At 41.4% G+C, this 268641-nt stretch overlaps 5 protein-coding genes, 1 long non-coding RNA gene and 4 pseudogenes across 15 annotated transcripts in view; 5 read left to right on the forward strand and 5 right to left on the reverse strand.

Moving 5' to 3' along the window:
* CAP2 (cyclase associated actin cytoskeleton regulatory protein 2) overlaps positions 1-65558 on the forward strand; it is a 171074-nt gene extending 105516 nt beyond the window's left edge. For 2 of the 4 annotated variants that reach the window (XM_025383112.1, XM_025383111.1), the window contains 9 exons: positions 14808-14951; positions 15281-15366; positions 21723-21828; positions 47663-47852; positions 49696-49871; positions 51589-51712; positions 51815-51897; positions 59214-59354; positions 64131-65553. In XM_025383112.1, coding sequence (XP_025238897.1) covers positions 14808-14951; positions 15281-15366; positions 21723-21828; positions 47663-47852; positions 49696-49871; positions 51589-51712; positions 51815-51897; positions 59214-59354; positions 64131-64214 — 1134 coding nt within the window. In that variant the 3' untranslated portion in view covers positions 64215-65553. Of the gene's footprint in view, positions 1-14807; positions 14952-15280; positions 15367-21722; positions 21829-47662; positions 47853-49695; positions 49872-51588; positions 51713-51814; positions 51898-59213; positions 59355-64130 lie in introns of all 4 variants that reach the window. The other 2 variants (XM_025383110.1, XM_025383113.1) reach the window with 2 other exon arrangements.
* A 12726-nt stretch (positions 65559-78284) lies between these two features.
* On the forward strand, positions 78285-88281 carry LOC112622524 (annotated as a pseudogene).
* Positions 88282-106632: 18351 nt separating this feature from the next.
* Positions 106633-117647, forward strand: FAM8A1 (family with sequence similarity 8 member A1). Its single transcript, XM_025381649.1, has 5 exons — positions 106633-107466; positions 108910-109030; positions 111273-111396; positions 112246-112385; positions 114165-117647. The coding sequence occupies exons 1-5, from the start codon at positions 106755-106757 to the stop codon at positions 114307-114309; spliced, it is 1242 nt and encodes a 413-aa protein (XP_025237434.1). The 5' UTR covers positions 106633-106754; the 3' UTR covers positions 114310-117647.
* A 3307-nt stretch (positions 117648-120954) lies between these two features.
* NUP153 (nucleoporin 153) lies at positions 120955-214967 on the reverse strand. Of its 3 annotated transcripts, XM_025381645.1 has the most exons (22): positions 213917-214967; positions 195870-196092; positions 179389-179637; positions 179097-179236; positions 178759-178887; positions 172884-173000; positions 172747-172791; positions 172432-172485; positions 168670-168816; positions 165209-165261; positions 164838-164964; positions 152803-152940; positions 151449-151547; positions 149667-149754; positions 143554-143679; positions 140800-141417; positions 136349-136543; positions 134897-135781; positions 131781-132137; positions 130536-130808; positions 122429-122597; positions 120955-122092 (listed from the first exon to the last, which is right to left on the reverse strand). In XM_025381645.1, the coding sequence occupies exons 1-22, from the start codon at positions 214025-214027 to the stop codon at positions 122011-122013; spliced, it is 4425 nt and encodes a 1474-aa protein (XP_025237430.1). In that variant the 5' UTR covers positions 214028-214967; the 3' UTR covers positions 120955-122010. The 3 variants fall into 3 exon arrangements, with proteins under 3 accessions (XP_025237430.1, XP_025237433.1, XP_025237432.1); XM_025381648.1 differs by lacking the exon at positions 143554-143679; XM_025381647.1 differs by lacking the exon at positions 172432-172485 and having other exon boundaries at positions 213917-214224.
* Positions 125092-125190, forward strand: LOC112623915 (annotated as a pseudogene).
* Positions 214086-214967, reverse strand: LOC112622283. The gene is made up of 2 exons (XM_025381650.1): positions 214478-214967; positions 214086-214377 (listed from the first exon to the last, which is right to left on the reverse strand). Exons 1-2 carry the CDS (start codon positions 214950-214952, stop codon positions 214094-214096), a joined length of 759 nt encoding a protein of 252 aa, XP_025237435.1. The 5' UTR covers positions 214953-214967; the 3' UTR covers positions 214086-214093.
* Positions 214677-218965, forward strand: LOC112622284. Its single transcript, XR_003118969.1, has 3 exons — positions 214677-214762; positions 215024-215244; positions 218727-218965. It is a non-coding gene; the product is annotated as an uncharacterized LOC112622284 (long non-coding RNA).
* A 15464-nt stretch (positions 218966-234429) lies between these two features.
* Positions 234430-234533, reverse strand: LOC112624040 (annotated as a pseudogene).
* Positions 234534-250192: 15659 nt separating this feature from the next.
* The window catches only part of KIF13A (kinesin family member 13A), a 233685-nt gene continuing 215236 nt past the window's right edge, over positions 250193-268641 (reverse strand). For 2 of the 5 annotated variants that reach the window (XM_025383019.1, XM_025383018.1), the window contains 4 exons: positions 266296-266343; positions 264755-264860; positions 263193-263344; positions 255188-256454 (listed from right to left, as the gene is read on the reverse strand). In XM_025383019.1, coding sequence (XP_025238804.1) covers positions 255606-256454; positions 263193-263344; positions 264755-264860; positions 266296-266343 — 1155 coding nt within the window. In that variant the 3' untranslated portion in view covers positions 255188-255605. Of the gene's footprint in view, positions 251890-255187; positions 256455-262398; positions 262504-263192; positions 263345-264754; positions 264861-266295; positions 266344-268641 lie in introns of those variants that run through there. The other 3 variants (XM_025383017.1, XM_025383020.1, XM_025383016.1) reach the window with 3 other exon arrangements.
* LOC112622946 lies at positions 266623-267038 on the reverse strand (annotated as a pseudogene).

A 268641-nucleotide genomic window follows, 5' to 3' on the forward strand; every position in this document is an offset into this window, starting at 1 on the left:
CCCAGGCTGGAGTGCAGTGGCCGGATCTCAGCTCACTGCAAGCTCCGCCTCCCGGGTTCACGCCATTCTCCGGCCTCAGCCTCCCGAGTAGCTGGGACTACAGGCGCTGCCACCTCGCCCGGCTATTTTTTGTATTTCTTAGTAGAGACGGGGTTTCACCGTGTTAGCCAGGATGGTCTCGATCTCCTGACCTCGTGATCTGCCCATCTCGGCCTCCCAAAGTGCTGGGATTACAGGCTTGAGCCACCGCGCCCGGCCGGCCTGAGCTACCTTAATCTCTTGTCGGAATTATTGCGGTAGTCTCGGGTAGGATGTCCCTAGTTCTGTGTTTACCCTCCAATAATCTATTCTCAGTACAGCAGCCAGAGCGATCCTTAGAAAAGAAAACCACATCACGTTATTCCTCTGCTCAAAACTCCATGATTATCTCCGCTTCATTCAGGATAAAAGCCAAAATCCTTTCAGCAGCTCCCATGATTGGTGCCCCAACACCCTGTCATTTTCTCTCTGACTTCAAACCCTGGCCTTTTCTCCCTCAGTCACTCCATTCCAGCTACGTGGGTTCTGCTTGCTCCTTAAACACTGGAGGCACATTCCTACCTTGTGATCTTTGTGGTGGCTGTTTCCTCTCTCTGGGGAGCCCTTCCTGCAGATGTCTACATGGCTAATGCCACTTCCAGATATTTATTCAAATATCACCTTCTCAATGAGACCTACGCTGGCCATCCTATTTTAAATAGGTACCCACCCCCCCATATGTATTTCTGATCCTCCTCACTAGGTTCTACCTTTTTCCCTCCATGGTTTTTAACAGTTGACATGCTATATAATTTAATTATTTATTATAATTATTTCTCTGGGTCTCTCTTCCCCTGTGATGGTTAATTTTATGTGTCAACTTGACTGGGCCCTGGGATGTCCAGATATTTGGATGAGTATTATTCTGGGTGTTTTTGGATGAGATTAACATTTAAATAAGTAGACTGAGTAAAGTAGATTGTGCTTCCTAATCAGTTGGAGTGCCTCATCCAAACAGTTGGAGGTCTGAATAGAACAAAAGTCTGACCCTCTCTTAAGTAAGAGAGAATTTTTACTGACAGCCTTCGAGCTGGGACATTGGGTGTTTTTTTGTTTGTTTGTTTGTTTTGTTTTTCCCCTGCCTTTGGACTCGAATTGAAAGATCATTGGCTCTTCCTGGATCTCCAGCCTGCCAGCCTTCAGACTTAGACTGAAACTTACACCATTGGCTCTCCTGGGTCTCCAGCCAACTGACTGCAGATCTTGAGACTTGCCAGTCTCCATAATCACAGCAAATTCCTTGCCATAAATAAATAAATAAATAAACAAATCCTATTTGTTGTGTTTCCCTGGAGAACCCTGACTAATACATGCCCGTCGCCACTTAAACAAAAGAGGGCAGGGACATCAGAGTACTGTCTGTGTTGTTTACTGCTGTACCCCAGAACCTGGACCAGCTCTGGCACATAAAAGTCACAAGTATATATTTGTTGAATAAATGAAGAAACAAATGAACCAGCAGGTAACAAAATAACTCTCTTTACACATAATAGTGAGCAAAATTCCTCTCATTTTATTACACAGTCATGATTTATAAGCTTTACATCTAAGAACTGAGTCAAAAATCAAAGAATGGTCCTTCCAGCACATGCCTTATAGAAAGAAGTTCTGGTTGTACATCACATTTTATGCTGGATTTACACACACCATTAGCCACACTTTTCCTTTGGGGTCAATGTCAAAATCCAGGCTTAGCAGTCTACAAGCAATGATAAGACTTGGAGTCCATGAGATTTATGGCATATGGAGCTATGGGACTCCTCTGGACTTGGCAGTGGCCAAAAATCTTGGACAACAAAGAAGCATCTCAGCTCAAGCCTTGAAGATGAAAGGTCATTGGCCATGAGTGTGCACTGCAAAAGAAAAAGCCTGCAATTTAGTGGCTTTTTTCCTTAAAAAGCCTGCTTTTTCACACAAGTGTAGGTGCATGAAAGAGGAAGCAAGAAAATACAGAGAAAGGACAGGAAAGAGACTGTAACTGTCAATGGTGGGAGTTGTTAGAAGTGGGGACAGGGCTGGCCAAAAAATGACCTGCAGAAAAGACAGCAACAGAGGACAGAATCCCAGTGCAGCGGGGGATGGCTATGCCAGCAGCCCACCCAGAGATGATTATAGCTTCCGAAAGCAACTGCTGTGCGTGTGTGTGTGTGTGTGTGTGTGTGTGGTAAGTGAAGGAAAACAGGCTGCTTTACTTCTGATAAATGCCCTTGAAAGCATCTCTATGGTTATAAGTCAGACAACCAGAGAGGAAGGGGCAAATGAATACACAGTGGACAGCCCAGCAGGCCTCCATGAAACCCTGAAGCTACCCCGCAGGCCTCTTACAGCAGCATTTCTCTGGGTCTGTTCACAGAATACCAGTTCCTTAGAAAACTGTGGGTGAAATTAAAAGCTCCATGGATCAAAAAGCTTGAAAAGTATCAGGTTAAGCAAAGTTAAGTAAGTTTCTTTAGTACCTTGTTCAGTATTCTGAAGTGAATCTATACTTAGAGGTACTAAGTTTCTTTAGTACCTTCTTCAGTATTCTGAAGTGAATTGTGGGCCTCCAAAAGTGGGTGCGCCATATGCAGAATCCTCCCAACCCTGTTGACTAGGAAGCACAGCTCATGTTGAGCTACTCACCAAATGGGCTAGTGCTCTATGGGATGCATTGCTCTGTTTTCTCTTTTTTTTGTTGTGTGTGTGTGTGTGTCTGTGTGTGTGTGTGTGTGTGTAGAGATGCGGTTTCACTCTATTGCCGAGGCGGGTCTCAAACTCCTGGGTTGAAGCTATCTGCCCACTTCAGCCTCCCAAAGTGCTGAGATTATAGGCGTGAGCCACCACGCCCCGCTGTTTGCTCCTAAGAATAACAAACAATGGAATCTTAGGAAGATGATGTTACCCTTAAAGGACAAAGCACATTTCAGATTAAGGATCATTGGAGCTAAGTATCCCTGGCTTGGTACAATAATGGCTCATCTACCCTGTGGGATATATTAACACTCAGGGGAGTTAGTGAAATTCTTTGCATCTGCTGAGTTTGAGGTGGAAACTGTAGGTTTACATCCTTTCAGCCACATTCTACATAAATTAATCTCAGATGAAAAGATCTGGCCCTCTCTCTATCATGGACCACTTACAAAGGGAGAGACAATGACCCAGCAAATTCAATTGACTGGGCTGGGAACTTTCAATTGGTGGATTGGATAGTTTGAGATTTATCATTAGAAAGTAGAAAGAACAGATGAAAACCAATCAGCATGGTACTTGGCATATAGTCAATGTCTGTCTGAAATTGGTGGGTTCTTGCTGACTTCAAGAATGAAGCTGCGGACCCTCGTGGTGAGTGTTACAGCTCTTATAGGTAACTTGTCTGGAGTTGTTCATTCCTTCCGGTGGATTCATGCTCTCTCTGGCCTCAGGAGTGAAACTGTAGACCTTCGCAGTGAGTGTTACAGTTCATAAAGGCAGCATGGACCCAAAGAGTAAGCAGCAGCAAGATTTATTGTAAAAGTGAAAGACCAAAGCTTCCACACCGTGTAAAAGTACTCCAAGTGCGTTACTGCTATTGGTTCAGGCAGCCTGCTTTTATTCCCTTATCTGACCCCACCCACATCCTGCTGATTGGTTCATTTTACAGAGAGCTGATTGGTCCGTTTTGACAGGATGCCGATTGGTGCATTTACAAACCTTGAGCTAGACACAGAGTGCTGATTGATGCATTTACAACCCTTTAGCCAGACACAAAAGTTCTCCAAGTCCCCACTAGATTAGCTAGACACAGAGCACTGAGTGGTGCTTTTACAAACCTTGAGCTAGACACAGGGTACTGATTGGTGCGTTTACAATCCTTTAGCTAGACACAGAGTGTTAGAAAAGTTCTCCAAGTGCCCACTAGATTAGCTAGACACAGAGCACTGATGGGTGCAGTTACAAACCTTGAGCTAGACACAGGGTGCTGATTGGTGCATTTACAAACCTTAAGCTAGACATAAAACTTCTCCAAGTCCCCACCCGACTCGGAAGCCCAGCTGGCTTCCCCTAATGGACCCCTGGCAGCCAGTCCTGCTCCACGCACCCGCACTCCTCCGCCCTTGGGTGGTCTATGGGACCCAGTGCCGAGGAGGAGGGGGCCGTGCCCTGGGAGGCTCAGGCCACGCGGGAGCCCACCAGGGGAGCAGGGGAGGTCTTGGGCATGGCGGGCTGCAGGTCCAGAGCACTGCCCCATGGGGAGGTGGCTGAGGCCTGGTGAGAATTTGAGTGTGGCGCGGGCGGGCTGGCAGTGCTGGGGGACCAGGCCCGGGTGTTAAGCCCCTCACTGCCCGGGGCGCTGGCGCCAGCTGGCCGCTCCAAGTGTGGGACCCCGGAGCCCGTGCCCACCCAGAACTCACGCTAGCCCGCCAGCGCCACACGCAGCCCTGGTTCCTGCCTGCACCTCTCCCTCCACACCTCCCCCCAAACAGGGAGACAGCTCCGGCCTTGGCCAGCCCAGAGAGGGGCTCCCACAGTGCAGCAACAGGCTGAAGGCCTCCTCAAGTGCAGCCAGAGTGGACACCGAGGCCAAGGAGGCACCGAGAGTGACCAAGGGCTGCTAGCACATTGTCACCTCTCAAATGCACATCAAATGTTGACAGAATGAAAAATGAATTGCCGTTGAGAAAAATTTTTTCTTACTATATCAGAGAACTAATTTCTGATCACTGTACATTGTCATAGATTTATAAAGCTGGTGAATTCAAATGGTTTCAGCAGTTTTCTCCAATTTTTGTCCCTAGGGATTACTAGTGAATTCCCTCTGGGTTTAAGTAAAGCACAAGTGAGACCTTCTGCTCCTTGGCTTTTATGTGCAGAATCTCACAAAGTGAAATTATAGGTGATTATAAAATTCATCACTGTCAGAAGCCAGATGATACCTCCCAGATAGGGTAAGAGTTGGTATCTTCTCAGCTGAACCAGTAAGCTGTAATAAGAACAAAATACAAAATGAGATTCTTCTTAGCCACCTGATCTGTTCTCTTATACTTATTGTAGACAACTAGGTTAAGCTTTGGTTTTCAACTTAATTTTCTCTCCAAAACATCTGGTTTCTCTCTGCAGCAATTTTGTATGTCGCTATTTGTCATTGCCTGGTATTGATCCACTGTTTCCTTCCTGGATCTCAGTTCAGCTAATCCCATGCCCCTGCCATGAATCCAGCATTTTCTGGAACTCATGTTGTCAAGTCCCTTTATACAAGGGAAATACACTAGAGCCTCCTCTGTCTCCCATATTCGTTAGTTAGCTGCACACTGATGCATGAATGGAAAAGATATGTTTTCTCTGACTGGACCGTTAGCTTTTTGCACTACCAGTCAAGTATCTTATCAAAACAACTATAATGAAAACTATAAATCTCAACCTGAGGGAACAGTTAATGTGAACAGTTTTCTTGTTTGTTTATTTTGTTCTGTTTTTATGGTCTCCCAAGCCCTGGTGTTGCATTAAGATTCAGGATATGAGCTATTGTGAGGCTAGTGTAACATCGCGGGTCCTTGTGTTAAACGTTTACATTTCCATTCAACTTGACTTTTCCTCTCACATAACCTATCCTTCGGAAAAGTGTCAAACATTGACAGCATAGAGAAAATTGTGGCCCACACGTCATGTCAACAGAACTGTGTTCTTGTTCTGATGTGTAACTTGTAGGTTTTAAAGTGAGCACACCCTCAAATTCTGCAGCACAAAATCTAGAAATGATGAGAGATGGGAATCACATCTGTGAACAGTGGCAAAGACAAAGAATAGTAAGTGGGAAGTGACCAAAAAAAAAAGTCTACTGTTCATTGTGTCAGTGGCCCCAAAATCCTAGAGAAAGCTTTGAATGATTCTGACAAGTTAAAATATATTGATAATGACAGTGTAGATTATTATCTATCTGAAGGGTACAAAAATGGCTTCAGAGAAGGCTTTTTAGCCTATGATTTGCCGAACACTTTTGCAGAAAAGACATCGTATTAAAAATGCCCAATTTGCAACTGCAAGTGTATTGTTCTACCTTTATAGAGCAGTAGAACAATCTCATGTCAAACTTCAGTGCTGCCCCGGAGGTCTTATCTAAGTAGTTCTATGTCCCAGGCTCCAGATCTCTTCCTTTCTAGTTCTTCTGAAGATGTCAGTAAAGGGGCATCATAATGATGATCCTGGGCCCCCATGAAAAATTAAATTAAATTATAGATGGGAGCCTGTCATTATTATTATCTGTTTTCCTGTGTGACTAAAATAGCTTGGTTTTGTTTGTTTGTTTGTTTGTTTTTTTGAGATGAAGTCTTGCTCTGTTGCCCAGGCTGGAGTGCAGTGGCACGATCTCAGCTCACTGCAAGCCCCGCCTCCTGGGTTCACACCTGCGTCAGCCTCACGAGTAGCTGGGACTACAAGTGCCCGCCACCACGCCTGGCTAATTTTTCTGTATTTTTAGTAGAGGTGGGGTTTCACTGTGTTAGCCAGGATGGTCTCTATCTCCTAACCTTGTGATCCACCCGCCTTGGCCTCCCAACATGCTGTGTTTACAGGTGTGAGCCACCACACCCGGCCAGCTTGCTTTAAAAACAAAAACTATTACTGAAAAAAAAAATGTGCCAATGAGGTTGTTGAAAGATTAGCATTAAAAATTAAAGTAGGGGCTGGGCACAGTGGCTCACACCTGTAATCCCAGCACTTTGAGAGGCCGAAGCAGGTGGATCATTTGAGGTCAGGAGTTTGAAACCAGCCTGGTCAACATGGTGAAACCCCGTCTCTACTAAAAATACAAAAATTAGCTGGTCATGGTGGCACACGCCTGTAATCCCAGCAAGAATTGCTTGAACCTGGTGGGTGGAGGTTGCAGTGAGCCGAGATCACACCATTGCACTCCAGCCTGGGTGACAGAGTGAGACTCCATCTCAAAAAAAAAAAAAAAAAAAAAAATTAAAGTAGAAGTTTATGCATGTTAAAAAGCTTGTCTCTGAGATACCAAGACAATGTAACTATCCAAAGCAATGCATCCTCTGGAAGACCAAGTCACCAGGTTTCATATTCTTGAAGAATGATCTTTAAAGAATATAAGCAAATATAGCTTGGGCACGGTGGCTCATGCCTGTAATCCCAGCACTTTGAGAGACTGGGGTGGGAGGATTGCTTGAGCCCAGGAGTTCAAGACCAGCCTGGGCACAACATAGGGAGACCTGGACTCCTCAAAAAAATCAAAAACTTAGCCAGGGCTGGTGGCACATACCTGTGGTTCCAGCTACCTGGGAGGGTGAAGCTGGAGGATCTCTTGAACCCGGGAGGTTGAGGCTGCAGTGAGCCAAGATTGCACCACTGCACTCCAACCTAGGTGACAGAGTGAGACCCTGTCACAAATAAATAAATAAAAACATAAGCAAATATAGTATATAAGGAACATAAAGTTTAGCAATCCTAAAATAAGGAACATATATGAACTATCAAGTCTTATAAAGATGTAAAAATATTTCCCAAGGAATCTATTATTATTCAATATAATGGCAACTGTTGTAAAATCATGTACACGATGAGTGGTGCTCACTAGGTTTTGCAAACATTTTAGATTGTTTAAATTGTACAAGTGTTTTTGAAAGTGTCTCCATGGACGTATTCTGAAATCTCCAAAATGTTCCTGGACAGTAAAAAATTTTTATTTAATGAGACTCAACAAGAAGGGAACTAGCCTAAGGAAACACCTACAATTGCAGCGAAGCAAAAGTTAACTCAATTGAACATTTCTGATTTGTAAACAATTGCTTCTGACTTTAAATGGTGAAAATAATTGCTTCAATTATTAGAATGTGTCCAAATATATATATGTGTGTGTCCAATATATATATACATATATATATATTTTATTATTTTTTTATTTTTTTTTGGAGACAGAGTCTCACTCTGTCACCCAGGCTGGAGTGCAGTGGCACGATCTCGTCTCACTGCAACCCCCACCTCCCGGGTTCAAGCGATTCTCCTGCCTCAGCCTCCCGAAATACTGTTCCTGAGTTGGATAACCTTTGCTTGAGAAAACTTTATTCTTCTTCACCTGGGTAATTTATTCTGGCAACTTCTGAATGTGTTTTCCTAAAGCTTCTTCCCTAATTGGAAGGAGGTTTAATATTTTTTGACACATGCAAACTTAACAGCCCCTATGTGAAATATTTTCTACTTTTGAAGGTGTGAAACTGGTTAAAATGTTTTAAAACTTTTCCCTTAATTGCAAAGGAAATATATGTACATGTTAGAAGACTTAGAATATATAGATAAGCCAATAAAATTAAAGTTCTATGTTGACACTTTTTGATGTATATCTTTCCATATATTTTCTGTGCCATGCACTCACACACATACACACATGCATCCAAATGAAATAAACTGGTGAAACTTTGCACAAAAATACGTAAGCGAAAGTAATAATGATTGGTATTTGGTAGTGTGGTTTACTAATGCATACTGCTTGATATGAGCTTTCTTGGAATTTTAAATGTAGGTGGAACCCAAACCTTTTTTAAATTTTACTTTAATGCTATTAAGTTTGTTTGAGTTGTAGTGGTAATGCAGATGTCAGTACCTTGAAATCATTCCTTCTCAAATGAGAGAGTTCTCACAGTACATGCCAGGAATGTATTGATGGGATTTTATTTGTATGCTTGTTTGTTTTCATGGAACTGTTTGAATTAAACTCTTAGAATCATTCTTGATAGTTTGAATCGCCATTACTTAAAAAGTAATTATTATTATTTCTGAAAATATTTCCAATAATTACATCTACACTTGATCTTAACCAAAAGGCCGAGAAGCAATGAATAATTACATCTACAGGAAAAAAAAAACGAACACCAACTTTTAGCACTGCTTTTTTTCCATGTGGTGGAATGCAGAATGTTTATTGTTTACTTATATTTTATATCTATTTTTTTGGTGTTTCACAAAGAGCATATATTGGTTTTTATAATCAGAAAAAGAATTTCATTACAAAGAAGTAACATGACTGAACCATTTTCTACCTGATACAGAACTACATGAGAACCATGGGTTCCAGAAATAACAGGCCTATTTTGTTTTACTCAATGATACATCTTTGAGGTCAAACTCCCAGAGTTTGTGCCGTCTCTTACAAAACAGCATGAGTGGGAATTTGGTTTTCCTTTTTGGGTAAAGTTTCTACAAAGCTTGCTGATAAAACTCATTTTACTTTTGCAAAACAATTCCCTTACTTTGGGAGCTAAACGGAGATGAAGCTGATAACGGGACTCAGTGCTTCAACTTTAAAGCAGAAGCTAGGGTCATAAAGACATGGAGTCCTAAAATACTCTTCCAAAGTACAGTCGCATCCAGCTAAGATAACCCTTGGAAACGTTTGCGGAAAACATGCAGTTTGTTCATGCATCTCTTCCATGTTGGCCATTTCCACCTTCTTCTGTCAAAGCCACAGAAACTAGGGGAAGGCCAGGGAGCATGTTCAGCTCATCTTCACATGAATTCTGAGAAATTGTTGAGAATCAAAGAAACCTTAGTGAGACATTAACAAAAAGTAATCTGAGTGACATCTATGTAAAAGTCATTGCAAAGCACACTAGCTGCTAGACATATCCGGGGAGCTACCACCAATGCACTCCCTTGACAGAAAACCAGGACACCTCTTAGATGAGCTCCTTCTTTAGTGGAAAACCCTTATGTAATTTTAATTGACATCAATGCAAATCAGCCTGTACTGAATGAGTGTGCCTAATATATGCTTAATACTGAAACAGGTTGAAGTACCTCTCAGAGACCCCCCATTGACTTTTTGTCTGACATCCCACACAACCAGCTTTGATGGAAGTCACACCATCACTCTGATGTTCTCTTCTATTTTTTATTCCAGCCTTGAAAGTCAGGATGAACTGGTGAAGATAAGACTTCTTTAAAGTACAGGAGAAGTCTATTGGCACAGAATAAAAGCAGTAATGTTTATTAGAGTTGTGCAAATAGCTGTTGTACTTAGTTCTCTCAACATTGCTTTTTTTTTAATGATGACAATTCTTCACATAATTGCCAAACTAAAGCAAAAGAAAACTTTCTCAATCTTTATGATGCTTTCATCAGATAATCAATATAAAGTATCTTCCAGAAGACTCTGTCTCCTCAGACTTTAGTTTGTTCTCGGGAAGTTAGAGATAAACAAAAATGGCCTTAATAAATCTCTCTAATGTTATAAATATACAGTTTCTGGTTTTTTTTCCCCTTGGGGCAGTGGGCCAGGTATCATCAACAATTCAGATATTCTGGCCTTTCTCAAAAATGTCATTACATTAAGAACATTGTGACTTAGCCAATTGTTGGAGAAAATTAGGATGCTTTTTAGTAGTTCTGCCATCATTAAAAATCAGCTGCCTTCTGGGGAAACTGATGCCACACCCTTGATCAGGTGTTGAATTTGAACTGAAAAGAATCCCCCAGAGAAGGAGATGTTTGCCTTCTAAGAATGAAGCTCCAGGGAGGGTATTTAAAACTGATGTTTGGCAACCATTAACGAACAAGTATGGCATAATTGTGTTTGGGGCCAGGAGTGTTTAGAGGGGTTTTTGTTTGTTCTATTGTTGAGGGTTTGGAGGGAAGGAGTTGAAGGTGTTTGCTTTCCCTGAACTGCCATTACCCCTGCATTGGTTTGATAGGGCTGCCCTAACAAAGTACCACAGACATGTAGATTAGAAACAACAGAAATTCCTCACAGTTCTGGAGGCTGGAAGTCCAGGATCAAGGTGACGGCAGGGTTGGTGTCTCCCCACGCTTCTCTTCTTGGCTTGTAGATGCTACCTTCTCCCTGTGTCTTCATGTGGTCTTCCCTCTGTGTGTGTCTGTGTCCTCATCTCCTTTTCTTATAAAGATACCAGTCAGGCCAGATGCCATAGCTCACGCCTGTAATCCCAGTACTTTGGGAGGCCGAGGCAGGCAGATCACAGTTTGAGACCAGCCTGGCCAACATGGCGAAACCCCATCTCTTCTAACAATACAAAAATTAGCTGGGTGTGGTGGTGTGTGCCTGTAATCCCAGCTACTTGGGAGGATAAGGCAGGAGAATTGCTGGAACCCGGAAGGGGGAGGTTGCAGTGAGCCGAAATCGTGCCACTGCACTCCAGCCTAGGTGACAAGAGCAAAACTCTAGCTCAAAAAAAAAAAAGAAAAAAAAAAAAGACACCAGTTGTATTGGATTGAAGCCCACCCTAATGACCTCATTTTAATGTAATCATTTATTTAAAGACCCTATCTCCAAATATGGTTGCATTCCAACCATATTTAAGATCCTTTCTCCAAATATGGTACTGAGGGTTAAGGCTTCAGCATATGAATTTGGTTGGGGGGCGGGTGGACAGAGTGCAGCCCCTAACAACTCTGATTCAAGGTCTTTTCACCAAATCCATAAGCCCTTTGCTTTGTAGTGGTCAGAAGGGAAAAAGAGGAGACAGGAAGATATTCGTGGCTTTTCCACAAAAACTGACTAGCTTCTGCAGCAAATGTTTTTGTTTTTCCCCTCCTTCAGTACGGGATAGCTAAAAAGTCCACTGGGAACCTTGAGAGCACTTTGCTTTCTCTCCCTGTATTTCTTTGTTTCCCCCAAACAGAAGGGTGCCTCCGTCTCTCAGCATATGTTAGTTAGGAAACCGCTCTCCTTGTGTTTGCATTTAAGAGATGGGAAAGAGCTAGTCAGTGAACTTGGCCAATGAGAGGCTCTGTAACTGGCAGATACCTTGGAGATCACCAGCCACCTGTTGTGCACCCACAGTATACCTGACCCTTTACCAAGCACAACACGTTCTCTCATTTACTCCTCCTAATATCCCTGTGAAGCAGGTGCTGTTGTCAACCCTAGCTTGCAGATGGGACAAGGGAATCTTGGACAAGTTTGGTAACTGATATAAAGTCCCAGAGCTGAGCATACTGTGGAGCAAGGATTTGAACCCAAGAAGTCTCCTGCTAGAACCTGTGCTCTTAATCTCTTCTTAACACCTTTCCCTAGTCGTATTGGCAGAGAAGAAACCTGTATGTAGAGAACTAACCATATTTTCCTCAGCACCCAGTATCAAGAATTGTCTCAGGGCCTCCCCAGAGACCTAGGTTCTAGCTCCAGCTCCACTAATCATTGCTAGCTGGTCTTGACATAGTAAATTAACCTCTCTGAGCTTGTATTCCATATGTAAAATAGGAGAATTGGATTATGGCCATGTTTCTCAAACTTTTAGGCTAGATCTATAAAAAGAAATACATTTTATTTGGCAACCCAGTACACACACACATGCACACACACACACACACACTTCATAGCCAAAACAAGAGTTTGATACCAAAATACCAAAATATCCATCCTTATTATATGTGAATGTCCTCTGATCTTTTCTATTCTAATCTATTTTCATGATTTTTAAATGCTAATTGTGACCTATTCTACTGGATTTGTCAAAAAGCTGTACTAGGTGACCCAGTTTAGACTCCTGGAATCCTAAAATCCTGTTAACCTATGTAGATGCCTGTTTGGAGCTTCTCATATCTTAAATGCATATTTATTTTAAACAAATGAATATCACATATTACAGGGGACAACATCCTTTTTACCTCTGGTATGAGTTAACTGCATCATGGAAATAATAATAATTACTTCTATTTATTGGGTACCTCCCATGTGCCAGGGCTTTAAAATGCAGTATCTCCTGTAGCCTGTAGGTGGTAGGTATTGTCTCTGATTTATAGATGAGGAAAGTAAGGATCTGATTAAGTAATTTGCTCAAGGCCCCGTAGGCACCAAAGTTTTTTGAACCAAGGCCATTCTAATTCCAAAGCCCTTACATTCAACCTTCTTTTCAGAGGAGGGGATATAAAGGGGTTTAGAAGGAGAGGTAAAGTCTAAAAGCTACCGCAGCTGCTCATAATTTATTTCCTAATAGTTTGCTGTCCCTGGCAGAAATGACTGTCCTCTGGGATGTGAAGTCACTGCTGCAGCAATGATTGAAATCACCTGAGAAGCTTAAACAATTCCCCCTGCCCTCACCCAGGCCACCCAAGGACCAGTTAAGTCAGAATTGCTAGGGGTTGAACCCAGGCCTCAGTGGTTTTTAAAGCCCCCAAGGTGGTTCTAATGTGTAGCCAAGGCTGGGAACCATTGCTCTGAAATCTCAGAAGTTAAAGCGTTATAAGGAGCTTTTCTATTTTACCTCCTGCAAACAAGATTTTCTAAAATACTGCTTAAAACTCTTTAACTGCTCCCACAGAGCTGAAGCATAGGGTCTTTGCTGTTTCTTTGGAGCACGCACAAAAATCTGATAAACAACCTTGTATCTGCTTTTCAACACCTGGAGAAATTAGAGAATGCTAAGGATGTAGATAAGGAGATGTTTAAAGCAACTGTGGTATTCTGGAGAATCTAGCTCCGAGATACTTCATAACTCAGCTCACGTCATTTTGTTTTTTATTTTTAATTTTTATTTATTTACATATTTTTTTCAGACAGAGTCTCACTCTGGTGCCAGGCTGGAGTACAGTGGTGAGTCACAGCTCACTGCAGTCTCAGATTCCTGGGTAATTCTAATTCTCCCAGGATTGGAGCCTCCTTAATAACTGGAACTACAGGTGCACACCACCACAGCCACCTCATTTTTAAAATTTTTTTGTAGAAGTGGGGTCTTGCTGTGTTGTCTGGGCTGGTCTTGAACTCGTGGCCCCAAGCAATGCTCCCGCCTCAGCCTCACAAAATGGTGGAATTACAGGTATGAGCCACCACACCCAGCCAGCTCATGCAATTCTGAAAGTCATTTTTGTATGGAGAAGTCAATTGTTGAATTCGCAGAATTGAGTGTGACCTGTGGCCATAGGCCAAGTGGACTGGGGACAATGTAGAATGCTAACAAAGACTAAAGTCACTATAAATATGATAAGCCTTCACATTTTCTTAAAAAGGGCCGGGCGCGGTGGCTCACGGCTGTAATCCCAGTACTTTGGGAGGCCGAGGTGGGTGGATCATTTGAGGTCAGGAGTTCAAGACCAGCCTGGCCAACCCCGCCTCTGCTAAAAATAAAATTAACTGGGCCTAGTGGCAGGCACCTGTAGTCCCAGCTACTTGGGAGGTTGAGGCAGGAGAGTCACCTGCCTTGGGAGGCGGAGGTCGCAGTGAGCCAGTATCATGCCACCGCACTCCAGCCTGGGACAGAGTGAGACTCCGTCAAAAAAAAAAAAAAAAAAAAAAAGGGCAAGGGGGCCTCGGTGAAAGATTTCCACTTTTTCACATGGATTATGGTAACTATGGTGAAACCAGGAAGCCTCTCCCAAAGCATTTTCCCACCGGAACAGGATGATGTCATTTTACTAACCTTCCAGTCTTACCCAACTTTATACCGGGGTTATTGCAGTGTGTAATCTATTTGCCATTTGAAATATAAATGATCAACACTCAATTTCACTGTCTTCCGTGAAGGAGTCTTCAAAATGGGGACTGTGCTATACTGCTGGGTTTTTTCCACATCTCAAGCCGCAGCATTAATAATGTTAAAAATATCTGCAATTTTCATACTTCAGACAGTAAAAGCACAGCATTACCATAACCAAGAACAAATGCGTGCTATTCTCAAAGATGATTATATGTTTCTTTTAGACCCCTTGACAGATGGCAAGTCCTGAATTCTCCTGCTTAGGCCAACATGGATAGAGGTGCTATGCGTCTGCTCTGCCTGTAGTAACAGCCCCCGATGTTTGATTGCTTCCAGAATGATGTGGCCACACTTCTGAAACCCATATCGGAAAAGATTCAGGAAATCCAAACATTCAGAGAGAGAAACCGGGGGAGTAACATGTTTAATCATCTTTCGGCCGTCAGCGAAAGCATCCCTGCCCTTGGATGGATAGCTGTGGTGAGTCTAGATGGAATGTTGCCTCTTCACCTCATCACACTTTTGGAGTATTTAGGAGAACTCGTAGCTTAGTTACCTTCACGCTCCTTGCACTGAAGGAAGCTTCTTCCTAGGCCGAATGCATCTGCTTTCTCCTACCCTGTTTAAAGTTCAGTGCTTTCTGTTCTGAGATACCGTAGAAAGTGTTTTTATCAACCTTTACAGAGCAACATTTGTCTCCCACTTTCAAGTCCACACGTCTCCATTGCTTATCTTCTTCTTTAAGGCATTTTCTTTCTTATCCTATTTTTTTTTCCTTCTATGCTTGGGTGACGGTCCTGTTTTCTCAGTCCCCCAAACCCGGTCCTTATGTCAAGGAGATGAATGACGCTGCCACCTTTTACACTAACAGGGTCTTAAAGGACTACAAACACAGGTACGTACCTTACTTTACTCACCAAATTTTCAGTTGATTACTTGTTAGACATTTGTCCCTAAAACTCAGTGCAGTTAACTACTGATTCCTTTTCAAGGCTCTACACTAATGTACTATAAACTTGGAAGGAAAATCTAATCTTTGCAGATAAAGTCAAGTGGAAAGTGTAATCAATTATCCAGATAATATATGTGTTTTAGAAAGTCTGCCTCAGTTCGCTTATAATGAATAAGCTCTCCCCACTTGAATGCATGTCACTATCTTATGTATTCCCACAATAATCAGAGAGCTTGGTGATGGAGCAACCCTGTATGGTGCAGAACCTTTACATGGATCAAAGTAGAGTTGGAGGGTGAGCTATAGACGAGAGGAGGAATCAGGAAATGACGTGTGAATCAAGAACAGAATGAAATGAAACAACAAACCAGAGCAGTGAGAAGGAAATCGGAGACTCAGTTAATATGAAATACAACTGGGGTGGATACAGAGACACCTGTAAGACCAGCAGCCATTCACAGCGCTGCTGAAAGTATAGATGAGTCTAAACCAAGGGGCTTTGCCTGGTGAACCAGCGTGAAAGGACCTTGCATTTGACAGCACAAGTAGTAGATCCCAGAGTAACTTAAACTGGAGTCAGAATAGAAAATAGGCCCAAACTGAAAGCTCTGACATGGCAGAGCTGAAGAAATATCCAGGAAAATGTGTCCTAAACCATTTAAGGGATATCATGAGATTCCTCCCCCTCTGATAAGGTCATGCCTTGTACTCTAAACAGTTGGCTAAATGTGATGTGGCTGGTGCCTAGGAACTAAGGGAAGGGATGAGGCAAATATAAGAGCAGCAAGGTTCTACCTGCTTCTGGCCCTGGACTCCAGCGTGGATCTCCCTCTGAGCTCTTACATGGCAGCAACAGAAGTGACCATTGGTCAGCAAATGCAGAGGCACCTGGAGACGTCTCATGTGTTGACCCAGACTGTTCAGGTGGAAGGAAATTAAAGAACCTGTATTATTGGATTATTGCTTCAATTCACGTTTTTTTTGGTTTTTTGGTTTTTTGAGGTGGAGTCTCGCCCTATTGCCAGGCTGGAGTACAGTGGCATGATCTTGGCTCACTGCAATCTCCACCTCCCAGGTTCAAGCAATTCTCCTGCCTCAACCTCCCAAGTAGCTGGGACTACAGGCATGCACCACCACGCCCAGCTAATTTTTGTATATTTAGTAGAGACAGGGTTTCACCATGTTAGCCAGGATAGTCTCAATCTCTTGACCTCGTGATCCACCCGCCTCAGCCTCCCAAAGTGTTGGGATTACAGGCATGAACCACTGTGCCTGGCCTCAATTCACCCCTTTGTTTTACTAATGCAGATGTGAAAATTAGAACCAGAGGAAAAGGGTCTACAACAATGTAAGACAAATTTTATAGGGAATATAGAAAAATTGCATAAAATATATAAATAAATACCTAGTATACTCCAGGCCATTAATTAATATTACATATTCAAAATTTTCATCAGTCTTTCTTTTGTAGATTTTTTGAATTTTAAAAACATTGAGTAGATACAAAAGAATATTTATAAAATATACATAAGGTGTAAAGGATTACAATACAAAAAAATATATATACATCCATCCCTCAGGTTAAGAAATATGTAACAATATTTTTTACTATAAAAAGCAGGTCAGGAATAGTGGCTCACACCTATAATCCCAGCACTGTGGAAGGCTGAGACAGGTGGATCACTTGAGGTCAGGAGTTCATGACCATCCTGGCCAACATGGTGAAACCCTGTCTCTACTAAAAATACAAAAATTAGCCAAGTATGGTGGCATGCACCTGTCGTCCCAGCTACTCAGGAGGCTGAGGCAGGAGAATTGCTTGAACCCGGGAGGCAGAGGTTGCAGTGAGCTGAGATTGTGCCACTGCACTCCAGCCTGGGTGACAAAGTGAGACTCCATCTCAAAAAAAAAAAAAAAAAAGCAGCTATACCCAACAATTCCATTCCTAGGTATGTTTCCAAAAGAAATGAAAACGTATGTTCACCCAAAATCTTGTACACAATATTCATTGCAGCATTATTCATAATAGCCAATAGGTGGGAACAATCCAAATGTTCATCAGCTGATGAATGAATAAATAAAATATGGTATATCTACACAATGGAATATTATTTGGCCATGAAAAAAAAAATGGAGTATTGATACTTCATTCTTTTATTCAGGCAGCAGCATGGATGAACCCTGAAAATATTGTGCTAAGTGAAAGTAGGACTGGGGAAATTTAGGGAAAACTTAAACTTTTAAAAGTTTAAGTTTTTTTTTTAAGTTTCAAGTAATTACTCCCTTTTGGGGAATAATTGCTAATGGCTATAGGGTTTCTTTTGGGGGCGACAAATATGTTCTAAAATTGATTGTGGTGGTGATGGCTCAACTCTGCTGAGCTAAACTATGGAATTGCACACTGGAAATGGCTAAAGTATATGGGATGTGAATTATATTTCAATAAAGCTATTATATTTTAAAAAACAAAAAGAAAAAACAACCATCACATTCCCCTCACATAATTTAATTGTTCCATGTTGCTTTTAGGAAGAGGAGCTTTAGCAGACAGAACTCCTAATTCCAGGGTCTTCAGTGCACCTCTTTTCCTCTTAGGGGCTCTGCCCACCCCGAGAAAACTTTGGTTAGAACAATTGTGCTCAGTGACAGACTTTTTGCATCAAGGCAATTGTGCCCAATGATACGCCTCCAAATGTTGCCGTGTTGTATTAGAGACTTTAGGAGTGCGCAGCACGCATGAGAAAGGCATCAGAAATGCAAGATGGCCTGTTCTTCTGACATAAAAATAACATTTCAGAAAAGAGCAAGTTTCAGTTGCCAAACCTGGATATCATATGACAGCATGAACATACACCCATAGTGACTTCTTTTGTTCCAGATATACAGGCACACACCTACACATGCCAGTTCAGGACAGCTCAAGCACTACCTAAGTTTCTGCCTTTTTACATTCCACCCTTGGAGACTATTTTAATTGGTATCTCAGTTCATCAGCTCCTGTCCTTCTCCCAGTCCCTCCCTGAGTATATGTTGGGGCTGTGGGTGTGAGGGGTTCTCCCCAGGTAGCAGCATAGTCAAATGGGTTGGGCTTTTCTATATACTTTTGTTCACAAAGAGGGTTCAGTATTTGCCCCTCAGTGTTAACTCTAGCAATTAAGTAGAAAATGTACTTCCAGTAGTACCAAAGACGACTCAGTTCAGCTCAGTGGACCACCTCAAGACTGTACAAGAAGCCGAAGAAACGCAGCTGGAGGTGCAAATGCATTCGTTTTACTGCTAGGAGTAGTCAAAGCACTCCCAGGTCACCCTTGAGCTTCTGAAAGCGGACTAAGCAGCATACTCCACACCACACAACACCCATTTACTGGTGGACTCAAGCCCGCCGTGCCATCTCTGTGTCGTAGTTATTTGTGAGCCACTGCTGCCCACTGGGCAGATAGGACCGAAGGTAGAGGAATAAAAAGGCAGACTTCCTTGAGGTTTAAACAGGACTGTGAGCCGTGGAGTCTGTATCTGTGCAACACTTACCACCAGCTTGACTGCTCATTGGCTGTTTTTCTCTTTTTTTGGTTTTTTTTTTTTTTTTTGAGATGGAGTCTCACTCTGTCACCTAGGCTGGAGTGCAGTGGCGTGATCTCGGCCCACTGCAATCTCCGCCTCCCGGGTTCAAGCAGTTCTCCTGCCTCAGCCTCCCGAGTAGCTGGGACTACAGGCAAGCACCACCATGCCCAGCTAATTTTTTTTGCATTTTCAGTGGAGACGGAGTTTCGCCATGTTGGTCAGGCTGGTCTCAAACTCCTAACCGCAAATGATCTACTCGCTTCAGCCTCCCAAAGTACTGGGATTATAGGCGTGAGCCACCCCGCCCGGCCTGGCTCTTTCAGTATATGAATAGAGCGAGTCACTTATTTTAGCTTTATAGAGGTGTGGCCTCTCTGAGTCATAATCGTTAAAATTCACATTCCCCTACCATAGATTCTTCCAGAGTATATGAAAACTGAAGATAGTTTTGCAGCTCCCAATGTGTATTTGGGTCCTGCTCAATTTGTTACCTCTTAAAGACTGACTTCAGGTAAAAGAGCACCATACTCTTAGTCCTTATCACAAGTTTTGCTAGAACGTTGTTCAAGTCAAAATAATACTGCATTGGTTAAAAAAAAAAAAAAAAAAAAGAACTTGCCCATATAGACTTGGACTTCATCCATTGTTAAATTCTTTAATAGAAAATAACTGAATCAGACATGGTGGCTCATGCCTGTGATCCCAGCTCTTTGGGAGGCTGAGGAGGGAGGATAGCTTGAGTCCAGGAGTTCAAGACCAGCCTGGGCAACATAGTGAGACCCCCCCCATCTCTACCAAAAAATTTTAAAAATTAGCTGGGCATGGTGGTGCACACCTGTAGTCCCAGCTACTTGGGAGGCTGAGGTGGGAGGATCACTTGAGCCCAGGAGGTTGAGGCTATAGCAAGCTATGATCTCACCTTTGCACTCCAGCCTGGGCAACAGAGCAAGACCCTGTCTCTAAAAAAAAAAAGAAAAGAAAGTATACTGAATGTCAACATGCTATTTCTATAATGTCTACAAACATACGTGTGTGTTATATGTACATACACATATAAACATAGACATATGTGTGTACATTTATATTGAAGTAATGTTCAAGCTCTAATAATAGCTATGTGTATACTGCTTCCTATGCACAAGGCACTGTACTAAGACCCTTACAAGACCCTACAGACTTAGGAAACTAACGAGAGAGACCGTTGGAGCTACACTTAGTTTTTGAGTTTTGACTGTGAAGGTGAGATAAAGCGACAATGAGATTTTTCATACATTTGATGAATATAATCAGTATATCTAAAAATGTAGAACAAAACCACACTCACATTTTTTCTATTTGTGGAGTGAATAATTATGACTTCGGTTCCCAATTTCACTCTTTCTAAATGGCATGCCTTAATACAATAGGATTCTAAACATGCTGGTGGTACTTTAGGGCTTTTCAAGGAAAACAAAATATGTCTAGAGACAAGTCATTATTACAAGAGCTTTAATAATAGAGATTTCCATTCGTGATTATCTTCAGATTAATGGCCCAGGAACATAATTAAATTTTTCTTAACTCAAATGTCACCATTTTTGTTTTACCTTGACTTCTATAAGTGAGAAAATATTATGGGTAAAAATTCCCAAAAGGAAACGCAACTATTTTTACCTATCTATAAGTTTAATATTTCTAACAATTCTTTCAATCTTTTATGTTAATCCCGTTATAAAAGGTAAGCATTTTACTAGCCCTTGGTTCAGTAAAATAGAGATAAAAATACTGGTGATGCCCTGCCTGGTTTGTATTGTCATTCAAAATATTAAATTAAGGGAATTTCAATAAATGTCCCTTTAAAAGTAAGGGGTGTTACCTGTTTGTAAGAGATCAATTTTCTTCCTATACCAAAGTCTTTGTCAGTCATAATGACTAAAATTCTCCAATTTGATTACAGTTTTTGTTTTGTATTTTTTTTTTTTTTTTTTTGAGACTGAGTCTAGCTCTTGTCCTCCAGGCTGGAGTTCAATGGCGCGATATCCTCTCACGGCAACCTCCATCTGCCGGGTTCAAGCGATTCTCCTGCCTCAGCATCCCAAGTAGCTGGGGGATTACAGGCACGTGCCACCAGGCCCGGCTAATTTTTGTATTTGTAGTAGAGACGGGGTTTCACCATGTTGGCCACGCTGGTCTTGAACTCCTGACCTCGTGATCCAGCTGCCTCAGCCTCCCAAACTGCTGGGATTACAGGCGTGAGCCACTGCGCCTGGCCTGATTACACTTTTAACCAAATAATTCAACAGAATTATGAGAAAATGAACCCAATGCTGTTTTTCTTTTTTTTTCTTTTTAATACCATTCTCATTCCTGGGAGCGTATTGTCTCTCATTTTGCATCAGAAGCAGCGCAGAAAGAAACAGCCTCCGCGCTACGCCCCCTTCACATGAGTGCTGACAGGGACAGTGCGAGGACACCCTACTCAAGTCAGCTTAGCTCTGTCGGGTCCCCTCTCTGTGGTCCCTCTGCTCCATACCCGGAGCTCAGGGCATCCGGCCACCTGCCGCCTCCCCTCAGGAGAGTGCTGGGCCAGCTTCCTCCCAGGGTTCCCTTCTGAAGCGCTTCATGGTGACCGGGCTGCAAGGACAATTGCTTCAGGCTCCAGGGGCCCTAGTCACTAGATAACCATGTGCCCTGCAATCTTTTTAAAATTTTCTTTTAGATCCTAACTCTGCTTTCTTCCACTCTCTTTCACAACAAAGTGATTTGCGTCATGTGGATTGGGTGAAGTCATATTTGAACATTTGGAGTGAGCTTCAAGCATACATCAAGGAACACCACACCACAGGCCTCACATGGAGCAAAACAGTGAGTACCTGGCCCTCCTCCACCTGTGTAAAAAAAGTCCATAACTATATATACACCCTGTGGCCCAGTAATCTCACACCTTAAAACTTACCTCAAGGAAAACATAAGATTAAATGTCCATGCAGAGGGCCAGGCGCGGTGGCTCAAGCCTGTAATCCCAGCACTTTGGGAGGCTGAGCTGGGCAGATCATTGAGGTCAGGAGTTCAAGACCAACCTGGCAAACATAGCAAAACGCTGTCTCTACTAAAAATGTAAAAATTAGCCAGGCATGGTAATGCAAGTCTGTAATTCCAGCTACTCAGGAGGCTGAGACATGAGAATTGCTTGAACCCAGGAGGCAGAGGCTGCAGTAAGCCGAGATTGCACACTGCACTCCAGCCTAGGCGACAGAGCAAAACTCTGTCAAAAAAAAATGCCCATGTAGAAACTGTTTATGGAAATGTCATTTGTTGTAGGAGAAATTTCGGAACTGCCTACATAACATAGAAAAGAAAATGGCTAGCCGGGCGCGGTGGCTCACGCCTGTAATTCCAGCACTTTGGGAGGCCGAGGTGGGTGGATCACCAGAGGTCAGGAGTTAAAGACCAGCCTGGTCAACATGGTGAAACCCCATCTCTACTAAAAATACAAAAATCAGTTGAGTGTGATGGCGCATGCCTATAATCCCAGCTACTTGGGAGGCTGAGGCAGGAGAATCGCTTGAACCCGGGAGGCGGAGGTTGCAGTGCACCAAGATCGTGCCACTGCACTCCAGCCTGGGCAACAGAGCAAGACTCTATCTCAAAAAAAAAATAATAATAATAATAATAATAATGTGTGATAGAAGTTGAAGGGAACAAGAAGGTTTGGAGACAGGTGTACATGGAAAGCTATGCAGCCATAAAACAGAACAAAAATCATGTCCTTTGCAGCAACGTGGAAGCCTCTAGAGACCATTCTCCTTTCCATTAGAAATTAATGTTACAGTGGACTTAGGGGACTTGAGGGAAAGGGTGGAAGGGGGCTGAGGGATAAAAGACTACAAATTGGGTACAGTGTACACTGCTCGATTGATGGGTGTGCCAAAGTCTCACAAATTACCACTAAAGAACTTACTCATGTAACCAGGAATTAACGTGGGAACAGAAAGCCAAATACCACGTGTTACTACTTACAAGTGGAAGCTAATTAATGGGTACACATGGACATAAAGATGGGAACAAGAGACACTGGGGACTACTAGAGATAGGATGGAGGGAGGAGTCCAAGGACTGAAAACTTACTTACTGGGTACCGTACTCACTACCTGGGTGACGGGATCATTCACACCCTCAAACCTCAGCATCACACAACATACCCACGTAACAAACCTGCACATATATCCCCTGAACCTAAAGTAAAGGTTGAAATTACTCAAAAAAAAAAAAAAAAGGAAGACAGATGTAATTTTAATGAGGAGGAATTATGATTAAAATGTCCTTTAAATGTTCTTAACTTCTGTTTTAGTGTTCTAAAGTGAATTGAATAGTATTTTTGAATACCTAGGTGATCCTAGGACTTTGGTATCTTAGTAGCAGCATAAGATCCCGGCCTGTGTCTGTTCCCACTTTAATTCCTATGTGAGATGTTGCACTGACCTTTGCCCTTTTCGGCTTTATCTCTTACATCCTCTCCCATGTTTCACCGTGTGTTCCACCAACCCCTCACTCCTTGTGGTATCCTGAACAAAGTCAGTGCTTGGATTGCACCAAATGAAACGGATGTTGTTTCAAAATTTACCAGACTCATATTGTGTAACCTTTATTGCAATGTCCTGAGCCTATATCCTGCTGTATAACCTAACTTCCCCCGGGGAAGTGCCCCTACCTCTTCTGCAAGGCTCACCTCACACATCACCTCTTTAAGAAACTTCCATTGATCTCCATCAGCTCCCCATCTGGGTTGGGTGGCTCTGCTCTCTGTCTGCCTCCTTTGTATCTTGAGTATACCTGAGTCATATCCTTGGTATATGGAATGGTGCTTTACTGTGTGCTTTGGGGACTCTCCCACTAGACTGGAAACTCATCTCTGTCTCCAGCCCCAGTGTAGTGCCTGGCACAGAGTAAGTTTACAGTAAATGGTTTGAACTAAACGATCAGTGAGGGGACTCTTAAGAGTGTTTCTTGCCCTTTTGAGTCTCTGCACTTGCTTCTCATGGAAACTCCTTTCCGTTAGAACTTAATGTTACGGTGGACTTAGGGGACTTGAGGGAAAGGGTGGGAGGGGGCTGAGGGATGAAAGACTACAAATTGGGTACAGTGTACACTGCTCGGGTGATGGGTGCCCCAAAGTCTCACAAATTACCACTAAAGAACTTACTCATGTAACCAGACACCATCTCTTCCCCAAAAACTTATGGAAATCAGAATAAAATAAAGAAATTAATGTTAACTTGAATGAAACAGCTTCTTTGTGAATTCCATTCAGAGGTAAAACTCTCACTGTCCTGAAAGCAGTACCCCAGCACCTAACCCCAGCACCTAACCCTCAGTGCTGGATATCCCCGTCAGTATAGTAAGAAGGCTTCATGCTAAAGCAGAGTTTGTGGTTTTTCAAAAGAGTGTGGGGGCTTCTACATTTGTTTTCCAACACTTACACAAATGTTAACATTGATCCTTCAAGATCGATGTTTCTTTTTATATTCTACTTTGCCTATTTTCTCCATAGCACTGAAATGCACAGTGCAAGATACAACTAAGTGGGTTAATTTTTTTTCTGCCCACAACATTGTGACTTTTGAGAAGAGAGTTCAAAAACATGTGAAGGGTTTTAATAAGTAAGGGTATGTGTGGATATGGATGGGTGTTTATGTAGACTCATTGGAATTATTTTTTATCGATTTCCAATGAGATCGTGTTTTGTTGTAGAGCCATGCATCATAAGGAGAAAGTGTCACATCTTTGCCATGGAGATAGATCATTATTAGAGAATAGTAAAATGAAAATCAGGAGCCCTTGACTCTGTTATTATTTCATGGTAGATAAATGCCAGAGGAATGAGAATCCGTTTATGGAAAATACTGTCAACAAATGCTAGCCTGTTAATTCTCTAATGATGCCCATGGAAAATGAATAGAAAATTACTTTTAAATGGTTTGAATACCTTTAATGCAATGTACTAAGCTGAGTAATTGTGTTTATGAATATAAAAGTTGATTATTAATTACAGAAAAATATAAATGTAGTTGTTTTCCTTTGTTCTAAAGTGAATACTTATTTCATTATGTTCAAGCTTCATAAAACAATACTTTCTCTTACTATGTACAACACATTCGGATATTTTATTTTTTATTTCATTTTTTATAAAATTTTGGCTGAGACCCAATAAATTGATTTCATGACCCCACTAGTGAGTCACATCTCACATTTTTAAAAATGTGTTATAAGCTGGGTGTGGTGGCTCACACTTGTAATCCCAGCACTTTGGAAGGCTGAGGCGGGTGGATCACCTGAGGTCAGGAGTTTGAGACTAGCCCGGCCAACGTAGCAAAACACCATCTCTACTAAAAATACAAAAATTAGTCAGGCATGGTGACGGGCACCTGTAATCCCAGTTACTTGGGAGGCTGAGGCAGGAGAATTGCTTGAACCCGGGAGGCAGTGGTTGTAGCAAGCTGAGATCGTGCCACTGCACTTCAGTCCGGGCAGCAGAGCAAGACTTGGTCTCAAAATAAATAAATAAATAGTTATAAAACATAAGTGTTACATTTATACAAAATAAATGTGATCTATAGAGCACATCAGGCATCATGGATTGCCATGACAGCTGTTATTTATGTTATAGATATTACGTGCTCACATAATATGCCAGGGGAAAATTCTATTCAAAATGGTAAAAGCAAAGCATCTGCTTCACTTCTTTAATGGAAGAGCAAAGTGATAAAGTTTTGGTCAGATATTAAAAATGACTAAAGATATTGTGTCAAGCCTTAAAACATATGCCTAGAAATATATTTCCTGATTTTTTGTCTTATTCTTCCAAGTTTTGGGCAGCTATTAAAAAATACATTATAACAATTATATTTTTGAATTTTAAAATTAAATTTCTTTTAAATTATTAAAAACTACTTAAAGATTCCAAAGCATAGTCCATAGCATCAATTAAACTAATTTCTCTTGTCTTACTATGGCCTGTCAACATTCCAGCAAAATGAAGAATAAACAGTTATAGCCAGAGTTGCAGCATTCTTGCAGAGAAGAGAAAGGACTACTAGAATCATCTGATTGAATGGTCTTTGGGAGGGGAAAATAAAACAAGATCATTTCATTTGTTTGCCCATGGATCACAACTCTGTAAAAACTACATATTTATAAAATGATAAATATCATGAAAGAACATAGAAAGATGTGGTATTGATGTTCATGGACACCACAGTATTCAGAGATTTTTTTTAATTTAATTTAATTTTTTTTTTTTTTTTTTTTTTGAGGCAAGGTGTCACTGTGTCACCCAGGCTGGAATGCAGTGGCATGATCATGGCTCACTGCAACCTTGACCTCTTGAACTCTAATGATCCTCCTGCCTCAGCCTCCTAAGCAGCTGGGACTACAGGCCTGCACCACCACCCCTGGCTAATCTTTTTATTTTTTTGTAGAGACAGAGTTTTGCCATGTTGCCCAAGCTAGTCTCGAACTCCTCAGCTCAAGGAATTTGCTCGCCTCGGCCTCACAAAGTGCTGGGATTACAGGCATGAGCCACCGCATCCGGCCCAGAGGTTTTTTTTTTTTTTTTTTAAAAAAAACCCATTCCATCTTAACAGACACAGTCCATTGCACAAAACTCCTACTTGCACCATGAAAAGTTTATGATGACTTAACATCTCAAGTACTTTCAGTAATTGTTGTTTTTTTCTATTTTCAAATCGGATTTTGAGATTTGCACTCTATGGGGTTTTTAGTAACTGACAGCATGCTGTTTGAGACCCGGCCTGTCCAAGGGCACGTGACTCTACAAAATCATCCTTCCCTGAGTTAACAGTTGGAGCTGAAAGTCGCTGATCCCATCTCCTAACCTCTGCCTCCAGACCGCAGCTGTGTCAGGCAACTGCTGCCCTGTTCAGTTGTCAGGGTGAAATGCCAAACTTTGAGGCCAGTGGTTGGAAGAGAGTCTACGTGTGTGTGTGAGTGTGCCAGGGTGGGGTGGGGGTGAGTTGGGTGGGAGGAGGCAGCTGTGGAGCAATCTGTCTGGAATGTCTTCTTACATTTACCGTAATAAATGGAACGTTGTCATTTCTATGAGCTTTTTTCCAACATGAAGGCAGCTGTCAGCTAGAAAGACCCCACACCAGAAGCTACTTGCCGTTTTCAGTTAGTTTCATCCTTGCAACTGGACCTCTTTTTCTTATGAGTTTGTGTCATGTCCTCAGTGCTAAGTTTCAAATGCACTTTGTTGAATAAATTGATCTTTTGGCACAAACTCAATAGCAACGCTGTTACTTAGGATCCCTCGCAGTTGGTCAGATCTGTAATATTCCTTGGCAGTTCCTTCAAATCAGATAACTAAAGCCGAAAGACTAAGGCCTAGTCTTTACACTTACAATTACTGAAATAATTGATTTTTTTCCTACAAAACTGTTCATTTCTGTGAATCTATAATTACAGACAATTATTCTGTTCTAAAAAAGTTCTGTTCAAAAAATTCTGCTCAGAAAAAGTCATGTAAAGAATTCTATGAGTAGAATAAATATGATTATTTTATTAACTTTCAGATGTTAAACTTGTTGACATATTTCTGTCCTTTCCTGTATTTTTGTATTACTTTAGCTTTGGGAACAAATAGAATATAATTATTTGTAGAGTAGAATAAAGCTGCACATGGACAAATGCATATACAGTGTTAGGTAATAGTGATGTAGTTCTATTTTTGTTGTTGTTGTTACTGCTTTTTGTTTTGTTTTGTTTTGTTTTGTTTTGATACAGGGTTTCCCTCTGATGCCCAGGCTGGAGTACAGTGGCACGATTGCAGCTCACTGCAGCCTTGACCTCCTGGACTCAAGAGATCCTCCTGCCTCAACCTCCTAAGTAGCTGAGACCACAGGCGTGCACCAACATGCCCGGCTAATTTTTATATTTTTTTTGTAGAGATGTGATTTCACCATGTTGCCCAGGCTCGTCTCAAACTCCTGGGCTCAAGTGATCCGCCTGTCTTGGTCTCCCTAAGTGCTAGGATGATAAGCATGAGCCACTGCACCCAGCCAATGTAATTCTTAATAATACAGGTTTTAAAAATCCATCCTATACACTATCATCCATCCTAGCCTCTCCTGAACCTCCAGGAAAATGCAAGTAGTTGGGGGCGGTTACAATTATAGACAAGGTGGTGTTTCATGTTTCCCAAAGCAAAACACTTTAGGATCACTTATTTTCCTCTAGTTAGGTGTTTCTTTTCTTTCTGTTTCTTGGTGTCAAGGCCAAATGGTCTGTTAACAAAGCGAAAGTTTAATAGCTTACTTTTGATCAAATTAAAACTCAGCCAGAGGGTATCCTGACTTCTTATAAATAATGTAGACTCCATGGCATGTCATTAAATATGAATATGTATGCCTTGTATGTTTTCAAGTCTTCAGGCCTCTCTGCCTTCCTCTTGCTGTTTACAAGAGAAAACTGTCCTGAAGCTTTTATATCCAAATGTTCATTTAGAACTTGTGCCAAACCCACACCTTAGGGCGATTAATCAAAGTGAATGGGCAGAGTCTCAGATGATGTGTTGGTTGTCCGATGACAAAGCTCACTATTCTCCTCTATGGCTCTTCCCCCGGAGTGACTCTGGCCAGTGCACCTGACCACAGCTGCTTCGTTCTACTTAGTTAAGTTTGGGCTTCTAGGTCCTTTTTGGGGCTCTGGGTGGCCAGTTACTTTCATTCTCCTATGGAAGGGTTCCACATTGCTCAGCAGGGGTTAGAATGTCATCAACTAATGAAGGAGCCTCAAATGCCCAAATAGATAATAAAGTTAGGTTGGAAGTGGCTGTGAGTTCAGCTTGACAAGAGACCACATAATTAAACCAATATGGCTTAAGCATCTACTGTGAACCGAGTTCTGGGCAGGGGGCTAAGAATACAAAGATGGACAGATGGCATTGTGGACACAATTCCTGTCCACGGAAATGCACGTTCTAGCTGAAGAAGATAAGCAATGCACCATAATAGAATGGGGGAGCAGCATGCTAGGGAAACACACAAGGCATGACGCTTGCATATACCAGGACAACGTGGAAGGCATGGCCCATCCTGTAGTGCAGCGTGGTTCTGGGGCCAACAGCAACCTGGGCACTTGTTAGAAAGCTCAAGCCCCTTGACGGGATGCGGTAGCTCACGCCTGTAATCCCAGCACTTCGGGAGGCTGAGGCGGGTGGATCACCTAAGGTCGGGAGTTTGAGACCAGTGTGGCCAACATGGTGAAAACCTGTCTCTACTAAAAATACAAAAAGTAGCTGGGCGTGGTAGTGCAGACCTGTAATCCTAGCTACTCAGGAGGCTGAGGCAGGAGAATCGCTTGAACCTGGGAGGCAGAGTTTGCAGTGAGCCGGGATTGCACCACTGCACTCTAGCCTGGGTGACAGAGCAAGGCTCTGTCTCAAAAAAAAAAAAAAAAAAAAAAAAAGGAAATCTCAGGCTCTCGGGCCCCACCTCAGTCCTCCCGAATCAAAACCTACTTTTCAACAGGATTCCCAGGTAATTTATATGCATAGTGAAGTTTGGAAAGCACTGCTCTGCTGTATTTAAGTTGGGCCAAAGGAGTTGTCATAGGGAAATCATTCACTTTTACGTGTTCATTTATTTAGTAATTCACTTCCTTGGTAACTATTTATTGGCTGCTTACCATGTGCCAAGCACACACCAGGCATTATATGTATACTACGGTTCTTCCGTGAAGCAGCAGGGATTTTATTATGATGCATCAATAAATAACAACAATACAAAGCTAGGTTGGAACATAAGCCTTGTGAATTAGACTCCTTCCTGGGTGGACAGGAAGAGCCACAAGAGGGTTGACACTTGATTTGGATCTTGAGGGCGAGCAGGAGTTCCCTAGGCAAACAGTAAAGGGAAGGGCAGTTTTGGAGCAGAGAATTCAGCATGTGTACGTAAGACACGAACGGTGTACTTTGAGAGAAGGGCTGGTGGTTTCGCAGAGCTGAATGTGGCAAAAGGTGAGGCCAGAAAGGCAGGTTGGGGCCAGATGGTGAAATCCTTATGCATCATGCTGAGAAGGTGGGGCCCTGTGGTGTTTGAAGTTGTTTCCTTTGCCATAGGTTTTGTTGTTTGTTTTTTGGTTTTGAGACAGAGTCTCACTCCGTCGCCAGGCTGGAGTGCACTGGCACCATCTCGGCTCACTGCAACCTCCGCCTCCCGGGTTCAGGTGATTCTCCTGCCTCAGCCTCCTGAGTAGCTGGGATTACAGCCATATGCCACCATGCCTGGCTAATACCTCAGGTGATTCACCCACCTCGGCCTCCCAAAGTGCTGGGATTACAGGCCTGAGCCACCGCACCCGGCCTGCATGGGTTCTTCAGCAGAAAGCAACACACTGTGAAAAATGACTTATGATTTGCATAAGATAGATGGAGAGGGGAAGAGATTAGAGGCCCTGCTACGTGTTGGGAGACTTTAGCGGATAGCTGGAGGGTGAGGTAGTTAGTATGTGACCTAGAGTATGACAATGGCAATGCAAAGAGATGGCATGGCCACTGAGTTGGAGGACAAGGGACATAAAATCTAACACAAAATTTCCAATCTGGAAGTCTGGGAGAGAATCGTGGTAATATAAAAAAAGGGAAATCACAAGGAGGAGCCAGTAGAGAAGGAAGGAAAAATCTTCACCTGGGGTTTAACCGCGTTGTGTTTGAGGTGCGGGAGGTATAGGAGAGGCGTCCAACACGTGTAGTCAGGAGGTGAGATTCAGATCTGCAATTCACTGAAGGGGGAGACCCAGATGTACGTGTTGGGAGTCATCTACCTAGAAATGACCAGCAGATAAATAAGATGGTTAAAAGAGAGAGAGTGAGATCAAGCATAAAACCTTGGAAAACACCATTATTTCAAGAATGGGGTAAACGAATCAAGGAGACAAGAGCTAGGAGAACTAGAAGAATGGAGGGTCTTCCCATTCCATTTCATTTATCACAGTGACAGTGTTCATGTGTCCGGCTCCTAGAATCCCCTTCCTCTTTCTTCCTTACGTCAAATCCTGTCCATCCTTCCAGGTCTACTGAAACAGCCCTCACTCAAGAAGCTTCTCTGGGCTGGGCGCGGTGGCTCATGCCTGTAATCCCAGCACCTTTGGGAGGGCACACAAAGCTATAGGAAAAACAGGCTGGCCAGTGATACCAACTGTAGTAAGCTGTGGTGAAAAGGATTGGACAAAGGCTGTCATCAGCCATGATTACCATGTTATTAGTAACCAAGAGCAGTTTCTGGAGGACTGGAGGCAGACGCAGTTTTCCAGAACTAAGGAGTAAGAAGTTTTTGTAATCAAAGTACTGTGGGAGGTTGAGGCGGTTGGATCACAAGGTCAAGAGATCAAGACCATCCTGGCCAACATGATGAAACCCCGTCTCTACTAAAAATACAAAAATTAGCTGGGTGTGGTGGCGCATGCCTGTAGTCCCAGCTCCTTGGAGGCTGAGGCAGGAGAATGGCTTGAACCCAGGAGGCAGAAGTTGCAGTGAGCCGAGATCGCACCACTGCACTCCAGTCTGGTGACAGAGGGAGACTCTGTCTCAAAAAAGAAAAAATAAAAAGGAGTAAGAAGTTTCCCTGTAATGATCTCTTGATTATTTCTGGACCAGTTGTCTAATTTGATGGATTATTTCTTATGGCGTCAATTTCTGCCTTTTGAAATTTGGGGTATTTGTGAATTTTCATTTTAATCTGTGCTATATCGTCAATAGAATAAGTTTAGGTGAAAAAGAGTCAAATATTTCCAATTTCACACACAGTCATTAAGAGCTGTACTGTGACGCTCTAAGTAAATGTGTTTTATATGTGTGTGTGTGTGTGTATATATATATATATATTTTTTTTTTTTTTTGAGACAGAGTCTCGCACTGTCACCCAGGCTGGAGTGCAATGGTGCGATCTCGGCTCACTGCAACCTCTGCCTCCCGGGTTGAAGCAATTCTCCTGCCACAGCCTCCGGAGTAGCTGGGATTACAGGCGCCCGCCACCATGCCCGGCTAATTTTTTGTACTTTTAGTAGAGATGGGATTTCACTATGTTGGCCAGGTTGGTCTGGAACTCCTGACCTCGTGATTTGCCCACCTCGGCTTCCCAAAGTCCTGGGATTACAGGCGTGAGCCACTGCACCAGGCCGTAAATGTGTTGTGTTTAGAACTGTTTTTATTATCTCATAAATACCTTTGAGTTTTAGTATCAGTTGATAATGATGCAGGGAAGGTCAACCCCAAAAGTGGGGCTTAGCCGAGAGGGTTCTTGGTGTCGCCAGGCAAGAATTCAAGGGTGAGCCAGCGATGTTAGATGGCAGCTTCCATGGCAGCAGCAGTGTGCAGCAGCAGCAGAGGAACCAAAGGAACTGTGCCCAGAGTAGCAGCTCAGTGACCATTCTGCCATCATATTTATACTCACTTTTAATTATATGCAAATTAAGGGATGGGTTATTCAGAAAGTTCTAGAAAAGAGCTGATAACTTCCAGGTCATTGCTATGGAAAGGGGTAGTTAGTAACTTCCAGGTGTTGCCATGGCAGTGGTCAACTGACATGGCCCTGGTGGGCATGTCTTCTGGAGAGGTGCTTTCACCCGTTTCCCCCATTGCAGCAAGTCTTCAGTCTGGTTTGGCATTCAAGCCCTGCCCATCCCCAGTCAAGGCCTGCCTCATACCTCAATAAGAATCCATAAATATTTTAGAGTATTTTTTTTTTTTTGAGATGGAGTTTTACTCTTGTCACCCAGGCTAGAGTGTAGTGATAGCATGATCTCAGCTCACTGCAACCTCTGCTTCCCGTGTTCAAGCAATTCTCCTGCCTCAGCCTCCCTAGTAGCTGAGATTACAGGTGCGCACCACCATGCCTGGCTAATTTTTGTGCTTCTTTTTTAATAGAAATGGGGTTTCACCATTTGGCCAGGCTGGTCTCAAAATCCTGACCTCAGGTGATCCTCCCACCTTGGCCTCCCAAAGTGCTGGGATTACAGGCATGAGCCACCACACCTGGCCATTTTAGAGTATTTAAATCTCTCTCTCCATCAATCAAAATAGTAGTAGCTTTTAAAGCTGCCTACTTTAATGGTCAATATTATTTTATTTACCAGAAGTTTTTCATAACCAAGAATTCAAAACTCTCTATACCTAAGGGCTAGCAAGTTAATATACATTTCTAATTTATTTAAACCATCATCCTGGGAAAAATTGTTCATATAAAATTCCTGAATTCATGGTGTTGAAGGCAGTGGTGCAACTGAGTGCATCCTGTTGCCCATTCTTTCCTCCAATCCCTCTTAGGAACATCAGAGAGTGGTGGTTTCGTGGGGCAGGCAGAGATGCTTCCCAGAGCAAAATGGGGTCACTGGGTATGAGGAGACCTTGAGTGACCCCAGCTGCCAGCACCCCGTATTGTTATTTGTCAGTGAGATGCCACACTCTGCGTCTAACTGCCCAGCCTTTGCTCCCCAGTCCGCCCCCACTTCCCGAGATGGAGCCTCCCAGCGGTCACTGCCACAGCTGAGTGATTTGCTCCATCTCGATGTCCCTCCCAAGCCTGGAGTAAGAAAGGGCAACAGCAGATGAAGCCCTTGGCCCATCTCTTTGGGGTCATTCAGGAGTGGCAAATAATCTTTCTTTAACAATGAATTTTATCTTGTCACATGGCCAGACTCCATTGAGACCCTCTTCCGAGTGGGATCAATTCGAGTAATACTCTTTTCAGTTCAAAGGAGCAGAGTATAAAGGCATAAGTGAGTATTTGGTGCACATGTTTTCGTAAACAGGTCTGAAGGCAACCAAAAAGACATTTTTCTGAGTGGTAGTTGTTTCATGAAAGAAGTCTGTAGCATCCGAAGATCATGCTTTGAAAGATGACGCTGATGTGGATCTGTAAGTTCTTACGTGATTGTTAACAATTCCATTTCATTTATCATAATGACAGTGTTCATGTCCCCAGCTCCTAGAATCCCCTTCCTCTTTCTTCCTTACATCAAATCCTGTCCATCCTTCAAGGTCTACTGAAACAGTCCTCACTCAAGAAGCTTCTCTGGGCTCGGCGCGGTGGCTCATGCCTGTAATCCCAGCACCTTTGGGAGGCCGAGTCAGGTGGATCACTTGAGGCCAGGAGTTTCAGACCAGCCTGGCCAACATGACGAAACCCCGTCACGAAACCCCATCTCTACTAAAAATAGGAAAATTAGGCAGGCGCCGTGGCACATGCCTGTAATCCCAGTTACTCGGGAGGCTGAGGCAGAGAATCACTTGAACCTGGGAGATGGAGGCTGCAGTGAGCGTAGATCACACACTGCACTCCTGCACTCCAGCCTGGGTGACAGAGGGAGACTCCATCTCAAAAAAAAAAAAAAAAAAAAGAAGCAGCAGCAGCTTCTCTAACCTCTGCTTATCACCATGTCCGCCACAAGCTGGAAGTTATCCTTCCGTCCTCAACAGCTGCATAGCACTTCTTATACTCTCCATTTCTTTTGTGATGCTTAGCATTTCCTACCTTATACAGCAGTTGTTTTCTCATTCAGTAACATGTTTATGAAGCACTTACCATGTTTCAGGCACTGTGCCACATTGAAACATGGAATTCCCTCCTAAGAGAGTTCTTAAAACCCTACAAAAGGAGGAAAGACACATTTTGGTTGAGGCTTGAAGGCTGTGTTTTCCAGATAGTCAACTGGGCAAGAGCCTTCCAAACTAAGCACACCCTGAGCAAAGACTCACAGACTGGGAGCCAAGTGCCTGCCACGTCTGGGAACACAGAAGTGTCCTGTCTTCCTAAGCTATCAGCTCATTGAATGCAGGCTCCATTTCCAATTCAGCCTGGGATCAGTAGCAGTGACTGGTACCCTGGTACTGGGACAGCAGTGACTTGAAAACAGATAGGATTCAAACACATTTGCTAAATCAACTGTATTCATTTGTCATCATAATGAAATTTCCAAAGCGTTAGTCCATTAACTATAGATGGTGTCTGTTTTTCAAAAGCTACATAAAAATGTGTCTTTTATTTTTATTTTTATTTTTATTTTGACGGAGCTTTGCTGTGTCGCCCAGCCTGGAGTGCAGTGGTGTGATCTCAGCTCACTGCAACCACCACCTTTCAGGTTCAAGCTATTCTCCTGCCTCAGCCTCAAGAGCAGCTAGGATTACAGGCATGAGCCACCACGCCCAGCTAATTTTTATATTTTTAGTAGAGACAGGGTTTCACTATGTTAGCCAGGCTGGTCTCAAACTCCTGACCTCAGGTGATCCGACCTTCTCTGCCTCCCAAAGTGCTGGAATTACAGGCGTGAGCCACCGCATCCAGCCAAAATGTGTCTTTTCTTTTGTCCAGTGATAGGAATGGAATGGACAATGTATTTTATTACAGGAACACCCATCGGCTGCCCACACCTCCTCTGCTGCTGTTCCTTGTCACTCACTGCCTTTCATTCTCAGTTGGTATAAACTCAGGAGACACAAGGTGATATTATTAACTTAAGCAAAAACTATTTTCTTAAAAAGGGAAATGGGGGAAGGTGCAGATTATCTTCTAAAGGTAAAACAAACCCTTCATAAAATAGAACACACAGGCTGGGTGCAGTGGCTCACGGCTGTAATTCCAACACTTTGGGAGGCTGAGGTGGGCAGATCCCCTGAGGTTAGGAATTCAAGGCCAGCCTGGCCAACATGGTGAAACTCTGTCTCTACTAAAAATACAAAATTAGCTGGGCATGATGGCACATGCCTGTAGTCCCAGCTACCTGGGAGACGGAGGCAGGAGAATCGCTGGAACCCAGGAGGCGGAGATTGCAGTGAGCTGAGATCATGCCACTGCACTCCAGCCTAGGTGACAGAGCAAGACTCTGTCTCAAAAAAAAAAAAAAATAGAACACACAAGCAAGCCCTGGCCATGGTTTATTGGTCCAGTCTGCACCCTTGATGCAAAGTGAGCATCCCTAAATAAACAAAATGCATATATAATATGGAGCCAAAGGTAACTGATCCTTCTAACAGCTATTATTTTGCCTTAACCCTCACCTCTACTATCTACTAAGTATGGATAATTGGAGAAAGTACAGTTGTTTCTGTATTCCCCTGAACTCTGAAAGAAAAAAACCCCGAATTTAGTGGTAGTTCAGACTTAGGCCCTTCTGGCCAAATGGAGTAGCTGTCCAGCTAATTCAAGCCACATGTCCCTCTTGGTCTTTATATAACTGTTGGCCCTCTAGAGTTTGTTTCTTTGATGAGTATACTTTGCTATCTTTAACCCTGGAAAGTTTTCCCATGGAAAATTTAATTTTATCTTTCCTTTTTTATGAGAAATTGTATTCTCAAGCTGGCAGACAAGAAGGAAAGACAATCTGGAAATTCCAGATTTGATCTAAATATCAGCAAAGCCAAACTAATAATTATGGCCACATATCAAGGCAATTTATGCAGCATATCTGGATCACTTGAGCATATTAGATTGTGTTCATTATATTCTTTTTCTTTTTCTTTTCTTTTTTTTTTTTTTTTTTTTGAGACAAAGTCTTGCTCTGTCACCCAGGCTAGAGTGCAGTGGCACAATCTCTGCTCATTGCAATCTCACCTCCCGGGATCAAGCAATTCTTGTGCCTCAGCTTTCTGAGTAGCTGGGATTACAGGTTTGTGCCACCATGCCCGGCTAATTTTTACATATTTTGTAGAGATGGGGTTTCATCATGTTGGCATGTTGGCCAGGCTGGTCTCAAACTCCTAACCTCAAGCGAGCCACCTGCCTGGGCCTCCCAAAGTGCTAGGATTACAGGTGTGAGCCACCGTGCCTGGCCGTGTGTTCGTTATATTCTTCTGGACTCTGCTCTGAGGGCTTGGTCTGCTTTTATCAAAAATTTTTACTTTGGGCATGTTAGAACAGAAATCACCACCTAACGTTTTTTGAAGGGCCACATCTGGGTATACAGGTAGCGGTTTGACTACCCATACAGGCATTCTGTTTTTGACTTCACTACCGTATTTAATAAATTACCTGAGATATTCAACACTTTATTGTAAAACAGTCTTGGTGTTAGATGGTTTTGCCCAACCGTGGACTAATGTAAGTGTTCTGAGCACTTTTACGTTAGGCTAGGCTAAGCTATGAGGTTCAATAGATTAGGTGTATTAAATGCATGTTTGACTCTTACAATGTTTTCAACTTATAATAGGTTTATGGGATGAAACCCCATTAGTATAAGTCAAGGAGCATCTGCATAAATTAAGAGAAAAACAAACATAAAAACACTAAGTCACTGGTTTACAGGTACTAATATAGACAACACATGTTTTTCCCAGGCTGTTTTCTGATTTTAAGCTGTTGTTACTTCTCCAAAGCAACTTTGCTTTCTGTTCTGTCTTTTTTTCATCTACTGCCAAAGCTCAGATCTTTCCAGGTCATCAGAGGAATGACATACAGGGACCACAGGAGGGTGGGAGGAGTGGAGAATCATGAAACCATCAACGAAACCATGAGATCTGAGTTTTTATGACCTTTCCCCTGGTTTTTGTATCTTGGGATAGGAGTGTTTGGAGCTTTGCTGCTGAAGAAAATGGATCCAAATGGGCCCCACAATTCCTTCATATTTGTGGGACCATCTTTTTATTTCAACTGTATTTAAGTACCATTAGTACTTTCATGGAAATCTGAAATTCCAGTAGTGTTCTGTTTTCCCCAAATTGACTTTTTAAAAATGATTAATAAACATACATTTAAAATATTATACAGCACTTCACTGTGATATTATTAACAATTCTGTGTTTTTGGTAAGGCCCCCAGAAACTTTGTTTTTATTGACAGAAGTCTCAGAATTCTAAGAAGTGGAGCCAGGTGCAGTGGCTCATGCCTGTAATTCCAGCACTTTGGGAGGCCAAGGCAGGAGGATCACTTGAGCCCAGGAGTTTGAAACCAGCCTGGGCAATGTGGTGAGACCCCATCTCTACCAAAAAAAAAGGTTTTAATTCCAATAGGTGATAAAAATAAGAGAATGGTGACAAAAAATCATAAATTCAATTCAGTTACACTCACATTATACAGGATGATCATCTTTTAGTTTATGTGCAGCCTTTTTACTTGACTACAGTTGTCTTCTAATAAAAGTGTGCTGTAAATATGAATGTAAAATTTGTAAGTTATTATGGAAATTAACAAATTTGGAAAGGTGTCAGTTTCACTAAGTTACTGATCAGTGTACATCTTGCATAAAATAGAAAGAAATTAGTTTTGACATTGAAAATACAAACACACCCTGGCTGGGCACGGTGGCTCACCCTGTAATCCCAGCACTTTGGGAGGCCAAGGCGGGCAGATCACGAGGTCAGGAGATCGAGACAATTCTGGCTAACACGGTAAAACCCCGTCTCTACTAAAAATACAAAAAATTAGCCAGGCGTGGTGGCGGGCGCCTGTAGTCCCAGCTACTCAGGAGGCTGAGGCAGGAGAATGGTGTGAACCCGGGAGGCGGAGCTTGTAGTGAGCCAAGATCGTACCACTGCACTCCAGCCTGGGCGACAGAGCAAGAATCTGTCTCAAAAAAAAAAAATATATATATATATATATACACACACACACACACACACACATATGTGTGTATATATATATAAACAAACCCTACAATATGAATTTGGAAGGAAGACCATCTGATTTATGTGTATGAAACATTAGGCCAGTTCTAAAACTGGTGGTTCTTTCTTTTAATCACTCCCTCCTATTATGCTATATGAGAGGCTTATCATCCTCATATTTTATGTTCCATATTATACAAGGCCATTTGGGATTCTTTGTTTTTGAAAAAATTAATAAACAGTATTTTATTTAAATGTTCAGTTGTCACTTTGGGAGGCCGAGGTGGGAGGCCCTCTTGAGCCCAGGAGTTCGAGACCAGCTTGGGCAACATAGTGAGACAACAAAAAAAAGTTCAGTTGCAAAGCATTGTTAGTCTCTATAGTTGTAGCATGAAGATGTAAGTGTACTTGTGATTGAAATGGCTTTGCGATTTTGAAACTGCTTTTAGTTTTTTGGGGTTTTATTTGTTTGTTTGTTTGTTTTTTTTGAGACGGAGTCTCGCTCTGTCGCCCAGGCTGGAGTGCAGTGGCCGGATCTCAGCTCACAGCAAGCTCCGCCTCCCGGGTTTACGCCATTCTCCTGCCTCAGCCTCCCTAGTAGCTGGGACTACAGGCGCCCGCCACCTCGCCCGGCTATTTTTTTGTATTTTTTAGTAGAGATGGGGTTTCACCGTGTTAGCCAGGATGGTCTCGATCTCCTGACCTCGCGATCCGCCCGTCTCGGCCTCCCAAAGTGCTGGGATTACAGGCTTGAGCCACCGTGCCCGGCCTGCTTTTAGTTTTTGAGACAGAGTCTCTGCCTCCCAGCTAGAGTGCAGTGGTGCCATCATAGCTCACTGCAGCTCAATCTTCTGGGTTCAAGCAATCCTCCCACCTCAGCCTCCCAGCTGCCAGGTAGCTGAGACCACAGGCACATAACCACTGCACTCGGCTAATTTTTTTGACTTTTAGTAGAGACAGGATCTCACTATGTTGCCTATGCTGATCTCTTAACTCCTGAGCTCAAGTGACCCTCCCACCTCAGCCTCTCAAAGTACCAGGATTACTTTACTTTACTGGGATAAGCTACTGCACTGGGCCTAAACTGCTTTTAAAGTGTATAATTGGACACCTGTAAGTTGTCACTGCTACCTAGAGATCATTAATGGTAAGCCGGGTGGTTAATGGGCCAGGATGGTTCAGAGATGGGCAGTTAAAGAGAATCTAACTGAGAAACAGAAGGGAATGTATGTTTGTGTCCATGAAGGAGAGTTCGAGGAAGGGCTCATAAAGGAAGGATGAGGGAGAGGAAACACCCATGAACAGTGCCACGGCATGTCAGCTGTTTCATTGTGTGGCTTTATGTACAATCTCCACAAATATGTAAAGACAGGTGGCTCACAACAGTACTACCACTAAGCTAGCTTTATGGAAGAAACATCTTAACAAAAGTTGTGCTGCGAGCAACATTATCCACCTGTTCCAAGAGACTGTCAGGTGATATTTTGATTTTTTTTGGTCTCCGCTTTTCTTTTTTTTTTTTTTTCAGTTTGAGAGCAGGTACTGTTTATTAACTGACCAGCTTAGAAAAATAATCGTGGTAGACACCTTTGTTCATTCTTCTAGTAAGCCTGTTGATCTGGTCCTCCCTGTTCCCAGCATCTCCACCTTCTACAAAATGGGTGGTCTTTTTCTTCATTCCTCCTCGTGGAGAAGATCATTTGAAGGGCCACAGGAAGTTACTTGCTTCTTTGAAGCATTTTCCAACAGTATAGATCCCATGAATCAGATCCTCCCTGCAGATGATGCCATATTTACCGAGAGATCAAGCCATCAAAGCGTCGTCTGTCAAAGCAATTCACTTCTTACTGATTTTGCCATAACCACGCTTGTAGATTAGTTCATTTACTGACTTCAGACTTGGGTGCTCCCATGCAATGTATGGTTCTACAATCCTCAGCATGTTAATTGAAGCCTTGTTGAGCTCCACAAAGGTTCCATTGAAGATTTGACGAAGGGAAGAAGCTGCAACACCTTTTGGACCTTTGGGCTCACACCATTGATACCTCTGATCCTGATGACAAATGCCAATTTGGGTTCTGCAGATACATAGAAGTTGCCAGCTTTTCTTGCCATCCTCACCATTCGAATTTCAGTTCTGTACATCTGCCTAAATTCCTTGCGATAGTGCTTTGCTTTTTCATAAATAAGCTCCCTCCTTGCCTTTCGAAGCATCTTTTGGGCCAACTTCTTTCTCAGGCGCTTGATCTTCAGCTCTGCGAAATTCCTCCACTTTTTCTTAAGGGTTTCTGGCACAGCAGGAACCTTCTTCTTCTCTTCTACACCCTCCATGGTTCCAGCCAGAAAAAGAGTGGTCTCTGCTTTTTAAAAATGGGTAAGAACACTAATAGGTTGTCTGACCTGTACTTAAAGTTGGAGATCAATATTGTCTATATACATTCCCCCCATGCTTAAGGCAGTTCGCTTCTCCTGTTAGGATAAAGATATCTGCAAATCACCCAGGCCATCCCGAGGAGAGCTGATCACTTCCACCTTTGCACCCCAGCATCCTTCATTCATGTGATGTGTGACTCATATCACACGGCATCTACAATTACTTCTTCGTGCATTTGCCACCCCCACTAGATTATGAGCTTCTGAAAAAGCGGAATGTATGCCTGCTTCCTCAGCGAGTACCCCATTCCCAGCAAGGTAGCCCTTGGTAAATGTTTGTTTAGTGGACTGACAAAGCAGCCTTAATTATTCAATTCCCTTTCAATCCAACTATAAATAGTTAGATTCTACGCAAACCAAATCCTCTTCTACCCCTATTGTTGGGTTTGAAAATTTTGAGGCAGAGTCTTGCTCTGTCCCCCAGGCAGGAGTGAAGTGGCACGATCTGGGCTCACTGCAACCTCCACCTCCCGGGTTCAAGTGATTCTCCTGCCTCAGCCTCCTGAGTAGCTGGGATTACAGGTGTGTGCCACCACGCCCGGCTAATTTTTGTATTTTTAGTAGAGACAGGGTTTCATCATGTTGGCCAGGCTGGTCTCGAACTCCTGACCTTGGGTGATCTGCCAACCTCGGCCTCCCAAAGTGTTGGGATTATAGGCGTGAGCCACCATGCCCAGCTGGGTTTGAAAAATCTTAGAGTTTAGGTAGAGCGCAGTGGTTCACGCCTGTAATCCCAGCACTTTGGGAGGCCAAGGCAGGTGAATCATTTGAGGCCAGGGGTTTGAGACCAGCCTGACCAACATGTTGAAACCTCTTCTCTACTAAAAATTCAAAAAAATTAGCCGGGCATGGTGGCAGGCACCTGTAATCCCAGCCTACTGGGAGACTGAGGCGGGCATAACACCTGAGGTTGGGAGTTCAAGACTAGCCTGACCAACATGAAGAAACCCCATCTCTACTAAAAATACAAAAAATTAGCCGGGTATGGTGGTGCATGCCTGTAATCCCAGCTACCCGGGAGGCTGAGGCAGCATAATCACTTGAACCCGGGAGGCAGAGGTTGCGTTGAGCCTAGATCATGCCATCGCACTCCAGCCTGGGCAACAAGAGTGAAACTCCATCTCAACTCCCACCCAAAAAAAAAAAAAAAAAAAGAACTTGGAAGTGTTTTCCCTTTCAAAATAAAATCTAAAGTAATAAAGCGATTAGTATTTCAAGAAGTAATATTTATTGAAAACAAATTTTGATGTACGTTAGTATACAACTATATTAAATAGAGTATACTTATATGTTATATATAGTATATGTATCCAAAAAAATCACAAACCTTCCACATGGTGCATATCAGTTTCATTATTTTATAGCTATAGTTCATATATTTAAAAATAGAGGAGGCAGCTGTTCCCAGGACAGCTGAAATTAACTTAGAGAAAGGGATTTGCAGCACAGTAGCTTTTTAAAAAGTCTTTGTGCCAAAAAAAAGTATATAATTGAATATCTGCTCTGAAAATTAATCTTAATAGACCTTAAATGCAGCATTTTTAGGTGTTGTGCTGTGTTCTTGCAACAGAAGTGAACTTTTGTACTCTGAATATGGGCATTTAAAATCAAAAATGTGTAGCTTTTCTTTTCTTTCTTTTTTTTTTTACTTTTTTTTGGTTTGAGACGGAGTCTCCCTCTGTCACCAGGCTGAAGTACAGGGGCGTGATCTCAGCTCACTGCAACCTCTGCCTCCTGGGTTCAAGCGATTCTCCTGCCTCAGCCTTCCCAGCAGCTGGGACAACAGGCATGTGCACCACGCCCAGCTAATTTTTGTATTTTTAGTAAAGACAGGATTTCACCCTGTTGGCCATGATGGTCTCCATCTCCTGACCTCATGATTCACCCACCTCGGCCTCCCAAAGTACTGGGATTGCAGGCATGAGCCACTGCGCCCAGCCTCATTTTTTTAAGTTGTAAGCCATGGTTACAATGACTCCAATAGAATGTACTTTTTCATTATTCACAGTCTGAGGCTCTAAGATACTTAAGTGGCTTATTTCATCAACATAACAAGGTTGTTTTTTCAAAAAAGCATTTGTGTATGGATCACTGCTCCTTAACTAAGGTTAAGTCTGCCTCAAGGTTAAGTCTGCACTCAAGGCTGCAGGCTCTCATCTGATCCTTTCCTTCTTATCCAGTCTAGACAACCTGGTACCTCACCTCTGCCATGAGAGTCTATCTTTAAAAGGAAATCACCCTGAAGGGTTGTGTTGTTCCATCCCTAGTCTCCAGAAGACAGGTCACAACCCTATCTCAGAACAACTTGAGCCCTAGATGGAGAGTCAAGATCTGGGTACATGTACCCCACTACTGCAACCCAGTGGGTACTCAGGAAAAATGAACGAGGCAAGAGGCCAGTTTCTAGAAGCAGGACACAGAGTCACAACAAAACCAGCATCAAGGGTGACGTAATTGTCAAAGCACAAGACATCTTATATTCCCGTAGGATCAAGACTGGTTCCAGAGGTGCTGTAGGAGCTCAGTCAAGTGCTAAAAGGCATCAGGGGGATGCAGCAAGGGGTTGTGGAGATAAAAACTGAGCCAGATATTGCACCACTTCCCAATACTTCTGTCATATGTATTCTAGCCAGAGGCCCACAGGCTGCACTACATATGAGTCAAGGTAGCCCGTACCTTCCTTTAATTTGGCTAATGACTTTTTTTTTTTTTTTTTGAGATGGAATCTCACTCTTGTCACCCAGGCTGGAGTGCAGTGGCGTGATCTCAGCTCACTGCAACCTCTGCCTCGCAGGTTCAAGTGATTCTTCTGCCTCAGCCTCCTGAGCAGCTGGGATTACAGGTGCTCACCACCACGCCCTGCTAAATTTTGTACTTTTAGTAGAGACAGGGTTTCGCCATGTTGGCCATGCTGGTCTTGAACTCCTGACCTCAGGTGATCCGCCGGCCTCAGCCTCCCAAAGTGCTGGGATTACAGGCGTGAGCCACCGCGCCCGGCCATGACTTTTTCTTTTTAAGTCCAAATATAGCATAAAAGATTTCCCTGAAGAAAGAAAGCTTTAGAATCAAGCAGATATGTGATTCAGTAATGTCTTTACCATTGACTGGCCATTTAATATTGAATTTAAACAGCCTTTCTGATTTCCTGCCATATTTTCTGCTAAACAGATATTTCAATGTAGTCCCAGTAATATGGTTGTCATAATTAAGATTAATTTCAGCATATAGGAAAGAATGGTTATTCCCAAACTTGTCTACAGATTGGAATCACCTAGGGAAGGTCAAAAAATACAGATGCCTATGCCCCTGCCTCCTCCACCCGCAAGAGTATTTCTGTGACACAGCCTAGTCCTCTTTGGAATTTTTGGCCTCCCTAAATGCTGGGATTATAGGCGTGAGCCACCACACCCGACTAATTTTTGTATTTTTAGTAGAGACAGTGTTTCACCATGTTGGCTAGGCTGGTCTTGAACTCCTGACCTTAGGTGATCCACCCACCTCAGCCACCCAAAGTGCTGGGACTACATACAGGTGTGAACCTCCGCACCCAGCCTCCTCTCTGTTTTCTCTTGGGACATCTGAAGATGGTGTCAGGCTGTGATTCCACTTGTGGCCAGACATAGGAGAATGTAGAAAGCTCCCGTGCCATGTGCTGTAATCTCCCACAGAATGAGAAGAGAAGGGGGCAAAGATGAGTGACTCTGCAAGGGGCAGCTCACGGAGACCCAGTGAAGGGAACATCTAAGCAGTTTCATTCCGAGTCCACCGCACGGTAAAGCCCCTGAATGCTAATTGAAAAGTAACCTTGGAAACAAGAGCCTGGTATTGTACTCTTGCAGGGGCCGATATGGGAATGAGCCAGGACATACAAAGGATCAGTCCAAGACGGAGTTTCAACTGGTCCTGAGTTCCCTTATTTTTTGGCTTTTATTTTCAACTTTGTAGCATTAAATCCTTTGTCTCCTGTTCCTGGGCCAGCCATCTGAATGTATCAAAGTTCCAAAAAGTTGAATCTGTGGCTTTTTAGTTTCAGTGTCCTTTAATGGCTCTTGGAGAGAGAGTCTGAATTCTGAGAGCCAGGGAACCATCTAAATCATTCTAAGATTTTAGAAGCTAGCATCGTCTCCCCTTTCCACAAAATAGGACTATAAAGCTGCAGTGTTTCAGATGTTGGGGGAGGGGGCTGTCCCTTCACCAGCTCTATGAGTTATGACGTGCTTATGAATAAAAGTAATACTTGGTGGTTCTCGGTGTCTGAAGACTAGAATACTGTTTGATGTCCAAAGCTTATATTATACTCTCTTTCTGATTCAGAGCAAATTCTCAAATTTTATCCCAGTAACAGAGAAAACATTTCAAATACTGGTGAGGAAAATGGTCAGTCTCAGGAACTGTGAAATCATTTTCTACTTGACCTAAGAAACCTGATGGAATTAGGCTGCTCTTTATTAGAAACAACGACCATTGCAAATTAAATCTTCAGGAGATGAGGCCTCCAGCCTGCAGGGTTTCTAAAACATGCATTCTGAATAAGACAATAATATTGTATTTTCAGGGTAATTCTACGCTTAATAGGAATTATATAAGTACTTTGAAAATAGCGTGGTTTTTTGTTTTGTTTTGCTTTGAGACAGGGTCTCACTGGGGTGCAGTGGCATGATCTCGTCTTACTGCAACCTCTGCCCCCAAGGCTTAGGTGATCCTCCCACCTCAGCCTCCACAGTAGCTGGGACTACAGGCATGCATCACCATGCTCAGCTAATTTTTTGTATTTTTTGTAGAGACAGGGTCTCACTTTGTTGCCCAGGCTGGTTTCAAACTCCTGGGCTCAAGCGATCCAAGCAATCCACCCTCCTCGGCTTCCCAAAGTGCTTAGATTCCAGGCGTGAGCCACCATGCCCGAGCCAGCATGTTTTGTTTTGTTTTTAACTGAAAACTACTACAGATTAAGAATCCCTGATTTTGATACTGCATAATAGTAAATTTTTTATGACAATAAGGATATTCTGTTTTCATTAATATTTGGCACTTACGTAATGTTTTACCTTTCACATTTGATATTGAAAATTGATGAGTCCAAGCCACATTTCCATTACTCCCAATTTTTTAAGCTTCCTGACTATTGGATTTGTTTATAATTCCCTATTATAGGTATACAGTTCTACTTGAGGGTTTAAAAGTAAAACAGGGCCAGGCACAGTGGCTCACGCCTGTAATCCCTGTAGTTTGGGATGCTGAGGCGGGTGGATAATTTGAGGTCAGGAGTTTGAGACCAGCCTGGCCAACATGGCAAAACCCTGTCTTTACTAAAGATACAAAAATTAGCTGGGCTTGGTGGTGCATATCTGTAATCCCAGCTACTCGGGAGGCTGAGGCAGGAGAATTGCTTAAAGCTGGGAGGCAGAGGTTGTAGGGAGCCGAGATCACGCCACTGCCGTCCAGCCTGGGCAACAGAACAAGACTCCATCTCAAAAATGAATAAATAAATAAAAGCAAAACAATATATAGGCCAAGTTTGCTGTATATTTGTGTTTCTATCTACCAGTTCTAAGTTCTGTGAAAATATCATCTATGGGGTCCATAAAAACTGGCACTTTGGGAGACCAGGGTAGGAGGATTACTTAAGGTGTTCAAGACCAGCCTGGGCAACATAGTGCGACCTCATCTCTACAAAAAAATAATAAAAAATAAAAATCAACCAATCAGAGTGGCACGTGCCTGTTGTCCCAGCTATTCAGGAGGCTGAGGCAGGAGAATCGCTTGAGCTCAGGAGTTTGAGGCTGCAGTGAGCTATGTTCACGCCCTGCACACAGCCTGGGCAATAGAGTGAGACCCTGTCTCCTTAAAAAAAAAAAAGCAAAACTGAACTAAAGCAAGTCCCTCTCTTGTCTATCACGTCGTATTGCCATTTGAATTTGTTAGGCTTTCACACTGAAAACAAAGGTTGTGCTTTACATAGCAGTGAACATAAGAATAACCATAGCTCTTGGATCAGGAAGAATCTAATTTTCAGTTGGTTCACTAACAGCCAACAGTTGATGAAAAGTCATATGGATCCTGGACCCTCATTACCTTTGGGTTGGACAAGCATCCCGGTCACATATGGTCCTTGTTTGGGGGTCAGTTTGAGGCAGGCATATTTGGAAAATCAGGTCCAGAGAGTTTCTGTATCTCTCTCTTTCACTGCTCAAAAAGGTTCGGAAGCATCCAATCACCACTGAATATTTTTACCCTCCCCCACACCCCATTGGTGGTTACAGTTTCCAGTGTCTCAAAAGAGCTAATCGTTTTATCGATTGGATCACTTTTTTCTTGTGATTCTAAATTGGCCAAGCCCCGGTGTCATTTAGATCCTGAGCCTTGGACCTGGACTTGGGAGTATGGCTTGTTTGCCTCTGATTTGGCAGCAGGGCTCATCACCACACAGATCATACTGACAGGGCCACACAGCTAAGTCATGTTCCACGTTCCCAAGCTGGAGCTGCCATGGTTCAGACCCTCCCAAACAGACCCATGATGCACAGGTGTGCCCTCTGGGAGCCTTTGCTGAGGCTTCAACCCCACTCCCTCATCGGCAGCAGGTTTTGACTCACTTGGGCAAAATCCCAGCAAGGGCGCAGTCTCAATGTAATGCTGTGTCTTCTCTCTTCTCAGGGTCCTGTAGCATCCACAGTATCAGCGTTTTCTGTCCTCTCCTCTGGGCCTGGCCTTCCTCCACCCCCTCCTCCCCCGCCTCCTCCAGGGCCACCTCCACTTTTCGAGAATGAAGGCAAAAAAGAGGAGTCTTCTCCTTCACGCTCAGCTTTATTTGCCCAGCTTAACCAGGGAGAAGCAATTACGAAAGGTGAGAGAGAAAACAAGACCTGGAAGCTGCCTCCCTTTCCCTCTGGCTCCCAGACACAGTGAGCCGCCGGAGCCCCAGAGACGGACGCATCACTCCATCCCTGCCTCCAGCATGCAGGGAGAGGGGCCGCTGGTGCTGGGAAGACAGGAGCCTGCCATGTTCCTTATGTCCATGCAGAGGGGCTCAGGGGGTCACTGTGTAGACCAGAAAGAAGAACTCAGAGACTCTGGGTTCTAAATGGATCACTGTGCTGCATCCTTGTTTTAGCCCTTGGTGCTTGCACGTCATCATTTACAACCAAGGCATCAAGATCAAGTGAAATAAAAATAGCAGGCTGAGCATGCTGGCTCACACCTGTAATCACAGCACTTTGAGAGGCCAAGGTGGGCCTATTCCTTGAGCCCAGGAGTTCAAGACCAGCCTGGGCAACATAGTGAGACTCCGTCTTTACCAAAAATAAACAGAAATTAGCTGGGCATTGTGGCACACACCTGCAGTCCTAGCTACTAAGGAATCTGAGGTGGGAGAATTGCTTGAGCCCAGGAGGTGGAGGCTGCAGTGAGCTGGAGTGCACTACTGCACTCCAGCCTGGGTGACAGAGTGAGACCTTGTCTCTAAATAAATAAAAGTAAATAAATAAAAATGGCAAACATTAGCTCCTCTGTCCTGAAGCAGTGTTCAGGCTTGTCAAAGAATTATATCCCACTATACTGGGCTTGGAGCTAAGAATCCAAAATTCTAAATTTTTCTCTGGCTCCAACTGGCTCTGCTATGCCCTGTGAAACTCATTTACAAAGTAAAGGAATGGATTCATAAAGTCAATTCCATATTCTGATATATACTCACTGGAATGCCCTAACCTTTTAGGCTGTGTCTAGAGAATGATTTAGCCATAAGAGAAGAAGTAAGATGTGATCCTTTTTCGTCAGGTAGTTGCTCTTTGCAGGATTTTTATCTATCATTTTATATCTCAACAGAAGAGGTTCCTCAAATTTAAAAAAAAAAAAAAAAAAAAAAATACTTGGCCGGTGCAGTGGCTCACGCCTATAATCCCAGCACTTTGGGAGGCCAGCGGGGGCAGATCACCTGAGGTCAGGAGTTCGAGGACCAGCGTGGCCAACATGGTGAAACCCTGTGTCTAGTAAAAATACAAAAATTAGCCAAGCGTGATGGTGCATGCCTATAATCCCAGCTACTCAGGAGGCTGAGGCAGGAGAATCGCTTGAACCCGGGAGGCAGAGGTTGCAGTGAGCTGAGGTCGCACCACTGCACTCCAGCCTAGGTGACAGAGGGAGACTCCATGTCCAGGGGAAAAAAAAAAAAAACTTACAGTGCTTCCATCAACTGTAAACTTGTACAGGACTCAGCTCCTGCATGCTGACTTGGACAAAGCACTAGACTGTTTTGAAAGTTGCATTACCAAAAGTTCTTATGCTCTTTCTTTACATCATGTTCATCTAGCAAGTTAGAGACATCTCCCTTTGCATAAAATAAATGTGGGCCGGGCGCGGTGGCTCAAGCCTGTAATCCCAGCACTTTGGGAGGCCGAGACGGGCGGATCACGAGGTCAGAAGATCGAGACCATCCTGGCTAACACGGTGAAACCCCGTCTCTACTAAAAATACAAAAAACTAGCCGGGCGTGGTGGCGGCGCCTGTGGTCCCAGCTACTCGGGAGGCTGAGGCAGGAGAATGGCGTAAACCCAGGAGGCGGAGCTTTCAGTGAGCTGAGATCCGGCCACTGCACTCCAGCCTGGGTGACAGAGCGAGACTCCGTCTCAAAAAATAATAATAATAATAAATAAATAAATAAATAAATGTGTCCATGTGTGTTGTCCTCCTAGGGCTCCGCCATGTCACAGATGACCAGAAGACATACAAAAATCCCAGCCTGCGTGCTCAAGGAGGGCAAACTCGATCTCCTACCAAAAGTCACACTCCAAGTCCCACATCTCCTAAATCTCATCCTTCTCAGAAACATGCCCCAGTGTTGGAGTTGGAAGGAAAGAAATGGAGAGTGGTAAGTGAAGCATTTCAACCTTTATTTTCCTGACACGTGCCAATGAAAGGAGCAACAGTCAAACCATTTACCAAGATCTGAAGGATTTCTTTTTTAAAAATTTTTTTATTGATACATAACATTTGTACATATTTATGGGGTACCTGTGATATTTTGTTATATGCATAGAATGTATAACGATTGGCCAGGTTCGGTGGCTCGTGTCTGTAATCCTGGCGCTTTGGGAGGGCTGAGGTGGGAGGATCACCTGAGCTCAGGAGTTCGAGACCAGCCTGGCCAACATGGTGAAACCCTATCTCTACTAAAAATACAAAAATTAGCCAGGCATGGTGGTACGCGCCTGTAATCCCAGCTACTTGAGAGACTGAGACAGGAGAATCACTTGAACCCGGGAGGCAGAGGTTGCAGCGAGCTGAGATCATGCTACTGCACTCCAGCCTGGGTGACAGAGTGAGACTCTGTCTCAAAAAAAAAAGAAGGGGTAATGATCAAGTCAGGATATTTGGGGTGTCCATTACTTTGAGTATTTGTCATTTCTATGTGGTAGGAACATTTCAAGGCCTCTTTTCTAGCTATTTTGAAATATATAAGACAGTGCTGTTAACTACAGTTACCCTACTCTGCTATCGAAAGTTAGGATTTATTCCTTCTGACTATATGTTTGTACCTATTAACCACCTAAGTGAAGTGGCAGAGGCAAAAACCACTGGCTAGCGTAGAAACCAGGGCGTTTCTGAATGCTTCCATAAACTTTATTTTCACAGGTTCTCATGCATTCTTTTCTTCAACTTTTTAAATTATTTTGTAAGTGGTAGTAAAATACACGTAACATAAAATGGACTATTCACTGTGTTTAAGTGTCCAGTTCAGTGGCATTAAGTCTGTTCACATGGTTGTGCTGCCATCACCACCACCCAGCACAGAACTCTTTTCATCTTGCAGAACCAAGAGTCTGTACCCTTAACCAATAGCTCCCTATTTCTCCCCCTGCACCCCTCCCAGCCCCTGGCAATTACCATTCTACTTTCTGTCTCTATGGATTTAGCTATTCTTTCTCTAAGCTTTTAATCAGGCAGCAAGACAGACTGTTAATCTATGGAACTGGGAAGCCTGCCCCACTCTCACGTGCTGGGAGATGTTTCGTCCGGTCCCACAGATAGAGCAATTGATTCCTCTGTACCCTACTGCTGCCACCCCACACTGTCCGGGCTAACTGTGTGAGCAGGACGCAGACACTTCAAATGGGAGTGAAAGCTGGTGTCTCCTGTTGATCTGGAGGGCTTCCCTAAAGATGAAGGACCAGAGTCCCTGGAGAGTTGTCATCGCCTTGAAAACACACGGGGCTTAGACCACTGCTGTGACCCTTCACCAGCCTGTTTGCCCAACTCCTGTTTGACACAGCAGGTTTTGCTGCAGCATCGAGTCCAGACTTGGCATCAAGGTCTCAACAAAAAGCTCTCACATCCCTGCTCCAGCCTCCCACCTGCTAGGGTGCCTGATGCCTGATGTTTACAAAGAGATACTGACGTGCTTCCAAGAAGTGGTTCCGTGTTTCCCATCCTAACAATGAGAGTAAGACCTGTGGTTTCATCCATAAGGAGATGGTTCTGAAAGAATATACTGCAAAGCCATACTTCATGCTGAGCTCGTAGCAATTTCAGTGTGCAGTGGATTCCGTTTATGTATCCTTATGTATTTGTATTTGTCTTAATTCTAGGAGTACCAAGAGGACAGGAATGACCTTGTGATTTCAGAGACTGAGCTGAGACAAGTGGCTTACATTTTCAAATGCGAAAAATCAACTCTTCAGATAAAAGGGAAAGTAAACTCCATTATAATTGGTAGGGCAGAATTATGGCTCTATGGTTATTATGACGTTATAGAAACAAGCTGTATGTATTTAGTGGAGTTGTTTTTTTGGTGTGTTTTTTTCTCCCCCCTAGACAACTGTAAGAAGCTCGGCCTGGTGTTTGACAATGTGGTGGGCATTGTGGAAGTGATCAACTCCCAGGACATTCAAATCCAGGTAAGCAGAGCCTTTCCAGCCACGCCGTAAGCTGTGGCCTTGCACAGACCATCCACTCCGCCTGTAAGAAGGAGCCTTGCGGCTGGCGCAGTGACTCACGCCTGTAATCCCAGCAGTTTGGGAGGCCAAGGTGGGCGATCACAAGGTCAGGAGAGCGAGACCATCTTGGTTGACATGGTGAAACCCCGTCTCTACTAAAAATACAAAAACAAAATTAGCGGGGCGTGGTGGTGGGCACCTGTAGTTCCAGCTACGCGGGAGGCTGAGGCGTGAGAATGGCGTGAACCTGGGACGCGGAGCTTGCAGTGAGCTGAGATCGCGCCACTGCACTCCAGCCTGGGCGGCAGAGCAAGACTCCCCTGTGGCCACCTAAAATACTCTTATTCCTGTTCCCTCTGGACACAGCTCTATCATCACCCGCTTGGTAGACCCCTCTCTTACTTCTCAGTGTTAGTTCTTTCTTTTCAATCTCTTCTAACAGATCCCATTTTGTGTTTCCATTACTGGCATACCATCTCAATTTCAAGGACAGCTAACTGGCCAGCATGGTGGCTCACGCCTGTAATCCCAACACTTTGGGAGGCCAAGGCAGGTGGATCACTGAGGTCAGGAGTTTGAGAGCAGCCTGGCCAACATGGTGAAACCCCATCTATATTGAAACGACAAAAATTAGCTGGGTGTGGTGGTGGGTGCCTGTAGTCCCAGCTACTTGGGAGGCTGAGGCAGGAGAATCGCTTGAACCTGGGAGGCAGAGGTTGCAGTGAACTGAGATAGCACCACTGCACTCCAGCCTGGGCAACAGAGAGAGACTCCATCTCAAAAAAAAAAAAAAAAGAAGAGAGAGAGCTAACTATTCTTTATAGCCCCAGAAACTTGCACAGTACCTGTACATAGTAGGCGTCCAGTAAATGTTTGATGAGTATGATTTGAGTGAATCAACTAATGCAGAAATAAAAATACTGTGAGACTCTCCTAGTATGATTAGCACCATTCCAAAGAGAACTTTTTTCTCAGGAAAAATTGGTCCTGGATCACGAGGAGGAAGTTTTTCTAAAGAATCAGTGAGATCATCAGAAAAATAACCTGGGAAGTAGAGTTGGAGTTGAATTTGCAAAACAGAAGAAAATCTGTGAATTTAAATCTTTAATCATTTTGATTTAGCCAAATGGAATTTTATAATATGCCAAAATCTAAAGGACTTCTTGGTTTAGGCCAATTATAACTTCTATCTTTTTTTTTTTTTTTTTTTTGGAGACAGGGTCTTGCTTGAGCCCAGACTGGAGTACAGTGTGGTGATCACAGCTTACTGCAGCCTCAAACTCCTGGGCTCCATTGAGTCTCCCACTTCAGCCTCCTGAGTATCCAGGACTACAGGAGTGTGCCACTATTCCTAGCTAATCTTTTGTAGAGACAGGGCATAGCTCTGCTGCCCAGGCTAGTCTCGAACTCCTGGGCTCAAGCAATAACCTATGCAATAAGATAATGATTGAGAGAGAGAAAACTGGAAAAGGAAGAGACAAAAATGTCCTTATTTCCCAACAAAATAAGTGCGTTTATATAAAACCCAAGAGATTCAAGAAACTATAAAACTGAAAAAATATTCAGCAAGGTGGTAGGATATGATATGAACATACAAAAATCAATAGCATTTCTTTCTACCACAAATAAGTTTTAGAAAATGCAATAGAGGCTGAGCGCGGTGGCTCATACCCGTAATCCCAGCACTTTGGGAGGCTGAGGTTGGCGGATCATGAGGTCAGCAGATTGAGACCATCTTGGCTAACACGGTGAAACCCCATTTCTACTAAAAATACAAAAAAATAGCTCAGCATGGTGGCAGGCGCCTATAGTCTCAGCTACTCAGGAGGCTGAAGCCAGAGAATCGCTTGAACCCGGGAGGCGGAGGTTGCGGTGAGCCAAGATCGCACCACTGCACTCCAGCCTGGCAATAGAGCTAGACTCTGTCTCAAAAAAAAAAAAAAAAAGAAAGAAAAGAAAAGAAAAGAAAGAAAAGAAAATGTAACTGAAAATAAGGTTGAAATAGCTATTTTGTTGCTAGGTGCAACAAAACTGTAGGTACCTAGCAAAAAAAAAGTAAACAGAAATGGGAGATAGTTACAAAGAATGCAAGAGTGGTGTTGTAAGTCAGTGAACAGGAACACAACACTATCAGTGGTCTCAGTTATTTAATGTGAGTTTAATGAAATTCAGCTCAAAATCTCAACAGAGTTTTAAATGAAAAATGGTCTTAAAATTCATTTGGAAAACAAATGGACAAGAATAGCTAAAACTGTGAAAGATGAATAAGGTGAAGGGAATTGCATGCCTGATATTGACTCATTGTAAAGTGCTATATTGTTAGTGGTATACAAAAATAGATAAATGAAACAGACTAGTGAGCCCTGAAATCGATAGATGCATAGATGGAAATTTGTATTTTAGGGCAATTGATTATCCGTGTGGGAAAAAAATACACTGAATTCTACCTCACATCCTACATAAAAGTAAAATGCTAATTGTGAAAAACAAATACTTTTAAACTTTGATAATAACATGTAGAAGAAAAATTTTATGCCTCAGAGTAGGAAATAAATTAATTAGGGTCAAAAAGCACAAACCATAAAGAAAGGACTTGGTCATTTTAACTACATCAAAATTTAAATTATATGTTTAGCAGAAGACATAATGTGAAGCTGAAAGACAAGCCATGGACTGAAGAAAGATATTTGCAATGCAGATAATCAAAAAGGATTTGTATCTAGAATTTATAAAGAACTTAAATCAATAAGAAAAAGGCTGCCGGGTACAGTGGCTCATGCCTTAAACCCAGCACTTTGGGAGGCTGAGGTGGGCGGATCACCTGCGTTTGGGAGTTCGAGACCAGCTTGACCAACATGGAGAAGTCCCGTCTCTACTGAAAATGCAAAATTAGCTGGGCATGGTAGTGCATGCCTATAATCCCAGATACTCAGGAGGCTGAAGCAGGAGAATCGCTTGAACCCAGGAGACAGAGGTTGCGGTGAGCCAAGAATCGTGCCATTGCATTCCAGCCTGGGCAACAAGAGTGAAACAAGAAAGAAAGAGAGAAGGGGGCAGGGGAAGGGAGAGAGGGAGGGAGGGAGGGAGGGAGAGAGGGTGGGAGGGAGGGAGGGAGGGAGGGAGCCAAGAATCGTGCCATTGCATTCCAGCCTGGGCAACAAGAGCGAAACAAGAAAGAAAGAGAGAAGAGGGGCAGGGGAAGGGAGGGAGAGAGGGAGGGAGGGAGGAAAAGAGGGAGGGAAGGAGGAAGGAAGGAAGGAAGGAAGGAAGGAAGGAAGGAAGGAAGGAAGGAAGGAAGGAAGGAAGGAAGGAAGGGGCGAACAATCTAATAGAAAAATGGGCACAGAATATTAAGGCAATTCAGACAAAAAAGAAAGTGGTTGATAAATGTATGAAAATACTTATAACCTACCTAACTAGTAGAAGTATAGATACCAATTAATACCACATTTAGTGATGTCTTCTCACACTCATCCATTTTGCATTCAGGCTGTCCTTACTTTGCATGGTGCTAGGTTAACTGAATGTTATCAATTTGAGGACTGCCTACATACTAAAGTCTGATGCTATAGGATTGCTAAGGAGGTGAAACAATGAGAACCCTGATACATCAATGTTGGGGGAGTAAATCTGTGACATTCACTGCAATGCAAATTGGCAGCATCTAAGAAAGTCACATTCAAAGTCTGTGACTGAGTAATTTCACTCTCAGTGTATACACTAAAGAAGCCCCAGTACATGTGCCAAGGAGACACATGTGAAAATGTTTGTTGCAATATTATTCATAATGGCAATAAAAACAATTTAAATGTCCACCAGTTGGTAAGTTAATAAACCCTCCCAATAGGATACCAGTTGGTAGTTTAACTAGTATAGCAGCTAAACTGAACTGGCCAGGCACAGTGGCTCACACCGGTAATCCCAGCACTTTGGGAGGCTGAAGCGGGTGGATCACCTGAGGTCAGGCGCTCGAGACTAGCCTGGCCAACATGGTGAAACCCCGTCTCTACTAACAATACAAAAATTAACTGGGCGTGGTGGCGGTCACCTGTAATCCCAGCTACTCTGGAGGCTGAGGCAGGAGAATCAGTTGAACCCAGCAGGTGGAGGTTGCAGTGAGCCGAAATTGCGCCATTGCATTCCAGCCTGGGCGACAAAAGCAAGACTCCATCTAAAAAGAAAAAAATGAACTACAGTTACATGTATAAAAATAGGTAAATCTCAAAAACAACATTGAGCAATAAAGGCAAATTATAGAATTGCAGGCTATGTATAATGTATCCATTTATTAAAAAATTTAAAACATGCAAAACTCATATTAAATATGCTTATGAGAGCTCCAGGTGGCCGTCCCAGGCAACTCACGTGATGGACAGACCTGGTGAATGACAAACAGAAAATTCAGAACAGGAGTTACATCTAGGGAGGGAAGGAAGAAGGTGAATGAGGTGTTGGATGGTACAGACTGGAGGCTTCAACTATATTGCCAGATTTTAATCCAAAAAAAAAAGCTAATAAGCCAAAATGTAATAGTCTATAAAGCTATTTGGTGGTTGGACATATATGTACTTATGTATGTGTTATATAATTTCTATATGTTTCTATGTTTGAAATATATCATAATTTTTAAGGATACAGACATGCGTTATAAAAATACCCTCTGAAAGGATAAACCATGGGGGACTGGAAACTTGGCCATGTGGCTCAGAGACAAGAGAAAGACATTTTACTGAATGTTTTTTGAACTTTTGAATGTTCAAACCAAGTGAATATCACGACCTATTTAAAACACTTAATACATTGTTTTAAAAGGGTTTGATCACAATGGAACCAGAAGGTAGATGAACAGTTACCTGGGGGTGGGGATGGGGATTGACTATAAATGGGCATTAGGGATATTTGGGGGCTAATAGAAATGTTCTCAAACTGGATTGTAGTGATGATTGCACAGCTCTGTAAATTTATTAAATATAATTGGATTGTACACTTAAAGTGGGTGAATTTGGTCAGATGTGGTGGCTCACACCTGTAATCCCTCCTTTGGGAGACCGAGGTGGGTGGATCACCTGAGCTCAGGAGTTCGAGACCAGCCTAGCTGACACTGTGAAACCCCGTCTCTAATAAAAATACAAAAATTAGCTGGGCGTGGTGGCACACAACTGTAATCCCAGCTACTCGGGAGGCTGAGGCAGGAGAATCACTTGAACCCAGGAAGTGGAGGTTGCAGTGAGCTGAGATCGCACCACTGCACTCCAGCCTGGGTGACAGAGCAAGACTCCATCTCAAAAAAATAAAAGAGAATTAAATTAAATTAAATTAAATTAAATTAAGTGGGTGAATTTTATGTTTGCAGATTTCACTTCAATAATACTAAAATATTGAAAAGGGTGGGGAAGGGGAATGGATGAAAGTTCATATGATTTGGCCCAGCATTCCTATTTTTGGCAAACTATCCTAAGATGATAGTACAAATTATGGGGGAGAGAAAAGACTAAGATAATCAATGGAAATGTTTAAAATTGTATGGAGAAAGAAATTCATGGAAAACAATATTAATGCAGAAACATGTATTAAATGCACGTCACCCATCGCTCAGCAGAGGAGCTATTCTTTGGCCCGGCTCTCCTGATAAGAAACAATCTCTGCTCTCAACGTGTTCACAGTCCACCAGGGAAGAAAGACATGTTTATTACATACCCAAATGCAGTACTGCCCAAAATGCTGTGGAAATTAAATTCTGACATACCAGAAGCATTCTTAAAATTCCAGTACACATAGAGCATCCCTAGTCAAAAAATCCAAAATCTGGCCAGGCCCAGTGGCTCATGCCTGTAATCCCAGCCCTTTGGGAGTCCAGGGCGAGCAGGTCAGCAGTTTGAGACCAGCTTGGCCAACATTGTGAAACCCCATCTCTATTAGAAATACAAAAAATCAGCCGGGCATGGTGGTGCACACCTGTAATCCCAGATCCTTGGGAGGCTGAGGCAGAAGAATCGCTTGAACCCCAGAGGTGGAGGTTGCAGTGAGCCGAGATGGCGCCATTGCACTCTAGCCTGAGTGACAGAGCAAAACTCTGTCTCAAAAAAATAAAAATAAACACAAAATTTAGAAAGGACATCTAGAAATCACCAAAACATGACTGCAGACACATTCTTGAAATACAGATATAGGTGCCGTGTTATTATTTGTGATAGAGCCCTATGTGTACCTGTCCTTGAACTACCCCTGCCTATTTTATTTTTCCACTGGGGTTCAATTCCAACTTGGTGTTCAGTTTCTATGAAGAGAGAGGAGGAACCAGAGAAGTAGAGTGACCTGGCCAGACTCCCCACAAGGAATTCTTTACATCACTTGCACCATCAACAGGAGTTGCTCCTGGTTTGCAATCCAGCCTTTTCTCCACTGTGAAAGAAGAGATGTCTTTATCGCTTTAATTACCATGACAAGAAGGAAAATTAAAGAGTTGTAATACGGTCTTTGGGGGAACAGTCTGCCCTTATGGAGATTTTGGGGGGATGTCTGAAAACGGATTGTTGGAAGAGAAATTTAAAACCGATCAGAACTTTTATAGCACTTCGATATTTATAAACAATACAAAGAATCGCCTCCTCTTTTGTATGATCCTATTTATCTATATAATGAGTATCCTGAGCCAAGCCCCCAGTTTTGGCTCCTGAAATGAATACATTTCAAAATACCTAGACATTCATCTCATGTAAGCCTCAAATTCAGCCACTGAGATTTTTATCTGGCAAAGGACTTATGTGGAAAGAATGGTAGTGTTTCTTATTTAAGTTCAGGAAAAAATCTACTCAGTTTTTACTCAAGAATAGTTTTACTTGTAAGTGACAACTTTAGAACTTGTTTTAATCCTAGTTTCATAGAGATTTGTCAAAAGTAAAATTTCAAGCAAATGAATGTGAATACATCTTGTTTCCTTTATCATGAAATCAAATACATGTTTCAAATCCACTAACATGGTTGTGAGGCTTTTTCTGAACATCTAGCCGCTGTTCCCAAATTAATCCCTTAATTTTGTCTCAGGAAAGAGACCCTGAGGTTTGAGAATCCCCTTGTGTGGTCTTTTCATTCTGTCCCCGAATGACACCTATCCTATTCTGCCTGAAGGCTTTGCCATTAACCCACCTCCCCAGCTCTGACCCAGTAAATCCTAATGCTTGGTTAAACCCAAGCTAAAGCCAAGAGATTGTATTTATTCAAGGGCATTGTGATTTCTGCTGCTTTGCTTTGGTCCCAGATATTTTTTCCTATTTCAGGTAATGGGGAGAGTGCCAACAATTTCCATTAATAAGACAGAAGGTTGCCACATATACCTCAGTGAAGATGCATTAGACTGTGAGATCGTGAGCGCCAAGTCATCTGAAATGAACATACTTATCCCTCAGGATGGTGATTATGTAAGTACCTTTCAAACGGCTGTCAAGAATTTTTCTGGAGCCTTCATTATTAACATTCTTAGAGATTGAGTAATCAACCACCAACCTGCAAGCTTTATTTGTAGCATAATTCACAGGCGGGAGAGGAATTCAGGGAGCTGTCTTCCGCATCTCTTCCCGCCTATTAGCTTCTTGACTGTACTCACTCCTGGATTTCCGATTTTCAAGGTAGTGTACTAATAATTCATTTAATGGACTGGTGTTTATCAAATAGCACAGCGTGCATCTGAGTTCGTATTATGTAGGACTAAATATTTTCCTTTGCTCTGGTGGAGATAAAAGGAAAGAAGGACAAATACCTCGGAGAAAAAATGTGAGGACAGAGAAAAGACAATAAGTAGGGCTATTTGTGCAGCTATGCTTCAGTGAGAGGTTAAGTGTAAGAATCGGGAAGTTTTATGAAAATGCCAGTCCCCCGATCTTCCACCTGAGGTTAGATTCAGGAGGCCTGGAGTGAGGCCCAGGAATCTGATTTTTAACAAGCATATCCATTAAGTCCATCCAATGGCCCTTCTGAGAAACACTAGTCTAAGAGACTTGGCCACTATTTATTTTCTCAGCTTTCTCTCCTCAACAAAGCATCTTCTCAAAGAAGCATATGCATATTCTCACACTTTGAAAAGGGAGTATGAATAAATAAGTGCATTTCCTGGCTCATGAAGTGTGATGGATCTGCTAGTTGCTACTTGGAAGTGGGGAGATCAATAGAGAAGGCCGAGCATGGTGGCTCACCCCATAATCCCAGCACTTCAGGAGGCTGAGTGGGGCAGATCACGAGGTCAGGAGTTGGAGACCAGCCTGGCCAACACGGCAAAAACCCATCTCAACTAAAAATACAAAAATTAGCCATGTGAATCCCAGCTACTTGGGAGGCTGAGGCAGGAGAATCGCGTGAACCCAAGAGGCAGAAGTTACAGTGAGCCAAGATTGCGCCATTGCACTCCAACCTGGGCGACACAGCGAGACTCCGTCTCAAAAAAAAAACAAAAAACAAAAAACAAACAAACCAAAAACACAAAATTCCCTCTAAGTCTGCCAGTGCAGGGAGCCAGTGAACCAGAGAAGGACGGGAGAAAACGTAACTTAGCAGGCAAACATCTGGAAGAGGCGCTCCCTCAGCCTGAGGGGTCAGTCGCCAGGGCCTACGCAGCAATCGACACACAGGCTAATCTCCTTCGGCAGACAGCGTGACTGCTGACACATTCCCCCTTCCACACCTGGCAGTAACTTCTTCAGCTCTGCTCAGCCATGTGTCATACATTACAGGCCAGAATTCATCATTTCAGTTTAAAAAACAAAACTCTGCAAGCCTCAGGCCATGCTTCACTAGTAAGTGTGTATGGACAGTCTAACCCTGAGATAGAGAAGAGTCCTCTCTTGGGTTCTCCACCTAAAAAAATTCCTGGAGAGCTGATGCCAACAGCTTCAGAGTAGCAGAGCCAAAAATTGGAGGGAGCCCTGGGCTTTACAGCTGTTTAAGCAGAAGGCTCAGCTGCATGGGACTGGATCTGCTAAGAAAGCAGTGGGGTTTGGATGAACACTGCAGACTAATGAAGCTGGAATCTGTGGGCATGGGACCCAGGTACCTGTAATTGTTAAAGCTTCCCAGGCAGTTCCAGTGGGGAGCCAGCATTAAGATCCACCGGCCTAAAGGATGAGTGTAAGTCAAAACCTGAGCATTCATGCTAAAAACCAAGGTCTTGGCCGGGCACGGTGGCTCACGCCTGTAGTCCCAGCACTTTGGGAGGCCAAGGCGGGCAGATCACAAGCTCAGGAGATCAAGACCATCCTGGCTAACACAGTGAAATCCCGTCTCTACTAAAAATGCAAAAAATTAGCTGGATGTGGTGGTGGGCACCTGTAGTCCCAGCTCCTCGAGAGGCTGAGGCAGGAGAGTCACTTGAATCTGGGAGGCGGAGGTTGCAGTGAGCCGAGATCACGCCGCTGCACTCCAGCCTGGGCAACAGAGCGAGACTCCGTCTCAAAAAAAAAAAAAAAAAACAAGATCTTGCCTCTTATAGGTCAATTACCTTGTGGCCCTCTTCATGTGTTCTTGGTTGGAGCTGGTAGGGAACAACACAGAGGACCTGCCATGGGCATTGTGGTGTAGGAATGAATGGAGGGGATGTTTCGTCTTGAAAGAAGTTGGTCTCCAGAGAAGATCCGTTAGCATATTACTAACCCCTCACTGCCAGGAACAGATTTGGGGCAGCTGTAGTGCAATTACTATCAAAGAGGTGCCTTCATCTGGCACATTCTCTGCTTGGCCTGGTTCTTGAGAACAAACACCAAGCCTCGTCTACCCATCCAGAAGAGCCCCAGAAGGAATATTGGCTACACAAACACACACACGTTATTCAGATTGTGGGTTCTTTACTTCAAGATTTTTCCATTGCAGATTTTACTCAAGAAGAATACATCACTCATTATAGCAAGGGCTTTGCCTGTTATTTATTTGTTTGTTTGTTTGTTTGTTTTTTCGAGACAGGGTCTTGCCCTGTTGCCCAGACTGGAGTGCAGTGGTGCAATCATGGCTCACTGCAGCCTTGACCCCCCTGGGCTCAATCGATCTTCCTGCCTCAGCCTCTCAAGTAGCTGGGACTACAGGCATGTGCCACCACACCCTGCTAATTTTTGTATGTTTTGTAGAAACAGTATCCCTGAGGACAAGCAGAGACAAAGGGGAGGGTGGGATTACCATCCCCACTCCTGGGAATCCTCTGCAACTCTGCCAAAAGAGATGCCAAATCAGAGTGGCTCGTCAGCAGCACTACACTGTGTAAGGCTTGTCCTTATACAGTGGGGTCTCGCTATGTTGCCCAGGCTGGTCCTGTACTTCTGGGCTCAGATGATCTGCTGGCATCAGCCTCGCAAAGTGCTGGGATTACAGGTGTCAGCCACCATGCCTGGCCCAGGCCTTTCCTTTTGAATGAATGAATGACTTCATCCCAAAGAAACAGTTGGATCCTACATCTAGGAAGATAAGTACTCATGTGTGTTCCGTGAAAACACCACGGCTTGCGAGCATGGGCATCACTTATCAGACACATGAGGTTTCAACAAGCACTGCATGGACTGGAAGTCCGAAGAGGCCCAGAAGCCAGGTCCAAGGCCTCCTTGCCTTGGAGAGGTTTTTTATCTTCTTCTGAAGGTCTTCTGTCCTTCTTCCTTGCCTTGGAGGAGGTCTTCTATCCTCTTCTGAAATGACTGGAGAATCACTAAGAATCACTGTCTGGGAAAGGAGTGTTGACTCAGACTACTTTTATTTTTACTATTCTCTATTATTCTTTGTGTGTATGTGTTTGTATGTGTATTTTCCAATGGGAAAAGTAGAGTGCCTTGGTGAAGGGTAACAAATGTGTATATAACCCTAAGCTCATTTTTACAATTTATCAAAGAGTAGAGAGCTACCTCTGGGATAAAACCTTTCCACTCCATGTGATTGGAACCAGCAGCATTGGCATCACCTGGGAGCTTGTTGGAAATGCAGTTTCTCATTCCATTCCCCAGACCTACTGAATTAGAATCTGCATTTTCATAAGATCCTGAATCAGAATCTGCATTTTTTTTTTTTTTTTTTTTTTTCCGAGACAGAGTTTTGCTCTCGTTGCCCAGGCTGGAGTGCTGTGGCGTGATCTCGGCTCACTGCAACCTCTGCTTCCTGAGTTCAAGCGATTCTCCTGCCTCAGCCTCCCAAGTAGCTGGGATTATAGGCATGCACCACCACGCCTGGCTAATTTTGTATTTTTAGTAGAGACAGGGTTTCTCCATGTTGGTCAGGCTGGTCTTGAACTCCCAACCTCAGGTGATCCGCCCACCTCGGCCTCCCAAAGTGCTGGGATTACAGGCATGAGTCACCAAGCCCAGCCAGGGAGAATCTGCATTTTAATAAGATCCTGGGTCAGAATCTGCATTTTAGTATTATTATTATTATTTATTTTTATTTATTTATTTGGAGACGGAGTTTTCACTCTTGTTGCCCAGACTGGAGTCCAGTGGCATGATCTCGGCTCACTGCAACCTCTGCCTCCCGGGTTCAAGCGATTCTCCTGCCTCAGCCTCCCGAGTAGCTGGGACTATAGGCGCATGCCACCACTCCTGGCTAATTTTTTGTATTTTTTTTAGTAGAGATAGGGTTTCACCATGTTGGCCAGGCTGGTCTTGAATTTCTGACCTCAGGTGATCCACCCGCCTTGGCCTCCCAGAGTTATGAGATTACAGGCGTGAGCCACTGTGCCCAGCCAGAATCTGCATTTTCATAAGATCCCAGTTGATTCATGTGCATGTTGAAGTTTAGTGGAGAGTAGTGGGTAAAATAGAGCCCAGATTTGAATTCTGGCTGTGCTGTTACTGGCCACATCTTTTAGGGCCAGTTGCTTAATCTTTCAGGCCTCTGTTTCCTGCAGATGGCATCCCCAAGAACTCCTAGCTCATAGGGTTATTATAGGAGATCTGCCGAGTTCATCTTTGACCAGTGCTTAGAAGGATGCCTGGTTCGTTCTAAATGATGCTTTTAGCTTTAATGATGATACTGACTTGAAGTCACAGAACTGACACGTGACATATGCAAGTCTCCACGTGACAAAGACCTCCCCATGACGCAGCTTGCAATTCGATCGAATTTCTTTGCCTATCATGTGGCAAAAATCAGCCTCCCCATCTGTTTGCAAAAGGAAGCCTTCGTTTAAATAACTTCGTTGTAGTTTAAATAACTTTGTTCTTCTTGCCTATTTCCAGAGAGAATTTCCCGTTCCTGAACAGTTCAAGACAGCATGGGATGGATCCAAGTTAATCACTGAACCTGCAGAAATTATGGCCTAACTTCCTGAGAGACCGAACTCTCTCACCTGAATCCCCCCCTATCAAACAAACAAAAAAGCAGCAGTAAAGAGCTAGAAGTTGCAGTAGCACCTGCTGCTTTAGCTTTGGCCTCCAACAATTCTGTGCTGTAGACACAGCACTGTTTCTGGCACGCCTCGTGGGCATTTTGAAATATTTAACGTTTCCTCATGATTTGCCTTTGTGTGTGATTTTAGTTCCACATGATGACTTGTGAACATTATGGATTTAAAGGGAAAAAAAAAAAGAATTCTGTTCCCCTCATATCATGAACACAGTAACTGATAGGTAAAAAGACTGCATGATTCACTTTTACACTTATATTTCATTGCTAGTTAAAAAATAAAACCTTTGAGAATCTAAGATGTACATTTTTACCTTTTAGGCAATTTCAATATAATGTAGAAGTAGTAGTATGCCCTGAAAAATGTACACGTTTTTTCTTATTGTTACCACATGTTCACCTTTATCAGCGTGGATACTGTCAGCATGAGTACATATTTCAACCCACGCTTTTAAAAGACCTAAGAGTTTATATTAAGGACCAAATTCAGTTTCTTGGTCCTTAGAAGACCTATATTCTCTGTAGTTACTGAAAACTGAAAGTAAATTCTAGTTATTCATCTTACATATTTTTCCACCATGTCATTTGAAAACTTACTTTTCTTCTGCATAAGAGATTCTTATGCCAAAACATTAATCAGAAGAAGTCATTTTTTTTTGCTACGTAATACCTCGCAACTTTGCTCTAAAATCAAGCTCAGTTATTATTTTCCAAGTTTGAACATGTTAAATATCAGATGCCTTGTAAATTATGTCTTTAATGTTTTATTATAGACTAATTTCCTCTTTTCCATCTGCCAGACTTGCTAACCAGCCTCAAAAATGAACATGAAAAAGCCATACATGTATTATTTCTCCGAAAACCTAAGGCATTATCTGTTGGTTTGGCTTGCTGCTCCTATTTTGTAGTCTTGATAGTAGAAGCTTCTTTAGCATAAGAGTAGCTATTATATTCCTTTTTATCTTTTCAGTACATAGTGCTGAAAAATCTGCAATTTCTTGGATCACATTTAATGAATTACAGTATAATGCTTGGCGGGCCCAGTACAAGCATATATAGCGTGCCTATTACAGCCTTTGGAATACATCGTTTTCATTTTTTAAATATCTTCTATATCCATATAGTATTCGAATTATTAATGCTCATGTATCAAGGTTTTGCTATGAAAGTTTTGTCTGTATGAATAATGTGGCTTTAGTAAATCATTTTTCAACTGTAAACTTATTCTGAAATAAAGTAAAATTCTAATTGTTTAAATACTGTGATGAATTCTGGATGTTAAAATGATTTTTTTCCTACTTTGATTTGCCCCTTGCTCATGTGTCATACTTAGGAAAGACAGCTGAGTCCTTCTGTTTGAATTAGAGAATTTATCCAGCATGCCATCAGCTTCCCTGATGAATGAGGTCTGCTTTGAGATAGATATCAGATAAAGCCGTTTGCAATTAGATTGACTGCCAGAAAATTCTAGAATTCAGTTTTGTAAATCAAGTCCTCTTCACTGAGAAAATCCTCCTCATAGATCTTTGTTAATATAAACATCCCAGAACATAAGTGATTTTAATAAATACCATACATACCTTATAAACATATAATCAAAAATAACATAATAAATGTATAAGTAAACTCCTAAAAGAAAAAAAAACTGAGAAGACCCTAAAATGGGTATATTATATATCCATAATATAGTGATAATTTTGTATTGAGATATAAATGCACCCATAATTCTTAAAATCTGTCAACTTGCCTCGTACTTGACATCAGTCTTTCAGTATGCCTCACCATATGTATTGAAAATCTGGACTTGAGGCTCAACAATTATTTTACCAGCCCTGTATTCCTTAAGCCAGGGGTCCCCAACCCCCGAGCTGTGGACTGGTACTGGTCCGTGGCCTGTTAGGAACTGGGTGGCAAAGCAGAAGGTGAAGGGCTGGCGAGCCAGAATTGCCACCTGAGCTCCACCTCCTGTCAGATCAGCCACAGCGTGAGATTCTCATAGGAGTGTGAACCCTGGAGTGAATTGTGCACGTGAGGGATCTAGGTTCCGTGGTCCTTATGAGCACCTAAGGCCTGATGATCTGAGGTGGAACAGTTTCATCTTGAAATTACGCTCCACCCCACCCCGCCCTGTCTGTGGAAAGGTGGTCTTCCACACAACCGGTCCCTGGTGCAAAAAGGTTGGGGACCACTGCCTTAAACCATCTACTTATGTAACATAACAGTAGGTTGAATTTGTTGAAAAACCTTTGGCAATGTATAAGCAATTAACAAAAACAATGCTGCATCGCCAGTGTCTCTTGTTTCTTGCACCTTTTGAATTCCTGTGTTACCAATATTGTGACCTAATAAATATTGTCAAAGCATTAAGAAATCTATACTTAGCAGAATTGCTGTCACATCCATTCCCAAAAAGTCAGAAGGAAAATCAGTGTCAGGACCGGGCATGGTGTCTCATGCCTGTAATCCCAGCACTTTGGGAGACTGAGGTGAGCAGATCACTTGAGGTCAGGAATTCAAGACCACCAGCATGGCTAACATGGTGAAACCCCATCTCTACTAAAAAAAAAATACAAAAATTAGCCAGGTGTGGTGACACACGCCTGTAATCCCAGCTGCTTGGGAGTCTGAGGCAGGAGAATAGCTTTAACCAGGAGGTGGAGGTTGCAGTGAGCCAAGATTGTGCCACTGCACTCCAGCCTGGGTGACAGAGCAAGACTCTGCCTCAAAAAAAAAAAAAAAAAAAAAAAAATCAGTGTCAGAAAATTAAGTGCCAAGGGTCTCCTGTATCTTGTTACTTTGTAGCATTACAGGATAAAAGTGACAATTCAAAAGAGGCCTTTGTTGTCTTGAAAATTCATTTTTTGATAGTACTCTCCCCTTAGATAACCTATTACTGATAGTCAACCTCTCACAGCAAGCCATCTTGAAGTACAGCTTCGATTCTAACCACTCCTCCCTACATATAGAACTGGCAAGAAATACATATAGTTTGATTCACTTATTCTCTCCTTCATTGACAATGTCTGCTGCAACTTCTTAGATGCTAGATGGGTTTATCTAGGGGATCCCTTCATTTTAAAAATGAGAAAGCGAGACCCTGGGCTAGAACACAACGCACACCTTTGTATAACTACTGTAGTTTGGCTTCTAGTCTCAACATACGCCTCAGTCTCAGAGATCATCAATCCAGTGGCTTCATCTCATCCTTCATCGGTGGAGATTCTTGACACTGCCTTCATCTTATTAAACTCCCTTTGATGTTGTGATTCGCGATGTGTTTCTCTGGCTCCCTTCCCTCCTACCTTTTTTGTTTCCCTCTCAAATGCTCAAATACCTATTTCAATACCTCTATGTAGATGAGTCCCAAATCCACATTTCCAACCCAAATCCACCTCCCCGGAGCCTTCACTCCCAAGTGTCTGCAGAGTATTTCCACCTGCCTGCCCCAATGTTATGCAACATGGCTACAATTAATGTACATCTCCCATACATACCTAACTATTCCTTATCTGCCTTTCCAGTTTCAGTCAATGCCTCCCTCACATTTATCATAGATTTAAAACCAGCCATTTGCTGTAATAAAAAATATGAAAGAGGCCAGGCACGGTGACTCATGCCTATAATCCCAGCACTTTGGGAGGCCGAGGCGGGCAGATCACGAGTTCACGAGTTTGAGACCAGCCTATACAACATGGTGAACCCCGTCTCTACTAAAAATGCAAAAATTAGCCAGGTGTGGTGGCACACACCTGTAATCCCAGCTACTGGGGAGGCTGAGGCAGGAGAATTGCTTGAACCCAGGAGGCAGAGTTTGCAATGAGGGCCCAGATCATGCCACTGCACTCCAGTCTGGGTGACCGAGTAAGACTCTATCTCAAAAAAAAAAAAAAAAAAAAAAGGCCAAGGTGGGTGGATCACTTGAGGTCAGGAGTTCGAGACCAGCCTGGTCAATGTGGTGAAACCCCATCTCTACTAAAAATACAAAAATTAACCAGGTGTGGTGGTTGTGCGACTGTAATCCCAGCCACTTGGGAGGCTGAGGCAGAAGAATTGCTTGAACCTAGGAGGCAGAGGTTGTAGTGAGCTGAGATTATGCCATTGCACTCCAGCCTGGGCGACAAGAGCAAAACTACATCTCAAAAAAACAAAAACAAAAACAAAAAACATGAAAGAGAATCAGATTTGGGAGAAACAATGGTTTAGTCTCGAACTTGTTCAATGCACGTTGTCTCTGTGACATTTACTTGGAGATGAAGAGTAAGCAGTTGGATCTGTGAACCCCCAAATACTGAGACAGGTCTCAGTTAATCTAGAAAGTTGATTTTGCCAAAGTTGATGACATGCACCCATGACACAGCCTTAGGAGGTCCTGCCAACATGTGCCCAAGGCAGTCAGACAATAGTTTGGTGTTATACATTTTAGGGAGACATGAGACATCAGTCAACATATGTAAGATGAACATTGGTTTGGTTTGGAAAAGCAAGGAGGGGGCTTCCAGGTCATAGGTAGATAAGAGACAAATGGTTACATTCTTTTGAGTTTTTGATTGGCATCTCCAAAGGAGGCAATCAGATATGCATTTATCTCAGTGAGCAGAGGGGTGACTTTGAATAGAGTGGGAGGCAATTTTGCCCTAAGCATTCCTAGCTTTGACTTTTCCCTTAAGCTTAATGATTTGGAGGGCCCAAGATATTTTCCTCTCACATTTCCCCCATTTTCTTTTTTAAAATCTTTTGGATAAAGTATTTTAGAAGAAAATGAGCCTCTAGTCTCTAGTCTCTGGTTTCATCTGATTTCTCATGGCTAGGATGCTTTATTCCTAGATAGGTAGTTCTTGAGTTATTAGGAAAGCTCATTCTTGAAGACTGTGGAGTCTCATGTCCTATGAATAGAAAATAGGGGGAGGAAGAAAGAAAACAACAAACAGAGCAATCCTGGAAAATCGATATAGGCCACATTACTCTGAAGTCCATACATCAGTAAGCAGGTATGAAAGTGGCTTATGTATGTAAATAGGCTGCTGTTATTTTTTTCTGAGATTTAAGTTGTCTAACTTTAGTTTGCAGGGCTTTACGAAAGCACAGCTTACTTTTCAGTGACTCCAAATTAGAAAAATTGGGGGAAAAAAAAGAAAAACAATTGAAAACATTATTTTGAAGACTTGTAGCCAAGAAAAATTAGAATTCTGTCCAAACTACAGAAAATAATAAAAATTGAAAAACATTAGGCAAGACTAGAATCTAACAAAAGTATAGTATAGTTTTTAAAACATAATTTTTCTCTCTCCCTTTTCTCATTTTTACTAAAGACAAACCATGGTAGGACTGTTTTGCTTTATTATACTTGGCCTAATTATTTATATACAGTGCAGCAAGAATAATTATTTTTTACATAGACTTTTAAATTGACCTTAATGGAATATTGTTCCATAGAAGGAATCTCAGATAAGACTTTTTTAAAGCCAAGCACAGCCATGGATTTGTACCATCAAATACCGATAAGTTGGGTGAATTCCTCTTCTCCTGAGGGTCCAAGTTAAACTTGGGGCCCCTGGGCCTGTCAGAAAGTGGCATTCTTTACTTAGCACAGGTCAGGAACCTTGTATAGGGACTGTGTAGACAAAGGAATGAGGCCAGTTTTTCAAGGGGCTTTTATTGGCTCCATAAGTCAAGTTTGATTCCTTAAAGGAAAGCACACCATTCCAGACAAAGCCTTGGTAAAATAACCAGTTTCTTCAATTGTGTCCTATTACAAATGAAAACAGATTCTTACTGCACTTATGCAAATAACTGTATTGTCATAAGTTAAGAATACTCACAAATAGTTGCTAAATTCTGTAGAAATCAGGTAGAGAGAAACAAATATGCTCCAAATTTTGTTCATGGAAGTATACTTTACTCAATTGTTGAAAGTTGTAAATAGCTTAAAGGAAAGTTTTCTCAACTCTGAAAAACAAACAAAAAAATGTTCAGCAATGTTTTAAGTAAAAAGTTCAAAAGATTACTTCAAACTTCTATTAGTTTATCTATGCAGTTAATTCCTGTTCTGCTTGATATTTACGAACATTTCAGCTCTCCATGAGTCCTGAAAGTTTTTCTTCTATTCTGATGTTACAGTCTCCAAAGTTATCAGAAACCTGCATTCAAAAACACCAGTTACAGTCTTATAGCTGATTATAAAACCACCTTCTAAAACAGACCAAAACAAAACAATTTTCTGTGGATGACAAAAAGTGTTAGGGCAGTCACAGTCAAAGTCACAATTTACAATGTAATTTGTTACCTCTGTGGCACACAATAATTTAACTTAACAATTATAATTATTATAACATACATTAAGTCATATCAGAATTTTAGGAGTTTCCCATTATTTTGGAACACATACCAATAATATAGTTACACAAATACAGCCTAAGGAAAACCAAACACCATTTTATATTTGATAATGCTTCCTGTACAATTTTTATACCAAATAACCCAAATATGTCATTTTTTGGACTTTAGGGAACCTATTAATAATATCTTAAAGGATTAATTAGGTCAGTAAAAGATATAATTTATAATTTGGTTTTGGAAGTTTGTCAAATACCAAAGGTTTAAAACATTTTATATAGGTTGGGCACAGTGGCTCTTCCCTGTAATCCCAGCATTTTGGGAGGCTGAGGAGGGCAGATCACAAGGTCAGGAGATTGAGACCATCCTGGCTAACATGATAAAACCCCGTCTCTACTAAAAATACAAAAAATTAGCCAGATATGGTGGCACATGCCTGTAGTCCCAGGTACTTGGGAGGCTGAGGCAGGAGAATCGCTTGAACCCAGGAGGTGGAGGTTGCAGTGAGCCAAGATCATGCCACTGCACTCCAGCCTAGGCAACAGAGCAAGATTCCATCTCAAAAAAAAAAAAAAATTGATATTACAAAATAGGATCACAGGTCATTGTAAAATAAGTCATTCATTTAATCAAAGTGGTAACTGAAGGACTTCAAAACAAGGCAAAAACTTTCATTCTTTGACACAAGAGACTTAATTTTCCAAACAATAAGCCCTCATAAATACAGCATGAAACCAATTAAGTTTGTTGCCCAAAATTTTGTAAACAATCTATAAAAGTTTCATCTTGATCATAACATATAACTTCCATAAACCTTTATACACTTTATCATCCTTATTAAGGAATAAGTTAATGCCAAGAAAACTTTATTAATCTGACACAGGGGCCCATATGTTGGTCTTACATCAGTGTGCCTTTCACATTAATTATTAATCTATAGAGAAACTGAATTTATTTTATCTCTCAAAATTGGCCCTTACAATCTCTTATGACCACCTCTTCCACAATATGCCCTGGGCCTTGAGGAGTTGAATAGCTTTAATTTCTGGCCCTGTGTCTCAAGAATACAGTTTATTTTGATCAGCATTGTCTACTGGGCCTAAAGACAAGGCTTTAATTACTGTCAGTGTTTAAGATTTAGCAGGACTTGCTGTTCTTTTTAGACCCAGGAGTCAAAGCCCTGTAACTCAATGTCACAAAGACTTTAAAAGAACATACAGGAGATACAAGGAGGTAACAACCTTAATTACCTTAATTTTTTTTAAAAGTTTGAATCTTGAACCCAGGAGGTGGAGGTTGTAGTGAGCCAAGATCATGCCACTGCACTCCAGCCTAGGCAACAGAGCAAAATTCCATCTCAAAAAAATTTTTTTTTTGATATTACAAAATAGGATCACAGGTCATTGTAAAATAAGTCATTCATTTAATCAGAGTGATAACTCTTTGTTTTTCCTAAGCAAACCAAACTTAATAATAGTGGCATAGGAATTATTTCAATAAAACATAAAATCTGTTAGGCCAGTTACCAAAAGACAAAAGAAAAGACCTTCTACAGTGCACAGAATATAATGTTGGAAGAAAATGTTTCCTTTAGATCTTTAAGAAAACATTGTTACCATCAGGCCACAACAAACAGAACAGAACCCAAGGTGGGGGGGGGGGACTTACATGAGCTGAAAATGAGTTGAAGGCGAGTATTACTATTTCGCAGCTTTTAAAAGTGAAGAGAACACCCAAACTGGTGACATGCAATAAAAGTTGAACCTTGGGTTAAAATTTTAAAAATTAAAATCTCTTATAATTTATTGCATAAATCAACCCCCTAGAAAATTTCATTGTTCTAACCAATTATTTCGTGTAGAGGTGATTTTTTTTTTTTTTTTTTTTTTTTTTTTTTTTTTGAGACGGGGTCTCGCGCTGTGTCACCCAGGCTGGAGTGCAGTGGCGCGATCTCGGCTCACTGCAAGCTCCGCCTCCCAGGTTCACGCCATTCTCCTGCCTCAGCCTCCGAGTAGCTGGGACTACAGGCGCCCGCCACCACGCCCGGCTAGTTTTTTGTATTTTTAGTAGAGACGGGGTTTCACCATGTTAGCCAGGATGGTCTCGATCTCCTGACCTCGTGATCCACCCGCCTCGGCCTCCCAAAGTGCTGGGATTACAGGCTTGAGCCACCACGCCCGGCCGAGGTGATTTTTTTTAACATCAAACCCAATCCCTAGAATGACCATTATAGTTTCCCTTAATCATAGACAACTTGATTATATAAAAGTTTTTGGTGTTTTTGTTTTCCTTTTTCTTTTTTTGAGACAGAGTCTCACTCTTGTCCCCCAGGCTAGCGTGCAATGGCACAATCTCAGCTCACTGCAACCTCTGCCTCCTGGATTCAAGTGATTCTCCTGCCTCAGCCTCCCAAGTAGGTGACATTACAGGCACCTGCTACCACACCTGGCTAATTTGTATATTTTTAGTAGAGACGGTTGCCATGTTGGCCAGGCTGGTCTCAAACTCCTGACCTCAGGTGATCTGCCCACCTCGGCCTCCTACAGTGCTGGGATTATAGGCGGGAGCCACTGTGCTGGGCCTAAATACATCTTCTTACTGTGACTTTCACAGACCATTAATGACATGCTTGGACTTTCTGGTTTGTCATGAACATATCTCTTTCTTAAACAACCAGTCATTTTACTCTAGGGCTAAATTTACCATACAAAATTCTTTCTCATATGAAATTATTTCTCTTTAAATTTTCTTACCAAAAAAAAATTCTTTATTTTCATAACTTTTGTTATATCTCTTTTATTTCCTGACCAAAAAAAAATTCTTTATTTTCGTAGCTTTTGTTATATTTCTTTTATTGCCTGGTTCTTTTTACCTTGTTTTATACATGACCTTTAAATAAGCTTTGAATTAGACAAACATTGTTCACCTTTTTAAAAAGAAACACTTTTGTTAAGAAAGAATGTTTTCCAGCCAGGCACAGTGGCTCATGCCTGTAATCCCAGCACTTTGGGAGGCCGAGGCAGGCGGATCACAAGGTCAAGAGATCAAGACCATCTTGGCCAACATGGTGAAATCTCATCTCTACTAAAATTACAAAAATTAGCTGGGCATGGTGGTGCATGTCTGTAGTCCCAGTTACTCAGGAGACTGAAGCAGGAGAATCACGTTAACCCAGGAAGCTGAGGTTGTAGTGTGCTGAGATCACGCCACTGCACTCCAGCCTGATGAGAGAGCGAGACTCCATCTCAAAAACAAAAAAAAAAAAGAATCTTTTCTTACAAATATATTTGTATTGAAAAATAACCAAATAATGAAATATCTGTTATTTAATTTAATATAACTTTAAATTCCAAATTATGATGAGTTTTTCTGCAAGTATGTATCCTATTACATTTACCTAATTATTTTATTTTAATCATTGACCTAGATTATTTATAAAAATTGTGATTTCATTATTTAAAGTTATAGAACCACCATAGCTTTGCAAAATTATAACTGAGACAGTGAAAAAGATTTGTCCTAACTGGCTCCATCTTGCTTCTAACCTCCAAGCTGCCCTTGTTTATTCCTGAGTGTAGGCTAAACTAAGTTTGGGAGGAACTTAGTTTATAGTTTGGCTTTGAAACAAAGATGGTAACAGTCCTTTCTCAAAATCATACTTACTGCCTGTGGACTAAACTGCCTAAAGTGCCTAAACATTAGAAGTTATGGTAGTCTGACTAAATTCAAGATGTTGCTATTTTTATTAAACCAGTATCAATATCTTATTTATTAAAGATTATACAAGCAAAGATCATTCTGTCTTCGGCTGGGTTTATAGTTTTGTATATATGCCAAATTTTGACACCTTATAGTATTTGGCAGGAGTAAGTATGAAATTGCTTGATTAATAATGCAAACAAAAATGTATGCTGGCAATTCTTAAGACATTTCTAATATTACTTTACCAATAATTTCAAAGCTAGCTTATTTATTAAAGATTTTATTTAAGTTATGTAAACTTGAAAAAGCATTTGACTAGTCTTTTATTTTTTTGTGACAAAGTATTTGATTCAAGTGCTTTTATTTTCTTAAGCCAATTAACTAGAGCTCTTTTATACATTTTCAGTAGTGAAATATTGTGTACACAACACATAAATACATAGATGTATTAGGCATGCCAATAGAAGTACATCTTATAGATTTATAAAAACCTTTTTTTATCCTATCTTAGACTTTCAGATTCTTGATAACCTGTTTCACAACTCTAGGCAGTTGTCAGCTAAATAGCCTTAAATTTTCATATTAAAGGAAACAACTCAGGTGCAAATCAAATGGCAAAATTTACATCATAAGGTACAGAGACAAAAGTCTGGTGATGCTAGAGGGAGATTAAAAATCAAATCATTTATTTGATCAAATCAAACATAAAGTTGCAGAAATCTATCATAGGATTGTATAAGGAGACCAATTTTCTTTAGGTAGGAACTACGTATCTTTTAAGTGGATCTCTGAGCTCTGGGCAGAGCCCATACTGAATCCTGGGTCTACAAAAAGGAAGAATTATTGAGGTTAGACCATGTGATGCTTTTATAGTGCACTTAAAAAAAAATTTTTTTTTAAGCAAAGACATTTCTGAGTGTCTAAATCACACTCTTCCTTAAAACCCAAGAGTACTCTGTTGCAATACTATTTTAGCCAAAACAACAACAACAACAACAACAAAAAACAGGTAACACAATACAAAAGTAAGCAGCTTAAGAACTGAGACAAACTTGGCCAGGCGTGGTGGCTCACACCTGTAATCCCAGCACTTTGGGAGGCTGAGGTGGTCAGATCACAAGGTCAGGAGATCAAGACCATCTTGACCAACATGGTGAAACCTCGTCTCTACTAAAATACAAAAAATTAGCTGGGCGTGGTGGCATGCACCAGTATTCCCAGCTACTCAGGAGGTTGAGGCAGGGGAATTGCTTGAACCCGGGAGGCAGAGGTTACAGTAAGCCAAGATCACACCACTGCACTCCAACATGTCAACAGAGCAAGATTCCGTCTCAAAAAACAAAAAACAAAAAACTGAGATGAACTTATCAGTTTATATTACAATATATTACATATATTACATCATTACATTATGAAAATAGGGAAAAACAGGGCGGCGCCTTCTCCATTTTCTTTAAGGAACCTGAGGCTGTTATAAACTATTTTAGGTCCCCCATGCAGCAGACGTTGCAAGAGAAAGGAGAGACAGCAGAAGTAAATGAAGACACCAGAATTCAGCCAACTGAGAAGAAAAAACTTTTGCTCAAAAAAATGGCAAGGTTGTAGGAGAAAAATGAAAACAAAAACATGAAGGCCTTTTAAATACAAACACACACATAGGCCCACACACACATACACATTGTGAATGTTAGTTTTTAATTAAGCTGACTTTTAACCATTGAGTTCCTTTAAAAAATATATTTTTAAATCTCATTACCATATTTCAGCTAGGACAAATTGCTGCTATTTCAGAAGTACAGCCACTGCTCTTTTAGTTTGGCCTGGCTAGCAAAAAAAAAAAAAGTGGCCTTGTTATGTAAATAAAGCTCCTTATTAGTCAAAATCAAAAATCTTTCCTCTTTTTTTTTTTTCCTTCTGCTGGCTGTTTTTCTCCCCCAACCACACCATGTTTTTTTTTGTGAGTGTGGTGGGGTGGTGGAATTCAGCCACTTCAGAGGCCTTGTTCCCCAAAATTTGGAACTTCCTTCAGATTTGATCAAGTCAGATAGAGTTGATCAAACCAATCGGAAAAAGACCAAAACAACAAACATAGAAACAAACAACAAAAAAAACAGGTAAGCAAAACAAATGATCGCACAACTTACTTCATTACTGAGCACTCTAATGGTAAGGAGAAATTAAGACCAGCTGATTGTTAATTTTAACTTTAACTGAGACAAAGCCCAGTGCAGTTACTTACCTAGGGATGGGTCTTAGGCTGTAGACTGCTCTCTACCACCCTAGAAGCAGGAAAAAAACCTCATCTTCCCTGTTGGAAGCAAGCTCAAACTCCATAAAGGAGTTAACTGCCTTCCATCATCAAGAAAACAGGAAAAACTTGCCTTCTTTGTGTTGGAAACAAGTAAAACTCCAAAAAATAAAATAAAATAAAAAAGAGTGGTATGGGCCAGGTGCAGTGACTCACACCTGTAATCCCAGCACTTTGGGAGGCCAAAGTGGGTGGATCACCTGAAGTCAACAGTTCGAGACTAGCCTGGCCAACATGGTGAAACCCTATCGCTACTAAAAATACAAAAATCAGCCAGGTGTGGTGGCACGCACTTGTAATCCCAGCTACTTGGGAGGCTGAGGCAAGAGAATTGCTTGAACCCAGGAGGCGGAGGTTGCAGTGAGCTGAGATCACACCACTGGAATCCAGCCTGGGCAACAGAGCAAGACTCGGTATCAAAAACAAAAAGGTGGGGAATTGTACAGCAAAATAAACTTTAGATCTCCATCCAATTTTGGGAGATCAAGGATTCTCTAGAGGGGGTGCTTCCAGGCATCAGCAAATTGTCCTATTGGTTTGAGCCATAAAGATAGGTCAAGCTGGTACCAAGCACCAATAGATTTGTCAAAGGTCGGAGGCACTTCTACTCAGAATCCCTTTGTGGTCACCAAAATGTGGACCCCAAAAATTCTGAGATAAGTCTCAGTTCATTTAGAAAGTTTATTTTGCCAAGATTGAGGACATATGCCTGTGACACAGCCTCAGGAGGTCCTGACAATATGTGGCCAAGGTGGTCAGACCACAGTTTGGTTTTTCACATTTTAGGGAGACATGAGACATCAATCAATATATGTAAGATGGACATTGGTTTAGTCTGGAAGGGCGGGAGAACTCAAAGCAGGGAGGGGGCTTCTGGGTGATCGGTAGATAAGAGATAAATGGTTACATTCTTTTTTTTTTTTTTTTTTTTGAGACGGAGTCTTGCTCTTGTCGCTCAGGCTGGAGTGCAGTGGCGCGATCTCAGCTCACTGCAACCTCTGCCTCCCAGATTCAAGTGATTCTTGGGCTTCAGCCTTCCTGAGTAGCTGGGATTACAGGAGTCCACCACCATGCCCAGCTAATTTTTGTATTTTTAGTAGAGACAGGGTTTCGCCATGTTGGCCAGGCTGGTCTCGAACTCCTGACCTCAGGTGAGCCACCCACCTCGGCTTCCCAAAATGCTGGGATTACAGGCATGAGCCACTGCAGGTTGCATTCTTTTGAGTTTCTGATTAGCGTCTCCAAAGGAGGCAATCAGATACGCATTTGTCTCAGTGAGCAGAGGGGTGACTGAATAGAGTGGGAAGCGGGTTTGGCCTGAGCAGTTCCCAGCTTGACTTTTTCCTTTAGCTTAGTGATTTTGGGGGCCCAAAATACTTCCCTTTCACAGATCTGTGGGTCTGGAGCCTTCCCTTGTCTTCTATACCAAATCCTTAGGAATCATTGCATAAACTTAATAGTCCAAAAGTGAATTTCATTAAAAATGTTCATTTCAAAAGAATTGTTTTAAACCATTGGCACTTTCGGCACCACTTCAGATACAGATGCAATTTTAAGGGCTTTAATTGCTTCAACTGAGACAACCTGATTTTATAATCTGTCACAGATTTCTTTTGCATATTTAACCATTTCAATGTTTCTGTACATGATGCAGCTTGTATCTGTGCTACAAGTGAAGAGTAAGCCAGCTCAAATTTCTCCAAATGGTTTTTGTTCCTCTACTGTTTGCTTAGTAACTTGGCACAGAGTATACAACTAACAAAGGGCAATGTTTACCTGTTAGAGAAATTTTTTTTCAGTTTCCCTCCAATACAATGTATTATTATTTTTTGAGATGGAGTCTCAGTCTGTTGCCCAGGCTGGAGTGCAGTGGCCCAATCTCAGCTCACTGCAATCTCTGCCTCCCAGGTTGAAGCAATTATCCTGCCTCAGCCTCCTGATTAGCTGGAATTACAAGCACCTGCCACCACACCCGGCTAATTTGTGTATTTTTATTAGAGACGGGGGTCTCACCGTATTGGTCAGGCTGGTCTCAAACTCCTGACCTTGTGATCTGCCTGCCTCAGCCTCCCAAAGTGCTGGGATTACAGGCGTGAGCCACCGCACCCATCTGGCAATGTATTATTTTATATTTAAAGATAATTTTTGCCTAAAACTGCAACTTTGAATATTTGAGTCCTAAATCTACTTTATTTCCTTGTTTTTTAAGACTGTCAATAGTCAAAGAACTACAAACCAAAAATAAAATTATAAGGCCAGAATGTAAGCCAAAAATAAAATACTGAGGTCCCCCAACCATCTGAATGGACTTCCTCCTCCACCAGGGCACTCCAAAATTTCACCTGAAAGACTGGTTCAAGTTAGGATGGGAAGTGGGGATTGGACATGCCTCCTTGTACCCTCCAGCATTAACATCAACACAGACCTTAAGTCTGATAAGAACCATTTACGGTCGGCCGGGCATGGCAGCTCACACCTGTAATCCCAACACTTTGGGAGGCCGAGGCGTGTGGATCACAAAGTCAAGAGATCGAGACTATCCTGGCCAACATGGTGAAACTCCTTCTCTAATAAAAATACAAAAATTAGCTGGGCATGGTGGCGGGCACCTGTAATCCCAGCTACTTGGGAGGCTGAGGCAGGAGAATGGCTTGAATCCGGGAGGCAGAGGTTGCAGTGAGCCGAGATCGCACCACTGCACTCCGGCCTGGCAATACAGCAAGACTCTGTCTCGAAAAAAAAAAAAAAGAAAAGAAAAAAGAAACATTTACAGTCTATTATTTCTGAAGCCTGCTATCTGGAGGCTATCTGCACGATGAAATTTTGGTCTCCATAACCTCTTAATGTAACCAAGACATTCCTTTCTATTGATAATAACTCTTTCCGCCAACTGCCAATCAGAAAATTTTAAAATCTACCTAAGACCTTGACCTCCAACATTCCCCACTTCGATTGTCCCACCTTTCTGCATAGAACCAATGTATATCTTTAAAGTATTTGATTGCTGTCTCCCATCTCCCTAAAATATATTAAACCAAGCTGCACCCGGACCACCTTGGGCACATGTCCTCGGGACCACCTGAGGGCTGTGTCATGGGCCATGGTCACTCATATTTGGCTCAGAATAAATCTCTTCAAATATTTTACAGAGTTTGACTCTTTTCATCAACAGAATGATACCCTCATAATAACCTGAAGATTCAGACAAAGAAAATGCACTACTTAATAAACTATAATGCCAGGTTTTAAATTGCATTCACCAATATCACAAAGGTTTTCTTTTTTTTTTTTTTTTTTTTTTTTTTTGAGACGGAGTCTCGCTCTGTCGCCCAGCCTGGAGTGCAGTGGCCGGATCTCAGCTCACTGCAAGCTCCGTCTCCTGGGTTTACGCCATTCTCCTGCCTCAGCCTCCCGAGTAGCTGGGACTACAGGCGCTTGCCATCTCGCCCGGCTAGTTTTTTGTATTTTTTAGTAGAGACGGGGTTTCACCGTGTTAGCCAGGATGGTCTCGATCTCCTGACCTCGTGATCCGCCCGTCTCGGCCTCCCAAAGTGCTGGGATTACAGGCTTGAGCCACCGCGCCCGGCAGGTTTTCTCATTGAAAATCAGTTAGTACTTTCCTGAGTTCAGTAATTCATCCAAGCAACTGATCAGTGGTATATATTTGAAAAATTTTTCGTTAGTTTTAATAATAACTCTGTGACCTCATTTCTTTCACTCAAAAGTCAATAAATGTACAGTGGGAAGTCTTCCCATGAATATAATAGTTCCGTAGATTTGGTTTGGGAGAATGAGGTTTGGAAAGACTGATCTTTCCTGCTTATTGTCCCTGTGGGGCTTAATAGTGTCCACACATAATGAATAGTATGCATCCCCTCACAGGGTGATGCTAATGACACATGCCCTCCAGCAGCCGGCCCTGCATGCAACTGATATTGTGATAGCCCCTGCTGCAGGCATTCCTTAGTTTAAAAGCTGTAGAGAACATATCAGAGTTAGGAGGATGCAGACTCTCTGTTCTAGGAGAGTGACTGCCTCCTGCAATCAAGCATGATAAAATTTATGATCTTTTACATACATTTAAAGACATTGTCCTGTAGCATTACTAAAAGATGTATAGAGGTCTGGAGAAATATTTCACAAGATCTATATATGACATATTATCTTCAGTAATAGGATATAAATTTACAGCAATATGATTTTTAAAGGAGTTGTAAATTATTTGTATTCTTTATGTTCTGGGATAAAGAGAAAAGCTGGCTGAAATAACCAGGAATTTCTACCACCATTATGAGTCATTTCTTTAGCTCTGACTACAAAGGCAAATTGAAACAGAGATTTTGTTATTTATCTGGTAAAGTTAAGCAAAAAGCAACTATACACACCTATGGAAAAATAGTATTTGAAAACCTAAGTTATCCAAATTACCTGTCCAAATTCACCAAATAAGTGGTCAACACTTTCCCTACATGATGAAAGCTGATATACAAGTATCTGAAGAATAAAAAAGGAATATTTTAATGGAAGCCTATTTAGTGAATGTGGAATTCAGGAAATGATGTCCCATCGTTAACAACTAAAATCTGAGAGATTTTCATGGAGTTATCAAAATGTTCTCTCATTTGTTAGCATCTAAAATAATTATGCCAGCAATATGGTCTACAGGCTGCTTCTACCAACTGACTAGACAACCATTTTCTTAAATTAAATTAACCCCATACTCTATAGTTTATAGAAGTCTCTCTCAAAAAAGCTTCAACCTCTCACCAGAGATATTTCTAATAGTGTTTATCTTTAGTGGAAAAAAAAAACCAAAAAAAAAAACTCATACTTCATTAACTTTTAAAAAAGTAAAGTAAGCCTTGCATTAATGAAACAGGATAGTTCCCTTGACCCCTTCGTGGGACTCAGCCTGTAGCTCTCAACCCCTTACGGAAGTGGGAGCATGCCGGTGAGTGGTACAGGGGCCAGGACAAGTGCTTCTGGGCAACCAGCAGGAGCAGAACTCTGTGAAGGCCCATGGCAGCATCTAGGGGTTGCCCGCCAACCCCAAGGCCCCAGAGGGCATGTGTTAGAGTGCAGTGTCTTAGCTTTGCCATCCATGGTTGACTTAAGTGTTATACAGCTCAGTGGAGGGTCAGTGTGACAGCCTTTTGTACCCACACCCGGGCCCTTGTCCGTCATCCAGGAAGAATAAGGTCACATGAATGAATTGAAGGGTGATAAATGTGGAGGATTTTATTGAATGGTAGAAGTGGCTCTCAGCCAGATGGGGAGCTGGAAAGGGAATGGAGTGGGAAGGTGGTCTTCTCCTGGAGTTTGGCCATCCCTGGCCAAACTTCTTCAAGGTCCCACCATTAAGCCATCCCTGTGAAGTCAAGCTGCTTCTCTCTGATGTCCAGCTGCTTCTTCTCTTGTTTCCGATGTCTGGCTGCTCCTCCTGTCCTTCTCTGCCACTCTGCCAGTAGAGCCTGGCTTTTTATGGGTACAGGATGGGGGACAGGGTAGACCAGGGTGGTTTTGGAAAAGGCAACATTTCGAGCTGGAAAACAGGAATGTATGTTTCATTTTGGGCTGCAGGCCCAGGTTTGAGGATGGGGCTTTGTCCACGACACTGCCCTTTTCTACTTAGTATTTCCCTGCCTACTGTCCATATCATTCATTAGAAAGAGCTTTGCCAGCTGGGGTGCAGTGGCTCACACCTGTAATCCCAGCAGAGGCCGAGGTGGGCAGATCACAAGGTCAGGAGCTCAAGACCAGTCTGGCCACCATGGTGAAACCCTGTCTCTACTGGGTTTTAGCTGGGCATGGTGGTGTGTGTCTGTAATCCCAGCTACTGGGGAGGCTGAGTCAGAAGAATTGCTTGAACCTGGGAGGTGGAGGTTGAAGTGAGCTGAGATGGCACCACTGCACTCCAGCCTGGACAACAAAGTGAGACTGTCTCAAAAAAAAAAAAAAAAAAGAAAGAAAGAAAAAGAAAGAAAAGAAAAAAAAGAAAGAGCTTTGCCATTAGTGTCAAAAGATCTGTGTCCATTCTGGATCTGCCACTAACTAGAGGTGTGCCCATTTGACAAGTGCCTGTGATACCTTCAAAGACAAATAATTCTTTTACAATGAGATTAATGTGTTAAAATTTTTTACGTATGAAATTAAACAAATATATAACAAAACTGCCTGTGGCAGTGCCACTAGCTGTGTACCAAAATCTAGTCTCTCCTTCTTATCATTTCCCAGCCTCCCTTGCAGTTGGATGGCCATGTGACTATATCCCCCTTGAAGGAATGTGAGTGTTAAGTAATGTGGTAAATCTTACTTCAGGACTCAGTCTTTTAAGACAGTGTATTTTCTCCACGTTCCCTTTCCCTTCTACTAGCCAGATCCTAGGTGTGGCAACCAGCCTAAATCATGCAGATGACAGTATACTCTGGTTATGCAAGAATAACACATTAGAAAGAGCCTCAGTCTCTGAATCACAATATGGAAGAGAGCCATTCACTGACCTGTACTCGTCCTGGGTACTTACATGAGAAATAACCTTACATTGTACTTAAGTGATTACAAATTTGGGTTTATGTATCATATACCCTCTGATTTATTGGTTCCATTACCAGAAATACCTTCCTTCCAAGAACTTGGAAAAATGTGCACAATATATTATTAAGTGAGTATGTATCAGTAAAACAGATTGTCACCAGGTGCGGTGGCTCATACCTATAATTCCAGCACTTTGGGAGACCAAGACAGGTGGATCATTTAAAGCCAAGAGATTGCTGCAATAAGCTATGATTGAGTCACTTCACTCCAGCCTGAGCAACAGACTGAATCCTATCTCTTAAAAAAAAAAAAAAAATGCCAGGCACAGTGGCTTACACCTATAATCCCAGCACTTTGGGAGGTCAAGTTGGAGGATCAGCTGAGGTCAGGAGTTCGAGACCAGCCTGATTAACATGCTGAAACCTGTCTCTACTAAAAACACAAACACTAGCCAGGCATGGTAGCACACACCTGTAATCCCAGCTACACGGGAGGCTGAGTCGGGAGAATCCCCTGAACCCAGGAGATGGAGACTGCAGTAAACAGATTGTACCACTGTGCTCCAGCCTGGGCAACAGAGCAAGAGTCCTTCTCAAAAAAAAAAAAAAAAAAAAAAATCAGAGGAAGGTAATTACATTCTAGTCCATCAAGTTATTTTATTTTTTGTCTCAGATTACAGGTGTCTGTTTCAAGACAGTACACATGAAGAAAATGGTTTAAAACCGACATGAAAATGATATAACCCAAAGAGAAAAATCAAATAATATTTTAAAATGCTAATTTGAAAAAAAATGGTAAAAGCTACTTACCAGCACAATTGCTTAGAATCTAGTGATTTCAATTCAGCAAACCAAATGTTTTGTATTTATTTATTTATTTTTATTTATTTATTTTTTTGAGACAGTCCTGCTGTGTTACCCAGGCTGGAGTGCAATGGTGCAATCTCAACTCACTGCAACCTCTGCCTCCCAGGCTCAAGTGGTCCTCCTGCCTCAACCTCCCAAGTAGCTGGGACCACACCTGGCTACTTTTTGTATTATTTTTTTTGTAGGGACGGGGTTTTACCATGTTGCCCAGGCTGGTCTTGAACTCCTGGCCTCAAGCCATCCACCTGCATTGGCCTCTCAAAGTGCTGGGATTGCAGGCACGAGCCACCATACTTGGCCAATCACACGTTTTTTAAACATTTCTATGTGATTGGTACTAAGGGGACAAGGGGACAAGAATTCTAGTCCCTGCCTTGAAAGAAATACACAAGTAGAAGAATCCTTTAGAAAAATGTAAATTTTTTATTCCTAAAAACAAGGTTTAAATGCATACTTTCTAAAGTCACAGAAAAACAGAAAAACAAAAATATAGTTATATACCAAAGTACAGATAATAACAGAACAAAGAATAAGATACAGAAATAACAGAGTAAGATGAAAAATTAAGATCAAAAGAGACACCAATAAATAAAATGTGACAAATTATATCATGAAAATACAAAAAATTCAATTAAGCAAGTATATATATACACACATACATACACTATTTCTAGAAGTATCTCACAACTTTAGAACTAAAAGGATGGCAAAGGGATAATAAATGAAAGCAAACACCAAGAAAACAGAAATCACAATATTAGTAATATGTATAATAAAATAAAATATATTAAAATATGTAAAGCAAATATATTAAACAGAACAAAAGAGGTTATGTTATAATCATGAAGGATCTAATTAACACAAAAAATATAACTCTCAGAAGTCTTTATATGTTTGTATTTGTGTTTTCTTGCTGCATAACACAATACTACAAACTCAGCAGCTTGAAACACTACTCATTTATTATGTAATAGTTTCTGTAGGTCAGAAGTCTGGGCACAAGGTAGTTGCATGCTTATAAAAGTATTGGTTACTATTAGGATCTCACAAAACTGAAATTAAATTGAGATGCCAGCTAAGGTGTGTTCTCATCTTCTCATCTAGGGTTTAGGATCCTCTTCCAAGCTCATTCAAGTTACTAGTGTTGGAAGTAAATGCTTGGTGCCACCAAGTGAAAATAGCACTCAGGCAAGTTTTCTCAGCAAGGCAATTTACTTCTATAGAAGGATGCGTCTCACGGATGGAGCAATGGTGAGAGCACACTGGACAAGGGAGGGGAAGGGAGTCTTATTCCTAATGCATGCAGCTAGCCCCTACTGCTGTGTCTTTCCCCTATTGGCTAGGGTTGGACCGCACAGTCTACGCTAATTCTGATTAGCTATTTTAAAGAGAGTGAGGGTACAAGCCGGAGTGGTGGGGTGAGTAGTTTTAGTGGGAGGGACAGTTGCAGAACAGGTGACTAAGGATGCCTAAGGACAGAACAGGTGACTAAGGGTGACTAAGGACAGAGCATGTGACTAAGGATCCCTAAAGACAGAACAGGTGATACAGGCTAGGAGGGTAAAGAATGAGGACGTTAAACTTTAAAATGGAGAACAAAGGACAGGGAAGCTGAACATACTGACATACTGGTTCTTTGAAGAGGAACTCAGAATTCATTGTACTTAACAATTTTTCTCTCTCTTGAATTTTAAAGGAAGTTGACAGGCTAAACTTTGAAGAGGAATTTACTGTATCCTACATTAGTAAAATTCAGTTCCTTGAGATTGTAGGACTGGGGTGTCTGCTTTCTTGTTGGATATTGGCTGGGATCACTCTTAGCTCCTGGAAGCCATGCAAGCCCTTGCCACATGGCCCCTCCCATAGGCAGTTCTCAACAGGGCTGTTTGCTTCTTTGAGGCCAGCATGGGGCTCTCTCTCACTTCAAATCTCTCTAACCCTTTCCATTTTCTGACCTTTCAACTCTCTTTTAAAGGTCTCACTTGATTTGGTCAGGCCCACTCAGGATAATCCATCATTTGATCAACTTGAAATTGATTCAGAACTTTAGTTATATCTGCAAAATCCCTTCCACTTTTTCATATAACATAACTTAATCATGGGACTCACAGCCAACCACATTCCCAGATGTCTCTCACACTCAAGAGGAGGGGAATATTATGTGAAATCTATACTAGCCACCAGGAATTTTAGAGACCATCTTAGAATCCTACCTGCCAGTGTTGAATTGTTTTTCATGAAAAGATATTAGCTGTTAATATATTAAGTATATTAACCATTAAAAATGCAAAAAGATGGATTTTTAAAAATATATAAGTAGTGTGCTATCATATATATTTCTGTCTTTGACAGACTGACTACGCAGAAAAAAATGGACTCCAATACAAGAAATCAGAATTATATAATTAAGATTGATTTGAAAGATTATTGGAACTCTAAAAATAGAGAATATAAGTATATTTGATAAAGTGAAAATCTTGCATAAACTGAAAAGTAAATATTAATAAAAATATTGATAAACTGAAAAATAAATATTACATGGACCAGTCTCCAAGTCCAAGACAATAGAGTTAACAGAAGAAAACTTAACCAAAGTTATGCAGGCATTAAAAAAGTTTACTATTTTAAATAATTCTTGATTCAAAGAAGAGAGGTGGGTACTACAATAAAAATTTAGTGACAAAAGATTATAGAATGATAAGCATTCCAGCCAAAAAGTTAGGGAAAGGAAATGAAACATAATCAAGGAATACAGGAAAAATAAATTAATTATAACAAAGCAAAAATTAAAAAATTAAAACATTCAAAGTTTATTTTTTATGTTTGAAAAAGCAGTGAAGAATGTGGAAAGATATGTACTGACTTAACAGTGAGTGGTAATCCTTTGGGGTGCGAACATAATTGTCTTTTTTGTGGTTTAAATTTGTTATAATAAGCTTGGATTACTTTTATAATTAAAATAGATGATAGGTTCACAAACAAGGAATATTCTGGTGTTTAAAGATCAGCTAGAAAGTTCCAATTACTACATAAACCATTTCTCCAATATCTTTTTTTTTCCCTCTTTGTTGAGACAGGGTTTTGCTCTGTTACCCAGGCTGGGCTCAAGCAATTCTCCTGCCTTAGCCTCCCGAGTAGCATGGATTACAGGCATCTGCCACCATGCCTGCCTAATTTTTTGTATTTTTAGTAGGGGGGGGGGTTTCACCATGTTGGCCAGGCTGGTCTCGAACTCCTGATGTCAGGTGATCCACCCACCTGGGCCTCCCAAAGTGCTGGGATTACAGGCGTGAGCCACCACGCTCAGCCCATTTTTCCAATATCTTATGGAACATATTTAAAAATTCATCATACAATAGTTCAAAATTAATGTCTCAAATTCCAAAATACAAATATTATATAGGCATTGTCTCAAAACTCAAATAATAAAGCTATAAAATTATAATTTAAAAATAACTGAAAAAGAAAGTTAATTATTTTTGACAGGTATTTTGATTTTTAAATTTTTTTAGTGATTATAAATGTCTTTAGGTTTTTGTCTTTCTCTTAAGTCAATTTTGGCAACTTATCATTTTCCTAGGAAATAACCTATTTTCTCTGGGTTTTCACATTTGTTGGAATGAACTTGAACATCAACTTCATTTTATTTTTTAAAAATTGTTTCAGTATTTTCAATATAATTTCTCATTCTCAATGTCTATAGTTATATTTTTTTCTGTTTTTCTTAATTAACATCGCCAGACTTTTACACACTATATATATATATATATATATATATATATATATATACACAAACACACCTCCCCCCCCCCCCCCAATGAACTAGCTTTTGGATTTATTGAAAAATTGTACTATCGCTTCTTCTGCCGCTCCTGGGGCTGCTTGTGTGCTCGTTCGGTGCGGACCTGGTACCTCTTTTGTGAAATGGCAGCTGAGGAGACGACGGAGCTCCCCACGGCCGACGAAAAGCCCAAGGAAGGAGTCAAGACTGAGAACAACAATCATATTAATTTGAAGGTGGCGGGGCAGGGTAGTTCTGCGGTGCACTTTAAGATTAAGAGGCATACACCACTTAGTAAACTAATGAAAGCCTATTGTGAACGACAGGGATTGTCAATGAGGCAGATCAGATTCTGATTTCATGGGCAACGAATCAATGAAACAGACACACCTGCACAGCTGGACATGGAGGATGAAGATACAATTGATGTGTTCCAACAGCAGACGGGAGGTGTCTACTGAAAAGAGAACCTGCTTCTTTACTCCAGAACTCTGTTCTTTAAAGACCAATATTACATTTGCAATTAGAAAACTGCAATTTGGTTCCACCACATCCTGACTACTACAGTATAGTTTTCTCTGTTCTTTCATTTCCCCCTTCCCCATTCCTTTATTGTACGTAAAGGAACCGGTGTATGTGCACAAGCATATCGCATTTTTTTTAAACCAAACAGCCAATGGTATGTCTCGACTGAGGTCAAACTGATGTCAAGTGGAGACAGGATGGGGAAAAATACTGACTCTGTGAAAATACCCCCTTTCTCCACTAGTGGCATGCTCATCCAGCTCTTATCTTTATATTCCAGTAAGTTATTTTGCTCTCACTGTTTTAACAACAACAACAACAAAACATAAAACTCCTTGCATACCCTGTTCAATTGGAGAATTTTAATGTTTTTCGTTTTTCATTGTAAAACCAAGGACAATTTAATAACGTTTTTCTACATAGCTGTTACATGTAGGGCAATCTGTCTTCAGGTAGGGATAAATTACACTAAAACAAACCAAAAAAAAAGAATCCTAGATAGTTTTCCCTTCAGATCAAGCATCTTGTTGTTTAAATAAACTTCTTGTTTTAAATGAAAAAAAAAAAAGAAAAATTGTACTATCATTCTGGTTTCTAAGTTTTGAATTTTTGATGGCTGTCTCATATGCTTGGCTTGCCTTGCTCTCCTGTAGCACTCATATTTCTGTAAGGTAGATTTCTAAAAGGAGGATTAAGGACTCACAAGGCTCAGATATTCTGAATTTGGGTGGATGCAGCCTAATTGCCCTTCCAAAAAGAAGGTCTACGCTTATACTTCCACAAGTGACTGAACCTGTTTCTCCAAACTTCTTCAACTCTGGATACCACCTACCTTAGTACATTTTCCAGTTTGATGTGCAAAAACATGACATGGCCTATTTAAGTGCATAAAATTGATCAAGAGTGAGGACAGTCTATTGAATAAAAAAGAAGATAAGTTATCATGGTCAGTAAGAATAAAATGAGCCAGGATATTAAACATAGAAGAGTATATAGGCCTATGAAAAGAGAGAAAATGAAGAAAAGAAACCAGAATTGTGGAATTTTTTTTTTTTTTGAGTGCAAGAAGAAGGGGAGCCTCTGTTTGCAGGAAAATTGGAATAGGAATAATACAAAAAAATTTAATTAAAAAATAGAGAAAGGAGAGCCAGGGTAAGTGGGAATTTGATGAGGTTTGGTTGCGGTTTCAGTTAATGTTCTGCATGTGTACAACTTCAGACTGGCCAGGCATTGGGTCTCCACTTTATGCCAATGATAAGATGAGGTAATACAGTAAATAATAATGGGGAAGCGAAGAACAGCGATCAGGCTGGTGGGCTCCACCTTGCAGGGGAGGTCAGGAGGAGGTCTGGCATGAGTGGTGGGTGACACAGGCAAGGGTCGAATTCTAAGGGAAGAAATTGAGTTAGGCACAGAAGGGCAAAATTGACTTGGGTGCTCAGGAGCGTCTGTGGCTGTTACCCTTGGATTCATTGTTTCCAGGGCTAATAAAGGAGCAGCAGAAGCAACTCAATGTTTTTTGTATTTGTTTGTACCAACACGTTCTATTTTACAAATATTTGCGTTCGTCTTTCATAATAGCCTTCTATTGCTGACTGGACCAGAGCCAAACTCAGCCTCCCTCCCTGACCTTTCTGCACAATGCCGCCCTTTCTAGCACCTACCCATGGCACTCTCTTGTTGGTTTCCTTCCTCCCATATGTCACAGTCATTTTCTTCACACACTCGACTTATTTTCAGTTTTTTAATCTCATGCTATCCATACCCAAAGCAATGCTTTCTCTTGGCCCCGATCTCATATTTCACAAGTAAAATCCAATCCTAACCTAAAATAGTCTTTCCTTTTGCCAGAATATCATGGGTGATGTACTTCTGTGAGCATATATCTCAGAGCTGCTCCACAGTCTTCTATTAGTATAAAGCGGAGAAGGCTGAACAGATTACTATGAGGCCCTCATGCTCTGAAGTTGGGTTTGGAGCGTGTGGTGTTCTTAGCTTTGGAAATTCCTCCACCTACTGGTTGCCTAAAATCCTGTCTGTTCACATTATATAATGAGGTTCGCAGTTGTTTTATGAGATCAGCCTATTTTTACAAGTAGTGGGCCTCTTGTGAATGATAACACATTTCTAGGTCACTTTGAATTCCTAAAATAAAATTAAAAATGTGTTCTAAAGACAATATTTTCTTATCATAATAGAAAATGTTTTCAAGCAGATGACAAATTTCTTAATGCTTTTTAACAACCATTAGGGGGCAGAAAATCATTATACAGCATAACAATTCAATCCACGTTAGGCTAGAGAAGGGAAAGCCTATTTTAGGTGTTAGTACCAAAATCAAGTTATTTTTCAGTGCAATCATTGATTTGGTGCTTGGGCATCTTATTTACAAAAGAAGCCTTCGGTAGTGGCTTTATTTTTTACAACTTGCTTCCTATCAATGTATCAAATCAGATGAACCTTATTCTGAAGGAAACACTTTAATGACCAATTTGACATCTTGGGGCAGGTTTGCCAGATATGACTAGTAAGAATAGTTGAAATATGTTGATAAACTAAAAGTAAGTTTATCTCACTAAAAATTAGAGAAATTCGTAATAAAACAATAGATTTATGGCTGCCAAAGTTTCAGGAACTCCCTTTTCAGTCACCCTATCAAACCATGGATTCAAGCATGGTTAAAAATAGTTTGCTACTTCTTTAACAGCTTCTTTTCCAAAACAAACTCCTTAAAGATTAGAACGCAATTATTATCTCTACTTCTCACTTCCATTCCCCCATCAGTCAGCCTTTCACCTCTCACCCCACGGATCTTCTCATGGAATGCCACCCATGACTTCCTCATGGCCGAATCCAGGTTCTCCAGTTAGAATGATTATCAACAAGCAGTTGCTAATTTAAGTTTAAGAGAAATGTATTGAAAGTATATTACAAGCTGGGTGCAGTGGCTCATGCCTGTAATCCCAACACTTTGGGAGGCTGAGGCGGGTGGATCATTGAAGCCCAGGAGGTCAAGACCAAACTGGCCAACATGGAAAAACTCCATCTCTACCAAAAAAAAAAAACAAAAAAAAACCCACAAAAATTAGCCAGGCATGGTGGCATGTACCTGTAATTCCAGACACTCAAGGGGCTGACGTGGGAGGATCACCGGAGCCTGGGGAGGTCAAAGTTGCAGTGAGCCATGATCACGCCACTGCACTCCAACCTGGAAGACAGAGCAAGACCCCATTTCAAAACATAAATAAAATAAAATAAAATAAAATAAAATAAAATAAAATAAAATGGCCAGGCGCGGTGGCTCACGCCTGTAATCCCAGCACTTTGGGAGGCCAAGATGGGCGGATCACAAGGTCAGGAGTTCGAGACCATCCTGGCCAACACGGTGAAACCCCGTCTCTACTAAAAATACAAAAATTAGTCAGACGTGGTGGCAGGCACCTGTAATCCCAGCTACTCAGGAGGTTGAGGCAGGAGAATCGCTTGAAAACAGAAGGCGGAGGTTGCAGTGAGCAGAGATCGTGCCACTGCACTCCATTCAGCCCAGGCAACAAGAGTGAAACTCTGTCTCAAAATAAATAAATAGAAACAAATAAGTAAATAAATCAACAGCACCTGAAATTAAAGGAAGAAGCATAGGTAGCAAGAGTTAATCAACACTCTTATCAGATAAGGGCCCTTTGCTGGCATTACATTTATTTCATCTTGGGATCACTTGGCTCAAGTGTCCAAGTCCTCGTAAGTCAGTCCAGTCGGCTGAGCTTGGGCCACATACCCACCTGGTGGCTTGGAGTGGCAGTGCAGAATGCCCTGGGAGTCTTAGCACAGGTGCACACACTGGGGGAGGAGTTATTAAGTGGAAATTCTCTCTCTCCCAAACAGGGAGGAAAAAAAAGAGGTAGTGTGGTCAAAAGAGAAAACGCCCACCACAGTTTTCATCCTTTCTGATTTCTTCATAGTTTTCGCACCAGATGTAACTCCTGGTGATGGCTAATTCCATGTGTCAACATGACTGGCCAAGGGGCACCCAGATTAAACGTTGTGTCTGAGTTTGTGAGGGTGTTTCCAGATGAGGTTAACATTTGAATTAGTGAATTCAGTAAAGCAGGTTGGCCTCCTCATTGTGTGTGGGCATCATCCAATCTGTTGGGAGCCTGAATAGAACAAGAAGTGGAGGAAGGAGGAATTCTTCCATTTTTTGTTTCCTGCCTCCCTGCTTGAGCTGGTACATTGGTCTTCTGACCTTGGACTGGGATTCACACCCATATGTGCACATATATACACACACACATACACACGCACACACACATATATATACACCTATATATGTGTATACACACACACAATGAATTGGTTCTGGTTCTCTGGAAAACCCTAATATGACTCCTTTCTTATGTAAAGTCCCTCTTCCCACTCAATCCTACTTTCCTTCCGAACTCACTAACTATTCCTTCTCCATCTCTGTTTTCTTCTGTGTTCTTGGCTTTCTTTTCTTCTTATTTCATTGTTTTCCATCTACTTGTCACATCAAGGACCACCTGTATGCCTATGACTCTCTCAATGTGTATTTTTTTATTTTAAAACTTTTTTTTTCCTTTTGCTTTTTTTCTCTTCTTTATTTCTGAATGATCAATCTGTATCTTTACAGATGCAACATATTCAACAGCTGGTGTCCCTTGGATGGCCCACCAGCACCCCACTGCCCCACTTCCACCCTCGTGCTCTCCCTTCCTCTGCCTTCTTCATTTCCATGAATGGTACCACAATCCACTCACCCAGTCATCCAAGCCACAGACTCACTCTTTCCAAATACACTCAGTCATCAAATTCTGCAGACTGAGGCACGGTGAAGCAGCTCACCCCTGTAATTCCAGCATTTTGGAAGGCTGAGGTGGGTGGGTCGCTTGAGCCTAGGATGTCGAGACCAGCCTGGGCGAAATAGGGAGACCCTGACTCTTAAAAAAAGAGAGAACAGTCTGCAGACTGTGCCTCCTTAATTTCACTCAAATGTCTCCTCTCCTTTGTATTCCCATTGCTACTGTCTTGCTTCAAGTTCTCTTCATCTTATCTAGGGTACAGTCTCCCAACCGGAGTCCACATCTTCCATTTTACACCATTCCAACCCATCTTCCACACTGCTCCCAGAGAGATATTTCTGAAAAAAACAAATACGACCAGATTTATCTCCCTTGTTAAAGCCCTTTATAACTTCTGCTGTCTACAGCATAAAGTGCAAACTCCCTCACATGGGATCAAAGCCCTTTATAAATCAACCCCTCCCTACTTTTCCAGATTTGTTTCTACTCAGATCTACCTCACACCATAAGCATCAGCTTGGCTATTTCCGTGAACTTTGCCCATGTTGCCCTTCCCCTGAAATCGGCTTCCCTCCCATGTTCTCGTTCTCTCTCTCTCTCTCTCTCTCTTTAATTAGAAATGGGGTCTTGCTCTGCCACCCAGGCTGGAGTGTAGTGGTGTGACCACAGCTCACTGTAACTTCAGACTCCTGGGTTCAAGCAATCCACCTGCCTCATCTTCTCAAGTAGCTAGGACTACAGCCGTGCACCACTCCGCTAGCTAATTTGTTTAAAAATTTTCATAGAGATGGGGTCATGCTATGTTGCCCAGGCTAGTCTCTAACTCCTAGGCTCAAGCAATCCACCTGCCTCAACCTCCTGAAGCTCTGGAATTACAGGTGTGAGCCACTACACCTAGCCACCTACCATGTTCTTTTTTTTTTTTTGAGACGGAGTCTCACTCTGTCACCCAGGCTGGAGTGCAGTGGCGCGATCTCAGCTCACCGCAAGCTCCGCCTCCCGGGTTCACGCCATTCTCCTGCCTCAGCCGCCGAGTAGCTGGGACTACAGGCGCCTGCCACCACGCCCGGTTAATTTTTTGTGTTTTTAGTAGAGACGGGGTTTCACAGTGTTAGCCAGGATGGTCTCGATCTCCTGACCTCGTGATCCATCCGCCTCAGCCTCCCCAAAGTGCTGGGATTACAGGCGTGAGCCACCGCGCCCGGCCCATGTTCTTATAATAAATACTTTTAAGACTTAACTCAAAGCCACCTCCTCTATAAAGCCTTTCCCAGTTCTCACCTCTGTCTCCTCAATGATAGAACTGACCACTCCCTCCTTTGGGTTCACACTTGACCCCCATACCTGTTTACCTGGCAGTCTCTCCCGTCTAGTCTGTCATACTCTCAACAACCAAAATGGTGTTTCACCCATCTATGCATTCCCAATACCTGTCATAGTATCCAACACTTAAAATGCTCAGTAAATGAGTACAGAAGTGAATTTGTGACTAGAGAGGGTGGAGAAAGTCTACACACTCAGCCGAGGAAACTCAGGGAAAACAGAGTCACTTTTTTTAGAACCAGCTGGGGCTATCTCGAGCCATAGTGTATGCCAGTGACTCTCCGCTCTGTTTGCACAGTAGAATTGCCTGGAGGGTATTTAGAAAATATGGATGGCGGGGTCCTAAAAAAGCCAGTTAAATCAGAATCTTTAGGGGTGAGCCTAGACATGGGTATTTTTTAGAGACACCTCTGAGATTCTAGTGTGCAGTCAGAATCAAGAACCACCGGTGCAGAGCATTCCTGAAATGACTGCAGACAGACTACAGGGGAATGAGAGCAGACTCCTACGGTGCTGCTGAGCAGAACACCCAGGTGGCAAATAGCTCCTCCTCCAAGGGAAAAGCATGAGCATCACTGGCCTATGACACAGGCACAGCCTTGTAATCAATGATGAGGAATGCCTTCAAGAGCGACGCCAGATGGTACCACTTAAATATTTTATGACTCAGCTCCAAGGAAGTTTGTTGAGAGGAAATACAGGTTGAGCATTCCTAGTCTGAAAAATCTGAAATTAAAAATGCTCCAAAATCCGAAACTTTTTGAGCACTGACATGGTGCTACAAGTGGAAAATTCCACACTTGTCCTCATGTGACAGGTTAAAACGCAGGTGTACAACACATAGTTTATTCAGAATGCCTCCTCACCCCTAGAGGACCCACTTCCTGGTCTTTCAACTGCTTCTGATGTTTCTTCTCACCTAAAAAAAAAAATACAGGGTACAGTGTGCAGTAGCTTTTTTTTTTTTTTTTTTTTTTTTTTTTTTTTTTTTTGAGACAAGGTCTTGCTCTGTCACCTAGGCTGGAATGCAGCAGCACTATCACGGCTCACTACAGCCTCGAACTCCTGGGCCCAAGAGATCCTCCCACCTTAGCCTCCAGAGTAGCTGAGATTACAGATGTGGCCACCACGCCCGGCTAATTTTTTAAATATTTTGTAGAGACAGGGCCTCGCTATGTTGCTCAGGCTGGTCTCAAACTCCTGACCTCAGGTGATCCACCTGCCTTGGCCTCCCAAAGTGCTGGGATTACAGGCGTAAGCCACCACGTCCAGCCATACAATAACTTTTTAATCAAAACAGCATCGTAGTGGATACTGAAAGCCTACCACTGTTTGTTGTTGTTTATAGCTATTCAGGTTTTCTGACAGTGCTACTGTGCTGTTTACTTAACCTTTACTCATTCTTTTTTTTCACTCATTAAAATTTTTCCCATTTTTTCATTTTTCATTAACAGTATGTCATAGTTTTTACTATTATGTACTTATGTGTGAATAAGTATAAAAAAAGATTGCTCCTCAGTAGCACATAAATTCAGTCAGGAATGATGGTGATACCAAACAACTACAGACTGTCCACATGGGTGGCTAAGATAGTGACACTTTTGCTTTCTGATGGATCAGTGTACTCAAGCTTTCTTTCAGGCACAACCTTATGTAAAATATTACATAAAATTGCCTTCGGACTATGTTAATAAGGTTATATAAAACATAAATGAGCTGGGCGTGGTGGCTCACAGCCGTAATCCCAGAACTTTGGGAGGCTGAGGTGGGCAGGTCACCTGAGGTCAGCAGTTCGAGATTAACCTGGCCAACATGGTGAAACCCCGTCTCTAATACAAAAATTAGCTGGGTGTGATGGTGCATGCCTGCAGTCCCAGCTACTCGGGAGGCTGAGGCAGGAGAATCGCTTGAACCCGGGAGGTGGAGGTTGCAGTGAGCCAAGATTGCGCCATTGCACTCCAGCCTGGGTGACAAGAGTGAGACTCCATCTCAAAAATATATATATATAAATAAAAATAAATGACTTTCACGTTTAGACTTGGGTTCCATCCCCAAGATAACTCGTTACATATATTCAAATATTCCAGGATCAAAAAAAAAAAAAAAAAAAGATGAATTCTGTAACACTTCTAGTCCCAAGCATTTTAGATAAGCGATACTCAACCTATACTTACAGAGATGCAAACCTTCCTCCTTCTCATGGAAAACACTGCAGGAGAGATCTTGGGAGCCCTTTAGTTCACTGACAAGGAAAGGGAAAGAAAGTAAAGAATTTTGGAATCCCACTCTGTTGGGAATCTTTTGGCTGTAACAGAAACAAAGGAAAAAGCTTAAGCAACTCTAAATTTCAAGATTAAGATTCAACATTGTTTCAGGCATAGTTGGATCGAGGACAGAAATATGTCATAAGGGAACTTTCTCTGTTTCTCCATCTCTTGGTTCCACTTTTCTCTGTGTTGGTTTCAGTTTCCCATAAGGTTAATTCATGTGGCAGCAAAAATGGCCACCAGCAGCTATAGGCCCGTCTCATCCTTACATGTACCTAGTAGTCCAGTGAACAGAAAGTATCTCTTTTCAGATGCTACAGAATCCCAGAGATGACTCTATGTAACCCAATCACATCATATTCTTATCCCTGAACCTGGGGCTAGGGGAATGCAATTCTCTCTTCCAGAACCATAGGGGTGGAGTCAGTCTCATCTGAACCACATAGATTAAGAATGTGGGGTGGCACTGTTCTCCAAAGAGATGCTAAATAGGAAGAGATACATCTATTTCATGTGATTCAACTGGTATACCCTCCTGAGATTATGATCCTGTTATAATTACTCTTCTTTGGTTACAATCCAAAGAATCTGACTCTGGATAATAAGGAAAAAAATACCATAAGATATTGGTTCACTCACACAATCAAAGGGAAAGGTAAAAAATCGGGCCTTGAAATGATCAGGAACCAGGATAGTCTAAAGAAAGAGTAACAGAACTTACGGGCAGTCCTTTTAGACTGATGGATCTCCAACCACTTGCAGTCATCATTCGAGATTCAGATTCTACGGAGACAAAAATCTGATTGGCCTATATCCAAGGAAGAGGGAGCAGGCAGGTGGAATCGGGTTTGACAGTCCCATCTGTGCAAGAATCAAAAGAATGAGGGAGGGACAGTTTTCCTAAGCATAAGCAAGATGCTGTTCCTGGAAGGGAGAAAGGACGTTGGGCAGTAATAAACAAAAGCCGTTCAACCACACACCCAAATGGTCCCTGTCCCTCTTTCACTCTGCTCTCAAATCTCAGAGGCCAGAGCAAGTAAGGATTCAATAAAGACCAAGCCAACTTTCTGCAATTTTGCTTCCTATATTAGCTAAAAGTATCCAATGTGTTTGCAGTAAAATGTTCTAGCTTGGATCTGAAATCTCAAACATTGAATAACAATTACAGAAGCTTTCTAATGTCGCTCTGTTCTTGAGACTTCTATATGCATGCTTCTGCACAAAGACCTGATCTGCCTGGAAGAGGGTCATCTTTTCCAGTATCAACCACTTGGGGAAGCAAAGGATTTGCAGGACTCAGGAAAAAATCTCTTAAGTGACTATCTGGACGTAAAGGATCTCGCTATAACAGTGCAGGAAATGAATTGGAGCAGGTCAAGACTGGAGAAGACAGGAGGCAGGGAGACCGGTGGGATTGTAGGTGGTATGTAGCAGTCTGTGGTATAGATGTGCCAGTACAGGTTTTACCAGCCTGTTAGTTATATAAAGTTTACAATCAAGGCTGCAACCTTGAACAATAGTCATTTTGCTTATATGCAAATAATTGTAGGATACATTCCTACAACTAAAAATGCTGAGTCTGAGGGTATATATATATATTTTTTCAAATGGGGTCTCACTGTTGCCTACACTGGAGTGCAGTGGTGTGGTCACAGCTCAGTGGAGCCTCAGTATCTTAGGTTCAAGAGATCCTCCCACTTCAGCCTCTAGAGTGGCTGGGACTACAGGCATCCACCACTATGCTTGGCTAGTTTTTAAATTTTTTATAGAGACAGGGTTTCACTATGTTGCCCAGGCTGGTCTTGAACTCTTCAAATCAAGTAATCCTCCTACCTCGGCTTTCCAAAGCGCTAGGATTAAAGGTGTGAGCCACCACACCTGGCCCACATTTCTAATTATGACTGATACTGTTAAATTGCCCTACATAGAGATTCTACCAGTTTACACTGCCAACAAAGAAAGCCACTGGCCTAGATCAATGATTCTCCAACTTTAGTGTTCACCAGAACCACGTGGAGGTCTTGTTAAAACCTCCATGTGGTGGGCCCCAGGTCCAAAGTTTCTGATTCAGAAGGTCAGATGTGGGGCCTAAGAATCTGCACTACTAAAAAGTTTCCAGATGTATTTTGAAAATCACTGCAACAGATCAATTTGGCTTCCACCACTTTATAGACCTGTTCTCCCCAAGTCAGGAAGTTCCTCTTCAATTCTGTGAGCTTTTCTCTATCTCCATTTTGCTTAACTTTTCTGCTATATTTTAGATGTCTGTCTTTTTCTTTCTTTTCTTCTCTTTCTTCCTTTTCTTTTCTTTCTCTTTCTTTCTCTCCCTTCCTTTCCTTTCTTTCTCTTTTCTTTCTCTCCCTTCCTTCCTTTTCTTTTTTTTTCTTTTTTTCCCTCACTCCCTCCCCTCCCTCCTTCCTTCCTTCTTTCCTCTTTCTTTTTCTCTCGCTCTCTCCCTTCCTTCCCTCCCTCCCTCCCTCTTTCTTTCTTTCTTCCTCCCCCTACCCCTTTCTCTTCTCTTCTCTTCTTATTTGGTCCTGTTAAGTATTCTTTCCTTGGCTCTCCTGTCCCTAAATGGACTCGGGCTTCATTTATTAGCCCACAGCTTTTCACCCAGAAGGAAAGCTCATTCCTTCTCAAGACTAAAAATATAAAGAGAATGTAAAGGCTGATGGGTGCCTGGTGGCAGGCGCCTATAATCCCAGCTACTAGGGAGGCTGAGGCAGAAGAATTGCTTGAATCTGGGAGGCTGAGGTTGCAGTGAGCCAAGATTGCACCACTGCACTGCAGCCTGGGTGACAGAGAGAGACTCCATCTCAAAATAAATAAATAAACAAACAAACAAATAAAAAGAATGTAAAGGCTGAAGCCATCTTTTGATCCCAACAGGAGAGTTTGCATTGCTAAGACAGAAACCAGATCCTGATGACATTATTTGAACCCTCTCTATTCAGCCATACCCGATGCCAGCCTTATTTTTTTTTTTAAATCAGAGCAATTAAAAAAAAAAAATCAAACAGCAATTTTGATGGCAATGCCCTATCCCAGCTTTTCCTCACTCCCAGCCCCCTTCTGCTCCCTGAAGCAAGCTCATTGTTAGGCAGTTATTTTCTTGCATATGACAGTAAGTAATTTTTGCTTTTTACAAAATCAGGACACTGACAAATGTGTCTTGAAGAAGGCTTCATTTAATTTCCACAAAGGTGATCCTGAATACTTTCAACTATTTGAGTTGCTTAATCTGATATTTGCTTTACTTGCTTCCATAATTCTAAATAAGGTGTTTACTTCAATTTTTAAAAATCTATTGCAGATGTAATCATCTACTGAGTTTATAAGAGATCAGCTTCCAGCTAACTTACACCTTACCCCACTTCCTGTATTTCCCATGCTTTATAATTAAATACATCACACTTTTGGTTAAAATAGTAGTATTGCTAGGCCTGGGCGTGGTGGCTCACGCCTGTAATACCAGCATTTTGGGAGGCCAAGGTGGGTAGATCACAAGGTCAGGAGTTTGAGACCAGCTTGACCAACATAGTGAAACCCCATCTCTACTAAAAAAATACAAAAAAACTAGCAGGGCATGGTGGTGGGCGCTTGTAATCCCAGCTTCTCGGGAGGCTGAGGCAGGAGAATTGCTTGAACTCGGGAGGCAGAGGTTGCGGTGAGCCAAGATCATGCCATTACACTCCAGCCCGTCAACAGTGCAAGACTCCATCTAAAAAAAAAAAAAAAAAAGTAGTATTGCTGTTGCTTTGACTGTAAATATTATTCAGTCATGAGCCAAGGAATTTATGACTGTTTTCTTTCCTTACTTGGGTTGTTGTTTTGGGGTTTTTTGGTTTTGTTTTTGCTTTTCCTGGTGTTAGTGATTGCTTTTCTTTTTTAAAATTTTGGTTCTTTGTACATCTATCCAACTATTTTTTAAAATTTGTCAAATGCTCATCAATATTATTCTCAAAAGTTCAAACATATCATAATGTATAGATTTTATTTTTGTTAAGACTTCTTTTCTTACTGATACTCTGTTTTTGTTTGTTTGTTTTGAGATGGAGTCTCGCTCTGTCGCCCAGGCTAGAGTGCAGTGGTGTGATCTCAGTTCACTGCAACCTCTGCCTCCCGGGTTCAGGCGATTCTCCTGCCTCAGCCTCCTGAGTAGCTGGGACTACATGTGTGTGCCACCACACCCAGCTAATTGTTGTATTTTTAGTAGAGACAGAGTTTCACCAAATTGGCCAGGCTGCTCTCGAACTCTCGATCTTGTGATCTACCCACCTTGGCCTCCCAAAGTGCTTGGATTACAGGCATGAGCCACTGGGTCCAGCCTACGCTGTTATTTTTTATCCGTCAGTTGCTGGTAGGTTCCAGGGTAGAGTGATAAACTGGCAAAACAAAGTTTTTATTTCTGGACTCCAAATAACACCATAAAAAAAGGTATTTTCTGGGACCATTGAGTCTCTTGAAAGAATACTCCAATATCTGCTTAAGAGTTATTCCAAGAGCAGGGTTGGAGAAAAATTGGAGGATGAGGAGCCACTATTCAGCATACAGACTTTCGTTTAATCTGCTTCATTTAAGCACTCTGCTTTACTTCCAATTTCCAAAGTACCATATACCTCCAAGTTCTCAATCTCTCCTTCAATCAAGGACTTTCTACCTTGCAAAAATACATGTAACTTGTAGGTTTGTAACTTTATTCCTTTGTTTTATTTCAATGAGTGTTGTGGACAGCAGATAAGTACATGTGGTCAATTCATCATGCTTTTACAGACTATTTTTCTCAAACTCGTTTAACTCAGGAATTAGTCTTGCAGGGTCTAATTTTCAAAAAGTCCTTTATTTTTACATCTCACTCCATGCTTCTGAGTTGCATTTCCTTCTTATGAAGTATATATATCTTTTGGAGTTTAGAGTGAGGGTATATGAGTAGAAAACTCTCCATTTTTGTCAGTTTCTTCAACGGCTTAATGGTTTATTATAAGGTGAACGTCCTTGTAATCACTTCCTAAACCAAGAAATAGAACTTTGTCAGCCACACCAGAAGCCTGTCCGTGTGCTCCATCCCAATCACAAACTCCTTTCACCCCCATCACTACCCTGACTTTTAAAATAACCACTTCTTTTTGCATTTAAGTATGTCCCTAGACATTATAGTCTTACTCATTAATTTAATGTCTTTTATGCCTCCTTTAAGCTATCGGTTCTATTTCCTCCCCCAACTTACAATATATGTGTTGAATAACCCAGTTGTTTACTTTGCAGGGTTCCCTATGGTCTGGATTTTGCAGATTGCACACTCATGGCATATTTCAATACGCTCCTTTGTCCTCTATTTCTGTAAACTGGCAGTTGGATCAAGAAGCTTCAGCACACTCAGGTTTAATCCCTTTGGTAAAACTACACATTACTATGAATTTACATATTTAAACATATATGACGGGTTTCAGTCCATTCTAATTATTACTTTTATTGAAACTCAAATTGTCCTATCCATGGCCAATAGGAGCCTCTTCTAGTTGGCTGGGTCCTTTGGACATGACTCCAGAAGTCTTTAATAGTTTCTCTGCTCTCTAGTATAATAAGATATTTCATGCTCATTCCATACATTTCCTGCCCTAAACCTAGAATCCCTTGTTTCTTTTAGTAGGACTTGGCATTTCATACTGCGCACCCAAGAACACACACACGACTATATATATATAGATATATGTATATAGTCATGTGCTGCGTAACGACATTTTGGTCAACAATGAATGTCATATACAACTGTGATCCCACAAGATTATAACAGAGCTGAAAAATTCCTATTGCCTAATGACATCTTTATTTCATTTTATTTTGAGACAGGGTCTTGCTCTGTTGCCCAGACCAGAGTGCAGTGGCACAATCACATAGTGACATTTTGATGATCCTGACCCTGTGTAGTCCTAGGCTAATGTGTGTTTGTGTCTTCATTTGTAACAAAAAAGCTTAAAAAGTAAAAAATAATTATTAAAAATTTAAAAAATAAAAAGCTTATAGAATAAGGATACAAAGAAAATATTTTTGTACAGTTGTACAATGTGTTCGCATTTTAAGCCAAGTGTTATTACAAAAGAGTGGAAAAGTTTTCAAAAAATCAAAAAGTTTATAAGCTAAAAAGTTGCAATAAACTAAAGGTAATTTATTATGGAAGAAAAAATTTTTAAATAAATTTAGTGTAGCCTAAGTGTACAGTTTTTATCCAGTCTCCAGTAGTGTGCAGTGATGTCCTAGGCCTTCACATTCACTCACTCACTCACTGACTCACCCACAGAAACTTCCAGTCCTGCAAGCTCCATTTATGGTAAGTGTACTACACAGGTGTATCGTTTTTAACCCTTTATACTGTATTTTTACTGTATTTTCTATGTTTCAATATATTTAAATGTACAAATACCATTGTGTCACAACTGCCTGCAGTAATCAGTACATTAATATGCTGTACAGGTTTGTAGCCTGGGAGCAATAGGCTATACCATATAGCCTAGGTATATAGTAGGCTGTACCATATAGATATCTGTAAGTAGTACAGTCTATGGTGTTCCCATAACGACGAAGTCACCTAATGATGCATTTCTCAGAACATATCCCTGTTGTTAAGTGATTCACGACCTGCGTGTGTGTGTGTGTGTGTGTGTGTGTGTGTGTGTGTGTGTGTGAAATGTTAGGATATATTTTTTTTTTCAGAAAAAAATTTTTTGAATTATAATGTGTTATAATTAGTTCTGTTACCTGTCTTTGGTTTTCTTTATCAGGGACTCCTAATCTATATGTTGGATCTTCTTTGCCTATTTTCAATATTTATCATTTCTCACAAATTATTTGTTTACATTTATTTTTGATTAAAAAAACTCATTTTCAAATTGTAGTTCTTTTCAGACACTATTGTATTTTCTTACTCTTTTATTCCTTGTATTTTAGTCGTCTTTTCTGAAATTAGTTTTTCTTTTATTTCTAACTCTTTCCCAAGTGCTGTTACTTAATTCCTTTTTCTTCTTCTGGCTTATTTTGCGGTTTCATGTCTCATATCATTTTATATCTTTACAGTGACACTGTGCCGGGTGTTACATAAACAGTGGTGGTATTCAAAACAAAGTGCATGTCTCCAATAATCATATTTCACTTATTCCAAGCCACATTTATTTCTTTGTTTCTGTTTCTCTTGTTTCCCTCACCCCAACTTGGAATGCTTGTTTAAATATTAAAATTTTCTCATAGCTGATTTTAAAATGAAATCTGTAAGGGTAAACTTTTCTAGCTATAGGCTGCGATAACCTTTCCCTTATTTTGAGTTATTGAATAGGTTTTCAATTTTCTTGACAGTCCATCCCTTGAACCTAGATCATTAGCTTTTTAAGGAAAAAAGTTATGGCTTTTTATATCTCCCAGAAAAAGAATGACTCTGGGGCTGGGTGCGGTGGCTCACACCTGTAATCTCAGTACTTTGGGAGGACAAGGCGGGTGGATTGCTTGAGCCCAGGAGTTTGGGACCAGCCTGGGCAACGCAGCGAGATCCCCATATCTACAAAAAATGAAAAAAATGAGCAGGGGGCAGTGGCACATGCTTGTAGTCCCAGTCACTTGGGCTGAGGTGGGAGGATGGTTTGAACCTGGGAGGTCAAGGCTACAGTGAGGCATGCCTGTACTGCTGTACTCCAGCCTAGGTGACAGAGTGAGACCCTGTCTTTAAAAAAACAAAGAGAAAGAAAAAAAAGAATGACCCTGAGCATTGTTAGAACCCAGAGAACAATAACCCAAAATGAAGACCTCAGAAGCAAAAGTTTTTTTCCCACCTTCTGCAACCCTCCTTTCTCTCAATCCCATTCTTACCCTCCCACAATCCCCAAGGCTAGTCATAGAAACTGGAATCCGGCAGGGCGCGGTGGCTTAAGCCTGTAATCCCAGCACTTTGGGAGGCCAAGATGGGCAGATCACGAGGTCAGGAGATCGAGACCATCCTGGCTAACACGGTGAAACCCCGTCTCTACTAAAAAATACAAAAAACTAGCCGGGTGAGGTGGCGGGCACCTGTAGTCCCAGCTACTCGGGAGGCTGAGGCAGGAGAATGGCGTAAACCCGGGAGGCAGAGCTTGCAGTGAGCTGAGATTCGGCCACTGCACTCCAGCCTGGGCGACAGAGTGAGACTCCATCTCAAAAAAAAAAAAAAGAAAAAAAAAAAAAAAGAAACTGGAATCCGTCTTCCCCAAGGCAGGGCATAGAAACCAAACCCCACCGTTTCCTAAAGCCAGCCACAAACCTAAAAATATTACTTTAACCTCCCCGCACCCTTTTCTGTGCAAAAATTGTACATAAAGAAATTATCTGGCCGAGGGCAGTGACTCACATCTGTAACCCAGCATTTTGGGAGGCTGAGGCAGGTGGATCACCTGAGGTCAGGAGTTCAAGACCAGCCTAGCCAAGATGGTGAAACCCCGTCTCAACTAAAAATACAAAAAAAAAATTAGCTGGGTGTGGTGGTGGGCAACTGTAATTCCAGCTACTTCGGGAGGCTGATAGGAGAATCACTTGAACGCAGGAGTGGGAGGTTGCAGTGAGCTGAGATCGCTCCATCACACTCCAGCCTGGGCGACAAGAGCGAAACTCTGTCAAAAAAAAAAAAAAAGAAGGAAAATAAAAGACAGAAATTATCTGATCTACCTTGTTTAACTGTTGTAGGCCACAGCCCCCATTCCAGAGGGTCCTGTTCCATACCCAGAAGGAAGGAATGCTGCAGAGAGCCCAAGGAGAATCTAGACAGGCCTTGCTGGGCTTCCTGCCTGTTGGCCTTAGAGTGTTTGTTGTCCAATCATTTTGCTATACGGCTGTCCATGCTTTGTTGAGCCTGAGCATACAAATACACAATCTCCCTTGTTATCTTTGGGTCTTCATTCTGAAGGCTACCGTGTCACATAAAACGATGATCAAATCAATGTCTATGTTCTCTCTCCTATTAACTGCCTCCTGTCAGTGACTTTCAGAGAACCTTCGGAGGGCGAAGTTTTCCCTTGGCCCGGACAGCATCATCATTAATATCATTAATAAATATTCCCACAGTATTTGGCCCTTGTATGTCCTTTGTATGGTGCTGGGGATACAATGACATATCGCTGCAGAGATTTTCAAATGTAAAAGAGGGATTATACTGATTTAAAAGCCGAATTCTGTCCTCACCCTGGAGCTAGTCTGCATTTATGAAAACTTACTTTCCACTGCGGTAGACACACACTTTCTACTCCAGCGGAACTGTGCCTTTCCTCAAATCTAGTCTCAAATTTAGGTGCCTTTTCATTTTCTGTTATGGAAAGGTCCTCAGCATATCCCAGGCTTTGGAGCCTTTTGTTAGTAGTCTAGCCTGTGCATAATTTCCCCTTCCTCTGAATTATACATAGCACCTCACTACTTATATTTTAATATATTTTCCTACGTCTCAGTGGTACCAATATATTAATACAGGTTCCAGTTTAGTTTGGTTTTTAATTTCTTATCTTCTAAGGGGATAGATGCGTTCTGTACCACCTTCTCGAGTACTAATGGTTAACTGGAATGGAGCACAAAACAACAGTCGCGGTTCTGCAACAGAAAAGGCTGCGCTGGCCCTGGGACCTGTCTCGGAAATGCTCCTCATCCATCTGCAGTTTCTCCCAGGACAACTAGGCCCAACCCCACGTGAACATACAGAGAGGCCTCGGGCCACAGACTTAAAGCCGTAAAAGGGAGGAGGCGACGGTCTCGTCCCAGTTACCGACAAGCCAGCGACTACTAGGGCCCGAACCTGGGACTGCAGCCGCACCTCCCCGCCCTCCCTTCCCAGCTCCGCCCGGCGGCGGGCGACGCTCCTGAGGGGCGGGGCTTCCGCTTCCGGCGGGGGATTGTTGACGCCTGCGGGTGCTGCGGTGGCGAGCGGGCTGTCGGGAGGGGCTATTGGGGCAGGGAAACGGAGCAGTGACAGGTACCCCGGAGGGTGCTGCTGAGGTGACTATGGCCGAGGGGCACGAGGAAGCCCGAGGCCGCCCTCCCGGGCAGGACGATGGCGGAGGGGACCACGAGCTCGTCCCTTCCCTGAGAGGCCCTGCTACCACCGCCGTCCCATGCCCCCGCGACGACCCCCAAGCCGAACCACAGGCCCCGGGTCGGCCCATAGCCCAGGGCCTCGCGGCCGCCGCCGCCACCAACGAATTGGATTCGCCGCGCGAGCTCAGGAAGCGCGGGGAGGCGGCCTCCGGCTCCGGTCCGGGGCTGCAGGAGCAGGCGGACTGCGAGGCGCCCGAAGCCGCGGCGCCGCGGGAGAGACCGGCGCGGCTGAGCGCCCGCGAGTACTCCCGGCAAGTGCACGAGTGGCTGTGGCAGTCCTACTGCGGCTACCTCACCTGGCACAGCGGCCTGGCCGCCTTCCCCGCCTACTGCAGCCCCCAGCCGTCCCCGCAGAGCTTCCCTTCGGGCGGCGCTCCTGTTCCCCAGGCCCCGGCGCCGCCGCCCCCGCAGCTGGGCTATTACAACCCCTTCTACTTCCTGAGCCCCGGGGCCGTGGGGCCTGACCCGCGGACAGCTGCCGGCATCAGCACCCCTGCTCCAGTCGCGGGCCTGGGACCCCGGGCTCCTCATGTGCAGGCGTCGGTCCGGGCCACTCCAGTGACGAGGGTAGGATCCGCAGCCCCTTCGCGAAGCCCGAGCGAGACCGGGCGACAGGCAGGTGAGAAGCGCGAGGTGGAGGCGGGGCAGAGTAGAAGTGTCTTCGGGGACCTGTGGGGTGGAGCTGGCACGCTTTTTAGACCTGTAACTGCTGCCGCTACTCTAATTGATCATCCTGCCCGTGCACTAGCTATCGTTTGTCCAGGCCCTAAATTCCCAAAATGTACAAGGAGGCAATACGGGTTTCATTGTCCTTTAGACCTGGCACTCCGAATTGATTCCTTTACTCATGGGACTAGTTGTTTCTTCGTGAAAAGAAATTGCTCTTCAAACCATCCTCTTCCTTTGGTTTTCATGCTCTGCAGAGTGAGGTCCAAAGCTAAATTCGCAAATGGCAAACCCAGTTTTGGAGGGGCTCGACTGGTGATGCTGGAAATTCTTCAGACATTGGCAACTTAGGACAGTGGAACTGACCGGATATAAAAGGAGATTGACATGGATACAAGTGGAGTTAGGAAGCCCGGGCTTATTGATCTTGTATATTGTGGAATTGTTTTTGCTTCTGTGTGTGAACTAGAATATTTTGAATTAGGTACACTTGTTAGTTTACTATTTAATCCATTAGTTAAGACTTTTCGTTTATTTAGCCACAGATAGATGGGACAAGAACTAATAGATGCCTCTGATGCCAGTCAGAATTTAGGATGACAGACAGATACTCATTGGGTTTATTTTAAAGAAAGCAAACTAAAAAAAAATGAGGGGGGCGTTACAGGGATTTACTTTGTACTAATTGCCAATATTTAACCTTGATTTGCACTAAAAAATGTTTAATTTTGTTGTCACTTAGATGTGATCACCTGGATTCTCCTCATTAGAATTCTAGTGAAATATATTGGATACCCTAATCGAATTTATCTGTGAAATCAGTTTTTTGGGGGGAAATTGGGCGGGGTACAAGGTCTGCTTCTATCGCCCAACCTGGATAGTGCAGTGGCGCGATCTTGGCTCACTGCAACCTCTGCCTCCCAGGTTCAAGCCATCCTGCCACCTCAGCTTCCCTAGTAGCTGGGACTATAGGCATGCGCCACCACGCCCGGCAAATTTTTGTATTTTTTGTTGAGACGGGGTTTCGCCATGTTGGCAAGGGCCAGACTGGTCTGGAACTCCTGGCCTCAAGCAATCCGCCCGCCTGGCCTTCCGAAGTGCTGAGTTTACAGATGTGAGTCACTGTGCCTGGCCGTGTGAAATCAATTTTTAAACGTTAAAGTGATGAAAGCAAACTTTTAAGTTCAGTAAATAGTGGAGTACTGTTACTCTGTTTCAGTAACATGGGTTCTTGGTGGAATCAATATCAACAGTTGCTGCAAGGTTATAAATACTGTTTTTTAAGTTGTTCCTTGACTTTCTTTACCAATTCATTACATGGCTTGTGTTCCAAGGCTTGTGTGAAATGATTCGTTTTTCCTAACTTTTTTCTAACTTTTTTTTTTTTCATTTACAGGCAGAGAATATGTTATTCCATCCTTGGCCCACAGATTTATGGCAGAGATGGTGGATTTCTTTATTCTCTTCTTTATAAAAGCAACCATTGTCTTAAGCATTATGCACCTCAGTGGGATAAAGTAAGTTGAGGACATTTGCAGAAAGGTTTTAATTTCTACTGTTCAAAGATCTTGTTTTGTTACATTCTGTTTGTCTACATGTGATTATATGGATAATGGGCTTGTCAGTGTCATGATTTCTTTAAAGAGCTTTGTCAATTTATTGTTTTCTTGTTGATTTTAATAAATATTTACAAAGGAAAAAAATAACTTACTGAATTCTATAAGATGTGTGGGAATCTCACCTATCAAAAATAAAACATTTTTTAGTTAACCTGCTTTGATTTGCAGGTTAAGTTAGGAAGAGCCTCCAAACCTGCTTTGATTTTATTCACCTATTCTTTTAGGCCAGGAACTAATTTACCTCTCACTATCCTGTTCCCTCTTGCTATCTTGTAGAATCTCTAAAGACAAAGGTATAAAGAGCTTTTGGTAGGTGAATTAATAATCAACTAGGTGGCATTTCCAAATGGGATTGCTTATACTGTGGGGCAAGTCCCAAGTGAACTTCAAATTGAGACATTTGAGTAATCCTTCCAGATTAACAATAATCATAATAGCAGTTATCACTTCCTGAGTACTTTCTATATGCCATATATTGAGCTTGCTTACTTCTTTATATGGATTCTTATTTAATCTTAAAACCAAGATGAGGTGTAGAGATTAATACCACCATTTTATAGAGTTGGAAATTTGGGTTTGTGAAAAGTTGAGCACAGAACTTAAAATGTTACAAAGGTAGTAAATGACAGAGTCAAGATACAAACCTGTGCAGTCAAATTACAGGGTCCTTGCCAGAAACCTGTTACTGTGATTTCTCCCTGTCCCTCCCTCTCTCACCCCACTACACATCCAGTGAAATACCAACTCCTTTATGTTCAATTTCCTGAATAGCTTTCAACCCCAGACCTCTTCACTGCCAGATCATTTTTCTTTTTTTGAGACAGGGTCTTGCTCTGTCACCCAGGCTGGAGTGCAGTAGTACAATCACGGCTCACTGCAGCCTTGATCTCCTGTGCCCAAGCTATACTCCCACCTCAGCCTCTCAAGGGGCTGGGACCACAGGTATGCTCCACTATGCCTAGCTAATTAAAACAATTTTTTTTTTTTTTTTTTTTTTTTTTTGTAGAAACGGGGTCTCCCTATGTTGCCCAGGCTGGTCTCAAACTCCTGTGCTCAAATAATCCTCCAGCCTCAGCTTCCCAAAGTGCTGAGATTACAAGCATGAGCCACTGCACCTGGCCCATTTTTTTTTTATCATCATTGCTTCTCCCTCCTCCAATTACTGTCATCTCTTGCTTGGATTATAGCAGAAGCCTTCTAGTGGTAACTCAGTCTCCTGTTTTATCTCAATCCGGTCTCTGGTATAAAACCAAAGTGATCATAGATCCTGGTTCTGCTCCTTTCCTACCTTAAAACCCTTCAGTAGTTTCTCTTTTTAAAATTTTTATTATTTTTGGTTTTTTAGAGATGGGGTCTATGTTGCCCAGGTTGTTTTCAAAATCCTGGACTCAGGCAATCCTCCCACCTCAGCCTCCGAAAGTGCTAGGATTACATGCGTGAGCCACCATGCTCAGACCCTTCAGTGGTTTCTCTTTACCAGCAGGATAAAGTCTGAATTTCTTCATGTGGTTTATACTCAGGAGGCTGTCTCAGCCTCCTGAGTAGGTGGGACTACAGGTGCATACCACCACACCCTGCCTTTATTTCTTAATCACTGCCATCTCTCACATTTAGTATATGAGCCACACCAAGCTGCTTACAGCTTCTATCACATACTATCTTTCTCCAAGACTTTCTCTCCTGCTGTTCCCTCTTTCTGGAACATTATTCCCTCTTAGTCTAACTTCTCTTCATTCTTCAGGTCCTTGTCTGTCTTTTCTGGGAAACCTTCACAAGGTTAAGTGTACCTGGTGTGTGTTTCCATAGTATTCTAGGTTCTCCATCACAGTACTCATCCCACTTTATTATTGCTGCTTATTTATTGTTCTGTTTTCTTTGCTAGGTTAGACCCTCCATGAAAGCAGGGACCATGTGAATTCATTCACCCTTATTTCCCAGGGGCTAGTACAATGTCTGCTCATGATAATGCTACTTATTTATTGAATAAACTAATGAATGCTTTATGATACTAGATGGTTGGGAATCTAAAGATCAGTTTGGAATTTCAATTAAAATGTATGACTTACACTAATGAAAAAAAAATCAGTGCTACTATTCTGGTAACTAATTCTTTATAACCCCAAACCATTATTTTGTGTAGGGATATCTCTAAGTTTGCTATGCATTATATAATAGAAGAAATAGATGAAGACACATCAATGGAAGACTTGCAGAAAATGATGGTTGTGGCTCTTATATACAGATTATTAGTTTGTTTCTATGAGGTAAGCTACTGACTTCAGCAAGAATTAATATTTAACAATCTAATTTTATGTTTTTACATTTAATTTTTTTGAGACAGGTCTTGCTCTGTTGCCCAGGCTGGAGTGCAGTGGTGTGATCTTGGCTCACTGCAACCTCTGCCTCCTGAGTTCAAGTGATTCTCCTGTCTCAGCCTCCTGAGTAGGTGGGACTACAGGTGCATACCACCACACCTGGCTAATTTTTGTATTTTTAGTAGAGACAGGGTTTTGCCATGTAGGCCAGGTTGGTCTCAAACTCCCGGCCTCAGTGATCCGCCCACCTTGGCCTCCCAAAGTGCTACGATTACAGGCATGAGCCGCCGCACCCAGCCAACAGTCTAATTTTAGATTATCAGCCCAAGACAAAAAAGTAATAGAAATTTATAATCATTCATGTCTTTTCCGTATGTTTACTTTTCTGTTTTCCAAATTTTAACTAATCATTACGTTAAAACTTTTGGAAAAGAGACGTTTTACAATTTCTTTGTAATATTTCTCAGTCTTAGAAATTCAAATAAAATTTCACTCATAGATTGTGGTCCAAAAATGTAAATTGGTTGTGGAACTTCCAATGTAGTTTTCCGCAGAAACAACTTGCTACAAAGTATAGTAGTCGTAGAGAAATATTACAGGAGACAGACATCTTGTGGTATTGGACATGTTAGAGACCTACAGAAATGCATTAAGTTAAATGGTTAACTTTTGAGTATTCTGTGTAATTCTTTCAACTTGAAAAATTAGAACATGAAATAATACGGTAGGAAAAGTTTATCTTTAAAATTGGTATGGTTGAGCCAGTAAGTTATTTTAAAATCATCCTTCTTTCCTTAGATAATTTGCATTTGGGGAGCAGGTGGAGCTACCCCAGGGAAGTTCCTACTGGGGCTTCGAGTTGTGACATGTGATACATCAGTGCTTATTGCACCAAGTCGGGTTTTAGTGATTCCTTCCTCAAATGTGAGCATTACAACGTAAGTCCTTTTCTTAGCTTAATCTACTACATACTTATGAAAATAATGTGTTTTAGAATATTGGATTTTTTTCTTCACAGCATATAGATAAGCTTGTATTAAGTTTAAAACAAAGTTTGAATATTTATTTCAGCTGTGTTACATGATTGTAGGCCTCTTTTACACTCTTTTACGGTATATATTTTCAAGATGATCTTTTTTTTTTTTTTTTTTTTTTTGAGACAGAGTCTTGCTGTGTTGCCCAGGGTGGAGTGCAGTGGCACAATCTTGGCTCACTGCAAGCTCCGCCTCCCGGGTTCAAGCGATTCTCCTGCCTCAGCCTCCTGAGTAGCTGGGACTACAGGCACCTGCTACCACGCCCGGCTAATTTTTTGTATTTTTAGTAGAGACAGGGTTTCACTGTCTTAGCCCAGATGGTCTCCATCTCCTGACCTCGTGATCCGCCTGCCTCGGCCTCCCAAAGTGCTGGGATTACAGGCATGAGTCACTGTGCCCGGCCTCAAGATGATCATTTTATGAATTATAAGTCACAATACGAGAGGATGATTTGGGTGTTGATGCTGTATTAGTGCTCCATGGCCAGCTTTATTATTCTCTGGATCTGTGGACATTAGGTCCGATACTAATCTGCCTTGAGTCTCCATTTGGCCATACCTGTCATTATTCCATCTTGAATAGGCACTAAGAGTTTTGACAGCTATGCATTCGTGCATCTTTCTCCTGCTGTTAGGTGAGAGCTTGTAATACTGCAGTACGCAAGGTTAACTGTTGGCATCTAGCGCTGGGGGAAGGTATAACCAGTGATAATGGAAATTGTGGAGGTGAGTGGCTGGTAGTCAGTTGAGCCAAACAAGATATTGGCTGCAATTTTTGCCAGAATGATTCAGAGCTGGATTGTTACATCAAGAAATACAAACAAGTGACTATAGAAACTTTGGTTTTGCCATCTTCAAATTTTTCTTAAAATTTGGTAGTCATAAACCTACTTCTTTTAATAAGAGTCAATAATGGCTAGTGTTTATTGAGTACTTTTTACATACCTGCACTGTTAGTAACACTGCATGTATATTAACTAATTTAATGCTAACAACCTCAAGATAGATACTATTGTTCCCTTTTTGCAGATGTGGAGATGTAGAATACAACTAGTAATTGGTAGAAGATGGATCTGAATTTAGTCTGGATTCAGAACCCACACTCATAGCCACTGTACTTTTCTGCAGCCCTTCAGTGCACTAAAAGGCAGAAATCTAACATAAGTAGGATAATGGTCCATTCTGAGTGATTGCTGAAAGCTTTTAAAAGCTTTGCTTAATCACTGGATCCCACAAAGGAAAATGCTGATTAAAGAACACACAGTACTTTAAAATGCAAGTTCTTTTTATAAGGTAGACAAATGGGACTACAGTAGGCATACTCAGAAAATACTCAGAATTCATGTTCATTTCTTCTGAGAAAATACTAGAAAGCTCTGTAAACCCTTAGTTCAATATTCTGAGACATGTTGATTATTGCTTTTTATGTTCAAGTTCTAAGGTCTTCTATGTTGTTGAAGTCTTTAGAAATAGCCCAGGTGGTTTGATTATGATACATTGCTACTTGAAAATATATCAAAGATAAAAATTCTCTCAACTATACTTTGAATGTCTTTTTCCCTGTAGACTTTTGTAGAGAAGTATGATTGTGTTTTAAATGTCTGTTTTGAACTTGATGGGATACCATTAATCTGTATGTGGTTTGACGTGTAACTTACCTGATATTTTTGTTTTAACATTTTAGGTCCACTATACGAGCTTTGATCAAGAATTTTTCGATTGCTTCTTTTTTCCCTGCTTTCATCACACTGCTGTTTTTCCAGCATAATCGAACAGCTTATGACATTGTAGCAGGAACCATTGTGGTAAAAAGAAATGGAGTCAGATGATGCCCCCCAAAGCCCTGATTTCCACACACTATAATGACAAGACTAAATTATGTATCAAGGCCATCAGTATCCCTGGGTTATACACTAATTGATGATTTAGAAATTAAAGCAGTCACTTCAGTGTGATGCAGGTGACTACTCTGAAAGTATTGATTTTACTTGAATGCCAAAGAACTTTTCCAGAAGAAAAAACCTATTAAATTCAAGTATTAAAATGTTTAGATCAAAAAGGCAAATGATTTTATAAACAATGGACAGTATATACTTTCTTAAGATCTAAGGCACTTTCTTAAGATCTAAGAATTTGCTGAAAGCATTTTCAGCTTTGAAATGTCCAAATGAAACTTTAAATTTTGGTTTATCCCAAAATAATGGAAAATGTCCAGTTGTGTTTTGTAAACACCTGTGTAACTCATCTTTTAGTTTACACTTTCTGGGGAAATTGTCTTTGGTGTTTAGGGGAGGGAATGAGAACACAAATTGGATAATCCACTGTCTCCCATCCCAGGAGATCTGGTGAGTTGGCTGCGAGAGAAAGGGACAAGTGAGGCAGGCCTAGCAGTTCTCTTACCTGAAGTTTTCCAATCCATACTGCAGTTCCCTCTGGTAATGATGAAACTTTACAACTATTCTTAATGCTTGAACATGTATTTAGGGGCAAGTTTCTCATGATGATGAAAAAGTATTAAGTCACATTGCTTACGTTAATTGGTATCTTTTAAAGGTAAGTTAGTGATTACTTTTAATGGTGGGGTAGTAAGTTTTCAGTGTAAATTGAACTTACAATTTTATGTGCAAGTGTTTTCAGTGCCCTGAATCAGACTATAAATATGTGGGGAGAAATTACCTCCATCAAACAGTTGCATATTTACTGTAAAAGTATTCCCAGTATGTGTGCAGCATGAAGAAAGTATTAGTGCTTCTCAGTGTTCTCAATGAGTGTAAATTCTGTTTATATACCGCTTATTCATACTACTTTCCTTATATTTTATATAGTTCCATGACTTGAAACATCAAGGAGTTAAAAAAATCTTAGTATTTCATGATTAACTCTAAATACTCTTAATAGCTTGCAAAATATTAGCAATTTTCCCGTTATGGACTATTCTCTCTAAAGCAAGGGAGACTATCATTCCCAGACGTTATTCTAGGTTCTTTAAGCTCATTTTGGGTCTGCTAAAGTTTGGAGGGAAATGTTAAGCAAAGTGATACTGTGTATATTGCCATTTTGCTTTATTCTTCTGTTGAAGCAAAATTATGAGGTTTTATTCTGTGTGTGCTTTTCCTAGATGTCCCACTTAGCTTGCTGAGATATACCTGTACTATTTATGGTTTAAGTTTTCATTTTTAGGTATTTTCTCCAGCTCTGACATCATTTTCCAAAGACACACTAAACTGCATTGCACAGTTCAAAAATTGATTACTTAAGGGATCAATCTAGGCAGTATTCTTGGTCTTAAAATTAATAGCAAACACAGTACATGTCTATTATCACTATATTAATTTTCAAAGGTTTTTCTTTTACATTTAAAACTGTGACAACAGATACATTTGATTATAGAAACAGTCTATTAATAATTTTATTATAAAATTTCATAAACCATGTTTTTCAGAATAAGTTTATATCAAATCCAACTTCCCAGAAACACTAATAGTTAAGTATGTCAATGTACTAAATAAATCATTCACTTGCACCCATGGGGAAGAGTGAGTGTTACTGCCCTTCACAGTGAAAAAAAGAAGAAAAATCTTTCATTTTTAAAATTAGGAGATGTTACATAACTTGACACTTTAGTAGGGTATACACTAGCATTAGTTTATACAACACTTTTGCCACTGGGGAATTCAAGTTGAAATGTCCCTCAGTCATATAGGTCTGGAGTACATCTTTCTTTCATAATTTCTGCTCAGATAATTGAATAGTTTACCATCTAGGTCATTTTCATTTATACTATAAAACAAAAACAAACTAGTCCAGTTAAACTTTTTATATTTAGAATATTGCACATTTTCTATATATGAGTCATTCAGATTAGTATCTGTAGGTTCAGTCAGATCCAACCATGGATTCGAGTTATTATACTATATAACCCTCCAAAATACATAGAAATATTATTTGCCTTTATAATAGAACCCAAGAGTCTGTTTCAATTTATGAATTCAGCATTTGTGCAGAGATTTTGATTCCCAAAGTTTGGGAAAAAGTGACAAAACAATGAGGGAAGAAGGAACCAGGCCTTAGTGCCACATATTTTTCTCTTGGGGTTGTAAGGTAGTCTCCTGCTTTCCAGAACACTGTATTATATTTCACTTATAGACCTCATTTTCTGTGTCAAAGTATAAGTCCCATGCTGAAACTGTAGCCTAAAAAGGCAAAAGAAAGTTGTCTTCATTGTACAAACATATTCATCACTTTAACAAGGTAATAAGGGAACAAAATTTAGTATTCAAGCTGAGTGAGAATACCATTTCAATGAGCATGTCCCTAAGATAAACCAGAATTGGCAGTTAATTTGGATGTCTAGAAAATCTGTTCCCACCAGTAAAATTATCCTGAGTGGCTAATGCACCTTGAGAAAAATCTGGCGTACTGAGTAACACTCATGTGGGAGCCAAGAGCTGGGTAAGCCTTACCTTGAGACTACTCTGTGACTACAGAAATACAGCCAGCACTTTTTGAACTAATACGCCTTCGCTTGTCAGTGTCATAGAGTATTGCCCAACTTGGTTCAGGAGTTATTTTTGCCTGAGCACTCACCTTCCGATTTTACCCAAGCATATAGGATAGAAAAAAATGCATTATATTTGGGAGCTACTTCACCCAAATTACAAAATGAGTCAGTGTTTTTAGTTTCAAGTGACAGTAAAAGGATTTGTTCCCTTCAGTGACTTGAGTGTTTTAGTTACGCATTCTAGCAAAGGAAGGGTAGAAAGGAATTGAAAACTAATTTACACTAGTTGCTACTTGGGAATAAAGGGCTTTTTGAGGGAGGTATGGATATTAAATGTTTTCATTATGTACTTATCCCTATGAAAACAGGCAGTTGTTTCTTTGAATATGCCTAAATAACAGTATTCCTAAAATCTGACAAGTAATATGTCAATTACTTGATATTCCTTGTCTCCAGTACCACAAGCCACTCCTGACATCCCATGCTTGCCTGGATAAAGTTCCTCATTTCAAACAGTGTACATATTTCTTTGCAGTTCATTATAGTAAGGCTTGACCTGTCAACAGTATCTTGATGGCCCACCTATAAATAAAATTCAGCATTCTATTTTTAATAATTTGTATGCCACCAATTTGTATTGTCTCAATAAATACTTAGTCATCAATGTATCTGTGTTTTGTCTGTTTCTTTGAGATGGTTCGCTCTGGAATCTCCTGCTTAGGGAGTCCTTGCTTCTAAATACAGCTTTTCCAGTGGGTTTAGCAGTAAACTAGAATGCTTTCAGAAATAGAGATCTGTGAAAAAAGAATCGTCCATCTTTAGGGACGATTTAGCAGGCACACTCACAAGTTACCTGTACATGAATTAAGCTTACTATTAAACTAATCCAGTCCTTCAAGAGTTGTTAACCATCACAACCACCACACAAGTCTCATCTGGGCAATTTAAACTCAGTTCTGACCTTAAAAGCCTTTCCCGTTCTTTTATGAACAGGTCCAGAGAGAAAGGGCAGGAAGCAAAACAACAGGTTCCTCACTCAACAAGGGCAAAGATAATAAAGGATAAACTAAGAGTGTAGCTAAAAGATGGTCCAAGTCCTATAGACAATGTGTTGCTGTTATGAGCCTAGTCACAAACTTAATGTTTTGGAACTACAGTGGATTTTTGAGACAAGTTTACAAAAGGTGCCCCATATTACAAAAGGAAGTCTCTGACTGACGTGGTCATACAGCTGATGCATGTAGCTAGACCTACTACCCCCACTTTCTCAATTTTACTAGACCAAATTTGTCAGTTTCCATTAAATGGACCGGCCAAAATAACCTTTACACTGTATTTTACTTTTCCAAAGTAAAATAATACTTTCCAATTAAAAAGTTATTCACAGGCTTAACCAGCATACGGCCTGGTTATATGTTGTTAAAATTAGTTCAATAACTTCAAATAATTAGATGAAACAAGTAATTTCAAAGGAGAATTTGTAACAAGTATTAGTAGGCGGCTTAAAGACATTTTTCAGTGGTCTGAACTGTACCTTTTTCTCAATGCCCGGAATTGTAATTACTCAAAACACTTTAAAGTGACACCCCCAAACCTCAGTGCATCAGTCCGCCAGGTGCTTATTTGATGATGCAGACTTTTGGACCCCATCCGGACCCAGTCAGTTTCTGGTGATGGGGCCCTAGAACATGTATTTCACATACCCTGCCAAATACTACTAACAGTACATTCAGTGAGCCACCAGTCCTCTGGTCAACCAAATTGTAAAAACACCTACCTAATTATTCAATTAAAGTTTCTGAACATGACTTTCCTCCCTTCAGATATTATTTTTCGTTAAAAAAATTCCTGGCTGGGCTCGGTAGCTTGCACCTGTAATTTCAGCACGTTGGAAGGCAAGAGGATCGGATATCGAGTCCCTGGCTCTACAAAAAATAAAAAACTTAGCATGGTGGCACACACCTGTAGTCCCCAGCTACTCTGGAGACTGAGGCAGGAAGATTGCTTGAGCTGAAGAGTTGGGGGATGCAGTGAGCTATGATCGCACCACTGCATTCCAGCCTGGGTGACAGAGGGAGACCCTGTCAATCCATTTTCATTACTCACTGGCCCAGCATGAGAAGTATGGGCTTTTATTACTTTCTTTCCAACATTTGTTTTCCCCGCTATCCACAAATATCCTCAATTTTCACTTGTGTATGCAGCATACAACCCAAAGCAAGGTCGGGCATGTGGCTCACGCCTGTAATCCCAGCACTTTGGGAGGCCAAGGCGGGCAGATCGCAAGGTCAGGAGGTTGGGACCAGCCTGGCCAACATGGCAAAACCCTGTCTCTATTAAAAATACAAAAATTAGCCAGGTGTGCTGGAGCACACCTGTAGTCCCAGCTACTCGGGTGACTGAGGCAGGAGAATCACTTGAACCCAAGAGGCGGAGGTTCCCAAGAATTAAAGTAGTCAGACTGAAAAAAGCCCAAAGTTCTGAATGCAGTCCTATCGATTTCTCAGGTTGGGGGCTGAAGATTCCATTTTTAACATAAACCAGACTAAGTATGGTTTCAGTGACTTTTTATTTAAAGAGTACTAAATAAAAGTAAACATTATTTCTAGCAATTTTTAGAGAAAAGCAGAATGCTTCAGCCATAGGGGCCTAGAGAATGGCTAAGAACTAACCTACAAAGTTTAAGAATTAACTTCTCAGCAGTAAGACACAAATTCCATTACCTCTTCCAGTATTCATCGCCACATTTGGCCCCTTCAACAGGTGTCAAATGTATACTGCTAAGAAAACGAAATTTCTACCCCCAACCAGCATTTGATGTACTAACATATCTCAAGTAAGAAAAATACCTTGAATTCTAAATTTAAACTGCAACCAGGCCAAGCCCGGTGGCTCACGACTGTAATCCCAGCACTTTGGGAGTCCGAGGCGGGTGGATCATTAGGTCAAGAGTTCAAGACCAGACTGGCCAACCTGGTAAAACCCTGTCTCTACTGAAAATACAGACACAAAAATTAGCTGGCCGTGGTGGCAGGCAACTGTAATCACAGCTACTCAGGAAGCTGAGGCAGGAGAATTGCTTGAACTGAGGCGACAGAGGTTGCAGTGAACCGAGACCGCACCACTGCACTCCAGCCTGGGTGACACAGCAAGACTCCATCTTGGAAAAAAAGAAACTCCAACCAACCAGAAGTTCAGCAAATTAAAACTGAGCACAAAATAACTGTACATTCAAACTGAAAAATAAAATTACCAAACATTGTTCCAAGAGCTCTTTTAGGGACCACAGGAGTCCAGTTTAACAACAACAACAAAAAAAACACGAATGCAGTAAAATAATACAAAAGAAAGTGCAGCTGACCCTTGAACGCAGGTTTGAACTGTGAACCCACTTATCACGGGCTTTTCTTTTTTTTTTTTTTTTTTTCAACCCAACCAAGCACAGATCAAAAGCACAGTATTCATGGGATATAAAACCTGCACATTCAGAGGCTTGGCTCAGGTTCTGCAGGGTCCACTGCTGGACTTGAGTATGCGTGAATTTGTGGATTTTGGTATGGGGGCGGGGGATTTGGGGGAGGAGTGTGGTTCTGGGAACAATTTCTTCTGCACACACCAAGAAACAACTAGTTTTCGTGTATGTATCTCCAAGAATTTTAATAAACACTATCCAGTAACTTACCAAGGAAGATAGAAGCACAAAGAGAAATGAATGTGCATGTTTATTTTCAACTTTTAAAAAAGGTATGTAAGTCGATGTGCAAATTAGGCATGATTCATAGCACCAGGCAAGAACTAGGGTACCTTCTATATGTTGTGCATTTAGATACTTTCAGATACTTTCCCTTTCTCTTAGGAGTTATCTAAATCACGTCAATGTATTCTTCTAGTGAGACAGTTAACCTTTATTTTAAAAAGTCCCCTCCCAATAATACTATGTGCCTTCATTATGAGGTAAAACTAGAACAAAAAGTATGTCATAATTTTTTATTGATGGCATTTATCCCATGGTTTAACATGTTAATTATACTGTAATAAACATGGCTTTAATATTAAACTTTTCCTTATTATCCAAAGTCACCACAGTCCATTTTAGTAAATATAAAAATATATGCTTAATACTTTGTACAATACTGGTTTTTGGTCCAAACAAAACTGGATCAGAAAAGCCAATAAATTCAACTTTAAGAATCCCCAATTTTTTTTTAAAGATTTCCAAATGGATTTAGGCAACTTTGAATAATGGGATTTACATAATAAAATCTGAGACAAGACTAAACAAACAACAAAAAAATCTCTAACACAAAATTCAAATTTCAAGTTCACAGATTTATGTTATGCCAAAAAAGTACAGAAACAAAATTGTATTTACACAAGTTTCATAATAAAATAATGAAAAAGGCAAGACAGGTGATAGAAGAATGAAAATATAGAAATAGCATATAATTATTAAATGGAGGATGAACAAGATCTAACAAGTCCTCAGCACGGACCATTCTTTAATCAGGCTTCCTCTATCAGAAAAGTTTAGTGCACAATACACCCAACTCACTCACTTCACACATACACCAGCACAAACTCAGCATAGAAATCATCCGTTTCAACATTCTCTAATCTATACAGAATTCTAATCTATACAGAATTCCTCAGATATAATTACAATTTCAATGCGTTCTGTAAACGCTTATCAGCGCACATAATGGTGTAGACAAAAGAGGTTCTATACAAAGCCATTCGCCGTGCAGGCTCCATTCCTGGGTACAGCCAGACTATGTCAAATCAGTGAATAATCTGCTGGATCATAAAATATTTTTGCTGAAGAATCAGTCACCAGTCTAGCTATTATATTTTTTAAAAAGGGTGGGTGAGGCGGGTTGGGGCTTCTGTAACGAAAAAGGAGGAAAATTCCAAAATTAAAGAAGTCCTTAGGCAGATCTGACTTCAGATAACCCCAGCACAAAGTACAATCCAGTATCTGAAAGCAGGGCACCAGCTGTTGTTAAAATTGCGTATAACACCAATGTGACCTTTATTTCCTGCGTCTAACAGCAGTCTTTATCTTCCGACCAGAGACTGAAGTTCCAGAAGAGAACACATTTTTCCCATTTGACCTGTGAAAAATAAAAACTTCATAATGTGACATGATGCTCTGAGCAAAATTTCCAAATGCTAACATTTACCATGAGCAGCAGAAGGGTAGGGTGGCGGGGGAGTAGACTCACATTGTTATGTACATTTTCTGCTATACCTAACACACACGCTACTGTTATTTTTTTCTCAAACTGTAATACAACTCTCCAGAATTGTAGTACGGTAAATTTATGTTGGAGAACATATTTAATTTTACCCAAACCATACTGAATCTTGATGACTTTTAAAAACAAAACATATACATGCACATACCCTTACCAATGTAAATTCTCCATTTCAATAAAAAATTCTCTTACCCCACTGTAAATGCTGCTGGCGACTGGTTAAATGGAAAGCCCCCGGAGCCTGAAGGCTGGGCTGAGGCTGCAGGTGTGCTAGAATTTGCACCAAATGTGAACACTCCTGATGGATTGTTGTTTGTGAAGTTGAAATTTGTAGTGCTGCTGCCAAACTGGAAAACCGAACCTACAATAGTTGAAGCAGAAATACTTCATTAGGGCAAAATGATAGGGTTTTTTGGGGGGATGGAGTCTCTCTCTGTTGCCCAGGCTGGACTGCAGAGGCACAGTCTTGGCTCACTGCAACCTTCGCCTCCCGGGTTCAAGCAATTCCCCTGCCTCAGCCTCCCCAGTAGCTGGGACTACAGGTGAGTGCCACCATGCCTGGCGTATTTTTTGTATTTTAGTAGAGATGGGGTTTCACCATAGTCTCAATCTCCTGACCTGGTGATCTGCCCACCTCAGCCTCCCAAAGTGCTGGGATTACAGGCGTGAGCCACCGTGCCCGGCCGCAAAATGACAGGTTTTTAAATTAATGACTCTGACCTCTACATATAAAAACATGCAAAGAGTTAAAATATTTTGGTCTTTTAATCTAAAGAAAACTATTTTCTCCACTGACACATAGTACTCACTTGACACCTCCAACAAATCATACAACTTACCTATGACCAAGGGGAAAAGGGCAGTCTGGACTTCTGGTTAAAGATAGTGAAATCAACAAATACATTTAGCTCTATCTTCTTTGAAAAGTGCATTAAAACAACAAGGGATTTTTACAAAGATAGAGAGGTGACAACAGCAACAAAGGTTTAGAAGCTGGAAGGCTGACCAGAAGTGATACTGAACTAGCAGCAGGGAAAGAACAGAAGCAATTGCATTTATACCAAACATAACCAAAATGTTTAGGTTCCAGATACCTATGGAAGAGAGGATGTCGTGGGAATTTAAAAAAAAAAAAAAAAAGGATAGCAGAGTATCTGATTAGAAGCAGATACCCAGGATCAAGCCCTCCCCACACCAAGATGGTAATTATCAGTGGGTGCAGCGACTCATGCCTGTAATCCTAGCACTTTGGGAGGCCGAGGCAGGCGGATTGCTTGAGCCCAGGAGTTTGAGACCAACCTAGGCAACACGGTGAGACCCAATCTCTATAAAAATTTTTTAAAAATCAGCCAGGCATAGTGGTGTGCACCTGTAATCCCAGCTACTCAGGAGGCTGAGATGGGAAGATCTCTTAAGCCTAGGAGGTCGAGGATGCAGTGGGCCCTGACTCTGCCACTGCCCTCCAGCTTGGGCAACAGAGTGAGACCCTATCTCAAAAGGAAAAGAAACAAACAAACAAACAAAAAGATGGTAATTCTTCTTTTCCACCCCACCAGAACAGAAGTTCAGTCTTTTAGTCTTTGTAGAAGTGTCTGGACTGGGAAACACCATGTACAATTAAGGGCAATAATATCATTTTGAAAACGGGAATTAAGAGTAGGTCAATATTCACTAAATACCGAGTGCTCCAGCCATCTTCCCAATCTTAGCTCCCAGAACACTGGCAAATGGAAGCTCCCTGATACCCTCCAAGCAGGAGACTGGATGCATCTTCTTTGGAGAATCTGACAAACTGAGTGGAAAGAACGAAGGATACTAACATCCAAATTTTCCCAAGTAAAATAAAGCTAGACAAACCAGATAAATCTACAACGAAATTCAAGGTCTGTAAGCCCTATCAATGCAGAAAGGACTTAAGTGGTATTTATGTGTCCTACACCCGTTAAAAACTACAAGTAGCCAAGAAGAACCAGACATTTGAACAACTTTGAGACAAAAATAATAAAAGCAATTTTGGGAAAACTGACTCAGCAAAGAAAACTTTAAGGAGAAAAATCTGAACTCAGTATCTTTAAAGAATACTTCATCCACTGGCGGTTGGGTGGGGTGGAGGTGGGGGGAACCCAGTGGGGCATAAAAAGGAAACATCCAGAAAATAAAAAAGAATACTTAGAAATTAAAGAAATAGTGGAAGTTAAAATCTCAACAGAACGGGTAATGAAGGATAAATCTCAGAAAGTATGACACGAAGACAAAAGGTAAGAAGGAAAGGAAAGATGAGGGGACAAAATCTTCAAATAAGTAATTCAGGAAAATTCCCCAAAATGGAAGTTCACAAAAGCATGCTGCACTCCCTACACAAAGGATAAAAACAAACCCACATCAAGACACATCCTGATATATCAGAACAATGGAGGCAAAAGAGGACAGTCTAACAATTCCAGAAAGAAGCAACGGGCCAAAGAGAAAAGATCAAGACTTCAGGCAACTCTGGAAGCCAGAAAGGTCTACAATGGAGAAAGGCCTTTGAAATTATAAAAATGATTTCCCATCTACATCTATATTCAATCAAAATCTTACCAAACATGGGGTGAGAATAAAGATCCTTGCAGACATGTATGGCCTCAAAATGTTCATCCCTGAACCCTCAAGAATCGCTGGAAGATGTGCTGTATCAGCAAAAAGGGGAGTAACAGGGAACACATGACACCCAGGAAACGGGTTCTTATATGAAGCTAAAAGGAATCTCCAAAAGAGTGGTAAAAAGAGGTTTCCCAAGAGTACAGTTAAACAGCAAGCCAAGAAAGCCTGGTAGGAGGAACAGGTTGAAAGACCCTGTGAGAAAAGTTCTTTCAGTGCTTGCTTCAGCAGCACATACCCACAACTTGAACAAAGATTAGCATGGCCCCCTGCACAAGGATGACACCCAAATTCGTGAAGTGTTCTATATTTTTAAATTAGAAAATACTGATGAAAGAAATTAAAGAGAACACAAACAAATGTAAAGACAACCTATATTCATGGATCAGGAGAACTATTATTGTTAAAATGGCCATACTCCTCAAAGCAATCTATGGATTCAATGCAATCCCTACCAAAAATACCAATAACATTCTTCATAGAAACAGAAACATATCCGGCCAGGCGCTGTGGCTCATGCCTATAATCCTAGCACTTTGGGAGGCCAAGGTGGGTGGGTGGATCACCTGAGGTCAGGAATGCAAGACCTGCCCGGCCAACATGGCGAAACCCTATCCCTACCAAAAATACAAAACTTAGCCAGGCGTGGTGGTGTGCACCTGTAATCCCAGCAACCCAGGAAGCTGAGGCAGGAGAATCGCTGGAACCTGGGAGGCAGAGGCTGCAATGAGCCAAGACTGAGCCACTATACTCCAGCCTGGGCGACACAGCAAGACTCCGTGGAGAAGACTCCGTTGAGGGAAGGGGAAAGGGAAGGGGAAAGGGAAGGGGAAGGGAAAGGGAAGGGGAAGGGAAAGGGAAGGGGAAGGAGAAGGGAAGGGGAAGGGGAGGGAAGGAGAGAGAGAACAGAAAAGAAAGAGAAGCAAATCCTAAAATTCATATGGAACCACAAGAGTCCAAATAGCTAAAGCAATCCTGAGCAAAAAGAAAAAAGCTGAGGTATACTATCTGCCTTCAAAATACACTACACAAAGCTATACTTACCATATATAGCTATATGAGACTGGTATAAAAAGACACAGACCAATGGAATAGAATAGAGAATTCAGAAACAAATCCACAAATCCAACTGATTTTCGACAAAGATGGCAAGAACACGCATCAGGAAAAGGATACTCTCTTTAGTAAATGGTGCTTGGAAAACTGGAGATCCATATGCAGAATGAAACTAGACCCCTACTTCTCATCCTATACAAAAATCAACTCAAAATGGATTACACTTAAGTGTAAGACATGAGACTACAAAACTCCTAGAAGAAAACATAGAAATGCTCTAGAACAGACCACAGGTCTAAGCCAAGCTTGTCCAACCCAGAGGCCGCATGTAGCCCAGGATGGCTTTGAATGCTGCCCAACACAAATTTATAAACTTTCTTAAAACACTGAGATTTTTTTGTTTGCAATTTTCTTTTTTAGCTCATCAACTGTTGTTTGTTAGTGTTAATGTGTTTTATGTTTGGCCGAAGACAATAATTCTTCCAGAGTGGCCCATGGAAGTCAAAAGATTGGACCCGCCCTGGCCTAGGCAAAGATTTTATGGCTAAGACATCAAAAGCACAGGCAACAAAAAAATAGACGAGAGGGACTATATTAAACTGAAAAGCTTCTGCATGGCAAAAGCAGCAATCAACAGAGTGAAAAATCTGTTGAAAGGGAAAAAATGTTTGCTAACTATTCATCCAACAGGGAACTAATATCCAGAATACACAAGGAGCTCAACGGACTCAACAGCAAAACAAAAAACAACCAACCCAAATAATCCTATTGAAAAGCGGGCAAAGGATCTGAATAGACATTTCTTAAAACACAATACACAAATGGCCAATAGACCTGAAAAAATGCTCAACATCACTATCATAAGGGAAATGCAAATCAAAACCACAATGAGGCAGCATTTCACCCATTAGAATGGCTACTACCAAAAGGACAAAAATTAACAAATGCTGGCAATGAAATGGAAACTTACACACTGTTGGTATGAATGTAAATTAGTATAACCATACGGAAAGCAGTATGGAAGTTTCTCAAAAAATCTAAAAATAGAATCACCTTATGATCCAGCAATCCCATTACTTATTTATCCAAAGAAAAGGAAATCAGTATATCAAACAGATACCTGTACCCGATGTTCAGTGCAGCACTATTCACAATAGCCAAGATAAGGAATCAATCTAAGTGTACATCAACAGATGAATGGCTGCAGAAAATGTGATTTGATATACAGTGAAATACTATTTGGTCATTAAAAGAAAATAAAATCTTGTCATTTACTACAACATCTATGGCACTGAAGGATATTATGTTAGGTGAAATAAGTCAGGCACAAAGACAAATATTCAACGTTCTCATTCATATGTAGGAGCTAAAAAAAAGTTGATCTCATAAAGGTAGAGAACAGAATGATGGTTCAGAGGCTTGGTTGGGATGGTGGTAGGAAAAGAAAGGTGGTTAATGAATACAAACATATGGCTAGATAGTAGGAATAAATTCTAGTATTTGAGAGCACAGTAGAGTTAACAATAATTTATTGTATATTTCAAAATAGCTAGAAGAGAAGATCTGAAATATTCCCGATACAAAGAAATGATGAATGCTCAAGGTGATGGATATCCTAAATGCCCTAATTTGATTATTATACATTGTATGTAACAAAATAACACATACCAGTTTTTAAAAATGAAAAACTTTAAAATATGGTTTTCACTTTTATCAAAAATGCTTCCGGATTATTACTAAAACTACATTTCTATGTATGACAAAATGAATGCTTTGTGTTTTCTGTGGGAATGACCTTTACTAGACTTTGTAGTATGGCTTTTTTTTTTGGGATAGTTATGCTGCTACCCAGAGCCTAGAATTTTCTAACACCTTGGTTGGGCACAGTAGCTCACACCTATAATCCTAGCACTTTAGGAGGCTGAGGTGGGTGGACTGCTTGAGCTCGGGATTTCGAGACCAGCCTGGATAACATGGCAAAACCCCGTCTCTACAAACCACGAACCACTCCAAAAATAAACAGATGGGTGTAGTGGTGGTGTCTGCCTGTAGTCCCAGCTTCTTGGCGGGCTCAGGCAGGAGAATGGCTTGAGCCCAGCAGGTTGAGGCAGTAGTGAGCTGAGATTCTACCACTGTACTCCAGTCTGTAGGTGCAAGGTAAGATCCTGTCTCAAAACATTTTTAAAAAATTTTAAAAAAGGATTCTCTAACATCTTTACTATCCAGGTCTACTTTGTTACAGAACTGAGAACCTCCACCCTAAAATGCTGTCCTTCTCCAAGTTTTAACAATAGTGTGACGCTAACTTTTAGGGCCTTTGTAGCCTTGTCTCAATTCTTTAACTGGAAGAAAGATCTCCCTAAAATTGACTTTTTCTTTGTATTTAGTTTATAAAATTGATTGCTCTTTAAATTAAAAAAATTAACAGAGAGAGGAAGTCAATAACGTCAGAGAAACAAAATTCTGTATAGGATAGAAAGTTACAGTATACCATATGGCTCAGCAATAATCAGCATTTCCATAATCCGAATTGTGATCTAACCATATACTGTCTCTATATTATGAAGACAGAGGAAAGACTGGACGTGGTGGCTCATGCCTGTAATCCCAGCACTTTGGGAGGCTGAGGTGGGCGGATCATGAGGTCAGGAGATCGAGATCATCCTGGCTAACATGGTGAAACCCCGTCTCTACTAAAAATACAAAAAATCAGCCAGGCATGGTGGCGGATGCCTGTAGTCCCAGCTACTTGGGAGGATGAGGCAGGAGAACCACTTGAACCCAGGAGGAGGAGGTTGCAGTGAGAGCCACTGCACTCCAGCCTGGGCGACAGAGCAAGATTCCGTCTTTAAAAAAAACATAAAAAAAGAAGACGACAGAGAAAAATGTTAACTGTGTGAAAGACATTGAAACTTCCCAATTTCATATTAGAGGAAAAAATCCTGATCAAAATGGTTAATATATATCAGAAAACAGGAGAAATTTTAGTATGTACATTAACTGACAAAGTACCAATAACCAGAATACATAAAGAACTTTTACAAACCCATATGTAAAAGCCAAACTGAAAAATGGCCAATAAAAAAAAAAAAAAAAAACTTTTTAAAAAGAATTCACACACATGAGAAATCAAGTAGAAGCCACATATAAGAACTCATACAATAGTGGTAGGGTATGAACTGGCAGAATCCAACAGGAAAAGTTTGTATTATCTTCTAGTATAAGATATACAAACCTTTTAATTCAGCAATCCCATGCCACTGTATATACTCTAGAAAAACATATATACTCTAGAAAAACATACTTATGTGCACCAAGGTACATATATAAGAATGTGCAGAGTAGCATTTTCTAGTTGTTAAAAACAACTGAAACATACGTCAACAGTAAATAGATAAACTGCAGTACATTCATACAATGATTTACTCTATGGCAATGACAATAAACAAACCATATGCAAAACATGGATGACCCTTAGAAACCTTAGAGCGAAAGAATCAAGAATCAAAAGATTGCATACAGTAATGTTTCATTTATATATAAAAGCAGGCAAAACTACATTTTCTAGGGATGCATATATTGGCCAATAAATGCAGTAATAAAACTCAAAGAACAGCGATTACCATAAAAGACAAAGCGGTGGTCATCATTAGAGTGGAGAAAGAGAGGAATGTTTTCAAAAACAGATATATGAGGGGCTCCCAGGTGGTTATTATATAGCATTTGCTTCAATATTACACTGTTCACTTATATTTTACACCCCTTTCCACATGTTATATTTCACAATTAGAAAAAATCAACAATTTTAAGAAAATACAGGATTATAATACAGTTTGATTAGTCATATTTAAATATGCAGGTCAAATGGAAAGGCTAGTATCATCAGTAAATAGAAAGTGTCATGAGACAACTCAGCGGGACTGCCTCAGGAGAGAGCACTGGACCTGGGGGTAACTTCCTGACGCAAATCCAATCATGAATAGGATCAGAAAATGCACTTGAAAGCTAGCTCTGAGAGCCCAAAAATTCAGAGTTGAAAAGAAACCAGACTGAATGAATCTCATACTTAAGTCAGAGTAAAAATTAACACTTTAAAATACATTACTACCTTAAAAAGTTATAAGTCTGTGAAACCTGGGAATGTTGTTTACATATAAATCCAACCATATTACCTCTTTATTCTGCCAAGTACAAGAGATAATTTTTTTTCCCCGAGTCGGAGTCTCGTACTGTTGCTCAGGCTGGAATGCAGTGGCACGATCTTGGCTCACTGCAACCTCTGCCTCCCGGGTTCACGCCATTCTCCTGCCTCAGCCTCCAGAGTAGCTGGGACTACAGGCACCTGCCACCATGCCCGGCTCATTTTTCGTATTTAGTTGTATTTTTAGTAGGTTTCACCATGTTAGCCAGGATGGTCTCAATCTCCTGACCTCATGATCCGCCCACCTCGGCCTCCCAAAGTGCTGGGGTTACGGCGTGAGCCACCGTGCCCGGCCAAGAGGTAATTTTAAAATTAAACATACAAATGGTTTCCAAGCTCAAAGGAAAATATTTTAAGACATACAAAACTCATACAGATACAACAGCATCACAGCACACTTACTGGAATTAGGAGTTGTTCCAGAGCCAAACGCAGACTGACTAGGTTGCTGTCCAAACACAGGGGGCTGACTACTGCTTGACACTGTCCCAAAAGTAGGTGGTGCAGGCTGAGAACCACTGGAAAATAATGCTGTGGAAGATGATATAGATCCAAAGCCTGGGGGATTGGGCTGGCTGGCACCTTGACTTTGTCCAAATGTTGGGGTCTGGTTAGCACCAAATGCTGGACTGGCAGATGGTGCTGAAGGTCCAGTTCCAAATACGAAGGAGGATCCTGGAGGCCCAAAGACACACTTAAGTCGCCATGGTGGCTAATGTCAGATTATCCTCAAGAAATTTCTGAAAACCCACAAGCGAATGTCAACCTTCTTTTCAGACTCTTACCTTGTTAACCAAATTCCATCAAGACAAGTTTTAAATAATGATTGAGAATACAACTCTCTCTACCATTATTTAGTGAAACATACTAAATTCATATAAACAAAAACTGCAATTAACAACTACTCCATACCTTCACAGCCAACAATTTTTGGTAAAGGAACATATCTCAGAAAAGTCTCCCACCAGAAATCTAATGTGTGCAGAAACCATCTCATGATGTGCATATATATATATATATATATATATATATATATACACACTGCATAATAAAGACTGATGTTTAATAAAACAACTTCCAGTGTCTGGTGACTGACAACCTAACATTTTAAAAACAAAGTTTGGGGCTGGGCACAGTGGCTCACGCCTGTAATCCCAGCACTTTAGGAGGCCGAGGTGGGCGGATCACGAGGTCAGAAGTTTGAGCCTGGCCAACATGGTAAAACTCCATCTCCGCTAAAAATACAAAAATTAGCCAGGTGTGGTGGCAGGCACCTGTAATCCCAGTTACTTGGGAGGCTGAGGCAGGAGAATTGCTTGAACTAGGGAGAGGGAGGGTTGCAGTGAGCCGAGATCGCACCACTGCATTCCAGCCTGGGTGACAGAGCAAGCCTCCATCTCAAAAGAAAAAAAACAAAAACAAAAAACAAAGCTTGGAAAAATTAAGTATTACACTCTTACCACAATGAGAAAAATGGCTCCCAAGAGGTAAATATGTTAAAGCTGTACATACAGTGATTAATTACAACAACCTTGGTATAGATGACCAAAAGGCATTCACACCATTTTGTGATAACCTGCTATATGTTACTTGCTAATAAGTAAAGCCCATCCAATTGCAATGCATTTTTTTCTTTTGTAAATGTACCTGCAGAGCTAGACGTGGTTGTGGCTCCAAAGCCGAAACCAGAGGTGGCAGTATTATTACTGCTGGCTCCTGGACCAAAGACAAATGGGGTGACAGCTGTACCTGTGCTGGATGTGGTTGCTAGTTTGCTATCTTGAGAAAATAGCAAAGACTGAGAGGTGCTGGATTCAGCAGTGTTACCAAAGGCAGAGCTGCTCACAGGATTGCTGGACTGTCCAAACACAAAGGTAGCCACGGGTGGATTGGAGGAAGAGGTGGAACTACCAAATATGCCACCACCAGCAGAAGTGGCTGGTGCACTTGAACTAGAGGAATTGTTGTTCAAGAAACTAAAAACTGGCTTTGCTGCACCTTGATCTGTAAGACAGAAATTAAGAAACAAACATAAATCCTTAAGAATAGTCTCAGAAAGTACTTTTTCCTTACCCTACAATCACTAGAATTTTCCTACCCTAAAATTCGCTAGAAAAGTAGGTTAAGTTTTTTATATAAATTCATCAAATGGACATCTGTTTATATTAGATTTTGACAAAATCAAATACATTCATCTTCTTTTATAGCTTATGGATTTTGCGCCTTTCACAGGAAGGCCTTTGGCATTCAGGTTAATAAAAATACCCCTCGAATCCAAATCTAACTGGATACTGTAGTTGAATAGCAAGTTTAGATAGTGGAAGATAGCTGTACTTTTATATATTTAATTTTGCAATTTATGTTACAGTATGTGGCAAAATCATAACTTCAATTTATCTAAATGGATAGCCAAATTTCTCCACAGCATCAACTAGTACAGGCTTTGTGCACTAATTTGCAATGTTGTCTTTATGACACACTACATTTCCTAAAATGCATATACTTGTTTCCTCTACCGTTATCACTAGACTGTTTTAATTATTCCAACTTTACACCATGGACTGATGATAGCAGAACAAAGCTGCCTGTGTGTCTGCCTTTTTTCCCAAAATTTCTTGTATAGCTTCCTTTCCATGTGAATTTTAGAGTAAGTTTAGCTTGTCAAGCTCTACAAAAATTCCCCTAAGAACTAAAATTATGGGAGGAGGAAGGGAATATCTTCGCCCAGCAACAAGTACGCCTTTTGTGTTCTTTTATTATTTGGCATGTTAAAAGTTCTGCTGCTTTTATAAAATACAAGTTAGAAATGTTAGAAAAAAACAAATGAGATATGCCGATTTGAAGAAAAACTTTTGATTTTTATATCGTGATTCTGAATCCAGCCACCTTATTGAAGACTTTTTTCTAAACTATTCCAATAATCTCTCAGTTCCAATACTTCAAACTATGCAGGGCTGGTCACAGTATGCTATCGGCATTAGTCTGACTTACAGAAAATGGAACATGTTGGCTCACTTTCAAGCTGGCTAATGGAAGAATGGTTAAGAGTGTCTACCACAGCCTGGTGTTTCACCATCAAATCTGATTAGACCCTATCATATTTCTGTTGCTTTCCAAATAATATGTAATTTTAGCTTTTATTTTGTCTTTATATTTCTAAGTAAATATATGACAGACAAAAAACTCCTCATAGTTATTTGTTGAATTCCATATAAAAGTTAATTTTGAGTGTTTCAAATTTATTATCCAAAAGTATTCATGGATATTCAACTTTTGCACTTTTTGCACATCTAAAAACACCTGTATTTTGCCTCTGTGTTTGTTGTTGTTGTTGGGTTTTCTTGAGACAGAGGCTCGTTCTGTTGCCCAAGCTGGAGTGCAGTGGCCAATCTCGGCTCACTGCAACCTCTGCCTCCCAGGTTCAAGAAATTCTTGTGCTTCAGCCTCCTGACTAGTTGGGATTACAGGTGTGAGCTACGGCACCCGGACTGTCTTTATACTTAAACACATTTGGCTAGTAACAGAATTCTAGGTTCAAGAACATTTTCATTTTGAGGGTACTGTTCTGTTTTTAGCATGTGATGTTGCAAATTAGAAGATGATGCTACTCTGGTATCTTCCTATTTGTGGCAAATAGCTTTTCTCTCTGAAAGCATTTGGGGTTTTAGCTTTGGTGTCCTAAATTTCAGTGATCTTTGCCAATAGGTAATTTCCATTTTTAAGACCAATGTCTTTCTTTAGATCTAGAAAATTTTCTTCTGTCACTTCTTTGATATTCCCCCAAAACTTCTCTCTTTTTTTTTTTTTTTTTTCTTTTGAGACGGAGTCTTGCTCTGTCACCCAGGCTGGAGTGCAGTGGCCGGATCTCAGCTCACTGCAAGCTCCGCCTCCCGGGTTCATGCCATTCTCCTGCCTCAGCCTCCCGAGTAGCTGGGACTACAGGCACCCGCCACCTCGCCCGGCTAGTTTTTTGTAATTTTTAGTAGAGATGGGGTTTCACCGTGTTAGCCAGGATGGTCTCAATCTCCTGACCTCGTGATCCGCCCGTCTCGGCCTCCCAAAGTGCTGGGATTACAGGCTTGAGCCACCGCGCCCGGCCAAAACTTCTTATCTTCTAGGTCACTCCTATTCCAGAGGAACTTGTGGATCTAACTTGGATCACTCTTTGTACTTGTGCACTAAGTTCAGGGAAATTCTAGTTCACTAATCTGATGATCAGCTATGTTCTTCCTGCTATTCTGCCCACAGAATGACTTTAATATGATCCACCAACAATGATGCTTTTAACCTTTAAGGTGCTGTGTCATTTTTTTTCCCCCAGGACTTCAGCTTTCAAAATCTCTTGGTTTCTCAGGATTAATTATATTTGTTGTCTATGTTTCTTAATGTCTGATGAGGACTAGTTATCTGTAACTATTTATAAACAATACCATAGATTATGGTAGAAAATACTTCATAAGCTAAGAATCCTTATTTTCCAGGTAGTAGATACCAATTCTGATTATAAAAGCCCAAACAGAAGAGAAAGACACGCATAAATATGCACTATATTGAGCTTTGCATTACTGCCGTATTTCTCAAAATTAGATCCACAGATGACTTCATCAGAATCATGAGGGTTTTAAAGAGTGGTTCAAACTGAAAATCCTAGGTTCCTTCCCAAAGAGTTCTGTATTTCTCAACTACGTTCAGTGCAAACCATTACTTGACTTGCTGCATCTGTAAAGGCAACTTGTAAAAAAAATAATAAAGTTAATACTTACCAGCTGTAGTACTAGTTTGAGCTCCAAAGGCAAAAGTGGCTTTTGCTGGCTGTTCAGATTCCTTCTCAGATGGTTTTGTCATACTAAAACTAAATGTGGACTTGGAAGAATTCTCATCTTTGGTTTGCTCTGAATTCCCAAAGGAAAACACTGGTTGACACTTTGGCTCTTCATTGTCAGCTTTCTTCCCAAAAACTAGGGAAGTAGAAGTGACAGGCTCTTGCTGTTTCTCTTCTGTCCTTCCCAAAACAAACACTGAGGCAGATGGCAGAGAGGCAGGCTCCACATTGCCAAAAGAGAATCCTCCTTTGGTGGCAGGCATTTCTTCTTTTTTAGCTTCTGATGTCTTACATGTGAAAGGAGCCACTGAAGCACTCTTGGTTTCTATGGTTCCAAAGTTGAAGCTGCTCTTGTTCTCAGAGGTCACTATGGTGTTAGCAGGAGCAGGGGTGGAGTTAATAACACCTGTACCAAAGCTAAAACCTGCAGATGAACATTTGGGCAGTTCCTCTTTCTTTTCTTCCTGTCCAAGATTAGACACCCCAAATTGAAATGGAGTTAAAGAAACTGGGTTGCTTAAACCAGAAGAAAGTCCAAACTTAAAATTATCATTCTTACTATCTTTTTTAACTTCTTCGGGCTTAGATTCAGATGATACTCCAAATTTAAAATCTCCTATTGGTTTAGAAAATTTAAAGCCTTCACTCATGGGGTTTACAGACCCAGAATCAGATGACACACCTATTTTGAATCCTCCCTGATCTCCAAATTTGAAATTTCCAGTGCTTGTTAAAGCCTGAGAAGGCCCAGAAGAGGGTGATGGGACACCAAATTTGAAGGATGAGGAGGCTGCTGAGTTCGAAGATGAGGAAGATGTGTCAAAGCCTGCAAAAATATAAAAGACACCACATAGACAATTAATGTACTGATGCTCTCAAACAAAATATAAACATCTTGAACGCCAAAGAAACATAGGAATAACTTTGAAAGGGTCTACTTTGAAGAGTATTACCAGCAGTCGTAAACATAATTCAAGGTGACCAATATTTACGTGGTATGAGAATTGTATCTCACTCCTCACAACTATCCTGACATGCCACTTTTCATTTATCAGACTGGCTGAGATAAAGTTTGATAAAGTTTATACTGGCAATGAGACTGGAAGTAACAGGCTACACATTGCAGGTGGGTGTATAAATGAGCACAAAACTCACAGGGAGCAATCTGTCACTAGTTACCAAAAATTACAAATGCATATATCCTTTGACAAGCAACTAACTGACCTTACAATAATTCAGAAACAGATATAAACATCTCAGGATAATCTCATTTTATATTAATTTTCAAGAGAGAATGAGTGAACACTGAAGCTGTTCTCAAATACTTCATTTTTAAATGGCCTTACAAAAAGGTGCTTTACCATCACCTTTATTTTTATTTTTTTGGCCTTACCTTTAAACCCAGATTTTGTGCCTGGCTTTGCACTTTCACATGCCAAACATTTGGTAGAGTCAGCCTTATTCTGCACTAGGCACACTTCACAGTCCCAGCTCCCCTCAGGCTTCTTGAACTTTTCCAATCCTAGAGAGCCTCCAGAAGGCAGAGAGATGGGTACAGTGCTGCTACTTGAAGTAGGTACTGAACTTCCTAAAAAAAAAAAAAAAAAAAAAAAAACGGGGAGTGGGGAGGGGCAGAATTCATGAAAATTTTAATTTATAATATGTCAGTATCTCAACGACACCCCTAAGTTTAAGTGTTCAATTTCTAATAATATTTCCTATTAAAACACAGAACGTGCCAGAAATACGAACAATTGTTCATATTTATATTGTTTAAAAAAAAGAATAGACCTCTCAGATTTATTTTAACCATATAAATGAGCAGCTCAAAATCACCTTGCTCAGTGGTGAGCTCCCTCTTAACCACATGTTTGAACTGCTGTGGTTTAAGAAAAAAAATCATGCTCACAAATTAGGGGCTCAAATACTAAATTTTTCTTAAGAACATTTTTCAAATTTCTTCAAACAGCAAGCATTCTAAGACATAAGATGTAAATTGTAGGCAATATCCTAACATATAAAATACATAGTCACAGACCATATGAATTTCAAGATTTCAAAGCATAGATCTCTGCCTCTGAATGATAGTTTTTGCATAGAAGTGCATCTACTTCACATCCACTTCACAATCTAACTTGACAACTACTATATTCATGGCATTTCTGTTACATGCTAGCCATTTAACAGACATTTATTAAGCATCATAACACACTTGGGTTCTGGGGACATTAAAGATGAATAAAATGTTGCTTAACTTGTAAGATGCTCATGGTCTTAAAGGGGGAAAATAAAAGCACAGTAGCACCATCACCAAGTGACAACCTAAAACAAGTGTGCAAAGAAGGAAGAAATGACTAAGAAGCAGGAGGATATACAGAGGTGACAAATCTTAAGCACAACTAGCATGTTTGTGGGAGAGGTGGCACACAAAGAATGGCTTGGTAAGGCCCAAAATACAGTGCTGACAGTGAAGCCATTCATTCTGGTATTCCTACTTCTCTAGATGGCCTACAACTGTTGCCACCTCTTCCATAGTTACCTAAATGATCTCTACATTTTATAGGTATGTTCTCTTCTATCTTGCCAACCAAATTGCTCCCTGGGGTTCCATCTTGGCCCACTGTCCTCACAAGCTCTCATTTACTCCAGTGGTTTTAAATTCCAACAAAACAGTTTCCAAATCTACACTTCTGAGCTTGTCCCTGTAGTCTCTTAGTTGGTGACTCCACTGTCTACTTGGTTAGCTTGGCTGGATACTACTCCTCCTCTACATTTTTCTCAAATCTATTTCAATCAATTTCTGACTCTTCTGCTGCTACTCTGGTTCATGCACCCCCACCATTACCCCAACCACTACCCCATCTCTTGCTTGAATAATAGCCTTTTTATGGAGATCTCTGATCTTCTTCCTTTGAAATCCATCCTCCTCTGAAGCAACCACTGCCATTTTTTTGTTTTTCCTCTCCGTTGCACCTTTTTAAAAGATTAACTGTTCAAAAGCTTTATTCCTGCCACTCCCTATAAGCTAGCCGACTTTCATTTCAGGCCATCTTTTCTATTCACTCAACTCTACTCTCATGACTTCAAATACCAAAACTATGGACTAATGACCCCAAATCCACATCTCCACCCAAAGGGTATACCCAAAGGCCTTACATACAACTTTTTTTTTTTTTTTTTCCTGAGACAGAGTCTCACTCTGTTGCCCAGGCTGGAGTACAGTGGCGCAATCTCGGCTCACTGCAGCCTCCACCTCCCAGGTTCAAGCTGTTCTCCTGCCTCAGCCTCCCAAGTAGCTGGGATTACGGACATCCACGACCATGCCTGGCTAATTTTTGTATTTTTAGTAGAGACAGGGTTTTGCCATGTTGGCCAGGCTGGTCTCAAACTCCTGACCTCAGGTGATCTGCCTGCCTCAGCCTCCCAGAGTGCTGGGATTACAGACGTGAGCCACCATGCCTGGCCACATTACATACATCTGAATGTTGACATCAGCATCTTGAAATCAATGTCTTTAATTGTACGTCCTCCATTCCTTATTCAGTTCAATCAGTCCATTATCTATTGCCTATATCGGCGGGGAAGGGAGGGGGTGGTCCAACCTTTTGGCTTCCCTAGTCCACACTGGACAAAAAGAATTGTCTTGAGCCACATGTAAAATATACTAACACTAGCAACAGCTGATGAGTTTAAAAAAAAAAAAAAATAGCAAAATAATCTCATAATGTTTTAAGAAAACTCACAAATTTGTGTTGAGCCTCATTCACAGCCATCCTGAGCCACATGTACCCCGCAGGTGTACAAGCTTGGCTTTTTTTTTTTTTTTGAGACTGAGTCTCGCTCTATCACCCAGGCTGGAGTGCAAGCGGCATGATCTCGGCTCACTGCAAGCTCCACCTGCCGGGTTCATGCCATTCTCCTGCCCCTGCCTCAGCCTCCCGAGTGGCTGGGACTACAGGCGCCTGCCACCACGCCTGGCTAATTTTCTGTATTATTAGTAGAGACAGGGTTTCACCGTGTTAGTCAGGATGGTCTCGATCTCCTGACCTCATGGTCCGCCCACCTCGGCCTCCCAAAGTGCTGGGATTACAGGAGTGAGCCACCACACCCGGCCTATCATTATTTGAGACAGGGTCGAACTCTGTCTGGAGTGCAGTGGCATGATCTCAGCTAACTGCAACCTCCACCTTCCGAGCTCAAGCAATCCTCCCACTTTGGCCTCCTAAGTAGCTGAGACTACACGCGGGTGCCACCAAGCCAGGCTAATTTTTGTGTTTTTTGTAGAGACAGGGCTTCACCATGTTGCCCAGGCTGGTCTTGAACTGGGTTCAAGCAATCTGCCCGCCTTGGCCTCTACCAGTGCTTGGATTACAGGCGTGAGCCACGGTGTCTGGCCTACTGTCTATATGATTGATACCACTTCCTAATCTATCTTCTGGTCTCCAAATTTTGTTGTTTTCAAATCCATTATCTAAAAAGCCAGAGTTGACTCATCAAAAATATGAACTTGACTGTATCGCTCCTCTGCTGAAAATGATGATTCATCACTGAAAGGATGAAGTCCAAGTTCTTTAATACATATGTGAGCTTCCTTTGTTCATGTGTAACAAATTACTTCCTGACTCAAAGTTCTGTTACTCCCCATCAACTTAAAATTAATTTTGCTTTCTTGCATACATCAAGGGCTTTCTTTCTGTGGGTGAGGCAGGGGTACCAGATAGGAAGACAAAGATATTTCATAATGAAGATTCTAGGCCGGGCACGGTGGCTTACCCCTGTAATCCCAGCACTTTGGAAGGCCAAAGCGGACAGATCATTTGATGTCAGGAGTCAGAGACCAGCCTGGCCAACATGGCGAAACCCTGTCTCTACTGAAAATACGAAAAATTAGTCGGGCGCGGTGGCATGCACCTGTAATTCCAGCTACTCGTGAGGCTGAGGCACAAGAATTGCATGAACCTGGGAGACGGAGGTTGCAGTGAGCCAAGATCGTGCCACTGCACTCCAGCCTGGGTGACACAGTGAGACTCTGTCTCAAAAAAAGGAAAGAAATGAAGATTCTAAAATCTCACTCATAGGGAAATATCCAGTAGGAATCAGAAATATGGCACGAGGGTTCAGGCAAGGGGTCTAGGGTTAGTAACTCAGAGCTGTACATTACGGACACAAAACTGCATATTCATGAATAATGCATTGAAAACAGTGTAATTCCCTGGATATCCATATTATCATATATCTGCACCATATAATTATATAATATTACAAAACCATCAGAGCCACTTCTGGATGAATTAAAGATTCAATATGAATCTTCACTAATTCTTCCAACTTTGAACAGAGGAACGGAAAAAACTCAAAACTAACTCCATTGTTTCTGGCTGTCTAGATTAGAATTAGTGACTTGGTAATTTACAATCATTGCAACAGCTATAGCCTTTTCATTAACGACTATAGCCTACCCCTTAAAGAAACCTTCTCTGTATATGACCACTAGCTATCCTGATTTCTATTTGGAGAAGTAGTATTTTACTCTATACAAAGGTTTGAGAAAACCTTTCTAAGATCTTTCAGCATGGGTATTAGTCAACTTTGAACAAATTTCTGATAAAATTGTACAGAAAGAGGAGATTGGCATATATACCAGAATAGTTAACACATAACCTATCCTAACTGAACATAAAGATCTAGCCGCAAACAAGACATTTTTATCTCAAGATAGTTTAGAAAAATTAGTATGTATGAGAAATGCTCATCCTGAAACATCTAAAACAGGGATTCTTCGAATAAATTAAAATGTTCAACTAAAGTAATAAGCAAAATTACTCCATAAAGCCAAAAACATACCTGGTTTCTCAGACATACAGGACACACATTTATTGTCTTCTGCGTTATTAGAAACACAGCATACTGAACACTCCCAAGATCCAACAGGCCTTTTGAATTTATCTCCAAATCCTAAGGTACCAGTGGTCACAGTGCAGCTGGAAGATGAAGCAGTCATAGTCTCAGCACTTTCCGAAACCACTGTCAATGTAAGAGCTCGCTTCACACCAGTTCCAGGTTTCGGTGTTTCACAGGCTACACATTTTACCACTTCAGGTTTATTTTGCACTAAACAGGTATCACAATCCCAAGTGCCTATCACTGGTTTAAATTTGTCTCCAAAACCTGTCCCTGGTGCAGAAAGAGTTGTTTTGCCACTTTTGTTTGGTGTTTCAATTCCAGTCTGTTTAGCAGTATCTCTGGGTGACAATTTTGCTGCTTGACAGGCTATGCATTTGTTGTCTGTAACTTTGTTCTGGAGTAGACATGTATCACACTGCCATGATGACCCAGCTTTTAAACTTTCCCCAAACCCAATTCCACTAGAAGAAAAGCTACTTATTGCTGGTCTTGTATAAACTACTGGGCTTGTTGTGGTGGGCTGAGCAGCAACAGAATCTATCTTCGGTGATGCGAAACCTACAATGAACAAAGGAGAGAGTGCAAAACCAAAGTTAGAGAAGCTTTATAAATCAAAGCATTAATTTGATTATTACTGAGGAGACATTTACCTCACTGCACACTTACTACAATCCAAGAGGAACTACTTAAGAGTTGTTTTTCACTTAATCATATTTATCATTCACCTAGTAAGTTAGACTTAGACCATTTAAAATTCCACAAAAGATGTTGTGTTTACAGGATATCACCTCCTCCTTCAAGGAATTTCTAGCTGGATGCTTTCCTTGGTACTAATTTACTGATAGGTATTATTGCCATCCATATTTTGTTATATTCTGTCTTTCTACAAACACAGAATACTCAGTCCTCTTACTCCTTCATCCGTTTCTTCTTTTGTGTTCCGTTGACTATGCCAAATGGCTTCAATATCATCTTTAAATTTTGTCCAGTCATAACCTACCACTGTGCTATCCTCTAGCTTCAGTAAAATCAGCTGAGCGAGTCTTTGTGTTACCAAAACTGCTGTCATTGAGTTCATTCACTCAAGCTATATTTTACTCATGAGAATGACTTTGTAATGTTTACTTAGGACCAGTTAACTTTTGTCTTACACACACCAACACCATCTGTGATCTGTTTCTACAGCCTTTACCCGCCAAAGAAAAATTAAAAGGAAAGAAGATGTAGATGGTTACGAGAGGTTTTCTAGTTCCACAAAATAATCAAGCCTAGAGCTATTTTTAGCCTAAGGACAAAATACCACATACTTGAGTTATTCCTAGTGGTCAACTTGTGTTATTTTGCTTATGATTAATTTACATCACTAAGATTGGCAATATGTTAACAGTAACCATCTCAAGGCATTACAGATTTCTTTTTCTTCCCACTTTTTCAGATTTTCCTAATTTCAGTCAAATGAAGATTCTCCCCAAACGTTTCCTATTTAAGAAGTAAAAAGGGAGCTGGGGGAGGCTGGCATCATGAATGCAAAGTGTAACCCCAGATACATAAGACAGACTATACACATTTGATGCTTGCCTACTACTTGGTTAATTCGAGTACAAGCATTCTGGAGTTCTGCCATAACTGCATGGAACTGTCTAAGCTACTGGACTCCTGTAGGGAGTATACTTATCTATAAAATGAGAGAGCTGGACCACAAAAATCGAATGCTTCTAAATCCTGCTGTAAAAGCCAATCTTACTTTTAAAAAAAAACCTATCCTATTACACATGGACACATCTGGTGGGTAAGTTTAAATTATTTCTGAGCTATTAGATTATCTCGCAGACAATTTTACATTCTTTTTTTTTTTTAAAGTCTTGCTCTGTCGCCCAGGTCAGAGTGCAATGGTTCAAACTCAGTTCACTGCAACCTCCACCTCCCAGGTTCAAGCCTCCTGAGTAGCTGGGACTATAGGTGCATGCCAGCACACCCAGCTAATTTTTTTTATTTTTAATGGAGATGAGGTTTCGCCATGTTGGCCAAGTTGGTCTCGAACTCCTGGCCTCAAGTGATCCACATGTATTAACCTCCCAAAGTGCTGGGATTACAGGCGTGAGCCACCGCGCCCGGTCAGTTTTACACTCTTAAACTACACGTCACAAATGGAATTAGGAACATCCTCTTTGTTTTCAAACAAAAAATTATTCTTATCTGAGAATTATTTATCCCCTTTCTAATTATTACCTACTAGCTTTCAAATCTTGCTTCAATTCAAGTGAGTAATGTTCCCTATGTATGTTGTAATTCAGCAAATGCTTTCCACTTGGCCTTGTTCCATATTTACCAAACTGGGGAATAATTCAAGAAGGCAGTTCAGCACTCTCGTAAGAGAAAGACATGTCTATGTGTATCATCAGGTTTACTTCCTCTTAGTCCTTACTGGCCTGTCTCTATTAATGGAGAATCCATTTTCTCCTCCTACATTTGCCTCTTAAGAGATTTCATTTTAGTATAGTCCTTAAATTCCAAAGAAGTAAGGCTTGTAAGATATTTCCAGCAAAAGAATTACACCTAACTAAATCTCTATTCAAAAGTAAATCTCCTACCAAACTAGTCAGAAATTTTTAAAAGCCTCAAGTATAATACAAAATGACATTAAAATGAGATCATGAGTTTGTAATTAAAAGGCTTATCTTTTAATTATCTTACCAGGGCTTTTTAGAATATCTAGAACACTTCCTTCTTTCAGGATTTTTGCAGGTCTAAAAGGACCCTCACAATCTTCAGGTGGTGTCTTCTTACAACTTGTACTGTTCACTGCAGTGACATCGTGAGCTGTAATATTTTTAATTGTAAAAAACATTATGCCAAATAAAACACTGGACTCTTAAATGCATTTTAAAAAATCTTTCAAAACCATCTTTTGGATAAGAGTTCATGAAAAAAGTCACTGTAATTCAATAAACAAATGACTTTATAGGGTTAATTTGCCATTACAAGGAGATAAAAACACTATTCCCATACTGTATAACTCCCCCCACCAATAAAAAGGCAAAAAAATATAAACTATAACTGTCGCCCAATGAACTGACTGATAATCAAAAAACTCAAACTAAAAAACTGGAGAGGATATGGCAACTAGGGCAAGTCCATCCACTGCATGAAATATCTATTTGATTACACAGCAATTTACAAAACTAATCAAAAAATTAATTTTCAACTGAGCAATTATTTCATTTTTAGAAATTCACACTATTAATATAATTGAAAATATCCTTCAGTTATAATACTGAAAACCTATATGGTAAAATATTTAATAAGGGATGGTTACATAAATTATCTAACAGTGACATGATGAAATACTTATGCAGCCACAAAAACCATTCTTTTTCAAAACAGAGAGTGAGTGTTCTTGTTGTGAGCAAGGCCGGAGTGCAGTGGTGCAATCACAGCTTAATGCAGCCTCAAACTTCTGGGCTCAAGCAATCCTCCCATCCTAGCCTCTCAAGTAGCCAGGAACACAGCTGCATGCCACCACATCTAGCTAACTTTTTTTACTTTTTTGTAGACATGGGGTCTCGCTATGGCCGGCCAGACTGGTCTTAAACTCCTGGCCTCAATTGATCCTCCCACATTGGCCTCCTAAAGCACTGGCATTACTGGCATGAGGCATCATGCCTGGCCCACAAAAATCATTCTTAAAGGCATAGTTATGGGTAAAAGCAGGTTGGAAAGTCTAGAATGTTTACATCTAAAGAGTAATGGTAGCTGCTAGCAGTAAGATGAGTGACTTACTGCTTTTACTTTTTATGCTTTCTAAACTTGTATCCTTATATTTAGAGATCTGTATTTTCAGTGTGATAATGGTTTTATCGTTGTATTTTTAAGGGGCGATTTCTATTTACAGATGAAATTAAGATGTTTGGGATTGTTTCAAAGTGACCTGACATGTAAGTTTCTGTGTGTGATGAGGAGAGGAGGGATGGAATAAAAGAAACAATAAGAAACAAGATGTGGCCAGGCACGGTGGCTCGTGCCTGTAATCCCAAGCACTTTGGGAGGCCAAGGCGGGCAGATTGAGATCATCTTGGCCAACATGGTGAATCCCCATCTCTACTAAAAATAACAAAAATTAGCTGGGTTTGGTGGTGCACACCTGTATTCTCAGCTACTTGAGAGGCTGAGGCAGGAGAATCGCTTGAACTTGGGAGGCGGAAGTTGCAGTGAGCCAAGATCGTGCCACTGCACTCCAGCCTGGTGACAGAGCGAGACTCCATCTCAAAAAAAAAAAAAAAAAAAAAAAAAAAAAAAGCCAGGCAGCGGTGGCTCACGCCTGTAATCCCAGCATTTTGGGAAGCCGAGGCAGGTGGATCATGAGGTCAGGAGATCGAGACCACCCTGGCTAACATGGTGAAACCTCGTCTCTATTAAAAATACAAAAAATTAGCAGGGTGTCCTGGCAGGTGCCTGTAGCCTATAGTTCCAGCTGCTCGGGAGGCTGAGGCAGGAGGTGCCTCAGTGAACCCGGGAGGTGGAACTTGCAGTGAGCCAAGCTTGCACAACTGTACTCCAGCCTGGGCAACACAGCGAGACTCTGTCTCCAAAAAAAAAAAAAAAGAAAAAGAAAGAAAGAAAGAAAGAAGAAACAAGATGGGTCAAAATGGTAAAAGTTGAAGCTGGCTAAATAGCATATTGCGATTCAGTTTACAATTATACTTCTGAGAATGAAGTTTTCCATAATGAAATATACTGATAACCAAGTTTTCCTTTTTAAGTGTTTGCCTAAATAATTTAAGAAGTAGTAGGTAAAGTACTTTGGGAAAAAACCTTTCCCTACCTCACACCATAAACAAAAATTCAAAATGATCAATATCCATTTAATACAACATAAACATCATAAAACTCTTAGAAGAAAACTTAGGGAGCATAGTTTCAAGACCATGGATTTGGCAATGTATTCTTAGATATGATACGAAAAGCACAGCAACAGAAGAAAAAAATGGACTTCATCAAAATTAAAAACCTCTGTCCATTCAAAGAAATTATCAAGAAAGTGAAAAGACAATCTATAAATGGGAAAAAATCTCTGCAAATCATGTATCTGGTAAGGGTCTAGTGTCCAGACTAAGAACTCTTATAACTTAGTAACAAAAAGACAAACTTATTTAATGGGTAAGGGACTTGAAAGGCATTCCTCCCCTAAGATATTTAAATGGACAACAAACACCTGAAAAAATGCAACATCATTTGCATTAGGGAAATGCAAATCAAAACTACAACAAAGTATTACTTTACATCCACTAGGATTGCTATAGTCAAAAAAGAGAAAATACTAAGTGTTGGTGAAATTGTATTACTGCTAGTGGTAATGTGACATGGTTCAACTACTGTGGAAAACAGTTTAGTGATTCTTCAAAAAGTTTAATACAGAACTACCATCTGACCCATCAATTCCATTCCTAGGCACATATGAAAAAGCACTGAAACGAGTACTCAAACAAATACATGTACACTTATGTTCACAGCAGCACTATTCACAATAGCCAAATGGTGGAAACAGTCCAAATGTCCATTAATGGATGAACAAATAAACTGTGGCACATCAATACAATGGAATATTATTCAGCCATAAAAGGAATGAAGTATTGAGGCATAAGAACCTTGAAACCACTGTGCTTAGTGAAAGAACTCAGCTGTACAAAGCCACATTATATGATTCTACTTACATGACATATTCAGAATAAGTCAATCCATAGAGACAGAACACAAGTTGACAGTAGCTAGGGGGAAGGCAGAATGGGGAGCAACTTTTTAACGGACAGGGGTTTCCTGCTGAGGGTAATGTTTTGGAACTAGATAAAAGTGGTGGCTGCACAACACTGTGAAGTACTAAAGGCCACTGAATTATTCTCTTTAAAATGGCTATAACATGTCAACTTCATCACAATAACGAAAATGTAGGCCAGACACGGTGGCTCACGCCTGTAATCCCAGCACTTTGAGACGTCTAGGCGGCCAGATAACCTAAGGTCAGGAGTTCAAGACCAGCCTGGCCAACATGACGAAACCCCATCTCTACTGAAAATACAGAAATTAGCCAGGCATGGTGGCAGGTGCCTGTAATCACGCTACTTGGGAGGCTGAGGCACAAGAATCACCTGAACGCAGGAGATGGAGGTTGCAATGAGCTGAGATTGTGCCACTGCACTCTAGCCTGGGTGACAGAATGTGCAACACACCCCCCAACCATCCCCACCAAAAATAACCACCACCCTTACAACTATGCCAAAACAAAGAAAACTTATAATTTAATCACATTCTATCTTCCTTTATAATGAAAGGTAAATTGTTTTTAGTAATTTAAGGTAAAAATGTTAGGATTCCCTAAAGTATGCTCAAAAAGATGGGAAAAGGAGATAATGGAAAACTTAGCTCCTGTCACAAAGTAATCAGGACTTCCACATTTTGAATTAGCTTTTTTAAATGATAGAAGTGGTGAGAACCAATGGTGTCAAAGTGAGAACACACAACTCTAAATACGACACTGATAACCGACTCCTTAAAAAATCTGGGTAACTTCCCGAGATATAATGAAACAAAGCTGTTGTAACAAATGGTTAATTATTCAGTTATCATTAGTAACGCATTAGCAAAAAGTGGGAAATATTTTAATGCCTTTCCTCATAATAAGTCATGAAATTGGTAATTTGAAAAGGTTTAATCCTCTTGAATTCATAGTTAACATTAAAGAAAAAAAAAACCTTTGTGATAGGAAGTACAATGGAAATTGCCTATTAATTTCTATTACGTAAGGCTGTGTTAGCCAATAAAATAAAAAATATAAGGTTGTGAACATACCAGTCAAATTCTCAGTTTGGGCCACTTCCATAATCTGGACTCTTATCTTCAAGATCATTCAAAGCCAAAGATATCTCATTAGCTTCTATGTCCTGATTCTTTTTGTTTTTTAATCTATCTTTTGAGGACCTAGTTTTTAAAAATTCCCAAACTCAGAATATCCTTGAAGAAATGCTTCTGGATAGGGTAATACCTCCCAACTCATGTTTCTGCCTCTAACACGCCACTCCAACGCATACTAACACTCACCACACTGCTATCACTACACTCAAATCCATCTCACCCCCAGGAAAAAATACATCTCCCTGCTGTAAGCAGAATAAAATCCAATTCATTAGCATAGAATTTCAGAACTTTTAGGATTTAAAGCTACCTCTCCAACCTCATGACAAATTATTTACAATTCTAAAGTGTGTCATGCTTTTTCTCTTTTTCCTGTGCCCTTGAGCTTTGTGTTTATATTTCTTGGGTAAAATGCCCTTGCTCAAAATTCTTGACCTGAGTAACTCAGCTCAGGTGTTTCTGATTTTCCCAAACACTTAAAAGAAAAACACCATTATAAAAAAAAAAATTTGGCCGGGCACAGCTGCTCACGTCTGTAATCCCAACACTTTGGGAGGCTGAGGCAGGCAGATTACCTGAGGTCAGGAGTTCGTGACCAGCCTGGCCAAAACATGGTGAAACCCTGTCTCTACTAAAAATACAAAAAATTAGCCAGGGAGCCGGGCATGGTGGCTTACGCCTGTAATCCCAGCACTTTTGGAGGCTGAGGTGGGCAGATCACGAGGTCAGGAGATTGAGACCATCCTGGCCAACACGGTGAAACCCCGTCTCTACTAAAAATACAAAAAAATTAGCTGGGCGTGGTGGCGGGCACCTGTAGTCGCAGCTGCTCGGGAGGCTGAGGCAGGAGAATGATGTGAACCCGGGAGGCGGAGCTCGCAGTGAGCCGAGATCGTGCCACTGCACTCCAGCATGGCGGACAGAGCGAGACTCTGTCTCACAATTAAAAAATTAAAAAAAATTAGCCAGCATAGTGGCAGGCACCTGTACTCCAAGCTACTAGCAGGAGAAATCACTTAAACTCGGGAGGCAGAGGTTGCAGTAAGCCAAGACCGTGCCATTGCACTCCAGCCTGGGCAACAGAGCGAGACTCCGTCTCAATTAAAAAAAAAAAAAAAAATCTGTTTTAATTCTCTGATTATTTATTTCTCTCTTTTCTTTTATTTTAGATAGGGTCTTGCTCTATCAGCCAGCTCTAGTGTGGTAATGCAATCATAGCTCACTGCAGCCTCGACTTTCCGGGCTCAAGCAATTCTCCCACTTCAGCCTCCCAAGTAGCTGGGACTACAGGCTCACACCACCAACTGGCTATTTCTTTTTCTTTTCTTTTTTGGTAGGGATGAGTCTCGCTGTGCTGCCCAGAATCGTCTTGAACTCCTGGCTTCAAGCAAGCCTCCCAAACTGCTGGGTTTACAAGCATGACCCATGGCCTCCTTCCTTCAATGATGGTGATTTCTTCAGTTCAGAAATTATGTATCACAATCTACATGGGCCTGCATAACCTTTATACATAAAAATGCTTGTGAACTGAACGGTAAAAACTAGAAACAAAATCTACTACAACTGTAACATAGACAACCTGTAAATCTCTTATAATGAGACTTGCTTTATAACTAATTTGTCACCTTGTTTTGACTAAACAAAGATAATGGATAAATTTGCTACCATGCCTATCTCTCTCAAAACCAAACTGACACTTTCATTTAGGGAGCTAAGTATCTCTGAAGATAATTAATAAAAAGCACTGTCAAAAGGTTAAATAATAGTGCCTACTTGCTTTTCAGAGCTAATTTCATCCAAATGAAGGCATTTATAAGAATTACCAAAGGTGAAAGAACTTGAAATACTAATCTACTGTATGCAATTGTTTTTATGTTAAAATGTGAGAAATTTTTACTTACCTGAACTACTTATAATTGGCTGTAAAGTACCAATAGAACCAGAAAGTTCTGCTGTTTTTGCAACAGGCACACTAAATGTAAATCCAATCTGTAAAGAGAAAGAATATCCTTATACTTAGTTTTCAATAAGTATCAAATATGGAGCTTTTTTGTCTCTTTTTCTTTTTTTTGAGACAGAGCTTACTCTGCCACCCAGGCTGGAGTGCAGTGGCGCGATCTTGGCTCACTGCACCCTCCGCCTCCTGAGTTCACACCATTCTCCTGCCTCAGCCTCCTAAGCAGCTGGGACTATAGGCGCCCACCACCATGCCTGGCTAATTTTTTCTATTTTTAGTAGAGATGGGGTTTCACCGTGTTAGCCAGGATGGTCTCGATCTACTGACCTCGTGATCCACCCGCCTCAGCCTCCCAAAGTGCTGGGATTACAGGCGTGAGCCACCGCGCCTGGCACAGATATAGAGCTTATTTTTATCCCAAGTCAAAAACATACTTTCACCTATTTTAAGACATGGTTTATCATATTTCACTATCTCTAAAAGTGAGATTCTTATATTAATGGCAATGTCACAATTTGACAGACAGCATTTTAAATTTCTCAGACATTTTTTCCTCCAAAACAGTATATAAAATAATGATGGTGTGTTCCTAATGTCCAGTTCCAGTTTCTGAATGCCATTTTCTTTCTTTTTTTTTTTGTTTTGTTTTGAGGTGGAGTTTCACTCTTGTTGCCCAGGCTGGAGTGCAATGGCACAATCCTGGCTCACTGCAACCTCTACCTCCCAGGTTCAAGCAATTCTCCTGTCTCAACCTCCTGAGTAGTTGGGATTATAGGCGTGCACCACCACGCCCGGCTAATTTTGTATTTTCTTTTTTTCTTCTTTTTTTTTTTTTTTTAGTAGAGACAGTGTTTCACTCTGTTGGTCAGGCTAGTCTTGAACTCTTGACCTCAACTGATCCACCCGCCTCGGCCTCCCAAAGTGCTGGATTACAGGCATGCGCCACTGCGCCCGGCCTCGAATGCCATTTTCTAATAAAAAGTATGAGACTTCTGGGACAACTGATGGATTTCAGCATGTGGCAAGGAAATTACATTTGTCTGTAACATCTACTTGTGTCAGAAGGCAAGGACACAGTCAAAACCAGAAAGTGACATATTAAAATAATATAAACATGCCAAATCTGGGGCAGTTTGAATATTAAACTATGTATTATTCTTACCCCAAACATTTACTTTTCCATCATGAAAGAAAAAATGCCCAGAACTTTTCTAGATTAAAGGTCAATCAAGATACGTTTTAATTAAATGCAATATAATGTAGTTGATTAGGTCCTAGTCTTTAACTGGCTCTAGGACCAACAGAAATAAAACAGCAATTAAAGGACAGTCTGGGGATAATGGGGAAATCTGAATATGGACCATGTCGTTATTAGATCATGCCAAACTTCTTGGGTATGATAGCTGTATTGTGGGGATGCAAAGGAATGTCCTTTTTCTTAAGGGATACGTGGAGAAGAATTAAGGAAATTCAGATATTTGCATTTTAACTTTCAAATGGTACAAAAGAAAATGAATATTCATATATGAGTACATTATGTAGTGAAGAATACACACAATTGTTCAAAAGTTTTTTACAGAGTATTTTTTAAGTTGGAAGAAAAATAATAGTGTTTCTCACCATCAATGGCATCTTAGATTTGATAAAAATATAACATGGCTTTATATATACTAAATATGTATATTTAGTATAAATAAATATATACTATTCCTTGCTTGTTACTTACAGATGATGGAGGTAGTACATCTGCCTCAGTAGACTTTACGATTGGAGATGAAAATTTAAACATGGGACTGCCAGTGCTGCTTGGAGAGGTCATTTGTACCTGATTTTCCAAATTATTAAGAAATGACACAAAAAGAGCTTTAGAAAAATAAAGTGATAATAAAAGACATTAAGCAAACTCATTATTCCAAAGACACTAAGTGTTTTTTTCCTTTTAAATTTAAAAATCTCACTTTAAGTTCTGAAAAACACAGAACTTAAGTGTTACAAAATCTGGTTTCCTCTTAGGAGTACACCCAATCTTAGAGGTGGATATTTATATAAAAAAGTAAAGTAACATCTATAAGAATATGTTCAGAAGAAGTCAAAGCAAGAAAGCAAGCATTAAAATTTCAGGAGCAGGCCAGGCATAGTGCCTCACACCTGTAATCCCAGCACTTTGGGAAGCCATGACAGAGAGAATTGCTTGAACCCAAGATTTCAAGACCAGCCTGGGTAACACAGCAAGACCTCACCTATAAAAATATTTTTTGGCCAGGAGTGGTGGCTCATGCTTGTAATCCTAGCACTTTGTGAGGCCAAGGCAGGCGGATCACCTGAAGCCAGGAGTTCGAGGTCAGCCTAACCAACATGGTGAAACGCTGTGTCTACTAAAAATACAAAAATTAGCCAGGCATGGTGGTGCACACCTATAATCCCAGCTACTCAGGAGGCTGAGGCAGGAGAATCGTTTGAACCCGGGAGGTGAAGGTTGCAGTGAGCCAAGATCATGCCACTGCACTCCAGCCTAGGCGACAGGGCGAGACTCTAAGCTCAAAAAATAAATATTAAAAAAAAATTTCTTTTTAATTAGCTGGCTGTGGTGGTGTACACCTGTAGTCCCAGCTACTCAGGAGGCTGAGGTGGGAGGATCACTTGAGCCCAAAAGATGGAAGCTGCAATGAGCTGTGATTGCACCACTGCTCTTTAGCCTCGGCAACACAGCAGGATATCACCTCAAAAATAAAAAAAAATTCAGGAGCAGATTAAAAGACGTTAAGCCTAGCTGAGAAGTAAAAACATGAAACACTGAGTGCACTCCTACCCAAAAAGTATCTTATTGGAAACACTATTTGGAAACAAATTTACAAGAATTTCCTTTGCTATGGTATTGCATAAGAGTTGATGAACACTCCATTATAATATATCCAATATATCTGTATATTTTTTTAAAAAAGCAAAACAGCATTTCCATTTCCGTTTACTATGAGTTATTAATTTCCATAATGAAAATTAACCACTGTTTATAGGATTTTTTTAAAATAAAGAATTAAGAAAGAACAAATGTCACCTGTATTTATACAATGGTTTTGTACCTTGTTTGTTAATGATTGAGACGAACTGATGGGTGATGGAGAAGAAGCTGTGATCTCAGGGGAACTAAAATTAAAAGTAGGCAATGAAGAACTGGTGATTGGCAGAGAGATTTTCGGTAATACCGGAACTTCCATTTCCTAAAACATAACATGTTGCATGATATATTTCATCTTTCACATCATTCTTTTATCTCTACTTATTTTCAGCACGAAAGTATACAGGAAGATGGCACCATGTAGTGTTAACGTTGTGGGTTCTTCAATCAGAAAAACTAAACAAGATTTTTAATCCCAGCTGTGCCACCAACCAGCCATGTGACTTTGGGACCCTAACTGCCTTCTGTACCAATTTCCTAATTGGTAAAACTGAGGGGAAAAAAAAAAGTAATTCTTACAATATACTACAGTTGTTGTATTAATATGAAACATAAAGCTATATTAGCCTACCTTACCCATGGTTTTAATTTCCAGTTTCCCTGACCCATGGTTAACCACGATCCAAAAATATTATATACATACAGTAAGATATTTTGAGAGAAAAAGAGACTACATTCATATAACCTTTATTACATTATAGTGTTAAAACTGTTCCATTTTATTGTTGTTGTTAATCTCTGACTGTGCCTAATTATAAATTAAACTTTATCATAGATATGTATTACAGGAAAACACACAGTACATACAGGGTTCAATACTATCTGCAGTTTCAGGTATGCCCTGGGATTCCTGGAACATATCCCTTGCAGATAAGGGGTTCGGGGTAAGCACCATATGGTCTTGGCATGTGAAACAAGCATTTAGTAACTGTGAGTACTGAGGAGTCTGGAGAGCCACTTTGATTTTTAACCCAACTGAACAAAGAGCATCCTAAGTCTCCAGTGATCCCCAGATTAAGAACAAACAAAACAAGTTCCACTTCTGCTAAAAGCAGAGTAGCTTCTACCTGACAAATGTTCAGATATACAGTAATTATAAACTCTGGAAAAAATTATAAAGAAACAATCATCTGAAGGCATGAGAGCAACCAAAAGCAAGAAGAAACTGGATGGGAGAGGACACTCAGAAGATGGGAAGGGCACTGAGTGAGCTTCCTGTTCTCTTTATGAGTTGGTGCCACTGAACACCTGAAGTTCTGAGAGAAAACAGCAAACCTGTTAACTGAACAACGGGCCAGAAAAGGAGGTGAGATGCAGAAATGAAGAGCCACAGAAAGGGAACCTCAAAGTCTACATATAAGCCACCCAAATCCCTGGTGGACCTATAAACTACACAGCTGTAACGCAGACGCCAAGCTGCCAAAAAAAACTAAAAAGTTTAAGCTGCTGCCTACTACCGGGGAGACAGAATGAATTCAGAGAAGTCCACTGCCAGCTAAAATAATTTGAATACTTCAAATGGATGCAGTTTATTGTAAATAAATCACATCAATAAAGTTGATCCAAAAGCCCAAAGCAAAATAAAGACACTTCCAGATAAAACTAAGAATCTACTTCCATAAAACCTGCTCTACAAGTTCTTCAGGCTGAAAGGAAATGTTACCAAATGGAAACTCAGATTTCAGAAAGACACAAGGAATATGTGAGCAAACAACAACTTTTTTTCTCTTAATTTCTTTAAAATATATTTAACTATATACAAAGCAAAAAGTACACATTGAATTTACAGCCTCTCCAGATGTAATCCAAGTTAAGTACAGCATAAATGCCAGGGAAGACCGGTAATAAATCTAAGTATATAGCTGCAATCTTGTTATTTTTACAGGATGTGGTATGAAAGTAACATAAAGTAATTTGAAAAAAGTTATGGAAGACAGAGAAATCCCAAGAGGAACCACTAAATAATGCAAAAGAGGGAGAGTTAAAAATCTAACAAATTAAAATGACTTGTAACCCCAGCACTTTGGGAGGCCGAGGCAGGACAGTTTAAGGCCAAGAGTTTGAGACCAGTCTGGGCAACACAGTGAGACTCTGTCTCTATAAAAACTAAACAAACGAAAAACTAGCCAGGTGCAGTGGCATGCCTGTAGTCCCAGTACCTGGGAGGCTGAAGTGGGAGAATGGCCTGAGTCCAGGAGTTCCAGGCTGTAGTGGGCCATGACTGTGCCACTGCACTCCATCCTGGGTGACAGCAAGAACTCATCTCAAAAAACAAAAACAAAACCAATAAACACAGAATTCTAATAATAAATATTAAATAATTAAATAATAAATATCCCCTTAACCCCCAAATGGCAGCTTTCAAAAGGAACAACAGAAAACAACGGATCAATGGTAGCCCTCATTCCAACCATATCAAAAATTACATTAACTATAAAAGGATTTGGTGTTCCAATTAAAAGACAGAAAATGGACAGAAAGGCAAAACTCATTTGTATGCTGTTTACCTGAGACCTACTTTAAATATAAACATGGACAGGCTCAAAATATATGGATGGAAAAAGATACACCCTGAAACTACTAAGCATAACAAGGCTTATTCCAGTAAGAACAGTGGCTGTATTAATAGCAAAGTAGATTTCAAGACAAAAAATATTTCCAAAGGTTTTTTAAAAAGGACACTTAATACTCCTAAAAGGACAAATCACTATGGAGCCATAGAACAAATATAAAGTGTATGCTCTCATGAGGGCCTCAAAATACATGAAACAAAAATTGAGGTTAGGCATGGTAGCACATGACTGTAATCTCAGCACTTTGAGAGGCAACGACAGGATGATCGCTTCGGCGCAGGAGTTTCGAAATCAGCCTGGGCAATATGGTGAGACCATGTCTCTACAAACGATTTAAAAAATCGGCGAGCTATGGTGGCACATGCCTGTGGTCCCAGTTACTTGGGAGGCTCAGGTGACCATGCCACTGCACTCCAGCCTGGGTGACAGAGTGACATCTCATCTTAGAAAAAAAAAATAAAGACATAACCAAAGGGATGAGACAAATTCACCAAATAAAAGTTGGCAATTTTAACCCCCATCTCTCAATAACTTAACAGGCTAACCATACCCTCCCTCCTCATGAAAAATGAATAAGAACAAAGATCTAATACTATCAGCTTATTTCTATAGATCACTATACCCAACAACTACAGAATGTATTTTCTTTAAGAATTGTCAAGCAGACCATATACTGAACTATAAAATAAGTCTCAATACATTTCAAAACACTGAAGTCATAATCTGAATCTTTTTCTAATCACAATGAAATTAAATTAGAAACCGATACCCTCCCCCCAAATATTTGGAAATTCAGTACATTTCTAAATAATCCATGGGTCAAATACAAAAATCAAAAGAAATTAAAAAACTATAAAAGCAAAATTATAAAGCTTCTAGAAGCAAGCACAGGAAACTATCTTTGTAGCCTGGCAATAGGCAAATTTTTCTTAGGACACAAAGAATAAAAATATTAGAAAAAAAAATCCAGGTTTCAAAAAATTTACAACATAGGCCAATCAAAGGATATCATTAAGAAAATGAACAGGCAAGTCAGACTGGGAAAAAAAATATTTGTTAAGACATGTATCTGACAAAATACCTTGGTCAAGAATTTATAAAGACCTCCTAAAAGACAGTAAGAAGACAACTGGCTGGGCACGGTGGCTCACGGCCTGTAATCTCAGCACTTTGGGAGGCCAAGGCTGGTGGATCACCTTAGGTCAAGAGTTTGAGACCAGCCAGACCAATATGGAGAAACCCATCTCTACTAAAAATACAAAAAAAATTAGCTGGGCGTGGTGGTGCACACCTGTAACCTCAGCTACTAGGGAGACTTCAACCTGCGAGATGGAGGTTGCAGTAAGCTGAGACCACACCACTGCACTCCAGCCTGGGCAACAAGAGCAAAACTGTCTCAAAAAAAGAAAAAAAAAAAAAAAAAAGACGACGACAACCCAATTCTTATAAGTGCAAAAGAACTGAACAGAATGGTCAGGCACAGTGGCTCATGTCTGTAATTCTTGCACTTTGGTAGGCCAAGGCGGGTGGGTTGCCTGAGCTCAGGAGTTTGAGACCAGCCTGGGCAACACGGTGAAACCCTGTCTCTAATAAAATACAAAAAATTAGCCAGGCATGACGGCGTCCGCCTGCAATCCCAGCTACTCGGGAGGCTGACACAGGAGAGTTGCTTGAACCTGGGAGGCGGGGGTTGCAGTGAGCCAAGATCATGCCACTGCACTTCAGCCTAGGTGACAGAACAAGACTCCATCTCAAAAAAAAAGAAAAAAAAAAAAAAAATAACTGAACAGACACCTCACAAAAACAGACGCACAAATGGCCCATCAGCACATAAAAAGAACACAATATTATTAGTCATCAAGGAAATGCAAATTAAAATTACAATGAGATACCACCACACACAAACCAGAATGACTAAAATTTAAAAGATGACTATCAACTATTGGTAAGGATACAAACTAAATAAAATGTTCATACACTGCTGGGAGGGATATAAAATGGCACAAACACTTTTGAAAACGGTATGATGGCTCCTTAGAAAGTTAAACATACAACTTAGCACCTCTTCTTCCAGGTATTTACCCCAGAGAAAAAAATTATTTACAAAAAGACCTGAACAAGAATGTTCCTAGTAGCTTTACTCACAACAGCCAGGGACAAAAGGATATGTAGTGAGTAACTATATGAAGTTGCAGAACAAGCAAAACCAACATGTGGTGGAAAAAATGAGAACAGTGATTGCCTCTGGGGTAGGAGGTGACGGCAACTGACTGAGAAGGAGGACAACTGAAATTTCTACGATGACAGAAATATTAAATATCTTGATGGGGCTTGGAATACACAGGTGTAAGCATTTGTCAAATTTATTAAATGGCACACCTAAGAATTTAACATTTCACTATATGTCAATTTTGCTATATTATAAAAAAACAACAAACATTTAACTCTACTTCATTCTATGTATGCTGAAGTATTTGGGGGCAAAGTGTACTAATGTCTTCAACTATCTTTAAAATGCACCACAAAAAAAAGATGGGACAGGTAAATCTTTATTTTTTTTTTTGATAAAGCAAATGTAACACAAAATGTTGGAATCTAACTGCTACTATGTGTATCCACTGCAGAGTTCTTTCAACATTTCATGTTTGAAATTTGTCATAATCAACTGAGGGAGGAGGAGCAAACAAAAGATGCATCTGGCTATTTTTGTAGGGAAGCTTCTCTTCTCTGTTCAACCTCTAGTGTAGAACCCTAAAAACATCAACCATATAATCTACTCTCTCATGCCAACTCCGTAAGGCACACTCATGTCCACACTGGTTCCTTATTTTACTGACCTTGAACCAATTCTTTTTCTTTTTGAGACGGAGTTTCGATCTTGTTACCCAGGCTGGAGTGCAGTGGTGCGATCTTGGCTCACTGCAACCTCCGCCTCCTGGGTTCACACCATTCTCCTGCCTCAGCCTGCCGAGTAGCTGGGACTACAGGTGCCTGCCACTACACCCGGCTTTTTTTTGTATTTTTGTATTTTAGTAGAGACGGGGTTTCACCGTGTTGGCCAGGCTGGTCTCGAATTCCTGACCTCGTTATCCGCCTACCTCTGCCTCCAAAAGTGCTGGGAGGTAGGGCTTGCAGTGAGCCGAGATCGCACCACTGCACTCCAGCCTAGGCGACTGAGCGGGACTCTGTCTCAAAAAAGAAAAAAAAATCGTTCCAAACGGGTAATTTTACATATAGAGTTCTATTAACCTGAATTTAATGGATCAGAATACATCCATTCCTGCTAAATAGCAACACTATTGAAATTAGCATAATGTGTTTATATTTCATTAAAACTAAATCTCTTCCATTTGACTCTTTCAAAGGCCCATGAAAATACCGCCCCTACAAAAATAATTTAATCTTTTTTTTTTTTTTTTTTTGAGACAAAGTCTCAATCTGTCACCCAGGCAGGAGTGCAGTGGTGTGATGTCAGCTCACTGCAACCTCCCCCTCCCAGGTTCAAGCGATTCTTCTGCCTCAGCTTCCCAAGCAGCTGGGATCACACCCAGCTAATTTTTGTGTTTTTAGTAGAGACAGGGTTTCACCATGTTGGCCAGGCTGGTCTCAAACTCCTGACCTTAGATCGTGATCTGCCGGCCTCAGCCTCCCCAAAGTGCTGGGATTACAGGTGTGAGCCATGGTGACCGGCCAATCTTTTAATTTTTTACCAAAAATTCCCACTAATTACAACTGAACAAAGAAACGATTCATGGTCTGAACATATCTGACATCTGATACAAACAAGCAGCATTACATACCAAATAACTATAGAAGTGTGTATCTAAACCTATTCTATACAGATATAAAACACAAGATGGGGTTGGGTATGGTGGTTCACTCCCGTAATCCCAGCCCTTTGGGAGGCCAAGGCGGGCGGATCTCTTGAGGTCAGGAGTTTGAGACCAGCCTGGCCAATATGGTGAAACCCCATCTCTACTAACAATACAAAATTTAGCTGGGCATGGTGGCATATGCTTGTAATGCCAGCTACTCAGGAGGCTGAGGCAGGAGAATTGCTTGAACTCAGGAGGTGGAGGTTGCAGTGAGCCAAGATTGCACCACTGCACTCCATCCTGGGAGACAAAGCAAGACTCTGTCAAATAAACAAACAAACAAAACACAAGGTGAGCAGAAAGTTTGGGGCCGACATCACATTAGTACCTCTTTCCTCAGAAATGTGGACATTATAACTTCAGGGTGGAACAGAGCCAGCAATGGGAAGGACTGAGTGAAGAATCCTGCGATGCAAAATTGGCAGTTGGCAGTTGGCCAGAATGACAAGAAGGGGCCCAGACAGGGGAGGAGGTGATACAGACATAAGTGAAGAGGAGTTTTTTTGTTTTGTTTTTTTTTAAAGACAGAGTCTCCCAGGCTGGGGTGATCCTCGCACTTCAGCCTCCCTGGTAGCTGGGACTACAGGCGCTGACCACCATGCCTGGTTAATTTTTGTCATTTTTTTGTACACATGCGGTTTTGCCATGTTGCCCTGGCTGGTCTCAAACTCCTGGGCTCAAGCGAGCCTCCCAACTTGGCTGCCACCAGGTTTCTGAAGAAAGGAAAGCTTTACTTACAGTCAACCAACAAGGAAGACAGGAGTCCAGCTCAAATCTGTCTCCCCGCAAATTGGCCTTAAGGCAATATGTTTATTAGGAAAGGTTTAGGGGGTAGATTCTGGGGCAAGAAAGAGGAGGTCTGAAAAGTCCCTGGGCGTGCACAGTTGTCTCTTCATGCATCTTTATGGGCCACATGTGCAAATTCTGGGGCAGTTAGAATGAAATGTGGAAATCTGGGCTGTGATGTCAGCAAGCTCATTCTGCAGACTCTAGTTGGTCATATTAGTTCCAGCCAATTTCAGTCAGCTTTGTTATCTTACAAGTGGAGAGGGCTTCAGCAAGCTGTTTCTTATCTGCCATCTTGTAAGTTCAAGAATACCTGTTAGCCACTGATTTCTTTAATTCTTTGGAGCATGGCTTCACCTTCAGCTTCAGATTTTAAAAATAAAACTTCTGAGATCTTAAGCTGAAGCTCAGGTTGATTATCTATAGCTTAGCTTTAGCTGTCTTGCAGATACATGTTTGGTATGACTTTGCTGTATTGAACAGTTTGTTTTATTAATATTAATAATATTTTGCTCTTATTGTCTGGTATACTAAAAATTATTTTCTGGCTGGGCACAGTGACTCACACCTGTAATCCCAGCACTTTGGGAAGCAAGGCAGGTGGGGATCACTTAAGGTCAGGAATTCGAGAACAGCCCGGACAACATGGCAAAACCCCATCTCTACTAAAATAAAAAAACAAAAAATAAAGAGCTGGCCTTGGTGGTGCGTGCCTATAATCCCAGCTACTTGGGAGGCTGAGACATGAGAATCACTTGAACTCAGGGGGTGGAGGTTGCCGTGAGCCAAGATCGTGCACTCCAGCCTGGGCGACAAATAGAGTAGAGTGAGACCCTGTCTCAAAAAAACAAAACCAAACCTGGTGCCATGGTATGGGTTCTGTGCTCATCAGGCAGTAAGCCCTTTTGTTGGGTAAGGGAAATGAGCAATATCTATACAAACAAAGCCAAGTTGTATTTTCCTCATACAGAGATAAACTTTACAAAACAGGCCACAGATTTTACCAGGAAAAGTAAAAACTTGTCAAAAAAAATAAGCTCATGCTATATGAATCAGATATCAGATTGGTGCAAATGTAATTGCAGTTTTGCATTATAATAATCTGCCACTTGATAACTGGAATACATTCTTAAATGTGGTTACATTATACATCATTTTAATGCAAATTTCTCGCTTTATGTTATTTAGCTGATGACTTATTACTTGCTGTTTATTTTATATTATTTTAGACTGTGGAAATGATGTTAGACAAAAAACAAGTTTGAGCGATTTTCTTATTCGAGTTCAAAATGGACTGTAAAGCAGCAAAGAGAACTCACCAACATCAACAAAGCATTTGGCCCAGAACTGCTAATGAATATATACTGCAGTGGTGGTTCAAGAAGTTTTTGCAAAGGAGGCTGGGCATGGTGGCTCACGCCTGTAATCCCAGCACTTTGGGAGGCTGAGGCAGTCAGATCACTTGAGGTCAGGAGTTCAAGACCAGCCTGGTCAACATGGTGAAACCCTGTCTCCATCAAAAATACAAAAAATTAGCTGGGCCTGTGACACATGGCTGAGAGTGAGGCAGGAAAGGGGAAGCTCGGAGGCCTCGGGAGGCTGAGGCAGGAAAATAGCTTGAACCCAGGAGGTGGAGGCTGCAGTGTGCTGGGATCACGCTACTGTACTCCACCCTGGTCCACAGAGCAAGACTGTCTCAAAACAGTAACAAAACAAAACACCCAAAGAAGCACACAACAACAACAAAAAACAAAGTTTGCAAAGGAGACAAGAGCCTTGAAGATGAGAAGCATAATGGCCAGCCACTGGAAGTTGACAGTGACCAATTGACAGCAGTCACCAAAGCTGATCCTCAAACCTCATGAGAAATTGCCAAAGAACTCAACGTTAGCCATTCTATGGTCATTCTGCATTTGAAGCAAATTGGAAAGGTGAAAAAGCTCAATAAGTGGGAGTCTCGAACTGAGTGAAATTAAAAAAAAATTGTTTTGAAGTGTCGTCTTCTCCTACTCTATGCAACAACAAACCATTTATCGGATTGTGACATGGGACAAAAAGAGGATTTTACACGATAACCAGTGACAACCAGTTCAGTAGCTGACCCAAGAAGAAGCTTCAAAGCACTTCCCAAAGCCAAACTTGCACCAAAAAAAGGTCACGGTCACTGTCTGGTGGTCTGCGGCTGGTCTAATTCACTACAGCTTTCAGAATCCTGGCGAAACCACTACATCTGAGAAGTCTGCTCAGCCAATCAATGAGATGCACCAAAAACTGCAATGCCCGCAGCTGGCATCGATCAACAGAAAGGGCCTACTTCTTCTCCACAACAACACCCAATGGCACACTGCATAACCAACGCTTCAAAAGTTGAAGAAATTGGGCTACAAAGTTTTGCCTCATCCGCCATATTCACCTGACCTCTCGCCAACTGACTATCACTTCTTCAAGCATCTCGAAAACGTTTTGCAGGGAAAACACTTCCATAACAGCAGGATGCAGAAAATGCTTTCCAAGAGCTTGTCGAATCCCAAAGCACAGATTTTTGTGCTATAGGAATAAGCAAATTTATTTCTTGTTGGCAAAAATGTGTTGATTGTAATGGTTCCTATTTTTTTCAATAAAGATGTGTTTGAGCCTAGTTATAATGATTTAAAAGTCATGGTCCAAAACCCCAAATACTTCTGTACCAACCTAATAAATTCCTTATTTACACAAGGTAAGACAGCCCATTTCTTTTGTTTTTGTTTTGTTTTGTTTTGTTTTGTTTTTGAGACAGAGTCTCACTCTGTTGCCAAGCTGGAGTACACTGGTGCGATCTCGGCTCACTGCAACCTCCACCTCCGGGGTTCAAGTGATTCTCCTGCCTCAGCCTCCCGAGTAGCTGGGACTACAGGCGTGTGCCATCACGCCCAGCTAAGTTTTGTATTTTTAGTACAGACAGGGTTTCATCATGTTGGCCAGGATGGTCTCGATCTTTTGACCTCTTGATCCGCCCGCCTCGGCCTCCCAAAGTCCTGGGATTACAGGCGTGAGCCACTGCACCCGGCTGCCAACCCATTTCTTAAATATAATAAAGAGCTTTAATAACAAAAGAAAATTGGTTTGCTACAGAATCTACAAAATTTATATACTGTTTGTATGATCAATGGCATTCAAGATATTTCCTTTCCAGATAATGATATATAGTAATACATCCCTCCCTTCACAACACTCTAGTAGAGTGAGAAACAAAGACTAAGGAAAAGACAGAGCCCCCAGACCAGCAATCGAGCCAAGTCTACTAACATAATCCCAAATCTCATTGCAAGTCAATGTATATGGCAGAAAGTGAGAACTGCCAAGGAAGTCATAATTCTGGTGAGCTATAGTACTGCTAACTAGGAGAAGCAGAGATAACAATAATGCAAGGCATTCCACTCTAAGCCTGAAGAGCAAAATACCAATAGGCATGAAGAAATCTAAGACATCCAACAACTTCAACCAAAACATGATTTTGTTTCTGTCAACATATAGAAAAAGCATGTTTAAAAAGCTAAAAATATACTCCTAAAACTCATGGGTCAATAAGGGAGTCACCTGTGAAATTTTAATTAGAAACAAATGACAAATGCAAGGACCATGTATCAAAACTCAAATGGTTAAGCTAGGCTGAAATGCATTTATAATAAAACTAAAATGAGACTTGCATTCAACTCAAAGTAGTTAGAAAAAAGAACAATATAGACAGAAAGGTTAATGTAATCAATCTTAAATTTGTCCCTACCTTTTCCAAACATTTATGGTCAGAATATATAGAGAACTTTTTCTAACAATAAATTATATATACATACACATATATATTTCTTAATATATATACAAGAATTATATATGTATACTTCCCCACAGGAAATCACCCCATAGGAAAAAAATGGATCAACAGAAAACTCAAATATCAAAAAAACACACAGAAGGACGGCCCAAGATCTACCTATTGTCACATGGTGGAAATACTGAACTGCAAAACTACCTTGAAGAGAAAACATGGCAACATCTAATAAAGCTGAAGATGTGGATCATCCCCTATAATCCCAACAATTCCATTCCTAGACAAATACTCCAGAGAAAATATCGCACATCTGCAGACAGAAAAGTGCATATTCACTTTAATGTGTATTAGAAATCTACCAAAATGTATCCTGATGGCAGAATAGATTATGGTAAATCTTCAAACTGGATAAATATATAAGCAGTGAAATTAAAAAACTTATAGTTACCTTTCACAATACAACACCAAAAAAGGAGAAATAGGCAAGTAAGAAGAATACGGGCAGGGCACAGTGGCTCACGCCTATAATCCCAGCACTTTGCGAGGCTGAGGCAGGTGGATCACTTGACGGCAGGGGTTTGACCCAGCCTGGCCAACATGGTGAAACCCCATCTCTACAAAAAATACAAAAATTAGCCAGGTATGGTGGCACATGCCTATAGTCCCAGCTACTTGCATGGCTGAGGCACAAGAATCGCCCGAACCCAGGAGGCAGACGTTGCAGTGAGCCGAGATTGCACCACTGCACTCCAGCCTGAGTGACAGAGCGAGACTGTATCTTAAAAAAAGAAGTATACATATAGCATTAATCCTATTCATGAACTTATTTACATATGTTTTACAAACAGACAAAACTATACAGTAATACCGAGGCTCAAATAATTTCAATTGCAATTTCCTTATTTGAAAAAGTACGGGTAGTTTTGTTTTGTTCAACGATACCCATGAAATTTAAGGTACTAGGTTAGGTTTTCAGCATACATTTTGAAAGAACTGATTCAATAGCAGATTAACTTTGCTCTGGGTCTCCTCGAACCCCACCCCTACAGGTCTCCCCTAACCACCACCACACCAGTGCTTTTTAAATAAACCTCAAGAATATATGAGTATACAACCCTACCTCCTCCTCCGGAGGTTTAGAAGCAACAAAGCGTGTTCTTTCTCGTCTCATCTTGCCACCTCCACCACCTACTCCAGAAGATAAACCATTGGCTGCAGGCAAACTGAAATTTGGATATGAAAAGCCACTGGCAAATAAAAAGAAAATTAAGACAATTGATATATTATTCTGGTCCATAACTTGTTAACTAGAACTGCTAACAAGTAAAAAATATATATATATATATACAGCCAAATGTGATTCTAAAATCTTAGATTTTTGTATAAAGTTTCTGTTCTTTGATTTTAATCTTCAAAAAGGTACATGTAAATCAAATACAGACCTTACAAGTTAAATATAAAGAAGTATAGCTGTATAAGAAACGACAGTACCTTTCTCGTTGTTCTCTATTTTGTCCAGGTGTCGTATTTTTTTCATATCCAGTCTGCGGGGGAAATACACACATACTTACATTTGCTTATTTGTTGTAATTTTCTTAATACCACCTTGCTCCCTATTAATTTTAATATTTAGAATCAGGAATTTGATGGCTTTTTAGTTAATGAATCCTGAAATTTGAAATTATACCCTGACTTCTGAATGGTAACCAAGAGTTATGATGAGATTATACATAAAAAATGTCAGTGAGCACAACCATTATTTTAACAAAATGGTAGTATATAGACAATACACTCACTAACCTAATCACAAAATTACTTTTACTTATCCCTCTTTTTGTCCTGCTAATTGTGCAACCAAATATACAAAGATATTCCTTTCGAAATGCCTCTCTGCAACTTAAATAATTAATATGTCCACTGAAAGGAATCAAGACTCCTTAGAAAAACGGCTGATTACAGGGCTGGGGCAGGAAATGCATGTGAAGAGCCTGAATTATCTTATAATATCAAAAACCAATTAAGTGCTCAAAAAGATACAGGCAAGAATCATCAATAATGCTAACATTAGTGGCTGAAAAGAATATAATTGGGAAGTTTCCTTCCCACAAGATACTTATTCATTATGAAAGGAAAAGTAGTAATTTTATAGTAGAGAATCCTCACAGACACCACTTTATGTAATAACCACACTGCCAGGAATGGGACAAACTGGTAGCCTGTGCCTTCTGAACAGTGAGAACAGCTCAGCACACTCCCTCAATGGTTTTCACAGCCAAAAGTACGTAACTGAAATCTAATCATGAGGAAACATCAATCATAAAACTACAGAACATTCTACAAGATAATTGGCTTCTATACTTCAAAATTATCAGTTGTGAAACACAAAACAACAAAAACAAAAAACAAAAGGAACTGTTCTAGACTAAAGGAGATGAAGAGACATGACGACTAAATGCAAGACATGATGTTAGAATTTTTTCTTTGGGGCCAACTGACAACATGTAAATAGAATCTGTAGACTACAGTGTTCTGCAAATGTTAAATTTCTGGATTTGATCACTGTTATGCATTACGTAAGGGAACTCGTTTATAAGAACACAGAGAAAAAGATACAGCAAATGTAGTAAAATGTGAAGTTCACAAAATTTTTCTTGCAAATCTGTAAAAGTCCAATATGCTCAAAAAATATACATATATGAAATACGTATATATGTGTGTATATATATGAAATATGTGTGTATATGTGTGTGTGTATATATATACTGGCTATATATCCTATGATCCAGCAATTCTATTTCTAGGTATAAATCCAGGGGAAATAAAAACATGCCCACAAAACAAAACAAAACAAAAACAAAACACTTACACATAAATGTTCATAGAAGCATTATTCATTATAGCCAAATATATATGTGTGTGTGTGTGTGTGTGTATATATATATATATATATAGAGAGAGAGAGAGAGAGAGAGAGAGAGTGTGAGTCAGGGTCTTACTCTGTCACCCAAGCTGGAGGTACAGTGGTGCAATCATAGTTCACTTCAGCCTCAAACTCCTGGGCTGTCACGTGATTCTCCTACCTCAGCCTCCTGCCTTGCTAGGATTACAGACAAGCACCACCACATCTGGCTAATTTTTTAATTTCCTCTAGAGACAAGGTCTCACTATGGTGCCTGGGCTAGTACTGAACTCCTGGCCTCAACTGATCCTTCTGCCCGAGCCTCTCAAAGCACTGGGATTACAGGCACGAGCCACCATGCCCACCCTATGTTCAAAATATTTTTCAAAAATTTAATGTTAACTTAAAAGTATGGAGGGAGATAAAGCGAATATGACAAAATGTTAATGACAGGTCAATCAACATAAGGAAATACATGGGCAATCACTGTACTAATCTTTCTAAGTTTCAAGGTTTTCAATAAATTGAGTTGTTAGAAATGAGATTAAATGTAAGTAAAGGCATAAACAGTAAGGTGTTAAGTAAACAAAAACACAAGTTAAATGACACAAAAAAACAGACAAACCCAGATTATGGGACATTTTATAAGAAAACTGGCCTGGTCTCTTCAAAAACCTAAGATCCAGCAATTCTATTTCTAGGTATAAATCCAAGAGAAATAAAAACACGTCCACAAAACAAACAAACAAAAACACACACACATAAATGTTGATAGGAGCATTATCCATTATAGCCAAAAAGTAAAAACCACCCCAATGTCCCTCAACTGATTAATGGATAAAACAAAATCTAGTATATCCATACAATGAAATATCTACAAAATCTAGTATATTCTTACAATGAAATATTATTCAGCCATAAAAAGGGAAAAAATGAAGTACTGATACATACTACAACGCGAATGAACCTTGAAAACATTATGCTAAGTGGCTACTACTGGGTATGGGTATGAGATTTTCAAAGGGTGGGAGAGATGGTAATACAAACATTCTAAAATTTACCATTATGATGGCTGAACAGTTGAACAACTCACAGACACCACTTTATTTATAAAGTGTTTTCCAAACATGCTAAAACCACTGAATTGAAAACTTTAAATATGTATGATTTAAACTTTGCATGATATGTGAATTATCTCAAGAAACAGAATCCAATGTGGCCAGGGTGAGGGTTTGAGGTATGGAAAAACAAAACCAAAAGCAGTATCTGAACCTTGCTGAGTCCTGGTTCAAAAAAGCAATTATGAAAAACATTTCAATATGAACTGGATATTAGATAGTTTTAAGGAATTAGAATTAATTTTCTTAGATGGGATAATACAGGACAAAGTACTTAGGAGATGCATATCAAAGTACTTAGGGTTCAAAAGATAATGTCTGAAATTTACTTTCAGATAGTTCAACAACGCCACACACAAGAAACAGATAAAGCAAATCCAGCAAAATTATTAAACCTAAACAATGAGTATATGCTAGAGTTTACTAGTCAACACTAACTTAAGATCTGATCAAGGTAGCGGCTAGGCACAGTGGCTCACACCTGTAATCCCAGCACTTTGGGAGGCCTAAGCAGGTGGGCCACTTGAGGTCAGGAGTTTGAGACCAGCCTGGCCAACGTGGTGAAACCCTGTCTCTACTAAAAATACAAAAATTAGCTGAGTGAGGTGGCACATGCCTGTAGTCCCAGCTACTCGGAAGGCTGAGGCAGGAGAATCACTTGAACCCAGGAGGCAGAAGCTACAGTGAGCTGAGACCATGCATGCCATTGCACTCCACCCTGGGCGACAGAGTGAGACTCCATCTTAAAAAAAAAAAGAAAGATTTGATCAAGGTGACAGCTATTTTAAAAGTATACCAATTCATAATCATCACTAATTCACAACCTTAATGCGTTATACAGTTGCTAGAATGCAATGGTAGTTATATTTAACATTATTTAATCTTACTCATTCTAATCAATATTCAAAGACTGGTAGAAATATACATATACTCACACTGCACTTTTTATCTATTCTTTGATTAGTCTTCCTGAATTCACCAGATGGAGTCAGCGATGGTTTAAAATAAACACTTCGATTTGTTGCTATGGAAACTGGCTTTGGGGTCATAAGTCTCTGAACAGGAGGATACTGAGAATCCACCTGACAGGTAAACAGAAATCAAAGACATTTATTTTCGTATAAATCAATAATTCATAACTAAATTTTGACAATAGCTAATGTGACCTAAAGACCAAGAGTATTTCCTAGAGAAATATACAGTAGATACAAACAAGAGGAAAAACTGATAATAATGGAATCCAAGGTATGTATCTATTTATATACATATATGTACATAAATATACACACACATAATTCTAAAATTGGTTTCATGGATACACTGTATTTCATTCCAGACTTAATGACTTTTTACACACATGCATGCATAGAAAATGGAACTATATTCAAAACAGCACTACAAATCTAAGCTTTTACAGAGTTAATTAATTTTAAAAAAAAATTTTTTTTTTTAAAAAGACGGACTCCTGCTCTGTCACCCAGACCACAGCTCACTGTAGCCAAGACCTGGGTGATCCTTCCACCACAGCCTCCTGTGTAGACAGGCATGCGCCACCATACCTGACTAATTTTTTTGGTATTTTTTGTAGAGACAGGGTCTCGCCATGTTGCCCAGGCTGGTCTCACACTCCTCGGCTCAAGCAATCTGCCTGCCTCAACCTCCCAAAGTGCTGAGATTACAGACATAAGACACCTCGCCTGGCTTTATTTTTTTTTTTTTTAACGGAGATTAGGTCTTGCTGTGTTGCCCAGACTGGCCTCAAACTTCTGAGCTCAAGCAATCCTTCTGCCTCAGCCTCTTTAAGTGCTGGGATTACAGGCATGACCCACTGTGCCTGGCCCAGAGTGAATTTTAAATGCATGAACTAAAATGTACTTTTGTCACATTTTCCCTGAATTACTATCCATATTTTCTGAGCTGCAAATAAGATATTTTAAAACTAGCTATGGGCCAAGCGTGGTGGCTCATGCCTGTAATCCCAGCAACGTGGGAGGCCGAGGCAGGTGGATCATTTGAGGTCAGGAGTTCGAGACCAGCCTGGCCAACATGGTGAAACTGTCTCTACTAAAAATGTAAAAATCAGCCAGGCATGGTGGCATGTGCCTGTAATCCCGGCTACTTAGGAGGCTGCGGCAGGAGAATGGTTTGAACCCAGGAGGCAGAGGTTTCAGTGAGCCAAGATTGTGTCACCACACTCCAGCCTGGGAGACAAAGCAAGAGTCAGTCTCCCAAAACAAACATAAAAACTAGCTATGAAAATATTTCAATTCCCAAAAATGTGACCAAATCCCTCTCCATGTTATTTCTCCCATTGTTATTTAAATACCAAGCCAAACCAAAAATCTTACAACATAAGTCTAAATGGTAAATAACTGTTAAGACTTTCAAACTGTAAAATGAACTCAATTTATTATGTAAGTACACCAAGTGTTTTGTTAACAATAGTCCTTTGCTAAACTGAAACATAGTAAAAAGCTTGTTGGTATAAAACCACTATAAAGCCAGAAGCTTCTAACTCTGTCCAAAGACTGTAATCCTATGAATAGGGTCCTTTCACTCAGCAGCAGCTGTGAACAACGTTGGTTTCCAGGGCAAAGCCTCTGTCTAGTTACTAACACTTCCCTAAAACCTCTTCACAAATGTGACCTTACATACAACTCAATAAGACAGGCTATTTTGCAGACTGTTCTGATAACATCTGTGAAACATGAGCTATGATACTGTATTCTGGCTTTTTATTTCTTAGCACCCATTAATAAACTTTTATGGATACTATACTCAACCATTAGTAAAACTGTTACTGATAAGAACTTACATTATGACATAATTTTAAAATTTCACCTCTTATTATAAAATAACTTGATACAAATAAGGGATTGAGAAAAGCTAGTAGCTTAAATTAATCCCATCATAGAAGCTAGTAATAGATTCCTTCTTGCCTAATTACAAATGTCTAGGTAATTCCAAAAATTGAGAAGCAACACTTCCAATAAAAAGTTCAATATTAGCTTTCTCTGCATCAGAATTTCATTACAGATAATTTATCAATATCGTAGTCATTACAATTAATTCATAAAATTACAATTTAAATAATTACTTTTGAGGAACTTGGTATTGTAAGAAACGCTTTCAAAAGAAAAATCCAGGCCGGGCAGTGGCTCACGCCTGTAATCCCTGCACTTTGGAAGGCTGAGGCGGGCGGATCACGAGGTCAAGAGATTGAGACTATCCTAGCTAATATGGTGAAACCCCATCTCTACTAAATATACAAAAAATTACCCAGGCATGGTGACATGCACCTATAGTCACAGCTACCCAGGAGGCTGAGGCGGAAGAATTGCTTAAGCCCGGAAGACGGAGGTTGCAGTGAGCTGAGACTGCGCCACTGTACACTCCAGCCTGGGTGACAGAGCGAGAGACTGTCTCAAAAAAAAAGAAAAAGAAAAATCCAACAGTCTGTTTTCCCTGAAGGATGCTTAACCAGCTATAAATAAACAAAAGATCCCTCTTTAATTCAAACTATCAAACATTGTATTTTTTCGCACAGTAACCTCCGAAGTTAATTTTAAGCAAATAGGATATATTAAAAGGGCAGCAAGATATAATGATCAACTTTATTAGTTCCACTATCTTGGAACAGTATTTTGTTTGGCTGATGAGAGATGTGCCTAACTGAAATTCTACTACACACAATAAACTTCACAAAAATTTGGTTAATGAGGAAAGTATACAAAGATGATGATGTGCAATGAGGACTTTAGTTTACTGAACTATTTTTTCTTTTCTTTTTTTTTTTTTTTGAGATAGAGTCTCACTTTGTCTCCCAGGCTGCAGTGCAGTGCTGCAACCTCAGCTTGCTGCACCCTCCTACTCCCGGGTTCAGGTGATTCTCCTGCCTCAGCCTCCAGAGTAGCTGAGATTGCAGGTGGACGCCACTATACCTGGCTAATTTTTTTTGTATTTTTAGTAGAGACAGGGTTTCACCATGTTGTCCAGGCTGGTTTTGAACTCCTGACCTTAAGTGATCCACTGGCCCGGGCCTCCCAAAGTGCTAGGATTACAGGTGTAAGCCACCGCACCTGGCCGATCACTCCTATTTTTATTTATCAAAAGGTAAGAGTAAGCCATAAACTCTGTCAAGATCCTGAAGATGGAAATGCTGAATAGTCCAAAAAAAAAAAAAAATTGGATGAGTGTCTACTACATATACAATATAGTCCTAAGGCCTGAAGAATAGAGTAAAATGTCCAAGTAAAAGAATATTACTTTTCGGGGTCAGGCACAGTGGCTCACACCTTAGTCCCAGCACTTTAGGAGGCCAAAGCAGGCAGATCACCTGAGCTCAGGACCAGCCTGAGCTCAGAGACCAGCCTGGCTAAAATGGTGAAACCCTGCCTCTACTAAAAATACAAAAATTAGTGGGGCAAGACAGCACGTGCCTGTAATCTCAGCTACTAGGGAGGCTGGGGCACAAGAATCACTTGAACCTGGGAGCCACAGGTTGCAGTGAGCCAAGATGGCGCCACTGCACACCAGTCTGGATGACAGAGCGAGACTAAGCCTCAAAAAAAAAAAAAAAAATTACTTTTCAAACATGTTCACTAATGTCTAAACTAAATCCAATTTGTATACTTGTGAACTTTAAACACAACAAAATTGCAGAGAGTTTAAATAACTAAATGCTAAACAAGTCTTACCTTTTCTCTTTTGGCCTGAAAATCTGTGATATCTATCCCACTCCTATCAAGAGGCTGAAAAATAAAAATACTATTAGAATAGTTGGGGAGTTATGAAAAATAACTTTTTTTTTCTTTTTGAGACGGAGTCTCACTCTGTTGCCCAGGCTGGAGTGCAGTGGCGCAACCTCAACTCACTGCAACCTCTGCCTCTCAGGTTCAAGCGATTCTCCTACCTCAGCCTCCCAAGTAGCTGGGACTACAGGTGTGCGCCACCACACCCAGCTAATTTTTGTATGAACAATATCTTTTTAAAAGGTTTAAATTTCAACTTACAGAATTCAGAGGAGAAGAAACAATGGATGGAATTCTTTTTGCATCCTGTTAATGTTGAAAAAACAACAAAATTAAGATTTTTCAATAATACTAGGTTTTGTTACACTCCTGTATTAATTTTGATTTTAAAAATTTACCGCTAAAGGGCTTGACATCTTCTCTAAAGACTGCAATATTCGCCGAGCTGTTGAACTGGTCACACCATAAGATTGTGCACTGAGTTGCTTAGCTTTCATTTGTCTTCTAACTGGTGCCTGTAAAGTAAACCCTATATTATTTATTGTAACACAAAATCTAAGGTACATATTTCACACAATGAAAATATTTATAAGATAGAATGGATGTCCAAAGTAAAACAAGATTTACTGCGTTAACAGCAATTTATCTCTGGGTAGGGTCATTAAAAGTTCAATTTTTTTCTTCATGCCTTTATTGGAAATCCAGTTCTCTGAGAAATTACCTTTACAACAACAAAAGAATGATAAGACAGCACGCACCATTCTAAAGAAATGTCTGGGCCAGGTGCAGTGGCTCATGTCTCTAATCCCAGCACTTTGGGAGGCTGAGGCGGGTAGATCACCTGAGGTCAGTAGTTCAAGATCAGCCAGGCCAACATGGTGAAACTCCATCTCTACTAAAAATACAAAAATTAGCTGGGTGTGCTGGCGGGCACCTGTACTCCCAGCTACTCAGGAGGCTGAGGCAGAAGAATCGCTTAAACCCAGAAGTGGAGGTTGCAGTGGGCTGAGATTGCGCCATTGCACTCCAGCCTGGATAACAGAGTGAGACTCCACCTCAAAAAAAAAAAAGTCTACCAGTTATGTCACATGGGGTAAATGGGGCAATTGATAAAAAGTTCTAGTATTACCTTAGATCCATTTATCTATAATATTTAAATCAAAGAACATTAAATTAATAAAAACTGAATTAAGATATCAGTTAACCTAAGCATTAAATAACATTCAATTAGAGTAAATTCTAAGATGGCTAAACAAAGAGATGGTAGATTCTACTGCAACGAAAACCTAAAATTTTAATACTAACGACTTGTTTCTCAGAAGTTAATATAACAGGCTGGGCACAGTGGCTCACGCAGTGTATCCTGTGACCCTGTTAAACTCACTTATTAGTTGTGGTAGCTTTTTTTGTAGTTTCTTTGGATTTTTTATGTAGATAAGCAAGTTATCTGTGTACAGGAATAACATTACAGGAATAATACCCTTTCCAATCTGCATGTCTTGATTTTTGTGCCTACTGCACTGGCTAGCACCTGCGGTATGATGTTAAACAGTAGCAGTGATTACAGGCATCCTTGCTCGCTTCCTCACACCATTAAGTATGATGCCAGATGATTTTTTTGTGGATGCACTTTATCAGGTAGAAGGATCTCATCTATTCCAAGGTTTGTTGAAAATTTATATCATGACTAAATGTTGGATTTTTAAAAAAATATTTTATATATCTATAGAGATGTTCATATAGTACTCTTTAGATTGTTTACAGGGTAAATCCAATTTTTTTTTTTTTTTTGAGATGGGAGTCTCACTCTGTTGCCCAGGCTGTAGTGCAGTGGTGTAATCTCGGCTCACTGCAACCTCCGACTCCCAGGTTCAAACAATTCTCCTGCCTCAGCCTCCTGAGTATCTGGGATTACAGGCATGCGCCACTGCATCCGGCTAATTTTTGTATTTTCAGTAGAGATGGGGTTTCACCATGTTGGCCAGGCTGGTCTCGAACTCCTGACCTCAGGTGATCTAAGGCCTCTCAAAGTGCTGGGAACACAGGCATGAGCCACCACACCCGTCCCAATCCCATTAATTTTCAAATGTTGAGTCAACCTTGCCTTCCCAGGATAAACCCCACTTGATCATGATGCAGCTTCCTTTTTAAATTTATTGGATTCCATTTACAAATATTTTTGTTGAGAAGGTTTGTGTCTATAATCCATGAGAAATAATAGTCTGTTGCTGTCTTCCAATGTCTTTGTCTGATTTTGGTCTCGGGGTAATAATGTTGGCCTCATAAAAGGTACTGGGGGAAGTGTTCCCTACTCTCCTACTATACTTAAGAGTTTGTGTAGAATTGGTATTATTTCTTTCTAAAATGTTTGGTAAGATTCACCAGGGAAGCTATCTGAGCCTGAAGCTTCTTTGCTGGAACCTATTTTAAATTATGAACTCAATTCATTGAAAAGATAAGACTATTCAGGCTACATATTCTTGACTAATACCAAATAACAAAAGTCTAACAAAATATGTTCAAGATCTGAATGCTGAACACTACAAAACATTGATGAAAAAAATTTATAAACCACCTAAATGGGAAGATACACCATGTTCATGGTTTGGAAGACTCTATTTTTGTTAAGATGCCTATTCTCACCAAATTGGTCTTTAGACTCAAATGCAATCTCAATCATGGTTGGGCATGCTGGCTCATACCTGTAATACCAGCACTCTTGGGAGGCCAAGGTGGGCAGATCACCTGAGGTCAGGAGTTCGAGACCAGCCTGGCCAACATGGTAAAACCTCGTCTCTACTAAAAATACAAAAATTAGCAGGGCATGGTGGTGTGTGCCTGTAGTCCCAGCTACTCGACAGGCTGAGGCAGGAAAATTGCTTGAACCCGGGAGGTGGAGGTTGCAGTGAAACAACATCATGCCACAGCACTTCAGCCTGGGTGACAGAGCAAGATTCCATCTCAAAAATAAAAAAAGCAATTCCAATCAAAATCCTAGCAGACTGTAGAAAAAAGCCAGTTTTAGATTTTTATAGAAAAGCAAAGGACCTAAAAAAGCCAAAACAAGCTTGAAAAAAGAACAAAGTTGGACTACTCTTATCACCTAATTTTAAGACTTACCGGAAGCCTACAGCAATCAAGACAGTGGAGTGTTGGCAAAAGGAAAGACGCAGTGTTGGCAAAAAGAAAGACACATAGATCAATGGGTGGCGGCAGCGGCGCAGGTCAAAAGTCCAGAAATAAAGCCATGTGAACCGGATTTCAACAAAGGTGCAGGCCGGGCATGGTGGTTCATTCTTGTAATCCGAACACTTTGGGAGGCCAACACAGGAGGATCACTTGAGCCCAGGAGTACAACACCAGCCTAGGCAACTTAGTGAGACCATTGCTACCAAAAAAAAAAAAAAAAATTAGCTGGGAATGGTGGCGCACGCCTGTGGTCCCAGCTCCCACGAGGCTAAAGTGGGCATTTGTGGCTCCAGTGGCACAATCGGTTAGCGCGCGGTACTTATAAGGAGGCTAAAGTGGGAGGATCACTTGAGCCCAGAAGGTTCTGGCTGCAGTGAGCCATGATCGTGCCACTGCACTCCAGCCTGTGTGACAGAGCAAGGCCCTGTCTCAAAACAAAAACACAAAACAATGATGGTGCAAAAGCTATTCAATGAACAGTCTTTTTAACAAATAACACTAGAACAATTGCACACCCATATGTTTTTTTTTAAAAAAAAAAACAACCTCGGCCAGGCACACCTATAATCTCAGCACTTTGGGAGGCTGCAGCAGGAGGACTGCTTGAGCCCAGGAGTTCAAGATCAGCCTGAGCAACACAGTAAGACTCCCATCTTTAATTTGTTAAAAAAACTTTTTAATTTAGAAAATAAAATTAACCTTGACCAATACCCCATACCACACACAAAAATTTATTCAAAATCAATCCTAAAACTGTAAAACTTGTAGAAGAAAACATACGAGAAAATCTTTGTGACATGGGATTAAGTAAAAATGTCTCAGATATGACACCAAAAGCATGAAACCATTAACAATACACACACGCGCACACACACACACACACAAAAAAGATGTCAACAAAAGTAAAACTTCTTAATCCAGTCTTTGTAGGGACATGGATGCAGCTGGAAACCATCATTCTTAGCAAACTATCACAAGAACAGAAAACCAAACACCGCATGTTCTCACTCATAGGTGGGAACTGAACAATGAGATCACTTGGACTCAGGAAGGGGAACATCACACACCGGGGCCTATCATGGGGAGGGGGGAGGGGGGAGGGATTGCATTGGGAGTTATACCTGATGTAAATGACGAGTTGATGGGTGCAGCAGACCAACATGGCACAAGTATACATATGTAGCAAACCTGCACGTTATGCACATGTACCCTACAACTTAAAGTATAATAATAATAAATAAATTAAAAAAAAAAAAAAAAAAGTAAAACTTCTGGCCGGGCACGGTGGCTCATGCCTGTAATCCCAGCACTTTGGGAGGCCGAGGCAGGTGGATCACGAGGTCAGGAGTTTGAGACCAGCCTGGCTAAGATGGTGAGACACTCCATCTCTACTAAAAATGCAAAAATCAGTCAGGTATGGTGGCAGGCACCTGTTATCCCAGCTACTCAGAAGGCTGAGGCAGAGAATTGCTTGAATCCAGGAGGTGGAGAGTGCACCACTGCACTCAATCCTGGGCGACAGCACAAGACTCTGGCTCAGGGAAAAAAACAAAAAATCTGTTCTTCAAAAGACACTGTTAAGATACACCACAGAATGGGAGAAAATATTTGCAAAACATATAACAAAGTATTTGTACCCTGAAAAATGAACTCTCTCAAAATTTATTAATAAGAAAATAACCCAATTTTAAAATGGGTGGAAGATTTGAACAGAGACTTCATCAAAGAAGATATTTCACCAAAAGATGGGCTGATAGCAAACAAGCACCAAATAAATACCTGAAAAGACACTCAACATCATTAGTCACCAGGGAAGTACAAATTAAAATCACAAGTTGGGGTTACCACTACATGCCTACTAGAATAGCAAAAACAAAAAAACCTGACACCACCAAGTGCTGACAAGGATGCACAGCAACTCTTACATTACTAGTCAGAACGAAACCTGGTACCAGCCACTCTGGAAAATGGTTTGGCAGTTTATTATAAAGTTTACTGAATACTTACTTACCATATGACCCATCAATTCAACTCCTAGGTATTTGTATTTACCCGAGAGATGAAAATGAATGCTCACAAAAAACATTCATAGCAGCTTCATTCATAATTGTCAGAAACTGGAAACAATTCAATGTCTTTTCACTAGTGAATAATAAACCAACTGTATTAACCATACTAACTACTCAGCAATAAAAAGGAACTATTAAAAGATGCAAAAACAGATGAATCTCAAATGCATTATGCTTAGTAGAATAAGCCAGAATCAAAAGGCTACATATGACTAAATGTATATGACATTCTGGAAAAGCCAAAACTACAGAGAAAGAAAACAGATCAGTGGTTGCCAGAGGGTGGTGGGAGGAGGAAGGATTGACTCAAGAAATACGTAAGGTAATGTTCTGGGGTGATGAAAATGTCTGATCAATATTTGATTGCAGAAGTGGTTATATACATAATAATGTGTTTTGTTAAAACTCAAATACTATAAAACAATGGTAAATTTTAATATGTGTAATTTATACCTCATTTAAAAAAAAATCACATTTCTTGAGATACACACACATATCTAATACATAAAACATTCACATAGGTCTAAATAATGTCTACATATGCTAAATGAAAAAATATAACCTATAGCTGTTATTTTCCCAAAGAATAATATTAAATCAAAACTACTGGCCAGGCGCAGTGGTTCACGCCTGTAATCCTAACACTTTGAAAGGCCGAGGATGGGGGATCACAAGGTCAAGAGATCGAGATCATCCTGGCCAACATAGTGAAACCTGTCTCTACTAAAAATACAAAAAATTAGCTGGGCGTGGTGGCGTGTGCCTGTACTCCCAGCTACTTGGGAGGCTGAGGCAGGAGCATCGCTTGAAACCAAGAGGCAGAGGTTGCAGCATGGGCCGAGATCGTGCCACCATACTCCAGCCTGGGCGACAGAGCCAAGACTATCTCAAAAATAAATAAATAAAAGAAAAATAAAAAATAAATCAAAACTATTTTTTTGAGCACAAAGTAATTTATTATCCAGTTAAAGTGGAAAAAAAAAAAAAGGTCATCAACCCTCCTATTGGAACCTACCTGATAAGGTGTATTTCGTAGTTTAGACTGTCTTACAGCAGCCGCTGCCCCACCGTATGTTGTTTTTCCAGGATAAAAAGGAGAGTCTCCAAGCTGACTGGTTTTAAGGACTGAAGAATTCCCAAGTGACTGCACAGAAACACAATGATAAATTATAAGTCATATGAACCCAGGAGGTGGAGGCTGCAGGGAGCTAAGATGGTGCCACTGCACTGAAGCCTGGGCAACAGAGAAAGACTCTTGTCTCAAAAAAAAAAAAAAAAAAAATATATATATATATATAAATGCAATAAACACTCAAGACTAATGTGATTAAATCCAACCCAGTTAGTACTCACAGGGGAAAGTGTTCCAAAGGCAGACAAGTTGAATGCTGGTTTTTTTGAGCTGGTGGCAGTGTGCTGCGAGAGTGAGTGAGAACGTTCAGCTTCTGGGGACCACAGAGGTGGCAATGAAGTGTTCTTTGAAACAGTTATATCTGAAACAAAATTACATAATCCATAGTAATAACACCAATACAAGATCCTAGATTTTTGTAAATACAAAAATTATATCCAAGTCAGGAAAAAAAAAATCCTATAAAATTTAATTTTACTACCCAAATTATGTACTACCACATGTCAAGAATACCTTTATCAGAAGCTCTTGAAGAAAAACCACTGGTAGTTGAGATGTTATCATCATCATGCTGAGAGGTAGAATCTTTAATTTCCTTTACAAGGGAAAATCCCGAACTGCCAATTGGGAATGCTGAGGATGTAGATGGCTGACAGTGTAATGCAGGGGATTCCAACATGGAGAAATTCAGATGGCTCCGATGAAGAGAAGGCCTTGTTAACACATCTGGATAATTTGAAGCAGTACTAGTTGTTGAAGGTTCTTAAAAGAAAAGCATTAATATTATGAATATACAACTTAGAGCAATACACTACCACAAATGGTTTTTACTTTAAGAAAACACATTATAGTATATAATAGCTTCAATTCAAATCACTGAGGCCTCCCATAAGCCCAATATAACATACTCCTAGCCAAAACAAAGTTTCAACTAAAATTAATTTAAATGAGAGCTAATTTTTTTAAACCAGTAAGAGTGATGTGATATGATACAACAGTTGAAATACAACTATTTTTTGCCAGTTGATTAAACCCATTCACTTTTTTGATGGTGTATTTCGTAATACAGAAAATAACTTGTGCCTTATTTATAGTCCTATCATTCTGAGACCATAAAAAATAAGTTTTACCCATATTTTGATACTGTCGCTTTTATTTCAATATGTCTAATCTTGACTCCCATCTGAAATTAGTTATGATGCAGGAGTAAAGAAAGGATTCAGCTTCACTGTTTTCCAAATGGTTAGCCTGTTTATAACCTAAGGTAATCTCTTAAATAAGCCATCCTTTCCTCAATGATTGAGAAGCCACTGTTACCACATACTAAACCATACTAACTTCCAAGAGTCTTTATTCCTCCCTTCCTCTAATGATGTATCTTTATACTTCCGTACGAGTACCAAATGTTTTAAATATTATGCTTTAGAATAAATTTAATGCCTGTTGAAGTTACTCCACCCCACCTTCCCTTTATTAAAATATGAAATTATTAAAATAAATTCTTTTTCAGAATTTATTTGTTTTCAGGGACATTTTCAAAAACTTTAGAATTGTTTCTAAAGTTCCCCAAAAAGAGGCCTCCAGTTAGGATGGAATAACTGGGACCAGATCAGCCCTTCTACTGTAAACAACTATAAGACTGGAGAAAAAAATATGAGGCTACTGCTTTCAGACAGTGGAAAACAGCACAAAAACTCACAAGGTGAGCCCTACGATTACCCAGCTCTCTGTCTAAGAACATTTTCAGACCTTGAACAGACACCTAAAGTCAAGTAACACAGAGCAGGAAGAAATCAGAATTCAGGGCACTGGAGAGTAGGGAACTGTGCAGAGAGGGTCTCCCAGAAATCCACATGGGAGTGTCCAGTGAGCGGACAGGCTGTACATACTCATAGCAAGACCACCCAAGCCTTACGCAGCAGCTGCTATGGAGTTGAGAAAACAGAGACACCAGACAGTGTACCGTGCTAGGGGAAAAAACAATGCTGAAGACTCTCAAGTTTTAGGGCCATCAGAATTTAGAGATCTCATTAACAATGGCATTCAGCTGATATACCAAAAGGTTCCCCCTTAAAAATAAGGAGTAAGTATATAACTAAAGTAAGATCTACTATGGATCTCTCCTAAAAAGCCACAGGGGAAACAGAGCTTGGAGGCTAAGGCCTACCACATTGGGAGGCTTAGGAAACACCCTGGACTTCCCACAAATATACATTAACACAGCACAAAACTACAACTACGAAAGTTCAAAATTATCATTAACTAAACTGCCTGCTAAAAACAAGAACCAACACTCTTCAGAGGAAGATGACAGAACCAAGAGTCTCTACATATTATCATTCAAAATGCCAATATAGTCAAAACTCAATGTATAGAAAAAAGAAAACTGTGATCGATGCACAGGGTAGGGGGATAGGGGAAAGTAGGTGTTAGAAACTTTAACCAAAGGTAGCAGACAAAGACCTTAAAATATTTAGCATAACAAGACTTTAAAGCAGCTATCTGGAATATGTTCAAAGTTCCTAAAAGAGCCCTTAAAATTATTTTGACTAGGATCACACTGAATTTAAGGTTTTTAAAAAGAACTGATATCATTCCCAACACTGCTTTCCTACCCACCTTTCCTTTGGTTCAGATCTGCTTTATGACCCTCAGTGGAACTTAAGAGAATTTCTTCTTCTAGAGTGTCACACACTTCTTGTTAAAGTGTATGATTTTTTTTTTTTGAGACAGTCTCACTTTGTCACCCAGGCTAGAGTGCAGTGGCAATCTCAGCTCACTGCAACCTCCACCTCCCAATTGTTTGATACTGCAAATGGGATCCTTTCTTCTTTCATGTTTTCTAATTGGCTACTGCTTAAATAAGAGAGTGGTCAGGTATTTTCAATATTAACCGTGTGTCAATTGCTACAGTTTCCTTATTCTAACATATTACCACATCCCCATAACTAATTACATTCTTAATATCTAGAAGTGGTGATGATGGACTTCTACCTTATTCCCAACTTTAATGAGATTGCCTCTAATGTTTCACCATTAAATATGATTCTGGGCTGGGTACAGTGGCTCACATCTGTAATCCCAGTACTTTGGGAGGCCGAGGCAGGCAGACGACTTGAGGTCAGGAGTTCAAGACCAGACTGGCCAACACGGCAAAATCCCATCTCTACTAAAAATACAAAAATTACCCGGGCATGGTGGCACGTGCCTGTAATTCCAGCTACTTGCGAGGCTGAAGCATGAGAATCGCTTGAACCTGGGAGGCAGAAGTTGCAGTGAGCTGAGATCGTGCCACTGCATTTCAGCCTGGTTGACAGAGCCCTCTGTCTCAAAAAAAAAAAAAAAAAAAAGATTCTGGTCTTTGGTTTGAAAAACTGACATGCTAAGGAAGTAACAGTTTCTAAACTCCAAATAGAAACAAAGAGTGAATTTTAAATTTTAGCAAATGTCTATTTACTAAAAAGCAAAAATAGGATCATTTTACCTAGTAACATGGTAAACTATATTAAATCCTGAATGACTACTTGCATTAATTGATTAATGCTCTCCTCAGTAAGTATTTTGTGATGTGCTGCTAGACTGTATTTGCCATTCTGCAGTGTTCTTCTGTGTGCTATCTTCCTAAAAAATTGTCTTGGCTGGACACAGTGGCTCACGCCTGTAGTCCCAACACTTTAGGAGGCCAAGGCAGGAGTATCACTTGAGCCCAGGAGTTCAAGACCAGCCTGGGCAACAAACTGAGACTTCATCTCTACTAAAAATTTAAAAAGTCAGCTGGGTGTGGTTGCACACACCTGTAGTCCCAGCTACTCAGGAGGCTGAGGTGGGAGGATCACTTGAGCCCAGGAGTTCAAAGCTGCAGTGAGCTCTGATGGCACCACTGCACTCCAGCCTGACCAATAAAGCAAGACTATCTCAAAACTCCTTAAACAATAAAACAATTCTAGATTATTTAGTTCCAAAGTACTGTAACAAAAAAAAAAAAAAAAAAGCAAGCTGCAGATAAAAACACTCAACAAACTAAGACTAGAAGGAAACTACAACATAATAAAAGCCATATATGCAAAACCACACTAACATCATACTCAATGATAAAAGACTGAAAGATTTTTCTCTAAGACCAGAAGGCAAAGCTTCTCAATTTCCCCACTTCTATTCAACATAATATTGTAAATTATAGTCAGAGCAATAAGAGAAATAAATAAAACACATCTAAATTGGAAAAGAAAAAGTAAAAAATCGTATTTGCAGTTGACATAATCTTACATGCAAATAACAGTGAAGATTCAGTCAAAAGCTGTTAGAGCAAATTTAGCCAAGTACCAGGATACAAAAATCAACACACAAAAAAATTTGTTTCTATGCACTAATAATGAACAATCTGAAAAGTAAATTAAGAAAACAATTTCATTTATAATAGCACCAAAAAGAATAAAATATTTAGGAATGAACGAAGGTAAAAGATGTGCACATGGAAACTACAAAATAGTACTAAAAGGAAAAAAACATAAATAAACGGAAAAATATCCCGCGTACGTGGACTACAAGACTAAATATTGTTGGGATGTCAATACTATTCAAAGCAATCTATCTACAGATTCAATACAATCTCTCTAAATCCCAAAGACGTTTTTTGCAGAAATAGAAAACCTATCCTAAAATTCATATGGAATCTCAAGGAACCTCAAAATGCCAAAATAATCTTCAAAAACAACAAAGTTGGAGGTTTCATGCTTTCTGATTTTAAAACTTATTACAGAAGTACAGTAATGAAAACAATGTGGCACTGGTGAGAGAGAACAGGAGGTGGGATGTAGTTTCTCCTTCACTTATTTTTTTTTTCTCCTCCTCACAAAACCCGTAACATTACCTCACTGATATTACACATGCTAACCCTGAGGGTTTAGTCACACACAAAGAAAACAGCCATTCTGCGGTGCTCTCATAATGTGTAACCATACCTTTTAAAGAATTCCAGGAATTGGTCTTAGGAGATCCAAAACCAAATCAAGGTTGCAGAGTCCACCTCAGGAAGGAATGCGAAATAATTGATTTACAGCATTGTTGCCACCAGCCAGACCCCTACTGGAGATAATCACCGCAACCAGATATGCTGCCTTGCATACCCTACCCTGTAGTGCTTTGCCCAGCCCAGCCTGCATACCTTACTCCATGTCAATTCCTGTGCTTTGCCTAATAAAAAAAAGTCCTACTGGCTTTTTCCAGGAAGCCAGAAGAGGATCCTTGAGCCTCACCTCCATTGTTTCCCTTGTGCTCAAGCAGAAGCCCTGAAATAAAAGTCCTGTCTGGGAAATCTGCTTGGCTCCGTGTTAATTTCCATTACATGGGAAACCAAAGAGCCTGTGGTCTGTAATACTAGAATAAAGACAAACAACATAGACCATGCAAGTGAACACAGGGCCCAGAAACAAACTACCATATTTGATCAAACGATCTTCAACAAGGATTTCAAGACCACTCAATGGGAAAAAGATGGTCTCTTTATTAAATGGTTTGAAAAACTGGATATCCACATGGAAAAGAATGAACCCTTATCTTGAACCATATACGAAAATTAACTCTAAATGGATTAAAGACCAAAGTATAACACCCAAAACTAAAAAACTTTTAGAAGAAAACAGAATTTCAGGACATGAGATTTGACAATGATTTATTAAATATGACACTAAAAGCACAGGCCACAGAAGCAAAAACAAACAAACAGGACTACATCAAATGTAAAAACTTTTATGCATCAAAGGATGTAATCAACAGAGTAAAAGGCCAACCTACAGGATGGGAGAAAATATCCACAAATTATATATGTGATAAGGGATTAATATCCAGAACATAGAAAGAACTCCAATCCCCAGTGAAAATGGCTTTTATCAAAAAGGCAATAATGGATGCTGGTGAGGATGTAGAGAAAGGAGAATCCTTGTACACTGTTGTTGGTGGGAATGTCAATTAGTACAGTCATTATGGAGAACATCATTGAGGTTTCTCACAAAAACTAAAAGTAGAACCACAATATGATCCAGCAATCCCACTGCTGGGTATATATCCAAGATAAAGGAAATTAGTACATCAAAGAGATAATCTGCACTCACATATTTATTGCAGCACTATTCACAATAGCCAAGATATGGAATTGACCTAAGTATCCATCCACAAATGAATGGACAAAGAAACTGTGCTACATATACACAATGGAGTATTATTCAGCCATTAAAAAAAAAAAGAATTAAATCTTGCCATTTGCAACAATATAGATGGAACTGTAGAACATCACATTAAGTGAAATAAGCCAGGCACAAAAAGACAACTATCACATGTTCTCAAATGTGACAGCTTTAAAAAAAAAAGGGGGGGGGGGACTGTTCCATGGAGACAGAGAATGGAATGACAATTACCAGTAGGGAACTCATGGAGACAGAGAATAGAATGATGGTTACCAGAAGATAGAAAGGGTGGTGGTGAATGGGAGATAAACAGAGGACACAAAAATACAGTTAGAAGGAGTAAGATCTAGTGTTTGGTAGCATACAATACAGCAAATATAACAACAATTCATCGTCTTATTTCAAAATAGCTAAAAGAGTGGAATCAGAACGTGCTAACACAAAGAAATAATAAATTCTAAGGGTAACGGACATCCCAATTACCCTGATTTGATCAGTACACATTGTATGTTTATATCAAAATATTACATGTACCCCATATATGTGTACAAATATTATGTATTATGTAATAATTAAAAATAAACCTTTTTTTAAAAAAGGTAAATCCAAGCAAAATATAAAAAAGAATTCCTACAACCCCCCCCCAAAAAAGAAGTTGATTAAAAAGTGGGCAAAGAACCGAAATAGGCATTTCTCTAAGATTACAGACAGATGGCCAAAGAGTATATGAAAAGATGTTCAACATCACTAACCATCAGAGAAATGCAAATTAAAACCACAGTGAGATAACATTTCATACCCATCAGGACAGTTATTAACAAGAAAGGGGAAAATAAATGTTAGTAAGGATGTGAAGAAATTGTACACTATCAGTGGGAATATAAAACAGTGCAGCCACTATGGAAATAGTAATTTCTCAAAAAATTAAGGACAGAATTTCCTTATGATCTAGCAATTCCACTCTGGGTATATACCCAAAGGAACTGAAAGCAAGGTCTCAAAGAGATTTGTGCGCTCATGTTCACAGCAGCATCATTCACAAGAGCCAATAGGTAGATGCAACTCAAATCTCCATCAACAGACAAATGGATAAGCAAAATGTGATATATACATTCAATATATTATTCTGCCTTAAAAAGGAAATTGTGATACATGCTACAACATGTAGAACCTTGAAGGCATTATGCTAAGTGAAATAAAGCCAATAACAAAGACAAATGCTGTATGATTAATTAACATGAGGTACATGAGATAAACATTAATTAACATGAGGTACTTAACAGAGATAGTACTGTAGAACTGTGACTTGGCAGGGCCTGAGGGGAGAGAGGAAATGAGGTGGTATTGTTCAATGGGTATAGACTTTCAGTTTTGTAAGATGAAAAATTCTGAGATGAAAGGTGGTAATGGTTGCGCAATAATGAGAATATACTTAAAGTCACTGAACAGTGCACTGCAAAATAACATAAATTATGTTATATATATTTTACCGCGATTCAAAAACAAATGTTTCCATCGCAGCTAAAAAGACAATGAATTTTTTTAAATAATTATTCATTAAAAATCCTATTTTAAAAATCTGATAGAATATCTAAATTTATTTTATATATAATAATTTATTATCAGGAGGACTCAGGTTAACAGAGATACTGGGCCGGGTGTGATGGCTCACGCGTGTAATGCTAGCACTTTGGGAGGCTGAGGCAGGCAGATCACGAGGTCAGGAGATAGAGACCATTCTGGCTAACACGGTGAAACCCCATCTCTACTAAAAATACAAAAAATTAGCCGGGCATGGTGGCGGGTGCCTGTAGTCCCAGCTACTTGGGAGGCTGAGGCAGGAGAATGGCGTGAACCCGGGAGGCAGAGGTTGTAGTGAGCCGAGATCATGCCACTGCACTCCAGCCTGGGTGACAGAGCAAGAATCTGTCTCAAAACAAAACAAAACAAAATACCAGAGATACTGTCTGGGGCTTAGAAATCCACTGGCAGAGGTATCTAAACCAATCCAATCAGCATTTACACATAATAAATATTTCAATTTATCTGCAATCAGGATTTACATACACATAGGCTGAAACGTTTCCTGGGGTATCAAGTATTCCAATATTACTGTAGTATATTATACTACGAAAATGCTTTTTACTTATCCCATTCTCTCATCCCTGCATCAGTTTCTCCTATAAGAGAAAAGTGACAGGATAATTTTCCAACTCTTGGCAGGACATCAACTAAATCTAGTATATACAGACACCAAAGAGGAAAAAGAAATCCAACACAGGCCAGGTGTGGTGGCTCATGCCTATAATCCCAGTGCTTTTAGGAGGCTGAGGCAGGAGGATCACTTGAGGCCAGGAGTTCAAGACCAGCCTGGGCAACATAATGAGGCCTCACCCCTACTAAAAATTTTTAAAACATAGCTAGGCATGGCAGCACACTCTTGTAGTCCCAGCTACCTGGGAGGTTGAGGAGGAGAATGTAAAGTGAGTCACACCGTTTTTTGTTTCCCAGGGCATACAAAAGTTATGTTTACACTACACTATAGCCTATTAAGTGTGCAATAGCATTATGACAATAAAAACAATGTACCTACTTTAAAAAAAAAATTGCTAACAAATAACAATCTGCTGAGCCTTCAGAAAGTCATAATCTTTTAGGTGGTGTTAACAGGTCTTTGCCTCAATGTTGATGGCTACTGACTGATCAGGGTGATGAGTACTGAAGGCTGGGGTGGTGGTGGCAATTTCTTAAAATAAGACAACAATGAAGTTTGCCTCATCGATTGACTATTCCTTTAAAAGATTTCTCTGTGGCATGCAACATTTTTGATAGCATTCTAACTGCAGAATTTTCAAAATGGGAGTCAGTCCTCTCAAATTTTGCTGCTGCTGTATCAACTAAGCTTATGTAATATTCCATATTATTCTGTAATCTTAAAAATGTGCACAGTATCTTTACCAAGAGTAGATTCCATCTCAAGAAATCACTTTCACCAGGCGTGGTGGCTCACACCTACAATCCCAGCACTTCCCGAGGCCGAGCGGGGCGGATCACAAGATCAGGAGCTAGAGATGATCCCTGCCAACACGGTGAAACCCCATTTCTACTAAAAATACAAAAAATTAGCTGGGCGTAATTTTTTGTAAAAATACAAAAAATACAAAAAATATGCCTTAGTCCCAGCTACTCGGGAGGCCGAGGCAGGAGAATTGCTTGATCCCAGGAGGCGGAAGTTGCAGTGGGCTGAGATTGCACCACTGCATTCCAGAGTGGGCAACAGAGCAAGACTGTCTCAAAAAAAAAAAAGAAAGCACTTTCTTTGCTCATCCATAAGAAGCAACTCCTCATCCATTCAAGTTTGAGTGTAAGATGCTGCAGTAATTCAGTCACATCTTCATACTCCACTTCTAATTCTAGTTCTCTATTTCTACCACATTTGTAACATTTGTAGTTCCTTCCTCCACTGAAGTCCTGAACCCCTCAGAGTTATCCATGGGGATTGGAATCAACTTTCTCTAAACTCCTATTCATGTTAATATTTGAACCTCCTCCCGTAAATCACAAATGATTTTTCTCCCCCCAGTTAGCCTTGACTCGAAACTCAACGAATGTTCTTAATGTCATCTAGAATGGTGAATCTTTTCCAAAAGGTTTTCAATTTACTTTACCCAGGTCTATCTGAGGAATGACTATGACAGCTATAGCCATATGAAAGGTTATTTCTTAAATAATGAGACTGGAAAGTCAAAATGCCTCCTTGATCCATGGGCTGCAGAATGGACATTGTATTAATAATTAAGCATGAGAACAACATTAATCTCGATGCACATCTCATTACAGCTCTTGGGTGACCAGATGCACTATCAATGAGCAGTGGCTATTTTGAAAAGCATCTTTTTGTCCCCAAGCAAGAGGTCTCAACAACACGGGCTTAAAATGTTCAGTAAACCATGCTGTAAATAAATGTGCCATCATCCAGGTTTTGTTGTTCCAATTACACAGCACAGGCAGAGTAGATTTAGCATAATTCTTTTTTTTTTTTTTTTTTTTTATTTTTTGTTTTTTTTTTGAGACGGAGTCTCGCTCTGTCGCCCAGGCTGGAGTGCAGTGGCCGGATCTCAGCTCACTGCAAGCTCCGCCTCCCGGGTTTACGCCATTCTCCTGCCTCAGCCTCCCGAGTAGCTGGGACTACAGGCGCCCGCCACGTCGCCCGGCTAGTTTTTTTTTGTATTTCTTAGTAGAGACAGGGTTTCACCCCAGGATGGTCTCGATCTGCTGACCTCGTGATCCGCCCGTCTCGGCCTCCCAAAGTGCTGGGATTACAGGCTTGAGCCACCGCGCCCGGCCGATTTAGCATAATTCTTAAGAGCCCTAGGATCTTTGAAATGGTAAATAAGTACTGGCTTCAACTTACAATCACCAGTTGCATTAACCCCTAATAAGAGATTAGCCTATCCTTTGAAGCCAGGTATTGACATCTCTTCTCCAGCTATCAAAATCCTAGATGGTATCTTCTTCCAACAGGAGACCACGTTTCATCTGAAAGTGTTGTGCTGCGTAGTCATCTGATACAGTTTAGATGTCTGTCCCCTCCAAATCCTATGTTGAAATGTGATCCCCAATGTTGGGAGTGGGGTCGAATGGGAAGTCTTCGGGTCATGGGGGCAGATTCCTCATGAATGGCTTGGTATCCTCCCCAGGGTAATGGCCTCAAGTGATATTTGGTTATTAAAAAGAGTCTGGGACCTCTCTGCTCTTGCTCCCTTCTCTCTCCATGTGACTGATATGCCTGCTCCCACTCTGCCTTCTGCCATGAGTAAAAACCTCCTGAGATCACACTAAAAGCCAAGCAGATGCTGGTGCCATGCCCACACAGCTTGCAGAACCATGAGCCAAATAAGCTTCTCTTCTTTATGAATTACCCAGTCTCGGGTATTCCTTTGTAGAATGCAAAATGGATTAATACACCACCTTCGTCAGTGCTTTTAGCTAAATCTTCTGGATAACTTATTGCAGCTCCTACATCAGCACTTGTTGCTTCATCTTGCCTTTTTATGTTATAGAGACAGATTCTTTCCTTAAACCTCATGAATAAATCTCCGCTGGCTTCCAACTTTTCTCCTGCAGGTTTCTCATCTCTCTCAGCCTTCACAGAATTCAAGGGAGTTAGGGCTTGCTCTGGATTACGCTTTGGCTTAAGGGAATGTTGTAGCTAGTTTGATCGTCTATCCAAACCACTCAAACTTTCTACACATCAGCAACTGGTTGCTCTGCATTCCTATTATCCTTTGTGTGTTAACTAGAGCAGCACTTTTAATTTCCATCAATAACTTTTCCTTTGCATTCACAAGTTGGCTAACTGGTACAAGAGGCCTAGCTTCAGGCCTGTCTCAGCTGTCCACATGCCTTCCCTCACTAAACTTAAGTACTTACAGCTTTTGGATAAAAGACGGGGAACTCCAATTTTCACTGGAACACTCAGAGGCCATTGTAAGGTTATTAATTAGCCTCATTTCAATATTGTCAGAGAATAGGGAGGCCCAGAAAGAGGGAGAGAAAAGGGGAATAGCCAGTCGGTGGAGCAGCCGGAACACACACAACATTTACTGATTAAGTTCATCATCTTATATGGTTGTGGCTCGTGGCACCCCAGAACAATTACAGTAGTAATACCAAAGAACACTGATTATCATGATAGATACAGAATTTAAAAGTTTGAAATACTGCAAGAATTACCAAAATGTAACAGACACAAGGTGAGCGTGTGCTGGTGGAAAAATGGCACTGTTCAACTTTCTTGACATGCGATTGCCACAAACTCAATTTGTAAAAAATGCAGTATGTGCAAAGTGTAATAACATATGTATTTATAAAATTAATATTTAGTAAACAACTAAATTTATTTAGGACTGCCACGTTAGCTTTCCAGAGTCTGACATTACTTCAACAGCAGATATATAGTCATGCACCACATAAGAACAGTCAACTAGCCTGGCGCAGTGGCTCACACCTGTAATCCCAGCACTTTGGGAGGCTGAGGCGGGCGGATCACGAGGTCAGCAGATAGAGACCATCCTGGCTAACACGCTGAAACCCCGTCTTTACTAAAAATACAAAAACATTAGCCGGGCATGGTGATGGGCGCCTGTAGTCCCAGCTACTCGGGAGGCTAAGGCAGGAGAATGGCATGAACCCGGGAGGCGGAGCTTGCAGTGAGCCAAGATCACACCACTGCACTCCAGTCTGGGCAACAGAGCAAGACTCCGTCTCAAAAAATAAAAATAAAAAACAATCAACTACAGAACACATATGCAACAGTGGTCCCGTAAGATTATGAAGAAGCTGAAAAATCTGTATCACCTAGTAACATCATAGTCATCCTAAGGCCTTAGTGCAATATATTACTCAGGAGTCTACAGGCATGCCGATATCTTTTATATCATATGTACTTTTTCTATGCTTATACATGTTTAGATACACAAATATTCACTATTATAATTGCCTACAGTATTCAGCACAGTAACAGGCTGTGCAGTAAATAAATCCAGTGTTGCCAGTCAAATAAAACTAGAGCACATACATTTATGTACTCTATATAATACTATACTTGGTAATGATAATAAATGACTATGTAACTGTTTTATGTATTTACTATACCTTTTATCACTAGAGTATACTATCCTTCCACTTACATTAAAAAAAAAAAAAAAAAATTGGGTCCCAGGTGGTGGCTCACACCTGTAATCCCAGCACTTTGAGAGGCCAACGCAGGCGGCTCATTTGAGGCCAGTTCAAGCCCAGCCTAAGCAACACAGTTAGACCTCGTCCCTACAAAAAAAATTTTTTAAATTAGCTGGGTGTGGTGGCACATGCTTACAGTCCCAACTACTTGGGAGGCTGAGGTGGGAGGATCGCTTGAGCCTGGAAGGTTGAGGTTGCAGTGAGCCATGATTGCGCCACTGTACTCCTGGGTAACAGATCGAGACCTTGTCTTTAAAAAAAACAAAAGTCAACTGTAAACAGCCTCAGGTAAGTCCTTCTGGAAGTATTCCAGAAGAAGGCATTGTTATCACAGGAGATGACAGCTCCATGCATGTTACTGCCTCTGAAGAGTATCCACTGGGACAAGACGTCGGGGCAGAAGGCCATGATACTGATGATACTGACTTTACGTAGGGCTAAGTTAATGTGTGCATGTCTTAATTGTAAACAAAAGTTTTAAAAGTTAAGGAAAAAAACAGTACTATAGAAAAAAGCTTAGAGAATAAGGACATTAAAAATATTTTTGTTCAGCTATATAATCTATTTATGTTTTAAGCTAACTGTTTTAACAAAAGTTTTTTACATTTCAAAAATTTATAAATAAGTTAGCGAAGGTTTATTGTTGAAGAAAAATCTTTTAGTAAATTATAACCTAAGTGAACAGTGTTTATAAAGTTTACAGTACTGTACAATAATGTTTTTAGGCCTTCAGATTCACTGATACTCACTCACTGACTCACCCAGAGCAGCTTCCAGTCCTGTAAGCTTCCTTTAGGATTAAGTATCCTAAACAAGCATACCATTTTTTATCTTTTATATCATATGTACCTTTTCTATGCTTATATATGTTTAGATACACAAATATTCACTATTATAATTGCCTACAGTATTCAACACAGTAACAGGCTGTGCAGGTTTGTAACCTAGGAATAGGCTACAGCCTAGGTAAGAGTAGGCTTAGTCAGTGTGAGTATACACTATGATATTTGCAGTGACAAAACTGCCTAACAATGTATTTCTCAGAATGTATCCCCATAGTTAAGCAACACATAACTGAGTGTTTTGAGAATGCACTGTCAAATTTAAGTGTAATGCTTCACAGAGTAAATATGAACTGCAATTTCTCTGTAATATCTAGTAAGATCTATATTCATCTTATTGGGGAGTTTAATAAGATGTGTGAGTCACATAAGTCACTCTTATGTGACTACCGGTATTAATAAGTAGACACAGGTCAAGGCAGACTGTAAGAAATGTCTGGCCAACATGGTGAAATCCTGTCTCTACCAAGAAGTACAAAAAATTAGCCAGGCGTGGTGGCAGGTGCCTGTAATCCTGGCTACTCAGGAGGCTGAGCAGAAGAAATGCTTGAATCCGGGAGGCGGAGGTTGCAGTGAGCTGAGATCACGCCACTGCACTCCAGCCTAGACAACAGAGCAAGACTCCACCTCAAAAAACAAAACAAAAACAAAAACAAAAAAAAAACAAGAACTGACTGGGACTTACAAGGTTTAAGATAGCAGGATTCAGATCTAAGACAAGCATGAGGCAGAAAAATGCTATCAAGTTTTTGAAGTAGGCCAGGCACGGTGGCTCACACCTGTAATCCTAAGCACTTTGGGAGGCCAAGGCAGGCAGATCGCTTCTGCTCAGGAGTCCAGTCTGGGCAAAATGGCGAAACCCATCTCTACTAAAAAAAAAAAAAAAAAAATTAGCCAGGCCTGGTGGTCCACACCTGTAGTCCCAGCTACTTGGGGGGCTGAGGTGGGAGGATCACTTGAGCCAGGAGGTGGAGGTTGCAGTGAGCTGACATTGTGCCACTGCACTTCAGCCTGTGTAACAGAGTGAGACCTTGGCTCAAAAAAAGAAAATAAAAAAAATTTTTTAAGTTTTTGAAGTAGGTAACAAATTGCTGCCCACAATTTGCTTCTAAATATATCAGGTGAGCTGGCGGTAGGGAGGTAGGGAAATAGATGTGGGAAGAGTAAACAAGATCAGCCATGACTTGATTATTGTTGGAGCTCAGTGATGGGGAGCTGGGGGCAGCGGGTCGGCAGGGAGGGGGATGTCATTGTACTATCCTCTTTATTTCTCTAGGTTGAAAAATTTTCCATATTAAAGTTTAGAAGTTATGCACAAACGTGTGTATAATATACTTGTAAGAGAAAATCTTCCTTATATCAGTGTGAGTTGACCTTGGCATAAATTCAACCTGCTACTTTCATGAAAACACAAATACACACAAACTGTACAGAGAATGAGAAACTCCATGTCTTTCACCCCTAAATTCTTCAAGTCAGTTAATCCTTACAAATATGTTCACTAGGATAGAACAGATCGTTTCTTTTTTTTTTTTTTTTTTTTTTTTTTGAGATGGAGTTTCGCTCTTGTTGCCCAGGCTAGAGTGCAATGGCACGATGTCGGCTCACCGCAACCTCCGCCTCCCAGGTTCAAGCGATTCTCCTGCCTCAGCCTCTCGAGTAGCTGGGATTACAGGCATGCGCCACCATGCCCAGCTAATTTTGTATTTCAGTAGAGATGGGGTTTCTCCATGTTGATCAGGCTGGTCTCAAAGTCCCGACCTCAGGTGATCCACCCGCCTCGGCCTCCCAAAGTGCTGGGATTACAGGTGTGAGCCACTGCACCCGACCAGAACAGATCGTTTCTATAACCATCTTAGAAAAGATAGTCACTGTGGATATACTAGAACTCTCTAACCAAAAGGAAACAAATCTCATAACCAGGAAACAGAGGGGGAAAAAAACAGAAAAAGAAAAGCCAGAGTCCCTTTCACCGGCCAGAAAATAAAGTAACAGAGGCAGTCAGCTTAGAGATCTACCAGATAAAGCCTCAAGATGGCTGCTGGTAATATATTTAAAAGCAATTTTGAAAAGTACAGCTATTAAAACTTCAGTTACTCTAATAAAAGTAAGTGGACATTCAAAGAATACATCTAGTTGAACATTACTAAGAAAAATTAGATTTGCCATTTCTCTAAAATAAAAACCATTCTTTCAGGGCCATTTCATTATCACTATTTTTTACTACGGACAGATCAGGCAGGGAGACGTTGCTAAGCATACCAAAATTAACAGGGCATATATCCAAATCAATTATTTATTTGAGACTTTAACATAGGACTACAAAAAGTTTTGTAATTATGTATTTCAAAACATGTAGTGAAAGAAAAAATATTTATACTGAAAGAAACATACACTGAGAGATAAGTTGGGCTTCATCAAAATTTAAAACTTGTGCTTTAAAGGATAGGATTGGCTTGGCACTGTGTCTCACGCTGGTAATCCCAGCACTTTGGGAGGCCGAGTCGGGTGGATTATCCGAAGTCAGGATTGAGACCAGCCTGGCCAACATGGTGAAACCCCATCTCTACTAAAAATACAAATAATTGGCCAGGTACAGGGGCACACGCCTGTAATCCCAGCTACTTGGGAGGCTGAGGAAGAAGAATCGCTTGAACCTGGCAGGCAGAGGTTGCAGTGAGCCAAGATCCAAGATCGCGCCACTGCACTCCAGCCTGGTGACAGAGTGAGACTCTATTTCAAAACAAAACAAAACAAAACAAAAAAAGGGCTGGGCGCAGTGGCTCATGCCTGTAATCCCAGCACTTTGGGAGGCTGAGGTGGGCGGATCACGAGGTCAGAAGATGAGACCATCCTGGCTAACATGGTGAAACCCCATCTCTACTAAAAATATAAAAAATTAGCCGGGCGCAGTGGCAGGCGTCTGTAGTTCCAGCTACTTGGGAGGCTGAGGCAGGAGAATGGTGAGAACCCAGGAGGCGGAGTTTGCAGTGAGCCAAGATAGCAGCCTGGGCAACGGAGCGAGATTCCATCTCAATAAATAAATAAATAAATAAATAAACAAATAAAACGCTGATAAAAAAAAAGATACACAATTGGAACCTGATTATCATCCTCCTCCCACACGGTTTATGTACTGCCTGATTAGATTTAACATAACTAGGTAATATATTCAAAATTAGGGCATGAAAACCTATCATTCATGACAAAATATCCACATTTTACTGACCTTCTGTATTACTGACTGCTGGCTCAGGTGTGATTCTCCCATCAGTAATATTAGAGCTCTCCTCATCGGCATATATCAGATGGTCCTCTTTATTTTCGGGCCAGCGTGGAACCTCGCTTGTGTCTGTTGAACAGCTGCATACATCTTCATTCTTGTTGAAGTATCTTTGTAGCCACCCTGGCACAATATTCTTAACAGACTCTGTAACCCTGCTAAGAATGCCCTATTGGGAGAAAAAACATATTATGACAGTTTCAGAAACTTATCTTTTTAAAGTAAGTACCTACTTACTGAAAGCCAGGCCAAGCAAAATACAAAGGCGTCCAACAAGTTTGCTAAAATTCAGTTACTACAGTTACTGCTAACATAATGGTTTTTACAAATTCTATAGATGTGAAATTCTTTCTTCTATATGCATACACAAGCCAATAATTGTTCCAAATGGCTGTGCTATTCTAATCCTTAAGAAAACCCCAAAAGGCCATCAAATACACAATACCGAGTTTAGATTTACTAATATGTAATACATGTTTTAATCCCAGAGAAAAGGCATCCATTTTTTTCCCAGTATGTTAAAACAAACACAAACAACACTTTCAATAGCTTTCTCAAGCAATTATTTTACCGTACATTCTTTAAGAAAAATAAAAATTCAGACAAGTAGAAACAGAGTTAAAAAAAAAAAAAACAGTAACTAAAACAATCTGGCCGAGTGAGGGGGCTCATGCCTGTAATCCTAGCACTTCGTCGGGGCTGAGGTGGGCAGATCACCTGAGGTCGGGAGTTCGAGACCAGCCTGACCAATATGGAGAAACCCCGTCTCTACTAAAAATACAAAAAATTAGCTGGGCATGGTACTGCATGCCTATAATCCCAGCTACTCAGGAGGCTGAGGCAGGAGAATCGCTTAAACCTGGGAGACAGAGGTTACAGGGAGCCCAGATTGCACCATGGCACTCTAACCAGGACAACAAGAGCAAAACTCCATCTCAAAAAAAAAAAAAAAAAAAATTAATCCAACAAAAATAAACTCAAGAAACAACCTTTTCTGATGCTGAAATTTCACTACAGCAAATGTGGGCTGAAAATCTCAGTGATTAATTTTATTACGGTGACTTTTTTTTTTTTTTTTTGAGACGGAGTTTTGCTCTTGTTGCCCAGGCTGGAGGGCAATGGCATGATCTTGGCTCACCACAACCTCAGCCTCCCGAGTTCAAGTGATTTTCCTGCCTCAGCCTCCCAAGTACCTGGGATTACAGGCATGTGCCACCACACCCAGCTAATTTTGTATTTTTAGTAGAGACGGGGTTTCTCCATGTTGGTCAGGCTGGTCTTGAACTCCCGGCCTCAGGTGATCCGCCCGCCTCCGCCTCCCAAAGTGCTGGGATTACAGGCATGAGCCCCCATGCCCAGCTATTATGGTAACTTTTAAAAGAAGGAAGGGAAAATAATGTGGTATAATAGCTATCAGTATTATTTTTATTGTAGTTTGGCTATGTGCCAGATACTATTCTAAGCAATTTATACATATTATTCAGTTTAATCCTCACCATAACTTTATGAACTAATATTCCCACCTTATGGATAAAAGAGAGATAATGAAGTTAAATATCTTGCCCAAAGTACAAACACAACTACCACAGTATATCTAAGATAGAGTAAAAGTATGGGCTTTGGGATTGCCAGGACCTAGCGTAAAATTTGAGGACGTCCCTGTACTTGGATTTACTGTAGGTAAAATAAGAATATCTCTGCCTCCTATTATTTATAGTAATTATAATGAAAATCAAATGAAATAATGTGAAGGCATGTATCAATTTACAAGGTATAATAGAAACATACTGAAAACTTTTTTACTAACAAGGAAAAAAGCTGACAATAGACAAACGGGGGTAAGGTAACCAATTTTAGGCAACAATTTCTTTCACAAAGCAGATTTAGTAGGGCGTCAGAGAAAAAGTCAAAGAAAGGAAAAAAACGACTCAGTAGGTACAGAAAACAATAAAGTAAAGGCAGAATATATAAATCTACCTAGAAGGGAAACTCAAGACAGAGGCCTTAAAATATCCTGCTAACAAAAAAAATGGAAGACACTTCTGATACAGGCACTTGAATAGTAATGTCCTTACTATTTGAAAAGGTATAGGTAACAACTGAGAAGCATGTAATTATTTTTTTATGTATTGTGCAAATTTTCAACAGATCTACAAGTAAGCTCTCTATCAAACACATGAAGCCAAGTTCTAGAACACTAACTACTGAACAACATAAATTCACTGTTCCCTTTTTCTTTGCTAATATTACAGTATTAGTTACTATGGAAAGAAAGACTATATACCTATATCCAATATTTAATATTTGTAAAAACACACCTAATACTAGTTACTTATCCCATTTCCATACTTCAAGACTTGAAAGTGTTTACAAACTATAATACAGTTAAAGACAGACTTAAGGCTGGGCGTGTTGGCTCATGCCTATAATCTCAGCACTTTGAGAGGCTGAGGCATGGGGATCACTTGCAGTCAGGAGTTCCAGACCAGCCTGACCAATATGGTGAAACCCCATCTCTACTAAAAATACAAAAAGTTAGCTGGGCGTGGTGTCGGGTACCTGTAATCCTAGTTACTAGAGAGGCTGAGGCAGGAGAATTGCTTGAACCTGGGAGGTAGAGGTTACAGCGAGCCAAGATCCGGCCATTGTACTCCAGCCTGGACAACAGAGCGAGACTCCAGCTCAGAAAAACAAAAAAAGACTTAAAAACAAACACATACTTGATATAGGTGACAGGCTAGCTAATGCACTACAGCAAGAATTTTTTTTTTTCCAGAGACCTGTGTCACACCAGATAAGAGTGCAACGGCACGTGATCATGGCCCACTGCAGCCTCAAACTCCTGGGCTCAAGTAATCTAGTCTCAGCCTTCCAAGTAGCTAGGACTACAGGCCAACTACCACATCCAGCTACAGCAATTATAGAATTTAACGCAGATTCAAAAAATTTTTGTTGACTTCCAGTACGGTGTTTAGCTACTAAAAGTATCAGAGATTCCTGTGATCCCTATTCATCTAAGGCAAGTATAGAACAACTTTAAATTGGCGTCACACTCACTCATAGATCCCTTAATGTGGCAGCATCAGGTATCTTCAAAAATAATTAGAAGACAAAACTGTTCAAAGTGGATATAATAAAGCTCATTCACTGAAATACATGAACTTTGCTTATAGACATATTTTCTTTTTTTTTTTTTTTTGAGACGGAGTCTGGCTCTGTCGCCCAGGCTAGAGGGCAGTGGCCGGATCTCAGCTCACTGCAAGCTCCGCCTCCCGGGTTTACGCCATTCTCCTGCCTCAGCCTCCCGAGTAGCTGGGACTACAGGCGCCCGCCACGCCGCCCGGCTAGTTTTTTGTATTTTTTTTTTTTAGTAGAGATGGGGTTTCACTGTGTTAGCCAGGATGGTCTCGATCTCCTGACCTCGTGATCCACCCATCTCGGCCTCCCAAAGTGCTGGGATTACAGGCTTGAGCTACAGCGCCCGGCCGCTTATAGACGTATTTTCTATACTAAAATTTAACCAACTTATCTAGTCTCAGCCCCGAAGAGCTTAATACGGGAACAGCGAGACAGAGACATTACTAGTGGCACAGAGAATGACAGCATGAAGAGTAAAAAGGAATGCAGATTATATTAGCTGGAAGTGTGGCACAGGCCTGCAGTCTTAGCTACTTGGGAGGCTGAGACAGGAGAATCACTTGAGCCTAGGAATTCAAGGTTGCAGTGAGCTATGATTGTACCACTGCACTCCAGCTTGGGTGACAGAGACCCTGTCTCTAAAAACAAAGACAAAAAGAAAGGAGGGAGGAAGGGAAGAAGGAAGGAAAATAATAAAACTGACCTGGAACCAGAATGAAAGAACCAACATCCTTGCATTTCAATACCCAAATATATCTTTGAAGGTTAAATGACCCTAAGTCATTAAGAAAAAGTTAAATTAAGCTTAATATAATTGAGTAGTCCTCAAAGTGTGATCCCTTTTTAGCAGTATTATCAGCATCATCCCAGGTCCTTCTCCAGTCCTACTAAAGGATAAACTCCAGAGGTAGGTCGCACCTGTTTTATCAAGCCCTCTGAAGTGATTCTAATATTGGAAATCAGATACATTTCAGGAAATTAAGATACATTTTAGAGAAGCCCCTCCAAAACAGATGAATAAAATTGTACATTCTTGAAAGGCTTAATCTTCAGTTATCTAGAAAAAATATACATGTGGAGCACTAGTCGGATAACATTTAAGATTATAATCAAAATATTCTAAAGTGAATCAGTTAAACAAATCTTACAGACCATTTTAGACTGTGCTAAACACACACAGTTCATAAAACTGTTTTCCCAGTGTTTCCCAAACTTTAGCCATGATTTTCACCTGTACTGTTTTCCTCTGAATCCACTCACATGGATTTAAAGTTTTTCTTTAAATCTACTCACTTTTCTTAAAATTTAGCTTTTTCCTACAAACACACACACACACTCTTACAAAATCACAGATTTGACGCTGTGCTAGTATCCACTTGCCCTTTTCTCAGCCCATTCTTGATAGGCTGTTTCTATGGACTGCACTACCAACTGGTTTCTGGTAAGACTGCCCCATGAGAGATATTAGGCAACACTAGATATTAGAGAATGGGAGTAAAAGGAGGTCTTTATTCTGTGCTCCTCCCCGCTTAAATCTTGTTCCATCTCCAAAACTACCACTCCAGCACCCCTCCACTCCAGTCACAGCATTTCTTCCCTTTATTCCTCCAGTCCTAGAGAAGGTAGTAGCGTTCTGCTGTTGGTCTCTGGGTATCCTGCTATCCTGTATTTATTCCATTAACCACCAGCATATCTCTAAGTAGACCCTTCTTAAAGATATTTCCTTTGAGGCCAGGCACAGTGGCTCATGCCTGTAATCCCAGCACTTTGGGAGGCTGAGGTGGGCAGATCACCTGAGGTCAGGAGCTGAGACCAGCCTGGCCAACATGGTGAAACCCCAGTTCTACTAAAAACACAAAAATTAGCCGGGTGTGGTGGCACACTCCTGTAATCCCAGCCACTAGGAAGGCTGAGGCAGAAAAATCGCTTGAACCCGGGAGGCAGAGGTTGCAGTGAGCTGAGATCGTGCCACTGCACTCCAGCCCGTAATCCCAGCACTCCCAAATTGCGCGACCACCACGCCCGGCCTAGTACTTCTCCAGTAGAAATCTGCATGGCCTCTTTACTTTTTCAGGTCTTTGCTTATATAATGGGATACTCATCTCATTTTGCTTCCCAGCCGTAATTTTTTTTTTTTTTTTTTTTTTTTTTTTTGAGACGGAGTCTCGCTCTCTTGCCCAAGCTGGAGTGCAGTGGCGCGATCTCGGCTCACTGCAAGCTCCGCCTCCTGGGTTCACGCCATTCTCCTGCCTCAGCCTCCCGAGTAGCTGGGACTACAGGCGCCCGCCACCGCGCCCGGCACATTTTTTGTATTTTTAGTAGAGACGGGGTTTTACCGTGGTCTCGATCTCCTGACCTTGTGATCCGCCCGCCTCGGCCTCCCAAAGTGCTGGAATTACATGCATGAGCCACCGCGCCCGGCCCCAGCCTTATTTTTTATTAAAAATTTTCTTCTGTATTTTTTCAAAATTGAGTATCCCATTCCACCAACTTTATTGATAGCACTGAATCACCATATTACATGTTTACATGTTACATATTATGTTTACTTGTTTGCTTGTCTCCCTAACTTAGAATATAAGCTCCACGAGGGCAGGAACTTGTTCACTGCTGTATCCTGTGTATTTAATGCTTGACATGTGGTATGTGATCAATAAGTATTGATTGAATGAGAAGAGCAATGTTTGCCTTTACTTCCATGAGTTAGTATAGATTCTAAAATATTCACCAGGATAAAGACCCTTTTCTGGTCCATTTATGTACTGTTTTACAGAGATGAAGGTTGTGAAAAAGAAATAAAGGATAGGAGCTGCGCGTGGTGGCTCACACCTATAATCCCAGCATTTTGGGAGGCTGATGTGGGCGGATCACCTGAGGTCAAGAGTTCAAGACCAGCCTGGCCAACATGGAGAAACCCTGTCTCTACAAAAATACAAAATTTAGCTAGGCCTGATGGTGATGCCTGTAATCCCAGCTACTTGGGAGGCTGAGGGGGAAGAATCGCTTGAACCTGGGAGGCGGAGGTTGCAGTAAGCCAAGATCATGCTATTGCACTCCAGCCTGGGCGACAGAGCGAGACTCCATCTCACCAAAAAGAAAAGAAAAAAAGAGAAATAAAGGATGGGGCTGAGGCCACGGTGGCTCACTCCTGTAATCCCAGCACTTTGGGAGGCTGAAGCGGGAGAATCACGAGGTCAGAAGTTCAAGACCAGCCTGGCCAACATAGTGAAACCCCGTCTCTACTAAAAATACAAAAAAAAATTAACTGGGCATGGTGGCAGGCACCTGTAGACCCAGCTACTTAGAAGGCTGAGGCAGGAGAATCGCTTGAACCCGGGAGGCAGAGGTTGCAGTGAGCCAAGTTCACGCCACTGCACTCTAGCCTGAGCAACAAAGCAAGACTCTATCTCAAGGAAAAAAAAAAAAAAAAGAAAGAGAGAGAAGTTTTATGGACTGAACAAACAAAAAGGTGCTAAGACCCAAATACAGGCATGTCCTCGGAACATGCAATTCAAGCTTCTGGTAACCTTATCAATAAATGTAAAATCTAATGAAACTTAAAATAGCTTTAAATCTTGCAAAATTCCCTTTAAATTGTGTGCATACTCATGTGTGACAATCTGTGTAATCTTCAGTTTTGTAGTTTATATATCTAGTCACTTATAAAAGGACTAAACCAGTGGGTTTCAAAGTGTAGTTCTCAGATCAGCAGCATTGGTGTAGCCTATGAGCTGGTTAGAAAGGCAAATTTATTTTAATAAGCTCTTGCAGTTGATTCTTCTGCAAATTCATGTTTGAGAACCACTGTACTAAAACCATCAAAAACTCAGTGACTTGTTATTCTAATTAAGGCCTTGGTAAATATAACCACGATTATAAGCTTAACTACAACAGAATCTTACCTAAAAGACCACCCTATTTTAATGATTATCTGATTGTCTACCAAACACATATTTATAAACATCTTTTAAATATCAACTCTGAAAAATCAATGAGAGGTTAACATAAAAGCTTACCTTCAAGTTGATTTTATTTCCACTGTTAAAGATTTACACAGAATCTGTGTTTATGACACACAGCCAACTACCAGACATTAGAAATTTTTAAAAAACTACTAGGGAAAAGAAATCTTATGCACAGTATAGGAAAGGAGACTATCAAGAGTTAAGGGGGGCCGGGCGTGGTGGCTCACGCCTGTAATCCCAGCACTTTGGGAGGCCAAGGTGGGTGTATCATGAGGTCAGGAGATCGAGACCATCCTGGCTAACATGGTGAAACCCCATCTCTACTAAAAATATAAAAAATTATCCGGGCATGGTGGTGGGCGCATGTAGTCCCAGTTGCTCGCGAGGCTGAGGCAGGAGAATGGCGTGAACCCAGGAGGTGGAGCTTGCAGAGAGCTGAGATTGTGCCACTGCACTCCAGCCTGGGCAACAGAGACTCCGTCTCAAAAAAAAACCAAAACAAAAAAAAAAATATTAAGATTTAAAAACAAAATAGTAAAACCAAAAAAATCCAAGGGAGAAACTGAAGTACACCGAGTAAAGGTCCACAGTAAGTCAAGTCTCACTTTACCACTTCAATGTCCTGTCTTCTTTCAGAGGCTCCAGGAGTAAGCCTGACTGTTTGATGTAAGTTTTCCTGCAGAAAACTTTCTCTGACCTTCCAAATCTTGGGAGAGTCACTCCCTTATATGTACCAATGGTGCCCTGCAATTCCTACATGAGAGCAGTTTGTCAAAGAGGATGGTGATTACAGTCTGTCCATGGACTCCACTATAGCATCAGTTCTGTGGGAGCAGGCACCAGGTCGACACAGTGAATAGAATCACTGGTGCATGGGTTTAATTTCTCTACAGCTGCACTGCTTAACCAACACCTTATTACCATATGTGACTATTCTGGGGCAAGCTACTTCGGAGGCTCAGGTGTGAGAATCACTTAAGCCTAGGAGTTCAAATCCAGCCTGGGCCTGAAGGTCTGTTTTTTTTCTTTCCTTTTTTTTTTTTTTTTTTTTTGAGATGGAGTCTTGCTCTGTCACCCAGGCTGGAGAGAAAAGGTGTGATCTTGGCTCCCTCTAACCTCTGCCTCTCGGGTTCATGCAATTCTCTTGCCTCAGCCTCCTGAGTAGCTGGGATTACAGGCACCTGCCACCACGCTTGGCTAATTTTTGTATTTTTAGTAGAGACAGAGTGTCACCATGTTGGCCAGACTGGTCTCGAACTCGTTACCTCAGGCGATCCGCCCGCCTCGGCCTCCCAAAGTGCTGGGATTACAGGCATGAGCCACTGCACTCGGTCAAAAGTACATTTTCTGAGGTAAGTTTCTTAAAAGAACACTAACAATTCTAGAATTCAAAGGTAAGAAATACATTTACTTGGTATAACAGTTTTATACGTGGCAATTATCTTTTTTGTTGCCACATTAATATCCTTTCCCCTAAAACACAACTTGTGAAGCTATCTAAAAAACAAAGAGAAACTGAAGCATCCTCTGGAAGTATAAATACCACAAAGTCAATTAAAGAAAGAGAAACATAACAGTAGCTAAGGAAGCAAAATTAATGAAGGACTTACAAAAATCAACAAAAAATGGCATTAAAATCTTAAAAAAAAGGCCGGGTGTGGTGGCTTACGCCTGTAATCCCAGCACTTTGGGAGGCTGAGGTGGGTGGATCACGAGGTCAGGAGATCGAGACCATCCTGGCTAACATAGTGAAACCGCGTCTCTACTATAAATAAAAAAAAAAAATAAATTAGCCAGGCGTGGTGGCAGGTGCCTGTAGTCCCAGCTACTTGGGAGGCTGAGGCAGGAGAATGGTGTGAACCCGGAAGGCAGAGGTTGCAGTGAGCCGAGATCGTGCCACTGCACTTCAGCCTGGGCCACAAAGTGAGACTCTGTCTCAAAATAAAAAATAAGTAAGTAAATAAGTAAATCTTAAAAAACAGCCAGGTGCGGTAGCTTACATCTGTAATCCCAGCACTTTAGGAGGCCAAGGCGGGCAGATCACTTGAAGTCAGGAGCTTGAGACCAGCCTGACCAACATGGTAAAATACCATTTCACTAAAACTACAAATGTTAGCTGGGTGGGTGGTGTGCGCCTGTAATCCCAGCTACTCAGGAGCTGAGGCAGGAGAATCGCTGGAACCTGGGAGACGGAGGTTACAATGAGCCAAGATCGTGGCCCTGCACTCCAGCCTGGGCTACAGAGCAAGACTGTCTCAAAATAAAATAAAATAAAATAAAATCTTAAAAAATACTCTCTGTGGCCCTAAAGCAAAGTCTACACTTCATAAATAATAAACTTAAGTTCAAGGATTAAAGGAGTGAATTTTAGAATGTGAACTGGCTAAATCCACTGGGTATTCTCTCTCCAAGAAAGAATGGTTCTTCATTTGGCAAAACATGTCAAAAATGCCACTGAGATTTAGACTAATTAAAAATCCAATCTGGGGATTAGAATTCAACACTACATACACATCAAGAACATTCAATGTATAAGGAACTATGACTACATTAGCTTTTCAAATTGTATTTAACCTGAGTTGAAGGATTAATGAGCTGGGCACAGTGGCTCATGCCTGTAATCCCAGCACTTTGGGAGGCTGAGGCGGACAGACCACCTGAGGTCAGGAGTTCAAGACAAGCCTGGCCAACATGGCCAAACCCTGTCTCCACTAAAAAATACAAAAATTAGCCAGGCGTGGTGGCGGGCACCTGTAATCCCAGCTACTTGAGAGACTGAGGGAGGGAGAATTGCTTGAACCCAGGAGGCAGAGGTTGCAGTGAGCCAAGATCACATCACTGCACTCCAGCCAGGGCGTCTGAGTGAGACTCTATCTCAAAAAAAAAAAAAAAAAAGAAAGAAAGAAAGAAAGAAAGAAAGAAAAGGATTAACGAAAGGCAGCTGGGGTGGGGGAAGGCTACTCTACAACACTAACTCAGAACTCATTTGTAATTAAGGACATTCTTATAAACCTTTTCACATGAATAACCAGAGGTATCTTTTCAATATGGCCAACTCCTTGTCATTCCTATATATCCTTCCTTCTTCATATACAAAGCTCTTTTCTTCCTATTAGTTTTCTTGACTTCAGGTCTGTTCAACTCCCTTTTCTTCACATTATCCATAGCAGTATTTAGATTATAAAATCTCCTTTCTCAAATAATTTCACTGGATCTTTAACTATAAATATCAAATACAGTCCATCATCAGTTTTAAGGTTCTGGAATATTATTCTCCCAGGGAGTAGGTTTTTAATTCTTTAGCTAGAAAAATATTTTAAATGGCTAGAGGACTAGGACTGATTGGATAGGGTAAACTTTGCTGCTGAATGGCATAGGCTTATAAAATACAACCAATAATGTCTTAGATTTGGATGTTAAATTCAGATTATTGAAACTAGATTCAGGTCCAGGCACAGTGGCTCACGCCTGTAATCTCAACGCTTTGGAGGCCGAGACGGGGGGACTGCTTCAATCCAGGAGTTGGAGACCAGCCTGGGGAACATGGCGAAACCCTGTCTCTACCGAAAAAATACAAAAATTAGCTGGGAGCCTGAGGCAGGAGAATCACTTGAAGCCCGGCGGCAGAGGGTGCAGTGAGCCAAGATCGTGCCATTGCACTCCAGCTTGGGGAACAGAGTGAGACTGTCTTTAAAAAAAAAAAAAAAAAAAAGAAAAGAAAAGCTCACAGTAGTTAAACTCACTAAAAGTTACCTACAAGATACTATCACACTTTTTCTCATGTAACATGTTTGAAAATTGGGAGTAAGAATTTATTTCTTAAATCACACTATGAAAAAGATAAGCAAACTCAAGCAAACTGAAATATCTATAGTTAGAAAAGGCATCCTATCATCCCGTTTCTGACAGCAAATTGTATGTGGCAGCAAGACTTGAAACCAGGCTTTCCAACACAGAAGAATCTTTTAAAAATATATTGCAACCATGAAGATAAGCTAAATAGCTACAAATAATTTTTTCTTTTTTTTTAAATACAAGATAGCAGGGCCGGGCACGGTGGCTCATGGCTGTAATCCCAGCACCTTGGGAGGCCGCAGTGGGTGGATCACGAGGTCAGGAGATCCAGACCATCCTGACTAACATGATGAAACCCCATCTCTATTAAAAATACAAAATATTAGCTGGGCGTGGTGGTGGGCACCTGTAGTCCCAGCTACTTGGGAAGCTGAGGCAGGAGAATGGCGTGAACCCAGGAGGCAGAGCTTACAGTGAGTGGAGATCGTGCCACTGCACTCCAGCGTGGGAGATGGAGAGAGACTGTCTAAAAAACAAAAAAGAGAAAATACAAGCTAGCCCAGCACTGTGGCTCATGCCCGTAATCCCAACACTTTGGGAGGCGGAGGTTGCAATGAGCCAAGATTGCACCACTGCACTTCAGCCTGGGTGACAGGACGAGACTCCGTCTCAAAAAAAGAAAAAAATACAAGACAATTACAATCTTCGCAATAATACTCTGTGCCTAAGGAAAATGATTTTGGCCAGGCGAGGTGGCTCATGCCTGTAATTCCAGCACTTTGGGAAGCCGAGGAGGGCAGATCACTTGAGGTCAGAAGTTTGAGACCACCATACCAACATGGTGAAACCCCATGTCTACTAAAACTACAAAAACAGCCAGCCGTGGTGGCACACGTCTGTAATCCCAGCTACTCAGGAGGCTGAAGCAGGAGAATCCCTTGAGCCTGGGAGGCGGAGACTGCAGTGAGCCAAGATCACACCACGGCACTCCAGCCTGGGTGACAGAGCTAGATTCTGTCTCAAAAAGAAAAAGAAAACAGTTTTAATTAGTGACATCAGACCACAGTTTTTATTTTATTTCAAACTAAGATACCTGCCTTGTCAGGGATTTCCCAGAAAATGGATACAGCAAGTGGGCTTTTTTGTCACTTATTAGAAAAATTAAGTAATTAATATAATACCACATGAAACCTCTCATCACAAGCAAAAGACCTACTTTGTATTAAACTATTTAATATATGCAACTACTGAATTTAGTCACCTAAAGGAAAAAAACCTCTGATAAGAAGCAGGAAAATTCAGAGCCAATGTGAAGACCCTAAATCAGGAGGCTAATTTCAATAAATAAAACTCTAGTCTCCCAAAAAAAAAAAAAAAAAAAAAAGACCCTAAATCCAACAGTTCTATTTAATTTCAAATCTCAATTGCATATATATAGTAAGGACTCAATTTTAAACAACTCCTTACTTATATACATATGCCAGGTCCTGTTCTAAAAGCTCCACTTGTCCCATTTAACCTCCACAACAATTTTCACTTTACAGATGAATAAATTAACTCGTCCAAGTCCAGGTAGAACAGGGATCCAAACTCAGGTTGACTCCACCACACTACAATTTTTTCCTAACAACTATCCTATCAACTATCCAATCCTATCAATGTTTCCACTTCTATTCCCACTGATTAAGCATCTAGGATAAAGCAAATAAGGACAAAATAAAAGTCAAAAACTTGGTGACTTCTGGAATGATTTAAATATTCAACCTCTAAATATCCCTCCTTTTCAAATCTGAGGACACTCCAGCTATCAGACACCAGGCAGGACATACTTATTTGGGATAAAGTATCACAAAGAAGCTACCAAAACAAATAAAAACTATATTATCATATAAACCATGGTATAGCAAACCATGATCTGTGGGCTGGGCCAAATTTAGACCTTGGCCTTTTTCATACAAGCTAAGAATGATTTTTACATTTGCTAAAGGACTGTTAAAAACAAAACAAAGGACAATTTACCACAGCAGAGCCTAAAACTTTACTATCTGTGTCCCTTTCAGAAAAAGTTTACTGAACCCTGATCTAAGCTACTGATAAAGAGGTTTCCTTCCCCTTTTTAAAAATAGCTAAGCAGTGGCTCATGCCTGTAATCCCAGCACTGTGTGAGGCCAAGGCAGGTGGATCACTTGAGGTCAGGAGTTCAAGACCAGGCTGACCAACATGGAGAAATTCCATCTCTACTAAAAATACAAACTTAGCCGGGCGTGGTGGTGCATGCCTGTAATTCCAGCTACTCAGGAGGCTGAAGCAGGAGAGTTGCTTGAACCCAGGAGGCGGAGGTTACAGTGAGCTGAGATGGTGCCATTGCACTCCAGCCTGGGCAACAAGAGCGAAACACTGTCTCAAAAAAAAAAACAACAAAAAAAAACTAAACTAAATGCGCTGGGCACAGTGGCTCATGCTTGTAATCCCAGCACTTTGAGAGGCGGAGGAGGCCAGATCACGTGGTCAGGAGTTCGAGACCAGCCTGGCCAACTTGGTGAAACCCAGCCTCTACTAAAAATACAAAAAATTAGGCTGGGCACAGTGGCTCACGCCTGTAATCCCAGCACTTTGGGAGTCCAAGGCAGGTGGATCAGGAGGTCAGAAGTTCAAGACCAGCCTGGACATGGTGAAACCCTGTCTCTACTAAAAATACAAAAATTAGCCAGGCATGGTGGCCTGCACCTGTAATCCCAGCTACTCAAGAGCTGAGGCAGGAGAATTGCTTGAACCCGAGAGGCAGAGGTTGCAGTCAGTCAAGATTGCGCCACTGCACTCCAGCCTGGGCAACAGAGCAAGACTCCGTCTGGGGGGGGGTGGGGGAGGTGCTAAATGCAGGAACTGACTTGTAAGACAAACCATATCAAGTAGGATTAAAGGCGGAGTCCCTTAGCTCTAAACCAGAAGATAAATGTCTGAAGCACACTCCCCATACACCCCCACCCCCTCCCCTGGTCAAAAAGGGCAAAAATAAGTGGTTTCCTCTCACCAGGAGGTGGCAGTAAGTTCTGCCAGAGGCAAGGTTCTGGTTTGCCCATGGGCTCAAGTTTTTTGTAGTGGCTACTAAGAAAAGCAAGCAGCTTAACCTCTCCAAAGAGCTGACTTTTTGTGCCTGAGGATCTGAACAAAAAGGAAATGGGAAAGGAAGACAGGAACTAACCACATTCTTTTCAGTAACCTATTCACTCCCAACTAGAAAAATGACACCATTTCTGGCCAGGCAAGGTAGCTCACGCCTGTAATCCCAGCACTTTGGGAGGCCAAGAGACCAGCCTGACCAACATGGAGGAACCCCCATCTGTACAAAACATATAAAATTAGCCGTGTGTGGTGGTGCATGCCTGTAATGCCAGCTACTCGGGAGGCTGAGGCAGGAGAATAGCTTAAACCCGGGAGGCAGAGGTTGCAATGAGCCGAGATTGCGCCATTGCACTCCAGCCCGGGCAACAAATGCAAAACTCCATCTCGAAAAAAGAGAAAAGAAAAGAAAAATGACACCATTTCCTAAATGCATCTGGGCAAAAAGGTAAAGGGGTAAGGGAGAAGGCAAGTAAGAATGATCAGCTTGCATTATTCAGGGATGTTCTTCATATTTGCTTCTACAATTCATAAGAGTTATTTCCCTTATTACCCTTCAGTTATCTGAGCAAGACAATGAATTTGTCTGCACGACTTCATGCAAGATGACATTTTAAAGATCAGAAGTTGGGCCGAGCACAGTGGCTCATGCCTGTAATACCAGCACTTTTGGGAAGCTAAGGTGGGCAGATCACCTGAGGTCAGGAGTTTGAGACCAGCTTCACCAACATGGCGAAAACCGGTCTCTAAAAATACAAAAATTAGCCAGGTGTGGTGGCGCATGCCTGTAATCCCAACTACTTGGGAGGCTGAGGCAGGAGAATGGCGTGAACTCAGGAGGCGGAGGTTGCAGTGAGCCAAGATCGCACCACTGCACTCCAGCCTGGGCCACACAACGAGACTCTATCTCAAAAAAAAAAAAATCAGAGGGCCGGGCGCGGTGGCTCAAGCCTGTAATCCCAGCACTTTGGGAGGCCGAGGCGGGCGGATCACGAGGTCAGGAGATCGAGACCATCCTGGCTAACATGGTGAAACCCCGTCTCTACTAAAAATACAAAAAACTAGCCGGGCGTGGTGGCGGGCGCCTGTAGTCCCAGCTACTCGGAGGCTGAGGCAGGAGAATGGCCTGAACCTGGGAGGCGGAGCTTGCAGTGAGCCGAGATCGCGCCACTGCACTCCAGCCTGGGTGACACAGCGCGAGACTCCGTCTCAAAAAAAAAAAAAAAAAAAAATCAGAGCTTAAGAGGGAAAGTGGTAAACTTATAGCATTTCCCAGGAGAGCTAAATCCAGAAGTCAAAACAGGAAATTACAAGTCAAATGAACACATGCAGAAGTCACAGGTACTGGGTGACCGTACTAGCAAGTTGCCCTGACAGGCACTGGCAAACATCCATCAAGTAAGAGCACCAGACCTCTCACTGTTTCTTACTTCAGCTTTCCGCTATACTACCAAAAGCTTAATTTTTGCTCAGAAACCCTTGGACACTTAATCAAATAACATGAGTATAAAACATGCCATGTCATGAAGCTTGCTTCATGATGACTCAGCAGCTGCTGCAAAACATCCAGTTCACAGTCTAGGATAGTAGACAGCAAGTGAGTAGACCCTATGTTCACCAAAGTCTCAATAAGGACTAAAGAAAGCCCTTATTTTTAAGATTAAAAAAAAAAAAAAAAATAGAGTATTCTTTTGAATGTACCTGAATACTTTTCTTGGGTAGTGGTAGTTTCTGCCAATATTAAAGAGCACCTACAGTGTTGATCAAGAAACCCCTAAATACCTTTAATTCCCAATTCAAAAGCTAAAATATGTTTTCTTTTTTAATTAAATAGCCAGAGCAAGAAGCAAAAGTATTTCAGATAAGGGGCAATGATAAACTATCAAGATTTAAAACAAAACTACACAGCCTGAAGCCATATCAACTCTAAGACACCTTGGATCATAGGTATTATGCTGTTAAGGCATCGTCTCCCCAAAATTAGATTTTTATTTTATCTAAGTACATTTCAAAATAAGCTGTGATAACTTCAGACATTTGGAAAATATTAATTCCCTTCTAACCTCTATCCAGACCATCCAATGACCTATATTTAAAACACGTCATTTTTCTATACATGTCATACAAGAAAATCTAAGCACTCAAAGGCATTCATAGGAGAAAAGAAAGCATAAATGTCTAACTTCCATTCTATAGAAGGATTAGGTTAAATGGCCAGGCTTGTGACCTGAATTCTAATCTTAAATCTGCTTGCAAATACCCCTGTTCTTCACAAATTTGAAAACTAAGTACTTTACATATATATCTCGGGGAAAACTGGTGGAAGTAGTAACAATGCCAAACCTAACCATCAGTAGAGAACGACTTAAAATACCTGAGCCACGATTTTCACTACTCAAACATTTCCCTCAAAATAAAAAACATTTAAGAAAACTTAAAAAAAAAAGTCCTCAAATCTTTACCTTCCCCCCCGCCCCGCCCCGCCCCGCCCCAGACGGAGTCTGGCTCTGTCGCCCAGGCTGGAGTGCAGTGGCGCGATCTCGGCTCACTGCAAGCTCCGCCTCCAGGGTTCACGCTATTCTCCTGCCTCAGCCCTCCCGAGTAGCTGGGACTACAGGCGCCCGCCACCACGCCCGGCTAATTTTTTTACATTTTTAGTACAGACGGGGTTTCACCGTGTTAGCCAGGATAGTCTCCATCTCCTGACCTCGTGATCCCCCCGCCTCGGCCTCCTTAAGTGCTGGGATTGCAGGCGTGAGCCAAGGCGCCCGACCCATATCTTTACTTTTACAAATCTGTTGATAATGACACAATTTAACAACATCAACCATGTGAAAGTGTGTAATATTTATTAGCATCCAGAATAAAGTAATCTAGGAAGTCTACCTTTAACAGTAGGCAACAAGTTATCAGATCCTTTTGCTACACTTTTGTTTTTCAACAAATTTAAAACACACACTTCCCACCTCAGTATCATTGATAAGTTTTTAAATGGCTTTATTAAAATAAGTTAACATTTTCCTATTCAATCCTTCTAACAACCAATTATTTTAAAAATGGAATTTTCTCAGAATCAACTACCTCATTTACAATTAGGATAATCTTTTTTTATAAACATCCACGAATTCATACACTGGCTAACTATAAGATCACCAACATTCCTGGAGCGTCTAAAGTAACTAAACTTCTAGAATACGCCTCATAATATTAAAATATTTTGTGTATGAGATCAGAGCTGGAGTCCCGGTCAACTGTGGAGAATGGCCAATTCCAGCCTCCAAAATAAAAGCGGGGGTGGGGGGGGGGGAGTCGCGCAGCAGAGAAAAGACGTAAGGGTGGAGAGGGACTTTCAAAATGCCCCAGTGCCACGGTTAACTATAACCCGGTTAAGAAAACCGAAGCCAATGCTCTCAAGACGAGGAGGAACACCGGCAGGGGAAACCGAGAATTAATTCATAGGCTGAGACTAAGTTATTCCACTTTCCATGTAACAGCGCCCCCCACAACTCCCCGTCTGCCCCAGAGTTAAGATTCCTCGGGGCAGCCCCCTCCCCACACACACTAAAGGAAGGACACCAGAAAACAACAAGGGCAATCAACCACAACTTTTCCTTTCTCCCTCGAGAGGACGTGAGTAATACCCTCAAACTCCAAATCCCCGCCAAAAAAGAAAGAAACGCGCGCATCCTGGGCCTACAATTTCTTTTCCCGCCCAGAGCCTGCCTGGGAAAGCCCCTGACCCAGAGGGTTGGGGGAAAGGCGGCCCAAACCACACGTGTGCGCCGCAAGGCTGCGCCTGTCTCAGCCCACTTCCCGTCGCCACCCCCAACGGCCTGAGCTCCCCCGGAGCCTCACTCGGGCCTATCCTCAGGCCCTCCCGTCTGCTCCACGTGGGGCGCCGGGGCCTCGAACCGCCCGTCCCCTCCAGCCGAGTTTCCCCACCCGCCAGGCCACCGCGAAGTCGGGGTCCCATACCTGATGCTGTTGTCGCCCCTGCTGGTAAGGCTTAATTGGCCCCTGGTGGCAACGCCGCGTCCGGATCTTGCCGCCACCGCCCCCTCCGACTCCTCCGGCTCCCGAGGCCATGGCGGAGCCTCCGCCGCTTCCCGCTCCGGGGCGGGTAAGGGGGCGGGAGAGGCAGAGGCGGAGGCCTTAGAGCGCCCCCCCCGCCGCCCGGCCCCGGCCCAAAAGTCCGCCCGAGCTGTCCACACAGTGGGCACAAGCACCCCAGGAACCGCGAGGTTGCGAGCAGGAGCGGAGAGAGGGTGAGTGCTGGCAGCGGGGAAGGGGGTGGCGGCCGCAGAGGCCGAGGAGGCTCCGGTCCCGCCGCCTCTGCGGACCCCCGCCTCTGTGTATGTCACGGTCTCTATGGAGATCTCCCGCAGAGGACAGCACGAACAGCTCCCGGCGGTGCTGAGGCCTAACTCGACCGCCGACTGGTGGGGATTCTTCCGTCGCCCTAGCCGTAGCTGCCGCAGTTGAAGCCGCTGGCGCCGCCCGCCTACCCCTCCCCTGTGCGCACAGCGCCCGCCCCGCCGTCGTCGTCGTCCCTGCAGCCTCCGCCGCCGTTGCGCCTATTACCGCGGCTAAGGCGGCTGCCGCGGTCGCGAGCCAGAATGTCGTCACTCACAGGCGCCCGACGCATTTGCATCATCATGCTACGACGAGCTGATAGGCAAAGAGGAAGGACTGATGGAGTCCACGCTCTCGGCCGCGCGGCACGCTGGGAAACGTAGTTCAACAACGGAACGCGGAATCTCGGAAAGGGAGAGGGACGGGGAAGGAGATCCCCGGAGCGCCGCAGAGGCACAAAGCCAAGGGGTACTTTTGCCGTTCTTGGCTGTAAATTAGACTCTGAAAAGGCACTTAACATAAAAACAGTAACTTCTTCCCACTCTCCTTCTCCCTGTCGGTTGGTTAAGTGGGCAGGAAGTAAGCAGATAGTAAAATCAAAGACAAGAGCTAATGATTTAAGGAGGAAAAAAATCTGTGGTTGAAAAACAATGTCCATGATCCTTAGAATTAGAAAATATATACGACTTCATTAATGTTTATTTAAACATATAAAGGCTTTGTTGCCAGACACACGGGGCTGGAATTCTGGTTCCGCTACCCAACCTATTTGACCTTGGATGAATCAAAACCGTCTGAGCCTTAGCTTCCTCCTCCATAAAATGGGAGTTTTATAAAGCTGTTGTGAGAGGCAGACGTGATCATCTATGGAGAGCATGTATATTTACTAATAGGCGAAAAATGCAATGAATGATTACAATTTTAACCCATACAGTCAGCTAACATTAGAGGTAAGTGATAGATACATCCTTACTAATAAAAGTATACCGTATTTGCTCCAAATAGAAGGCATTGTATTTAGGAAACTGAGTAAGTGAACTAGACTCAAAGACTGAATCCACAAAATATATATTCTAGGAGTTGACGATTAGAAAGGTCTTGGTGATCACATAGTCCAACCCTCTCATTCAACCAACCAGACAAGAGGTCCAGAGAAATTTAGGTGGCACAATCAGTGACACTGAGATGGGTAATCAAAGCCAGGACTATAACCCAACTTTTCTGTAAGAGTTAAAGACAAATAGCCAAATGATTAGGGAGGAAAAATCTATTGTGAAAAATCTTAGACTTACTGTAAAGCTTTTTTTTTTGTTTCTTTCTTTCTTTCTTTCTTTCTTTTTGAGAGACAGTCTTGCCCTGTAGCCCAGGCTGGAATGCGGTGGCGCAACCTTGGCTCACTGCAACCTCTGCCTCCCAGGTTCAAGTGATTCTCCTGCCTGGGCTACCTAAACAGCTGGGACTACAGGTGTGCACCACCACGCCCAGCTAATTTGTGTATTTTTAGTAGAGATGGGGTTTCGCCATGTTGGCCAGGCTGGTCTCGAACTGCTGACCTCAAGTGATCCACCCACCTTGGCCTCCCAAAGTGCTGGGATTACCGGTGTGAGCCACCACTCCCAGTCAATTTACTGTAAATCTGCCACTTACTAGCTGTGTAACCTTTGGGAAGTTACTGATCCTGCTTCTTTCTTTCTTTCTTTTTTTTTTTTTTTTTGAGATGGAGTTTTTTTCTCTTGTTTTGCCCAGGCTGGAGTGCAATGGTGCAATCTCGGCAACCTCCACCTCCCAGGTTCAAGCGATTCTCCTGCCTCAGCCTCCCAAGTAGCTGGGATTACAGGCATGTGCCACCACGCCCGGCTAATTTTGTATTTTTACTAGAGACAGGGTTTCTCCATGTTGGTCAAGTTGGTCTCAAACTCCTAATCTCAGGTGATCCGCCCGCGGCCTCCCATAGTGCTGGGATTACAGGCGTGAGCCACCGCCCCGGCCCACTGATCCTGTTTCTAAGCTTCGTTTTTTTCACCTGCAAATAGAGTGAATATTGACCTCACAGGGCAGTGGTCTGGTGAAAGGATGAATGTATATCTAGTTCATAATAACTGCTTAGATAGAAAGCATCCAATGTCAACCATGAATCAGATATAAATAATTAGTTCCAAGACATTTATACTGTCTCCAAAATCAAACTGCACAATTCAGGTTCACGGTTTAAATCATACAAGTGAAATTGTAAAGCCAATCTTCTAGTACCTTTGAACTTGTACCTTTCAGTGCCTAAAGAAACTATGCTATACCAAGCATAGGTGTACACATCAATGGCTTTCAGTGGCACCTCTGACCATAACCATCAAAATCAAGACAAGTTGCCAAATATGATAAACAAAATTAATCTATTTTCTCTTCCACTCTCCCATCCTAGCTTCATGCCTCCTTCCACCACTAACTTCCCACTAAACTCTCCAAGTATGTCCCCTCTTCCTCCTGAAGCACTTCGTCTTTCTTAAAGACAATTGTTTCCCTCAAGTGCTACCTTCCTCCTATGCAGAAATCCTACTCTTCCACAAATCCATAGCTAGATACTTGATAGCCAAGTAAAGTAATTCACAATAAGTTAACTCATAGGGAAGATCTGTACCTGAATCTTTAATTGGGTTATATGTAGAGGAGATTAAACTGTAGCCACATCCCATCTGCCCTCTTCACTCTATCAGACTCAGGAGTTCCCACCACAGAACAGAGGACTGACTGGAATCAAAGCTCACCCCTTTCTTAGAGGCCATTCTTTGATGTGCCGGACACCCTTCACAGCCAATTTTTGAAACGAAGAGAGACGCGAAAGAATTGGGCCAAATGTAGACAATGCTTCAGAAATAGAAGATTGGTAGAACTTGAGGAAATATGGGAAAATCCACATTCCTTTTACCCATGCTCTCAACTTTTTACCCATTTCCACAATTCTTTTATTTCTTGGAAGTAAAACAGGATTTGAGAGAACTATAATATATTAATCTCACGTTCATGTGATTGAATCATTGGAAGTCATGCCAGGCTTGAGAGCAAAGAAGGAATAAGAGACAGGAGGAAATCTGCATTCAACATGGGCCTAGTTTTTTCAGCCAAAACAAATGGCACATTGGGAGACACTGCAATTCATGAAAAGCTTGTTGCCACAATAGTCCTTCTCGAAACTTCTTTATTTTTTCCCCATATAATATAGTAAAAAGTGGCCGTGCATAGGCTGGGCGCGGTGGCTCATGCCTATAAACCCAGCACTTTGGGAGGCCGAGGCGGGTGGATCACGAAGTCAGGAGATCGAGACCATCCTAGCTGACACAGTGCAACCCCGTCTCTACTAAAAATGCAAAAAATTAGCCAGGCATGGCGGCGGGTGCCTATAGTCCTAGCTACTCGGGAGGCTGAGGCAGGAGAATGGCATGAACCCGGGAGGCGGAGCTTGCAGTGAGCTGAGATCGTGCCACTGCACTCCAGCCTGGGTGACAGAGCAAGACTCTGCCTCAAAAAAAAAAAAAAAAGAAAAACAAAAACCGGGGCCGTGCACAGTGACTCACAACTGTAATCCCAGCACTCTGTGAGGCCAAGGCGGGTAGATCACTGGAGGTCAGGAGTTCGAAACCAGCCTGGCCAACATGGTGAAACCCGTCTCTACTTAAAAAAAAAAAAAATTAGCTGTGTGTAGTGGTGCTCACCCATAGTCCAAGGTACTCAGGAGGCGAAGGCAGGAGAGTCGCTTGAACCATGGAGGTGGATGTTACAGTGAGCTGAGATCATGCCACTGCACTCTAGCCTGGGTCACAGAGTGAGACTCCCTATCAAAAAAATTTAAAAACTAAAACAAGACAAACAAATATATATATATATGTAACCAGCTGCCAGTTATAAATTAGCAAATAGGCTGCTGACCTATCTCTAATAGATAAGGAGTATCCACTAATTAAAAATGAAATACAATTTAGTCTAAGCCCAACCTAGATTGAAAAAGAGCTATCATACATTCTTCAGAAGGTAATAATACAATTCTGGCCAAAGGAATGTTTAAAGATGACAAGTACAAGAAGTTAGGAAGTTTTATGTAGTTATTTCACTCTACCAAAACAAAATGTATCTGCTATGATGTCTATTAAAACAAATTATCACAGTCATGCACAGCATAACAATGTTTCAATCAACAGTGGGCCCAATATACAATGGTGGTCCTGTAAGGAGCTGAAAAATTCCTGTTGCCTATTGATACTGTCTTTGTCCTAAGGTCTTATTGCAACACATTACTCACATGTTTGTGGTGATGCTGGTATAAACAAACCTACTGTGTTGCCATTTGTGTAAAAGTGGAGCACATACAATTATGTACAGTACAGAATACTTCATAATGAAAAGTGGCTATTACTGGTTTATGTATTTTTTTTTTAAACAGGCACTGCTTGCAATTTCCTGTTGATACTATACTTTATTATTTTTAAGTATATTCCTGGTCAGGCATGTGGCTCACACCTGTAATCCCAGCACTTTGGGAGGCCAAGGCAGAAGGATCACTTGAGGCCAGGAGACTGAAACCAGCCTGGGTAACATAACGAGACCCCTTCTCTACAAAGAAATGAAAAAATTGGTTGGGCATAGTGGTGTGCACCTGTAGTCCCAGCTACTGGGGAGGCTGAGGCAGGAGGATCACTTGAGCCCAGGAGTCTAAAGGCTGCAGTGAGCTATGATCTTACCACTGCAGTCCAGCCTGGCTAACAGAGTGAGACCCCATCTCTAAAGAAAAAAAATAAAGAAAATGAAGCTATTGGGTTTATTTATTTATTTGTTCCCTGTTTGCTTGTACTTTAGGGAAAGAAGAGCCACACAATGGGAAGATATTTAAAGATGTAAATCATTATATTCCCATTAACTTACTGTGTTCTCTCTCTTTTAGGAATAAACACTTAAGACTAAATTAATTAACTAATATGAGCAAATTTTGATTAACTACATATATCACTTGATTCCAACATGCCATATATTTCCTCTTCCTGACTACATGTATCAGTGTATACTAGGCTTTGGTATATATGTGTTTATGTACATTACGTTATAGTTTAAGGCATATTTTAAATTCAATCTTGAATGGAAATTCAGTTTTATTGGATGAAATAATAACCAAATGTAGGAAGGCAATCCCATCCTAACATTTAAGACAGTTAATGAATCAACTGAGATTAATTCATTAAAACACAAATATTTATTGAGATATTTAAGTGTTGGTTTCTAGTCTTGGCATTTAGTATGTCAGTATACAAAACTGTAAAACAATCTCTGTCTCATAGTATGCTACACTTTACCATTTACTGAGTTATACTAAAGTTTGCTATCTTATAATCTATTAATCATTAGCACTTATCACTGATAATTCACCTTAAAAATGCTACACTCAGGCTGGGCGCGGTAGCTCACGCCTGTAATCCAACAGTTTGGGAGGCCAAGGCGGTTAGATCACGCAAGGTCAGGAGTTTGAGACCAGCCTGGTCAACATGGTGAAACCCCGTCTCTACTAAAAAAATACAAAAATTAGCCAGGTGTGGTGGCACATCCCTGTAATCCCAGGTACTTGGGAGGCTGAGACAGGAGAATCGCTTGAACTTGGGAGGCAGAGGTTGTGGTGAGCCGATATCACGTCACGGCATTCCAGTCTGGGCAACTAAGTGAGACTCTGTCTCAACAACAACAACAAAAAAACTACACTGTAAATTCTAAACACATGCTGTTGAATCTATCTCATACAAGAAATCAAGGCCAGGCAGGTGGCTCATGCCTTTAATCTCAACACTTTGGGAGGCCGAGGCGGGCAGATCATGAGGTCAGGAGATGGAAACCATCCTGGCTAACACGGTGAAACCCCGTCTCTATTAAAAATACAAAAAATTAGCTGGGCATGGTGGCAGGCACCTGTAGTCCCAGCTACTCGGGAGGCTGAGGCAGGAGAATGGTGTGAACCCAGGAGGCAGAGCTTTCAGTGAGCCGAAATTGTGCCACTGCACTCCAGCCTAGGCAACACAGTGAGACTCCATTTCAAAAAAAAAAAAAAAAAAAAGAAATCAATTGGTTTAGTTTCGTTTATTAATATAATTCATCAGTTACATTACAAAATTGAACTTATTAAGGTTGCAGTCTGTAAAACTAAAACATTTGCAAACCTTAGTTTGCTAACACTAAGCTTCTTTCTTTTTAAAAAGCATTTGTAGAGAATGCTCGAGTTTATCAGACCCTAACTTATTAAGGCATTTCTTTTCAGAAGCATGCAAACCAGTTCACATGCAAACAACCCTAACATATACATCACCCCACCACCACCAGACAAGCATGAACTACCCAGTTTAAACAAACAGTGACTTTTGGCCTCTTGCTGCTACTCTCTGACCGGCAAGCACCAGCAGCAGCCCCTGGGAGCTTGTTAGACTAAAGCAGCTCTGCCCATCCCAGGCCAACACAATCAGAATCTACATGTTAACAAGATCACCAGGTGAACTGTATTACATTCTAGGAGAATTGTTTCAAAACTTAACCATGCCACCAGAAGTTATTGATCTGAAGTTAGATTAACTTTGAAGGCAAGATAATGAGGTACCTGAAGTTCCCATAAAGAGCAGGCTTAGGAATTTCTGTTCCTTACTAATCTACAACAATCAACAATTTTAAGAATTGATGAACCAACAGCTTATACGCACGTAGATTTTTTTTCCTCTTATTTATCATTCTGTACCTTTCTCCTTTACCACAAAGTGAGCATAAATGAAATGAACCATTTTTTAATTATTATTTTCATTAACTTTTTTTTCCCAAGGAAAAAGGCAATCTAGCAGAAGTTATTAACATCTGAAATGTTAAGGGTCTAAAACTGAGCATTAGTTATGAAATATACTTAAGCATGGATATTTCAAGAACCCCTTGCTCATTCCCATGTATCCTTTTCTTATACAAATTTTCTTTTAGTCACTGCTGGTTGTTTGGTTGGTTGTAAAAAGAAAAAAAGAAAAGAAAAATTTTATTTTAGAATTAATTCATGAAAAACAAAAACATGGATGTAAAGTAAACCCTAATCCAAGAAGCTATGAGCAGAGATAAATTTCTAAAAGAGATACCAGGCTACTTTCTTAGAATTACGATGACTTTTCTCTTTCTGTTGTAGTCACAAAATTATTTTTTATTTTATTTTTTTTTTTTTTATTTTTATTTTTTTTTTTTTTAGAGACGGGGTTTCACTGTGTTAGCCAGGATGGTCTCGATCTCCTGACCTCGTGATCCGCCCGTCTCGGCCTCCCAAAGTGCTGGGATTACAGGCTTGAGCCACCGCGCCCGGCCTGCAAAATTATTTTTAAGGTAGAAAAGCAAGCAGGCACTCTAGGAGGGAATATTCTTGGACTCGGATTAGCATCTAATATCTGGAATACACTAATTTTTCTAAACTGTAAAGGCAGGAATGGTAGCAGCTTTCTACTTGACAAATCATAAAAACAATTAGATTACCTACCTCTAGTAGCTTGACCTCTTAAATAGCTGCTATGAAGCTAAGACAATAATTGGACACAGTGTTTTCTCCAAACATTACTTCTGGAAAAGTTCAATTTGATAACAATAATGGATATGTTAGTCTAAAAGTTTCCAGAAGTGAGTCATCAATAGTATTCTTTCCACAACATGCCTATTGTTCTTAACTCCTGCAATAGAGAAGGCCTAAAAAGCTGTGCAATACAAAAGGTGAAAAATCATATTTAAAAGACTCACATACATCACCCCTTGTATAGGCCAAATAGAAGCATGTTTGCTCATGTGAACAGTTAAACGTCAAAGCAAGATAATGAGGTAACTGAAGTTCCTGTAAAGAGCAGGCTTAGGAATTTCTGTTCCTTACTAATCTACACCAACCAACAATTTAAGTAAGAACTGATGAGCCAACAGCTTATTGATCATGTAGATTTTTTTCCTCTTATTTACCATTCAGTAACTTTCACTTTTACCACAAAGTGAGGAGAAATGAAATGAACTATTTTTAACTGTTATTTTCATTAGCTTCTATTTCCAAAGGAAGCCAGGCTACTAGCTGAATTAAAAATTGGATTTAGCACATTCTTATTCTGTATCATCACAGGTAGCAGAGTTGATTGAACAGGGCAATTACACAAGCATAATGGTTAGTTAAGATGATTTTAAGCCAATGCCTATAATCCATGGCCAGTGGCCTCAACGTAGCTTACCTTGTTTGAATCCATTATAACGACAGTAGGATATCATGAGCTACCAAAAATAGACTTCTTTAAAACCAAAAAAAAAAAAAAAAAAAACAACCAATAAAAAGAACTCTTCAAATATTCTCCAAAGCAAAGATGAGTGAGGTTGTATCATTCTACATTCAGTATTAAAAAGGCAGTGTCACCAAACAAATTGAAGGCAACTTTGCAGACGTTGAGCAAAACCTACTTAACCACCCCCAACTCTCCCCCTCTCCCCATGAAGGTGTAGCTTCCACTGTGTACCCACACAATGTGTAGAATAAAAGCATCAAAGCAGACCATAGGTCTCCAAAGAGGCCACAACCAAGGAACAAAGAGCATCTACTAGCCGCAGTTAAACCCAAGCCATAACTTCAATGCTTTCAATTAGTAACAGTTACATTTTCTTTTTCACTTGTTTGGTCATAAAATCTTGCCCCTGCAATGAGTCAGCAGTGACTCATAAGCACTTCCTACAAGAAGCACCTGCTTTTAGGCCCATCCCTTCCAGCTGAAGTGCTGAGACCCAGGATTGATTTTAGCTTCATCCTTGCTGATGCTTGAGTTTAATCACTTGTCTCGCTCACACTGGATATCCATGTTGGCTGGCACTTACTCTGCAAAGTAGTGGTCTGCTGCTGTGCAGTGAGAAGGCACATCCACAAAGGGGCACCAGGAGTAGACAATTGGGAAGCAAATGCCATTTTTCTCTCTTCACTCTTGTCCACTATAGCTCTGCCTCTTCGACTCCTCATCATAAGGGCCCAGCCTTTACAACTATGCCTCCTCCCATACCGGCAGAGTCTCCTCTCAAGGTTTGGTTTTGGTTTACAAACAAAGAGGAGCTGACTTTTCCCCGCATCACTAACTTTAGAACAGGGTCCTTTGAAAAGTTTCCAAAACTGAGGTCGGGAGTTCAAGACCAGCCTGACCAACATGGAGAAACCCCGTATCTACTAAAAATACCAAATTAGCCGGGTATGGTGGCACATGCCTGTAATCTCAGCTACTCAGGAGGCTGAGGCAGGAGAATTGCTTGAACCCAGGAGGCAGATGTTGTGGTGAGCCGAGATCATACCACTGCACTCCAGCCTGGGAAAAAGAGCAAAACTGTCTCAAAAAAAAAAAAAAAAAAAAAAAAAAAAAAAAAAAAAAATCCAAAACAGATGGAGGGGAAAAAAATGCAACAGTTCTGAGAAGCTTTCTGCCTTAATTCATTCCTTCCCTCCCTCCCTCCCTCCCTCCTTTCTTCCTTCCTTCCTTCCTTCCTTTTAGATCGTGTCTTGCTCTGTTGCCCAGGCTAAAGTGCAGTGGCGAGATCTCCACTCATTGCAACCTCTGCCTCCAAAGTTCAAGCCATTCTCCTGCCTCAGCCTCCCAAGTAGCTGGGACTATAGGCACCTGCCACCGAACCCGGCTAATTTTTATATTTTTTAGTAGAAACTGGGATATCCTAATTTTAAGTTAAAGAAAAGAACAAGAAAAGTGCAGTGGTTAGTTTTACATCAGATCCAAACAAAACAGGTCAGATCACTTGTTTAAATTTCTCCAGCAATTTTTCACTGAAAACTTCCTATATATGGAAGGAATATAGAAAAAGGAAAGTGGAAATGTTTAAGGAGTGATGTCAGACAGAAGAGAGGGAGGCTGAGATGAGCAAGGAGGGAGGGCAGATTTTAAATTCTGGCAAATTATCACTAATAGACATGTCTGAAAATGCCATCAAAAATTCTGCTAGGTTTACGGCCAACCTGAACTCACCCTTGGTGTATTTTCCCTCCATAAGGCAGTCTTTTGGGTGTAGATTGGCTTCTTGTTGACCAAAATCCAAAAGCTGTAAAAAAACGAATGAAGGATGAGTGATACCTTGCAGAAATGGTGTTACCGAAGCCCAGAGTGTCACTGGTGTCGTAAATAATGAAGAACTAATAAATAATACATGGGAAAGAAAAGACCCTTGTCATTGTCACTTCATGTTTTCCTCACATTTTGTATCCATAAGGCCAGGCACAAATTGAATGAATATTTATTGAAAGGATGAATGGATATTTATAGGAGGTTTCACAATTCCTTATTTCCCTCAACAACTTTCATGTTATGCAAATGTTTTCTGTGTTTGAAAAAAAAATACTTCAAAATGTAACTTGTTAAAACAATCTTTTATTGCTAGAACACGAAATCTCCCTTTCGCTTTTAAACATAATTTACCTGAGACCATGTACTATTTGCAGTATCAGAGGTAAACAGAAAAATCACTTTTAGGGACTCAGATCAAGATGGTGCTTTCTCTGAGGGATTATGCCAAAATAGGAATGTGACCTGAAGGGAGAAGGATGTACACTTTTAAAACAGACCTTTGGCTGGACGCGGTGGCTCACACCTGTAATCCAGCACTTTCGGAGGCTGAGGTGGGCGGATCACGAGGTCAAGAGATCGAGACCATCCTGGCCAACATGGTGAAAACCCGTCTCTACTAAAAATACAAAAATTAGCTGGGCGTGGTGGCACGTGCCTGTAGTCCCAGCTACTTGGGAGGCTGAGGCAGGAAAATCGCTTGAACCTGAGAGGCGGAGGTTGCCATGAGCCAAGATCACACCATTGCACTCCAGCCTGGTGACAGAGTGAGACTCTGTCTCAAAAAAAAACAGGCACTTTAGAAGGCTGAGGTGGGAAGATTACATGAGGCCAGGAGTTTTAGACCAGACTGGGCAATGGTGCAAGACCCCCATCTCTCCAAAACCAGTTTTTAAATAGCCAGGTGTGTTGGCATGCACCTGTCATACTACTACTCAGGAGGCTGAGGAGGGAGGATCACTAGTTTGAGGCTGCAGTGAGCTATGATCGTGCCACTGCACTCCTGCCTGGGTGACAGAGTGAGACCCTGTCTCTAATAAATACATACACACAGAATGACAGACTTTCGGGAATAGCATTCAACAATTATACAAGGCCAGGTGTTCTGCAGATGGAAAAGTGATAATGGGATGTGTCCTGCCATTTAGGGACAAGTGGAAGTGGTCACACTTTTTTTTTTTTTTTTGGGATGGAGTCTTGCTCTTGTCACCCAGGCTGGAGTGCAGTGGTGCGATCTCGGCTCACTGCAGTCTCCACCTCCCGGGTTCAAGCGATTCTCCTGCCTCAGCCTCCCGAGTAGCTGGGATTACAGGTGCCCACCATCATGCCTGGCTGATTTTTGTACTTTTAATAGAGATGGGGTTTCGCCATGTTGCCAGGCTGGTCTCCAACACCTGACCTCAGGTAATCTGCCTGCCTCGGGCTCCCAAAATGCTAGGATTGCAGGCGTAAGCCACCACACCCAGTCAGAAGTGTTCGTACTTATAAGTATTTTGAGTAAATACGTATGCAGATAAATTTCCTTTTGGAAATATTTGTTGCATAGGATTTTAAACGATTTGCAGAATAAAAGCTTCAGATTAGCTGTGGTGGTTTCCCCTCCTCAACTTGGTGGGCTTGGAGTCAGGACTCTCAATTAAGTTTGAATTTCAAATGAACAATGAATAATTTTTTGTATAAGTATGTCCTCAATATTGCAAATATTGCATGAAGCAATTAATTTGCTAAACCTGGCAATGCTACTTCTTTGCCCTATTTCAAAATGTCTTAAATTAGGTTTTGTTTTTTTTTTTTTTTTTAAGAGATGGAGTCTCATCTGCTGCCCAGGCTGGAGTGCAGTGGTGCGATCTCGGATCTTGGCTCACTGCAACCTCTGCTCTCTGGTTTCAAGCAATTCTTCTGCCTCAGCCTCCCTAGTAGCTGGGATTACAGGTGTGCACCACGACACCTGGCTAATTTTTTTTTTTTTTTGAGACGGAGTCTCACACTGTTGCCCAGGCTGGAGTGCAGTGGCGCCATCTCTGCTCACTGCAAGTTCCGCCTCCTGGCTTCACACCATTCTCCTGCCTCAGCCTCCCGAGTAGCTGGGACTACAGGCGCCCACCACCACGCTTGGCTCATTTTTTGTATTTTTAGTAGAGATGGGGTTTCACCGAGTTAGCCAGGGTGGTCTCGATCTCATGACCTTGTGATCTGCCCGCCTCGGCCTCCCAAAGTGCTGGGATTACAGGCTTGAGCCACCGCGCCTGGTCCAATTTTTTTTTTTTTTTTTTTTTTTTTTTTTTTTTTTTGTAGATATGGGGTTCTTGGCCAGGCTGGTCTTGAACTCCTGACCTCAAGTGATCTGCTCACCTCAGACTCCCAAAGTGCTGGGATTATAGGCTTGAGCCACCATGCCTGGCCTTAAATTAGAATTAGCAAGTAGTTGTGTACACTGGAGTGACTTACACATGCTCTTTAGCTTGGAGTTACTGGAATTGTAAGAAACTGAACCACAAGCACATCGCTTCTTCCAGCCCCACCCCATCAAGCTGTTAAATGGTTTGTCAAGGGATGTCACTCTTATTCATTGTATTAGCTTCCAGTGGAGCAAACATAAATCTTATGTCCACAACTTACGTGGTATGCCATAAATGTAAATTGATATTCTTTTTTTTTTTTTTTCTGGCGACAGGGCCTTCCAGACTGGAGCGCAATGGTGCAATCTCAGCTCACTGCAACCCCGCCTGCCAGGCTCAATCGGTCCTCCCACCTCAGCCTCCCAAGTAGCTGGGACTACAGACACTCACCACAATGCCCAGCTAATTTTGCATTTTTGTAGAGACAGGGTTTTGCCATGTTGCCTAGGCTGGAATTGATATTTTTAACTCAACAAAATTTCGTTTCAAAACCCCATTATTATTATTATTATTATTATTATTATTATTGAGACAGAGTCTCACTCTGTCGCCCAGGCTAGAGTGCAGTGGTGTGATCTCGACTCACTGCAACCTCCACCTGCCAGGTTCAAGCGATTCTCCTGCCTCAGCCTCCCCAGTAGCTGGGATTACAGGCGCCCACCACCACGCCCGGCTAATTTTTTGTATTTTTGTAGAGACGGGGTTTCACCATGTTAGCCAGGATTGTCTCGATCTCCTGACCTCGTGATCCACCTGCCCTGGCCTCCCAAAGTGTTGGGATTACAGGCATGAGCCACCGTACCTAGCCTAAAACCCCACTGTTTTTAAGAATTGGCAGAACATAACCTCAGTCAAGTCAAGGCTCGCTGTCCCTGTCTCTTTTCCCAGAATTGTTCCCAGAGCTCACATAGTGCTGTGAGTGTGTGTGGCGGGTGGGGCCGGGGATTGGGGGTGCGGGGGAGCTTCCGTTCTTTGATGTCCTCTGTCTGTGCAAATTATTACTGAGCCCCTCTCATTCCTGTCCATGTGGCCCCTTCAATCCAGGTGCTTTCTATTCTTCCCTATTCTACTCAGGCGCAAGCATCATCCTGCAGTTTCTGTTCCGTGCTAAGCCCTCAAACCCTTTTTGCACAGTGTAGCCAACTCTCTCCAGATTTTTGTTTTTAAGTCTACAGCACCCGGTATTCCCAGGAGATCTCCCATCCAAGCACTAACCAGGCTCACCCCTGCTTAGCCTCCAAGATCAAATGAGATCAGGCACATCCAAGGTGGCGTATCCTGTACCTCTCTAGGGTCTTACTGCTCTACTGGAGTTCTTGGGGAGTGAAGCAGGGTCTGTTCTGCCATTGAATCCTACAAACTATCTCTCCAGGGCTCTTCTCCCACGGAAAGGCACACAGTCCCTCTAGAGGACACGAGGGCACCTGTGTCCTCTGGGTTTCCCCTTCCCTTCTCTACATTTTTCTCTCTGCCTAGACAATGTTTTTCCTAAGGATGACTGGAGGGAGGCCCATTTTCCTGAGCATCCCCACTGTCCAGCTCTCAAACATTTTTCCTGTGTATCCATTCCCCTAAAGAGCTTAAGTTTTTGGAAGATACTGGACATTTATTTCCTTTTCCCCCTGGCTGCTTCTTCCCCCAAGGCAATGAACACAAAAGAATTTAGCTGCTTGCAAGCAGGGGGAAAGAAGATAAGGAGCACTAAAGAGGAATGTACCCTAACCAGCTTTAAACATCCTGGGGTCCTTTTTTTTTTTTTTTTGACAGAATCTTGCTCTGTCACCCAGGCTGGAGTGCATTGGCACGACCTTGGCTCACTGCAGCCTCCACCTCCGAGGTTCAAAGGATCCTCCTGCCTCAGCCTCCCCAGTAGTTGGGATTACAGGTGTGTGCCACCATACCCAGCTAATTTTTGTATTGTTAGTAGAGACGGGTTTCACCATGTTGGCCAGCCTGGTCTTGAACTCCTGACCTCAGGTGATCTGCCCACCTTGGCCTCCCAAAATGCTGGGATTACAGCCGTGAGCCACCACGCCTGGCTGTCTCAGGCCTTCTTTTCAAGGCCAGAACTAAAAATTAGGTCCTGACTTGTTTAACTTTTACCTTTCCATAGTAGTCCACTAATCTGGCATCTGCATTAGATAAGAATAATTGATTGATTGATTGATTCGAGACAGGGTCTCGCTCTATTGCCCAGGCTGGAAGACAGCAGTGCCATCACAGGTCTCTGCAGCCTTGACCTCTTGTGCTCAAGTGATCCTCCTGCCTCAGCCTCCTGAGTAGCAGGGACTGCAGGTGTGTGCAACCACACCCAGCTTTTTTTTTTAGCAGAGACAAGGTTTCACTATGTTGCCAAGGTTGGTCCCAAACTGGCTTCAACTGATCCGTCCACCTCAGCCTCCCAAAATGTTAGGATTACAGGCGTGAGCCACTGCACCTGGCCTAGATGAGAAATATTTAAAGCATAGGTTCTCAGGCTACACTCCAGACCTACAGACTCCCTCGAGTTGAACTTAGAAATCTGTCTTTTAACAAACTGCCAGTATTCTGCTTGTGTAGTCAGTTGCACTGGTCCTCTGACTTGGTTTTGGCTAAAACCCCCTGAAAGTCACTTTCTTTCCTACATCCTCTGTCTTTTTTCCCTTTCTTTCTTACCCTTGTAGTGGTAACATCCAGTTAGAGTTCCTTCCACAGAACCAAAATCTGGTGTGGAGTTCTGTATCCATTTCTCAAAGGGAAGATAAGGTGGAGGGCAAGAGGATATTCATGTGTCTTGTCTACTCTTACCTGTTTTTTAGCCTTTTTTAAAAATTTGAGACGGAGTTTCACTCCTGTTGCCCAGGCTGGAGTTCTATGGCGCGGTCTCGGCTCACTACCGCCTCCCAGGTTCAAGTGATTCTCCTGCCTCAGCCTCCCAAGTAGCTGAGATTACAGGCATGTGCCACCACACCCGGCTAATTTTATATTTTTAGTAGAGACGGGGTTTCTCTATGTCGGTCAGCCTGGTTGGGCTGGTCGGGCTGGTCAGGCTGGTCACGAACTCCCAACCTCAGGTGATCCGCCTGCCTCAGCCTCCCAACATGCTGGGATTACAGACGTGAGCCACCGTGCCCGGCCTTTTAGCCCATTGTTATCATCCTGTTCATGTTCCAAGTTGAAAATCGTAATCTAATCCACCAAACAAGCCCATCTGAAGAGTGTATCTTCAACCTGTGTCAGATGCAAAAATATTTTGCAGCAGCCAGAAGTGGTGGCATGCACCTGTAATCCCAGCTACTTGAGAGACTGAGGCAGGAGGATTCCTTGAGCCCAGGAATTTGAGGCTGTAGTGCGCTGTGATCACTCCTGTAATAGTCACTGCACTCCAGCCTGGGCAACGTAGCGATGCATCGTTTCTTTAAAAAAAGGTTTTTTGTTTGTTTGTTTTAAAATTCTTGCCATTGAGCTTCAGAAAAAAACCAAAAACTTCCAAGAGACCTAAGCGCTGCTTGATTCTTAAGGAGAATCACCAGTTTTTCAAGGTTTGGGATACTTGCAGAGGAAAGAGACTAATCTATTTATATATCCCCATAGTAGATAAATTACATTTTAGTATATCTGGAGAGAAGAGTTCTCTCCCTTTTAAGTGAATATGCCTAGGTAGGCCATGTTTGACTGCCAATATCATCGGCCTATTTTATTCCAAAATGAGGTTAGGAGTGCTGAGCTAAACTGGTGCCCTTAAGGGTTACGTCCTAGAGACTAAAGATGCATTACCTGAAAGTCATTCATGAGCAATGATTGGGAAGACTCACCTGCTGGGATGGTTGTTGATATTTATAAAAGTCAGCAATATTTCTTGACTTGACTCAACAAAAAGTCATGCATTGTTATTATGACATCAGAATACTAAAATACTACTCCATATGAAATAACAAAGCAAAGAATATTACAGCTGGGCGTGATGGCTCACACTAGAAATCTTAGCAATTTGGGAGGCTGAGGTGAGAGGATCACTTGGGCTCAGGAGTTCAAGACCAGCCTGGGCAACACAGTGAAACCTCACCTCAAATTAAAAAAAAAAAAGAATAATAATCAAAGCAAATGATGAACAAAGAAGAGGGGCAGGCTGAGCAGGAGGCAGAGAAGTGAACTGTAGCCTAAGCAGGTTCCAGTAATTACCTCTTTTATTGTAAGAACTGAGTATCTCGTTCCAGGCTCAAATTATCAAGTACATCTTTTCCTTTAAAGTTGATTAAGCAGCAGTATCTCTTCCAAGCTGAAAATATTATAACAGATGCCAACTGTCTGCGGAGGACTCTGCTAGATGCTGTAAATAAAGAAAACAGTTTTCCTGCACAGAATGTCCTTTTTTTCCTAAAAGGTTGGTACAGAGTTGGAGTTAGAGACCAAAGAAATCACAGACTTCACAGGTTCAAAGGAACTATAATGTTCTCTTAGGCCAATCCCACAAGTAATGGGTGAGTTATTTCTTCTGCTTCCCCTCTAAGCGCCCACTGGACTTGGGCCTTATGGCTCCGGAAATGCAGATCTGTGCTTCCTGAGGGGTGGAGAGCAGTCCTGGCTGGTAACAGCTGTGTCTGAGTGGGAGTCGACAGGAGGGGAGGGCCCAATGGGAACAGCTTGCCTTAGGCTGCTTGTTGCTCCTGGCTGAGCCCTGGGGGCCTGCTCTAGGGACTTGGCCTGGATGGACTTGAACCTTAGGGAGACTTTATCAGCAAGTCTTGCCAACAAGTGCTCCCTTGGCTAAAAAGCTGATTTCTCATACTATTTGCATTGTTTTAGGTATTTCTACTTTAGACAAAAGACCTTGTTCTTTGTGGTGCTTTGTCCAAGTAAGAATCCTTTTTTTTTTTTTCTTTCCCCATTTTTCATTCATTCATTCATTCACTTAATACATTTTCCTGAGTTACTCCTGTTTCATTAAAGGCAACCGAGGGTTGGGCAGACAGCGGTGGCTCACGCCTGTAATCCGAGCACTCTGGGAGGCTGAGGCCGGCGGATTACCCGATGTCAGGAGTTTGAGACCAGCCTGGCCAACATCGTGAAACCCTGTCTCTGCCAAATACAAAAATTAGCGGGATGTGGTGGTGGGAACCTGTAATCCCAGCTACTCGGGAGGCTGAGGCAGGAGAATTGCTTGAACCTGGCAGGTGGAGGCTGCAGTGAGCCGAGGTCGCACCACTGCACTCCAGCCTGGCTGAGAGTGAGACTCCGTATCACACACACACACACAAAAAGGCAACCAAGGCTCAGAGACCTTAGGTTAAATACTCAAAGTCACAATTTTGTGACTAAGTGACAGAATGGACATCTCCTGATTCAAATTCCAGTGTGTTTTATACTATTTTGGGTGTGGTATTACATTATTTTCATCGAGTAGTTTTTAAAAAGCTTAATATTGTTTATTAAAGTACATCTCTGGCTGGGCGCAGTGGCTCACGCCTGTAATCTCAGTACTTTGGGAGGCTAAGGTGGGTGGAACGAGGTCGGGGTTAGAGAGCAGCCTGGCCAACATGGTGAAACTCCATGTTTACAAAAATACAAAAATTAGCTGAGTGTGATGGCATGCACCTGTAATCCCAGCTATTCAGGAGGCTAAGGCAGAAGAATCACTTGAACCCGGGAGGCAGAAGTTGTAGTGAGCCGAGATCGCACCATTGCACTCCAGCCTGGGCAACAGAGTGCTCCATCTCAAAAAATAATAATTATAATAAAGTACATCTCCTATTTCTCTTTCACTGACAGCACTAGAATGACAGAGGTGCAGAAAGGACAAAAGAGAACTGACATACACTGAAATTTTGCAATACACCAGGTTCAATACCACACACTTTATATGTAGCATCTCATTTAATTTTCACAATCATCCTATAAAATAGCATGTACCATTGCTCCCATTTTTTTCTTTTTTTGTTTTCATTTTTTTGCTCCCATTTTACAGATAAGTAAATTAAGGCTTAGAAAGGTTAAACAGGCCAGGTGCAGTGGCACATGCTCGTAATCCCAGCACTTTGTGAGGTGAAGGTGGGAGGATTGTGTGAGGCCAGGAGTTCAAGACCAGCCTGGGCAAGAGAGTGAGACCATGTCATCTCTACAAAAAATTAAAAATGTAAAAATTAAATTAAAATACATGTTTAAAAAAGATTAAATAACCTGCCCAAGTTCACCTAGGTGTCAAGTATTAGAGCTGGGTTTTTTTGAGATGGAGTCTTGCTCTGTCACCCAGGCTGGAGTGCAGTGGTGAGATCTCGGCTCACTGCAAGCTCCGCCTCCCGGGTTCACACCATTCTCCTGCCTCAGCCTCCCGAGTAGCTAGGACTTACAGGTGTGCACCACCACACCTGGCTAAGTTTTTGTATTTTTAGTAGAGATGGGTTTTCACTGTGTTAGCCAGGATGATCTCGATCTCCTGACCTTGTGAACCACCCACCTTGGCCTCCCAAAGTGCTGGTATTACAGGCATGAGTCACCACGCCCAGCCGACAAAATATTTTATTACAATTTTGGGAGAGGGAAAGCAAATAGATAAGAGATACCTCATTTAGCAGAGCAGAGAACATTACAGCCTAAGGACCAGGAGAAGGTATTTATGAGGAGATGTAAAGAGAACCTTGAGGATGCTCTTGGGTACCATGGGAAGCTGGAGAGAGGCCCATGGCTGAAATCAAGGAGATGAGTTCAGAGTCTGGGTACATACCTACTGATCCCCAGGTCTTCTCTCCCACCTTAGGCAGTCAGGGTGGGAGAGGAGAACTGGGGATCAGTAGGTGTGTACTTCTCTCTTCTCATCTTCACAGGAGCCCAGAGGTTTATTCTCCAGAGCACTGAACCCGTGAGGCCTGGTTCAGAGTATTCACTTAGTACAGTGAATAAATGTACAAAAATAAGTGAACACCTTCTAATTGAACGTGGAATGGGATCCAGCCTTTTCCCTCACTGCATGCCTAGAACACTGCAACTTCCCACACCTACTTCCCCCTCCTTCATGCAGTGCCTGTTAATCACTTAGTAGCCATCTCAGTTATCAGATCAACTGGCATACTGTGTACATAGGGTTTACTACTATCTGTGGTTTCAGGCATCCACCGGGGGGCTTGGAACATATCCCCCATGGATAAAGGGAGACTACTGTACAAGAACTTGAGAATGCTTTTCACGCCAATCACTCCTCTTACCATTGACCATATTTTAGTTCTACTTTGTTTTCACACTATCACACCTTTTGTTTTGTTATTTTGGTGATGCTTGTTTCGATTTACCCACATATTGACCAATTCCTTTGCTCACTACTCTTTCTTTCTTTCTTTTTTTTTTTTTCTGAGATGAAGTCTCACTCTTGTCCCCCAGGCTGGAGTGTAATGGTGCGATCTCTGCTCACTGCAACCTCTGCCTCCTGGGTTCAAGTGAGTCTCCTGCCTCAGCCCCCCTGAATAGCTGGGATTACAGGCACCTGCCACCATGCCTGGCTAATTTTTGTATTTTTAGTAGAGATGGGGTTTTACCATGTTGGCCAGGCTGGTCTAGAACTCCTGACCTCAGGTGATCCACCTGCCTCGGCCTCCCAAAGTGCTGGGATTACAGGCGTGAGCCACCACTCCTGGACTCTTTCTTGATTCTTATTCCTTCCTTCCAGATTTAATTATTTCTTTCTTTTTCTTCCAGATATTAAACTGATCAGAACAGATACTACACTTGATCTTAGCCAAAAGGCCAAGAAGTGATTAATTTCCTTTTTTTTTTTTTTTTTTTTTGAGATGGAATCTCATTCTGTTGTGCAGAATGGAGTGCAGTGGAGCGATCTCTGCTCACTGCAAGCTCTGCTTCCCGGGTTCATGTGATTCTCCTGCCTCAGCCTACCAAGTAGCTAGGACTACAGGTGCCCACCACCATGCCTGGCTAATTTCTTTTGTATTTTTAGTAGAGATGGGGTTTCACTGTGTTAGCCAGGATGGTCTCAATCTCCTGACCTCGTGATCCATCCACCTTGGCCTCCCAAAGTGCTGGGATTACAGGTGTGAGCCACTGCGCCTGGCCAATTTCCTTTTTCTTAAAGTGCTTCCTTAAGTAGTTCTTTCATTTATTTATTTGTATTTATTTATTTTTTTAGAGAGTCTCACCCTATTGCCCAGGCTAGAGTGTGATGGCACAATCACAGCTCACTGCAGCCTCAAACTCCTGGCCTCAAGTGATCCTCCAAGCTCAGCTTCCCTAAGAGCTGGGATTACAAGCATAAGCCACTGCACCTGGTCCCTTAAGTAGTTCTTTTAATAGGATCACCTATAAATGATAAATTCTGTCTTTGCCTAAACTATTATTTGTCCTTTCCATGAATTGTTAACTAGCTAGAAACTGAAGTATAGGTTGGCATTTTCTCTCAGAATTTTGAAGCTGTTCCATCATCTTTTGATTTCTATTGGTATGTTTGAAAAGTCTGCTGTCAATCTAATTGTCATTTTTTTCATTTCTTTTTTTTTTTTTTGTGACGGAGTTTTGCTCTGTCACCCAGGCTGGAGTGCAATGGCATGATCTCGGGTCACTGCAACCTCTGCCTCCCGGGTTCAAGCCATTCTCCTGCCTCAGCCTCCCGAGTAGCTGGGATTACAGGTGCTTGCCACTGCGGCAGGCTAATTATTTTTTGGTATTTTTTAGTAGAGACAGGGTTTCGCCATGTTGGCTAGGCTGGTTTTGAACTCCCTGCCTCAAGTGATCTGCCTGCCTCGGCCTCCCAAAGTGCTGGGATTATAGGTGTGAGCCACCACGCCTGGCTGCCTCTTCCAAAATATCTGGAGTGGATTTTGTAGTGAAATACTTTCACCTCTAGTTGAGTTTAGTGTGGCATTTGGGAAGATGTAATGACTCTGTTTCCCGACATGTGCAGTGGTATAGTCTGTGCAGCTTCTACAGCTGCATTCAATGCCACCAATAAAAAAACACGGACACCTCAGTGGCCTAGGCTGTTTGTGGCAGTGGCGGTAACAGTGTAGGTTGTTAATATCCTGTGAGTTCCATGTTCAGGTGCTTGGAGTGGCTGTGGGGTGAGGGTCCTAGTCTCAGGGTCTCTCAAGCCTATTATGGCATCCGGGTCTTGGGATGCAGCTTTGCTCTCTGTGGGAAGTTTCAATGTAGGTTACCTAGAGCTAGGATCTGCGACCCTGAGGCACCCCTTAGGAGCTTGGGCCCAAAGGACTGCATTTTATAACTGTGATTCTAACTCTAGTGGGGATGGGGGACAGGGCAGAGCCCTAACCTGACTCTGGCAATGAGGGGGTGCTCTAGAGGTTTGGGTCTGGGGATCAGGGTATAGCTGCAATTCAGGAACCTGAGCCAATAGAGCTCAGTGGGAACTGAGGTCCCAGGGGATGAGGCACTGTGTAGTAGTGACTCTAGACCCTGGGATGGTGGGGCTTGGCAGTATCCCAGCCTCTGTGAGACCAGGTGCAGTGGTAGCAAGTACCCAATAATAATGGAGCACTGCTGTCCTCTGGGACCTGGGTTGGGGCAGGGAACAGCATAGCAATGATTTTATTCTCCAGGGAGAGGGTATCTCAGCAGCTCAGGCTTTAGGGGGATATTCCAGCCCCAGGGAAACAGAGCACTGGAGTTGTTTGGCTTGTAGGGTAGGGTGTCTCAGCTCAGCCACTGTTCTGTTTCCCTGGGATGTAGGGTCCTACCTCATCTCAGCCCAGAGATGCACAGCTGCTGAGATTGACCAGGACACTGATTCCCTAGTGGGGGCAATGTGCCAGTTCAGCTCAGGCTTGGGAGCATGACTGTTCTGGGCAGCCTAGTACTATTTCCCTGGAATGCAGACAATTGCTTCAGCTTAGGTATTGGGGTACATGATCGTTCTGGGTGGCCAATACACCATTCATTACCTGGGATGCCGGGTGCTGCATGGACTTAGGCAGTGGGGAGACATGACTGCTCTGAGCAGTCAAGATGCTGTTTTGCCATGAAACAGGATACTGCTTTATTTATTTATTTATTTTTAATTTATTTATTTATTTATTTTTTGAGATGGAGTCTCACTCTGTCGCCCAGGCTGGAGTGCAGTGGCGCATCTCCACTCACTGCAAGCTCCGCCTCCTGGGTTCACGCCATTCTGCTGCCTCAGCCTCACAAGTAGCTGGGACTACAGGCGTCCGCCACCACGCCCCACTAATTTTTTGTATTTTTTTAGTAGAGACGGGGTTTCACCGTGTTAGCCAGGATGGTCTTGATCTCCTGACCTCATGATCCACCCGCCTCGGCCTCCCAAAGTGCTGAGATTACAGGTGTGAGCCACCGTGCCCAGCCGATACTGCTTTATTTTTATTTTATTTTATTTTGAGACTGAGTCTCACTCTGTAGCCCAAGCTGGAGTGCAAAGGCACAATCTCGGCTCCCTGCAACCTCTGCCTCCTGGGTTCAAGCAATTCTCATGCCTCAGCCTCCCGAGTTGCTGGGATTACAGATGTGTGCCACCACGCCCGGCTAATTTTTTGTATTTTAGTAGAGATGGGATTTCACCATGTTGCCCAGGGTGGTCTCAAACTTCTGAGGTAAGGCGATCCGCCTGCCTCCGCCTCCCAAAGTGCTGGGATTGCAGGCGTGAGCCACCGCGCCCCCCCAGAAACAGGAAACTGCTTTAGCTCCTACCTGAGGAGGGGTCAGTGGAGTGGCTTCACCTCCGCCTGGCCCCATGGAGAAGGGTGTAACTGCTGCTCCCATTTCAGCTTGGGGATGTTGGGACACCAGGCTGGGTGGTTCAAAGGCAATTTAGCTTCAGGGATGAATGGGGATCTGTAACTACTTGCCCCCAGAGCCAGTCACACTCCAGCCATAGTTCCAATACAGCAGCATGTGGATCAGGGCGGGGGAGTGGCCAGTGCTGGCTCCTTCTCTCCGGGCAGCACAGCTGTGTGGACTCCAGGCAGCTTCCTCAGCTGGGCTTAGTGCCTACGAGGACTGCAGGGGACAGTTGTGAGGTTTGTAGGTGTCCAAAGTTGATGGGAGTTGCTGGGATCCCCTTGTTTACCTCTTTGCTGAAGGGAGAAGCTAGTTCTCAGCTGATCCCAACTAGGGGACAGAATAATGGAGGCCTGTCATTTCCTTCCATTCTCTGTGGTCATCCCGAGATTCTGTTACTCCTCTGGTGCACTCCAGCACTCTCAGTTATTTTCATTAAAATGTCGTTGTTGGCCAGGTGCAGTGGCTCACTCCTGTAATCCCAGCACTTTGAGGCTGAGGCAGGCGGATCACCTGAGGTCAGGAGTTTGAGACCAGCCTGGCCGCAACCCCATCATGAACCCGGGAGGCGGAGGTTGCAGTGAGCCAAGATCGTGCCACTGCACTGGATCCAGCCTGGCGACAGAGCAAGACTCTGTCTCGGGGGGGTGGGGGGGGAAAGGCATTGTTTATTTGTTGTTTTGACTATCTTTGTAGGAGGAACAAGCACTAGGGGCCATCTTGCTAATGTCACTTTCCATGTGGTCATCTTATAATGTCTAAAAACTGGCTTGCCTCAGTGAACCCTGGTGAGCTTCATCTTTCCATTTCAACTAGCTCATTAAAACATGTTTGTGAGCAGAGACAATATTCCCCTCAGTACCCTCTACACCAAACACGTGACTTTAAATTTAATTTTAAAATGTCACCATATGAAGCTGGGCAGGTTGGTACACGCCTATAGTCCCAGCTATTCAGGAGGCTGAGGCGGGAAAATTGTTTCAGGCCAGGAGTTTGAGTCCATCCTGGGCAACACAGGAAGATGCTCATCTCAAAAAAAAAAAAAAAAAAAAAAAAAAGGATGACATATGAAAATTGTTAAAAGACATTTTTGAAAAAGAATAGTGAAGGCCAGGTGTGGTGGGCTTGAGCTTGTAATCCCAGCACTTTGGGAGGCTGAGGCAGGAGGATCACTTGAGCACAGGAGTTTGAGATCAGCCTGAGCAACACAGTGAGAAACTATCTCTACAAAAATACAAAAATTAGCTTGGTGTGGTGGTATGCACCTATAGTCCCAGCTACCTGGAAGGCTGTGGTGGGAGGATTGCTTGAGCCTAGGAGGTTGAGGAGGCAGTAAGCCTCGTGCCAGTCTGGGTGACAGAGTGACACCCTGTCTCAAAAAAAAAAAAAAAAAAAAAAAAGTGAAGGGGAGACTTACCTTAACAACTTTTAAAATACGCTGTAAAGCTACTATAATTATACATTATGGTACATGTAAAGAATATAAACAAATCATTGAGGCAAAACATAGAGGGAGAAAACCTAATATTTTCTTTCCAAATCCCAATGAATGATCTTATATATCCCCTGGATTAGGCAACTTTCCTTGGGGTCACTGATCTATGGCACAGAGAGAAAAAATTGCCTCAGTTCCTATCAACTGATTTACAAGTGTTTCAGAACGATGCCTAATTTGAGAGTGCACATATTTGTTTCTATCTTGATTTTATGCTTTCATTGATTGACTGATGAGAAGACATTGTGTTGCTGCATTTTTGGGATCTTTCCTTCTATTAATTAATTCACTCTTTAATTAAAATGAGCAAACTGGTAGCATAAAATGTAAGTGAAACTCACACCAGCTATTTTTTAACTTGAAAACATTAAAATTTGACATACATCTAAGGATTTTTCATATGCAAAACCCTGTACTTAATTTCGGGCAAAGAAAGGCTAGTGAAGTATGGAAAAGGAACTGAGAGTTTAATTGGTAAGCTAAACATGAAAACAACTGCAATGGAAAAGAAAATAAAAACTTTTGATAGAAAATCCAGATCCTGAGGAAGCATGAAGAGGGAAAGCTATTTTGAGTAGTTGGCTTTTAGCTAGACCTTGAAGGACGAGGAGGATCTTGGCTTAGGAGGGAGACAGCATTCAGACTGATTCTGATGTCTTTGACATGTTTGAGGAGTATGCTAAGGTGTATTGTAGGCCTGATGTTTTTCTCATAATTAGACTGGAGTTACGGGTTTGGGGAGGACAATCACATTGGTGAAGTGCCATTTGTATCACATGGTACCTACTATCCACATGACTTATCACTGTTGATGTTGACTTTGACCACCTGAAGTTGTGTTTGTCGTTTCTCTACTACAAAGTTACATTTTCCACTTTCCATTCTCTTTGGAAGGAAGTCACTGTGTGGCACACCTCACGCTTGATGAGTGGGGAGTGACGCTCCCTCTCATATTTTTACTGTAAAGTGTATTTTTACTATTTTTTTCTTTAGACGGAGTCTCACTCTTGTTCAGACTGGAGGGCAATGGTGCAATCTTGGTTCACTGCAACCTCCGCCTCCTGGGTTCCAGTCATTCTCCTGCCTCAGTCTCCCGAGTAGCTGGGATTACAGGCACGCGCCACCATGCCTGGCTAATTTTTGTATTTTTAGTAGAGACAGGGTTTCACCACGTTGGCCAGGCTGGTCTCAAACTCCCAACCTCAGGTGATTCGCCTGCCTTGCCCTCCCAAAGTGCTGGGATTACAGGCGTGATCCACTGCGCCTGGCCTTTACTACATTTTAGAATAAGCTTATTTTCTCAAGTTTGTTTGTTTGTATGTTTTTGTTTTTGTTGTGTAAAGAATGATCTTACCTGGCTGGGCGCAGTGGCTCACGCCTGTAATCCCAGCATTTTGGGAGGCTGAGGTGGGTGGATCACTTGAGCCCAGGGGTTCAAGACTAACCTGGCCAAAATGGTGAAACCCTGTGTCTACTAAAAATACAAAAAATTGGCCGGGCACAGTGGCTCATGCCTGTAATCCCAGCACTTTGGGAGGCTGAGGTGAGTGGATCACATGAGGTCGGGAGTTCAAGACCAGCCTGACCAACATGGAGAAACCCCGTCTCTACTAAAAATACAAAATTAGCTGGGTGGTGGCACATGCTTGTAATTCCAGCTACTCGGGAGGCTGAGGCAGGAGAATTGCTTGAACCTGGGAGGTGGAGGCTGCAGTGAGCCGAGATCGCGCCATTGCACTCCAGCCTGGGCAAAAAGAGTGAAACTCCATCTCAAAAAAACAAAACAAAACAAAACAAAACACACAAAAAATTAGCCTGGCATGGCGGCATACGTCTGTAATCCCAGCTACTTGGGAGGCTGAGGCATGAGAATTGCTTGAACTCAAGAGGTGGAGGTTGTAGTGAGCCAAGATCATGCCACTGCACTCCATCCAGCCTGGGCAACAGAGTGAAATTGTGTCTTGAAAAAAAGTAAAGGGGAAACAAACAGCAAAGTATCAGAGCTGCCCAGAAAGGAGGAATGCCGCTGCCTGCAGTTTTTCCTTTTCTGCTGAAAATTCAAAACTAAGTCAAGTATAACTGTGGCAGCTACTATACAGTTCTATACAGTTCTTCTGAACAAGATTTTGACTGACAGATTTTTTTTTTTTTTTTTTTTTTTTTGAGACAGAGTCTTGCTCTGTCACCCAGGCTGGAGTGCAGTGGCATGATCCTGGCTCACTGCAACCTCCACCTCCTGGTTCAAGCGATTCTTCTGCTTCTGCCTCCCAAGAAGCTGGGACTACAGGCACCCATCACCACGCCCGGCTAATTTATTTTATTTTATTTATTTATTTATTTATTTTTTTGAGACAGAGTCTCACTCTGTCACCAGGCTGGAGTGCAGTGGTGCAATCCTGGCTCGCTGCAACCCTCGCCTCCCGGGTTCAAGCCATTCTCCTGCCTCAGCCTCCCGAGTAGCTGGGACTACAGGCGTGCGCCACCATGCCCAGCTAATTTTTTTGTATTTGTAGTAGAGATGGGGTTTTACCATGTTGGTCAGGATGGTCTCGATCTCCTAACCTCATTATCTGCCCACCTTGGCCTCCCAAAGTGCTGGGATTACAGGTATGAGCCATGTGCCCCACCTAATTTTTGTATCTTTAGTAGAGAAGGGATTTCAGCATGTTAGCCAGGCTTGTCTTGAACTCCTGACCTCTATGATCCACCCACCTCGGCCTCCCAAAGCGCTGGGATTACAGGCATTAGCCACCATGCCTGGCTGAGACTGACAGATTCTGATGCAAACAATTTTCCTGGATTTGAAGCCTAGCTCCTTCCCTTTCTGGCCTTTGTGATTTTTTTTTTTTTTTTTTTTTTTTGACAGTCTCACTCTGCTGCCCAGGCTGGAGTGGAGTGGCACGATCTAGGTTTACCGCAACCTCCGCCTCCTGGGTTCAAGTGATTCTCCTGCCTCTGCCTCCCAAGTAGCTGGGATTACAGGCGTGTGCCACCACACCCAGCTAATTTTTGTATTTTTCATAGAGACAGGGTTCCACCATATTGGAAAGGCTGGTTATGAACTCCTGACCTCGTGATCTGCCTGCCTCGGCCTTCCAAAGTGCTGGGATTACAGGTGTGAGCTACTGCCCCTGACCCTTTGTGACCTTCTGTTGCTGTTGTTTTTTTGAGACGGAGTCTTGCTCTGTCACCCAGGCTGGAGTGCAGTGGCACGGTGAATCACGCCTCTGGGATTCACACCATTCTCCTGCCTCAGCCTTCCGAGTAGCTGGGACTACAGGTGCCCACCACCGCGCCTGGCTAATTTTTTGTATTTTTTAGTAGAGATGGGGTTTCACCGTGTTAGCCAGGATGGTCTTGATCTCCTGACCTCGCAATTCGCCTGCCTCAGCCTCCCAAAGTGCTGGGATTACAGGTGTGAGCCATGGTGCCCGGCCTTCTTGTTGTTTTTTTGTAAGCTCATATTAAGTGATACTCTGTAATCCTGACAGATCCTTAACCCCTTTGAGACACAATTTCCGCATCTGTAAAATGGGGTTAATGACAGTATCTACCTCATGAGGCTGTTGGAATGATTATGGGAGCAATGCATATTAAATTCCTTACATTTAATAAATAGCAATGCAGTGGACATATTTTTTATATATTTTTTTGAGACAGGATCTGACTCTGTTGCCTAGACTGGAGTGCAGTGGCACCATCTTGGTTCACCGCAACTTCTGCCTCCCGGCTTCAAGTGATTTTCTCACCTCAGCCTCCCAAGTAGCTGGGATTATAGGTACGTGCCACCCCATTCGGCTAATTTTTGTGTTTTTAGTATTGATGGGGTTTCACTATGTTGGCCAGGCTGGCCTCGAACTCCTGACCTCAAGTGATCTACCCACCTGGGCCTCCAAAGTGCTGGGATTATAGGCGTAAGGCACCGCGCTCGGCCTGAGACTTCATCTCTTAGGAAAAAAAAAAAAAAAAAAAAGGGCTAGGCATGGTGACACTTGTGATTCCAGCACTTTGTGAGGCTGTGGCAGGAATACTGCTGGAGCCCAGGAGTTCAAGACCAGCCTGAGGAACATAGCGAGACCTTATCTCTATTACGAAGAAAAAAAAAGCTTTGAAGTCAGTACTTTGTTATGCCAGAGTGTAGGCTCTGTGATCTAAGGGTAGTTCCTCTGAGACAAGAAGGGAAGGAGAAACGAGAAATCAGGGACGGGGAAGAGAAAAGTGAGGCAGAGGGAATCAGGAGGTTGAGACTGGGGGGAGGATGCATCTTAGTCCATAAGAGGACACCCAGTGCTCTACACCTGGGGCTGAGGTGAGGAGTTGGGTATGAGCTACACTTTTTGAGGCTCAGATAGTTTGAGAGAGAAATTGAGAGAGCATCGGCTGGTGCTTTGCTGCTTTCTATTGGCACCCTCCCAGCCTTGCTTGAATAGAATGGAAGGAATAGATAGATAGGCTCCAAAAAACATTCAGTTGGTCCTCTTTGAGGCATGGATGAGTTCCTGAAAGAACCCATGAGTAATGCAAGAAGAAAGCTGAAATTTTTTTGAGATAGAGTCGTGGTCTTGTCACTCAGGCTGGAGTGCAATAGTGCGATCTTGGCTTACTGCAACCTCCGCCTCCCGGGTTCAAACGATTCTCCTGCCTCAGCCTCCCAAGTAGCTGGAATTACAGGTACCTACCATCATGCTTGGCTAATTTTTTTTGTATTTTTTGTGGAGACGGGGTTCCACCATGTTGGCCAGGCTGGTCTTGAACTCCTGGCCTCAGGTGATCTGCCCACTTCAGCCTCCCAAAGTGCTGGGCATGAGCCACCGTGCCTGGCCAAGAATGCTGAAAATTAAGAGTCACTATGACTGTCCAGGTTCACCACAGCACAGGTATGGCACAGGGATGCCATGGCAGGGGCTGTGTGCCAGACAGCCCAGAGCTGGAGCCAGGGGCAAGGGCAGCTAAGCCTCATAAGTACCAGTGCAAGACCAGCGGGAAAAGCTTTGAGCAGAGTTTGCCAGGCAATTGTCCTGCAGAAAGTTTCCTGGAGGACAGACCATTATTGACATCAGTGGTGAGTGAGGCCAGGACAGAAATCTATGACCAACAATTAGATGAGAAAACTACTCCTCAACCAGGGTCAGCAGAAACTAGCAGAAGACAACAGATTACAGGTGCTACCCTGGCCAATAGGATAAAAAAAGGAACCTTCCAGACCCATCCTTAGAAGCATGGGGCTCAGGGGACAGACTTCAAGAGAAAAGGAACTCTGAGGCTGAGTTCATATTGAATATTTACCTGCAAGAGCTTAAACAGGAAGAAGCTGATCAGGAATACTTTTCTACATATCTGTACCAGTTTTTGATAGTTCGTTTATTTTTACATTTTATTTTTTGTTAGCTTATTTTCCTTTTAAAACTATTCTCTTTTAAATCCTTTTTATTTTTTAAGAGAAAACTTCTAAGTTTCATTAAATTTTTTAAAATTTATTTTTTAACCGGCCGGTGTGGTGGCTCACGCCTGTAATCCCAGCACTTTGGGAGCCCGAGGCGGGCGGATCATGAGGTCAGGAGATCGAGACCATCCTGGCTAACACGGTGAAACCCCCTCTCTACTAAAAATACAAAAAAACTAGCTGGGCTTAGTGGCGGGCGCCTGTAGTCCCAGCTACTCAGGAGGCTGAGGCAGGAGAATGGTGTGAACCCGGGAGGCGGAGCTTGCAGTGAGCCGAGATCGCGCCACTGCACTCCAGCCTGGGTGACAGAGCGAGACTCCATCTCAAAAAAAAAAAAAAAAAAAAAAAAATTATTTTTTAAAGAAAACGTTTAAGTTTCATTAAAAAGTTTTATTTTTTAAAGAAAACTTTTAAACTTCATAAATCCCTTTATGTTTCTTTTTCCAGTTAGCCAGCTTTAAAGTTTCATTTTACGAGCTTCAAGAGCTTTGAACCCTTGCTTATTCTGAAACATTTGGATGTGTAACACATCTTAGTAAAAAATCTGATCTTTCAATATCTTCAGCAAAAAAAAAGCCTATCTTCATAAACTCCTTTTTTTGGCAGTTTTCTTCCTAAATCTAATTGTTAATATCATATGCCTTAGTAAGTAAAGATGTGTCTGAATTTCCTACTTTGACCAAAGCCATAAAATATATTGGTATGCTTGTGTCTCTAATGAAGCGGATCTGCAAAGCATCAAATGAGAACAACCCAACTAAAAATAGAGGTGGGCCGAATGTGGTGGCTCATGCCTGTAATCCCAGCATTTTGGGAGGCCAGGGCGGGAGGATCTCTTTGAGCTCAGGATTTCAAAGCCAGAGACTCCTGACAGCTCAAGAGGTCCTGAAATGGCAAGACTACGTCTCTACAAAAAATGAGAAAATTAGCTGGTTGTGGTGGCCCGTGCCTGTGGTTCTAGCTGCTAAAGAGGCTGAGGCAGGAGGATCAAAGTCCAGGAGGCTGAGGCTGCAGTGAGCCTGATCACACCACTGCACTGCAGCCTGGGTGACGGAGTGCACTTGCCTCCACCAGGAATAGTAGTACAGTTTGATTACTGACTATAAGTCACACATTCAGATAATCCTAGTATTTTGACTTTTTTCTTTATTAATATCTCCTTTGTCTTCCATGGGATGTGCCTTTCCTTTTGACTCTGCTCTTTATGAATAAAGGAGTTGGATTCCCAATTCACTGAGAGGTTTCAGTTAGCTTTGCTTTGCCCCATGGCTTCAGGTATGTAACTTCATAATAGTTACGGTGGTTTTAAAATATGTCTACAAATCCTTTGACAGTCTTCTTCACAAAATGAAGAGCCCAGTTCCCCTCCTGTTCAGTCGGGGCTGGACTTAGTATCTCACTGCTCATGAATGGATTATGGTGGAAGTGAAGTGTGACTTGAGACCACGTCATAAAAGAGGCACTGTGGCTTCTGCTTGCTGTCTTGGACCACTTGCTCTGGGGATGCCAACTGCCACATTGTGGGGACATTCAAGCAGTATGGAGGGGTCTACAGAGCGAGGAAGTGGATCCACTCTAAAAGTGGATTCTCCCAGTCCCAGTTGAGCTTTCGGGTAACTGATAACTAACTCTAGCTGACATCTTTATATATTTTTCCTATTTATACACACACACACACACACACGCATACTTTTTCTTTTTAGCTCTTGGAGCAGAAAAGGAGAGCAAGAACTCTTACTCAATTACATTTTTTTTTTTTGAGATGAAGTCTTGCTTCATCACCCAGGCTGGAGTGCAATGGCATAGTCTCGGCTCACTGCAACCTCCACCTCCCGGGTACAAGCGATTCTCCTGCCTCAGCCTCTCAAGTAGCTGGGATTACAGGTGCCTGCCACCATGCCCAGCAAATTTTTATATTTTTAATGTTTATTTCTTGAGACGGAGTCTCGCTCTGTCGCCCAGGCTGGAGTGCAATGGCGCGATCTCAGCTCACTGCAACCTCTGCCTCCTTGGTTCAAGCGATTGTCCTGCCTCAGCCTCCCAAATAGCTGGGACTACAGGGCTGTGCCACCATTGTATCTTCAGTAAGACGGGGTTTCACTATGTTGGTCAGGCTGGTCTCGAGCTCCTGACCTCAGGTGATTTCCCCACCTGGGCCTCCCAAAGTGCTGGGATTGCAGGCCTCAGTTACATTTTCTTTCAATACTTTTTAATTACATGACCAGAAAGCATTACTTTATAATAAAGCATAGTCACGTAATTAGCTTTTTTTTCAACATTATTCTAAAGCTTCTAAAATATTATAATTTAAAAAATAATTATTGGCTGGGGCAGCATAATTTAGTAGAACACAGTATCTTGTCCTTACCTAACCCTAAAGCTTTTTAAATTTTTTTTTAGTGAGAAGAGTGGCATTATTTTACATTTTGTAAATCTCTCTAATGTCTGACTTAATAGATGAAAGCTGGATTCCCAAAGCTGCTTTGCATTCAGTCTGTTACAATATCACACGTGAGGTAGCCTCTGGAAAACTCCTCTCCACACTCATGAAAGAAATAGAGTGAAAAAGACAAATGATGTATTAGTAATATAAAAATGGCTTTGACCTTGACTATCCGTGAAAGTCTCTTGAGGACCGCCCCTCCTCAACCACCCTTTGAGAACCGCTGCTCGTTTCATTTCCTCACTTTACGTAGAAGGACACAGACCTCAGAAATCCAAAATGACACAGCCTGTTAGTGGGAGGATACAGATGAGATGGTTTGTCTCACTTCTCTTGCTTAGGTTTTCAGTCAGATACCCTGATGGCCTGTCCTGTTCTCTGTAGCTGCAAAGACTGTCACAATATATTATCCCTGCAAAAATTTTAATAAAAAAGGAAACATCACCAAACCTCATAAATTCTACAACAAGCATACTGTGTTTAAATTTGAATTATGACATTTGAATTAGGATCTCTATTTGAACTGAAACACTAAGGCAAATTCTATGGCGCCCTACTCCATGCAAGTTGTTAATGACAAACTGCACAGTAAATACCACAAACACGGAAATACCACAGTGTCTGCGTCTGAAATATAATTGTGATAGATTCCAAAAAAAATTTTTAAAAATTAAAAAAAATCTTAAATTCTACATCCTGCGGAACCAAAAACATTTTCTCATGTACTGGCTGAAAGGGTAGTGGATGTATTAAGAGACTACAAATAGGCTGGCAATCGTAGGGAGCTTTTTAGATTAACTAGAGTTGTTCTGAGATGTAGATATTTTTCATTCTCTAACCAGACCTTATTTTTGTCTTTTTGAAAAAACATCAAAGAATCTTCACGGTCACCTAGCAATGATTTCCTTTGTATTCTATTAGATGGTACAAATCTTTAAATGGATCATAGCCTTGTTCCTTAAAGAACGTAGTGTCAGCCAGGCATGGTGGCTCATGCCTGTAATCCCAACACTTTGAGAGGCCAAAGCGGGTGGATTCCCTGTCTCTACTGAAAATACAAAAATTAGCTGGGTGTGGTGGCAGGCGCCTGTAATCCCAGCTACTCGGGAGGCTGAGGCAGGAGAATCACTTGAATCCAGGGGGCAGAGTTTACAGTGAGCTGAGATTGCGCCACTGCACTCCAGCTTGGGTGACAGAGTGAGACTATCTCAAAAAAAAAAAAAAAAAAAAAAGAACATAGTGCCTACAAAAGCTGGTCTAGCAAAGGACATTATTCCCAAGGAAGCTACTCCCAACTGTTGGGTTTTTTCAGGCTCTACATTCTTTAGTTTTGAATCATGTGGCATATATATATTTTTTTTCTTTTTTTTTTTTGAGACGGAGTCTTACTCTGTCGCCTAGGCTGGAGTGCAGTGGTGTGATCTCGGCTCACTGCAACCTCTACCTCCCGGCTTTGAATGATACTTCTGCCTCAGCCTCCTGAGTATATAGTAGCTGAGTATATAGTAGCTGGAACTATAGGCATGTGCTACCATGCCCGAGTAATTTTTGTATTTTTAGTAGAGACAGGATTTCACCATGTTGGCCAGGTGGGTCTTGAACTCCTGACCTCAGGAGATCCACCCGCCTTGGCCTCCCAAAGTTCTGGGATTACAGACGTGAGCCACCGCGCCTGGCCAGAGTTTATCTTCCTTAATGAAAGAACTCACAACCGAGGCAAAATGAACTTTTTAGGTAAGGAGTTGCTTCTTTTCTGGTTTCCCTTTGAGCAAATTCTTTCCATTTCTCACCAAACCGCCAGAGGCCCCCAGGAAGGGAAACTGGCAGCTCCAAATGACCCTTTCCTCTCCCCAGGAGGACACAATGAGGACCCTGCAGCTGGTCCCCACGACTCCTACTCCTGTGCTAGAGGACAGTTCGAGCCATAGTCCCAAAGGTCTTTTTATAAACAGCTATTCTCCCCGTAAGTCGGTGCCATAGAAACACAAGGTTGTATTTCTGTTATGATAAAATGTGTGTCCAAAAAACTATCAACAAATGTGCTGACACTGGTACTACTGTATCTTGGAAATAATCGTTAAACCCATGCCTCTAACTAGCCAATAAAATGTCCTAAACCCAGTTTGTTCTAGTCATAATGACAGATGACAATGTCACTGACCTGAATACCACTGGTCTCACACTAGCAAGGCGAATGATATTTGTTCATTTTCTCTTGAACTATACGTTTAGTTGTTATCTTTTATTTAACTATTAAATAGCTGCTTTCCTCTTTCCAAACCCATTCTCTAAAATTCAAGTAAGTTTTGGGATTTTTTTTGGGTCCCTTCTCTCCTTTCCCAGGGAAGTCTCTACAGGGCACCCTTCTGTCCAGAACAGGCTAGATCTAATTCTTTGTAACTTCAGAAAGGGTATTTTGAACAGCTGAGATTTTTCTTCTTTTTTTTTTTTTTTTGAGCGGAGTCTCGCTCTGTCGCCCAGGCTGGAGTGCTGTGGCGCGATCTCGGCTCACTGCAAGCTCCGCCTCCCGGGTTTACGCCATTCTCCTGCCTCAGCCTCCCGAGTAGCTGGGACTACAGGCCCCTGCCACCATGACCGGCTAATTTTTTGTATTTTTAGTAGAGAGGGGGTTTCACCGTGTTAGCCAGGATGGTCTCGATCTCCTGACCTCGTGATCCGCCCACCTCGGCCTCCCAAAGTGCCGGGATTAGAAGCGTGAGCCACCGCACCCGGCCTGCTGAGATTTTTCTGAAAAGATTCTGTAATAATTCTGTTTTTAGATAAGATTTTTATGATAAGCTACTTTTAGCCACTATTTCACAGGTGGCAGGGCACTGCTGCTTGCTGTAAAGATTTAAGCATCGTTAACAGGTGTAACATACCATGTCCTACCTGCTCCAGATAGCCCCCCTCCACCACGATGGGATTGGTCTGTCTGGAACTGTGACACTCACCACACCCTTCTGTCCTGTGAAGGTGCCCAGTTTTCAAGAGGCCTGTCCGTCCATGACATGTCACCAGGCTGAACACAGAGACTGACAAGCAAAGTGTGGCCTGCATCCTGGCTTTGCTACAGCTCCATCAGTAACTTCTCTGCCTCAGTTTTCCACCTGTCAAACACTTAATGTCCACAGTACCTATGGGTCTGTTGCTGTGAGGATTAAATGAGATAATGAATATCAAATGTTTAGAACAGTGCCTAATACACAGTTGACCCCTAATAAATGCTAGCTGATATTATTATTGTTTAACACTACAGAGACATGCACACATAGAAATATGGTAAGTTAGATGTGAAACTAAAGGCAGGGTTATTAAAGACAAACAATTGATGTTTTAAAATCTGAATTACATGGTTTGTATTCTAAAACACACACACACACACACACAGAAATCTGTACCAATTAAACACAATAAAGTTGAAAGGGGATATAAATTACAGTTTTTCTTTTTTTAACAGACAATAGTAAAATACTACAGTCAGCTCACTATACACACAAATCATGAACAGCAGCTTTTCATTAAGGTTTCCAATATCTTACTCATTTACCAACTCGAAGAACTTAAAAGAAAAAAGGTACAGCAGGTTGTGTACGCATTCTCTCTCTCTTGCTCTCACAACACATTTATAGCTGTACATCCAGACCGATTATACAGGCATCTACAGAGTAGGTACAGAAAGGACTTTTGTAAAAATTTCCATACACATAATCCTTCAATGTCACCATTCGTAGGAGAATTTTACAAATGAAGACATGACAGCAGGGTCATCTGTATTCGATCATCTCCTGCAAACATGGTAAAGTGTGAACCGTTGCACTTCATAGCTCAGTCTGTCTCCTCAGCATTTTCCAGAATCAAGCAAAATAACAACAGCAAAACCACACCACAGTGAAACCTACCAATCCAAAACAAAACCACACACACAAAAACACACAAAAATCAACACCTCCCACCCCACCCACCCCACCACAACTCCTGGCTGTCCTTGTGTTTTCTTACAGTAATACTGCTCTTTTCATTCCACCTGCCCAGCTGGGCTGAGCCACGGTCCAGGCAACTACGGAGTCAGAGCCCCAGTCACTGTCAACAGTTATAATACAATGTCAAGTCAGCAGGTGGTGGGGCAGGTGGAAGACCAAAGAATATAGCTGTGAGATTTCTCAGTGTGCTTATGAAACAAAGGACAGAGAACGGCAGCACATGGCTTGGTAGCCAAGGGAATTATGGCACCAAACTTGCAGTCAAACATACATGTTCATACGAAAGAGTGGACAGCAAAAATGTTGTCTTATGTAAGTTCTTTGGTTATAAAGAACAGCATTCTATAACCTTTTCTGCAAAGAGGGATTTGCAAGCTCATTCTTAGGCAATAAAATATTTTTCATCTGCTCATGTTATAAGAGATCGCCCAAGTTGCTTTGTAACAAAGTCCAGTACCTTATGATTTTCTACAAATCACCTTTATCTGCATTTTAGTGTGCAGCCTTGTCTGTCTCCAGACATACTATAGATACACATTTCATATACATAATATATATTATTTATAAAAAACAGATTAGAGCATTGACTCCAGATTCTACAGTAAGAACTGATTAAAATTGTACAAGAATAAAGTCTCTTGGAATCTGCAGAGGTTTCTATACAGTGGAGGTGTGTAGTAAGTGCAAACAAAAATACTGTCACTTAGTTAATCCGGGATTTTCAGTTCTCTTGCTTTCTGGAAAAAGCAGAGGCTGTTGATTCACCCAAGTGACAAAGTGCCGCTTCTCCCGCTGGGGAGGGGAAAGGAGGTGGCCCAGGAAGTGCACGGCGTAGATTCTCCAGCTTCTGGTCTGAGGTCCAGCCAGGCGGCAGCGCGTTTTAAAGATGGGGCTGGTTCTTGCCCAAGGTAACCAGGTGAACAAAGACGCCAAGCTGTGGCCTGAGGAAGGGGTGCTTGCGGCTCTCACCGTGAGGTCGTGCCTCCCTGGAATGCAGAGGCTGGTGAGTTGATGCTTCTCATCCCCATCTGCCCACCTCACCCACAGCACCCACTCTCAGCCCAGTCCACAACCACCACAAGGGGCTCTTCCTAAAGGGACCCACAGGATTGGTTTTATTATGGAATCCAGTGCTGGAATTCACACTGTAGAAGCCCCGAGGTGATGTTTCTAGGAAAAGTAATGACAGTAACACCCAAAGTAAAAGTTAAAAAAAAAAAAAAATAGTAACTTCTGGATGTGCAGTCTAAGTCATATCAGGGGTTTGAACAAAAGTCAAACTATGGTTCTCAGAAATTTTTTTTTCTTTTTTTGAGACGGCATCTCGCTCTGTCACCCAGGCTGGAGTGCAGTGGTGCGATCTCAGCTCACCGCAAGCTCCACCTCCCGGGTTGACGCCATTCTCCTGCCTCAGCCTCCCAAAGTACTGGGATTACAGGTGTGAGCCACCACACCCGGCCTCTCAGAAAAAATTTTAAACTGTCAAAACAACTTATTAAAACCAATGTAGTAAAAACATTATAAATCAAAAAATCTTAAATTTTTGTAGAGACAGGGTCTTGCTATGTTGCCCAGGATGGTGTCAAACTCCTGGGCTCATGCAATTCTCCTGTCGTGGACTCCCAACGTGTTAGGACTACAGGCCACTGTGCCCGGCTCCAAAAAAATTTTTTTTTTTTTTTTGAGATAGAGTTTTGCTCTTGTTGCCCAGGCTGGAGTGCGATGGCGCGATCTCGGCTCACTGCAACTTCCGCCTCCCAGGTTTGAGAGATTCTCCTGCCTCAGCCTTCTGAGTAGCTGGGTTTATAGGCATGTGCTACCACTTCCGGCTAATTTTGTGTTTTCAGTAGAGACAGAGTTTCTCCATGTTGGTCAGGCTGGTCTCAAACTTGCAACCTCAGGTGATCCACCCGCCTCAGCCTCCAAAAGTGCTGGGATTACAGGCGTGAGCCACTGCGCTCGGCTAAAAACTCTTTAAAGGAGAAAAATCTCTATAATCCCATCATCTTGATATAACATTTGTAAACTTCACTTTAAACCATGATCTCTGGGAGGAACGCATTATTCTGGAAACTTTCCAATCCTTATCTTCTCCTGTTGGGTTCTAAATAATCTAGGCAATGAAAACAAAAAGGGGGTTGTTGCTCCTCCTCCCTCTTCCATGGGCAGTGCTTCCCACAGTATGGCCCTCAGATACCCCGTCTCCTATTACTCTATGGGGGCACAAGGGGATGGGGAGGAAGGAAGGTTTTGTGAATACCTTATTTCCCCTATTGCACACTGTATAAAGCAAAATCTTAGGGCTGGAGGGCAGTGACTCCTGGGAATTTGAATTTTTTTTTTAATTTTAATTTTTAAAATTATTTAAACAGAGATAGGATCTCGCTCTGTTGTCCAGACTGGTCTTGAGCTCTTGGGCTCCAGTGATCTTCCCGCCTTAGCCTCCAGAATAGCTGGAACTACAGGTGCAAGTCACCAAGCCCAGGTGAATTTGAATTTTTTTTTTTTGAGACGGAGTCTTGCGCTATTGTCCAGGCTGGAGTGCAGTGGTGCGATCTTGGCTCACTGCAACCTCTGCCTCCCGGGTTCAAGTGATTCTCCTGCCTCAGCCTCCCGAGTAGCTGGGACTACAAGCGTGTGCCACCATGCCTGGCTAATTTTTGTATTTTTAGTAGAGATGGGGTTTCGCCATTTAGCCAGGCTGGTCTCGAACTCCTGACCTCTGGCAATCCATCCGCCTCATCCTTCCAAAATGCTGGGATTACAGGCATACGCCACCATGCCCGGCCATGAATATGAATTTTTAAGAGGCCTGCCACACCCTCCTTGCCCCTAGAGTTTGTAGCACCTTTAGGTTTGAGAAGCAAACCTAATCTTTTTTTTTTTTTTGAGATGGAGTCTTGCACTTTCGCCCAGGCTGGAGTACAGTGGTGTGATCTTGGCTCACTGCAAGCTCCACCTCCTGGGTTCACACCATTCTCCTGCTTCAGTCTCCTGAGTAGCTGGGACTACAGATGCCCACCACCACGCCCGGCTAATTTTTTGTATTTGTAGTAGAGATGGGGTTTCGTCGTGTTGGCCAGGATGGTCTCGATCTCCTGACCTCATGATTCGCCCGTCTTGGCCTCTCAAAGTGCTGGGATTACAGGCGTGAGCCACTGTGCCCGGCCGAAGCAAACCTAATCTTACACTAAAGAATTAAAGAGTCTTTGACACTGGCCTTCCTGACAAACAAGGGTTGACAAGCTGATGTATACCAGCCGTGCAGCTTCTGCTTTAGTCCAGGTAAAGAAAGTTGAAGACCTAAACAAATGCATGTATTGCTTGCAAGAACAGTGGTGAGTGACCATTATTATTCTTATGTCAGGAAAGGAAGTCTCTTTCTTCTTGTCAGAGATGACTGTTTAGGTTTTGGCAGTTCAGTAATGAGTATGCTGTATAAATGACCATACACTGAAATTTTAAGGGCTGGTATGGAAAGCAGGGGCAAAAGCGTTGGGACAAAAAGCCACATCAATGGAATAACTTGCTCAGCAAAACAAAGGGATAGAGTAGCACCATGATTATCTTACTTTTACCAAGCCTCTTTCTAGCTCTGTCAGTTCTTTATTTTGCTAAACCATGACTCTCCCATACCTTTTACAGTTGGGGGACCAAACAAATGAATGTGAAGGCGAATCAATGGTGGCACTTCAGAGCAGAATACTCAGAAGCAGGATATCTCTTATTTATGTAATTTGTGATTTTCCTTAGGAATAGTGGCAAAAGCTCATTTTGTTCTCATATGAAAATTAACCAATATTGATCAGGCACAGTGGCTCACGCCTGTAATCCCAGCACTTTGGGAGGCCAAGGCAGATGGATCACCTGACGTCAGAAGTTTGAGACCAGCCTGGCCAACATGGTGAAAATACAAAAAAATTAGCCAGGTGTGCTGGCACGTGCCTGTAGTCCCAGCTACATAGGAGGCTGAGGCAGGAGGATTACTTGAGCCAGGGAGGTGGAGGTTGCAAGGAGCCAAGATTGTGTCACTGCACTGCAGCCTGGGTGACAGAGTGAAAGCGATACTCCATCTCAAAAAAAAAAAAGAGAAAATTAACCAATATTATAAACTAACCTGAGTTACTTCCAAAGTCCAAACTTCAACTGCTGGTGGAATTTGCCTATACCACCCCAAAGCACTTTTCACCTATGGGCACCAAACGACTGTCTTTTTCCAATTCTACGATATATATGTTTTTCTTTCCACATTTTACCATCTCTGAAATTGGGATGTCTTACAACTGTTGATATGATAAAGTTTACCTGGCAGTATTTTTTCTTAATGATACAAAAAATAATGGATCATATAACAATCAAAGGAATCACAGATCTGATGAAATATGGTAGATGCTACCAGAATACTTTGGGAAAGCTGGTAACTAAACATCTCAGGGAACGAATATGAGATTGATCCTTATCCATCTTAACACTTAATTCAATACCAACCCATATACCAGGTAAAGAAAATCCACTGGTCCTATAATTTCACAGTTGCATTCTAGTTCCCAAAACAGACTTGCTCTCTGACAGAGACAGCTGTGCAGGAAGTGAGCCTGCTTCTTTGTGGGCTCATCTTTGCTGTCAGAAACATCTGGATGAATCTTTCCTACCAAGTTGCTGTGGTGAAGGGCCTCTGGGGTTGGCATACAGTTAGACATACTCATCGACAGCACATAACCCAAAGGGCTGCCTCTGGAATTATTACCTGGTCATTCTCTAACTTGGAATGCAGCTGGCTGGGGTGGTGGAGCCCATCGGAGACAGTCTTGCTGCCTGTTTTATTTGGTAGGTTCCTCCTACTGGAAAGCTCTCCAGCAGAAGAATCTGTCAAACCATCAAAATCTTTTCCCTCTGACACTCCCATAAATTCTGTGAAAGAATGGTCTTCAAGGATGCTGGTGGTGTGTTCTACCGTCACCTCCCTGGGGCAGAATCCCCTGGCTGGCTGGCTAATTTTGCTGGGGCAGTTCTGAACTGAGCCATCTAGTTCTGAACATGAGCCAGTCCTGCACAGTGATTTGGAGTTTTTCTCAGGGATGCTCTGGGATGATGGGCTCCCTTTGACTAAGGCACTGTTTTCCTTGAGTGGCACCATAATTATCTTGTCCTTTACCAAGCCTTTTTCGACTTCTGTCAACTCTTTGTTTGAGGATGGCCTGAAATCATGCACAAGCGATGGTGTGGAGTGCTCGGTGGAGTCTGCATCCTTTGTCTGAATGGCCAGCTGGTCTGAGCTGTCACTAGAAGGGACCACCATGTCAGACAGGGTGGCATTGGAGGCACTGTGGGAAAAGTAGCCACTGGTAATACTGCTGGTGGTAGGGCTACGGGACACTTCTTTCTCCAAGACCCGTGAGTTTGACAGATCTACTTTAGAGGAAAACCATTCCCTGTTCTCCAAGCTGGCATTGTAAACACTGAAGTCAGCAAACTCCACAGGTACATAAGGCTGTGAACTTATTAGCTTCCTATTAATAGCTTCCAGCTCATTTTCTTCCTCCTCAGAGTCCTATAGAAGTGAAGCAAAAGTCAGTCATTAGCTCCTTGTAGCAACTGTACTGTTGAGATAAGTTTTAAATACTTGGTTGTTAAAGGCATTCACATTCACATGGTGTTCAGTGTTTTCTTTTTGTCTTTCCAAATTTGGCCAGATCTTGTCACCTATTGCAGACATAGGTATATCAGTATTCTCAGAGACCTGTGAGTATAACCCCCTTACCATCTAATATGAATGGGATTTAGTTCTTAAAGGCTCACTCAGTGCCAGTTAGAAATCATTCCTTCCCTGGTTTAAGAGAAAAAATGGAACTGAAATGCAGTGGACATTTTATTAGTTATTCAAAATTAGTTTTTAGTTGTGATGTTTTCTCTTTCTCATTAAATGAGCAGAGAAACAGGCAGAAGCAGAGAAGAGCCGCTCCATTTGTCTTTAGAATCTTCACCTTGGGAAGCAAAGTGCAGGTAGTTAAGGTAATTTGTAAAAAGTTTCTCAGCTATTTTACGGGGGAAAAGGGAGTAAAACAAAGAACCCAACTGCAAAAGGGCAAAAAACACAATTTCAACAGTCATTCTTATATTATGCTAAATATTGTAAGGCTATAAAATACTAACAATCTGACAACTACCGTCTTCTAGGATCTTTGAGAAGTATGAGTAGAGGGTTTGGCTAGAAGGTGAAAAAGGCATAGTAAAGTTTAAATGAAAATCTCCTTTGTAAAACAGTTTTCAAACCCTGTTCATAAAAATTGGTAAATACATGCAAAAGTGGGTGTCACCAATTCCCCAGTCTCTCTTCAAATGAATGACTCTTTTATATTTGGTAGAAAAAATGTGGGCATTTTAAGTCCAAATAAAGTAACTGATAAACTCTCTAGCCATTTCTAATTAATCTCCGAAGCACCTAATGAAATCACAAATATTGCTTTTGAAATGTGTCTTTCATTCAACAAATACACACTGAACATCCACTACATGGCAGCCATTGTCCTAAGGACTTGGGATTAGCAATGGTGAGCAAAAGAAGGCATGGTCCCTCCCCAGAGAATTACAACTTTGCGTCCTTGCTCTTAGAACAATCCTGGACTCTGCATGGATGGATAAAAAGTTCATTCACAGGTAAACTTAGACACCTCAAAAACAGTTAGCTTTCTTTCATTGGTCATCCAGTTTAAAGCATCTGTACAATTATAACTACTAGGTGCAGGTAAAGACCTGGAACCAAAACATCAACCTTACTCATTACGTTTGCATTTTGTTAATGTACCTATTTTATTTTTAAGATTTACTTATTTATTTATTTATTTATTTAGAGATGGAGTTTCACTCTTGTTGCCCAGGCTGGAGTGCAATGGCGTGATCTCGGCTCACTGCAACCTCCACCTCCCAGGTTCAAGTGATTGTCCTGCCTCAGCCTCCTGAGTAGCTGTGATTACAGGCATGCACCACCATGCTAGGCTAATTTTGTATTTTTAGTAGAGACGAGGTTTCTCCATGTTGGTCAGGCTGGTCTCGAACTCCCAACCTCAGGTGATCCACCTGCCTCAGCCTCCCAAAGTGCTGGGATTATAGGCGTGAGCCACAGTGCCCGGCTAGGATTTATTTATTTTTATTTATTTATTTACAGACAGGGGTCCCACTCTGTCACTCAGGTTAGTGTGCAGTGATGCAACTGTAGCTCACTGCGGCCTCAAACTCCTGGGCTCAAGCAGTCCTCCAATCTCTGCCTCCCGAGTAGCTGGGATTACAAGTGTGAGCCACTGTATCTGGCCCATAAATTTGCATTTTAATCAAGGTGTGTGGGGGGAGGGCGATATCTTCAAGGCGTGGCATATATGTGTTCACAAATGAACATAAATTTCATCTGTTTAGATAAGTAGTAATATTTTCTTTTGCATCTCAAGATTCTACATACCTCAAAAAAAAGTTTAATACTCTTTTAAATGCTTCTCAGCTTTTAAAATAATTTAGTTTTTATAACTTAGTTGTAAAAATGTGACTGAAAATAAATGTGTAAAGGAATTGGCGATCTTAATTCCTTAGCTGTTAATCAAAGATGACTATCAAATATCAGTGATAAAGTTCTTGAAACTGGCAAAACAAAATTTTTGGCAACACTAATCTCTTCCCATCTTATCTTTATCTGCATTCTAAATTAAGTAGCATTATCAAAAAAGTGGGGTGGAACATTCTTTCCTAGGGTTGGGGAGAATGTTGGTGAAAGAACAAAGATTAAACAGAATTGTGTGAACCAGTAGCCTTGCCTATATTTTCTAGATTCTCCTGCCTCAGCCTCCCGAGTAGCTGGGATTACAGGTGCCTGCCACCACGCCTGGCTAAGTTTGTATTTTTAGTAGAGACGAATTTCACCATGTTGGCCAGGCTGGTCTCGAACTCCTGACCTCAGGCGATCTGCCTGCCTTGGCCTTCCAAAGTGCTGGGATTACAGGTGTGAGCCACTGCACCTGGCACAAAATTAAATTTCAAGTGTTTGTATCTCTTCTATTTCCTTTTGATTTAAGCTGGCAAAGAAACACAATTCTCCAAGTCCAAGCATACCTGATGCAATTAATTACTAAATTACTATTTACTATAATTAATTACTAAAAAGTTATTTACTGCAAGGAAAATCAAATTTAAAAATGAGAATTAGTAATCTGGAGTCCTTTATACGCTTGAAGTTATTTCTTCTTGAGACCAAGGAAAGGCCTGTTATCCTAAAATACAATTTTGCTGAATGAAATATGTAATCATGAATTTATTGAGTGGAAATAGTTGTAAATTTATCAAAGATAATAAATTATTCCTAAAGGATTAGAATGATATTAATAAAACTAAGAATCTACAAAGCCCCAAGAGATGAAGTTCAAATAGGGAGCAGTTCACAGTGGGGAAAATAACCCATAAAGCCCAGAGGGAAAGACTAAAACAGTAGGGACAGCTTCTTCCAGAAAAAGGAAAACTTAGTAGAGATTAAACATTTTCCAATACTTAAAAGGAGATTGAAAGAGTTATTGCCAATTAAGGGAGGATTTAATTGGCTTGAACTTGTATTTTGAGGGAGTTTGGTTTAGACTTTTTATACCAGAAACATCATTTCTCATTATATCTTAAGAATAAACTAAGCACCTTCCTACAATGTCTTAAGGACAAAGATAATTAAAAGCCTATCTAAAGTGGTACATGGAGTCAAGTTCTCAAGCTTCTCTATATCTACAGTCTTCATTTGAGTTTTGCAATTTAACTTATGCAGCTGATATTTACCTATAGAGAAAACACCTTGATTTTAAAAAGGGATTGAAATCCACATTAAAGCAGTGACTCTTTGTAAGGAGTTTCCTTGATTAATGCAATTTCCACTCCTATTATAATCATGTCGTGCTGTTCACCAGAGGTCTCTGTTTGCAGAACTGTACCAGCCAAGGGCTCCAGTACTTCTGTCCATGGTACTGAGGAGTGAGCGCTTTGAAGAGCAGCTGCAGGGCATACTGGAACTGCACTATTTTTGGAAGCACCTGGAGTCACTGGAGTCCCCTCAATTATGCTGAGGAATGGGGCTCTTTGGTCTTATGCTCTCATAAACTGTGAGACCTTAAGGAAGTTGCTGAACAATTATAACCCTTTGTTTCTTCTTCTGTAAACGAGAGGAATAAACCACATGCTATCTAGGCAAGACCTAATAGAAGGGTCGTGTGGATACTGGGAAAAAATCATTGACTTTCTGCCATTCTCTATGCTTTATGACTTAAAAAGACTCCAAAAGCATATTGTTGCTTCTGTCTTAGTCATATGAGACATGAAGTACATCTAAGTTACTATGGTAATTAGGTGGGTTAAACAATAACAGGAACAATGTCTTGATACTGTCCTTCTCAAGAATGATTTCAAACTCTCTTCATCAGTGTGAACTGAGTCACTCTGACTGTGAAAGAGTGGAAGAGAAAAGAACGTGAATTAGTCACAAAGGAAGAAAACAGTTTAAACCCATTTATAAGAGAAAAAATAAAATTAACGTTTCCCAAGGAGAAACAAGAACCTCAGGTCAAACGAACAATGCACTTAAACTCTACCAAAACACCCTGAAAAACTGCTATCTGGAATGAGTTAAAGAGCCCAAATGCCTCTTGGGTGCAGGGTGCTCAGCAAGCCAGTTTCCTATGGAGAGTCGAGACAGCTTTTTCAAGTAAGACTCCAGCAAGAACAATAACACCATCAAATCCTCCTTACTGTACTCCACGGTGCATTCAGTCATAGAGTCTAACTGCTGCTCGAGACTTCCTGGGTCAAGGGAATCTGGTTTCATCCTTCCCTCTGCTAGCTGAAAGCCCCGAGATGGGCTTTATTTTAAAATATCAAAGGGAAATTGAAGAAAACATGAACCTAGCTCTGTGAACTGTGAAACTATCTGCTGAACAGTCCAGAAGGGTCATTCAGCAGTCTCTTGATGGTGTTGTACCAAAATGTATTGTTGCAATAGGTTTAAATGGAGTGGCTGTGCACCACAGGGGTAAGCGGCATGCCAATAACCAGATCCAATCAGACACAGAGCCAGAGAATTGGCAGGGGAACAAACTAGTCATTTGGCCTTTTTAGCCCACAATGCAGCCCTTATTAATTGAGCAGGGGGTGGTCAGGTAAGTGAGGGAACAGCTCAGTAAGATTTGGAGAGATGAAGGAGCAGCTATTAATGTGCAGACTCTTCTCCATGAAGAACTAGGACGGGGCATTGGGATAGAGGGACAGGGAGAAACCAAAGGCAGAGGAGGGGAAGAGAGATGAAGAAATGGAGGGAAAATGGTGCTTTTCTTCTTTCTTCACGTTAGGAATGAGAAGGTTGTTTCTGAAGATCCACCCGCACCCCAAGCATGCAGGTGGGTGGCCAACTGCACATCCGGATTCAGCTGCAGTGAGTTAGTTCTCACACAGTGTGCGTTAGGAACTGTTAAAGGATCTCACATTAATGAGCCTTGGGAATGGGTGTGACAGGGTGTCACTGGGAAATGAGACTCTCTACACTCTTCCCAATAGAGACGATCAGATGTGACATAAACATCAAGCAGTCTCCTGTCTCCCTGAGGTGGTTTTACTTTTTCAAAGCCTAGGAAGCCACAGGAGGGTGAAAGCTGAGACAAAAAAAAATGAGATAATTCTTTCCAGGCTTGAGAATAAACAGGTTTATTTTTTTATTTTATTTTTTTTTGTAAATTGAGGTATAATTTATAACCTAAGGTGCCAGGTATGCAGTGTTTTTTAAACTATATCTCAAATTTATAATTTTAAAACCAAGTGCTAAGGAATGAGGTTTTGCAGGTAGTTTCAACCTACTTGTGGCAAAATATACATAAGCCATCCTGAATGCAAGGCTGGCACCAAGGTATTGGAATATATTTTGCCAGCTAATTAACAAAGGCTACCCTAGACAGTGAGATGATGAAGGGTGATTATGATAGACTTTAGTGCAGCTCTAACTACAGAATTATCTTGGCAATAGCATCAGGCAACATAAAAAAGCTTCCAAACATATCCACAGCTAAATGCATGATTACTTACTCCCAGTAAGTGCAATTCCTCTAGGTAGATTAACTTCAGAATCTGGGCAATATGTATAGGCACATTAGAAAGATTTCGGTATTAGTTAAAGAGATCTCTTTGTTACACTTTTTATAAACAGCAGAAGCAATAAAAGTGCCTTTCTCCCTTTTTCTAAACAAACTTAAGCAAAAAATAAATAAATAAAATAAAACTGTAGGTCATGGCCACATCCATGCAAAATATCATTACCAATGGTCACATTTTTATTTTCTTTAAGACAAAGACCTTTTTATTTTCTTTAAGACAAAGACCTTTTATTTTCTTTAAGACAAAGACTTAATTTTTTCTAGCACTTGGATGATTGTCTGTGAAAGGGCCTTAAACCCACCACCAGGCAATATGACAGAAATGGTTCCGGAACTTACAATCTTCTTCTCACGTTTGCTATTGTGTTCTACTGGCATGCTGCTGCCATTGCTTCCTGAGGGTACAATGCAGCCAGGGTTATGTGCCTGAGGTGGAGGCATGCTCTGCAAAGGTTAAGACACACAGATGCATCACACACAAAGACGACAACGGCCAAAATACATATTAAGTACATGCAAGTTAGAAAAGCAGTGCTAACACTCTTATTACATGTGAGTAATGCAGCAGCCAATTCTGCAGGCCAGAGTTAAACTACTGGAGAAATATGACAGGAATAAACAGATTCTGTGGCAAAAAGCATAATTAGTCTTATTTAAAAAAACAGCCTTTTGACCAGGTACAATGGCTCACGCCTGTAATCCCAGTGCCTTGGGAGACTGGGGCAAAAGGATCACTTGAGGCCAGGAGTTTAAGACCAGCCTGGGCAACATAGCAAGACCCTATCTCTATAAAAAACAAAATTAGAAATCCCAAAAAGACAAAAAAGAAAAATACTTTTAAAAAAGGCCTTTAATCTTTTCAAAACACCTAGAAAACATCTTTCTCACTTGAAACATAAAAAAATACTTTGAAAAGCCATAAACACAAAGAAATAAAACCACAGCAGCAATAACAAACAAGAGATTCTACCATGACTCTGCATGCTTGAGAAAGAGGAATTCCAGAACGGGATCCATGGAGCGATGACCATGCATGTCTACGTGCAGCACTCAGCTTGTTAATGCACACTGCTGCTTCACAGGCGACACAACTCTGCTCTATTCCGCATAGTACAGACAAGTCAAGCATTTACCTCCTGGCTTAGAAGAGGCCGTGCTTCAAGGGCTATCCTTCTCTTATGCTCCTCTTTTACAGGCATCAGGGGCTTGAAAAACTTTGGCGGCTGAGGAGAGAATGCTTTAAAAGGGCTGACAGTTAAGGCATGAGGAGTCTCTGATGTACAACCTGGGGAAGATGAGAAGTTATGAGGTTACAGATACTGAATACTTTTTAAGCAAAACATAGGAAATGAGGCAATGACCCAGCCATGGGAATATCTAGGAGAACAATGAAATTCATAGGCTAATATTTGGCTAAACATTAAAACAGAGGTACGCCCACCCTGTGCAACATAGGGAGACCAGTCTGTAAAAAAATAAATAAACAGATAGTCAGGCATGGTGGCGTGCACCTGCTGGACTTGCTACTCAGGAGGCTGAGGCGAGAAGATCGCTTGAGCCCCAGGGGTTGAGGCTGCAGTGAGTTATAGCGGTGCCACTGCACTCCAGACTGGGCAAGAGAGAGAGAGACCCTGTCTAAAAACAAAAACAAAAAACCAAAAAAAAAAAAAACAAACAAAAAAACCCAAAAAACTATGGAACAGATGTAGGCAAGAATAGAGATAAATCTGTGAAGTCACAAAGAGTTACTAAAGTGCTAGTGTGTGTGAACAAGGTGAGATACCAAATTTCTTCACTCTTTTCAAGATCCAGCTTAAGCACCACTAACCAGACCAATTTCAGCTCATGCTGATTTTCCATTTCTCTGAATTCTCACAGCCCTTATTATCTGCATGTTCATTTTGGCACCTTATCATTTAACATCTTATTTTCTGTGTATCTTATTTCCATAATTATATTTTAAGACAGAAAGTAGAGGCTCAATAAGTACTCAATGAATTAATACTGTGTAAATTTTCTTGCGAGCCTCTTTTTTTTCCCCCATTGGGCCACCCTACTCTATATGACTAAGAGAGGACAATTCTTTCTTGCTTGTATCATTTCTTATCTCTTTGGCCTCTTTCCTCCCTTTCCAATTTGCTAGTATTATGGCGAATACACCTTATATTTTACCTACTGATATAAGGTATAAGGTAACAGAACTGATACATATGGCCAAAGAATACAGTTCCCATTAAGGCACTGGTAGACTACATAATTTAGGTAATAATGTTACCACGAATCAAACTCATTTTGGGTATCATTTTTGAAAACTGCTTTATGAATCAAAGTCATGTTCTTTTAAAAATTCCTTTCAGTACACAAACATGACAGAGCTGGATATTCTTCTGGTAGAAAATAATAGGATTTGTGTGTGTCTCAAAACTGGACTTCAAAGTCAGGAAATGATATATGAAAAATGATTTGGAAGTTCTAAAGTGATATACAAAAAGCCTATTTGAGTGATATGTTGGATACAAAACAAAAATAAATAAGTGAACGTGATACGTTCCATTCAGTAAGACAGTTTTGAATCATTTAGTTAACTAGAATATCAGCTCCATACCTTATTATATGCCATTAATGAAAGACATTTTTTCACGCTTTTTCTAAGTAATTACAAAGAAATATCACTGCAAAATAATCTCACCACTGCCTTCTTTATTCCTTCGAGGAGAATCCCTGGGTAAAGTTCCATAACATGCTACATCTTGGTAACTGGAGCTGTAGTCAGACATGTCCAACTGGTTCTCTGGCCAACCCTACAAGGTAAAAATACGAGTTAACTGTAATTGAGTCACTCTAAAATGAGAAACAAAGCCCAGGTTGGAGTTTCTTCTATTTTTTTTAATGGCAGTATATGCTCTTATTTTTATTATGAAATATGTCAAATATACAGAAAAGGGCTGAATATTGTTAAAAATACTGTCATACCCAAGGTATACCCAGAGTGAGTAAACGTTAATATTTTATTATATTTGCTCAAAGGTTTAATAAAATTATTACAAATGTAGAGTAATCTTTTGGTCCCATTCATCTTCCTTCCTCCCCAAAGGTAGTCACTTTGAGCAATGTGGCATATATCCAGAGTGACTTGGTAATTTAATGACCAAATTGAAACACTCTCAGAGGACAACTGTTCCATCAGTAATTCTGCCTAGGTAGCAGGCACAGCTGGGACTGTCCAAGGCAAATTTGGCAGTGTGGTTACTCTACCTATATTTGAGATTTAGAAGTTTCAAATAGGCATAAAGTATTGATATACAAAACAGAGAAAACTCTGGCATATCATACGAGCTTACTTAATCTTATTTCAACTTCTCAGAAGTTGATTGCCTCTGAGGACTAAATTTTAAACTTCTTAAGGACATAAATCTGTGCTTATACCTTTTGGATCTAGTCTCTAGCACAGTAACTCATATATAATATGCATTCAAGAAATATTTGTTGAATAAGATAATGTTGCAATCTGTCCTTAATTTTAAATCTCGTTTTATCCATTTGAAATAATTTTGATTATGCTATGGTGGATGTAACACCTTCTCCAATCATTTAGAGTTAAACCCACAAACACACAGATATTTATTCAATTATGTGTGGTACTGTCCTGGTATGGAACTTATCATGGTAAGTAACAACGTAATACTGAAAGTGTGTAGCAATTAGCTGGGCATGGTGGCTCATGCCTGTAATCCCAACACTTTGGGAGGCCAAGGCGCATCAATCACCTGACGTCAGAAGTTCGAGACCAGCCTGGCCAACATGGCGAAACCCCATCTCTACTAAAAATACAAAATTAGCCAGGTGTGGTGGCAAACCACTATAATCCCAGCTACTTGGGAGGCTGAGGCAGGAGAACCACTTGAACCAGGGAGGCGGAAGTTACAGTGAGCCAAAATCGTGCCATTGCACTCCAGCCTGGGCAACAAGAGTGAAACTCTGTCTCAAAAAAAAAAAAAAAAAAAAAAAAGTGCATAGCAATACCACATCAAGTATTTGAACCTGGGAATGGAGTTGTGGAGAGAGTTATTTGCTTACAATTAAGATGGGAAGCCCAGAGATTTTTCTTTCTTTCTTTTTTTTTTTTAAATGACAGGATCAACCAGGTAAGGCCCAGAGATTTTAAACACACCAAGATCCCACAGCTTTCCAGACTGACATTCTGCTGAAAACCCAGCCATGCCCATAGGTGCATACCTTATCATCTTCATCAAAGCCAGAAAGGTCTGGTCGGCTGGAAGAGACCTATAAGAGAAGAATGGTTTTAGCAATATGGTTTATATATTTAATATAATTTTTTTTTATATATAAAGAAAAAGAATGTCACAGTTGAAGCCTGTAGTCTTCATTCTTTCCCTCCTCTTTCTTCCCTCTCCAGGAGTAGTGAATACTCTCAATTTGGGGTTTATTTTTCCCATACAAGTTTTATATAATTGTATGTGTATATACTCATAACCAATAGTTAATATTATTTTGCATATTTTATTTATTTTTTATTTATTTATTTATTTTTATTTTTTTAACACAAACAATCCCACAGCATTTATTGCCATCTTGTATAACACAAGGGTAATCAAAACAATATGAATAAATGTTCATATTAGACAAAGGACATCTAAAAACAAACTGTATTCTTCTCAACAATTTCTCACTTCATTGATCATTTCTAGTTGGAGACACCTTGTAGCAGAGTAATATTATCTCCTTTCAGCATGATCCGACCCAGTTGTTTTCTTGACTTTGTTTTAGAATGAATCTCTTCTGCATCATCTAAGGTTCATATATTCATCAAAACCAATGATACAGCCTTCTATCCACATATTCACTTGCTCGTAGAGCCACACCTGAATCCGCGATCTATTTTGTAAGTATCTGAAGATGAGGTTGATGGGCTGCACCATAACCTTCTGTACTTTCTGGCCCTGGCCACGGTACGCCATGGTGAAATTTCTATTTTGCATATTTTATACTTCACATAAGTGGTATCTTACTACATATAGTCTTATTCAATAGTCTAGACAAGTATTGATATGTGTACTATTTTTAGTATCATTTAGTTCTAAATACAACCTGTATATTTATGAGAATCTCTAGAGTATATATCTAAGGGATGAAATCTCGGGGTTGTACATAAAGTATGAGTATATTTTGACTGCTTTTCCATACAGGTTTTAGAATCAGTTTATCAAATCTTACAAAAAATTCTGTTGAGAATGATTAGCTTAAGGACATGCCAATTTTTTGATACTGTGAATTCTCATCAATAAGCATAGTCATAGTCACTATTTCAGCATAGTCCTTCTTTTTGGGGATAGCTGTATTCAGGTTTTCTATTTATTTTTGATTCAGTTTTTACAGGACATTCCACTTTATTTAAGTTTTTACATTTATTGGCATAACATTAGGTTATGAGGTCTCGCTATGTTGCCCAGGCTGGTCTCAAATTCCTGGCCTCAAGCAATCCTCTCACCTTGGCTTCCCAAAGAAATCTAAAGTCTTGATCAGATTGAGGTTGAAAAAAACTTGTTTTTTTAGATTACTTCATAAGCAGTTTTTCTTTATTTTTTTTTTGAGACAGAGTTTTGCTCTTGTTGCCCAGGCTGGAGTGCAAGGACACAATCTCGGTTCACCGCAACCTCTGCCTCCCAGGTTCAAGTGATTCTCCTGCCTCAGCCTCCTGAGCAGCTGGAATTACAGGCAGGTGCCACCATGCCTGGCTAATTTTGTATTTTTAGTAGAGATGGGGTTTCTCCATGTTGGTCAGGCTGGTCTCGAACTCCCGACCTCAGGTGATCTGCCCACCTTAGCCTCCCGAAGTGCTGGGATTACAAGCGTGAGCCACCGCGCCCGGTCTTCTTTACTTTTTTTTTTTTTTTTTTTTTTTTAAGACGGAGTCTCGCTCTGTCGCCCAGGCTGGAGTGCTGTGGCCGGATCTCAGCTCACTGCAAGCTCCGCCTCCCGGGTTCCCGCCATTCTCCTGCCTCAGCCTCCCGAGTAGCTGGGACTACAGGCACCCGCCACCTCGCCTGGCTAGTTTTTTTGTATTTTTTAGTAGAGACGGGGTTTCACCGTGTTAGCCAGGATGGTCTCGATCTCCTGACCTCGTGATCCACCCGTCTCGGCCTCCCAAAGTGCTGGGATTACAGGCTTGAGCCACCGCGCCCGGCCCTTCTTTACTTTTTAAGCTAGATGTTTACCTAATTCTTTTTCACTCTATTTTTTAATATAAGAGATATAAGTTTCCTAATAGAAGCCCTCATTCTCTCATTTTTTTCTACTGTCTAGTATTCTGCTTTATACAGAATTATAGGGAATTTAGGGCTAATAATGTCTAACTAAGTACCACTTTAACTGCATCTCACAAACATTGATCTATGTACCATTTTTATTCTCATTTAGTTGTAAACACATCCTAATTTCCATCATAATTTCTTCTTTGAGAGATGAGTTCATGAAAAGCGTTTTTCAATTTACAACTACATGAGTCGTCTCTCTTATCTATTTCTTTTTTTTTTTTTTTTTTTTTTTTTTTTTTTTTTTTTT

The sequence above is a fragment of the Theropithecus gelada genome, chromosome 4 (assembly GCF_003255815.1).
Source record: "Theropithecus gelada isolate Dixy chromosome 4, Tgel_1.0, whole genome shotgun sequence".
Lineage (NCBI taxonomy): Eukaryota > Metazoa > Chordata > Mammalia > Primates > Cercopithecidae > Theropithecus > Theropithecus gelada.

Bases quoted from the DNA above. Each gene is read 5' to 3' on its own strand.
- FAM8A1 (XM_025381649.1), top strand. From the start codon at position 106,755: ATGGCCGAGGGGCACGAGGAAGCCCGAGGCCGCCCTCCCGGGCAGGAC. The intron at 109,031-111,272 runs GTAAGTTGAGGA...TATTTTGTGTAG, and splicing joins ATGCACCTCAGTGGGATAAA to GGATATCTCTAAGTTTGCTA. The intron at 111,397-112,245 runs GTAAGCTACTGA...TTCTTTCCTTAG, and splicing joins TATTAGTTTGTTTCTATGAG to ATAATTTGCATTTGGGGAGC.
- NUP153 (XM_025381645.1), bottom strand. From the start codon at position 214,027: ATGGCCTCGGGAGCCGGAGGAGTCGGAGGGGGCGGTGGCGGCAAGATC. The intron at 172,792-172,883 runs GTAAATTTTTAA...CAACATTAACAG, and splicing joins AGATGTCAAGCCCTTTAGCG to GATGCAAAAAGAATTCCATC. The intron at 151,548-152,802 runs GTACAAAACCAT...TTGGAAAATCAG, and splicing joins CTCAATCATTAACAAACAAG to GTACAAATGACCTCTCCAAG.
- LOC112622283 (XM_025381650.1), bottom strand. From the start codon at position 214,952: ATGGACATTGTTTTTCAACCACAGATTTTTTTCCTCCTTAAATCATTA. The intron at 214,378-214,477 runs GCGGGGCGGGCG...AATCCCCACCAG, and splicing joins CTGCAGGGACGACGACGACG to TCGGCGGTCGAGTTAGGCCT.